Raw genomic sequence first — 221050 nt, 5'->3', positions numbered from 1 at the left:
CTTACAATAGGCCAGGTTTTAATCCTCAGATCGCAATTGAGGTAGGTTTGCAAAGAGGTTAAGAGCGCAGCTGGGTGGCTAGGCTGCTGTATTCAAACCCCAACTCTGCCTCTTGCAGGGTGTGTAACCTTGGCCAAGTCACTTAACCTCTCTGTGGCTCAGTTTTCTCTTCTGTAATGGGGAGGGCAGCACATGCCTCCAAGTGAGCTGTGAGGGTTAACTGGGTTTTAAAAACACATAAAGCACTTAAAATAGTGCCTTGCTCTTAACAAGCTTTCAATAAACGTTAGCTCTTATTATTGTTAGTGACCGTTTCACTATGGACACATTGGCCCATGCAATATGATTCATTGATATCAGTCACAAGTACTGGAATATGCTAGCTTGGTATCATTCCTAGACATCGTGTTTTGCCAAAAGGCAAATTATTTTAATGGATAATGCTTGACATGAACCTGCTATGTGTTCATACAGGATCTCTGTTCATCTAGTATGTTCACATGTATTCTTATATAATCCTTACAGCCACCCTCTGGTGTTATATTATCCCCATTTTATAAGTTTTACAAATGAAACAAAACTAAAAATACCAAAAGTTCAGTGATCTGTTTGAAGTCATGCAGCAAAGCCTTCATTCGAACTCCAGGCTGCTGCCTGCAAGTAGGTAGTTCCTTCCCCTGGGAAAATTCTGATATCTTTTGAGAAGAAAGAAGGAAAGGAAGAAAGGGAAGAAGGGAGGGAGAGAGAAGAAAAGGAAAGAGAAAAGAAAAGAGGGCAGGAAGGAAAGGAAGGACGAAAGGGGAAGTGAAGGGAAGGGAAGGGAGAGGGAAATACCATTTCACAGTTTCAACATCCTTCTCCCCAGTCCCCAACAAAAACAAACTGGGGTTGCCTCTGTCCAAAGCAGAGAGGGCGTCTCCGGACAGGCGCTTACACTCAGAGACCCGCTCCGCGCATCCTCTCCCAGCGCAGGCCGGGACCAGGCACACCCGGTCCAGTGGGAGGCGCCCCGAGGACCACTACAGTCCTGGGATCCAGGGGTTGCAAAAGCCTTCCTTCGGGGGAGGCGGAGCCGGTGCCACGAGCATCTTGGTCCCCAGCAACCCCCGCACGAGGCCGCCGGCTGCCCTGAGCGAGGCAGTCGGACGGGCTGCAGGCGGTGACCGCCTTGCCTCCGGGCGTCTGCCGGGGACAGGGGTGGGGCGCTTGCGGCCCGGGCGCTGCTCGCCGCCTCCCTACCCCCGCCCACCCCAGCTGTTGCCCGCTCCTCTGGACAGGGGTTCTGGGAGAAGCGGGTCTCCTCCGCGAGCACAAGGGGAGGGACAGCGAGGCTGCGACGTCTGTGAGCCAGCAACACATCCCATTCCTGCATGTTTAAAGGAAGAAGGTTGTTTTGTTTGTTTTTTAATTGAGGAGGTGAATTTTTAAATTAAATTAAGCTAATTTTATGGGGAGGCTAGAAGACAGTTGCCTGCAGTGTTCTGATCGCAGCTTCCATTTGCCAGATCACTCCTCATAAACCTGGCTGATAAAGCTTCTACATCTCATTAAAAACGTTACCCAAAAGAAAAGGAACAGAAGGAGAACGGGATGAAAGGGAGAAGGGAAAGGAAAGAGGAAAGAAAGAGACATTTAAGAAGCTAGAATAGGAAAAAGGAGCCAAAGAAGTGAAGTCAAGACAGTTGCAAACCCCATCTGATTTCAATCCCAAAGGCAATTTTCTTTCCTCTACATTAGCGTGTCCTGGTTCCCCCCAAACATTAAAATTACCACTGTTACATTACTTGTTAGCACTGACTGAGTCTAAACAACTTGCCCCGTCATACAGCCTGTCAGGGACAGAGCTGAGATTTGAGCCACAGCAGTGGATTGCTTCTCCATCTCCTCTTACTAACCAGGGAATCCGAGGCAAGTTACCCAAGCAGTCTTTTAACATCTGCAATTCTTTACAAAGGAACATTGGGAAATAGGGAATAATCACACATAGAGAGTTGAGGCTCCCATCAAATGAGACAACATATCTGCGAGCACACAGAATACTGCCAATGATTTTCTCTTTGATTTAATCATTTGTTGAAAATCTATTCGATATTTTTTATTCAGTTAATTATTTTTTTGGTAAACATGTATTGAGCTCCTCCTATGTTATAAGAAATACAGCGTATATGCATTTAGGAGAAGGCCAGGCCCCAACACTGGTCTAGTGGAGACAGTGCTAGGCAAAGGTTCAAGGTGTACAGCATAATGTTTTGATTTACATATCAGTACATCAGGAAATGATTATCACAATAAGTTTAGTGAACACCCATCATGTCATATAGATACAAAATTTTTAAAAATAGAAAAAACTATTTTTCTTTGTGATGAGAACTTTAAGATTTAGTTTCTTAACAACTTTCATATATAACATGCAGCAGTGTTAATTATATTGATCATATTGTACATGACATCCCTAGTGCTTATTTATCTTATAACTGGAAGTTTGTACCTTTTGACTGACTTCATCCAATCCCCCCTCCCCCCCCACCCCCTGCCTCTGGTTGACCACAAATCTGATCTCTTTTTCTATGAGTTTGTTTGTTTGTTTTTGAAGTATAATTGGCCTAGAACACTATGTTTGTTCCTGTTACTCAACATAGTAATTCCATACTTCTATACATTTCAAAGTGATCACCATAGTAAGTCTAGTTACCATATGTTAACAAAGATATTCCATAGTGATTGACTATATACGCCACACTGTGCATTTCGTACCTGTGACTCATTTATTTTGCAACTAGAAGTTTGCAAAGAGGTATAAACTTCCAGCTGACTTGTGTTCTTAACCAAAAAACTTAAATCACATGAATAAGCTGGTCTGGGGTAGTGAAAAGAGCATGACTTGCGTCCGGAGGCCTGGCTTCTACTGCCTGCTCACGGGTGCTTGGCCTTGGAAGAGATGTTCCATCTTCCTGTAGCCAAGTTCCCTTCCTTGAACGTGGGGGGACCAGATGGCTAACACACACGTTATATGAACAGTAATATGTAATAAAGTTAAACTACAGCCGTTAAAAACCTCTTTCACAATTGTATAAAGTTAAATTTTGCTTTAACAACTGCACAATGGGAATAAACATACCATGGATGCTGTTTATGCAGGAGGTTCAAAGTAGTGTTCAATGAATGGAATCTCCCTTCTCCCTTCTCTCAAGCAAATCACACTTGACCCAGAGAATGTCCTTAACAATCGCTGGGTTGTAATAGTGACCCCAAATTAATAAGCTTCTTACCCTGGTCATTAATTCAACCTTCAATTAACATATTGGCTTGCCAAGTTAGACATCATTGCATACTGTAAGATGTTTTAACACTTGTTTCTCTTAGCCGATCGACTATTTAAATTGGGTACAGGAAGTGCCTGCATGAGGACAGCCCGAGAAATCATCCAGGCATTCCATGAGGGAGGTTGGATGACTCCCCCCCACACACACACCCCTGCAACCAGCAGCACAGAGGCCCTTTCAACATCCAGAAATAGATCTCCTATTGAGCCTCTGTTTATCTCCTCTGACCATAAAAAGCAGCTGGCCCTGCAGGAAAGATTGGCAGCTGCAATTAACTCCAGGAGGCCATAAGCCCAGTCCCAAGCAGCATGAATAAAGGCTGCTCAAAGAACTTTTGGAGTCATGTTGCTAGCTCATTGCTAGAACCATTTGGTCCTCTGAGGAGGAAATCTGTGAGCTAAACACCACACACATCACTGCAACATTTCCTGTAACCACCAGAGGCACTCAGAATCATTCCATTATTCTTGGAGTTGCTTCAGAATGACGAGCAAATATCTACAATATGACTAAATGCTGATGGTGTTTTGTTAAATGAAAAGCATAAAAAAAAGGATTGCATGATCCCACAGTTTTCATCTTCCATGACTTTGTATTCAAACTTTGCTCAGTATTAGACTAAGAGTAATTGTGAACAGAAAGCTGAATCATTTTTTAAAGCCTGGAGGCAGTAAGAGGTTTGTATTGGAACACTTTACACATCACTGCTAAACAATTACCAGGTCATTAGGAAACAGGTCAAACATCTCTCATATCTTTGCTAAGAGCCCTTAAGAACACTATTCTTGTTGCTTCTTTTCTATACAAATGAATTAATAAAGGCCTGGAAAATTGCAGTAATGTAATTCATTAGGCATGTGTCCAGGAGCAGAATCGGGAGGTATCAAGTACAACACAGTAACCATCTGAAACTTATTTCAACTATGTTAACTTGGTATTATTACTATTAAATAAGCCAAGAAAGGCTCCAAGTCTTTACCCACAAAACATCTTTGGGGCTGAACAAATGTGTTTAAAACTACAGGTAGCCATTTTTTATTATAAAAGTCTAGCTCTTTGATTTTATTTCATCTAAAATTTGTTTTATAAAACAAAAATAAATGTTTCTGGGGAGCATTTGTTCTGCTATGGTGGTGTAAAGCCCCTATAGCTGACCCTTTCCTGTGAGTACAACAAAAACAAAAAACATGTACCAGAAAAGGTTAAAATAAACAAGAACAGGCAGGTTGTGGTGGAAAATCAAAGGTGGAGAAGCAACCCCCATGGTGGGAGGGTCTCTGTTGTTTACCTCTAATGTTTTGCTCCAAAGGCATGATTGTAGAGGACACAGCTGCTAAAATTCCAGTAGAACCCTCTGCTACCTTTACCTGCCTTCAGAACCACAGAAAGAAGACAGGGCAGGAGGGGAGTTGTGGAGGGGAGAGAGTGGAGAAGGAGAAATGAATGAAAAGAGGAAAGCTCAGCAGAGAAATAGAAACTATTTTAAAAGGAATCAAATGAAATTTTTTAAACTTGAAAAATGCAATATCTGGAAAAATTCCCTGGATGAGTTCAAAACTATAATGGAGATAGCAGAGTAAAGAGTCAGTAAACTTGAAGCTAGATCAGTAAAAATTATTCTATCTGAAGAACAGAAAGAAAAAGATTGAAGAAAAATGAATAAAATCTTAAGAATCTGTGGGACAATATCAGAAGCTCTCATGCATGTGCACTTGGACTCCCAGACAGAGAGAAGAAAGAGATTGGAGGATAGATTACAATTGGACACAAGAAAACTTTTTGGAAAATGTTCATTAACTTGATTGTGGTAATGATTTATACACATGTGGAAACTCATTCAATTGTACACTTTAAATTTAAATATAAAAGTTTAATGTCAATTGTACATCAATGAAATGGTTTTTTAAAATTTTAATTACATACACACACCAAAAAAAAAAGGAAGAAAAGAAAATGCAATGTTCTTACACTCAAATAAGATTTTTGGTTTTCTTTTAATAGTCTTTTTTGTATTTTTCTAAATTCTCATTATATACATGTCTTTCTTTTGTGTTCAAGTTCTAAGTTTTAAAATTGGGAAAAATTAAAATTATTTGTTTCTAAATAAGTAACTTAGGTGAAATATAGTATTACTCATCTGGTTATGTATTTGGGTACTTTCTATTAAAGATTTAAAGAAAATTTAAGTTTTATATTTGTCTTATCTTTTGGATATGTTGTGTGTTTAGAGTGTTTCTTCTTTCATTTTATTTGAATGAGAATGCCTCCTATTAAGTTTTGATTTGTGGTTATTTGAAAGAGAAGGAAAACACAGAAATGTATAAATCAAAAATAGCTATCTTACCATACTTAAATGTTTTAAACCTAAGCCAAAAATAGTATAACCCAATTTATAACACAGAATGTGTAGGAGTTAAAATTACCTTCTGAGTTCATTATTAATTTTTTTACTTACTGATGTGAAAATCAGCATAATCACCATGTTTTGCTATTATATTATGACAATGGTTTCCATAACCATTTTAAACCCTGCATAAGAATTTTGTGTGTTCTTAAACATATTACTTCTAGTATATGACTGTAAGAACTCATATTTTGTGAATGTGGGCAGGAGAAATAGATAGTTTACTGAGTAAATGTATATTTCTTTGTCTTTGATAGTGTGCTGACATATAAACCTTAAATAGAAGAAGCCCAAGGCAATTTTGTAAACCATTGTATTGCAAGTATTTTCTCCTTTTTATAAGGCCATTTGGGTTTTATCACATAACTATGTTTTTTTTTATTAGAAGTTACAGTCTAAGCCAAATGATCTTAATTCGAAGTTAAACTAAAGAGGAAGCAAATTAAGTGTTTTGTAGAAAAAATTTAATTAATAACCTGGTGGTGGTGGTGCTGGTGGTGATTACATTTCATCAGTTCACTCTCATCATATAGCCTTAGCAATAAGCCTAGAGTCTCAGGCTGTGCCCTCCAAAAAAGCAGAGCCCAAGATTAGATCTTGCTTGAAGGTAATAGTTTAATTTGGGATGTGAACCCAAGAAACCGAAGTGAACAGCTGGGAGAATGAAACAGGAAAGGACTGTAGGCTTATCTAAGGATGCATTATCAAGGCACAGTTGTCTCTGTGGGCACTGTGCCTCAATCAATCCTCGAGGTCCCTCAGAATAGCCATGTAGTATGTTTCTCAGAATTGCCCGCCCCAAAGGCAGAAGAGGACATGTTTATCCACCTGCTCTGATGCCCATTAGTTGAGGGTTGCTCCGTGGAACAATAACTCCCTCATACTTCCATGTACATGAATCTCAAGGGCTCAGAAGTCTCCACAGGGCATCCAGTGAAGTAGAGGCAGAGAGCTCCCAAGATGGAAATCTGAGGAAGGTGCTGCCAGGTTACCTTTACCAGCAACTGATTGCCTCTGTGCGGCCAAAGTAAAAGCCCAGGCTGAGGAGACGTGAGAGCATAAGCAGTAGCAATGCAGCGTTGTAGGGATAAATATACCAACAAAGAAGAGAAATAAGACAATTTGTTAGGCTAATCACATTAGCCTCTGATACACACACACACGTGTGCGCGCACGCATGTCCTGACACTGGCTTCCATCAGATTTCAAGAATCAATTATGTCCATCTCTTCCAGACTCTATGTTCAGTAATGTCAAGTTCGTAGTTTCAAATCAGCAAAGATGTGAGCGTTTACACTACAGAAATTGGCGGTCTCTACACACCAGAGCATTTTTGTTTGTTTGTTTGGTGGGAGTGGGGCAGAGAGCTGGTTTGCCAGCACATGACTACTACGTGTATGTATCTATATATATGTGTGGGTGCCTATACAGAGACACACATGACAAAGGTTTAACTTATTTGTAAATTGTATTTTGGTGAAATAATAAAAATAAATTAAATTTAAAAATAGTACTATCTTGATTCCAAAATAGAAACTATCATAGGAGCCTTTCTATGAAGGACTAAACTTGAAAGCATGAGCAAAATGTTAATGCCACCGCCTATCAACCCACAGATTAAATGCGGAAGAAAGAAAAGACCTCTAGCTGAGATAGTAGCCATATGACAATCTGTTATGACCTGACCAACATATGCATGAAATTTATCAGACATTCAAGAACAGGGCCACGTAGCACGAGTAGCCCTCCAATCCTTTCAAAGTTCCTTAAAAAACAAGTGTGTTTTAAAATTCAAACACAGCCATTTGGGACCTAAATTCAAACTATTGAACTCATCATATTGCTTATAACTTCTTGTGGTTTGAAAGATCTTATTTATAACTTCGGATCCACAAGCTTCAACCAATTTAGAGGACAATCTGGTGACCAAAGGTAACAAAGCTTTCACAGAAAAGTATTTGTTCAAAGGGCCAGAACATACAAAAGGGGAAAACTTCTGCAAAAGCCAATGTTTCAATTCTGTGATTATCTTTGCTGTCAGGAACCAGGGCTATTCTATTTACGTTTATCCCAGGTGATTTATTACTAAAGTAAATATTCTAATGTAGGACTACTACTGCACTTTTTTTAAAAATTAATTAATTAATTAATTAATGTATTTTTGGCTGCATTAGGTCTTCTTTGCTGCGCGTGGGCTTCCTCTAGTTGCAGTGAGTGGGGGCTACCCTTCGTTGCAGTGTGCGGGCTTCTCATTGCAGTGGCTTCTCTTGTTGCAGAGCATGGGCTCTAGGGCGCATGGGCTTCAGCAGTTGTGGCGCACGGGCTCAGTAGTTGTGGCTCACGGGCTCAGTAGTTGTGGCCTGTGGGCTCTAGAACGCAGGCTCAGTAGTCATGGCACATGGGCTTAGTTGCTCCGCGGCATGTGGGATATTCGTGGACCAGGGCTCGAACCCGTGTCCCCTGCATTGGCAGGTGGATTCTTAACCAGGCAAGTCCCCACTATTGCATTTGAAATTTCACAATTTAAATTTCTTTCATGATGCTTCCACTTCAGTATAAACTTAAAATAGAAGCTTCTTGTGGGGAACACTCTGGTGAGTGTTCAGCATTTCAGCTGCTGGTGAAATGCTGTCAGCAGCATAAATATTTGTTGAACCAAGACATGGTTATTAAAGCCATAATCATTATAGTGATTACCCTGGAATCTCTCTTTGGGTCTCTATCTCTTTTTTAATAGATAACTCTCTTGGTACTGGTACAAAGGTGTATAACCCTTGTATTTCTAAAATGACCCAGAGTCACGTAGCTAACAATGGCTTTAGGTTGGGATTTAGTCTTACCTTGTTACGTGTCACTTTATTAAATCATGAAATGCATTTAGTATACAATGGTGAATTTACTTAAGTTGCTCGTTCCCTTGCCTCTTTATTTTTTCTGATAAATATACATAAGAATATTGTAATAAACATCCAACACTTGTATCAACATTGTTATACCTTGTGTGATGATTGCTTTTAACACTTTAACCTAATACCACACTGTTACAGGAGTGATGTAATGAATATGCTAAACGTTATGTATTTATTCACATGAAGAGAAAGATGTGTTGTGAAATGCTTGAGAAGCTGTTTGACTTCATGAAATCAGAAGCTTTAGTTTCAGACAGACATGTCTCACCAAAAACTGCCTTACCGTGTAATTTTGGGCAAATTAATTAATCACTCTAAGCCTCAGTTTCTTCATCTATAAGCAAGGAATGCAATATAACCTAACTCACAGGTTTCTTGAAAATTATAACTAAGATGACCTATATCAAAACCTCTGTACAGTGCATGGAACGATGTTAAATTCAAAAGATCAAATCAAAACAAAACATTGTTACTATAAGAAATAACCTCACCTAGAAAACGGAGATAATAATAGCTCATTTCAAGAGATATTGTGAGGAATAAATCAGTTTATGTATGTAAATTGCCTAGCAAAATGCTTAAAATAAAATAGATAATCAAGAAATGATAGCTATTATCATCATTGGATTTGTTGCCACTGAAATAAGGTCTTTTACATGCTTATGTTTTAAAGTGCTTATGATTTGGAGCCCTCTGGTGTTCCTATTGGGCACTGCAATTTTGAATCAGTTGGTAGTGTTAAGCTAACTTAGATCAGTATTTCCTCAAACTATCATTTACATACTATTTTGTCAATCCAAAAGAGCTGTTACTTACTTAATATTTTTATTTAATTTGACTTATTTCTTAAGGGAATATCAATATATTTCCAAAACCAGTTTTCTATCATTATGATAAATGTTAAACCAGTATGTTTTTAACATTTGCTAAATACATAACTGTTAATATAGAAAACCGTACATTGGGTACCAACCAGAATTATACCGCATACAACACTTGAGAAACCTTATTTTATATCAATAGATTTCATTATATGAAGGGTTAGGAGAGTTTTCAAAAGAAGAAGCAATTTTTAAAAATTGAATCAAAGAATTATGAGACATTAGTTTGATGGACAAGAGGACAAAGGGTTTTCCCAACAGAGATTAAAGTACATGTAAATGCAGAGGGCTGTGGAAGCACTTGCCTCATGGTGGAAACTGCAAGCGGTTACAAATACCCGGACCCTGGAGTACAAGTGAGGAATTGGCTGGTACAGGGAGAGAGGTGGCCACGTGGCCACGTCAGGGAAGGCCTCCTGGGTCGTGGGGAAGACTGTGGACTCCTTTGCTGTAGACTCACCATTTTCCCCAGAATTGAGTTCCATGAGATTTTAGTAAATATTTCTCCTCACCACCCCTCAAAAGTGTTTATGTGTGTGTGTATGTGGTGTCGAGTTTGCGAAAAGCTGAGTTAAATCAAATTACACAGTATTTTGTTATTGCAGAGGTTGTCAAGCACTGTAAAACTCTAAGAGGACATTATAATATGCAGATTTCCTAACATGTTTGATCTTGGAGTAGTTTATTTTTTTAAATGTTGTCTTACTTGTGAGACAACGCAAGTAAGAAATGCCCTTGGGTTATGGAGAGTTCTATTTTTTATAAAGACAGTAATAGCATGATTAGGTTTGTGTTTTAGAAGAATCATTAGTAACAGTATGGTGGCTGACTTGAAAGAAAAAAAAGAACTAGAGGCTGCCAAATGAGTTAGATTATGGCTGAATCACCCATAGTACATGTAGAAAATGTAACATAATCACTGCATGTGTCATGAATTTTAAACTATAATAGCTAAAAATAATTTTAGGGCAGTACAAATTTGAAAGCAGTAATTTATGCCTTAAAAAAAAGAGACGTTAAATAAAGTAATGGAGCTTATTGGAAGGAATGACAAAACCTAAGAGACATAAAGAACTGACAGAAGGAGAGACTTCTTAGAAAAATAGAGAAATATCCCATGCCAAGAAATTAGTACAATGGCAGGCAAATCTGAGTAACAGAAAATAATCATGATGATAGAATAAAAGGTATGATAAATGCTCAACAGTAACAAATTACAGAAAAAAATGACTTCCTTTTTATTTGAATAATTATATTGTGTACCTCAAAAGTTTCTTGCTGCTTTTATTGAAAATGACAGATGTCGGTGGAACACTTTAGCTTATGAAATAGAAATCAATTGTGACTCTTATCATTATGAGTTATCAAAACCAGACTGTTTGAGCGTATGTATGTTAGTACAGGGTAGTGCTTTGGCAAAAGTGAGTTGGAGATAAAGAGAGGTGGAATTTTTTTTAAAAATCTCATAAGTAGAAAACAAAATTTCTTGAATATTTAAGAGTAGTAAAAAGGGGGGAAAATCTTTTTTCCAGAGGATATTGTATTATTCAAGCAGTTTGGTGGATCCTGTTTGCTCTCAAATTGATTTTATTAGCTAGCATTTAGAGCAGCTGTTCTACTCATTTGACAGTTATGGGGAATAATTACACATTTTCCTTACTGAACTGGTTTGAAATGTCACATTGCTTGAGAGTTCCTTCAGCTTGTCAGATTGTGTCAATTTTCTTCATTTTTCTAGTGAATGTTTTAAACTGTTGACCCAGCTCATAAATAGAGCAGCCCTTTTCTTCCTCTTCTGAAAAAGACAGGTGACTGGGTAACAGATATCGTTGGATATGCAGAAAGTGAAGCATCCTGGTATAGAGGTAAGTCAATATTTTTAAGAGAAAGTCAACATAATATTTTTCTTTTTTCAAATTCTTCCATTGATATTATGCAACATTTATTTCAGGAGAATTTAATCGATTAAATTTTTTTAAATTTATATTTTCACTGAATATTCCCTAATCTTATTACAGAATGAATTGTGGTTGTAATTTTTTTAACTGTTCCCAGGAATGGAGGGAAAGAAAATTAGAAACTGGAGGCAGTCTGGCATCTGTGTTAAGAACACAGGTTGAGGAATTTAATCTGGGTTCATAGTCCAGCTCCACAGTTGTTAGCTGTCTGATCTAAGCCAGTTAAATAATCCAAGACTCAGCTTCTTTGTCTGTAAGGTGGATGAAAATACCTCTCTCCAAAGAGACTTTATGTGTGTGTGTGAGATTATTTTATCATTGTGGCACAGTCTAAAATTAAATTGTTAATATTAACTTAAATCAATATTATTATTTTGGGTTTCATTTTTCAAAATGAAAATTAGAACATGACCTCTAATAGTATGAACCATTTGGCATTCCAGATTCTCCTTGGGTCCCACTGATTTATCCAACCTTATCTACAACTTATTCCCAGAATTAACCCACCATTTCAGTGTGGCTGGTCTTATTGACCAGCCTTCCTAACTTCTATTTTCTAGAGATTCCAACCGGATGGTCACTTAGAGGTGGCACTCTATCTTCACTTTTCCCAATCAACACTTATCAAGCACAGGTCCCTAATTCTCTTTTAAGGTAACCATATATATGATCATAAATTAGTATATTAACCATTTGTCAGAACACGTTTGCTTTTTAATAACTGCCTTTAAGTTATCTAGAAAACTGCCTAGTGGGAGAATGTCAATCATCAAGAGTCAGGAGTAATTTTTGGCAAAGAGCTGTATTGACAGCTCCAAGTAGTTGCCTGTCCACTCTGCCCACACATAAGCTCATCCTAGATCAATAGGATAATACTTATATATGAAGTCTATTGCTTTTCCGAAGATTAGAAAGTAAGGAAGACTAGGAATGAGAAAACCTTGCATTAGTAAATTTACATTTGGCAAATGAAAACCTCAAATCTTTAATTCTCATAATATGATAGACCATAGATCCTGATACCATCCCACTAGATAAAAACGTAAATATTCTTAAATTATTGAAAACTTTAAATACACTTTTTAAATGAAGAGAAGAAGCTAAAAAATAGTAAGGGGGATATGAGGACAGGGGTGAATTATGAGCAGATATCTGGGGAAGTAAGATACCTTGGAGGCATATGCAGATTCTTATTTCCATTCAGAGAGAAATAAGAAAAAAAGTCTTGTAACTACAAAAAAATGGGGAGCCAAATGCAAGAATAGTCTTCATAAAGTTTAGACTCAACAAAAAATACAAGGAACCTAGGAATGAATGTAACAAAAGAAGTTCAAGGTGTTTATCATATTAAGAATACGATAAAACTTAATTGAAAGATATTAAAGGAGACATAAATGAATGGAGTTAGTTACTCTGATCATGGATGGGAGATTCAAGTTTTTAAAAATTTATCTATAGGTTCTATGATATTTTGATCAAAATTCTAGTAGCAGTTTTTGTGGAATTTGTCTTGCTAATTCTGAAATGTCTGTGAAAGAATACAGAGCTATGTGTAACCAAGACACATTTGAAGAAGTACAAGCTAGAAGACGTTCCTGAGCAGATTTACAATTTAGTATCAAATACCATTAATTAAGATTCTGTAGTATTGGCCTAGGGATAGATAAATTGATCAGTGGAATGGAATAGATATTCCAGAAATTAAACCACATATGTATGGGAATGTCATATATGACAGAGTTGGCATTGCAAATTTGTTGGAAAAAAAAAAAAAGACGTACTAATAATTGACCTGGAATGGTATGGAGGAAAATGCACTTGGATTCTTTCTTCACACTATAAGCAAAATTTAATTCACTTAAATTGAAAGAATATTTTATTTAAATGTGAAAGACAAAATATTAAAACCTTTAGAAGAAAATATAGGGAGAATATATTTATGATTCCAGGGCAATAAATGTTCTCTCTTACTAAACAGAAAAGCAGAAAAAGTAAGTGAAAATAGAACAGTTCACCATATTAAAATTAGAATGCCAATCAATTAAAAAATATAGAAAACAAGTGAGAAGAGAAGCTACAAAGTGGGAGAAAATGTTTGCAACATGTGTAACTGACAAAAGACTAGTATGTAGAATGTGTATAGAGTTCCCAAATGTTAACCATATAATGCAAAACAACCCAATAGAGAAGTGGGCAAAAGAAAAGAACATGTATATTACAAAAGAGGAAACAGAATGGTAAATAATCATATGAAAATATACTTAATCTCGTCATTCTAGGAAATGCATTTGAAGACTGCAATGAAATACAATTTTATACACACTAGATTGGCAACACTTAAGAAACATTCTATTTAAGTTAAAAAGTTCATAAAGAAAAACATATATGGATGAAGTTTGTGCAGATAGTTATAAAGATTAATATTGATCACATTAGCCCATTTCATTGTATAACCTAAAAACTTACAAAGGATTTTTACATGTTGGCAAGGGTATGGAGCAAGAAGAATTCTTATATACTAAGACAGTATGAGAAGAAATGGAAACAGTTTTAAAAATAATTTATAATTATATCATAAAATTGAATATTTGATACCATTCCAGCAATTCCACTCCTAGATATACACTTTAACAAAAATGTTGCACAATTACACCTGAATATATTTACAACAATGTGCATAATAGCCCTGGTTTATGATAGCAAAAAGAGGAAACGACTCAAATGATATTTGAGGGGAAAATGGATACATAAATTATATTATGTATTTAGTCTGACAAAAATGTGTTCCTTTCCTTAAAATAATTTTTAAAATTTAAATGTTTATGTTATTCAATGGAAAAGTAATATGTGTTCATTAAAGCACAACTGGAAAAACTCAGAAATCAAATCATTCTTAGTCCCATAACTCAAACAACTATTATTAACATGTATTTCCTTCAGTCTTTTAAAAGCATAGGTCCCCTTCCTTTAAACATGGTTGAAATGTATTTTCCTATATAATTTATACCTTGATTTTTTTAGTGAACCTTATATCATATTCTTTTTCATGGTACCATATATTTTTTGTTTTATCATCCACTCTTTGGAATCATAACTTTAAAGGACGTTTAATGTTTTCTAAGTAAAGAAATCAACTTATTTAATAATTCACTCAGATCTTTTGGGTTTTTGCAAATTTATGATAATCATTTTCCACAAATACATTTTTGTGAATTTTTTTTCTCTGTATATATATATATATATATATATATATATAACACGTATATATACACAATTGTGCAATATCTTTAAATTCCATATTATTCTAAACTTGAGTATTTTTTTTTTATTGTATTTATGCTTTACCCCTTATAGTCACCATTTGTTTTCCATTCCATTCTGCATTTCTGACCTTACATCTAGATTCATTTTCTTTTTTCCTGAATAAATCTTTTCCTATTTCCTGAAGATTTGACAATCTCACAAGTCAGTACAAGCCAGCTACAGTACTCCACTGGTTTCATTACTGTATTTTCTAAAGTCAAACCATCCTGGATTGCTCGGTTTAACCTTGATTGTTAAAGTGATAAGCATACACACACACACACACACATTTAATATACTGTTGTATTTTATTTGCCTTCATTTTATTTAGAACTTTTGCATTGATAGTAATAATTTTTCATAATTTTCTCTCCTAGGACTGCCTTTGTTGGGTTTGGGTATCAAGGTTACAGCTATACAAGGTCTTTTAGAGTCTAGAGATTTCATCCCTTTTCCTATTTTTGGTGTTTTAAGTTATTTTCCATATTACTAATTTTGATTATTTTTGATGGATAGAAGTTTTAGTTTTTGAAGCCAAATATGTTCATTTTTCCCCTTTCTATCATATCTAAACTTTGAAAGTACTCCTCAAACTGCAAAACCTAATAAATACTCAGTTATATTTTCTTTTAGCTTTTCTATGGCTTAGAAATATTTGATATTTTAATTTCTGTGGAACTACTTTTGATGTATCAGGTGAAAAGAATGTATAAATTGAAAATTTTCAGAGTTCCTAATCAGAACCTTAAAAGAACTATTAAAAACTCTTGGATTTTTTTCCATTTAAAAAATAAACTTCAAAAAATGTTTGGTTTAGTCTTGGTAAAACCATTTCACAGATTTTCACAATAGATTTTTTTTTTAAGTTTTGAAATTAACTTAGAACAACTCTGTATATATGAACAAAAAAAGAAAATTTACAGTTTTTTTTACATAAACTATGTGTTGATTGAAATTAGTGAATGTAAAATGCAGTTAATTCCCAAGTTAATTATGAGTTAATACTATATGAGATATATTTGACTTGCTAATTTTTCCTGTACAATTTGCTTCATCAGCTTATCATAGGAAAGTTCCCTGGAGAAACAGATTTCTCCTCACTCATGAGGAAGTCTTACTACCAAAAATCAAAAACATCTGAGAGAGAGCTCATGAAAATGTTTTCCTCTGAACAATTCATATATGTTCATTTTTATTCAAAAGTTTAAATATTATCATTAGAATATTTGATCAATTGAAGTTTACAGTGCTTTAAGAATTTTTCAATTCCAAAATGATTCTTTTTAATAATTACTAATTTGGGGTTTATTTTTTCTTCTTCCACAAATACGTTGGCACTATACAGTGTATATTATATATACACTGGGCAATATACAGTATTTCAAATCAAATTTAAATTGCTTTATTCCATTTTATAGTTTGCAAAATCAAAAGTTAATACTATTCACTCATTCACATCCCTAGTAGAGCTGATTTTCTGATTGAGTCTTAACTGAGACAAGCCTACCTACCAGCCCAGGTCCTTGAATTTGACATAAGCCGGTGTAACAGAGGTTACATTGACATGTTGTTATTGACCTACTACAGTTTTAATGATCAGTTTGTATTGTCTATCACATTTATTTAAGACCCAGTTTAGATTAGTGTCAAAGTCACTTTGAAGTTTTAGAAAATAGTTACTGTGGTCACTAAACAATCCTTTGCCATTTGCGGCATTGTCTGCGTTCTATCCTGTGGCCGTGGATGAAAGACGTGGGCTGTCATTAAGATATCACCCAGATTTCTGTTAACAAAATGAACGAGCCTCCTGGCTCCTGTAAAACTATCCCTAAGGACCTTATCAATAATCTCTGTGACGTTCTACTTAACCTTTCTCTAATTTTTCATTGTCACTTGTAAACAACAGAGCCAGAAGTGTACATTGTGTTTGAAAAAGCAGGGCCGATACTGCTTTTCCGCTTTTGTTTTACGAGAATGGTGTGGTCATATCCATTTATCTAGAGGTCAAACCCTGGCTAAGGCGGCCACTGGAAACACAGCCACTAACCACAAGAGCTATCTAATCATCAACAAGCCATCCTGGAGCCTTTTGTAAAGAAATTGCACCTTTGAACCAACCTGAAGGCCCATATAAGTAATGTCTTCCCCATCCTCTCTGTTACCCATCTCCCAGGAAAAGAAATTGGGCTAAGAACACTGTCACTGTAAGGTCAAGTGTGTACTTGGGCAGAACTTATATGAACCCCTTCAACTTCAAAAAAGAGAACGAACTTCTACTACTTTCCTCATACAGCGTTACAGAGAAAAACCACAGGGATCATTCTGTCTTCTCCTTCTCTTCCCCTCTATCTTTAGGAACGAGGTAAAGCCCCTCTTAGTCCTTTTTTGGATAATGGCATCTGTTGGGGCAGCAGATGAGGAGTGATGATGATAAGGGAAGAAGACGACAGGAAAGTTCCAGAGCAGCTGTGTGTGGAAATGATGGGTAAGAATCCCTCCCTGGCTAGGCACAGAGGGCTCCCTATACTGTGGGCCTCCCTATATTACACAGGGTAAGCATTTCTATTCACATGCTTCTATTCATAATGACCTTCAAGAAAGAGTTAAAGTCATGGTTCTCACCAGGGGGCAACTTGGCCCTCCAGGGGACATTTGGCAACGTCTGGAGACATTTTTGATGCCGCAGCTGAGGAGTTGCTACTGGCACGTAGTGAACAAAGGCCAGGGCTGCTCCTATCCATCCTACGGGACAAGAAAACATTAGCAAGTGAAAAATGGCAACAGTGCTGAGGTTAAGAAACTCTGTATTAAGACCTTAAAAATTACTACATTTTAAATGTATTTTAGAGATTGCTATTTTAAAATGCTTCTATATTTTAAAGCTTTAAAGTCTAAAAGAGTAGGCTTTAGTATTTGTGCATACTAAACCTCAGGGTACAATTAAATAATATGTCTCTTTATAATGAAAAAAAGCAGCTTTATCCTCTAAATCCTCTGAACATTCATGCATAATTTATGATCCAGAGAATATGTCTAGAAATTTTGGAGGAACTTAGAAAAAACAAAATCTGTACACTAGGTTTTTTTGGGGAAAGATTTTATACAGTATAACCAATTTATTGAGGAGTTTTTGAGGGATAAACTTGAAGTATTTGAATTTTTCCAATAACTGTTGCCTCAACTGGCTGGCAAGTGGTTTTCTTACAGGCAGCTGGTCCAGATTCATTAATTTTGGTGTTTTTGGTTAGTAGAACAGTCTTATGTTGGTATATGATCTAGTCTTCTCCTCAATCTCGAAGTAAACCTCTTCTCCCATCTCTTAACACTGCTTGGAAAATCTCTCTCTCTCTCTCTCTCTCTCTCTCTCTCTCTCTCGATGTGTTTGCGTGTGTGTGTTGGAGACATACAGAGAAAAACCTAGTCTGGTGTTTTTGCCCCTCTCTCTTCTAGGTACCAGCTCCTTTTGTCAGAGTGTGCGGCGGGGATAAAACCAAATGACTCCATACTTAACTCCATCTTCCTGGCTGTGGTTGAGAGACGTCAGGCTCCCCTGGGCCCTGGTGGACCCCAGCTGACGGCCTCATGCTGCGCTCCTCTGATGCTCACCTCTTGGCTTTCTACATCAGCGGTCCTGGCAGGACGGTAGTTCACTAATCTCCTCCCAGCCTCCGCGGCCAATTCTCTGGCTGGTGGGCTTGAACAGGAGACATGCTCCAGTCCCCCTGAGGACTGAGAATTTTGTGAAGATGGAGAGAAGACAGTCCTGGTTCCTTCCCAGAGTACTTCCTCACCAAGCTCTCCCCATTTCCTTTTGCCCTGCTCAGTGGCATGATGTGGGCGTTCCCAGCAAGCCCCTGGCTTCACAGATGTCCCACACAGACACTAACTGCCTCTCCCTTTGGGCAGCCCCTCCTGTCTTCATGAGTGATTCTGCCATACCCATTTCTTCCCTCACAGAGCCTCCCTTTCTCCAGCCTCCTGGGAATGTGGGCTCACTAGCTGGTTCTCTCTCCCCTAACTTCCACACCCCATAGGGGTCTCAAGGGAACTCCTAGATATTTTCCTATACTGCTTGGAAGGGTGGGAAATTCAAAGTCACACTCATTCTGTCCTAACATTTCTCAAAACTATCTGGCCATCAGAGCTCCCCATGGAATTGTCAAAGCCAAGTCTTCTTTGCTCTGCTGGGAGGAGGGAAGGGCAGGGTTAGATACACAGACAGACCCATGCCTAAGCTCTCCTTCAGACTTCTCTTCCTTTCCCCCAACTCCTCTGGAAGTAGGGGCAGAAAATCCTCTCTTCGTCTGTTCACATTTCTTTTTCATTATATTCTGTTTACCTCAGGGGTGACTTTTTAATTTAAAAGCTCAAATTTTAATATCTTTTATCTTTAGATACTGTGGACAGTTTCTAGAACAGTCATTCTCAATTTTGGAAGCACAATCAATATTACCTAGAGAGCTTTCAAAAATTAATCAAATCAAAATGTCTGGAGAGTGGGATCCAGGTAGCAGAAATGTTTGAAAGCCCCTCGGTGTTGTGCAGGTGCACCAGTGGGCTGGGAAACTGCTCTAGTCCCTGGGATAGGAGGGAAAGAACACTCTAATCAACACCCCATAGAGCATGCTGTCACAAAATGTAGAAACTCAGGCACAAAAAGGGGAAGAACCTTGCCTCGGTATACACACAGATGGTAATTTTCAGAGTGGGAATCAAATGAAGCCCTAAAGGCCACGTTCTCCTTCAGTGTATTAGTAAGGATCATGGTCAGAGCAGCATGCTTTATGTCCTTTCCCCTTCCTTCCTCAAATTTCTGTTTTCTGCCCATCTCCCAAGGGCGCCCTCAGCAGCTTACAAGTAACCAGGACTCGTTTAGGCAAGACTGCTGAGTACACCTTCCCTTTGGACACTTAAGATATCCACTGCATCCCCACCTCTGTAGAAAGATCAACTCTGGAGGAGTGAACCAGGTTTTCATTGACTTAACCAAACACCCTCCCGTTGTTTTCCATGTCGTGTATCTACAGGGACAAAGAACAAGAGGGTGAAGATGGTTGTTTTCCTAAGCTTTAAAGATGTGAAGGAAATTCATCATCCTAAGTGGCAAGGAAAAAGAAGGACATGGCACAGTCTTCCTTGCCTAAACCATTATGTGGGGAATAACACAGCAAACCTGGTTAATTCCTTCATCCTACAAGACTCAGGTGAGGCAAGCATCCGAAGAAACCTTCCTTTATCTCCTCCCCCGTCTGAGTTAGGAGACCTCCCTCATTTCTCACATGCATACTCGACTTAACTCTGGTACAGACTTATTATATTGCACTGCTTTATAAAGCATCTCTTTACCCCTCCTTCTCACGAGACCATAAACTCCCCGGGTAAAAAGGATCACGGCTCTACCTGTATCCTCAGCATCTAGCACAGTCCTTGCCACGTAGAAGATATTCAGTAGCTGTTTCTGAATTAATATCAATATTTCATTATTATGAACAATGATAGAAGAGTTTAAGAGGGCAGACCTTAAAATTTTATAAATCAGAAAAATGAGTCAGAGTTTAGAAGAAGTTTAGATGACTCAAGCTAGAACATCGTTAACTATTTTTAGCTCCTTTTAACAGCTAGGAGTCAGCTGTAACCTGGTGTTTAATCTCCAGCGTAGAGAGGACCAGAACAGCGGAATAGACTCTAAAAAGTGATTTAATCACCGATTCTGATTCATCACTTGGTGCATCCGTGGTCACTATCACCAAAAACCATTTAAAAGCCCTATGCCTGGTGCGCTATAGAGGAATTTTTTAATATAACTTTATTTATTTTATTTATTTATTTTTGGCTGCATTGGATCTCCGTTGCTGCTCTCGGGCTTTCTCTAGCTGTGGAGAGCAGGGGCTACTCTTCGTTGCAGTGCACGGGCTCTAGGGAGCACGGGCTTCAGTAGTTGCAGCATGCAGACTCAGTAGTTGTGGCACATGGGCTTAGTTGCTCCGCGGCATGTGGGATCTTCCCAGACTAGGGCTCGAACCTGTGTCCCCCGCATTGGCAGGTGGATTCTTAACCACTGCGCCACCAGGGAAGCCCTATAGAGGAATTTTAATGGCACTGAGTACAAATCAGGGACATCTTCAACATAACAAAAAACACTAATGTGTTTCTACATGTGCCAGGCAATCATGAGTATTCCTTCTTTCAAGCAAAAATGTAAGATTCTATTAATGTTTATTAGACTATATTCTGAGAGTAACTGTAGAACCTACTAGTTAGTTAATTGTTTATTCAATAAATCTTTTTTTAGCTATGAATTTGTATAAGGCTCTTTGGCAGGAAATATGAGAGGCTCAATATAAGACTCACACCGGACCCTGACAGACTTTACCATCTAAGAGAGAAAAAAGACTGAGTAATACAGAAAATTATTCAAGACCAAATGTAGGTAAATACTACATTGTATTTTGCAGATGAGGATGGTATAGATGGGAAGAAAAGGGGAAGATCTGTGACAGCTAAAGACCTGAGGAGGTGAGACAGGAGGTGATATTTCTTAGTCCCTGCCATGCTTTCTAGTCACATTGCCAGGCCAGGCCAGGAACAGAACTGTAAGTTTCTAGTCTTTTCTCTGAAAATATGACTGCTTCATCAACTTACAGGTACAGCCCATGGGTTTCAGATTAGAAAATATATCCACAGTTGATGCTTTTTATTTGCAGATTCCATATCTGTGAATTTGCCTCCCCACAAAAATTTATTTGTGACACCAGAATCAATAAAGTGCTTTCACGGTCCCTCCCAGACAAGGGTAGAGGCCTGAAAAATTTGGGTAAACAGGTGCACACCTCCCAGCAAAGGTCTAAAAAGGCTAAGCTCCACCTTCTTGTTTCAGCACTCAGATTATAAACAAGTGCCCTTCTCACAGACTACAAACAGACTATTTTTGTGTGTTATAGAGGGTGATTTTGCTATTTAAAATGACCCCCAAGCCTAGTGCTGAAGTGCTGTCAGGTATCCTAAGTGCCAGAAGGCAGTCTGTGCCTTAGGGAGAAATGCAAACATTAAATAAGCTTAAGAAGTTTCATTCAGGTTTCTTAAGTTAAATAAGCTTAATAGCGCTGTTGGCCGGGGAGTTCAATGTTAATGAGTTAACAGCATGTATTAAATGAGGTATCTTTAAACAAAAACACACATAAAACAGTTATATACTGATCAGTTGACAAAAATTTGGGGTCCAGAATGTCAGAGGAACCTAACACTGTATTTCTACCAGGAGCAATGATTCCTTATTGTAAATCCACCCTCCTTCCTCTCCCCAGGGCACTGGCCCACTGTGCTGCAGCCCATGGATCTTGCCATTGGCCTAGCAACATCATTCACAATAAACTGTCCCATAAAAACAAAAACAAAAACAAAACACACACACACACAAAATTTCATCTCCAGCATTCTGACACCAAGTGTCAACTGTGGAACTTTCTTCACCTAGGATATTAATTCATAATTTTTCTTTTTGTTGATGATTGATACCCTTTCCCTTGATTTAAACGTACACATTATTTTTATCCCACATGCCCAGTAGTCATAGATTCCAAAGCCACTGGATCACTTGAGTACATAAGTGCCACTGTTTAATGAAATATGTATATTCAGGTCTGTAAACTTAAACATGTGACTTGGAGTGCTACTTGCAGACGATTCTGACGGTTAAGTATTTACATGGACCATGGTGATATCCAAAAGAAAAATGTTTTTAAATTTGTGGATTATTTCATTGAACTACATAAAATGGGTATCAATAAATGTACTCACTAAAAAAAAACCAAACACACAAAAAAGTGAAGGCACAGCCGACCTCAAGCCTTCATAGGGCGGAGCACGCGCCCCGAGCCCGGAGCGGGCGCCGTCCGCCCGATGCGCGGAGCGGCCGGCAGGTGGCGCCCAGCGGTGGGCTCCCTCCCCGCGAGGCCTGGGCCCAGGTGCACTGGAAGGGGCGGAGGTAACCAGAGGCGGGCAGACGGAGGTAGCTGCGCGGTCTCCACCCCTTCAGCGCTGCGCTCGCTACGAGCGTGCCGGGAGAGGACGCGAGGGGCTGTGTCAGCTGCGTTCCGAGCTCGGGCCCCGCTGCTGCTTCTCCTCCAAGCGCCGGGCGTCCCCGCCGCGCTCAGTCCGAGGTCGGCCACCATGGAGGCGCAGGCACGAGGTGAGTGGTCGCCGACCGCCCTGAGGGTCAGGCCCTGGGGAGCGTAAAGGCCCTTTCCTTGCATCACCTAACTTTGCTCCCGGACCGAGCGGATGGGTGACCGCTCCACACGTCCGCAACTCTGCTCTTACCCGCGCCTGCGGGGCAATTCCTGCTCCCCAAACTCAGGATTTGCTGTGGGGCTGGGGACCAGTGAAGGACGCATGAAGTGCAGAGGACCCTCCGCAGGGAATGCGCCAGCGGAAGGCTCTACTTCTTTCCCAGCCCGTCGCCCACACGCTTCCCGAACCTCGTGGGCGCCCAAAGGACCTGTTGGGCAGGGACCGGAGTCCGCGTTTCGTTCCCTTTTTCCCGCGGGGAGTTGTGGGGAGCGCGACCCTCCTGCCCTGAGCGGTGGGCTCGCGTCCCGCGGCTCCCAACTCCCGGGCTGAGCGCGGCGCGCGCCGCGGCGGTGCTTCCGCGGGGACCCGGCTCTCCCGGCTACGCGAGGGGTTTGCAGGGCCGGGACCTGCCTTCCGAGGCCGGGAGAGCGTTACCGCCCGCTGATCTTCAGCAGCTCGACACGGGTGTCCTTGTTTCCCACGGTCGGGAGCGACCTCTGCCTCCCCAGGCGCGCAGGGCCGCCGGCCACGGTCTGGCCGCCACGCTCCCAGCTCCTGGGGTCGCCCGCTCGAGGAGCCCGAGACCGCTTCACCTGGTGTCTTGGGGTCACACACGGACGAGGGTTAGGGAATCCCGAAGGAACCGTACAAGAGTGGAAGTAAATGGTCGGTGGAAAGAAACAGAGGTGGGCGGAGGTGAAGCAGGAGACTGGTAGGAAGGACACGGACTCTGGAGTCTGTCTTGGGAGCAACGCCAAGAAGGGATGGGGGGCAGAGTTCAGCCTTTAAAACAATCACCACCACCTTTCTAACACACTGCGGGAAATCCTGTGACGGCTTTTTAAAATAAATAAAAAACCCGTTTAAAAAAAAAAAAAAGGAAGCAGAGGTTCATGCCCGTATGTGCTCGCCCTTTAGAGGCCTAAGCGTCCTGCGTGTGAGCGACTTGGCAGATACTTGGGCCTGGAGCCACCCAACAGGTTTGCTGCCAGGATTACGATGGTCTGAACAGTACAAACCATCCTCTTTCTTACCATCAGCCAAGATCCTGTGCATAAAGCTGCCACTTCCAGTATTTTTTTCCCCACTCTCTAAATAGGAAAGGAGAATTCAACCAAGGGTTGTTGGTCAAATTCAAAAGCAGAAGTCAGGTTGGAGGCCTTCACTCCTAAACTGAAGCAGGTGGAAACAAGGCTGGAGCTTTCCAACCTGATTTGCAGATTAGAATCATTTGCAGTCTTAAATACAGGCCCTGGCAGATTCCAGACCAATCAAATTGGAATCTCTGGGGCCTGGGCATGGCTATATTTGAAATCTTCCCAGGTGAATCTGTTACTCAGTGAGGTTGGAGAAAAACTACAGCAGATAGGAAACATTCATCAGGTTTCTGAAACTACAGGTTGGACCCACTAGTGTTATTCGTTTGCTTTACTTGAGAAATATACTTAACAAATACTCCAGTGCTTTCCTTGGCCAAGCACTGTGCTAGGAGGAACAAACATGGCCTTGATCTCTGCTTCATGAAATTTACAGTAGAGGAAGAGATGGACATTAATTTGATAGTTATTTGATAAGTAAAATGTAAAATTGCAGGCATCTTAATGATAAGAAGAGGGCCACAGTGTAGCAAGAGCCTGAAAAATGTCCCGGCCTAGTAGGTGACAATCAAACCAGCAGAGTTTGTTTACTGTGTCCCTGTTTCTACTCTTTGTGCTTTACATGTATTGACTCATTTCTTCCTCACAACAGTCTCATGAACTAAGTAGTGTTGTCCTTCCCCTTCTCCAGAAAGGAAACAGGTCAAAGATGTAAATTTCTTGTAACATCAAGTTCAAGATCTTCTTGCCCCTTGGCACATTTCTCTGGCTAAATAAACTGCCTCTTAGATTCTAAGAGAGTCCTGTGATTTCCTAAATGCAAGTTTCTATCCTCAACACCGTTTATTTTAGAATTATCTAGAGTGGGGATGGCTTCTCTTTCTGCCTCTTGATCTAGAGAAAAGCAAAACTGAGTGAGGTTAAGTGGTCAGCTGCTGATAAGATATCCCCACGTACTTTGCAGGGGACCACCCCCCACACAAATGCTATGGACATGATTTGTACACATCGCTCCATAAATGCAGCAGCGGGTCCTAGAAACGTTTCCCTAAGTGAAATGCTGCAGATATGTTCTTTGACTTTGGTAGAAGGTGAAACACAGAAGTGGGGTTAGGAGCAGAGCCATTCCCCGAAGAGGGCCTGGAGAACAGTATGCAGTGAGAGGCCCACAGGAGGCCAACGTTGCCAGTTGTTTTCCTGGTAGTAGAGAATTTGCTTTCATAAAAATGATATATTAGAGAGAGAATTTATTTAGGAATGTAGCATTTTCCTGAAACATATGGCAGTCCTTTAAAGTAAAAAGTTCCTGATCTTTTTGAACTACCTTTCAATATTTCGTTACTCTAGGAAATAACTTTTTGTCTTTCCCATTGTCTTTAATGTTAAAAGGCAAAATTTCACTAAACACTTGTATATATTCAGATTAATAATTGTATTAGTGTCCTATAATTGCTGTAACAAATTACTGCAAATTTAGTGGCTTAAAACAACAGAAATGTTTTCTCTCACAGTTTGGAGGCTAGAAGTCCAAAGTCACTATCACTGGACCAAAATTAAGATGTCAGCAAGGCTTCGATCCCTCTGGATGCTCTAAGGAATAATTTTTCCTTACCTCTTCCAGCTACTGGTGGCTGTTGGTATTCTTTGGCTGCATCTTTCCAGTCTCTGCCTTTGTGGTCATATTGCCTTCTCTTCTGTCTGCCAGATCTCCCTCTGTCTCTCTTTTAAGAATGCTTGTGATTTCATTTAGAGTTACCCTGGATAATCCAAGATAATCTCCCCATCCCAAGATCCTTAACTTCATCACATCTGCAAAGACTCTTTTCCCATATAAGGTAACATTTAGAGGTTCCAGGGATTGGGACCTGATATCTTTGGGTGCCATTATTCAGCCAAATTACAGTAACTATTTTTTATATTCAGACATTCTGCTCAGAAGGATTCTCAGAAGTCCATGAATGACATAAAGTAATAAACATCAGATTAATCCTGTTTGCAGATTCCATTAAAGTGAAAATGTCATATTTACCTTACTTTCTGCTTTGCTCACAGGACATTTATTTGCACTCATCTTGTTCCAGGAAGAACTCAGGGCAGTTTATACAGATATATGAAACACAGCAAGGTAATGTAAATTAGAAATAGATGAAAGAAAACAAACCAGGATAAGAACAGAAAATGAAGCAAGGAATGAGCTCTAGAAAAATGAATACAGTTATATCCTTTTTATTAATATTCCATGAAAACAAATTCTTGCTTTGTAAACAAGGCATGTTATTTTTTTTACAAAACAGTAAAATAATCCCTTCTCTCCTAAATAGTAACAGGTCAAGTCTCTTATATTGTAGGGATCAGATTACCCAAGGAAAAAAATTTGTTTTCCGCATTTCAGGCCATATAATCATAAACCTCAAACTGTGGAAGCTAGGTATTACACATTTTGATTAATGACTTTGGAAAATATTATGAAGAGCATTCTTAGTGTCTTCAAAGCTACCTTCTATTGTTTTATTTTCCCTCTAAATAAAAGTTTTAAAGTAATTAGTGATGTTTATATAAGATAAAGTCAATCATTTGCAACAAATCATGTACTATTATTGCAATTAAAATCTTATAAAATGGAGTCATAACAAATCATAGATATTATAGTATATTGGAACCACAAATCATAGATGTTATAGTATATTGGAACCTATTTTGAATTGCATGCCCTAATATACACCTTGTTTTCTTGATACTCTTGGTAGGCAGAATCTGAGAAGTTGCTTCAAAAAACTTATAACAAAAGAGTCCATTTTTCTGGCCAGTCGTAAGATTTGGTACTTAGGGAGCTAAGTAAATAATAAATAAGTATTGATACTTTGATACAAACAATGATTTGTCAAATAAATATTTCAACAAATATTTATTGATTACTATAGTAATAACAAATATTCAACAAGCACTTACTGTTGAGAGGTAGCAGGGGATAGTGGTTAAGATTTCAGAATCAAGTCAAACTGCTTGTATTTTGATCCTACCATTGTCACTTATCATTAACATGACCCTGAAAAATGTATTTGATCTCTCTGGGCCTTGGTTTCCCCATACATAAAGTGAGGAAAACAATAACAGCTATCTCATAGGATTGTAATGAGGATTTAACGAGTTAATATATGCAAAGTGCTTAAAACGGTACCTGACACTTCGTAAGTACTCTATAAACATTTGCTGATGTTTTTAGTAGCATGTGCCAAGAAATTTACATGCATTATCTTATTGAATCCTTTAATGACACCATGGGATAGATACTATTACTTTTTAAAAAAAATTTATTTATTTATTTATTTATGGCTGTGTTGGGTCTTCGTTTCTGTGCAAGGGCTTTCTCTAGTTGCGGCAAGTGGGGGCCACTCTTCATCGCGGTGCGCGGGTCTCTTACTATCGCGGCCTCTCTTGTTGCGGAGCACAGGCTCCAGACGCGCAGGCTCAGTAGTTGTGGCTCACGGGCTTAGTTGCTCCGCGGCATGTGGGATCTTCCCAGACCAGGGCTCGAACCCGTGTCCCCTGCATTGGCAGGCAGATTCTCAACCACTGCGCCACCAGGGAAGCCCGATACTATTACTTTTAACTCATTTTATAGACAGGGAAAACTGAAGGTCAGAAAAATTCACTGAGGAAGGCAGAATTCAGTTGCAAGTCCATCTGAGTCCAGAGTGTAAGCTCCACCACTATACTACACCATTTCTCAGTATGTGATGGGCAGTATATGCCAACGGGAAGCAAAGATGTGTTTGATTGACATGGGTCATCTTTCCATTGAGGGCAACCAAGAAGAGTCATTCCTATGGGTAATGGCACATAGAACTAACTAGATGATATATTTCCATCTCATTGGGACTTTTTGAGTATTACAGTACTCATTAGAACTAATTCACGTTGAGGGTGATAAAAACAATAATACTGTATTGTTTTTTTAAGTGCCAGATACCATGCTATTATGCACTTAAAAAAAATCATGTTATTACTAAATACAACAAAGTCAAGAGAAAGGTAATGTTATTTTCGTTTTACAGATGAAGAAACTAAATGACAGAGTAGTTACACAACTTCCTTTAATTCATAGGTCTTGGATGTGTTGGAGCCCAGATTTGGAATCAGAGAGTTTGACTCCACACTTTGGGATTTTACTAATATTCTATACCATCTCCTAAGTTGGTGTGTATAAGTGGTCAGTGTGCAAAGTTAAAAATAATAGGTTTTTCTTGACGTTTTGTATGGTCAAGGGGGTTTTAAAAGGGCAGAATTTAACCATACTATCCACTGCATATATGGGCAGCGTCTAGGTCTGGGAATATGACCCGGAATAGCTGAGGTCGGCAAGAATTAGCCCCATATGATGGCAAGTTGGGGTAGGGGTGCTTATGTAGCAACAGCTTGCTGTTCTAGTTCTGTTTTCAAGATGGGAAATTCTGTAAAATCACAGGCCATGTGATTCTTAGAACCAGTACGGAATTTTATCAGCAGCTGCAAGGAAAAGCCAGTTCAAAGGTGGAATGGTTCAAATATGTTATTCCACTTCGTGTTCATCTATATCTCGTAATCTCAAGACTTTAAAATAAATAAAAGACATAGGATCTACATGCTTGTCTCCAGAAAGTAGGGTCTGTACACTCTAGATGCCCGCTAAAAGGACTCATCTCAATGAATACCCAAAAATGAAAGATTATTATAGTCTCATGAGTATTATAATTACTTGTTTACCCCAATATGTTTTAATTTAACTGTCTCCCAGCATGTTAGCAGAATACCTACTTTAAGAAGGTACCTAGTGGAAAAAATGGAATCGTCAGAGGGTTTGTCCTTAAGCTACTGTAGCAATCTCTGTGTTAAATTTTTGTGGTCTAAAATGGCAATTGAAACAAACTTATGGTTACCAAGGGGGAAGGAGGGGGAAGGGATAAACTGGGAGATTGAGATTGACATATACACACTGCTATATATAAGATAGATAACTAATAAGGACCTATTGTATAGCACAGGGAACTCTTCTTAATACTCTGTAATGACCTATATAGGAAAAGAATCTAAAAAAGAGTGGATATATGTATATGTATAACTGATTCACTTTGCTGTGCAGCAGAAACTAACACAACATTGTAAATCAACTCTACTCCAGTAAAAATTAATTTTTAAAAATGGCAATTGAAGAAAAGAGGGTGGCAGTCCCAGGCATCAGCCTGGCTTGATCTCCGTGTATGTGGGCGTTCATCATTACTGCAGTTTTGGAAGGTCCCCAGCAACACTTTGAAGCCACCTTTTAAACTTATGGAGTTAGGATGCAGTTAAGAACACGTAAAGGATGACCCCAATCTGTGGATTTTCCAGCCTGTCATTCTACTTTTCATTGAATATTTTAGAAATGAAGTGTAACTTATTTAAAATCTATGCATTAAATTAAGAATCATTATTCATGCACCAGGGAAGGCAGTAGGACATTTTAATGAATTTGAGTTGGCTAAATGAAAGCTTTGGGTCTTCAAGGAAAGATGAATTTTAAATAGTTTCTCACAGTGTGAGTCGTTTATAAGTGTTACATTTTGATGCAGAGGGTGTGAAATTCCCAGAATAAAACCACAAATCTCCAAGAGTACCCCTTCATCACCACCATATTGCTTCTTTCTCAAAAGACAAAAATCTGACACTTGACTATTTGTGCTATAGCCAAATGATGTACCACACACTGAAAACCTGTGTATATGTTACACCTTATCTACAGACTTATCCATGGTTATTTGCACCTTACACAAATTACATTTTCCCTGCTGTGTATCTGAAACATAGAATCCTCCAAGCCCTTGGAAATTGCAAAATGCAATTTTCTTATAATTAGACACCTCTTTTGTCAATCAATAGCAAGAGCACCTTGTCAAGAATCCTGGAAGCAGAACTGATTCATTCAAAAGAAAAAGATAACTAGGGATTGGGGACGGTGAGAAGGGATCTCTTCAGATTTCTCAGTTTCAGAGTCTTTGGCTGTTGGATATTTGTTTGTTTTTCACTGATTTTCCCCCCTGCACATGAATGAGCTGAGAGAGTAGCAATAATGAGAGCAGAAAAGAAAATTGTTTATAAGTATTTCCAACATTCAGTATTTCAAAATGGATTCATTTCTACATGAAGACATCATGGAAAGATGGTTCCCTTACTTAAGAGTTAGGACAGGCCAGGAGGAAGTTGAAGTCTTTGGCCTCATTATTCCTCTTTTGATACCCCAGGTCTCCATCTGGAAATTTCAAGATATTCATTCTTCCTGCAAAGGTTATTTCAAGTGTTTGGAAGGTTCTTATAAGCACTCACCTATTTCTATTTTCCTCATTCCATGAAGGACATTACTGACAAGGAAAATGTCTATTTATTGTGGGCCTACTGTGTGCCAGGCATGGTTGCAGTCATTTATGAGATGTCCCATCAGGATCCCATAGTCCACTCTCAATGACACTGTCCCTGAAAGAAGGAAGCTTATTCTGAGCATTAGGACTTGCGTTTTTTTCCCTGTGACAGAGAATGTATACAGATAAGAGAGATAAGATGCATAGATACAATGTATAGAGACCAGAACACACATGCAGAAATTTTTTGAAATATGATCTTGCTATTTTGATAAAATCTGCATGTGAAGACGTAAGGGGAGTGTGTCCACCAGCCAGAAGGCAGGTGGTTACTTCATGGCAGCGCTCAACGCATATGCTTTACAGATTCTCTTGCATGCAGGAGAAGGGCTGAGACCCAGGCCCCTCCTTTTGAGCAAGGGTTTTGTCCTCCACAAGGGAGAAAGGCCCTTGTACTTACAAATAAAAAATCCAATACATTTGAAAAGCAAATCTCGCATTGGAAAAGAAAGGGAGGTCGGTTGAGTAACAGTAAAAAACAGCGGTAAAACACACATCTGAAAAGAGATTCAGATATACATTTGAAAAGAATTGGAATCACAATATTGCCCACACCACATTGACTTAAGTTCTTTGATTATGTATGTTATGGGGTTGCTGACTTCCCTCATTAAGAGAACTGGACAAACAATAGTGGTATTAGCACTAACATTTTATAATCTACTATCCCAAATCTTACAATTAGATACAAATATAACTTTTTTTGACCTTTGCTACTGTAGAGAAAAAACCCATTTATATTTAGTGTCATCCCACATGTTGTGTACCTACAGTTAAATATGCTTGTTTGCAATGACCCAGGAATTCACAACATGTAAAAGTACAAAAACTACCTCCTGTAGAGATCTGACGTCAGGAAAAAAAAGAACTTGATGCCAGTGTTTTGCTTGGCCCTCTCTTCCCCGATGACGCCCTGTGCCTGCCTCTGCAGAGTTGCCTTCCTCAGATTTTTGTCTGTTCTTCTTAGTTCTTCCTCAAGGCTGAGGGAAAATAAATATTTTGGATTAATGTAATGGGACCTGTTATATAAAGTGGAGTTATAATGGTCCCATGTAATTGCTTTGAATTTGGGTTCTCTTTGAGGAAAGAGAAAATTAGCTCTTTCTCTTTACAAAAAAAAAATCCAGTGGTCAGTCCTCCGACCGTCCCCATCTTAGTTGACCTACCAGCATCTCTTGGCGCAGTTGTTCATTCCCTCCTCCCTGGAGCACTTTGTTCTCTTGGTTTCCAGGATGCCAAGCACTTTTCCCCCCTCCTTCTTTGCAAGCCCCTCCTCAGTTTCCTTTGCCTTCTATCTGCACTCGCTCTCTTGGTGAGCTCCTCGTGACTTGTGCTTTTAAATTCCATCCATACACCAACAGACCAACAACTCCCAAATTTATTTTCCCAGCCTGGACCTGGCCCCTCACCTTCAGCCTACTCACTTACTATGTCTGCATGAATGTCTAATAAAATCTTGAACTTAACATGTCTAACATTGAATTTCTGATCTTCTTCCTCTGAAATAACCCTAGTATCCCAATAGCTCCCAAAGTTATTGCCATCTCAGCTAATGGCAACTCCATTTCAAACATGGAAGCCCAAAACCTATCCCAGGAAAGGTTTTTGTTTTGGGGTCCACCCCCATCATATCCATATCCCATTTCCAGTCTGTCATGCCAACTCTACTTTCACAATATATTGAGAGCGGAACAGCTTCCCACCCTCTCTGCTGACCGTGCCTTGGTCCAGGCCGCCATTGTTTCTCACCTGAGTTTCTGCAGGAGTTTCCTAGCTGGTCTCCCTGCTTGGGCCCTGGCCTGTCTTCAGTCTATTCCCAACATAGTAACGAGAGTGATCATCTCAAAACAGGTAGTATCATGCCATTCCTCCCTTCAGAACTCTGCAGTAACTCCTCCTTTCACTAAGAATAAAGAGTAGGGTCCTTACTATGGGCACAAGGGTGCCACGTGATTCCCCTTCCTCCTCGTTATTTCCCCGACCTTATCTCCTAATGCTCTCCTTCGGAATTCCCTTTGCTGCTTCTTCAGAGCCTTTCAACTTACTAATCCTTCTGCCTCAGAAACTCTCCCTCAGCTACCTTCCTGGCTTGAGTCCTTATCCTCATTTCCAGCCAGTGTTACCCTTAGTCCTGGCAACTGGGCCCCTGTTGTCAGGAGACAGTTCTCTGTCGGTCTCTCAAGTTTCTGCACAACTGGTCTTGTGAGCAAAGGCATTCACAGCTAATTTTCCCTTGACTCTCTTTTCAAGGAGGTTTTGCATAGCAGGCAGCCTTGGAAGACAGAGACTGTCTCCCTTAGGGGCAGGTAGATTTACCATCCAAGATAATAAAGCTCAGGACTCCCTCTGGACCCCATGTCGTGAAGATTTGCTAGCAGCCCCTGTACAAAATCAGAGCATCCTAATGTCGGTGTTACTCTCGGAAACACGTCCCACTGTGTAATCAGGCAACATCTGGCCCTCAGCACGTCACCTTGTGGAATTAGGGCTCAGGGAACTGGTGCAATGATGTTACTATGGCTACTGCTATTGTTGTGAGTAATACATTTTCTTTTTTCTGTGACCCAGGAGTCTTGTATTTTCTGCCAACATCTATGAAACTGGCAGGCTAATTTGTTTGCTTGCAAGTGGGGTGAAATCCAACACTTCACAATTCTTGACACCTTTCCTGAGCCATTAACTTTAGAGGACCCCATTTTACCCTTCTGTGTGAGCCTTGTCTGGAATGAGTAGTCTATAGACCCACCTAGAACCTATGCCTCCTCTTCTAGACCGAGCTCTAGGTACCCGGGACTCCAGAATTCTCTGCCCAAACAGCCCTCAGTGTGTTACCAGGCTTGCCTGTGCCTTCCATGAGTAGACCATGCTGCCAGCGTGAACATTCTTCATCCTGAGAGATGACGGAGCTGGCTGCGCTTGGAGTTGGCAGTGGGAGTCGCTTGGACATACAGGCTAGGGTACTGGTTGTCAAAGTGCGATCCCTTGACCAGCATCATGGGCTTCACCTGGGAACTTGTTAGAAATGCAAATTCTTAAGCCCCACTCTCCACCTACTGAATCAGAGACTTTGGAGGCGAGCCATCTGTGTTTTAAAATGCCCTCCCAATGATTCTGATGCACATTCTGTTTGAGAGTTCCGATATAAACTCACTGGGCTAGGTTTCCCCATGCACGTGCACAGGAGCCCCCGTTTGTGCTTGTGGTGGACAGACCTCTAGGTGACCCCCAGTGATGAATGATTTCCAGTTTTCATACCCCTGTATGATCCTTCCACCGAGATTTCAGGCAGGACCTGTGACTCGCTTCTAATAGCATGTGACAGACATGATGGGATGTTATCCTTTGATTATGTTACTTTAATAATACTCTGTCTTAGCAGACTGGAGTTGAGACTGTCCTGGTGGGTTGATGAAGGAAGCAGCTGTGTTAGACAAGCTCACGTGACCAGGAACTTTGGGCAGCTTCTAGAAACTGGGTGTTTTCTAGGACCTGAGGAAGGCAGCAAAAACCTAAGGCCTTCTGCTCTGTAGATGCCAGGAAATTATTCTGCCAACAACCTGAGTGAGACTTGAAGTGGATTCTCCCCAGTCAAACTTCTAGATGAGAGCGCTGGGCTTCCCTGGTGGCACAGTGGTTAAGAATCCGCCTGCCAGTGCAGGGGACACAGGTTTGAGCCCTGGTCCGGGAAGATCCCACATGCCGCAGAGCAACTAGGCCCGTGTGCCACAACTACTGAGCCTGTGCTCTAGAGCCTGAGAGCCACAACTACTGAAGCCTGCGCTCTAGAGCCCGTGCTCCACAACAAGAGAGGCCACTGCAATGAGAAGCCCGTGCACCACAACGAAGAGTAGCCCCCACTCGCCGCAACTAGAAAAAGCCCACGCGCAGCAACGAAGACCCAACGCGGCCAAAAATAAATAAATAAATAAATTAATTTTTAAAAAAAAGAAGGAGAGTGCAGTGTGTCTGGCATCTGGGTTACAGCTTACTGCCCTGTGAGACCCTGAAAGAGGACCCAGCCAAGCTGTGCCCAGGTTTCTGACCCACAGAAGCTCAGAGATAATCGAAGCGTGTCATTTGAAGCAGCTGACTTCATGGTAACATGCATGTGGCAGTTGGTAGCTAACATGGTGCAGGGTGTCTGTGGGAAGAAAGGACAGGCTGTGTGCCTCCTTTGCGCTCTTGCCGTGGGCCCTGCAAAGGTTAGTGATGATCGTGTCGTGGCCTGTCTACATAACACTTCACCCTACACCCTCACCACTCACGCGCACAGAGACACTTACCATTGATATTTCCCTAACCTGCTTTCCGTTTCTCTTTTTAGCCGCTATTCCCCTTTCACATACTATATATTTTACCTAATGTATTTTTTTCCTTGGCTTTTCCTACCCCTCCTAAAAGTAAGTTCCCTGAGGCCAAAATATTTTACTGTGTTCGTCACTGCTCAATCTCCAATACCTAGAGCTTACACATAATAGGGATTCAATCAATATTTATTAAATGAATGAAGCAAGCTACAATCTTTTTGAGAGTCTACTGGTTCCATGTTAATGCTCCACTGAAATCAACTGGCTCTTTCTATTGACTTAGCTCAGTATTGGATAATTGCATGAATTGTAAAAAATGAATGTGAAGAAAATAGTTTGAAGCATAGTAGTTAAATAAATGAAAAAATGTGTTCCATTCCCTGCGACGTCCCCCATAAAAAGAACAGACTGACCCAGGGTTTGCCATTCTTGCAAGACCAGAGTCCATCTACCAGTATCACCATGAAATGTAACCCTTACTTTCTATCAGCAGGCCTCTTCTTTTTCTGTGGCAGACTGGCGGCTGTGCGGTCGGTTTGTAGATGTGATCATGTGCTCACAGAAGGAATCCAGGAGGAAGAGAGAGTCTGGCTTCCCCACTGGTCTGTGCCCCATTTTCTTCTCTCCCTTCCCTTAATTCCCAGGCTGTGCCAGCTCAGTCATTTGCCCCAAAGGACTCTCCACTTTGAGTCAGGCACATGGTCCAAAGGATATCTATAGAAAACCCTGGCTGTTTTCCCCAATATAAATCTACATTTTTCCCTGGGTAGATGCCTTCTGTTGTTTCTGTCATCTGTCTCTTGATCAAACCCTTTTGGGAGGCAATCTGATGTAGAGAGAGGGCACTGGCCTGGGAGCCCGGAGACTTGTGTCTGGTCTCGGCTTTGTCATCATTATGACTCACCTCTCAGGTCTGTTTGCTCACCTCTTACCTGAGGAGTTGGATCAGATGTCCTTTGAGGTCCTGACTAGCTCGTTCTTGAAAGGCTCATTCAAGTTCTTTTATCCGTGTTGCTTTCTAAAAATAAAAAAGATGTTTATGTATCTGTGTATGTATATATGTACACATACAAATGTGTGTGTATGTTTATATATATAAAGCTGCTGTTCCTATATATATAAAACAACCATAATGGAACTATGCTTGCTTCCATTTCTATATGGAAAGTTTGCGGTCAAGTTAGGTATTTTCATTTCCTAACGTAATTCCTAAGATTTTAGTCTGGATGCTGGTACTTCTCATTTAGAGATTGACTGTACACCCACATAAGCTGTTTCTCCAGGCTGAGAAGATGAGTGCGGTCATGTGGGGAGAAGTCAGGAGGAAGAAATAGAAGAAAGATAAAGCTTCTGTCAGATAAAGGGACTCTAGCCTAGTGGTGGAGAGCACAGATGTTGTCACAGAGATTTGGATTCGTGTCCCAGTTCAGTCATTTTTTGGTTGTGTGACCTTTAACTTAACCAAGTCTCAGTTTGGTCATCTGCAGAACGGTGAGCGTTGTGGCCACCCAGGGGGTTTGGTGGTGACTGAGGGAGATGATGTCCGGGAGGCACTGGGGATGGCGCTTGGGTACTATTACTGTAATTACAAGGAAAGGTGAGATTTATTTATTAAACAAATGTCATTTCTCTGTGAGCTTACCACCCTATTTTTATTGAAGCAGTTAGGTGTCAAGTTACTATGTTTAATGCATTCTTTTATCAGAAAGTTCTCTGGATGTGGTACACCACCTACCACACGATTAAATATAGCTCTCTGGAGCTAAGGAAAGATGAGTAGGTTGAAGATAGAAATAAGTATATAAGTTGATGGAATTTGGACATCTGGCCAGCATGCAAAGTTCTTTTCTGAAGTATAAATTTTACCTACTAAAGCACACTGCAATTTTGCTAACAAGAGGATATTTTATTTAATTTTTATTTTTATAAATTCATTTATTTATTCATTTTTGGCTGCGTTGGGTCTTCGTTGCTGGTGCGGGCTTTCTCTGGTTGCAGTGAGTGGGGGCTACTCTTCATTGTGGTGCGCAGGCTTCTCGTGGTGGCTTCTCTTGTTGTGGAGCATGGGCTCTAGGTGCGCGGGCTTCAGTAGTTGTGGCGCACGGGCTTAGTTGCTTCGCAGCATGTGGGATCTTCCTGGACCAGGGCTCGAACCCATGTCCCCTGTATTGGCAGGTGGATTCTTAACCACTGCGCCCCCAGGGAAGTCCCAAGAGGATATTTTAAATGATTGCTCTTTGGGTTCTTTATTTACTTGGGTAAAATCTTAGAGATATGCAGGCATAACAAAGCAATGTTCATCGTTTGGACACGTTTTGAGGACGAACAGGTTAAATTTTTTGCTTTCATTTCCATTGCTTCTCTCATAATAATTTAATAAATCATCGGGGTGGTGGGGAGCGCCGGCAGTGCTTATCTTTTCAGTTAGCTGATCTTAGTTCTGATCTTTCGTGGCTTGGGTGTTGATTATTACAGTGCAGCCTTGCTGAAGGAATGCAGAGCCCGTGGAGCAAGGTGTGTATTCCGGATGGCGGGCCTTTGAAGATCACGGTTTCTGTTGCTTAGCAGCATGCTTGAGATTTCTGAGTATTCTGTAAAGCTCCTAATGACAAATGCAGATTTCTGCTCTTGCTATTTCAGATGTTTCAGAAAATAAGTAATGCACAAATGAAAACTATTTATGTATAAATATAAATATATAAAACCCCATCACAATCTATTCCCTTTACTTTACCTTCTTTTTCTTCATAGCACTACGGCATGTTATATAATGCATAACTATTTGTCTTCATTTTCTCCCAACTATCATTTAAACTCCTTGAGGGCAGGGGCTTTGTCTCCTTTATTACCATATCCCCAGTGTCCAGAACAATGACTGGCCCATGGAAAGCACTCTGTAAATATTTGTGGAGGAAACGAATGAATGAATGAATAGTACTGAGTGGATAATGTCTTATATGACCCCGGCAGGGTGTGATAGGGGATGAACATTTCAACTTTTATAAGAAATGAATAGTTTTTAAATTTTTTTCTTATAACTTCTCATGAAAGCTCTCCAAATTAAAGAAGTGCTAGAGTGATAGTAAGAATTCTCAGTATTCTTTCATTGTCACAGAATGTTTCCAAGATTGAAATGCTGAAGAAGATATTAAGCTTAGGTGTTGGGGAATGTCGACATAAAAATAGAAGCTGGGGTAGAACTAAGTTGCTCCTCTTAAGAAAACGAGAGTGAGAGGGCTGTGGAGAGGGTAAGGGAGAAATATGGAAAGCAAGGAGGGAAGGACCCACAAAGAGTGAGCCTTAGCAGGAGAAAAAGAAATACAGCAGGAGAGAAGAAGAGATGCCTGGAGGCTGTGGAGAGAAACTTAGGACAAGAGATGCTTCTAATGGTATTTCCCAGGAAATGCTATCATCACCTCTTAGTTTCCCCTGTGATATCTTTATTCAGTATAGAATTTCACATTTTTTTTCGTAGAATTTTGTTCGTGAGACAGCTCAAAAGAGAAGAGGTCATTGGACACCTGATGTATATTTTCCAAACAAAGAAATAGATATTCAGTTTCTCCCAATCTCCATTAAGCAAATATTGAGCAAATACTTAATAGTCTTCAGTATGAGATGTGCAAATGAACCGTGTGCTTTGGGTGTCCAGGTTTTTCTGACTGTCCTGGGGCGGAGGGTCCAACAGGGCAGAGGAGGGACGAGAAGGAGAGACTGCAGCCCAGTCCCGTGGGGGTGCTTTACCCGAGCAGCTGATTTTCAGTGCAGTCGAAAACCTCGGATCAGCAAACCTGTTCAAACTATTTTAACTGGACAAATGAAAATCTCATTTATAGAAATAAAAGCTACAACAATTTGGTAGCATTTTCTTCTGTAATGTGCATGTGACCTGCTCTGCTTTCTATTTTGTAGAGATTTATGAGAAAATATGTCCATATTCTTATGTCCACTATTCTGCATGTTGCAAGAAGTTACTGAACTTGAAAAACACTTACTTCCTTCCCTGAATGTGCCACCTCCCCCAAGTCTTTGCTGATAACCTGTGAGGGTTTGAAATATTGATGAACATGAGTCCATTTTTCTCCCATTTTCACTGACCTTTCACTGGAGAGTATTTTTAGCTTTGCTAAATTTGAGAATTTAGGGAAGAGGAAATCTCTTACAGAAATATCAGATTATGTGGGTATTCTTTCTGTTTCATAGAACTCAAGATGAATTCTGTAAAATGAATACTTGAATAATGATTAGCCTTTATACTAATAAAGTAGTACAGTATAAGGTCATTTTAAAATAAGCTCCCAAGAAATAACTGTGTAATGTAAAAGCATATCCTTCTTCCAAAATCTAATCTTAATACAAATAGATGTATTAATTTTGATAATCAAGTGTTTGTTTAGGTCCTGTGTAAATACTACCATTGTGCTATTAAAATATCTCTGGCATCCTAGCAGACACAGTAAAGGCTGCTACTGACACATTAGCTTTTTGAGCTATGAGATGTATTCATCAACGCACTGGTGAAGTGCTCTCTTGACCGCACCGGCTGGCTTGCTCATCATTGGACATTTTCCTGTCCCTTCGTTTTCCAAGCCCACTTTCTACTTTCCCATGTTAGACCCTTCGCTCAGGTGGTTTTGTCCACCTGGAAGGCTGGTTCCTCTCATTTCGACTTGTCAGATCCCATCCAGCTACTAATGAACTTCTGATCTTCTCCCTGGAGGTAATCCCCCTCTTCTGTCAACTTCCATGGCATTTGGAATCTGTTTTATGTCCTTAAGGGGCAGCATCATAATTTAGAGTTGGGAGGGACTAATAAATGATGTCATACAGTCTCCTCATTTTGTGGATGAAAACACTCCAAGAGATCTGGGGTGGAGATGGGGGTGTTGACCCAGGCTAGTTTCTTATAAGTGGAGACACTAGAACAGAACACGGGTTTCCTTCCTGCCTCGCAGCCCTGTGATCCTGTCACGTGCAGCCTTCCACCTTCTGCAGCACATTGTGGTGATTTGTTCCTATGTCTTGTTGAAAAGACTATTTAGAGGTTTATTTTTTCATTTAAACGTTAACATTTTATTCATTACAGTCAGATTCAGAAAACTTACACTCTTAAGTTCAGCTTGCAAATCTTATTCTATTTATAAAATTAGCAAATGCTAATAATCACTCTTAAAGGAACTTTGAATAGTATGACAGTCAAATAGTATGATGTACAAATTTAGCTGATATAGTCAATTTCATATTTGAGTACTTCAGTTTTCTAGTTGACATCCTTCCCAATTACTTAAATCTTGTAAATCTAAAAATTAAATATGTAAATATAGTAAATCTAAAATTCTCTTGAATGTTCTAATATTACTTACAAATTTAGTAAGATTTCCACTTAAAAATCACATTTAAATCGATTTCCTAATTAAACACTTAAAATTGTAATTCTAAACCTGATCGTCTCTCAATAGACGAAATTCTCTCAAACGTAATATAAAATATCAAATACTCAGATGTCTTCCCACAAGTACCCCAGTTCTGTGGCTTTGGTTTTATTCATTTTTTCATTCATTCATTTCTTTGTGCAATAATTATCTAAAATATTTACACCTGAAACTAATATAATGTTATAAACCTATTTTACCTCAATAAAAAAAAAGAAATCTAAAAAATAAGTGAATAAATAAATAAAATATCTATGTGCCAAGACATTGTTCTAGACTCCAGAAAAACACAAGCAAACAAAATGAAAATTTCTGCCCTCAGGAAGTTCATATTCTAGGGAAGAGGCAAATAGTAAACAACATAAATTAATTGAAGGTGTAGTATACTAGTTGTTGGTCAGTGCTAAAGAAAACAGTAAAGTGATGAAGGTGGTGGGTGGAGTGATGGTTGTAGATGATTCTGCCTCTCTCTGGGATTGATACTCTGCACAGAGCCTTTAACTGAGCTTACTTTCCAGAAGAGAGATGTGGCTTTCTGGGTACACTTGAAGTTGCACAAGGAGAAGAGATTTGGGTTGGGACGCTGCCTGTATTCCCACTGGTGACCCTGGTGAATACTCTGAACTTATAATTGCTGTGTCCACAGCTCCGTGAATTCTAAAGGGAAACCTGCAGCCCCACATCACTTGATTGGATTTCGTTATTTCTTTGCCTCTTACAAAATATAAACATTATTTTCACCCAACCTTAAAGACCTTTGATGTGCCTCTGAAATCCTTCATATTCTTCAGACCGCTCAATCTTAACAGACATACCTGACTGCATTCCAGGCATCCTTCATGGTTCTCTCCTGCAATTTGGACACAGCTTCCCCAGTCGCTTGCCTGATCAACTTTAACTCTCCAGGCAACAGTGAACTTCAAGAGGAAAAACACTGTGCCTTAGCTCTGTTCCGTTTCTCGTTTATCACTGTGTTCTATAGAACACAGAGGATTACCCAAGTAGACCCTTAGAACACAGAGGATTACCCAAGTAGACCCTGTTGCTTAACGCAGTAAGTATAGTGCAGCTCAAAGAAAGACAGGGTAGTCCCACTCCGCCTCCCGGGTGAAGGCAATTGCTCAGCGGCTGGACTCCCTGAAGTGTGAATAAGAATTATAATAATCCCCACAAGCCTCAAAGACCTTTGTTAACTAAGAACCACTATAGGAATGCTAATTTTCCATGGTATTCGTGGTTGAATGTTTGTTTTGTAAATCCCTCAAAGCACTTCACAAGCAGATCATCTTTTTCCCTTTCTGTTTAGGCTTTAGGATAATGCCAGTTGTACTATTGTTTTGTTTTTACAATGCTGGTAATTTTATTGTATCTGGTATATATTTAAGGCACAAGTTTTTTTTCCACAGGATAGCTTCAATGTGGCAGAATGATCTTTCATTTCTTTCTTTTCGGTGGTACTAACTTCTTTTTTCTAGTCCTTCGATTTACTTACTCTGAATGCCAGCGATCTTTTTTTGGACAGAAATGCTGAGAAGGCAGCTCTTATTTGAAGTGAGTCTTTTCTGCTCTCGTGCATGATAGCATTGTTTGAGCATTCTAAGAAAAAATCGGAAATGGTTTTTAAGAGGGCTGTGTTGCTCTGGGGAGCAGCTTCTTAGAGGCAATCTGGTTAAGGGAGAGTGCTGAAAGCCGTTTCAACAAGGAGAGTCACTTTCTACCTGGTGTCTGAGTGCACCTGAATCCACCACCAGGCAGAACTCTGATACCATCCTGATACTACCTTTTCATTGCCTCTAATCCATAGCTCTGGTTTTTGCTGTTCTTCTGTTGACGCTCTATCATGTGAATAATTGTTCTACTCAGAGTCTTGGTGAATCATCAGATGTCTCAGTTTCTTCTCTGTCTTTTCATAACTGCTGTACAAGCCCTATTTTATTTTTGTGTAATTACTATTTCATCATATATGATGTTGTAAGCCAATTCGACTCTGTTATGGAGTGAAGGTGGAAGGGAGGGAAGGAAGGAAAAGAAAAGCAGGCTTGTATTATTAAGATTTCAAAGATAGACATTTGAAAGTGAGTCTTTTCCCAGAGTTACCTACCATCTGCTATGGTTAATTGGGCAGTTAGTGCCAAGCATGGTTTATAACTTTTCTAAATTGAGCAAAATTTCACTTTAACTTTGAAGGTCGTGACATTACTGACAAATTGGAATTTGCAAACTAAATGTGATACATAATTTTTAAATAAATAAATAAATTCAGCATATGTGTGTGTTGTGTATTCAGCTTTTCTTTATCAGAGAATATAAAGGAGAGTGTGAATTACCCTGTTCTGTAGAATTCAACTTATAATTGAAAACATGAGTGGGACTGTTTAACATCTATATAAAACACTGTTTCCTGGTTTTTCTAATGATACATTCAGGTATCAAAAATGTTTTCTATTTACTTGCTCAAAGTTCTTTTAAATAAACAGAATCCCACCAGTTTCCAGCTCTGGTGGCCCACAGAATGGCAGCCAAATGACTTGCTATTACCATAGCCCTTTATACTTGCTGAATGCTATTCAGTACATCTAATTGTGACTATTCACAGTACTTTCTGGTAGTGCGAAGGAGGCTGGCTGGCTTTGCTCTTGTGCAGGTTACAAAGCTAGAACCAGAAGAGGGGAAACAATGATGGCTTAAAGTAATCTTAGAAGTTGGGTTCAAGCCCACTGTTTGTTTTTCTCTTTAAGATTTAGAAAGGGTAAAGAATCTGATGGCAGTGAACCAAGTAGTGAATATGATGTCAAATTAATTGATTGATTTATATACTGTAGTGATTAATTTGTAGCAATGAGGTAGCAAACCTGATAATACGTGATCTAAATGATTAGCATAAGTAACAATGCCAAGACCAAAATTCAGGAAGACTAAGAGGTTGTAATATAAGACCTTCAGGAGGATTTAGGAATAAACAAGAGAACTACATAACAGACCTATTAAGAGACTCAAGAAACATATCAGCCACAGTACAAAAAGAGCTAACCATTGGGGACTTCAGCGATAGTGTTGAGGCAGACCAGCTATTTTACCTGATTACGTACATGCTATTTTCTAGAGAAAAAAAAGAGAGAGGAAACCAAACTGAGATTTAACGAGCACCATGGGATTTAAATATCAGACTAAGAATAGTTATAGGATTTGGGTGTTTTCCACTAGCACTGAAGACAGAACTAGATAGAGGCATATGTTGTTTTGTGATAACATTTGTTTACTGACAAGCATTTCCTGAACATCTTCTGGGCGCTGAGTAATGTATAGATTCTGGGATACAGTGATGAACTAGGAGGGATGCTAAAATGTGTCAGCACAGATAATGAGCATCCAGGCTTGATCTGTTTCCCTTGATGTGGTATGAGCCATAGATCTCTGGACAATTTCTCTCTTCTCTCAGTTTGTCAAAGGAGAGCTGGAGTGAGTTGTTATTAAATGGTGCACTGATTTCAGGGTCTGAGGAGTCTCTAGGACATTACAGAGATTCTGGGGCAGTTGGCATGCATTCGGAAAGTTGAGTTTGGACTGCCCCTCTCCTGGTGGCTCCTACCTAGATCACTCCTTCGGGGCAGCTCTTATGGGCAAGGCTAACTCTAGGACGCTTCTGACTTTTGGGAGGCACTGCTATGCTCCTCTGCAGCTGTATTTTCTAGAAACCAGTTAAGCATGTAATGACCAAGAGTCCCTAGGAAGGCAGATAGGCATAGATGCTGAGTCAATGCTGGGAGGACTTTATTAAGCCAATAGTTGTAAATGTGTGTTACTTGGCTGGACATCGTACAAAGTGGTTTAAACAGCATCTAAGGCAGATGTACAAAGCACATAGAGGCACAGGGGAAGTACGTAAACCCTGAACAAACGCACAGCGCTGTGTCATTTTTTTTTTCTAGTTTTATTTTTTTTAACATCTTTATTGGAGTATAATTGCTTTACAATGGTGTGTTAGTTTCTGCCTTATAGCAAAGTGAATCAGCTATACATGTATCCCCATATCTCCTCCCTCTTGTGTCTCCCTCCCACCCTCCCTATCCCACCCCTCTAGGTGGTCACAAAGCACCGAGCTGATCTCCCTGTGCTATGTGGCTGCTTCCCACTAGCTATCTAAGCACAAGTTGTTTTTCAGTCGTGAGCAAAGTGTAGGCGTTAACGCTTTTAGCTCCGTGAGGTGGAGAGCAGTGGCTGCCTCTGTACAGGCAGTCAGGAGAGGATTGCCTGCCGAGGGGGTGGTTCTGAGAGGTGGCTGAAGGTAGAAAGGGAGGGAACCTGCCATTTGGATGGGTGATGACATTCCAGGCTCTGGGTGCAGCTTCTTAAAGGAGCCTTTGCTTTTGGAGTACAAGGAAAGAAGAAGACATTAAATTAATTTGGCTGAGAACAGCTGAGGGAGTCAGGATGTTATGAGCACTGGCTTGGCTGTCAGACGTCATCATCCCTACCATTTCCTCACCTCTGGACCCTGGACCACTGCTCAGAGCATTGCCATATAAGATCCTATTTCATGTTCACCAAAACATAGCTAAGCAGTAGGTGACAGCATCTTCATTTTGCAGATTAGTAAATGGAGGCCTGGAGAGTTTAAGTAATTTGCACACCAAGTACTCAAAAAATTACTGTGTGTGTGTGTGCGTGTATGTGTGTGTGTTTATATACCACGTTGGACTACACACACGCACACACAAACACACACGCACACACACGGTGGGGATTAAGAATGCAAAGCATGTTATTTTGAGTACTTCATGCCAATCACTGCGTTATAAACTCTGAGGACAGCCAACGAGACAACTTCCCCTTCTTTGAGGAATTTCCAATAGAACCAATCCTTATAAAATAAACAAAAATGAAAAGAAAATAGGAATGAAAAATGAGAATGAAAGCAGCATTGAAGATGCATATACAACACTGAAGCATCCTGAAGGTTCAAGGTCGCCAGCCTGGGTCAGAACTATATAGGAGAACTTCTTGGAGGAGTGAGCTTGGAGCTAGGTTTTGTAGTTAGGAATGATAAGATACAAGTATTTGAAAGAAGCATAGATGGATGAAGAGTGCCTACTGAAGGGCCGTGAACAGAAGCACGGGTTGATGTTGGTATTTCTTTGTATGACTCCACTGGAAGGTCATAAAGGAAGTACGTTTAATGAAAACAATGAACAAAGCATCACTGGATTGTATGAGAATGAAATTGGAAAATATTTATAAAACCTGGGAAACTTGTGAAGGTGACTATAGAACAATGAGCCAGGGATCAAGTTTTAGCAGTTGTTTTTCCTGCAGAGCCCAATCCCTGGCAACTTGGTTGACACTCAAATGTTGATTAAATGTAAATAAATAATGATAGTGATTGGGAATGTGTAATATGAGCTAAATAAGGAGTCTTGACACAGAAGAGACATACTGAAAGGGAAACTTTGTCTTAAACCAAATGTACTCAATTATTATCTCAGTAAAATCTGGGAGTCCTTTGGGGAGGAAGGGGGCATGTCATTTAGAGTCCAACAGCAGAGGACAGAATGTACCCATCCATTTTAAACAGGAAGGAATTTGTTACAGAGCCCTGTTAAAAGGCCGCAGAGGGCTTCCCTGGTGGCGCAGTGGTTGAGAGTCTGCCTGCTAATGCAGGGGACACGGGTTCGAGCCCTGGTCTGGGAGGATCCCACATGCCGCGGAGCAACTAGGCCCGTGAGCCACAACTGCTGAGCCTGTGCGTCTGGAGCCTGCGCTCCGTAACAAGAGAGGCCGCGATGGTGAGAGGCCCGCGCACCGCGATGAAGAGTGGCCCCCGCTTGCCGTAACTAGAGAAAGCCCTAGCACAGAAACGAAGACCCAACGTAGCAATCAATCAATCAATAAAATAAATCTTTAAAAAAAAAAAAAGGCCGCAGAATCATAGTGGCCAAAGGAGTAGACTCCAGACTCAGCTTTCAGGAACAACTCTTAAAGCTACTCCCAGAACTGGGGCCCCATATTGCTGCTGCCACAGCTACTATTAAGAAGCATTTGGAATCAGGAAGCCACTGCTATCGGGACCTGCTGCCACCAAGCTGCCGTTCCTGCCATTGGCTCCAGAGCTACACCTGCTCCTGTCTGCATCAGCAAAATGAATGGCTCACGTCATGAAGCTGGTGGGGGGCAAACACTGGGACCTCAGCCACAGAAAGCCGATGCCTTCAAGACTGTGCTTGGCTGCAGGAACAGCAGAAGTGGCTGAAGTGAGTCTTCTACCTCTCTGCTCTCACAGATGTCCTGGGAAAACCTCTGGCTGACCAAACCAAAGTCACATGAGGCCCTCCGGCGTCATCCAAGGAGGCCAGCTTCTGGGACTTTGCAGTAGAGGCGGGCATATCCACAGAGAGAAGAATGCAAATTCTCGCCTTACAGGGACAAAGGAGGAAGTGATGTAGGATTAATGTATCTGGAAGGAAGCAATAGTTGGCTTTGTATAAGATAGCCAACATTTGATTTTGTCTGATTACTAGTATTAGGCACTTTGTTTTCAGAAGATTTTAGTACAACTATTTGTGAAGGAAAGGCAACAACTTATAGAATTGAGAAGAGTAGTAGAAATTTCAAGTTAACAAGAGAAAAAGGAATGAACAGAAAGTCTACCAAGCCAGCAAAATAACAAAGAAAAAAAGAGGAGAAAACAAACTAAATCGTAACTATAAAATTAAAAAAGTCAAGTATACCATTGTTACATTACAGTGTAAAAGATCTAAATAAAGAGACTGTTGGGTTAAAAATAAAAATATGGAGAAAAGTTGCTACAAGAAATATACTTAAGCAATATTTTTTAAGGTTGAGGGAAGAAGGGGATAGGCAAAAATATACAAGGCAAAGAGCAAACAAACTAAAAGCATGAGGAACAATATTTGTATTGGAAGGAAAGCACAAAACAATAAAAAGAGCCACACTTTGTGATGTCATAATCTTCTATGCCCAAATGGCAGAGCAACTAGAAATGCATAATCAAAAGCTATCACAATTGCCTGGAGAACTGTTTAATAATTCAGTTTTATAGTGATGTATTTTAACGAGGAGATAGTAGATAATAGGTAAAGACAAAAGGGCCTTGGGTGATCCAATTAAATTGACTTAATAGGATATATTATGGAACTTTCTATAGAGCTTCATGTTCTTTCCCTAACTCTCTTGGTGCCATGAAACATGGGGAAAGTTGGTGAAGTACTTGGCCCAAAAAAGAGCTTAAAAATTTCAGAACACCTTTTACAGACCACATATTTTTTAATGTTGAAAATGAGGAATTTATTACATGCTCCGACAGTAACATTACCTTTTTAGCTTATGTGGAATGGGATTTATTTATTTATTTTTTACTTTATTGAAGTTTAGTTAATTAACAATGTTGTGTTAGTTTAAGGTGTACGGCAAAGTGATTCAGTTATACATTTATATTCTTTTTCAGATTCTTTTCCATTATAGATTATTACAAAATATTGAATATAGTTCCCTGTGCTTGTTGTTTACCTATTTTATATATCATTGTGTGTATATGTTAATCCCAAACTCCTAATTTATCCCCCCATCCTCCTTCATAACCATAAGTTTATTTTCTGTCTGTGAGTCTATTTCTGTTTTGTAAATAAGTTCATTTATGTCATTTTCTTAGATTCCACATATAAGTGATATCATATGATATTTGTCTGACTTACTTCATTTACTATGATAATTTCTAGGTCCATCCATGTTGCTGCAAATGGCATTATTTCATTCTTTTTGATGGCTGAGTAATATTCCACTGTATATATACACACCACATCTTCTTTATCCATTCATCTGTTGATGGACATTTAGGTTGCTTCCATGTCTTGGCTATTGTAAATAATGCTGTGAACATTGGGGTGCATATATCTTTTCGAATTAGAGTTTTCTGTGGATACACACCCAGGAACTGGGATTGCAGGATCATATGGTAACTCTATTTTTAGTTTTTTAAGGAACCTCCATACTGTTCTCCATAGTAGCTGCACCAATTTACATTCCCACAACAGTGTAGGAGGGTTCCTTTTTCTCCACACCCTCTCCAGAATTTATTATTTGTAGACTTTTTAATGATGGCCATTCTGACAGGTGTGAGGTGATACCTCATTTTAGTTTTGATTTCCATTTCTCTAATAATTGGTGGTATTGAGCACCTTTTCATGTGCCTGTTGGTCATCTGTATATCTTCTTTGGAGAAATGGCTATTTAGGTCTTCTGTCCATTTTTTATTGGGTTGTTTGGTTTTTTTTGATATTAAGCCGTATGAGCTGTTTGTATATTTTGGAACTTAATCCCTTGTCTGTAGCATCATTTGCAGATATTTTCTCCCTTTCCAAAGGTTGTCTTTTTGTTTATGGTTTCCTTTGCTGTGCAAAAGCTTTTAAGTTTAATTAGGTCCCATTTGTTTATTTATGTTTTTATTTTCGTTACACTAGGAGGCGGATCCAATAAAACACTGCTGCGACTTATGTCAAAGAGTGTTCTGCCTATGTTTTCCTCTAAGAGTTTTATAGTATATGGTCTTACATTTAGGTCTCTAATCCATTTTGAGTTTATTTTTGTATATGGTGTTAGAGAATGTTCTGATTTCATTCTTTTACATGTAGATGTTCAGTTTTCCCAGCACCACTTATTGAAGAGACTGTGTTTTCTCCACTATATATTCTTGCCCCCTTTGTCATAGATTAATTGACCATAGGTTCATTGGTTTATTTGGGGCTTTCTATCCTGTTCCATTGATCTATATGTCTGTTTTTTTGCCAGTACCATACTGTTTTGATTACTGCAGCTTTGTAGTATAGTGTGAAGTCAGGGAGTATGATCCCTCCAGCTCCATTCTTCTTTCTCAAGATTGTTTTGGCTATTCAGGGTCTTTTGTGTTTCCATACAGATTTAAAGTGTTTTTCTAGTTCTGTGAAAAATGCCATTGGTAATTTGTTAGGGATTGCATTGAATCTGTAGATTGCCTTGGGTAGTATGGTCATTTTACCAATATTGATTCTTCCAATCCAAGAACACGGTATATCTTTCCATCTATTTGTGTCATATTCAGTTTCTTTCATCAGCATCTTACAGTTTTCAGAGTACAGGTCTTTTGCCTCTTTAGGTAGGTTTATTCCTAGGTAGTTTATTCCTTTTGATGCGATGGTAAATGAGATTGTTTCCTTAATTTCTCTTTGTGACATTTTGTTGTTAGTGTATAACAGACCACATTTTTTATTGTCCAACGAAATTAGAAATACATATTAAAATATAACCCCAAATTTTAAAAAATTTTGAAATAAACATACTTGGGCCAAAGAAAAAATCAAAATGAATTCTGAACTGTCTAGAAAACAATGAAAAGGAAAACACTCCAAAATCTATGAGATACAAAGTAACCACAAATAATAGAAGTTAATACTTAAGAAACTAGAAAAAACACACTAAAAGAAGAGAGAATTTTAAAAGATAGAAACAGAAATGAATGAAAACAGCAACAACAAAAATAGTAGAAAGGGTAAATCAAAAGTTAATATTTGGAAAGATACACATCCCTTGAGAGCCTATTTCCAGAGAAAAAGAGAGCAAAGTTAGAAGTAAAAAAAGAAACAAAACTAAAATATTGAAGAAATTTTAGAAGCTGAAGAATACCACATATAACTTTTTGGAAACTAAATTTTAAACCTAGAGCAGGTATCTGCAAACTTTTTCTTTTTCTTCCTTTTCTTTTATTGAGGTTACCTTGGTTTATAACATTATATAAGTTTCACGTGTACAACATTGTATTTCTACTTCTGTATACACTACAGTGTGCTCACCATGAAAATTTAGTTTCTATCCATCACCATACAGTTGACCCCCTTTACCCATTTCACCATCTGCCTCCCTCTTGCCCTCTGGTAATCACTACTCTGTATCTACATGTTTGTTTTGGTTTGTTCATTTATTTCGGTTTTTGCCTGTGAACTTTCTCTATAAAGGGACATATAGTAAATATTTTAGGTTTTGTAGGTCATAGATCTCTGTCACAACTACTCTATTCTGTCACAGTAGCACAAAAGGAACTACAAACATTATAAAAACAAATGGGCATGGCTATGATCCAATACAACTTTATTTACAGAAATGGACAATGGGCCAGATTTGGCCTGCAAGCCATAGTTTGCTGACCCCTGAACCAGAGGAAGTATAGCAAAATATAAACTACCAAAATTAATCCAAGGAGAATTGAAAACTTTAATAGATTAATTAATAACTGTATTTCATATAAGTCCATTTAAAGTTCCAGTATAGATAAGATATTTTGGAATTGGACAAATGCTCTTAAGAGTCGCTATAAAGAATAAATATGTGAGATTAGACAAGGCATTATGATAAAGACAGCTAAGTGGGGGAGGGAGTTGCCTTATGGACTTTTTTTTTAAAAAATATTACTACTTTATTTATATTTATTTATTTATTTATTTTGGCTGCATTGGGTCTTTGCTGTGCACGGGCTTTCTCTCGTTGCGGCGAGCAGGGGCTACTCTTTGTTAACGGTGCACACTCTCATTGCGGTGGCTTCTCTTGTTGTGGAGCACGGGCTCTAGGTGTGAAGGTTTCAGTAGTTGTGGCGTGTGGGCTCAGTAGTTGTGGCTTGCAGGATCTAGAGCGCAGGTTCAGTAGTTGTGGCACATGGGCTTAGTTTCTCTGCGGCATGTGGGATCTTCCCCGACCAGCGATCGAACCCATGTCCCCTGCATTGGCAGGTGGATTTTTAACCACTGCAACACCAGGGAAGTCCCACCTTATGTACTATTAATATATACCCTAAAGTCACTCAAAACAGCATGGTATTGCCAACATAGATAAGTACCACAAAATGGAGTCCAGAATGGATATTAGAATATTCTGGAATTTAATATATGTAATTTAGTGGAAAATATTTAATAACAAAGTCCTAGTACAATTGACTATTTGAAAAAAATAAAGTCAGACTCTTATTCTATGCCTTAAAAAATTAATTGTACATAGATTAAAATCTTTACTGTAAAAAAATGCAAATATTCAAAGAAAAGTGACATAGCTATGTACCATGTAATAACTGGGGAGACTGTTTTTACTAAGAAAGGAAACACAGAAAAGAAAAATAATAAACATTTTATCCTACATAAAATTTTAAAGTATTTACATCACAAAAAGTATTATCAAATTCAATCAACAAATAATAGGTGGGAGAAAAAATTTCATCACATATAGCAGTTAATGGATTAATATCAATAAACTATGAATAAATCTAATACTTTCATATATCAATAGAAAATAGGCAAATTATTTGAATGGATGGTTTACAGAAAAGCAAATGCAGTTGGCCAACAGCATATGAAAAGATGCTTAAATTAATTATACAAATGCAGATTTGAGTAATGACATGATACTGTGTTATATACTTTGGATAGGTAAAAAGTTAAAAGTGTGATAACTCCAGTAACTGAGAAGGATGGAGGAAAGGAATACTTTCGCTTGCTGCTGGTTGAAGTGTGAATTGCATCAGTCTTTTTGGAAAACAATCGGGCAACATCTATTAAAATTTAAATTCTTCTCTTGAAATTTTTTGGAACTAAAACTATCTTGTGTAATAATACACGCACTGATACTCATTGCCGTACTGATTATAGTAGGCACTTCCCCATCCAGAAAAAAGTGAAGTAAGTAGTGTCCATCAAAGGGGCAATGCTTGAATACATATAGTATTTGCTTATCATGAAATAGTCACCAGTCTCTTAAAACAATTAGCTATAACTATACCATTTAGCATGTATATTCATTGTGAATTGTTAAATAAGAATAGTGAGAGACAGAGGAGTATATAAATATGATACTATTTTTCTCAAACAGTGGCAAAAAAAGTGCATGTGTATGTGTAATTAGATATTTGTACATGTACACACACACATACATACACGCATTGCCAGAGAATAAACAAAGTCTTGTGTTATCTCAAATCCAGAAACTGTCAGATGCACTTTTATTTTTATACCTCCTCATTTACCAAGGATTTTTATAGTGTTAAGGCATAAAGGGTTTTAGCTGGGATTCAGAAGGAGGAGTAAGGGAGCATTTCACCTTTAAGAATAACTAATAGAGATCTTGTTTGGGAAGTTTCTGTTGAGAAGGTGGCCAGGTTTTATGGCATCACCTGCTGAATAAGATATCCCATAGTTATCCAAGCGTATTGTACATTCTGCCAAAGCCTTCACAGCTGGGTAGGTTTCGGACAAGTTACCATAGCAGAGAACACTAGTCACTCCAGTGGAAACTTTACAGTGCCTCTTTCCTCTGTCAACTTGTTATCTAAGTGGAAGGGCACATCTTTATCCTTCAGTAGATCTTCTTCCTGTAGTAAGTGTGATTCTTCTTCCCACAGCTGCATTCTAAGTATGGCTAAAAGCGGTCTCACTCATCCTGGTTGACTCCCACCCTTACCTTGTTGGAAAGAGGTAATTATAGTGATAGTATGTGAAAATTTAGATATTGTATTAAACAAAGTTAAACATCCTTCTTAGATGTGTTTTTCAAACTTTTAAAATCTTGATACAGAGTAACAAATACATTTTATATTACATTCTGTTACATTGGTGTGTGTGTGCATATATGTGTATGTGTATATGTTTGTGTTTATATTTATATATATATACAATAATGGCTAAAACTGAAACAAAATTTCCTGAAACATTACTTGCCCTTACTATGTGCATTCCTAATAATTTCTACTCTATTCTAGTCTACATTTTTTAAGGTATATATTTTTAGACATAATGCTATCACACACTTAATAGACTATACTATAGTATAAACATAACTTTTATATGCCCTGGGAAACCAAAAAATTTTTATTACTCACTTTATTGTGACACTCACCTTACTTAGGTGGTCTGGAACTAAACCACAATTCTCCGAGGTATACCGCAGAGAACAATAAAGGTAAAACACACATCTTAAAAGTATCCATAAAGAGAACACAGATTAACTACAAAGAAAAAAAATTGATGGCGGGCATCTTTTTTTTTTTTTTTAATTTTTAAAAAATTATTTAGTTAGTTTTTGGGTCTGCATTGGGTCTTCATTGTTGTGCGTGGGCTTTCTCTAGTTGTGGCGAGCGGGGGCACATTGCGGGGGCTTCATTGCGGTGCGCAGGCTTCTGATTGTGGTGGTTTCTCTTGTTGCAGAGCATGGGCTCTAGGCACGTGAGCTTCAGTAGTTGTGGCGCGTGGGCTTAGTTGCTCTGTGTCATGTGGGATCTTCCTGGACCAGGGCTCGAACCCATGTCCCCTGCATTGGTAGGCAGATTCTGAACCACTGGATGGCGGGCATCTTATAAGCAACAGAGGCCAGAATGCAGCAGAGAATATTGAAAACCCAGAAATGTACCCACAGCAAATATTTTAGTGGAAAAAAATGATTTTAGTGCCAATAAGCCATCATTAAAGTTACTTCTAAAGGAAGTATAAGAAGGAGAAGGAGAAGAAGAGGAAGAAGGAGGAGGAGAAGAAGATACAAGAAATAATTCTGAAAATTAAATCAGTATAGGTAAGGAAATCCAAATGAAAATTGACTGTTTGGAAAAATGAAACATTTAGGTTTAAAAAGACAGAACTAAAAATTTGAGTTTTTATAAATATGTAAAAGGAAGAGGGATTATGTTCAGCATTTTATAATTTTTAAGGAGAGTGTACAAATATTGTTAAACTTTGGACTTTTAAGTATATATTTTTAAGTATGAGTGTTAAAATCCTCTAGGAATCAATAATAGAACAAAACTAGAGGACAAAAAGAAAAACAAAAAACTAGAGGACATAGCTCTCAATGTAATAGAGGAGAAACCAGAATTAAACACAGCAATTCATTCGAAAAGAAAGGAAATAATATGGGAAAATCATAAGGAAGAAAGTCCAAAATACTCTGCTCAAGGAAGGCCAATGGATGTTTGTCAGTAATTTCTAGGCCATCTCAGATGTCACAGGTCCTCACAGCAAGAACCTGGAAACCAAGGCATTGTGAAGTGATTTCTTCTCACACTTTCACTACAGCAGCCAGAAAATATAAGGCAACTGAAATATTCCAACAAGAGCCTTGGGTATAGGGTGTCAACAGATTTCCTGGAAGGGGACAATGGGGGACTATACGCTCCATGATGTCACAACCAGTAGCCCCAGGAAATGGCCTGGATTCACCCCTGCAAATGCTAGTATTACCTCTACTGTTCATGTTTAGTATTTCATCTTGGGGTGATTTGGTTAGGCATCCACTTGTGATGGTTTTCTTTATGAAATGCTCCTCTTTATCTCATGACTGGTTTTTACCTTGACTATAATCTTGCCTTGTATTATTATTATTTTCAGCTGTCTATTTTTATTTTGTTTTTGTTTGTTTTCACCATTTACCTCCATCTGGTATACCATTTCCCATACTTTTATCTTTGACCTCCTCCAACTCACATAGTTTTTAGATAGTTTTATGCAGGTGTAGTTGGGTTGTGCTTTATGATCTCTTTGGAGAAATTTTTCTCTTGAGGCAAATTTATCCCATTTTATTTACTAACATGACAGACAGGAGAAAATATTTGCAAACGAAGCAACTGACAAAGGATTAATCTCCAAAATATACAGACAGCTCATGCAGCTCAATATCAAAAAAACAAACCAATCAAAAAATGGGCAGAAGACCTAAATAGACTTTTCTCCAAAGAAGACAAACAGATGGCCAAGAGGCACATGAAAAGATGCTCAACATCCCTAATTATTAGAGAAATGTAAATCAAAACTACAATGAGGTGTCACCTCACACTGGTCAGAATGGCCACCATCACAAAATCTACAAACAATAAATGCTGGAGAGGGTGTGGAGAAAAGGGAACCCTCTTGCACTGTTGGTGGGAATGTAAATTGATACAACCACTATGGAGAACAGTATGGAGGTTCCTCAAAAAAAATAAAAATAGAACTACCATATGACCCAGCAATTCCACTAGTGGGCATATACGCAGAGAAAACCATAATTCACAAAGACACATGCACCCCAATGTTCATTGCAGCTCTATTTACAATAGCCAGGACATGGAAGCAACCTAAATGTCCATAACAGGGGAATGGATAAAGAAGATGTGGTACATATATACAATGGAATATTACCCAGCCATAAAAAGGAACAAAATTGGGTCATTTGTAGAGATGTGAATGAACCTAGAGACTGTCAAACAGAGTGAAGTAAGTGAGAAAGAGAAAAACAAATATCACATATTAATGCATATATGTGGAATCTAAAAAAAAATGGTATAGATGATCTTATTTGCAAAGCCGAAATAGAGACAGATGTAGAGAAAACGTATGGATACCAAGGGGGAAAGGGTGGGATGAATTGGGAGATTGGGATTGACATATATACACTATTGATACTGTGTATAAAATAGATAACTAATGGGAACCTACTGTATAGCACAGGGAACTCTACTCAGTGCTCTGCGGTGACCTAAATGGGAAGGAAATCCAAGAAAGAGGAGATATATGTATATGTATAGCTGATTCACTTTGCTGTATGGCAGAAACTAATACAACATTGTAAATCAACTATATTTCAGTAAAATAGATTTTTTAAAAACACATTATAAAAACAAAGAAGAAAAATATAGAAATATGTAGAAAACAAATGAGGACTTTAAACAGAAATCATCAAACAGATAAAAGGAATAAAACTAATACATCTGTCATATTACTAGGCTACTTTGTTTTATTTCATTTAAAAAATGCTAGTCATGGCCCATTAAGTTGACTTAGTGATCCACTAAATGGGGTAGTGACCTACAGTTTGAAAAAATACTGCATTAGAAGATTCCTATCAAGCTGCGTGCATGGCATTCCACGGTCAGAAGATTTCCACTGGGCTGGCAAGGCAGTAACTCAGTGAGGTCAAATCCAGACCTAGGTGTGCTTTGCTTTATTGAGTATATGCCAGTAAGGCCAGCTTATGTGGAAGACATTCAGGGAGCAGGTTCCTTAAGATAGTTTTCAGTCTTAGGCAAAGCATTGTGATACTTTTAGAGAATTAGCTTAAAGTGGGAGCAAATACTTTTTTTCCTGCTGTGGTAGATGCCTTAGGTAATGATTTTTCTCCAGCGGTTGGGTCTGTCATAAGAAGGCAGGTTGTCTTGGTGTAAATAGAAGGCATCTCAGTTGATTTCACCTCTGCCCTAAACATTCTTAGATTATCTTTTCCACTTAGGCTTTAAAATTATATGCTTAAATGGAAAGAAAAGAATTTCCAAACCATACATAACAACAATTAAGTATATTCTCTTATAGTAATTATCCCAGTTGGGCAAACCACTCAATTAATTCTTCTCAGGACCAGTAGAGATCACTTGTGCACCTCGTTCCAAATACAGAATTTGTGTGGGTCATAATCACAGAGGTGACTGATGCAGGCACTGAAGGTGGAAGTGTTTAAAAACCTGACTCATACTTTGACCACAAAGGAAAATGACATGTGTTATATCTAACAGGATTTGGGAGCAGCAAAGTTCAAAAAGAAGGCGGACAATGGACTCTGCCTACGGCATCCTTTATAGTATACCTAATTTAAGATGTGTATAACAAACATTTTTAGATATTCATTAGGAAAAAAAGGCTTTATATCCTGCCATCAACTCTATCTTTTTCATCTAACATGTTTTTCCTAGTGATTAACATTAATGCCTTTGATTTTTCAGGTGTTGTCCAAAGATAGTTCATCACAGGGGGAAAGAACAGAGATGGGGATTGGCAACCTCTCTCTTCTTGGTACTTTTCCATAAGACTTCTTTCAACAACCTCATTGTTCTTCCCTTTTTACTCCTAAGTAGATCCAAACCTAATATTGTAGGGACTTGATTTTGTTACCTTATAACATGAGTATTTGAAATAAATTGAGCCATTTTTGTTTTCACGTTGTTTAATAAGCATCACAGAAAGAAGAATGTAGAGTAAGAGCCATAGCAATACTTATAGTTGACAAAACACATAACAAAAAGGGTATGCTGAGACATTGAAAGTCAAATCATAGGTCCTCCTAAAATTTCCCTTTCCATTTGCCTTCCCATCCTAGAATTCTCTACCAACATTGAAGTATTTTAGGTTAGGATGGAGAGGAAGTATAGATAGAGCTTTCTGCTCCTAAGTCCACATCTTTCTGTAGATGAAGACAGCCTCAAGTACCAGGGTAGAAACAGGTTCTCTGAACTATATTGGTCATAATTTGAACTATCAGCTGTGATTTTGTGGCTGGCAAGAATTAATATGTCTTTCTTGGTTTGTCGGACTGTCAAAAAATAAGGTACCAAATTTATGACCAGTCCCAAGTGAAATAAACTGTTGTCCCTGGTGCCTCATTTTCAGAATAAGTCCTAGGTCTTACTCTCTGAAAACAGTACTGAAGTAGGTGGCATGTGGGAGTCACTGCAAAACCCAGACTGATGGTAGGAAATCGATGAGGCTGAACGCCATCAACATTACATCAGCATGCTTCGGAGTTTTTATGATGTGCTCGATATATTCTCTTTTGCTATACTAAGGAGATAATACAGAGCCATCCATTACTGTCGCCTCCACTCTACTTATTGATTACAGCGGTTTGTATTGTATCATAGGATGTTATATGGACTCTTAACAAGATTTTAAATTCACTTGTCTTCCAAACTATAACCAACGTTTTCTCTAAAATTGAATCATTCCTTGGTTCCCTTGGGATTTTGTTTTGTTCTTGGTGTCTGTTTGGTTATTTTGTTCAAATTAATATTTTCTCCATTCTTTTATTGTCAGTAATATTCCTAGCCTTATTTCCTAGTGGATGCTTTTGCAGGAGAACAAACTGTCCTTTGACACTTGGATCTCACCCATCGTCCATTTGCTTGATGTGTTTCCATGAGCACAGGCATTCCTAAATGAAGAAGAGAGAGACTGAATGTCCCCTTCCGGGTTCCATCAAAATATGGACTTAATTATTTTTCTTTAATTTCAGAAGGAAATGGTGAAAGGATAATGATGCGTTCAAAACTGGGTGAATAATATTATTTCTTCTAACTGAAACAGTGTAGAGGAACCTACCCACTGGTATCACTGGTGCAGCACTGTAGATGCCCAAGAACAGCAGTACTTCCCATTTGGCTGGCTATTCTCACATGTAGTTTGTCAGTATAGAGAAACAGGGTGCAGATATCCTAAGTATAAAGCCAAACATTCTCTGAGTGTGTCTCTCTCCCTAACATCTGAGGAGGGAGAGAGCTCAGAGCAAAGGAAGAAATGAACAACTGTGGGACATCGACGTCCTCACTGGCCTTCTGATACTTGACTTTTCTCTCTCCTTCTTCTGCTCACTGGACATCTACATACCTTGTCATTATGAACTATTACTATTTTTTAAAAGGTAAGTTCAAGAAAAATAAAAAAGAACCAATATTCACATGGTATAATAACATATGGAACTTGCTATTCAAGGCACAAAGTAGAATCATAAAAGATGTGAACAGAATTATGAATGAAGGACCTGAAATAGCTACTACACAGCCACCAAGCTCTCCTGATCATGTTGTTGGAGAAACCTGTCCTCTCATCATTATTCCCTCAGGGCCTCTGTTGCAGGAGACTAGTGGGGGGTAGGGGGGTTGAGGATGACTTTGACTCCAGGTGGAAATTGGTGTTCTCCTGATGAACCGGGCTAGCACTCAGGACACCAGACATTTAGCTCTAGGCATGTGACTATCACCCGGCCATGTTGACACCTGCCCTTAATGCCGAGGGTTTCAGAACCAGCATCGTGAAGTTCGTTTGGGTTAATCCATAGCAATACACATTTGGAGAAAAAAGGAAAATCCTTATTTTCCTTATCTGCAAGTGCCTCAGCAGGATCCCAAAATGTACATGCTAGTAACTTGAAACGTAACCTACTAAGGGGAGGAGAAATAGACATGCAGATGTGACTTATGCAGACTTTGTCCCCCTAGTGGAAAAACACCTGCTATGACGTCACCTGGCCACCAGGGGCTGTGCTACTAGCACCTCATGGGAAAGAAGAAGGGGTTGGGTTTGTTTTGTTTTGTTTTTTTAGTACAGCAGCACCTCATAAGGGAGTCTTCCTGCTGTCTGCCCATCTTCAATTCTAAGGAAGTAAGCATTGATTTTTCTCCCCTTTGTTAACTTACCAGCTAGGTTAAGTCCACTTTTTTTTTTTTTTTTTAAGTCCACTTTTCTGAGAGTTAATAAGAGCTCGGAGAGAAAAGAGAATATTAGCTGTGGTTCCAAACACCAGCCAAGGACTTTGCCACAGTGGTCTGCTTTGGTGGTGGGCCTGAGTCTGCACTGACCCCTGTGGGGCTCGCCTCCCCTGTGCTCTGCACTGGACCCGCACACATACCTTACTGATAAAGTCAGGCCCATATGTGGCCACTCCAGTGAGAGCTGGTTCTGTCACAAGTGTCCTACCTGATTTCTTGAAAGATTTTATTAGCATCCATGTCTTCCCTGGCAAGCATTTAATTATAAGGGCACTGACGGAGCAGTTCAGCTCTGCCTGGCTGATTGTTTATAATAATCATTGCTAACATCTATTCATTATCCTTGTGTGTTAAACATTGTACCCAAGAGTTTACATAATTTAATCTCATTTAATCTTCCAGACAACTTTTTGAGGTAGTTACTATTATTTTCTCTATTTTACAGATGAGGAAAGTGAAGCTTAGAGAAGCTAAGTGAGATAGCCAGGATTGCTCAGCTAATAATTGTGTTGCCAGGACTAGATTCAGGCCCATCTTATTCCAAAAGAGACATTCTTAAGTGATATTGCGATTCTCAGTATAGAGGGTGGAGACTGGGGCTACGACCTGTCCCCAGTGGGGTAGGGCACAAGGACTTAGAGAATTTGTTTTCAAGCTGCTTGTGTTTATATTCTCCTTTCCCATGTCCCTCCTCCCTCCTCTCTGCTCCCCTCCTTTGTCCTATTCTGATGTACTTTCCTGGGTAGACAGAATAGGGGAGTGCCTGTCCTCACCATTGCCACTCACTGCCACACTGAGTACTGTTCTGAGGGCTGTGCTACAGCCCTTAGGGGCACCGTGATGGAAAGTAGCTGAGAACCACTGGGCTGAAGGAAGGCTAACAAATCCGCAAGCAATTTTTCTGTGACTTTCTGTGTAAGGCGTTCTCTCTGTGATGGCATAGCTTCAGGGGGCGCACACAGCAGCAGAGTGCTAAGGCAGGCTGGAAAACAGCCTCTATGGATATGAGAAATGTATGTATATAAAACGGGAAACATGTATATAAAGTGCATATACACCTGGAAAACATACATATGCAAAACACATATACATGAAAAATACATATATGAGAAAATATACATATATGAGCAACATACATATATGAGAAAATAAAAAATACATATATGAGAAAATATATATTCATTTTATATATGAATCTATATACCTAGGTATAGATATTGATGTGTATATGTTGGACTCTAGGTTTGTGTTTCCTCCTCTCCCAATTCCAGCATCAACCTTAGTAAAGGTGCAAAGCTGTGATATGTTCATTGCGGAGCAGTTCTCCTTTGAGACTTGCAAGACTGAGTGGGGAGTTGGTGGGGGGTGAAGGCCACTCCCAGGCCTTCAAGGATCTCACAACCCAAAGCGCTTTTGTTTTTCTTGAGGATAATACTGACAGTTCTATTTATAGATCCATTCTTTTAGATCGTCATGATTTAGACAGCCAGAGAATTCTGTGGAAAAGTCTTCTGAAAAGTAAAAGAATTAAAAAATTAAAAAATGAATACAGGGACTTCCCTGGTTGTCCAGTGGTTAAGACTTCACCTTCCAATGCAGGGGGTGTGGGTTTGATCCCTGGTCGGGGAGCTAATATCCCACATGCCTGCGGCCAAGGAACCAAAACATAAAACAGAAGCAATGTTGTAACAAATTCAATAAAGGCTTTAAAGATGGTCCACGTGAAAAAAAAAAAAAAATCTAAAAAAACCCCCCCAAAAAACCCAGAAAACGAATACAAGGCTCCATGCCTTTTAGTCCCTTAGAGCTGACTAGGACCACCTTTGGAATTCAAGCTTATTTACTCAATTCATGATTAATATTGAGTGCGACTTTTTTGTTTCCCTTGGCAACGTCTAGTTTGCAATCAATTAGAAGTGGCAGTTCACAACAGGGAAAAATCTGGAAGAAACAGGGATAGATCTGGAAGCTCAGCATTTCTGGGCTTTCTGTTTAAGGATGAAAGGGCCATTCATAATTCAGCAGCCCCTGAGGTCATCCGTGAGCCCATCATAGCATCAGGAAAGTCGTGTTTTCTTCCTTAAGTACATCCTGTCACTCCTCTGCTCAAAAACCTGTGCTTCTCTTTTCCTCTCCGCCCTCCAGTCTCCTTTCCATCTTTTTTCCAATTCAGGATCCTCTGTGATCTAGACCAAACATCCTTTTTGGTACATTCCTTAACCCCTTCCCCTAAAAGCCTAACTTCAGATAGTTCAGCAACTCTTCATTCTTGTACTATACCTGAACTTTTTTGGTTCTTATACTTTGCCAGTGCTCTTCCTACAAGATCTCCCTCCCCATCTCTCCCTGTCAAAATTCTCCTATTTTGTAAGACCAAAATCAAACAATGTTATCTCTGTGAAGACCTTCAGGATTAGTTTTTGGATTAAACATTTCTTATTTATGCTAATAATACATTGTTTAGACCTTGGCTAAAGTGTTTAATACATTCTTTATTTATAGTTAGCTGAGTACACTAAGGCTCTCTGTTCTTTGAGGGTAAGAAGCATGTCATGCATTTTTTGTATCACCCTTTAATGAGAGAAAGATTTTGTATAAAATGCTTTAACATTAAGTAAACTTTAGATCTATGGAAAAGGAACTGATGTGACATTCCCTGGTAATACTGGGCAAATCAGCATTGTCATCTCGAGTTGCTCTAATCATCACTTGCATATTTTGATTCTTTGATGTTCCAAGCAGAAATTTTAACCTTAGGGCTTTTGAACTAGCTGTTACCTCTCCCTGGAGATCTCTTTCCTTTTGGGAGTTTTAAACTTCAGCCCATTCTTGGAGCCAGCACACCTGACCCATCTTAGCGAGGCTTCCTTTGACTTCTGAAATCATTGTTGGTCATGTGTTGAGACAGAAACCCTGCTTCCAGTTGCTCTGTCACCGTGCCCTGTTGTACCATAGCACTGCCACAGCCACGAGAGTTGCTGCTTATCTGCTCATCAAGCGTCTCTTAAGGTTCGTGAGAGCAGAGGCTTTATCTAAGAACTAGACCACGGCCGGTTTCACAGTGGCACCCCTTACATCATATTATATTATTTAAAATTAGTGGTTCTCAACATTGGCTGCACACCAGTGTCACCTGTGGGGCTTAAAAAAACACAGATGTGCCAGGTTGACTTCAAAGATTCCAATTCAGTTGACCTGGAGTGATGCCCTTAAATTTAGCTCTAAATGTATGAATCATCAAAGGCTCAGGAAAACGAGGAAAGATAAGCTTTCCACAGCTTCCAAAGTTGTGGTTGTTTATAAGACTTTCTATATTTTATTTTAACACCTCATCTCATATCCTTAATCCTTTTGACTGTCACAGAGAGATAAGAAGAAGATCAAACATGAACTTACATTAGCCAAAGAAACATCTGGGGCAGTTCCAAAGTTTTAATTACCGTTTCAGTAATGTAAGAGCTTAATTACAGTTTGAATGTTGAAACAAGTTTGGGTATGTCGCCCTACAAATAAAGGAAATACAAATAATTATCATCCGGCCTTCTGTCTCAGTGCAAGACCAACAATCACCAAATTATTTTTAAGAAATATACTACATGTTAAATGGTTATTTTTCTGTAAGCTTATATAAGATACATGACACTGAGTAATGTACTTGAAATAAATGTTTATTTTATCCATAATATGTACTTTGGTATTTATCAGAGAGTCCATTAAAATTGTATAACAAGTTTCAGTGGAAATAGAACTTTTTCTTTTTCCTCATATTTGTGTATTTGATATCAGACTTTATTCTTAGACTCTCCACCTCCCTCATCACCATGGTATCTGAACAGATTTATGACTGTGACATGCTGTGCCGCTTATTTCACACATGGGGCACAGAGGTGAGAGTGAGGCAGATTCCTGATCGGAGCCACTTACCCAGTGAGTGGCAGACCCAGCATCCGGATTCCTCCCCCTTAGTAGGAAAAGTGTAGTCATATTCCTAAATCATTAGGCAGGGAAATAAAAGCAACAACCTTAAAACTGTGCCTCAGAGATAGCTGGACAAGTCTGTGCTTTTAATCAGAACACGCACGTGGTGAATCTCCCACTAAGGCGCTCCGGAAAGGATTTTCCCAACCTTTTCTAGATCATGAGGAACTACATTTAATTTATAATCTGAAAATATTCCAAACATAGACTCTTAATCTTGCCTGCTGAAATTTTATTTCACCTTTCTTATTGCTTGCTGAAAAGAAGAGCCGCTGTCCTTTTCCTTTTAACACGCCTCCCTATATGAACAGTCTCTAGAGATGTCACTTTTCTAGACTAAAATCTCTGTTTATGTGTTATCACTTTGACCTTCTAAATCCTTGAACCATTTTACTTTTTCATCTTGGTAGGTCTGTTCTCTTCATAATCTCTCATTAAATAGTTCTAAACAGCACATATCTGCCCCTTGATCCAGTTCAATATTGAGTGGTATGAATCAAGCTCATATGCTCAGGAATGCAGGAAATGTAACTTTTCTTATTTTTCTGCATTCTCATTTTCATGTCTCTTTTGAGTTCCTTTTCTACAGTGGACTATTTTAGCGAAATGTTTGTCCCCCAAATCAGGAGGCATTTCTCTCTTTCGTCCTGCCAGACCCTAAAGTAAAGACTTTTTTGAGGGTCAAGTGTACGATTCAGGACTGTAAGAGGCAGAACAGTTGGACGAATTTTTTTAAGCAAAGGCTATTTTCTACCCAAAGTAAAATATAACGTTCTAATCAGGTGTGCAAACTAGTTATTTCTAAAATAACATATAATTTAATACTTTCTTAAAGTTAGACCACACTTCAGAAACAAGATTGCTTTTCCAGTGATTACTCTCAACCAAGCTGTACCCCAAAAGATTATTAAAAACTTGCCAAGTTACTTTTCCTTTCATCTTAGTGCTAAGGATTCAGATGGGTGGCAGGAACTAAGTAAACGAAAGTATACGTAATTGGTGACGTGGAAGAACCCAAAGGGAATTGAATGATGGCCACTAAACCTCAGAGGTGAGGGGTTGCACCACCCAATTTTCAAAGAGGCATTTGGGTGCCCTTTACCTGAGACAGTAGAGTCACTAGTGTCTCCAGAATAAAAGAAAATAAAAGAGAGAGGTAGGGAATGTCACAACCAAGTGTGGTTACTAACAGTCACTGCTGGTGTCCACATGGGTGAGGCTGGCCAGCGCCTCTGCCGCTCTGGGTCAGCGTGAGGCTGGCTGAGGGATCAGGTAGCCCAGGGCCCTCTGAGTGAGCCCGTTGCCCCAGTTAAATAAGTAAGGGTCAGGATCTGGGAAGGTCAGCACTGTGAAAGCACTACCAGGAAGTAGGACTGTGCCCAGGGCTTCAAGCTGAGACCCTGGCTCTCAGCCCCATCTTCATTTGATCTTGAACTCTGCTTTGCTTCCTGAATGGAGGAGCTCAAGGTCTGTCCACCTTTAGGGACAGAATATCTGCGGTTAGTTTCCAGTGAATCCTGATTACAGCAGAGGCAACCGCAAAGGCTCTCAGCCACTGGGAGGCTCTTACAGTACTTTAAACCCTTTAAGGCAATTTGAGTCTTCTGTGTCTGTTGCCTTTGAAGGCATCTTGTGTAGTATTTGAAACGTGTAGTGGCCAGTTAAGTGATTTTTCAGTTATTCACTGGAGATGGAAAAAAAATCACAAAATTCTTCTTTATTTTACATTTCTACTCACTTGCAGTGGCTGCCCCAATTCTACCCCTCTACACACGTTTGGATGCATGGAGTAAGGGAAATCTATTTGCAAACACATGAGCAGCTTCCAGAGCTGGGAGGCCTAGGGACACACTAAGATGATAAGTTGCCTGAATATAGAAAAAGCAGGGAAGCCTGGCTCGACCATTTTCTCTCTGTGAACATCAATTTTCTCATCTATAAATTAGGGGTAGTGATGCCTAACCGTATGAATTAATGAGCATCGAACCCCTTGACCTAAGGCCTGACACGTGAAGAACACAAGTGTCAGCTCCTTCCCAGCAGCCATGATTGTGGATGTGGGGCTGCCTCTGTGCCCCAGGAGAGCTTCCTTAATGGTTCTCAACTGGGTGTGGTTTTGCCCTGCAAACACGGGGCAGTGTCTGGAGACAGTTTGATAGTCCCAGCTGTGGGAAAGGTACTACTGGTATCTATCTGGCAGAAGCCCTAAATTAAATAAAATAAATAAATTAATTAAATTAAATTAATTAATTAATTAAATAAATTAAATAAATTACTGAACATCCTACAATGCACAGGACTGTCTTCCACAACAAAGAATCCTCTGGCCCCAAATGTCGAATAGTGCTGGGGTTGAGAAACCCATCTGACTGAAAAGTCATAGCAAAAAAGGGCAAGTTTGGCTCATTTTCCTTCATCCTTAGGAAAAAGAACATACATTATGATAACATAACAATACTGACCTCTTCTGGCACTTAAAGAAACAAAGAGCCTATAAAATCTAGACAATGCTATGAAACTAAATCTGACTGTGGTGAAAGAAAACAAAAGTAAAGGTATTTTGTTTGTTTGTTTGAATTTAAATAAGCAACCCTATCTACTCCGCTGGTTTCTTGATTGTGGATTGAAGGATCTAAGGCTGGATTTTATTGATTTTAATTTTTACCAATCATACAGCCTAAAAAATGTTTTGCTAGATTTGTATGATTTACTAAATAATTACTGCTGTTTGCATGACACACAAAACCAAGAAAAGGTCAAGTGTTAAATTCTGTGTTTAGACACTTATTTCAATTCAAATGAAACTCTAAAGGAAAAAGATAATCAAGTTTAGCTTGCCTTAATATAGAAGAAAATGTGCTAGAATTGAGCACTTGTATCACAAAATATCAGACGTTGATGAAAATGTTTAAATGACTTACTGCACAAGAATGCTTTAGAATCATAGGGCAGTTTTTAAAGCTCGACTTGCCTTGTGTTTCCACCTTGTTGCATCATTAGATGAAGTCTCCTTAGTGGGTGATTACCACCTGCCTGCCTGGGTTGGATTGCCTGGGATACATAGGTGAGCCTGGCATCACTGCCATGTTTTATAGTCTGTGTTGAACTTCTGCGGTGGCACCTTTCTAAAAGAACATACATTTTAAAGCCATGATTATTATTTAAACCCTTCTTTCAGTCATCTTACTTGAAGACTGGTTTTTAAGTTTTGTTTGCCACCGACTGGGAAGGATTTTGAAAGAGGGCTAGGATGCTTCCTGCTTCTATGTTTAGCATGCCATAAGTTCCATTCATAAATTCTGAAGATAGTTTGATCTTTTTTAAAAAAAATAGTTCTAGATTTAGTCATTTGTTAAAAATGTGTTGAAAATTGACTACATGTGTACAAAATTGTACTAGCCACAGATTTAAATACATATTTTCTTTGAAAAAATGTGCATTGAAAATATCAGAAATGTTTTCACAAAATAGAGACAAATAATATACACAGTTTCTCAATAATTCAGTGTGACCTAATTTTTAAATGTTCCTCAATAGTCATTTATCCCCAGAGTGAGCAAAGGCTTGTGTGTCTGCGAGTGTGGGACAGTCGACTGGCTTCTGAAGACTTCTGATTGCGGTGGGCGTGTGAGCACTGTCTGAGAGGGAGGGCGGGAGCTCTGGAACTGTATGCTCTCCCTGTACCTCCCCGGCTGTCTCCAAAGGCACTGTCTCCTCAGCCACCTTCGAAAAGCCAGACCCCCTTTGCCTGGGTCCATTTCGCTCAGTTTGTGTAAGTTAAGATTTCTTCATGCATGTTCCTTCGCCCACTCTACGTTTGAAATAAAAACCACCATTCATGATTTAGAAGTGTGCATTGTCTCCCACTGATACCAAAACTGTAAAGTGAATGAGTTATTTAATGGTTTATACATATACTGTATATATACTGTTCTTTGATGATAACATTGACACAATTGAAAAGACTCATCTATTCATTCTACATATTCGTTCTTACGTATGTAAAAAATCTATCTTCCCACGTATGGCTTTTTAAAAATGGTCCGTGATTTTGATATTTGATTGCAATTTGTAAGACTCTGTGACTCTTGCTCAGAAAGGTCTCCTTGATCCAGTGATCCTTCTTGTTTTTTCTATTTTCTTGGTGATTTTTGGCTGGAGGTTCCAATAATTCTCCTATTATATGCCACAACGGTGCTAAGTGCTAGAGATTCAGACATGATTATGACAGTGTCTCTATTCTTGAAGAGTTCATGGGTAAGGACTAATAAGCTCTAAATTCAACATGGTGAGTGTTGGAACGGAACCAGTGAGAACAGATAAGACACATACATGAGGAAGCAGTTAATTCAGAGAAAAGCTTCACAGTGTAGGCACCATTTGACCTGGGCTTAGAGGACAAAGCAGTGTTGGACACATGAAGATTGTAGGGAAGGGCATGACTTACCAAAGAGTAGCGTGAGTAGAGGAATGGGAGGAGAGATTGCCCAGGGCTCTGAGAATGACTGGTGAGCTGGTACAGCTGGAGTAGGCTGCCTGATGGAGAAAGGCTGAAGGGCCCAGCATAGAGGGGCTCTACTCAGTCTCGATGCTCTGCTTCGAGGGTTATATTTTATTCTGAATCCAGTAAAGAGACATCAAAGGCTCTACTGTGATGTTACAGACCAGGATAGGAATGACGTAGGGGCCCTGAGGAACCCAACTAGAAAGATCTGTACTTTCTTCTTAATATATATTTATTTTAGAAAATTTGAAGAATACAGAAAAGTGGAAGTAAATGAAAAAAAATCACCTGTAAATCCACTTCCCAGTAATATTCATTTTAAAGATTTTGGTGGATTTCCTTCATATAAGTCTTTTTCTATGCATAGAAAATATATGCACTTTAATATTCGATATAAAATTTGAAACCATGGTTTTATATGTTTTAAAATTAACAATATTTTGAGCTTTTAATGTTATTATTAATTGTTTTTCTGGAAAATGATTTTTTTTGTGATGCAAAATGTTCCTTTTTATGGATTTACCATAGAGTGTATAAATAATCCTCCATTTTTTGGCATTTAACATATTTCACCCTTTTTGTTGTTGTTAGTCTTCAATATTTGTCTTTAAGATAGTTTGCTGAGCATACCAGTTAATATTGTTAAAAATACCACATCAGTGATATTGTGTATTTTTTCACTAATTCCACTGACAAAAGGTAATAAATAGTAAACAAATAAATGTTGGTTGACCTGAATGGAAATGAGGCATTTGCTTTGATGGTAGTGAGAATAATTTGAGTTAGACATTAGAAAGGACTTCCTTACTATAACAACTGTGAGACGTATTTGCAACCATGGGACTCCTGAACCCATTTTCTGGATATTTTAAAAATTAATAGCCAAGATTTAAGTATTATCTTTCTTACCTGAATTGACTAGGATAGGTAGTATCTTATATCTATATTTATACTTTTGTAATCCTTTTAAGTTTTACTTATACATAAATTTGAAATTTTAAATTACAAATTTTGAAAAATTTTAACAATTACATGCTATGTTGGTCCATTCGGGATGCCATAACAAAAATACCATAGACTGGGTGGCTTAAACAATAGAAATTTATTTATCACAGTTCTGGAGGCTAGGAAGTCCAAGATCAAGGTGCCAGCAGATTCTGTGTCTAGTGGGAGCCCACTTCCTGGTTCATAGATGGCCATCTTTTGCTATGTCCTCACATGGTGGAAGTGGGGAGGGATCTCTCTGGGCACTAATCCCATTCATGAGGGCTCAACCCTCATGACTTAATCACTTCTCAAAGACCCCCCACCTCCTAATATCATAACATTGGGTATTATGATTTCAACATGTGAATTTGGGGGCCACAAACATTCAGTCCCTTGCACATGCTTACTGTAACCAGCCAGGTAATACAGAGTATGTAAAACAGAGTTAATCTTTTCCCTATCCAGTCTCACCCTTTTGCAGTGAACAGCATTAACGATTTGGTGTGTATCTTTTCTCACCTTCCTCAGTGTTCTTACAAACACACAGACGTTCATGTCCACAGATAAAAGGTATTTTTGTTGGGCAGAGTACTGTGTGCTGGTTATTAATCCCACGGGAGCAGAACACTGTGCGCCAATGCTAGGAGAGGGCTCTAAACACTCCTGTCCATTGTATCTTGATTTTGGAGTTGCCAAGGAAAATACAACAATGCGGTCAGGCTCTAGATGGAACAGTGCTTTACTTGTATAGAAAAGAGAGCAAGATCAGCTTCAGTATTGTGCCTAGGTCCTTCATGGCTAGCAGGTCCCCTCCCTCACCCGGCAGCTGACTGGGGCAATTGACCTTACTCACCCCTCTCCTTTCTACCACCGTCAGCAATAGAGAGGAATGATCCCAACTGCACCCCTGTGGAGTCTGAAATACTGAAAGCTGGGGTGCGCTTGAAGGCCATGGACACACATGCTTAAGCAGAGCACCCACTGAGCCTGAGATAGGGAAAGAGATTCCCTCAGAGGTGATAAGCCCAGCACAGGCTATGTGGGCTCTTTATCTCTTAGTAAGGAAGTGTTCCAGGCACAAGGCCCATTCTCGTTCAGCCAAATGGGGGTCCAAAGACTGCATGCTTGAGACTGCCTTTCCCAACAATTTTTATTGCTGTCCCGAAATGGGTCATGGGTGAACATGATTTGGCAGCTTGCTTTACACGTTCAACAACATGCAGTGAACATTCCTCCTGGTCCATGAATGTCAATCCAGTTCATTATTTTTAATAACTGAAAAATAGTACGCAGTATGGGTATCCTGTACTTGTTTCAGATGTTCCCCTACTGATGGGTAGCCAGGTTTTTTTAGTTTTCTGCCGCTACCAACAATACTGCAGTAAATACTTTATACCTATTTTCTTACATCTTCTCCTTTATTTCTGTAAGATTGATTCTCAAGAGTGGGATGGCAGGGTCAGAGGCTCTCCCAGTCAGCTGTCAGAGTCCGGAAGCCAGTGATGTGGTGGAGGACCGGTTTCTCTACAACCTTGCCAACACAGGCTGTCCTCCAACGTTCGAATTTTTGCTAATCTCTTAGACGAAAAATCATACCACTTTGCAACTTTAATTTGCATTTTCCTTCTACTGGTAAGGTTGTCTTTTCATATATTATTTAGCCATTGCATTTTCTTGTGTATGACTTGCCTTAAACTTTCCTAATTCTTGCATACTTTATTTCTGCTAAACATTTCGTGATACAGAAACACATCTTTCCATCTCTTTTAGCATTTATTTTCCTACTGAGATTTCAGGAGAAAAAGATTTTCTCCTGGACATTGTCAATAGCAGCTATCTGAAATGCTAAAGATTTGATAAGCAAAACTGGGGAAATGTGAATGCTACTGAACTGATTGTTTACAGTAAAGGGAAGACTGCCTATAACTCTGACCAGTGCTTTTTAAATGATCAGGCCTTCAAGTCTGGCTGTGGTACCAATAGGCTGCATCCTGGCATTATTCTTTAACTCTCACCATAGCCATAATGTTGTATAAGGACTAAAGAACTTTTAAAAGCTTATTAGAAAAAAAACCCAAAAAAACCTTGGGCCTGTGGAGGTCTTTCTTACTATTTACCCCTTTCTGTAAATATGCGGGGGGCGGGGGAGGGGAGTTATATTTTGTTCTGCTTGAGTCCCTAGAAGATGTCTTCTATTGTAAAGGGAATGGTTTTACTTTTTTTGCTTGAACTTGCCCTGAAGAATGACCCAGACCTTTACAAAGACCCACGAGCATTCAAGGAATGACCGAGGATGGGAGTGTAGCCTGTTCAGTGAAGCTGACCATATGCAAGCTTGTGTCTGTCTCATTCCCTCAGGGGTTGGAGGAAATGAGAAACTGGTCCCAGGTCCCTCTACTGTAGCTCAGGTATCTCAAGACGACTCACCAAATAAATGAATGGAAAATATATTTCTCGAGTCTATTTCTGATGGTGTAAGAAGAAAGAGGGGAGAAGTAGAGAGAAAAGGAGAAGGGATTCTTTCTTTTTTTAAAATGAGTGTTAGTTTTTGTTGATACGTTTGAATCCAGGATAGTTTATTACCTTGGGCTTTTCTTGTAATGTAAGTGAGACTGTCTTCCTTCTTGTTCAACGCAAAAATCTAAGGCTGGGTGTTAAATTCTGAGGATTTATCTTTTGTCAGGTTTGGTTTCCTTTTCCAAGTTTCATGAGAGGTAAAGTTGAATATGTATATATAGGGCTGGGGGTTGTGAAATGAGGATGGGGATACAAAAAAAAGGATTATTTAAAGGTTAAATGATCTACCTATTTTTGGTTTGTCTATACACATTCTTGCAATAGTTTTATTTTTCCACATCAATGTAGGAGTTTATTCAGAGAAGGAAGTTCCTAGAGTCTGTCCATCAGGAAGATTAGTTATTTTTTGTTTTTCCATAACTATTTGTTTGGCTTTTTATTCACAGATTTGTGGCTGCTGCGTTTTTATCACTCTGCTTTTGGAGTGTTTTGGTCTGAGTTGCAGATTTATCCACTGTGCATCTATTTTGTGTGTGTCAAACTGTGCCTTTCTAGAATAGCAAATGCTGGTTTGAAATGGGAAGAATATTCCAAGTGCCTTAATATTATACTTGAAGCGTAGGCAATTGGAGAAGCCAAGAAGATTCATGATAAATGTGTCACATCTTTTAATTGAAAATTGACTTCATGTTTTTTTCCCATGGCTTTGAGTGTGGTCACTTGAAATGCTCGTAACCAACAGAAGCCATTGATGTGGATAAGGCCATGTGACCTCAGGTGAGGAATAAAAACTCAGGTCTGAGTGGCTCACTCTTTGGTTGTGATTCATGTTGGCCTCACACAAGTGAATTTCAGAAGCAGCCCCCGGAGGGACACATCTACCACATCAACCGTAAGGAACTTACGCTTCTCTGTTTCTGGCTTTCATTAAAGAAAACCCAATGTTTTCTATACTTGTTCCCTTGACCCACTTTTAAACATTTAAAGAAATTTTTTTCTACAGTATTCACAGTTAACTAAAGTTTTCTTTTACTGATATATTCTAAACAACCTAAATTAACACAGAGGTTGGACAGTGTAACACAACTATGTCCTGGGTGACATGAAGGGACACCTTTCTACCACAGATAGTCCCAGGTATATGTCAATTTTCAACTTGTCGGGATGTTGGGTAAGATCCTGCTGTAGGTGTTTTCTCTTACCAAATAGAGTTAATGTTCTAGGGACACCCATCATGTCTTGAGGATCCTAGTTCCTCTTAAACTTTCTCCCTTTACTTACTTGTATCAAGGAAGTAGAAACTTAGAATTGTTTTATTGGGGAATATAAAGGTATAAACTCAGGCAGAACATTGATAGAATGAAAGCTAGCCTCTGGCTTAATGTAGTTCTTGAAGGGACTAGTTGCAGTAACAAAAATGTAGTGATGGTGCCAGACCAGCTGATATATTGATGTGTGCTGATTGTTCTTCTCTGCCGCGTTATTTACTACTTCTGTCAATGGCCACTGCGTTGGTGGTAAGTCTTGATCATTTTGTCTTCAACACTGCAAAAAGACAGATGCTCCCCTGACTGAATATCAGATTTAATTTATAGGCATTTGAATAGTACATATGTAAGGTCATGAGAGCTAATTAAATTAGTCCACAAATATTGATATTTATGGAGAACCTCATATTAAGAGTGTATAAAGTACCTCATAATCTGAAGGAGGAGAAAGATAATGAATTGTGCGGTTAAAATATAGCCTAAGTGATAAATATCTTGAAGTCATCAAGCTCTCTTTATTCTTCCCAATGCTTACGAAATAATCTTTTGCTGTTCATTTGGTTTCTCTAGTAGATTTTGTTCTGAGAAAGTAATGAGCACAGAATTTCCCGAAAGAAATTTGGTCTTCTTGGCAGATCAATCTCCCAGAAGATTTGTTAGTGGAAACTATCATCTAAGAGGCTGATTACCACAATGTGAAGTAGTGAAATAAAATATCTGGACCTAACAGACCACAGAATATGACATCTCTCAAAGATGCAGCCAACCTGGGGATCCCAGCCTGAATGGCCAGCTGGTCTTTCACAATAATTGAAGCCATGTCTTAATGCAAGGACATTTTCTGTAGTTAGCCCAGTAAAATGATGCCACAAAGCAAGCCACTCCCATGGGCCTGGGCAGTGCCACTGTAGCCATAGGGGAGCAGGGCCTCTCCATCCCTCAAGTTTCCACAGCTCTCAGTGCCTTCAGGAGCACCCCAAAAGCGTGGGTTGGGCATGAGCCCAGGGAAGCCTTGGGTAAATGGGGCCAGTTCAGACCGTCTGGGATTCTTATCCCTGACGGTAGGTAAGAGTCCTGGTCAGACCTTAGTCACAGAAATGATAATTTAGGTTTATGTGCATCCCTGATTGATTTGAGCTCCTTGAAGATGGCCTGCCCTTCAGGGCTGTGCAGTACTTATTTAACTCTTGCATGCCATATACTTTCTGCTAACTTTAGTATCCTATTGAATTTTGGTGACCTCATCAATACACAATGCACCTAAAAATTTTATATCAAAGGTATGTTTCTTCTTGCAGTCAGAAGACAGTCACCTTGTACATATGGGTAAATGAGAAATGGAGGGAAATATTTGCATATATTTGTTTATCTCTATCTGTAACAGCATGTCACTTCCATCTTTAGCCAACGTTAGGTTTTGGTCAGTCACAAATTTTTCTTTAGAGTAGAGTCTATTTTAACCAGCATCTAACTATGTGGATTATTACCTAAACAACATATTTTAAAAAAAAGGGGAAAGATGGAGTGTAAGAATTTAATTTAGTCGTCTACAACCTCAGAAGCATCTTTAGATAAAATACTTAGTAAAAAGCATAAAGTCTTTATTCAACTGATTAGTACACTCTCAGGCTGAGCATTACAGAGATGATCTTTTTTAGCTACATTATTAAATGACACCAAAGCTTTAGAAAATAATGCTATTAGTAGTGGTGACTCATGTGTTCTTTATATTTTAAGAAGGACAATAAAATTTTACAGGACAGTGTCTGAAATATTTTCTTCATAAACTTGTTTAACTATATAGTAATATATAGTATTATGTGTATTAGTGCAATTTATGAAATGCAAGTCGTAATGTAGCTTTTACTCTATATAATATTTAGTAGTAATATATAGAATAATGTATATCATAATATATAGAGTAATGTACATCATAATACATAGAGAAAGCAAAAAAGCCATTTTAGATCAATTTAAGGCACACGACATGTTAACTTGTTATTCTAGTGTTGTTGGCAACTTGGTAGGATTCTTAGAAGAGAAACTGAGAGGAAAGGGAGAGAGGTTTTCGAGAGAGATGGAGTGGCACAAAAACATAAGAATGAATAGAACATGAGTGAGGAACACTGCACATGACAGCCTGGTGGGCTTTGAAGCCTTGGCGGGAGAATCATAGGCAGGCTACTTGGAATCACCACTTGTAGCCAGCCGTGGAAGGTATTGAATGCTAGTGTAAGAATTTTCAAATTTAGGCTAGAAGCAATTCCATTCCATCCATGTAATGTTTTTGCAACTGGGTTTTAACATGATGAAGGTCATGTGTTCAAAATATTCATTTGAGTGTTGTGTAGATTGGGTGATGGAGAAAGAGACTGCAAGCAAGGAAGTAAAATTTAGCTAAGATTTAAATAATTTTGAGTGTGTAGTGACAAAAGCCCTAAATCACAGCAAGCAGTATGCACAGCAAGCAGTACTGTGTCATAGCAATGAAAATTCAAAAGGACAGACAGATATGATAGATGATGAAAAGATACGGAAAGGGCATCAAGAAGACTTGGTAAGACATAGAAAACAAGCCTATGGTTACCAAAGGGGAAAGGGATTGGGGGAGGGATAAAATAGGAGTTTGAGATTAGCAGGTACAAACTACTATATATAAAATAGATAAACCACAAGATCTTACTGTATTGCACAGGGAACTATATTCAATATCCTATAATAAACCATAATGGAAAAGAATATGAAAAAGAATATGTAGACATATATATGTATAATCGAATCACTTTACACAACATTGTAAATCAACAATACTTCAATGTTTTTAAAAAAAGAAGAGTTGATAGCTTGCTTTTCTATCCTAGGAGATTAACTCAACGAATATTAGTTGAGCAACTCCTATACGAGAGGGTTTGGGAGATGAAAGCCCACCGTGGACTTTTCCCAGTGCTCAACAGTGGGAGACCCTGCATATATTAAAGCTACAGACTGCCATAGTTGGCAGTTGGGGTTTATGTGTCACCTCCACTCTCAAAGGCTGGAGATAGGTTATCCCACTGGCATGTCCTGCATTAGGGTTCCAGCCTTGCTTTTAGGATGTGGGAGTGTAAAGCTCTCATTATACTGTTCTTAGCATTTGAGCCCTCTGCCAAAACTACAGGGCAACAAGGAAAAGCATTCAAAGCCCTATCTGCTCTACATGTGATTCAACAATAGGCTAGATATGAGTTTCTGGTAAATGAATGAAAAGCAGTTCAAGAAGGGAGGTGCGTAAGAAATAATATTTTGGTTTTTTGTGTGGAAGATTTAGTAGATGTGCAGAAGGGATTCTAATAAATAAATTTGTTTTATAGCTTTAATTTCTGCCCTCCTCAAATTAACAGGTATTAGCTTTTTGTTTGTGCACTCAGATATAATCATAAATCCAACAATAATGAGATTAGCTCAATAGCTTTTCCCTTAGGGAATAAATGGAGATATTTTGAAGTTTTATGTTAAAAGAATGCCTGAAGCTATTTTTACCAAACATCATGAAGAAAATATAATTAAGTAATAAATATTACAGTTGTAAATTTATTATTTAAAACATGGTGAATTTTCATTTAAGCTATTTTATTGAATTTTTTTTTTATTAAGTCCTAGGATAACTTTGTATTCTTTTTGAAAATATGCACTTCCTTCGCTGGATTTATTTCTTAATTCCTGAATATGGTGCACGTACATGAAAGAGTCTTTTGTTATTTAAAAGAAATTCTGTAAGTTTTATATATTTGCCAACAATTCAGGGTATGGTCACTCATCTGAAATCACAGTTCATAATCATTTTACCTCATAGCTATCTGTACTGTTTCAGTCATGTGCATGAAGCCACAGCCTAACCCAGGGGAGTGCTTGACAGGATGCATTCAAGTATGTTGATGCCAATAGGTGATTTCATTTCAAGGTTGGAGGGGAGGCACTTTAATCCAAAGTCCACTCTTGATTTGCACTCAGCAGCATTTTGTTTACTATTCTGCAGATGGTTGTAAGCCAGGGAAAGGCATAGGCTTAGGACTCAGACTAACCTAAGTTAGAACACAGCGACTTGTAACTGAGCCAGACTCTGAACCCAGGTCCCATGAGTGAAGGTCCCCATTAGCAAAGGCTGAGACCGGCCCACAGTGACTTCTCAGTTGGATCTGGTTCAGTTTGTTGTATCATTTAGTCCCATATGTGGGACTTAAATGAGTCATCACTGGGTCATTGTAGGTATAGTGAAAGCAGGCGGATGGTAGCATTTGACGAGTATTTAGGGACCTACCTGCTTCCCCAGGATGTCACCCGGCCAATGCAGAAGCACAGTTCCTGCAGTAGAGTCATTCCTGTGAATATTTGTTACTTTCAATAAGACAAGTCTATATATTTTGTTGCATGTACTAATGAAAGTAAAATGGGCATCTTGAAGTACAAAATACTCCGCAGCAGGTTTGCAAGATTTATTCACACTACATCTTGGTGCACATGTGCTCCATGCCTGATCTATACCTATACCTCTGCTACCCTTGGGCTTTGGATAGTGGGGAAGAAAAAATTGCTTTAGTCCATTCCAATACAATCATTTTTAAAGCCCCTTATATAATACTCAATTCCTTAGTAAAATTACCCTCTAGCTCAGAATTCTCCTTTTTCAGCTCCCCTTTTCCTTGTCCCAGCTAAGGGGATGTCTGGTATATGGAAGCAGGAAGGGCCCATGTAGTGCCTTGGCTTCTTCTCTGGCTCTTCGGGCCACTGGGACCATGAAGTCTTCCGATGCTGACGTTTTCTGCAGATATTACTTGTGATCTTGTCTTCCTTACCTGAGTCTGGGCCCAGTAACCTTTCCAAACTGATTCAGCTTCACTTTGGCTCTTGATGGCTGATTTCTCCACCCCCTCCACCCAGACCTCTGGCCAGGGCCAGTAACCTCCGCTCCTGCTGCAGGGGCACCAACCCTTTGCCAAGGCAGCAGGTTTCTCCCTAAGTGCTAAGGGGAGTTCTGGATCCCATGCGTGGTTAACTGACTGCAGAAGAGTGAACTGGGGAACTAAACATCAAGGGCCAAGATGCCCAGCCTCCCAGCACCTGTTGATAGGGAAGTGGCTGTGCTCCAGGTTGGTGCAGGACAGCCTGAAAGATATTTTTCTCTGGAGCGACCACTGCCCTCCAGATGAGAGTGGGGCAGGCTTCCTATATCAGTCAGGGACTAGGAAAGAAGTAAATGGATGACATGCTCAGAAGGGGTGCCTGATCCACGAGTTTCATGAAGGGACTATTAGAAAGATAGGAAGAATTAAGGGAAACCAGCAGGGGTGTTGAAGCTCCTCAGAGCAATAGCAGGAAGTCAATACAATCCCTAGGCTGCAGGACAGGGCGGGGTTCTAGGAACTTGACAAGAGCTGAGCTGTAGAAGAAAACTACCCAACAGAAGCTGTGGTCTTTGGTGGTGGAAAAATAAAGCTGCACAGTGCAGCCTGGCAGGGAGAGAGGCAGTCCCTGCCCCTTTCTTCTGCCCCGCAGGGTCCCGCTGGGGCTCGCTGGGGCTCTGATGGCCAATGCAGAAAGGAGGCAGAAGGGTGAGGGAACCATGTTGATGTAATCCTTAGGCCAGTCTCCCGGGCACAGAGCAGAGTGGAAGAGGATAGAGGGTGGGTCTGGAGAAGCAAACAGAACCTCCAGCAGGTTCCTCTATAAATCTTTCTGGGCCGAAACCCAAAGTGAAAGATTGGACATCCACGCCTCACAGCTCCTCTCCTTCTTCCTCCCTTCCCTCTTCCCGCCTGCTCCCGGGCACAGAGCAGGAGGCACATGCATCCTTGGTAAGTCCTCATGCACTGTGTACCTAAGGGGAACTTCCTGGCCTGGATGTCCTGGCCTTGGCTTCTGATGTACAAAGAGGGAAACAAAGATGTGGAGAACATCCCCTCCTAAGAATATTGCCCATTTTGCAAAACTGTTGTCTTCCTGGCCAATCCAATTTCAAATGCCAAAAATCTAAATATTAATCTTTGTGTTTCTTTTGCTCCTTTCTCTAACTCAGACAGATGGATGCCTTCGACCAGCTAGGAAAATACTAGATCTGGGGGAGGCTAAAACACAAAAGAGAACATAGCCCATTAATACTTTTAAAAACTGTCACCCCCAAATTTCACCAATGTGTTGCTGAGGTTTATATGGAAATTTAAACATTTTCACATATCTTATCTGATTTAACATCATTTAATCTTAACAACAATCCTGTAAGGTATCCATTTTACAGATGAGATAATTGAGGTCAAGTGGCCTTTGCTGGTTAGTGCCAAGCCCACAGGTAGGCAGAATTCCAAGTGTCCCGACTCCTGTTGTAGTGTTCTTTCTTCTATGCCAGATAAAGGTGGCGTAGTCTGCACATTTGGAAAAGAGAACAAAATTCATAATGTATTGGTACCTGCTAAAAATTGTGCTTCTTGAACAGTTTTGCCCACTAATTATTGCTTTTATTAAAAATATGTTTTTAATCTTCTCTCATATCTTCTTCCACAGTAACTAGGTTATTTTATACTCATTTTACTGCCCTTCTCACATTATCATCTGTCACTTGGTATCTCTTCCTATTTGCTTTTTTTTTCTTTCTGATTTTGACTCTTTCACTGTTTAATCACTTTTTAAAATCGAACTCCTTTTTTCCCCTACTCCTTGATTCTGGAATTATCCTTTGACCTCATGAGTGATTGCTACTTCCCTAACCCAGTGAGTCAAAACAATGATGGGGAACTGGCATTTATTTCAAAGATAAGAGTAAAGAAGGTAGCTGGTCTAATTAGACCTGACCTAACTAGCAGCTTCTGGGCTCCAGGCAGATTTCCTGAATGGCTGCTTTCTGGGGGAGAATCTTCGAGATTCTTGATGTCTCTGCGGCGTGGCATGTGTGACAGATCAGAGCTGAAGGCCAGCGCAGGAAATATCTCACTTTATAAGATTTATATCCCTTCCCCCTGAAAAGTAGAAGCTACCTGCTGGATAAGGGGAGGTCTGTCCTTCCTTAAATTTGCTAGAAGTTTCCCAATTCACATATTAGCAATTAAAATGGATTTCGAATCTTCCTAGAATATAGGAAGATACTAAAGATGTTTGATGTCTTGAAAAGTCCAAGTGCCTGGAACTATTGTCTGTTCCCTGGTACATGTCCTCTCATACTGTCAAGAAAGGAGAAGATGGAGAATTTAGGTTCTGGCTAAGTTTGAGCAGTATCTGCTAAGTTCCTGCGCCAGGCTGAGTTGGGGAGAAGACCAGAGTGTCTTACAGGTTCCTCCTGTGGCTCTCCCCCAGCCCCCAGTGCAGGCGGGCAGCTTACCTGCTGGGCCCATCTCTTAAAACTGTGCTTGGAATTACTGCTGATTCCTGATTTAGACAGTTATCCTAGAACACTGACTAAAAATATATTGGCCACATGTAAACATAAATATTTACCAGCAGAAATAAATGACAGTGTTTAAAACCTTTTAAATGACCTACTTAACATTCTTGTACCGAGAATCTAGAGATATTGTCCTAGGTTGCTGATGTTTGCATAAAACTGGCACCACCTTTCGGGGGGATAACTAGGCAGAAGGTTTCAAAATGTCCATGGCCTTTGCCTCTGTGACCCAGTGTGTAGGACATCATCAAGATTTTGCCTAATGACTTGGCAAGGAGATGTTCACTGCAGCTCCCCAATAAACAGGATAAATTATCAGTCATACGTGAGACAAAATACTGTACAACCATAAAAATAAATAAAGGTAAATATGTGTTTTTAGACATAAAGGATATTCATGTTATCCTATTGAAAAAATAAATTCACAACAGTAAATGCATATAAGTATATACAAGAAAATGTAAACAAATGCATAGAAGAAATACCAGAAAGGATGGACAAAATGATCATTATTTCTGGGTAGTGTGATTAATAGTAATTTTAATGACAAATGGGTCATTTTATTTTATTATCTTTTACAACGAACAGGTATTACTCATGAAAAAGAAATACTTAGCATTGAAACTGGTCTCCCCCACTCCTCAGAGAAAACCATGGTCCTGAATTTTTTACCATAGCCTTGCTTGTCTTTTTACTTTTATTCCTAAACAGTATTTTATTTAGTTTGTGTGTTTGGGGACTTCATATAAGTGCAATTATACTTTATTATTCTTCTGCAACTTGTGTTTTTCACTCAGTGTCTTGTTTCTGCGTTTCATCCATGTGGCGTTCATGGCTGTAGCTCACTCATCTCACTAGGTCGAGTTGTCTTGGTGTAAATGACCACAGTGTGCTTATATTTCCTCCTGTTGATAGACTTTTGCTGATTTACATTTTTTTGCTACCATGAAAGTTCTTATTAATGACCTCAGGTACTGATGTATGAGTGTCTTGGGTATATCCACAGGTGTGGAATGCTGGATTGTAGGGTGTGTGAATGTTCAACTTTACTAGATAATGATAAATTTTTTTCAAGTTATTTGTATCTATTTATGTTTTTGCAAGCAGTGTATCAGAGTTTCCATCCTCTACATAGTCATCAACTTTTATTAATATCATCAAACTTTTAACTTTTTGCTAATCCAGTGGGTATGAAATGTTTTAATTTGTATTTCCCAGAATATCAATGAGGTTGAGCATGTTATTCTGGATTTATTAACCACTTGTGATTTCTCCCTGTAATGAATCTGTTTGGGTTTTTTGGCCCATGTTTCTATTGGGTTATTTCCATTGTTTATGTGGGTTGGTAGGAATTCTGTTTATTCTGGGAACTAATCTTGCTAGTTATACATCTGGGAGATATCTTCTTCCATTAGTGGCTTGTCTTTTTATTTTCCATACAGTTAGTGTTTTTGATGAAGAAACATTCTTATTTTTTGATTGAGTTGATTTATAATATTATATTAGTTTCAGATGTACAATACAGTGATTCAGTATTTTGATAGATTATACTGCATTTAAAGTTATTCTAAAAATATTGCCTATATTCCCTGTGCTGTACAATATATCCTTGTATCTCATTTATTTTATATAGTAGTTTGTCTCTTTTAATCCTCTACCCCTATCTTTTCCCTCCTCCATCCTTCTTCCCACTGGTAATGACTAGTTTGTTCTCTATATCTGTGAGCTGTTTCTGTTTTATTTGTTTGTTTTATTTTTTTATGTTCCACATATAAGTTATAACAAACAGTATTTGTCTTTCTCTGTCTGACTTATTTCACTAAGCATAATACCCTCTAGGTCCCTCCACATTTTTGCAAATAGCAGAATTTCATTCTTTTATATGACTACTGTTCCATTGCATGTGTGTGTGTGTGTATGTGTATGTATATATATATATATATATATATATATATATATATATATATATATATGCCATGTCTTCTTTATCCATTCATCTGTTGATGGATGCTTAGGTTGCTTCCAGATCTTTGTTATTGTAAATTATGCTGCTATGAACATTGGGGTGCCTATATCTTTCAAGTCAGTGTTTTTGTTTTCTTTGGGTAAACACCCAGAAGTGAAATTGATGGATCATACAGTAGTTCCATTTTTGGTTTTTTGAGGAACCTCCGTACTATTTCCATAACGGCTGCACCAATTTGTATTCCCACCAACAGTGCACAAGTGTTCCCTTTTCGCCTCACCAGCATTTGTTACTTGTGGTCTTTTTGACAATAGCCATTCCGACAGGTGTGAAGTGATAACTCATTCTCAATCTTATCCATCCTTTCTTTCATGATTTGCCCTTTTTTTGTGTCTCAAGAAATCCCTTCCTACCCGGAGGTTCATAAATATAAAGTCCCATATTGTCTTCTAAAATGTTTATAATTTAATCTCTGTGAATGGTGTCAAGGTGTCCAATTTTATTTTTACTATATGGATAACTATTTGTTCCAGGACCATTTATTAAAAGACCTCCCTTTTCCCAGAGATGTATAAATGCCAGCCCTGTCATCATTCATGCCATAAGTAAAGCTTCCGTCTGTATGTGCGCCTGTTTACAGAGGACATGGTGTTTGCATTGTCCAGGCACTTCCCACCTCCCTCTGACAGAGTCAGTGTGGCCACAATACTTCCTCACGGCTGCAGCTGCTCCAGGTTCCATATCTGCATATTTCCACATCGAAGTGGAAAAAAGTTTTAATACTCTCTTATCTCGAGGTTCTTTTGGACCACCCGGGAGGTTGTGAATTCTCAGGGGAAGCCCTTTTGCCCTGTCCATTTCATGCTGGGTGTCAAGGCAGGCAATTTGCCTTGCAGATGCCTGTGGGGAGTGAGGGTATTTACTTCCAGGTCACCTTACTCTCAGGGTGTAGCCCTGTGGGCAGGAGGATTTATGGAGGGGTCTCACCATAACCTCCTCTCCCTCGGTGGCCCTGGGCTTTGTCCTCTGCCCCCTGCATCCCATGGGACAGTAAAAACCAAGGCTGGGATTCATCTGGGTGGTAAATGTAGAATTAATGAAGACTTGTTTTGTTTACATCTCAACTTCCCACTTTCACTTAGTTTTTGGGATTCTTAGTCTACTTTCTTGGCAGCTCATGACACATTTAGAAGGATTTCTTTCTTCTGGAATTTTTAGTTATTTTTCAATGGGAGAGTCAGTCAGAGTATCTAGCTCTTCAGACCATGGAAGTAGAATTTGGCTAAATTCATTTTTTAAATTGTGTTATGTTTTGCCAATCTTGCCTAAAGGTTTGTTGGAGACTGAACCACTGCAAGGAAGAGATGAAGATACAGTAGCCAGTGCTGACTTCCCTAGCATGCTCTCTGAGGAGGAAAAAGAGGAGTTAAAGGCAGAACTAGTTCAGGTATGTTTAGTAATCTTCTTATTGTTGCTATGTCTATCTCCAAATCCTGAGAATTATTGTTAGTTGATATAAGTTGCATATTACAATTATGTTGTCTTTCATTTAATAAGATTTAATAAGTGATATATTGTAAGATGATTCATTTTTCTGAGGTATTTTTGTAATGCTAATTGTCCATTATCCATTGGTGGCCATAAGAAAACAAACGGTTATGCTGCTTAAGCAACAATAATTAGTTGTAAATATGCACCTCTTACTCTCCTTAGTATCACAATTCTATGGGGACAATAAATCACTTACAAACCTTATGGATTCCTTCAAGACCTTGGTACAGGCGCAAGCTGCCTTTGAAGAGCAGTTGTTGATTTAGGTCAGCAGCTTAGCTCAACAAATACTTTCTTTAGGCTTCATTAGAGCTTGTGTTGTTGCCGTGGGCATCTGGACCTACAGATGAGGAGGGTGCCTGGCTTGTCGTGAAGACCACTCTTTGTTCAAGCCATTTGTTTGTAGCACCCACTACAAACACTTTGCTACCTCTTAAATACTTTGCTAGGGAGCGTTTACATTGTAGGAGGAAAGGGCAGGAGAAGGGAGCTTCTCAAGTAGAAGAAGCAGTAGGGCAAGAGGGGAAGAGGCCAGCATTCCTCCCCATTTGAATCCCTGGCTCAGAGGGGAGGAAGCTCCTGGTCCAGCTGGAACAAGGCTTGTCTTCTTCCTCTGGCCTCTTCTACAGGCTGGAGACACAGCTTTAAATTAAGCTTCACCTTACCTTCACCCCGCTGTGTCCACCCCAGACTCTCCAAGCTCTAAGGTTCTGATAGTGTGTGTTTATGACAGCTCATAATAATACTAAAGACATTTCAGGTGCTTTCATAAGACACACCCTACAATAACCTCATGATAAAATGAAAGAGCAGCTTGTTCTTCTAGTACAGCAGAAATTATTTTAGTAAGGACAGTGCCTCAGATCAAATAGCCTGGTTCTTGAGCTGGATCTGTCTGTGGCCACTGATCCAGAACCACCTCGTTTATTTCAGATTGGCCACACCTGCCAGAGTGCACGGACCAAAGTCAACCTAAACAGAGAATACCTGAGCTCCACGTTTTCTTAAGGCCTGGAATCCTGGATTATGACTTGTTCCTGTCAATTGTGTTGCCAAAAGTTATATTCTGCAGACTGGCATCAGCTAACTGATTCTGAGCTGAAATTTAACTCCTTCACTGTTATCATCCAAGTTTAAGTTCATACACAACCTCTGTAACAGACCAACTTTTATAAAATGACTTGATTTTTCTCAGTTCTGGGATTACTGGGATATATATATATACACACACACACACATACATACATCTATGTTTTCTGTGTGCCTGCATGCTGTATTTTCTAAACTTTCAACAATGAGCAAGTATTATGTTTATAATCAAGAAACAGTAAGCCTTGGTTCTCAATGGATGACCCCATGAATATAAAAAACCAGTGTTTTCACACATTCTTGTCTCATTTGGCCACATTAATGACCCTCCAGTGTGTCTCATTCCTAAGAGTTTTTGAGGCTGACTTCTGAAAATAACACCAGACTCCTTGTTACTTTTTCATGTTACCAGGATTGATGTTTTCATCCTTTAGGATGCATTAGCCTCCATGCTTCCTGTCTCTTATTTCTGGATTCCTCAGGGATGGAGAGGCACCACGTCTTGCCAAAGGTAGCAGTGTAACCCCCAGGGGCACTGGGCACAGCTGTTTGCCTCAGGCCCAGCAAAAAGCAAAGGAGGGGATCTTTGCTGTTTTTCATCTTCACATTTCCATTTCTTCTCCCTCCATCTCAGGCCACCTCTGCTTTCTGCTCATTCTTTTCTTAAATCCACTTTCTCTGCCCTTTCACAGCGTACGTGCGCGCACACGCACACACCACAAATTAGGTTCTTTCAGATCACACATGCATTCAGATTACCTTAAATGCTAGGGTTTAATTGCATCAAGGGCATCTCAGCAGTCCCACGGCTGGCCCTATGAAGAACTGAGACATCGTGCAGATAGCTCAGCTTCTCTGCCTCAATTCTCCACAGATACTCCTCTGGGGCCCCTGGTCATAAGCAACCCCTCTCTGTTTGAGGGAAGATCCTACTGGGTCTGTTAGCCACTTGGGTAACAGGACACCTCACAGGTCAGCCTATTAGATTGCTTTTGAATCAGGCGGTAAGTTGTGGCCGTGATCCAAAGCAAGAGCTTTGTGTAGGGGGACTTCTTACGTCTGATTGCTTTGCTTAGAGGGGTCTCGGGGTGTGCCAGGCACCCGCTCTCCTCTTCTGTACACTCCTCTCCCTCGCTTCCTCAGTTTCTCCCACTGTTTGCTGGCTGTGCTCGATCCCCGCCCCACTGCTTTACCCTGCACTGTTCTGTGGTCTATATTCCCATGAGGACGCCCTTAGCCTTCAGGCGAGCCTGTAACCCCATTCAGCCACACAGCCGGCACGTTGTTGTGCTTACCAAGTGCTGACAGAAGGAACACCTGTCCTCGTGGGGAGAGACGTAAAGTGAGCCGGTATTGTCCAAGGGGATACATCTTAGCCGAGGTCTGCACCTTAAAAGAGGAATCTGTCGTTGACACAGTTCAGTCTCGAGTTTGTTATTATGTTCATGCAATATGTGTGTTTTTAAAAGTTCCTTCAGTGCGGGGCCAATATCACTTCTGATCTGGTGCAGTGATTTGTGCACAGAAGGTGTGCAATTAAGATTTATAATTAACTTGAATCATAGCGCCAACAAACATTTATATTTGTGAATACTGGAAGAAGAATTTTTTTTTTCAAATCTTGTCAATATATAAAGAAATACTATTTTGTTTCACATATTTGTTCTCATTAGTCTTATTACCAGCTGCTCCTAACATCTTTTCTGAGGTTTTTATGCATCTATTCTGTGGATTATTTTTTCCTTTCTCCCTTTTTAAATAAACTTGCTCAATACTTCTGTGCTACTAACATCCCACTCCCACTTTCGTTTCGCTAAGCTGCATTTGATGCTCAGTATTCTATAATGTGGCTTGCCTTTTGAAAAGGATGAAGTGTTGGCATTAGAACTGTAAATTTATGATTATATAACAATCAAGTACTGCCAATGTCCCCTAGATAAAATGACTCAAGAAAAATGAGCATTAATAGGAGCAGGAAAAATACCAGACAGCATTATCAAGTAGACAACGGCTGTTGCTCAGTGTGTCGTTCCCCAAGAAAAGCACACAGTGCCCTCAAGCCACCCGTCTCTTAGCCTTTACAAAGAAGTGCCCTAAGCTCTTCCTTCCTCTCTCAGTTTTTTTCCTTCAAGACTTTCATTTTTTCTGGACTGAGCTAGTGAACAACTAAAGTCTTCACAACCAATACTGTCTTATTGTAACACCCTTCTGTGTTAATCAGGGTTCTCCAGAGAAGCAGAACCAATAGGATATATATATATATGTATATAGAAAGAGATTTATTATAAGGAATTAGCTGTTGTGATTCTGGAGGCTGGCAAGTCTCAAGATCTACGGTCAGCAAGCTGGAGACTCAGGGGAGCTGACTGTGTAGCTCCAGTCTGAAGGCCTAGGAAGAGCCAATGTTACAGTTTGAATCTGAAAAAACAAAAAAACAAACAACAACAAGACAAAACAGTGGCCCAGCTCAAAAGCAGACAGGCAGATAGAGTTCCCTTTTACTCAAGTGAGGGTCAACCTTTTTGTTCTATATAGGTCTTCAACTGATTAGATGAGGCCCACCCACTTTGGGAGAGCAATCTGCTTTACTCAGTCTACCAATTCAAATGTTAATCTCATGCAGACTAACCCTCACAGACACACCCAGAATAATGTTTGACCAAATGTCTGGGCACCCCATGGCCTGTCACACCCTCCCAGATGTTATTTGCATTTTAATTTTAATTCTCCCGTATTCTTAGCCAAGGCAGGAGTAACCAGGAGAAGTGACAGGACTTGAAGCAGTGTGTACAAGAGACCAAATGCTCTTACTCCTAAACATCATACTGATACTTAATAGTTTATGAAAGTATTTCTTTTTCTGGATTTAAATTAGATATTTTATGTAATATAGCAGATTAAATAGAAAAGTGAGTTTTCAATCTTCTAATATAAATTTCATATTGAAGCTAACTCATTACTTAATTTATAATTTTTTTCATTTTTTATTGCAATAAATTGGCATAACATAAAATTAACTATTTTAAATTGAACCATTCAATGGCATTTAGAAACTTACAGTGTTGTGTAACTACCACCTCTGTCCAGCCCCAAAACATTTTAATCGTCCCAAAAGGGAACCCCATACCCACTAAGCAGTTGCTTCCCATTTCTCTTTCTTCTCTGCAGCCATCAGCCTGCATTTTGTCTCTATGGATTTAGCTAGGTATTTCATGTAAATGGAATCATAATACAATATGTGACCTTTTGTGGCTGGCTTTATTTCACTTAGCCTAGTGTTTTTGAGGTTCACCTGTGTTGTAGCTTATATCAGTACTTCATTCATTTTTACCAGTGAATAATATTCCATTTTATGTATATACTGCAATTTGTTTATCCATTCGTCCTTTGATGAATATTTGGGTTGTTTTCACCTTTTGGCTATTGTGAGTAGTGCTGTTTTGAGCATGCATATGCATGTATTTGTTTGAGTACCTGTTCTCAATTCTTTGGAGAATATACCTAGGAGCAGGAGTGCTGTGTCATATGGTAATTCCATGTTTAACTTTTTGAGAAACTGAGAGACTGTTTTCCACAGTGGCTGAACCATTTTTCATTCCCACCAGCAATGAACAAGGGTTTCAATTTCTCCACATCCTCACCAACACTTACATTCCTATTCATTCATATCTGAGTAATCAAGTTGAAATATCTAATCTTGTGCATAAATATTTATCCTATAAGAAGATCTTCTAAGGGGTCAAGAAACCAAAGAACCAGACTATCAGTTTCTAGTGAAGATATGATTCATTTAAAATTAAAGGGGAAAGGATATCTTAAATACTTTAATTGATGATTTACCTGCCCTCCAGCTCATTCCAAAACAAATTTGATATGGCTGCAGAGGTACTTACAATGTAGAATTTGCATACTACCTGCATCAGAATATCTGGGGGTGCTTGTTAAAAAATATATGTAGGCTGGCCTCACCAAATTTGAGACATCAGAATCTCAGGGCATTAAAAGGGGCCTACTTCTGGAATCTGCATTTTAAATGTGCTCTCTGAGTGACTTTTATATAAACTGAAATTGAGAACCACTGGTGTAACTAGGCCAAAAATTCTCATTAGTCAAATAAGTGAATGAATCTCACCAGGATTGTCATTTAAAGCATTTGTGATTAAAGACCTTTCTGCTGTGTCAGGACTCTCTGCTCTGCAGAAAGAGATGAGATTGGCCATATTCAGTCTTGCATGTTAATGTAATTTAAGATAATCTGTTTTTTCACCTTCTGGATTTTGCTTAATAGATATTTTGGCATATATTTAGATCACTGATAAATAAATGAAAGCTTTAAGAAGTGTGAGCCTTACATTTTATTGAAATGGTGAGACTTTCACTATAGAACCTGACAATAGACCCAACTGAGTAACTGAGTTCATGTTTCCATCATTAGAAGTTTCTTCTCTACAAATGCCTTTTTTTTTTTCTCCTACAAATGCCTTTTAACGTATGCTTTGATTTTTAAATTATTAGGTGTGGAATTTTATCTTTCTTTAGGATAGTGTTTGGTAAATTGGTCAGTTCAGTGTTTCTATCACTTTTTGGGATCGTGGATTTCTTTAGAAAATTGTGAATGCCCACGCCTCCCACCCCCAAATAACTCATGAATATCTTACTGTCCCCCATAGTTTTGAATAAATTTCTGGGGTTCCATAGATATAAGATGGAAAATACCAAGATGTTTAAACCTCTTTCTTCTTCTCTACAGCTTTAATTTCTTTCTGCAACTTAAAAAACTTCCCATTAATTTTGTTACAAGTTGGAAACTACAGTAACACCTGATACATGTGCAAAACCAGATTCCCAGTCACTTCAGTCACTCAAACTGAAAGAAAGCCCAAAAGGTCTTTCTAATACAGAATAAAAGGCTGAAATGAAGCCCACGTATTTTCTATGGTAAGAGAGCTAGACATACAACCTTGAGAAATCTTAGGCAGCAAACTAAATGCAGAAGAACACATTGACAAAGGTGAAAAAGTGGAATATAACATGAGAGCAAAAGGATAGAAGGGTTTGATTTTAAAATGACAGTGTGTTCTCATTTAATGGAGAGACTAAAAACATGATCCCCTTTGGTGGTCCCTGGGTGCACTCCTTTTGCAGTAATGAGTATATGTCTGTGTCCTGAAGACTCTTGCTCATCAAGAAAAGACAGGGTGCTATTGATTATAACATGTTTATGGAAGGTGAAATTTATTTTAGAAAGACTTTAGAAAGATTTCCATGAGCATACAAGAAATGTTCCATAACCATAAAAAAAATGGATAGATTACTAGGATATTTTGCTGATTAAAAGCTCCAAGATATTGTTCTTTTCTACTAGATTATTTAAGATGCTTGATTCAGTATTTCTGCCTGTTTTGCTTAAGTGATTTTTTGTGAATACTAAGGTTTACAATGCTATTTTTGTCTGTTCACCATTGAGGTAAAATCTTCCTTGCTCTAATAAAAAGGACTAATTTTTGCAAAGGTAACTGTCATTGTTGAGATGTGTTTTTTAGCAGCTACGTCTCTGGTGACCCAAGGAACACATTTGCAAGATGACTGACAGGGTTAGTGATGCTCCTTGTGGTCAGAAGTAGAGTGACACTTAGAATGTAAATGAGACACAGATCTCCATTAAAAAAAGTAATAATCTCGTAAAGTGTCAGGCACTTTTTTTTTTTTTTTACCTCTGTGCATGTGGGATACTAAGGGAGTACTACTGATTCTCTTCTGGCTTCTCAAAGAAAGTCACAAATATTTATATTTTTCAGAAAAGAAAGATGTAAATTTAAGCAATATTACTAGGGCAATATGTTACAAAGTAGGGCAATATGTTACAAAGTGTGACAATGGAATAAAGTATGATATCTGGAATCAAAGACTTTAAGGAGATTCAAAATTATTTTCACAAAATATAACAATGCTTTCTAAAATCTGGGTATTTTACAGAACTCCTTTGTTAGAAATTAGATTTTCAAGAGCAATTTTTTCATGATTTATTTATTTTATAACAGGAAGTTTATACCTTTTGATCCCCTTCACCCATTTCACCAACCCCCCCTCCCTTGCCTCTGGCAACCACCAATCTATTCTCTTTATCTATGGGGTTGGTGGTTTTTTTAAGATTCCACATATAAATGAGATCATACAGTCATATGGTATTTGTCTTTCTCTGTCTGACTTCTTTTACTTAGCATATTGCCCTCGAGGTCCATCCATGTTTTAAATGGCAAGATTTCCTTTGTTTTAATGGCTGAGTAATATTTCTGTATGTGTGTGTGTGTGTTTGTATGTGTGTATGTAAAATATCTTCTTTATCCATTTATCTATCAGTGGACACTTAGGTTATTTCCATATCTTAGCTATTGTTAATAATGCTGCAATGAACATGGCAGGGGGTGTGCATGTATCTTTTCTGAGTTAGTGTTTTTATTTTCTTTGGCTAAATCCTCAGAAGTGGAATTGCTGGATCATATGAGAGTTCTATTTTTAATTTTTAAAAGAATCTCCATACTGTTTTCCATAGTGTACAAGAGCAGTTTTATGATGCTGAAGAGATTTGCTTTTCTGCTAACACAGGGGAAACAGGAGATACATCAGTACAAAGACTTGTACATGAATGTTTATAGTAGCTTTAGTTGCATTAGCCAAACCCAAATATCCTTCAGTAGCTGAATAGAAAGCAAACTGTGGTATATCCATACAATGGAGTACTACTCTGCAGAGAAAAGGAAAAGCCATTGATGATTTAGCAACATGGATGAATCAAATGATCTCAAATTATTATATTGAGTGAACAAAGTCAGGCAAGAATGAGTTTATACTGTGTAGTTCAATTTATATTAAATTCCAGAAAATACAAACTAAATTCCAGTGAAAGAAAGATCAGTGACTGCCTGGGTGAGGGAAGAGAAAAGGGAGGGAGGAATTACAAAGAAGAACTAGAAAACTTTTGGAGGTGATGTTAAGGCGATGATTTCACAGGAGTATACATATATCAAAACTTACAGATTGGACACTTTACGTGTATACAGTTTATTGTGTGTTAATTACATGTCAATTAAAATTGTTAAAAAGAAAAATCAACACAAATCACTCCCTTGCATACATCCTCTCCTCCCTTGTTCATTCTCTCCTGAGGCACCACCTTGGCAAACCACAATGTATGCTAGGTATGGTTGGCAAATATAAACAACACTGACTAATAACACTTTAAAAGAAGTTGTTAGGCATAGACTACAAAACCAGTCTTTTGTTCAAAAATTATATCTATGTATAATTTTAGGAAAACGTTTGGACGATTAGAAACCAAAAAAATTAAGCAGTGGCTATTTCCTAGTAGATTACACATGATTTTTATTTTCTTTATATTTTGCTGTATGAGTGAATTTTTTACAAGGAGTAGTGATTTCTTTTAGAATCATTAAAGCTAAAAAAATCTACTTTCATTTTTAAATATTAGACTGTCTTCTCTACAGGATGTGTTTGCTAAGGCCATGCACCGGGCAATGTAAACAAGAGGGCGCAGAGGCTGCTTTGGAGCACCGAGGGCACCCGTGTGTGTTTCAGCTGGTCTGACCTCTTTCCCCACCATTTTCCCTCCTACCTGTAGCTAGAAGATGAAATTACAACATTACGACAAGTTTTATCAGCGAAAGAAAGGCGCCTGGTTGAGATAAAACAAAAACTCGGCATGAACTTGATGAATGAATTAAAACAGAACTTCAGCAGAAGCTGGCATGACGTGCAGACTACTACTGCGTAAGTATACGTTTTTCTTAAAAATAAATCACTCAGCCTGCTGTCTTGCCTCTTCAGTTTTTTTTCCCATGAGGCTGATTTCATACTGGTGGCTAGGGAAAAATATTTTCTCCAGAAGTAAAATAAGGAAATATGAATAATCATTAATATGTTGCATGATGCAGACTCTATAAAGTAGCTTCATGAAATAAAACTTTGTTCACCAACACTCTGTTTTCACTCAGACTACTTTTATGGAGTTGTACAGTTTAAAGTTCTTTCTCTTCATTATATATATATATTTTTTTAACATTTGTTAAATATATACTTTTTCCTTATGTTTTCTCATAAAATTCTAAATCCTCAGAATACTTGGCATTCACTGCGTATTTTGAGTTACTATCAAAAATGGTTGACAGCTTTAAAAACTGTACAGACTTTTTGTCCATTTACATGAAAAGAAAAGCTTGTACCTCTCATGTTTGGGGGTGTGCTTTTATCCCCACTACTCTAGGGAATGTTAGAACTGGGTTAAGGCCACATGAAATAATAGAATATATTGGTTTCTGCCCCCGGTTTCTGGCACAGAGCTCCCAAAACCCTTATAATTTCCTACGTGATAAGAGCACCAGGAGCATCTTTTGTTCTAACATTTGCATTTTTTGTTAAGCATTATTCATTTTTAATTAATTAATTTTTTATTTATTTTTGGCTGTGTTGGGTCTTCGTTTCTGTGCGAGGGCTTTCTCTAGTTGTGGCAAGCGGAGCCACTCTTCATCGCGGTGCGTGGGCCTCTCACTATCGCGGCCTCTCTTGTTGCAGAGCACAAGCTCCAGACGCGCAGGCTCAGTAGTTGTGGCTCACGGGCCCAGTTGCTCCGCGGCATGTGGGATCTTCCCAGACCAGGGCTCGAACCCGTGTCCCCTGCATTAGCAGGCAGATTCTCAACCACTGCGCCACCAGGGAAGCCCCCTAACATTTGCATTTTGACCCTGGTTCCTGACACAGAGTTCCTAGATCCCTTGGAATTTCCTGGATGATAGCAGTATCCTTGGTTCTAATGAGGCGACTCTTGGTGGACTCCTGGATGAGGGCTGGTCACCAGAAAGACCAAGCCATGATTAGAAGCTTGGAACTGTCAGTCCCACACCCCCGTTCTCTAGAGAGGGAAAAGGAGCTGGAAATGTTCTATCATGCCTACATGATGAAGCCTCCATAGAAATCTCAAAAATAAGGGGTTTGGAGAGCTTTAGGGTTGCTGAACACATGGAGGTGCCGGGAGGGTGGCGTACCAGGAGAGAGAATGGAAGCTCGGTACCCATCCCCACATGCCTCTTCCATCTGGTTGTACATCTGTATCTTTCATCATATCATTTTTACAATAAATCGGTAACCTAGTAAGAAACCTGTTTTCCTGAGTTCTGTGAGCCACTCTAACAAATTAATTGAACTCAAGGAGGAGGTTGTGGGAACCTCTGATTTATAGCCCACTGGTCAGGAGCACTGGTGATAATCTGGACTTGCGATTGGCATCTGGAGTGATGTGAGTGGGGAGCAGTCTTGTGGGACTGAGCCCTTAACCTGTGGGGTCTGACTCGATCTCCAGGTAGATAGTGTCAGAACTGAGTTAAATTGTAGAACGCCCAGCTGGTGTCACAGAATTGCTTGGTGTGTGGAAACCCCCCCATAGCTGATATCAGAAGTATTGTGAGTCTGATAGTAATGTGAGAGTAAAGGAGAAACACAGGAGAAGCAAGTTTTTCTTACTTAGACCAACAGAAATGTTTTCAGCTTTGCCATTATCTTCCTGTCTGATATTAGGCAAGGTACAGAATAGGTTTGGGTATTCTACAATCATGCTTTCATGGGGTTACTTTTTAAATTACGTGAAATATTTAACTATTGTGGTACGTCTCTAATGATTTAAAATATTTTGCTTACCAGGGGGTCTTGTGCCAAAGCGAAGAAGGTGCCCGCATCATAATGCGATTGTTCCTCCTTTTGTGTGTTGGGAGCTGGGGGCCGATGGAGAAACCAAAGAGGCTTCCTATCCCTTGACCCCAGATTCCACCATCAAGAAATTTTTGTCTTTGTGTTATGCATTTTCTTCCCTAGTATTCCTCCTTGGAAGGCAAAGATATTACTTTGCTAGTATCTAAGTGGGAAACAATTTTTCTCTTTGCTGGTACTTTTCTCCCAGGCATAGAGGGGCCTGGTAGTAAGAAAAGGTACCCATGATGGACAGCAATTATTTCAGTTTGGCTGGGGGCCAACTTTGCCTGCTGGTTACTGAGAACTAAGATCTAAGACCTTAGTGAAGATGCCCTTTGCATGAGGAGTTAGATCTAAGAGGAGCCTGACGTCTCCACACTGTGGTTCCCTTAGTGTCCATGTAAAGGGGAATATTCTCTGCAGCTCTAAGCGCCTAGCAATTCTATCTGCATCTGTGCATGTGCACCCCATGGGCTCATCCAGAAAGGGTCAGGACACAGTCCAGAGCAGGGCAGGATGGAGCCAGGGAGCCCATCAGTGTCTCTCCAGAGGTTAACCAACCTTCCCCAACATGATGATTATGGAAGAAGATAAGAAACTACACACTGATGTTTATCAATTTAAAATATATATATTGCCAACACCGTATGAACAATCTCCTGAAAATTCAGGATAGCTGGATTTTAGGCACTAAATTAAATGAGCTTATCTGTCAGTAGTTTTGCTTTTTGTCTTTGCACTTTGGTGGCCTATACCAATGGCCCTGATAGGGTGAGGCCGAGCCATCTCTAATTCCCTGGGTCTGGTGGCCTCTGTATTTAATCCAGGTCTGGGGTTTCTTGTCAGTTGATCTGAACTTCCTTGTGGGGTGTCAGAACCAGGCAGGATCTTTCTGCTTGGGCTCCCTGACCACACTGCAAGGATAAGAGAACCCAATGGAGGGAGGGCAATTCTGGATCCTCTGTTGCTGAGAGGAGGGAGGGAGCAGGGAATATCTGAGCAGAGGGTGTGGCCAGTTTGTTCTGGGTCTGCCAGGGCAGGCAGCGGGGGGAGTGAGGGGAATGGGTCATGGTTTCCTGAGACATGGACTTAGAGCAGGCAAGTTCAAGGAAGGCTTGTAGCCTCTTTGCGCACTGGAGAATATATAGTTTCTGGTTTTCCCATGTTTGAAAAAACCAATTGGTTTTATAGTCAGGCAGTACGCTTAGTATCAAGCTTTTTGCTGAATGAGTAGAACAGATTTATTCTCTGGGGTTATCGAGTTTAAAGTCGTGGTCAGGAAAACAGAGTTTTGTTTTTGTTTATTTTACAAGTTTTTACAAGTAACTGGTTAAAAGCTAAGTGTGACGGGGTTGTAACGGCGAATTCAGGGTATCGTAGGGGATGTACAGCAGGGGATGGAACCTTGCCTGGTGTCTCAGGGAAGCTTTTTTGAGTAAGATGTTTAAGCAGAACTCTGAAGGATGATTTAGAGTTTAATCGGGCCACGGGGGGCAGGAGGAGCGTCCTGGGGGAGGCACAGCTGGTTGAGGCTGGCAGAGAAGGCTCCTTCTCCTAAGGAAAATCCGTCCAATTACTTAGTCTTGTTGAGATGGTGGGGAGAAGGGGCCGGGGCTTGTGGCATCTGTTTATAACAGAGTTATTCTTTATCCACAGGCAATAGAAAGCTGTTAGGGGGGTCCTGACAGTTTGTTTCCCCAACAAGTGTGTTAGTGAGTGTCTGCTATTAGGCATTATTACCCAGGGGCTAATCTAAGCCCTCAGGATGCAGGATTCAACAAGATGGACAAAGTTCCTAATCTCTATGAGTGTTGAAAGGGAAAAGGGCAGGAAACGAGCAGCAAACAAATGAGGATCTGTCGGGATGCTATGATGAAGACCGCATAGGTTGAGGTACTAGAGAGTGACTCGCGGGAGAGGGTGGAAGCTGCTTTGATGGGTCCCTGATGGGGGAATCCTGTCCTGGGAGGTTTCTTTGAGCTGAGACCTGAATGACAGAAAGATATGATCTTGTGAGGATCTGGGGAAGAGCTTTCAGGCTGAGGAAAAAATTGCCACAAGGACACTGAGGCAAGACCTGGCTTTACAGGTTTCAGGAAGCAGAGGAAAGGGCTGTGTCTGGAGTGTAGTGAGAGGAGCTTGAGGTCAGAGCCTCTGGGGCCTCCCAGGCCAAGGGGAGGAGTGAGGATTTTATTCCAAGAGCTTTGGATGCCGTTGGAGAATTTGCAGCAGGAAGTGACTTGTTCTAATTCACCTTTTGAAAAGAACATTCTGGTTAGTTTGTGTAATACAGATTGTGAAGAGGCAGGAATGGAAACCAGAAAATCATTTATAAGACTGTTGCAGTGGCCCGGGTTGTCGTGATGGAGAGTCATGAGCAGAGAGGGGACAGGATCTGGAGGTCGACCCAATGGGACTTCCCAGTGGTTTGGAGGTGGGGTGGGCGGTGAGGGAAATAGAGGGATCAAGTGTGACCTGAGGTCTCTGACTTGGGCTCCTGGGTGAATACTGAGACTGGTTACAGCAGTGGGGGTTTAGCACTGTAGTTAAGCTGGTGGGCTTGGGTGAATACTGAGACTGGTTACAGCAGTGGGGGTTTAGCACTGTAGTTAAGCTGGTGGGCTGTGGACTCCAACCAATTGCCTGGTTTGACATCTGGGTCCCCTGCCTCCATGACATGAGGTCGTATTAGTACCGATCGTAGGTAGTGAGGATTCAATGAGCGCAGAACCGTGTCTGACACTCTGTAGGCCTGTTTGCTGTTCTAGGAAACAGGTCTGGTGGGGACACCCAAGAATTCTGTTCTGGCTGTGTGCAGTCTGAGATGTCCAGTAGATAAACAAGTTTATATATTGAGAGGGCAACTCGGAGGAAAAGTCAGGGATGGAAATGGACATTTGAGGGTCATCTACATATTGATGCATTGAAAGCTGCAGACCTAGATGAGATTTCCTCAGAGATGAGTTAATGAATACAGATGATCATGGACTCACTAACCTTTAGGAATGATGTGAACTTTCCTTTGTAAAGAAGAATAAATCTCTTTCTTAAGAGGGAGGCATGAGTCTATCAGCAACATAATTTCAGGAGAGCATCTTTCTCCCACCATTTTTTCTTGGCTGCTGAGGGAAAGGGAAAAGTCTTAATCATATGTTGGGGGGAGGGGGGCGGACAGAAAAGCAGAATCTATTTTTCCCCTGAATATTTAAATCCCTGCTATTAGCGTCCATGGTACCCATTCTAGAACAATATCTATACCTCATACAATGAAATTTTGATGTGGGGGAATGATGAACTAGGGTAAGGTTAGATTGGAGAGAATTAGATTTCAAAGCACTAAAAAGAATTTCAGCTGTCAGAGTATTGCAGGTATCCCAGAGGCAATACTTTGCATACTGATTAAGCAATCATGACCTATTTAGTTTGATTTATAATGAAAAGAAAATCTGTGACATGTTAATGAACGATCTTGGCATATTTTAGTCTGTGGTAGGATTCAAATTGGAATAGGACCAGATGCGTAGGAATAACTACACCACAGACTAAAATTATCTCCTTTATAGATAGAAAACCATACAGTAGTAGGTCAAGAGGTCATCTGTGTCCCTGGGTTTGTCGTTGCTGTTGTTTTTGTCATAGTTTTTTATTTGCCTTGATTTCAGAGAATCTAAGAACACTCACAAAAAATTCCCCCCAGCCTCATCCTGAAGCTTTTTAATGTTTTTAGGCTTCAAGGAAGCATGGGGGAGGTGGGAGGCTTTGGGGTAAAGAGGTGGGGAGACCACTGGAGGAGAAATTGAATCTCTTCTGGAAATAGAAGGAAAAGGAATTTGGAAACTTGGTGTCGTGGTGGGCTATTACAACTGATATGCTTCATTTTAGTGAGTGTTCAGCCTTAGCTAACCAGTGAAATTGCCCACCAATAAACACTGAGTTGTATCATAGAACAAACGGTAGGTCTACAAAGGGGAGAAGGTTGTGGAATGGAATTTAAACCATTCCATCTTTTCGGAAAGCTTAATAACTTCATCCTATATACAGAGGAGTAAAACTCTAACATTCAGCATTTAAAAAAAAATGCACAGTGCTTGAAAATTGAAGCTCAGTTTATGATTTATTTACTCTTTGCTTTTGTGCTTCTAAGACTTCCAGCTTATTATGGTCAGTAGAGATTATTATCTCTTTTTATGAGGAGCCAGTTGTGGCACCATTGGGTTCAGAAGTGCCAGTGAAGATTAAAGACCTAATTTAAAAAGACCACGTAGCGCATCTCTCACGTGGTCGTTCATTCTTCTTACCTTTCGGCTTTCATCTTATCACACAAGGCAGGAAGTAGGTTCTACTTTTCTAGATTCAAGTGGTAAATCTATGTTTTGATAGTGTGTTTAGGGAAGCTTTGGAAGAAAAGAAGCCTAAATAGTTTTTGTGTCTTTGGTGAAATGCTGCATATGCAACTGTTCAAGTAATGCTCTCTTTTAAATTCCATAATAGAAAACAGATTTGGACTATAAGATATCTTTTTGTAAAAAGACTGTTGAATTTAAAATTTTTTCTTCTATCCGTATGTAGAAAAATGCTTTAAGTCAGAACATGTTAGAAGATGACACGCTTTCTCCTTTTGATTATTAACACTGACTTTCAAATCTGTTAAGACATGAAGAGGAATCTGCATGAAAAGTCAACAGAATGCCTTTTATTTGGCTTGCAGAGAACCTTACCCCACACTACTGAAGAGCCCCTTGTCGGTGTGCTGGCCAAACAGCTCACCTGTTCTAGCAGTTAAATGCTACCCATTCCTTAAAGATGTGCACACACACACACACACACACACACACACACACACACACACGAATGCAATGGAATATTATTCAGCCATGAGAAAGAAGGAAATCCTGCTGTTTGCGACAACATGGATGGACCTTGAGAGCATTATGCTAAGTGAAGTAAGTCAGAGAAGGGCAGATACTGCATGGTATCACTTATATGTGGAATCTAAAAGAAAGTCAAACTCTTGGAAACAGAGTTCAAGGGTGGTTGCTAGAGGTGGGCGTATGGGTGAAATAGGGAGAGGTTGGTAAGAATACATACGTTCAGTTATAAGATGAATAAGGTCTGAGGATCTAATGTACAATATCATGACTATAGTTGGTAACACTGTATTGTATAATTGAAATTTGCTAAGAGAGTAGAACTTAAATGTTCTCATCTACACACACACACACACACACACACACACATATGTATGTGAGGTGATGGATATGTTAATTTACTAGATGGAAAAGAGTCCTTTCACAGTGTATATGTATATCAAATCCAATATCTCACAATTTTGTTTTGTCAGTTATACCTCAGTAAAGCTGGGAGGGGGGAAGCTATCCATTCCAGCCAAACTGAATCTCTGAAAAGTAAAGCCTATTTTTCTGTTGACTTTCATTGGAAAAGAGGAAGATTACTTGTACTCAAAACAAGCAAACAAAATGCATCTTCAGTGAGTTAACGCATACAAAGTGCTTAATAAATGTGAGCTGCCATTTGCTTATCACAGTTAAACTTTTGCCAAAGAAAGGTTCGACACTGGACCATATTTGAGCCTTGTTGGGAAGTGCAGGTTCCTCCAAAGCTACTGTTTGCTGGATTGCTTTAGAGCACGCAAGGAAGAATTGCCCTCACTCACCTTAAGGTCGCTGTGGCTCTTCTCCAGAGTTAGAAACCTCGCACTGCCAAGTCCTGACTCTGCACCTGTAGCTGAAGCTGGGGCATCCCAGCCTCCAGAGTCCAGAGGAAACTCACGTGACTCTTGCTCTAGTTGATTCAGGCACTGGGGATACAGTGATGATGAACAAGACGTGGTTCTGCCCTCAGGAAGTTCAGGCGAGTCCCAGAGAGAGGTTTAAAAACCGTAATTGCAGCACATTGGGAGGATGTTTGCAAAGAGCTGTGCAGAGGGGATTATGGGAACCCTGAGGAGAGGCACCCAACACAGACTTCTTGAAGCAAATACTCCCAGTTTTCTTGCCTCCCAGTGCACAATTGACAGCAACCTGAGGATATCTTTTTTCTTTTTAATAAATTTATTTATTTATTTATTTATTTATGGCTGCGTTGGGTCTTCGTTGCTGCGCGCGGGCTTTCTATAGTTGCGGCGAGCGGGGGCTACTCTTCGTTGCGGTGCGCGGGCTTCTCATTGCGGTGGCTTCTCTTGCTGCGGAGCACGGGGTCTAGGAGCACGGGCTTCAGTAGTTGTGGCACACAGGCTCAGTAGTTGTGGCTTGCGGGCCCTAGGGCGCAGGCCCAGTAGTTGTGGTGCACGGGCTTAGTTGCTCCGCGGCATGTGGGATCTTCCCAGACCAGGGCTTGAGCCCGTGTCCCCTGCATTGTCAGGCGGATTCTTAACCGCTGCGCCACCAGGGAAGTCCCTGAGGATATCTTAACACTTGATTTTTATTTAAGAAAAATGTGTTAGTTGTCCACTCTATCAATTATGGAACTCAGCAATGGTATAATTTATATTTAGCTTAAAATAAGAGATGCTAGTAATGTAAAATGCTAAATACCACTTCCATTTAAATTATAAGGTTGTCAAGTGAATCAGAATGTTAGTATTTAAATTGTTTTTCATTATTTGAATACTATTGAACATAATTTTATGTGATAGAGTTGAAAAAACAGTTTTCAGTATTAGTAGTACAAACTATGTGCAGGATTTCATGGCACAATAAAGGGAGTAAAATGCAAATACACTGACTTCCTTGGGGGTTATCTGTGGCCTGACAGAAGAGCGTTTTTTCAAGACACAGGCTCCTAGCCTCTGGATGAGGATGTATATTACTTATTCAGTTTTAAGATCAAGCCCAATTAGGATGCACCATAAGGTACAGGGTCTGTGCAGTGCACAACTCCAGAGGGACCCTTCACTTAGGCTGTAATGTGTGTGGTACTCCTTGGAGCTTTTAAATGCTCTGAGCCTGCTGACCTATTTCTCATGGAGTCCCTAGTTATTTTGTTCGTGGAGCTCACTTCCCCATGTATAACCCTCTCTCATTGCCTAACCCCTAGAAATCTCTTGTCCTCAATTATTGGTCTCTAAGTAATGTATATAAGGACTACTAATTGTTTTCAAGGAATGTAGTGGTTTGCCTAGGGGAAGAGGTCTAAAAGTGTGGGTAGAAAATGTGCATCTTAAAATTTCTTGAAATATAGTATTATTATTTCTCTCCACAAACACTGGAGTTGATCTAATTCACCCTTGTCATCTCCTAGGCAACAAGACACTCTGATGGAAGGCAGGCACACTGCCTACTCTAACCCTACCTCTGTCATTGAAGGGTCACTCAGCTCTTCTGGGCCTCAGTTTCATCATCTGTAGTCTTAAGGGATCGGGCTCTAGTGCCTTTCAGATTTAACATTTTATAATTCCCAGAAATAAAGAGTTAACAGTCCCTAAAATCTTTAACACTCCATTGAGCTATCCATATGGTTGAATTTTAACTTTGAAATTTCACATAGATATAGAGATGCATTTTTCATGGTGAGGACTTAAATGTCCCTAATACCTCACTAAAGTAATCAGATGCCTGTAAACACCTGTCTCACATTTTGATACAGAAGCGTGTTTAAAACATAATGTGCTAACACTTATTGCTTACTACATGTAGAGTCACCCCTAGGTATCTGCGGGCGGTTTGTCCCAGGACCCATGCAGATACCAAAATCCATGGATGCTCAAGTCCCTTATATAAAACGGTGTAGTATTTGCATATGACCTATACGCATCCTCCCATACGCGTGAAATCATCTCTAGATTACTTATAAAACCTAATGCAGTGTAAATAGATCTAAATACAGTGTAAATGCTATGGAAATAGTTACCCACAGATGGCAAATTCAAGTTTTGCTTTTTAGAACTTCCTGGAATTTTTTTCCTGAATATTTTCCATCTGTGGTTGGTTGAATGCGCAGATGCAGAACCCACAGATGCGGCGGGCTAACTGTACTTCTCCCTGACTAGCTATTTTTAAATGAAGCCATTAAATTTAGAATGTCTCACACACACACACACAAAGTGTTCAAAAGTCACTTCTTACCTCAAAATTCAAAGCATTCTCAAATATATAAAAGTTCAACTACGTGGAAAGTTTACAAGTAAATTAAATATTTGCTTTAATTGCAAGAAATTCCTGAACGAAATGCAGGACCAACACAAGAAGGAATTCTCTAACTGGTACCCAGTCCCAACCTCATGCAAAGACCACAGTGTGGCAGAGTAATTTTTTACTTTTCCCTTGAGTCACTTTTCAGGCCTTACAGAGGCAGTACTGGGTGGATACCCGATTGACTGTCTTCTCTTGGCCTTCCTCGATTCCCTCTTCTGTGCCCATTTCCCCCCAGAACCCAACTCTGTTCCTCTGACACTCACTTGGCCAAGACCCCAGGTGAGTGATGACGGTGAATTGAACTAAGGCAGAGACCAGTAGAGGTGGTGAGACAGTAGACAGGTTCTAGATCTATTTGGAAGGTTGAACTAGCAGGGTCTCTTGATGGGTTGGCTATGGAGTGTGAAAGGAGTAGAAGGGAAAAGATACAAAGTCTTCTCTTTGGGTTATTTAATGGATTACTCTATTTCCTCACCAATATGCCTGAGAAACTTTTGCATAGGGAAAAGTTTTCCTTGCTAATTAGAATTGAGCCTAATTCTAAATTCCAGCCCATAGTGCAAGACCATGTTTCATCTGTGTATAATATAGTGTCTTCCTCACTTCCATCATGTATGGATTTCATGTTTTACAGGCCATTTTCCATAGATCTGATTTTTGGGGTTTTTTTGGGCCATGCTGTACAGCTTGTGGGATCTTAGTTCCCCAACCAGGGATCGAACCCGTGCCGTCGGCAGTGAAAGCACAGAATCGTAGCCACTGGACCGCCAGGGAGTTCCCTCTATAGATCTGATTTCATGGCCGGGTTACTACTTTGTGAAAACTTTGTCAGCATCCTAAAAATATAACTGGAATAGCATTCCACATTTTTCTTTGTTTACTTGTAAATAAATCCTTTTGTTTTTAAGGCTAAAACTACTACCTTTAAATCTTTGTTTTAAAGGCTATCTCTATGCCTAGTTAATCCAAGCGCCAGGACACTGCTTTGGGAACCTGTTTAGTAGCATGTTTCTTCTGAAGAATTCTCAGCATGTGCCATTTCAAGATCACACCTCCTGAATTCTTGTAATAATGATTGAGATTTTTATTTCTGGTCCACATTTAGTGCTATATTAACTGCCTTATCACTAATAAGAAGTTAGAGATTAATATTTTATTTATGTGTAATCTGCCTGCAATTCCATGATTTCACATGATCAAAAATATTCTCCTGCCATAATTAAAACTTAACATCCTATAGTAAAATGTAAAAAGAAAGTTGTAATTTGAATAACTGATATTTTTGTAACTTGGCAGCGAACAAAATTAAGCAAACATTCTAAAAGCTGTTCCTTTCTTTCATCTTCCCACTTCTCATTTGCTGCTTGACCCAGAGCCGTCTGGGGTCCACCTCCCCTAATCACATACCTCTCCCCAGAGACACAAATTACCTCCCGTTCACCAAATTCTGCTTTGACCCTTATTCCTGTAGGTCTTTCCCTATTCCCTAGAAAATGTCTGTTTAGTAAATGAATATTTGGTTTGGTTTTATCATCTAGATAATACTTGATTTTTACACTTCCTGAAAAACAGGCATTGTGTAAATAAATAACATATGGTGCTGATAATATCAGACTCATTCCTTCCTGCTAACAAAAAAAGAATAATAGAATACCATGTTAATAAAGTGATTTCAGTCCCAAGGAAGACCAAGGAGCGTGTTTTAAAGCATTTGTGTAGAGTCTGTTAGTATATTTAGGGCCGGATGATTTGTGGGAGGTGGAAGGGTGGGAGGGATGACGGAAGTTCCTACACAATGAATTTCACAGGACATAGTCTTCTTAGATGTACCATATGCATGCAAGTGTTCTAGGCTAAGCAAGGAGCTTTGGGGGAACTTACCTGGGAGCAGCATATATTGGAAGAAGATGGTATGTGCATTATAAGAATTAGTTTATAGTGGGAAGCAGCCACATAGCAGCCGCATAGCACAGGGAGATCAGCTCGGTGCTTTGTGACCACCTAGAAGGGTGGGATAGGGAGGGTGGGAGGGAGACACAAGAGGGAGGAGATATGGGGATATATGTATATGTAGAGCTGATTCACTTTGTTATAAAGCAGAAACTAACACACCATTGTAAAGCAATTATACTCCAATAAAGATGTTAAAAAAAAAAGAATTAGTTTATTTTTTAAAAATCAGTTGAAAATTTTTTGGTTTGGTTTGTTTCAGTTTTATTGAGATATATTAAATTAAATATAATACATACAGCACTGTATAAGTTTAAGCTGTATAGCATAATGACTTGACTTACATATACTGTGAAATGGTATACGAAATTTTCGGCTGATTTCTTTTTATTCCCTCAGGTTAGGTGCCTTTTGTTTTCTACTTTATTAATTAACGCTTAGAAATTTCCTAGCCCAGTGGATACACCACTGCCTTTCCTGTCACCATGCTCGAAACCTTAAGCCAATTTTTTCGTCTTGTTCCATTTGTCACTTATAACCTCCTGTCAAGTCCGTCCATTCTCTCTCTATAATCCATCACACTGCATTGTTCTTACTGCCATGACTCCCAGTTCACAGCCACAGAGGAGCTCTTTGATCATTGATTCATTCCCCTAGTATTTATTAAGTTTCCCCTGTATCCCTCTGCCACATACTGGGGACACAAAGATGAATGGCTTCCTTGCCCTCAGGGAGTCAGCCTTGTGGGGACATAGGCTTGTGAACAGATCATTGCAGTACTATATTCCTAAAACTGTTTTGAAAAAAGTAACTATATTATCTTAAGATTATGCACCCTTCTTATTCCCAGCTCTAAGTATTCGAAAATTAAGTAACTAGTTCTATTTTGCCATTTTATGGTTACTTTTACCCACATAAGCAGTAAAAGCTTAAATTTCCCTTTGAAATATACATTTTCTAATTTGTGTTACCGTCGATGGCTAGAGCTTTCGTCATCACTTCTTAGAGTTAATACATCTCTTTAAGAATAACTCTCTACTCTCAGAGCAGTTCCACTATTTGTGATTAAAGATCTGTGCATTCAGATCTGGACTTATATATGTATATTTTTCCTGAATTCAGATTTAATGGCCTGAGTTTCCCTCTGATGAGCGGCCACCAACCCATCCTCCCCAAACAATGAATAGAAACAATTACTTCTGTGGATCATCTCCCTAAATCTGTCTTGGAAAGGGAATTTTCAAAGTCAGGAGAGAGAAGTACGATGAATGTTTTATGGGAAATCATGATATCATTATTATCTTCTCTGTTTTATTTTTTGTTTTATTTCTAGCTACAAGAAAACACATGAAACTCTGAGTCACGCAGGGCAGAAGGCAACTGCAGCTTTCAGCAACGTTGGGACGGCCATCAGCAAGAAGTTTGGAGACATGAGGTACTGTGGGAAAGAACCACGGGAATGGGGCTAAGCCTTTGGCTTTCCGAGAGAAGGGGAGCATTAGAGATATATATATCTATCTCAACTGGTCTTTCTAACACATTCTTTTTTTTTAAGTTGGATTAAAATTTTATGTGGCTGATAGTATTGGTGACTGAGATACATTTTTATATTGGGACATTTTCTGTCTGAAGGTCAGCTTAGTGGGCCTGGTCCCAGAGATGCCTTTTCCACTAGGACCTGACCGAGTAGAAATAGAAGACAGAGGGTGCCTTTAATCACCAGTAATAAGGAGAGGTTTCAAAAGAATGCAGCACACACTGAATTTTAATCACTGTAATTTAAACAATAAATTAAAATATGCCTTCAGTGGAATATTCTCTGATAAACTATTCTTGGTTACATTTTTGTATATATTCCAACTAGTACATGTATTTTTTCTATGCTAAATGCATAGATATTTATTCTCTTATTCTAAAAATGTACCATATAGTGTGTGCTCCTGGTAGTATTCTTTCTTTACTTTAGCAATATATTGTGACTGTGTTAATAAATGTCTATTACATCTTCATTTTTAAAAAAATTATTTATTTATTTATTTTTGTCTGCATTGGGTCTTCGTTACTGTGCGCAGGCCTTCTCTAGTTGCGGAGAGCAGGGGCCACTTCTCGTTGCGGTGCTCAGGTTTCTCATTGCGGTGGCCTCTCCTGCTGCAGAGCGTGGGCTCGAGGCTCAAAGGCTCAGTAGTTGTGGCTCATGGGCCCAGTTGCTCCGCAGCACGTGGGATCCTCCTGGAGCAGGGATCGAACCCATGTCCCCTGCATTGGCAGGCGGACTCCAAACCACAACACCACCAGGGAAGTCCTTACATCTTCATTTTTAATGGCTGTATTATCTTCCAGTGCATAGCTGTAGCAAAATTTTTAAACCAGTCCCTTTGCTCATTTTGGTTATTTTCAGTATTTGTTGTATAAAATTAGGGTGAATATCAAGATTTTGAACTGAGAACCAAATGACCTCACTACAGGCACCAGAAAAACAATGTAGTATTGACCATTTTTATTTTTCATATTATGTACTAGGAAGCTATCTTACATAGAGTTGTTACTCTCATTTTTTTGCTTGTTTAAGTACCTATCATAGTTTATTTTGAATTTGGCTGATATGCTTAGGAGATTTTTCTTTATAAATCAATGTCATTTTTCTCTCTAGAAATCAAATTTACTTTTTAAAAACTTCTCAAGTACATTTTATATTTCTTCTTTTTAAAAAATATGTGTGTATTATTTTACTGGATTCTTAAACTATTGCTTTCTTTGTTACCCTGCAGCTTTGATACCTAGAGGCAAATATTTATATCTTTGTGTTTAAGTTATTTTTTGACGTCAAAAATTACTGGATTGTTCCCAATATTCATGCATCATCTTAACAACTTGGCATTCATGAGGCTAGAGTTAAGTAAGTACATGTGCATGAATCTGAGTACATTGCTTTATCTTCATTTTTGCTAATAAAGCAATAACAAAAAGCAGTTAAAATTCTTCAGAGGCAGTGTGTGATGAACGGTAAATATTCTGGATTATGAATTAACCCTAACTTTATTATATAAAAATTTGCAGTCATTTCAATGGCATTAAAACATTTATCTAAACTAATTAAATAATTCCTTAAAACAGGAAAGACCTTATCACCAGTTATATCCAAGAAAATATATTTTGTCATGTTTATAAAGTTTGTTCTCCACATACTTAGTTGAAACCTTTCACTTGAACACTGGGATTCAGTGGCATAATACTGCCAACTAGAATAGTGTTTCTATAACGGTAGCAGACCTTACAGACACCTCTGAAGCTTGATAAATGCATATTCTCAGATTTCACCTCTCTCTCCAAGATTGCACCTCAGTAGGTCTTGGGTGGCGTCTAGGAATCTGTGGCTGTTCTCAGTTATAAATGGGGAAAAGAGTAACAACGTCTTCAGTTTATATACAAGTAGCAAAAGAGAGCCTGCTATGTATTAAACACTCAATAAATGCCAGTTTTTACCTTTACTAAGTGACTGTCTCAGTTACAAGGTGACCCCACAGGACGGAAATTAGGGAGAGTCAGTGAACAGGAGTGCAGTGTGTTTCATAAGTTGTAAAGAACGAAGACCGTGTTTCACACGTGCAGCATGTTGACATACTCATGTTCCTACATGAACTGGGCATAATATCAAGGTTGTGTTGACTGCCTTTCCTCCTGTTTCAATGTGGCTTTGTTTTAGCATAATGGATAACCTGTTTCCCAGGAGTTCCAAACTTTTCATTAACTATTGCTCTGTGTAGAGGATACAAAACTTCCATTAAAAACTGTGGCTAAAAATATTGGGAAATGTAGTCCACATTCAAATATGGGCCTGTAATATTTTGTAGACCTATATTTTCAGGCCTATATTTTTCTCAAACTATGATATCTAACATTTGAAGTAAATGAGGATAACTTCCTGTGAAAGCAAAAAGTTTTATAAAGAATTGTTACTTTTATACTAGAATAAGTAATATATGTAAAAGTCATATTTGAAAAGTACTTAAGTTTAATATAATAACGATTCTCAAAAGAGAACAATTAGTATTAGTAAGTTTTAAATTTTTCGTTCACATTAATTTGCCAATTTATAAAATGATAGTGGGGAAATTTTAAAATTTTATCACAGGCATTTTACTTTGAACCCCTTTTCAGTTTGAAAGTATCATATTATTTTATATTTTGTTAGCTATACCATAAAATTCTTTTGTGAATTCTGGGAACAAATTTCTGAACTTCTTCAAAAAGATTGCCAGAAAAATTCAGATACCTGAGAAGAAAAACAGTACCTCTCAGTTTTGTGGGGGTTTTTTTTTTTTTTTTGGTTTTTTTTGTTGTTGTTGGCTGCACCGCTAGGCTTATGGGATCCTAGTTCCCCAAACAGGGATCGAACTCGGGCCCTTGGCAGTGAGAGCTCAGAGTCCTAACCACTGGACCTCCGGGGAATCCCCTCTCAGTTTTTCTTTAAAATAATTAAAAGTTAATGCTTACAGGTTTTGAAAACCTAGAATTTGGGCCTTTTAATAACTGGATGAAAAGCGCTATGTTAGGATTTAATTTAGACGTTTTATAAAAATAAATAATATTTCCTGAGCTAAGGTTCTCGTTTTCTCCTGATTGCCACTAAGTGAAGGCCCCTTAGCCTGGTCACGGAATTGCTCTGCCTCCTTCTCCACCTGTCAGGTAACGTGGTTAATAGCTACCTAACTAGACTGTTTTCTCTGAAGTTAAAATAAGGTCAAATTTATGAAAGCACTCTGAAGAAACTCAAGCTATTAGAATCACTTTTATATTAATAATGTTGCCATCTTCTTGGGACTTCTTGGTGAATTTGTTCAAACTGCGTGTGATCTAGTGGAGAGGAAATCTTTGGAGGAGGCATGTAACTTTATTAGAGCATCCAGCCACCTCTATATATCCGTGAGAAGCACACGTACCATAGGTTGGTAAAGTAATTGTGAAGACATTAAAAAGTCAGTGTACTCAAGAAGAGTAACAAATGGGGGCCCCTCATCTTTTCCTTGGGGCTCTTGAAAGAGGGGACAGCGGGCAGCGAGGCCGCTTCCTTGCGTCCTGATGTACTAACCCTGCTCCTGTTCTTCTCTCCTGTGCTGCTCCGGCTGCAGGTCTCACTCCATCGGGTAAGCGCTGCCCCCAGGGCCCTGCCGGCTCCCAAGCAGCTCCCTTCCTCCCCAGAGCCCCACTGTGGGTGCACTTCAGCCAAAGACCACGTCTCTGTTCCTGAGTGTTCACCACCAGGGAGAGTTACAGAGTATAGGGCACCTAATGCATTTGAATCTATTTCAGCCCCTGCGTATCTCACTTCTGAATCATTTACACGACTTTCACTTGCTGAGCCATCCCTCAGGAATCTCTTTCTGCATCATGCCTTCTTACCCTGGCAGAGGTCCTTAGAATGCAGAGAAGAAGAGGAAAGTGGCAATTGCGAGTTGCGTATGTTTACGAAACTTTCAGAGAGTGAAGTCGAGAAACAAGAGTTTTTTCCTCTAGATTGTCGTGTTTTTCTGAATTCCTAGTAACTGTTACTTAGGCAGAGGATTTACCTTCAACTTTCTGTACCTTCTGAAGTTGAAGAGGAGAAAGGCCACCGGAAGAGCTCAGATGTTAGCAAGTGTGCAACTGTCAGTCCCAGGTCTCTGAATTAAGCCTCCTTTTTGGTAGAATCTTATTACATACCTTAAAAAAAATTATTTTCTTAAGAAAACTACCTGTATTTAAAGAGATGAATAATTTATAATGCTGATGAAGTTCTTTTAGTAATTCTTTTTTAAATGTAACTTATGAGGAAATATTTGCCTATGATTTCTAAATGGAGTGTCTAGGGTAAGACCGTAAGGTTCCCCTGCACTTCTTTGTCCTTTTCTTTCTGAGTTCTAGTAAAGTGCCGCCCCTACTGATGACCTCAGTGGATATTGTTGGGGAAGGTGATGAGTCTGATCCCCTACCTGTTAGCTTCCTGGGAGAAGAGAAGGCCGGGACTGTGGTGGAAATTGGGCGAGGGCATGCTAGCCTAGGAACATGGACCCCATTTTGCTTCCTCCCTTCCTGCAGCCTGATTTCCGAGTGGAACTCACATAGAAATAACAGGCAGTCGATCAGAGGGAAGACGAGTTAGCCGCTGTAGGATCAACGGGGTGAGAAGGCTGATGATCTTAAGAGTTCTTAGAAAAGTTGATCTTTGTACCAGATGTCCTGGGATGGATGCAGAAGCCCTGCCACCATGTTGGACTGTGTGAATTGCGTTTACCTGGCATGTGTTTCCTTGGTTGACTCATGTTAACTACATACAGTCCTCTGGAGTGCTTCTCTACAATGGAATGATTAGCTTTTAGCTGCCTGGCTCTGTGTGCTGGGCACTGCCCCTTGCCCCTTACCGTCCTCCTGAACAGGAGAAGGGAGCTGGGCCAGGAGAGCATGTCCACCGGCTGTTGGGCTGACCTGGGGCAAACCAGACAGTCTCCTGTCCTCCCTACAGGGAACCTACAGGAAGTGAAATAATATGCAGCCATGGGCCACCTGGTCTCCTTATCCCTTTGGAAGTGACTGTGGCCCATCCTACCCAACAAAAAACAAATCTCATCTTGGTGGGGTGTGCAGGGAGCACTTCAAATAGTTGAAATTGCTGTTTTGAAACCGTGAATAGGGAGTTTCTCATGTACTTATATTGTGCTATCTTCTTTTTTCTTTCTTTTTTTTTTTTCCCTTTAATCTGCTTTTGCCCTGAAGCTACTCCATTCGCCATTCCATAAGTATGCCTGCTATGAGGTAATCTGTGTAAATTATTTTACATAATATCAATGCAGAATGTGTATGAAGTGTTATTTTATTGATATTTCGTGGGTTTTTTCCTTCTTTGTATAAAGGGAAATGCCATGACCTATCTTATGCTCTTTTCTGAGGGCCCTCAGGAAAACAGGCTGACAATCCTGTAGAAGTATTGTAGGTGTAATGGGCTTGGGCTATTGACCAGACCCACTGGTTTAAATCCAGCCACTCTTGATTTGTGTGACCTGAGACAAGTTATTTACCTATCTCTCTCTCTATTCTCTTACTGGTATACTGGAATAAATAAGACCTACCTCACATGGCTGTTGTGAGATGTATAACCTGTGTAAAGCACGCAGTACAGGGCCTGGAACATTCCAAGCACACTTGCAAAGGTGGAAATGCTTTTATTCCCACAGAATTAAATGCAAGGCTGGCAGAAAGTTTAAATGAAAAGGTAGGAGCCAAAGAGGGCTACAGTTCTAGAAAGGATATCATTAGGATTTTTTAAGGGATGTATTAAGGCAGAGTCTGTTGAACAATAAAAATGTCATTAAAATTACTTGTGAGATGAAAACTCCTGAGAAAGATGTTCCTCTCGCTTCCAGTTGGCGTGACTTAGTGATACAATCAGATAAAATCAAAATAATAGTAATGAGTATAGAGGAATGAATGTTAGATTGGGAATCAGAAGGTGTTGGCTGTAGTCCAGTTCTGCTAGGGGTGAACTTGGCCGCCTTGGGAAGGTCAGCTAAGTGATAGCAGTTTCATCATGTTTAAAAATAAGAGGCTAGAACCAGATTTACTGCTCTTCCCTTGGTGCTTCCAGGAGCCCTAGTGCTTCCTTGGGCTGCCCTGGTTGGGGCTCAGTGGGAGCGGATCTAGTCTCTGGGACCCTTCCTCACTTCAGTCAGAACTGTGCCTCTTCTTCCTGCTTTATATTATATATTGTGGTGTGAATACATTCTAGAGGGAGTTCAGTTACTCTAAATAGTTTGAGCCCACTGAAGCCAAATTTTTTCCAGGGTTATTTGCAGTGTTACAAGTTTGTAGTTGTATATGACATGATTAAATCTGAATAAATAGTTTCTCCCTATTCCCCAGCATGCACTCTAGTGTAATTTGATTAGGGGAATGTCTGTTTTATTATATCTGATGATGTCTCTTCTACACTGGGGTTATGTGGTTACTTTGGAAGTTTAACCACAGCATTTGATTTCCCTAATTTGGTGGTAAGTAGAGATCATAGATTCAAGATGGCTTAGTCCATATTTGAATGACTTGCTCCCCCTAGAATAAGAACACCAGAATTGAGCAGTGCAGCCTGCAGCTCTGAGCTTCTTTACTTGTTAAATTTTAAGTCTGGGTGTCCAAAAAAGCCTTGAAAAAAAATTAATATGATTTTCCTCTGTGAACCAGGAATCCATCTAGTGACTTATAGTGACTTATGGGTCAAATGTATTCCTCTTGAGCTTGCCTGAAATTAACTTAAAAAAAAAAAAAAAAGATTTTCCTCAACTAACATAAACCGTGAACCATTAGGCTGAACTGTCTGCCCACTGTGGTCCTGTGCAACTGATGGATGACAAGTAGTTAGTCATGTGACCAGCTTGGCCAAATAAAACATGCAGTGGAAGTAAAGTGCTAATAAGCGTACACTTTTGAATCATTCTTATGTAATTTCACTAATATTTCATCATGAGACGGGTACGGTGGAGGGTTACTCACAGGAATTCAACTCATGCTTGAGTCATATACAAGGTGTGACGCCATGCTTGGGCCCTCTGAACTCACCACTGTTACTTCATACAGCCTGGATGCAAATGCATTTGTGACCATCCAGAGCATCAGAGTCTTGGGAGACAATCCCTGATGAAGCCAAATTCATTCAAAAACATATCCTCTACATTAGTTTCCTCTTGATAGTATTAGAGCCATGCTACAGCCCACACCATACAATGAAGCCCGTCTTTTATAACCATTCGCCCTTATGAAGTTTCTTTAGGCCATTCCTCTTATTTTATTTCTTCTGCACTCAAGAGAGAATAGCAAGTGGCTTATCAAGTATAGTAACATTCAGTTGAATTTTTTGACCTGAAAATGATGGCAGTTGTTGCTGAAAGCCAACATGAACACAAGATTTAAGACACATTTTTAATTCAGTTCCTGTTTCCTTAGTTGGACTTGGTGATATCATTTTTAATGGTAATGATGTCATTAAGTCATAATGTCATGTGGCCAAATCCAGTATAGGAAACCAAAAAGCACCAAATGAAAGATCTAAATCTTAAAGTTACAAGATGGTATGTAGATTATTTAACACAATGAATGAGTCACAAATAAATTGTCGATAGACAGCAAAGGTTCTGTCTGGTAAGAACAAGTAAGTGTATCTTCTTTGGGAGGAAATATAACACATGCTAATAGCACCATTTTGATCAAGCATTAAACAAGTAGTGAGTATATTTCAACCTAAAATAATGAACGCACTGACTTTCAGAAACACTGCTTCCTGGATGTTGATAAAATGCTTAGTTTTAAAACTTTAAAGTTTGAAAACATCTGAACTTTTTTTTTCCTTTAGCTATTTCTGTCTTGTCTCACATTCACTAAGATAAATGGCTTTTAAAATTCCAAGTGGGAAAACTCCAATGTGACGTTCTTCAGATAGACTTTCTATTGGTTATAAAATAACTGAGCTGGGAAAAAGAGTGTTATGATAGAAACAATTAATTAGTAAATGAAAAATTAAGCTATCACTCCTTTGACTCGTTGGAAATGATTTACGGTGCACCATGGAATTATTACAGTTGTATCCTTGCCAAATGCTATATTATTTATTCTACAGTTATCTATTTTACTTAGAAAAATTCCATGTCGGGTTATGGTTTCTGGATCTAACCTAGCAGAAGTGAAATAAATTTTAAAACATGGTTGGTGTAGGTGGCAAACCAGCAACTAGCTCTGGTGCAGAGGAGATGTTTGCAAGTAAGAGGAGAAACTAGGCAGCACAGCACGATTGCTAAGACAGCTAGGTCTTCAGAGCTGACCTCTCTTTTTTTGTTATTTTAGGAATTCTCCTACTTTCAAATCATTTGAGGAGAGGGTTGAGACAACTGTCACAAGCCTTAAGGTACAGATGAAGTGAATTTTGTGTCGCTGGGTTCATTGAATCAGGACAGCTTAGTCATTGCTGCCGTTGGCTCCAAAGGCGGGACCACCAGCATTTGATGCAGCCAAGAAGGCAGCGGTGCACATAGTCACTTTTCTTCACATATAAATCTATAAAGAAAACCAATATTGAATAGTGTTACTGTAGCCATACCAAGTTGTTTATATAAATAAATCATTCAGAAGTGAACTGTTCATGAAAGCAAATTGGGATTTGTGTTGATCTGTTCACTGGTTAGAACTCTTAATGCTATCCCCCAAGAAGCAGATATGTGATAGATGACTGTGGATAGGACAAAGGATCTATGAACTCTGAAATTAGAGTGTAAGTGAAAGTTCAATAACAGCTCAGAGCTCCTCTGGTTTGGACATGGACCAGTAGAAATGAACTTGGCTCCACGTGCTATCCTGCCATCCACCGCCCATCAACACCACTTGCCTACTCCACTCACGTACTGAGCACAGCACAGCATGGGTATCATGGAGGGAAAATAAAGCTGAATCACAAAATGCAAAATTTTGTAATAGTGCATTTGTTCCCTGGGTATAAACTGAAAATATGCCTGTTCTATAGTAGGTGCTAACAAAAAAATTCATTGAATTTATTGTTTGAGCATAGATAAGTTAAAGTACAGAGGATAAAAGAGCAAAAGTAAAATCAGTCTAGTCCTAAATGTATAGAACGTTTAAAACACGAAAAGTCATTGATACTACTAAGATTTTTTAAAGATACCACCTAAACTTAATTACATCTTGATATCATTATCACTATTTTACATACAATCCATTTCTGTATTTCCCTATTACTGGGAAAATTAAGAATATGTGTGATCTTTAATCAGATCAAAAGCACATATAGGCTCGTGCTGATTACCCAGCTGCTTCTGAATCATACGACCCTCACATGTGCTGCCAGATGAGAGTCTGTGAGGGTATAAGTTATTCCTTAGTCGAGGTCTTAGATGCTCTTATTGATTTTGACCTGGAGGGTCTTTCCCCTTAGAAGAGGCTTTCACATAGTCTTCTCTTTTCCAGACCTGTGATAAGGTGTTTAAGGCTCAAGAATGAAATTATTACTCAACATTTACCATGCTTTCATTGATTTCATTTACCAGCAGTCTCTACTTGCGCAGTTTTACTGCTCTGCCTGTCAACGTTATCGTTTATTGAGTGTTTAGGGACCCGGAGGAGCCATTAAATTGCCGCTGTTTGTAGGAAAAACTTTTTATGGGTAGAGACCTGCAGTGTCACAGACATTTCTCATGCCAGAATATCTAGTTTCAAAACAAAAGATTCCAAAAACCCCAGGAGTTAATTTCTCAACATTCGGTTCTCAGCCTTAGACAATCCAAGAAGGATGGATTCTGTTGTCAAGTTCTGACATAGGAGAAGTTGTACTTTTTAGGTTTCCTTTAGAAGAAGGAGGTATGAAGAAGCAAAAGAAGAATAAAGAACAACCTGTTTTCATTTGCTTTTAGGAAACTCTGGTTAGCTCACAGTTCATACATGATTTAAGTGTCTAATCCACACTGTCAGCCTCTCACTTTTCTCACCGCATCTGGATGGAAGGTACAGAGCCTGCTGCCTTCCTCAGACATGCACAAAACTAACTCAGCCATCTGGATACTAGCCTGTGTCAAGACCCCCTGAAAGCAGATTCTATGTCTGCATGATTGTCCATGGGTTTAACAAGACTCACAGCCCATCCACCGCCTGGGTCACACCCAATGCCTAGTTTCTCTTTCTCTGCCCACACAGGCAACGGGAGAATAGCTAATAATCATGCTGTGTGTCAAACCTCCCACTTCCTCAATAATTACAAAGTTCTCATTCCTTTTTTTCCCTCCAGACTAAACAATAGATGTTTAAACCTTCTGTGTATAGTTTATTTTCTGCATAGTTTTCTTTTGTGTTCTGAATCTTCTCCAAAACTTCTGTAACTTTTCAATCCTGAGGTCATTTCCTGCTGAGGGAATGACTCATGAATCAGTACAGATGAGTGAAATTCCTTGCAGGTCTATATGCTGTATTTCCACTCACACATCCTGCTTTAAGCTTGATTTTTCAAACACCACTTAAAGGGAATCGTGTTCATATTTGTGTTCTATTAGAAATAGTGTTCTGCTGTGAAGCGAGGTCCGTTCCTGCCATCTTCTCACACAGTCTGTCACACCATCTGGCATTTGCACCCAATGGATCGTTCTTATTTTATACCCAATTGTGTAGATAGTTTGATTTTCCATGAAAAACTTGCCAATTCATCAAAATCATATAAAATTTAGTCCTTTCTGCCTACATCCTTGTAATACATCAATGTATTACTTGACATCTTGGCTGGTGTCATCTGTACACTCAATAAGCACAATTTCTATTTCATCTAAAACAAGCAAACAGAAAACAGACCCAGAATCAGCTCCTATGAAACCATATTTGGATTGTTCTACCATGTTCCAGTGAATCATGAGCAACTACATCCCCTCCGACCGTTCTGCACCCATGTCAAGCAGAACGTATTTTTAGTGCCCCTACTTTTTGGTGAGCACATTGTATGGCCTGAATTAAAACCATAAAAAAAGGTAAGATATACTTATTGTTTCTTTGTGTCCTTTCAACCGGATATTTTTATTATGAAAGATCAGGAAGCCCAGTTCAGTAATTCAAATAAAATTTTTTTGCAAAGAGCAATTATAATGTTGGGGACACAGTGACAACTTCTTGGATGAAAAACCATTTTGAAGGGAAGGGTGCGGGAGAAGCTTATTGTTCACATCTCTGCTTAAGCAGGTCCTTGGCTAAAGTATTGTAGTGTGTGGTTATTAAACCCACATGGTTAGGAAACCCCTTTAGTCCACTCTTTTCTTGGCCAAACTGCTTTATTTCCAAGTGGTTTCCTCCTTCTTTATTTTTCTCTTTTGATTTGAGAAATCAAGAACTAGAAGAGAAGAACAAAACAAAGCCCAGAAGAAAACATCAGTAATTGGTATTCACCTGATTTCAACACTGTGTGTGACTTCTATTGCTAAAGAGAATGCGACTAAAGAAGAGGATGGGAACTATTAATAGAGTTAATTACTTTGAATTAATCTTGCCTCTCTCAGAAAAGAAATAACCATAGTGAACAATCAGATAGTTGAAACCAACCCCCTGCTTCTTCCCAGTGCTAAGATAACACAGAGTGGAGGAGGAATCAGTGCTCTGTCCCTGAGGTCGGCAAACTAAGGTTTATGGGCCAGATTCAGCTGGTTGCCTATTTTTGAGCGGTCTGTATGCTAAGAATGGTTTTCACTTTTTTTTTAATGGTTAAAAAAAAAATCAAAGGAAGAACAATATTTTGTGATTTGAAAATTAAATTACACGAAATTCACATTTCACTGTCCATTCATACAGCCTTTATGGAACACAGCCATGCTCATTCACTTATGTATTATCTTGGCTGCTTTCTACAATGGCTGATTTGAGTATTTGTGACAGAGACAATGTGGTTCCCAAGCCTAAAATATTTATAATCTGTCACTTTCCAGAATGAGTTTTCCAATCTCAAGCAGAGTGGAAAAATTCAACTTAGTAACTGAATTTACAGAGGCAGAGAGGGATTTTAGTGACAATGGGAGAAAAGTTTGTGTGTGATTTGCAATGACTGAACTGCTTTTAAATCCTGGTTAAGGTTTTGAAAGGGCAGGCCAGGCAATTGGCAGGTACATTTCCTAGTGTGGTTTATGTCCTTGTGAGTGATCATAAGTGACAGTGAGGTGTAGGCAGCATTTTGGGAAGAGCAACATCGTCTATTCTATACCTTTCTTTTCTTCAAAGTATTTTTCCAAATTGTTAATGGTTAAAGGAAGGCCGATGCAGCCATTAACAAGACTTGCATTAAGCATTTTGGACCATTAAATATTCTTTTGAGAGACCTTATAATAAGGAATTTTTCAAAATACTTAACCATATTTCTTAATTATAAATTGATTTCTTCCTGACTATATTCTTATTAGCCAATAACAAGTACACAAAAAGAGAGCCTCGTGAAGCATCATAACTTTGCATTTTCAGGTATATTCCTCCTATAGAGACAACTGCCTGGAAAGACGTGAGAGGAGCAGTGCTTAAGCCATGATTCATCTCCAACTCTCCAAGTATTAGAAACCAGAAATCATGTTCCATTGAACCGCTCTGCTTTTCAAGAGACATTTTTCAGAAATCCAGATTGCCTTGCTAAATCCCAAATGGAAAACTCAAGCTGGAGTCACTAAAAGGCGTTCACACATTTGTGAAATTGGGGGAATTTATCTAATATCCAATTCCATATGATTAAATCGGTTCTCTGGGTGAGTGAGTAGATGGTGCAAATCCACAGATCTGCATATGCCCCTGAAGGGACTGAGAATTTTAGATGTAGAAGAGACAAAGAGAGAGTCGCTAAATGTGTACAAATTAAAGTTTCGAGTCCAGTAGCAGAACCCAAATATGAATGATATCCTAGCCCCCTGCTAAAGGAAACTAACTTCTCTACATCCTTTGCATCCCCCTTCAAGAAAACAAGTATATTTGTGAACTTGAAAGCAGTCGATCTTATTTTTAAAATTACAGAAATAACGAAATAACTGCCTGTGTGCGTCTCAACCCGTTTCAGACGAAAGTAGGCGGGACGAACCACGGCGGAGGCAGCTTCGAGGAGGTGCTGAGCTCCACGGCCCAAGCCAGCGCGCAGAGCTCGGCCGGCGGTCCCCGGCGGGCCGAGGGGGAGGAGCTGCAGTGCTAGGGCCCCGCCCGCGCCCGCAGCCGCCTCCAGGGACCCTGCCCTGCCCGCGCGCATCCGGATTTGAAGACCAGAATCCCACTGGAAGACCCAGGCCTTGACCTTGTTCTTCAAATGGCTTCTCCTGAAAGTTTAATTAAGTGATTTCCACTTGAATTTGTGTTGATGGACCACATGACCATCACACTTTAGTATTCATAGATTGTCATCTTTTAAAATGTCGGCTTCAGCAGGTACACAGTTGGTCACGACCCTTGTTTTTTGTGTAATTCAACATATTTTCCAAACATGTAGCTATTAATTATTTGCTTTGATTTTTGCTTGGACTCCTGTACGAAGTGCATGTCTTTGAAGGCTCAGTGCCCCCTTTCAGTTCTGTCCACAGGATGGAGCTCTTTCTGACTGTCTCCAGCAGTGAATGGGATGACACTGAGAATTTCATCAAACTGCTTCCTATCTCCCTCGCCTACTTTAATTCCTTATGTTTATTTAAGCAATTAAAGTAATTGATTTTAATGACGACTTTGAATTCTTAATTTCTTTACGTTTCAGTTCTGCTGATGACCTTGAAAGGTGGTAGGTATAATTCTGCAGATGTTATTTTAAATCAACTTCTGCTAATTTGGAAAATATGAGAGAGGATATGTAAGTAATTATAACCTCAGCTACCTTAGGATGCTGAAACAATCTACGATTCTAAAATTCTCTCTAATCTACCTAGAGTAGTAGTTAACTTGGTAACTACTGAGTTAAGTAGGCAAGGGATAGCTGAAAAGGGAATGGCTAGAAAATGGGAGAAGCAGAGCTCTGCAACTGTTTCCAGTTTGCAAATTGCTCACAAGAATGAAAAAAGCATCAATCAGTACAATCAGATTTCTGCAGTACTGTTTACCTTCCACATCATATGCTTCTTTTTTCTTCTAAATGGGAACATACATTTGTTATTAGGTAGAAGGTAGCATTTGTTGTCAGTAGCACCCTATAGCTACATTTTTTAAATATACACTGTAGAATGTAGAATAGACCTACCAACTAAAAATTCACAATTTAAATAAGCAATATATATAACTATATATTATATATAAATATATAATATACATAATATAGATAGATAGTATGTTCATTGTTCATTTTTTAACTTATTATTAAATAGACGTGGATATATGTAAATAGTGAAATAAGACCAACCTCAACATGTCCATTGAAGTTAATGGAGCAGGACAATCCGTACACCTAACTGAAAATCGAACTGGTTCAGGGCCGCGTAATCTCTGAGGCCTGAAACCTCAGGAGCAATAGGTGTGGGGCTATAAACTTGAACCAGAGTGGACAAAGGAGCCCTGCCAGTAGGAGCGCTGGCATTCTCCCTAATTTATCCTCCCAGCCTGCCGGTTGGAGCCAAACCCTGTCCAGCTGGCTTGTGACTGTGTTGCTCACCCCCTGCTGCAGCGTGTCCTCGGTCTCTCTGTGACCAATCTGCAGTTGCCTGGTCACCTTTTGTACGTCAACTCACTGCCACCTTCTTTTTGATTGCATTCAGCACGCTGCATTGTATTAGAAAATGCAGTTATGTTGCTATAAACATATTTTCATTCACCAACCCGTTTCTGCACACAGTAGTCTCAACCCTACAGTCTGAAAACACAGTATTAAAATCAGGGAGAAAAATAATCAAGAAAATTAGTGTTAATGCCTCAAAGCTAAAATAAAATAAAATATATTTTATCTGTTTATTTTATTTATTTAATTTTTTTTGGCTGCGCCGGATCTTAGTTGCAGCATGCAGAATCTAGTTCCCTGACCAGGGATCGAACCCGGGTCCCCTGCATTGGGAGCACAGAGTCTTAACCACTAGACCGACCACCAGGAAAGTCCCTAGCTGTTTATTTTAAACCATTCTTCAAAAATTCTAATTTCATCAGTTTTGTAAAAACTATATTCACATCACCTCTATTAATTGAAAAGTTTGTTTTTAATTAAAATTATTCCCTCTGATCTGGGAGTGATATAATGGCCGTGACATATCTTTTTTCATTTTGTCATGAAATGTGTGAGTAGAATAATTAAATCAGTTGTTGGCTGGTAGGTCTCATCTTCTCACTGCTGACTCACTCAGGAGCTGCTCGTGTCTCCCTGACTTTGCATGGGCAAGTATGTCCCAACTTGACTGGCCGCTGAGTTGCCCTATTTTGTCCAGCTGGGCTTAGTTCACATGCAGTAGTTTAAAGTGTTCCACAAGTACTGAACAGTATTTGCACACAATGGACATAGCCTTTTGCTAACAAATCAAAACGACTTCAGGTCAGGTCAGCCAAGTATACGAAATGCCACATGTATGATACCAAAAATGCATCTCAATAATTGAAAATTCCAATGTGAATTGTGATTACAAAATAAACTGTTCTTTTTTTTTTAAGTAAGCCATTCTGTAATTTAACCATTCATTACTTTTTAAATCCTGTTGCTTTGATGGAAAATATTCAGAAATTTACACTGCAAATTTATCTTAAACTCGTATCTCATAGACTATGACAATTGGTAGGTCATGTCAGCAAAGCAATCTGTATCTTTCCCTAAATTACACATTTTCTTATAAATCTGCTCTTGAGCCGTAGACAACAGAACAAACTGTCCTGATAAGCCATGCCACTCACAGTGGTCAATGTGAAGAGAACTCTGGGAATCTAAGCGGCTCTTCTGCCACAGTGCATTGTTCCAAAATTACCCATCAGCTTGAAAGTTGTTGAACTTCACTGTAAAGTGGTGCATAAGGTTGTGAACTTTAACCCCAAGCCTCTCCTCTCACTTTTTATTAAATTGGAGTGTGGATGGGTACAATAAAGTAAGGTGGTGATAAGGTTAAAAAGTGATTTAAATATGACATGTAAAGCAACTTCTTCAAACCTGGCATTCAAATATAATTTCAAACTATATTTGGCAAAATCTTATGGTTATTTTTGATAATCTTTATTTAAGAATGGTAAAGTTCTTTATTTTATTTCTACTTGACTTTCAGTTTCTACCATAAAGAGTACATATATCAAGGCAAACCACAAATAACATAATCCTAAGTCTCCCACAGAAATCATCCCCAATCTCACTTTGTCTATAAAGGCTGGCAAGTTACTTAAATAAAAATGCAGGGTACAGAGGATGCTCTTCCCAAGGCACTTCGTTAGTCATTTATCCCAGAGCATATGTTACAAGACTTTAAGATGAACAGGTTGGCCATTCTGTTAGAATTAGTATTTGTCAAATATAAGGGCATTGAGAATTACCTAAGAGCTAGGGAAATGGTAGCCCACAAACAATGGGAAAACAAGGAATTGTTTTGAAGAAGGAACCACCCCCATCTCCACCCGACCCGGATCAGCCCCAGGGACCAGGCAGGGAGAACTAGCCTGAGGTGCCCCCTGCAGACCAACCCTTCCAGCTGCTCCTCCTTTTGAGGGCGGGGTAGCCTCTTCCGCATTCCTAAGAGGTAACAAGGAATTCTTTTTTTGTTGAGTTCATGCTGGAGGAGGTCATCAGGAGGATGTGACCACCAGCTGACCAGAGAGCTGGACCCAGGCAATCGGAGGCTCCTCACCCCATCCCTGTGCGTGTAATGTGTGTTCCACCTACCATTCCCACACTAGGAGCTGTTTCAAGGATGCTGCCTTGAGACAGAAATGGTTGACACCATCTGGATGGTACACATGACTGACTGAAGCCAGTTAAAGCTTCTATATAAACTCAAGATTCTGACAGGCGAGTGCAGAGATCTTGTCTTGAGGCCGCCGCAGACAAGCTGCATATGTAAGTTGCCTTGCTTGTGAACTGGCCACCTACTAAGCTGGAGTGCCTGCCTCTTCTGCAGTCTCTCCTTGCCGTCCGTGTAGAGGAGCCAGTCTGCGAACCAACAGTTCGACCCAAGAATAATTATTTACTCGGCAACATAGTTCTAGGGTTTGTTATTCAGAAGACCAATTCCAGACAAGTAGCACAGGTATCTAAGAAGAAAAAAACATTAGATTGATAATGCTTAACTATTTGTAGACATTGGCTGGTGAATTCAACAGCTATCTTCTTTTATTGATCTTCATTTTGTCCTTATTAAAGGATATTTTATTTATAACACCATTACATTTTGTTTTTAAATATATTAGCCCAATAAGGAAGCTTTAGGACTAAGTGTGAACCCTCATTTGGTAGGTAAATGGAAAACTGAGATAATGATTGTGACCAGTATTAAGTCTGACTTAAGTCAGACTTCAGTCAGACAAAGTCAGTAAAGACTTCGAGAGTCTCTATGTGGATTTATGAAAATTACAGCAGGCAAACAACCCAAATAAAACTCCAGGGCCACATAAAATCTTCTGGTTATAAATATTTGAACTTTATCAAGGGTTATTTTGTGTGCATGTTTTCATGCCAGGAGAAAAAACTCCAAAACACTGATAGATACAGTTGTTTTCTTCTTAACCATATCTCCAATTAATAACCAGACTTTGCTGACTTTCAACTATTTACTGCTTTTTACATAATGTTGCTGTGATGCAACAGCATTTCAGTGCAGAGAAGCACTGCTCTTTTCAATGCAGATCAGCTCTATGTACACGTTTGTGTTGCTCCTAAAGAGATCATGCACCTTGCTTCCGGCAGATTGGGTATCCATGGATACTGCAAAGAGTTTCCAAAGAAACGGTGCCTAGCATTCTCACCATGCCAGCCTTTTTAGGCCTTCTTCAAATGGAAACTGACATTTGAATTAAAGGGACAGGCATTATGCTCCCCCCAAACTACTGAGCAGGTCTGCGTGGATAGCCTCCCTTTCCTCACCATTCAGTGGCTGTGCAACATGTAAAGGCAAGCGGGCAGATTACTTACCCTATGAAAGGGAAGTGAGGGGAAGAAGTTGGGTCGGATGTGTTCTCTCCAAAAGGTCCCGTGACCCAGTAATAACTCATATATTTCTCGTCTGGTGATAAATATTCTTATCATCAAGGTCTGAAGAATATAAATCAGCCAGGGAAAAACAGAGGAAGAGAAATGCCATTTGAGATCGCATGCCCAGATTTATTTCCCCAAATGACAGAAAGGATTGGGCGGGGGTGGGGGCAGAACCAGTTACCAGGTTTACAAGTCTATGATCAGGGGCCTAAAGCAGATCATAGTGAATTAAAAATCTGGCTGCAGAATCTGAATAAAGCAACATTTCATCTGATGGCAGAATGCATTATGATACTTTTGTCTTTCCTGGATCCTTATCACTAAGCCAGCTGAAGAATCTTCTTAAAAGTAATCATAATTAAATTTTCTGTTGTTCAATGAATCTGGCCTTCAGGGAGGTAGGTTATTAACTCAGAATAAGATGACTTAAAATCAGTAATAAATATTCCAAAGTTTAAGGTTTTCAAAATTTATTTATTCAGTTCATAAAAAGCCCCCCACCCTCCAAGTCTTCATCCAGGGCATTTTCAGGACCACACCCTGTTCTGTAGCTTCTTTTACTGTCCAAATTGTATCACGTTTCTTGCTGGAGTCAAGGCAATTGAAAATAAACAGACTCACATCTGGGGAATCAACAGACCAACGGTGGCAAAACACAATACCATGAAACAGAAAAATAAAATGTTTGTTACAGGAGTGCACCTCACGAGTGTGGCTCACTGGCGGCGGCAGCTATGTTAGCGTTTCTTTCTGCCTCAAGTTCAGAAACAAGCTGGGCTATCTCAGGGTGACTGAATTTTCCTGCAATGCAAGAAGATGGGGAAAAAGATAATGACAAGTGAATACATCAGTTTCTCCAGCTGGATCCTAGGGCTTGTCAGGAGCTCGAGTCTGTGATCTGACCCATACTTCACTCCAACGCAGAGTAAGATTCCAGGTCCTGGAGAGAGGCCAAAGGCAACCACTCGGAGCTTACGCTACGTCACCCCAGCTGCTATCAAGCATGAGGATGAGAATCAGGCAAAGAACTACAGCTCAGGCAGAGCTGGGGAAAACCTCACCAGGCAGCCTCTGAATACCCCTACCAGGAACTGTAGGGAAACTCAGGGAGGATGGAGTCCAGAGAACTGAGAACAATCGCTGTCCATTCTGAATCTGCAATTCGTTGTGGGGAACAATGCACCTACATATAAAAAGACTGATAGGAAGACCAGGGGGTCTGGGCTGTCCCAGGACGCAAACATCTACAATGAAACCGGCTAGTCTGTGCTGCCTTCCTGGCTCCTTGGCACCCTCTGGGCTTCTGCCCTGGGCAGCGACCAAGCTCCGAGCTATCTTAGGTGGATGGTGGCTAGCACGTGGGGGGGTTAAACCCACCGTCTCTTCTTCCCTGACTGTCTTCTCTTGCCAGTGCCTTTTGTTGCTTGCTCTTCATTCCACAGTTAACTCTATTCCATTGATTCGCTAGGCTCAATCTCTTCTCTGAATGTCCCCTTCACTTTCTTGCCCTAACTGACACCTGCTCGTCCTGAGGATACAGCTTTCTCTGCAGCCCCTCCAGCCGCGGCTGTCTTCTGTCTCATGCAGCTCCTACCACCAGGCCAGGGCCTGTCCTCCACGCTCCTCGTTGCTTCAAGGCCACCCTCTGCCCCACTGTGTAAAAGTCATGCTGTCAGACTTACCATCGTTCCACCAAAACTGCTTTTACCAAGGACACCGATCAGCTCCGTGTTGCTAAATCTGACAGCTACTCTTGCCCTCTTGAAACACTTTCTTCCCTTGGCTTCTGGGACCCCTGATTTTCTTCCTCCAAACCTATTCTTCCCCCCATCTTTCCTGTCTAGTGGAAAGTCCAAAATCCTCAGACTCCTCTCACAAACACCCCATACACAAATCCTGTCGACTCTATACTCAAAATATATCCAGAATCTGACTTCTTACTTTTTCTACCATTACTACCCTGGTCCAAACCAGGGCAAGAAATGGTAAGAAACCATTTCTTACATCATTTACACTGTTTAAGTTTACTAATTTTTTTACTAGAAATAGTGCACCAGAGTGGAAAGTGCAGTGGATTTTAATCTCAACTCAGCTGTGGGCACATCACCCTCTTTCCAGGCTCAAGTTTCTTCCTCAATAAAATGTGGAGTTTAAACCAGATGACCCTTCCAGCTCCCATAGTTTTTGACTGTACTAGTATTCTCATGTTTCATTTTCTATTTTTCATTGTGAATGTAGCAAAATAGAAGATAATAGTATTAAAATGCAAAGAACAACATAAACATGACATATTTTTATTACCTTATTGGGGAAATATGCTATCTAGTAACCCGATCATTGGTCAAACCTTTTTTGGTAAAGAGTCAGATAGTAAATATTTTAGGTTTTGTGAACTGTTTGGTCTTTGCTGCCAACTACTCAGCTCTGCTGCTGTAGCGTGAAAGCAGTATAGACAACAGAGAAAGACAGAGCGTGGCTGTCTCAGTAAAGCTTCATTGATAGAGACAAGCAGCAGCCAGTGTGGCCCACGGGCTATAGCTGGCTGACCCCTGGTTTACAACATTATTCCATTGAACCAAAGTCAAACATTTTGAGCATCACCTATATCAAGGACAGATCAGACAAAGCTGGTTGGTCTCAGCCCTCAAACAGCTTACGATAGGGCAGGGTGGGCAAGTGGGGTTTTGGAAAGAAACCCAGCAAGGAACATCATTATGGAGAATGCAGGTCAGACTGTGACAACGCTAAGGCAAACTGCAGACCAAGGGCAGATTGAGCAAAAAGAAGGGAACGTTCAGCTGTGACAGGGAGGATTAGGAGAGGAAACCAGACAGCGGAGTGGTCTTGGCCTGCAGAACTGTTCAGACGACTTAAAAAGTGTCAGAAGAGGAAAGCCACAAACGTTTAAAAAACAAAGAGGTGACGATACCTATATCTACAAAGGAGGAAAGCACCGAGACATGCAGGATGAACTCACGAGCCTAGCGGGTTAAATGAGGTGGTTATAACAACAGTCCAATACAGAAATAATGAGGGCCTTGTCTAGGGCAGAGGTAGTGGGGCTGGAAAAGAGAGAAGGAAAATCAAATCAACTTCATTACAATGCAAATCATATTTTGGAGCTGGGACTTTCCTCTACTTGATGAGGTCACAAAAGGGTCCAGAGGGGTCCCCCCAAAATCATCGCTAACAGTATTCTCAGGGGAGATGGAGGCTGGGCTGAGCCTGAAGAACTCCCGGGGGAGAGAGATGGAGTTCTACTCCAGGGAGCAACATGAACACCAGCGGTCAGTGCACCTGGTGCCTCACTCCAGAAGCTGAATCACAATGAAGATGGCTAAGGCTTGTTGCCAGCCATTATTCTAAGCACTTCACATATATCCTCAAATAACCCTATAAAGTAGATTTTGTAATTATCCTCAAGTTAAAAATAAGGAAACGAAGGCCCAGAGCTAGGTTAAGTATTAATTTACTGGAAGTTACATAAATTGTATGTGGCAGAACCAGGATTCAAACCCATGCGGTTTGACTTTAGGCCTGTGCTCTGAAGAGCTATAACGACGACGGTGACTTCAGCTGTTTGGGGTTTTCTCTTCTTAAATCTCTATTTCTACCTCCACCATAACATGGCCTGACATCTATAAAGCACTTACATATTATAATGCATTTGACATACATTATCGCTCTTGAATCTCAAAACCAGCCTATGTCTTAAGTAGGGTATTATGATTTCCATCCTTCAAAGAGGACACAGAGAGGTCAGGAGACTGCCTGGAAGCACACAGCTAGTATGTGTGACGTGAACCTGGTGCACAGACTCCAGGGCGGCAATGCTCTTGTGCACCAGGTCGCCTCATACCATAAATCCCACCATTTGCTTCTCAGATGCTCCGTACGAAAGTGTCAGAGGAGGGTAACAACAGTGGGTATATAATACAATGTTATGACTAACATTATATACACTAGGAGTAAATTAAGCCAAACTCAAATGATGCTTATTGAAAACAGCATTGCGTACCTGCTGTGGAATTGAAGAAGTCCTGCAGTCTCCCAGGTTTGTTCTCAAGGTCTTCATATTCAGATGCCTGAAGAATCATTTCACATTGGTCCAGCTGCTTCACAAATTTAGCTTCTGCACTAGATTGGGTCTCATATTCCTAAGTAAAGGGACAATTAAAGCCACATGATTAGGGCTGCATGATAGGTTATTCCAGGAAAATTCTCATTCTGGTACCTGAAATCAGAGTCACAGCTAAAAGCACATTCTGTACTAGCCACATTTCTCCACTGCATACAAACCCACCACAGAGACTAGTCACCTGCAATTCCACAGCTTAACAGCGGCGCTGCATGTGGGAAGGCGGTGCTCACAGCTCCATCTATTCCACCCGATGCCTGCGAGGCCTCAGGTGTTCACCTGGACACTTCCAAGCATTTTCCTTCCTGTTTAGTAACTTGTCTTCAAGATCATTATTCTTTAATCCACCTGAGTAGAGCAGGTCTTTTCAACTTCAAGCTAATATTTCATCTTATGCTTCTCAAGTTATTTCCCTCTCCATTTAATGTCATGTTTCCTTTTCCTTTTGAAGTGAATTTCTAGCTTTTTCATTTAATTTCGGTTACCACTCTACAATGGAAATCTCTGTCCTTGCTTTCCAAATAGGGAGGAGTTAATCAAGTCCCTCCGGGTTATGACTCTTGAGGATACAGCCAGGGTCTGAGAACTCTTCATGCCATGGGTATGCATGTGTTGGTGGCAGGGAGGCGGTGAAGGCAGTGGACGGGGAGTGGCTTTTTTACCTTTCCTCTTCCCTTTGTTCCCTCCCTCCTCAGTGCAGACCAGAAATAAGAGGCAGTCTGCTTCTTAGTGCATGACACATGTCACAAAACCACCAGTCCCAATTAATACTATATAGAACCATTCTTCTATTAAGACCAAAGTATTCCCAACTGATTTCCCTGCCAAGTTCTCATTTGTAATTCCACCCTAGATGTGTTCAGATAATGAACCTGTCATGCTTTCTTAGCAGGGTGATGTGATGTGAATCACTGAAGATTTCTTGGTTTTTATTAGATGCAGCTCCGATTGGGGTTTGCAGAACAACAGAAGGATGAGGATTTCAAGCAGGAAAGAGATACAAGTTCCAGGTTCTCAACATGGAGGACTGAAGGAAAGAGAAAGAGAGGAAAGGAGAGGAAGATCAAAGGTTACCTCCCTCTCCCTTGGGGAAAGATTGGCCCTACATGAAGTATTGACATATATAAAGTTTGTCTTTTATGTGTTCCACTTTCCCACCTCCTAGTGACTCTCCCTCTGAGACCCAGGACCCTCATGTTGCTGTACATCAAACTCCCCGCCAAAATACTGCACTTGTACTTCAAAGGATAGAACAGAGAGAGGCTTTTTTAAGGGGTACTTGTTAACCCAACAGTATCTTCAGCTGTATTTTGGGAACCAATCCAAGGGCAGGTGAGTGTGCCAGGCATTCAGCATACGGCAGGGAGCACCTCTTGCTTTGCCTTGGGATTCAAAGGGTTATTTCTTTAAAGCAAAATGCAGGTGGTAGGGTGGATATCTTTCTGTGACACTTCGAGGAAAAAAATGAAAATGTTTTCCCTTGACTTACTAAAATTTGACTTCACACTTCTATGGTAAAAGATAAATTATAATCAAGGATATTTAATTACTTTAACTAGATGTGACCCTCTGGGCTGATAGCTATTTACAGTTGTGAATAGCAGTGATTAACATTTCAGAAATCAATCAACTGCCATTTTCTATGTAACCAGTACTAAGTTAAATCAAAATCAGAACATATGGACTGGAGACAGAAAAATAGAGTGTACTATGTGTCAGGCAATATTCTAACTGCTTTACATATATTCATTTGATTGCCATGCAACCCTATAAAATAGGTATACTACTATTAGTACCATTTTATAGATGAGGAAATTGAGACACAGAGAGGTTCAGTAAGTTGCCCAAGATCACATAGCTAGTAAACAGAGGAGCCAGTAATTTGAACCTTGGAAATCTGGTATTGAAGCCAATATACATGAATCTAAAACATGCTAAGTTAATATGAGAATCTGTGTTCTCTGTTGAATAGTGTTCCCACAAAATATGTCTACCTGTAACGTACGAATGTAACCTTATTTGGAAATAGACTCTTTGCAGACGTAATCAAATTAAGATAAAGTCATAATGGATTAGGATGGACCTTAATCCAATGACCGACATCCTTACGAGAGGGAAATCTGGGCACAGATACAGACACAGGAAGAACATCACCTGACTGAGGAGGCAGAGACTCGAACAACGTATTCAGAAGGCAAGGATGTCAAAGCTGGAAGGCGCATTCACCAGAAGCTAGGGAGAGGCAAGGAAGGATCCTCCTCCAGAGCCTTCAGGGAGCATGGCCCTGTCTACACCTTGATTTGGACTTCTGGCCTCCAAAACTGTGAGACAATATACATTGTTGTTTTAAGCCATCCAAGTTCGTGGTAATTTGTTACAGCAGCCCCTGGAAACCAAGGGTCTCTTACAATTAATAGTAAGTAACTGACACAGTATCATGAATACAAAAGAACTATAAATGCTTGTTCAGTTAATTGACATACAGCATAATGACATAAAGAAAATGCTGAGTTAGGAGGCAGGCTTGTGGCCTTGCTTTGTCACCAGCTAGCTAAGAGACCTTGGGCAAGGCAAAGCTCTTCAGTCTCCAGTCTTCTTATCCATAAGATAAGGGAGTTGGAAACAGGCTTTCTTTAGCTATAACCATACAAAACTCTAACAGATACAGTAAAGAGCCAAAGAGAGAGAATATAGAGATAATTTAAAAATAATGAAGAATATAATAAAGTAGCCACTGCACAGTATCAGGGAAGGAGGAAGAAAGAGAGAATTAGTTTTCTAAGGCTGCTGTAAAAAGTACCACAAACCGGGTGGCTTAAGCAACAGAAATTTATTATCTGCCAGTTCTGGAGGCTGGGAATTGGAAATCAAGGTATTTGCAGGGTTGGCTCCTTCTGAGGGCTGTGAGGGAAGGAACTGCTCCAGGGCTCTGTCCTTGGCTTACAGATGGCCTTCTTCATGCTCACATGGTATTCTTCCAATATGTGTGTCTCTACATCCAAACTCCCCTTTTTATAAGGACACCAGTCATATTGGAAAAGCGCCCCACCCAAATGACCTCATTTTAACTTGATGACCTCTGTAAGAATCCTAGCTCCAAATAAGGTCTTATTTGGAGGTACATATGAGTTTTAGGGGGTGAAAGAACAGGTGGAAGGTCAGGTTCAGAAGACAGGAGGAGGGAGCAGGGCTTTGAAGGAAACGTGAAAAGTGAGAGTGAGAGGCAGGGCTACCCAAGCGTAAGGGGTGGGGCTAGAGGCTCAAGCAAGGGAGGGTCAGTGGGGTTGGAGGGAAGTGAGTAACTGCAGTAGGCAGGGGTTTGTTGGTCGTTTTCCCTTCACAGCTGGAAAACAGCACCAGGAGGGGGAGTAGTGGCAGCATAGAGTCTGCCGGGCTCTTTCCGCCCCTTCCCTCCGGCCCACCCGCCTTGGCGGTCCTTGGCGGTCCTCGTTCTCCACGGCACCAGGGAGGGACTGAGCGCCCACAGGGCCCACGTTCCGCACTGGGCTCCATGGCAGCACCTGGCCTTGACCTCACTCAGCCCTAACACCCCTTAATGGTTTCAGAGATGGACAGCTGACTCAGGGAGAGGAAGGAGCCCAAGGTCAGCAAGTGGTGAGTGAGGTGGGAACCCAGTTCTGAGCTACCCCAAAGCCTACGTTCCTTTCAAGGACCAGAGACGGGGGTGGGTGGGTGTGAGGTTGACAGGCTGGAGGATGAGAGCAATGCATCAGGAGATCCAGGGGCTGTGAGTCAGTATCCGTGCCAGGCTTTACGGTGACAAGGGAAATGGGGAAACGGGAAGAAAAATTACTATTAGTCCTGAGAAGTTCCTGCAGCAGCTGGGAGGTGAGAAACTGACACGACCGAAAAAGCAACAAGTTGGAGACAGCTTATTGAGATAGTCTAAGTCCGATAAAACACTGATGAGCCATATAAATTCAGTTACGATAAAAAGCGACCCATCAGATATACTTACTTCCCAGAGTTCGTAGAGCTCTTTTCTGAGATCCTCTGGGAGGAGCTGGGTTAGCTGCTTCATAGCGTCCTGAAATACCAAATCATTGTTTTAATCATAGTCACATTTATTTAACAACTCATCTACAAATGCCAAATAATGGACCCAAACTCTTACAAATAACTCCCAAAGGGGCAGCAGGATATTGGACAATATTTAGGCTTACAAGGAGGGCAGTTGTGTACATTAAATAAATGTATTTGTTCATATGTATTTATTCACGAGCACTTATTTTGTGACCTACAGCACACCAGACACAAAAAAGGACAATGAGGAGGGTGTGAAATGATTACAGAAATATCAGAAGCGAGGCCAAGGATTTTACATGTTTTATTTTTTTTACATCTTTATTGGAGTACAATTGCTTTACAATGTTGTGTTAGTTTCTGCTTTATAACAAAGTGAACCAGCCATACATACACATATATCCCCGTATCTCCTCCCTCTTGCATCTCCCTCCCACCCTCCCTATCCCACCTTTCTAAGTGGTCACAAAGCACTGAGCTGATCTCCCTGTGCTGTGCAGCTGCCTCCCACTAGCTATCTATTTTACATTTGGTAGTGTGTATATGTCCATGCTACTCTCTCACTTCGCCCCAGCTTCCCCTTCCCCCTCCCCGTGTCCTCAAGTCCATTCTCTACATCTGCATCTTTATTCCTGTCCTGCCCCTAGGTTCGTCAGAACCATTTTTTTTTTTTTAGATTCCATGTATATGTGTTAGCATATGGTATTTGTTTTTCTCTTTCTGACTTACTTCACTCTGTATGACAGACTCTAGGTCCATCCACCTCACTACAAATAACTCAAATTCGTTTCTTTTTATGGCTGAGTAATATTCCATTGTATATATGTGCCACATCTTCTTTATCCATTCATCTGTCGGTGGACATTTAGGTTGCTTCCATGTCCTAGCTATTGTAAATAGAGTTGCAATGAACATTGTGGTACATGACTCTTTTTGAATTATGGTTTTCTCAGGGTATATGCCCAGTAGTGGGATTGCTGGGTCGTATGGTAGTTCTATTTTTAGTTTTTTAAGGAATCTCCATACTGTTCTCCATAGTGGCTGTATCAATTTACATTCCCACCAACAGTGCAAGAGGGTTCCCTTTTCTCCACATCCTCTCCAGCATTTACTGTTTGTAGATTTTGTGATGATGGCCATTCTGACTGGTATGAGGTGATACCTCATTGTGGTTTTGATTTGCATTTCTCTAATGATTAGTGATGTTGAGCATCCTTTCATGTGTTTGTTGGCAATCTGTATATCTTCTTTGGAGAAATGTCTGCTTAGGTCTTCTGCCCATTTTTGGATTGGGTTGTTTGTTTTGTTTGATACTGAGCTGCATGAGCTGCTTGTATATTTTGGAGATTAATCCTTTGTCAGTTGCTTCATTTGCAAACATTTTCTCCCATTCTGAGGGTTGTCTTTTTGTCTTGTTTATGGTTTCCTTTGCTGTGCAAAAGCTTTTAAGTTTCATTAGGTCCCATTTGCTTATTTTTGTTTTTATTTCCATTACTCTAGGAGGTGGGTCAAAAAGGATCTTGCTGTGATTTATTTCATAGAGGGTTCTGCCTATGTTTTCCTCTAAGAGTTTTATGGATTTTACATCTTGTGGATGAATCGCAAGATGCCCACATGAATGTCAACCATAAGCATACTAGAGTTCAGACAAACCTGAGTGTGGGGAGAATAGGAAAGTATCAGTGAATTACAAATCTCAAAGAAATTTTTTGTATACCATTATGTTCATTTTTTATTGTTAAAATGTTTTTACTGCAAAATGTAAAGCACTACACAAATGGGCAGATATTGTTATTAACATAAAGGAAATTACAAGTAGCATTTCGTAGGCTCACAGACTCACAGACTGAAAAGAGATGTTAAAGGGTAACGAGGCAAACCATCCAGCAGCATCCCTGGGCACTTCTTATCCTCCCTCCACAAACATGTCCAGTGGTGGGAACCCAGCACCTCAAGAGGTTACCCAAATGGGCTTTAGGCAGCATTGGTAGAAAGTACTTTCTTACATCAAGCTGAAAATTGCCCCTGTAGTCCTTCCACTATGCCTAGCCCCAGCTCTTCTGCCTTCCTCCCTCATAAAAACACAATGTCAAACAGGTGGGCAGTGGGCCAGCTGGGCCAGAATCTCTGCGACCAGTGATTGGTCCAAGGGATGGGCATGTAGCTCAAACCAGCCACTCAGGGACCATCTGCATGAGCTGTCCAGCAGAGGCTGGGAGACAGAAGCCCCGAGTAGAGCCTGGAGAGCCAAAACCCACAGAAAAGCAGAGATGAGAGAGTGGGAGCATGGAGGGTGTGTTCAGTACGTATTTCTAGTCTCCAAGTCCCAGGAGCCCCTCTCGTTCCCATCTCTTCCTTCATTTCTATGTTGCTCCAAGATTCTAAAATATCACATTTTGGGGGCATGAGGTCTGCAATCTACTCTCAAATGGCTTCCAATTCTTTCACTGTCTTCATCCTATGCCTCTTAATCTGGTCCAGTTCTTCTAACTAGAGCTTAGGCTCTTTGAAAAGAATATGGTTGTAAGAACCACTTTTGGCAAAGTGGGTATATAAAAGTGGCAAAGGTCTCACATAAAATCAAATGGTGAGATGGGAAAAAGCAATAAAAATAAAAATGAGTATTTGTATATATAATTATTTATTACTGGGAGAAAAAAATGTTATAGAATACAACCACTTCCAGAGCAAACCATATTGGCCAGTGTCAACGATCTGCTCTTGTAACTAACATCACCATCTTGAATGGTTTGTAGCATTACAGCAGCCTTAGTGATATGAAATTTAGGGTATTTTGTACCTGTATTCTCCCTTGTTTCTTTTTCATAAATCTCAGCAAAACACTTGAGAAAATACTTTGCACTTTCAAAAATTAATAGTGTCTTTATAAATAGATCGCTTTTCTCTACACTATTCTAGAAACATAAGTTTGCCCATTGCTTTTGTTTGAAAAGAATGAACTGAATAACATACAGGTACAGAGACATATCAAAATCTAAACTTTTAGAATATAAACATAAAAGTCCTGCTCTGACAAGGGATTGCTTTATTTCCTTCAGAGCGATGCACCCAGCACTGAATATAGTGATTGATATGTGGTCTGACCCTGAAACACAGTGGAACCAAAGCTTCCATCATGCCAAATGCTCTTTTTCTATAAATGCAGCCCAAGGCTGAGTTGGCCTTTTGGAAATCACATATGATTACTGACTTATTAATAAGCTTCCTGGTGACTAAAATCACCATGTCTTTTAAAAAACAAAACATAGCAAACAAATACGTTTTTGCTCTCTTCCTGAAATTGAGCAATGATTTTCTGGACCTAAACTCATTGATATCATTTGTTATTATACAATCAGAATTGCATTTTGAGACCTCTTAGTTGTTATTCCTTGTTTGGCCGCATATGCCACAGAATCATGCCTACCTTTTCAAATGAGCCACTGAAATCGACTTTATTAAAGTCCAGGACAAATGGCTGAAGATGTCAGACTTTCCCTTCCTGATGGTGAGCCCTGCCACTCCCACTTCTAAACTGAGTTTTGTCTTGTTCACACAGATTTAGAGTGATAATTTCCCTAGCTTCTTCCTGTTAGCAAAGCATGTCAAGAATCTGCCTACAGTTCTGAGCTGAGTGAAGCTTTCAGCAAATGCCTGTCAGTTTTGTGACACGCACCCAGAAAGCAGTATTCATCACTCACACATCATTGGTGAGGCTGAAGAGTGCAACAGTTAATGACAAACTGTAGATTCTGATGGGCTTTGAAACCCTGCTTGCCATTTACTAGCTGTGGAACCCTATGCAAGTTACTTCTTTGTCCTTCAGGTTTCTCATCTGTAAAATGGGGTTAAGAGTGGTACCCACCTGAAAGGATTGCTGTGAGGATTCAATAGTTAATATATATAAAGTGCTCATTATCTGGCACAGGAAAAGCACTCTGTAAAATGTTCACTGTATTTTTCACTTTCTCCATCTTGCCATGTTTACTGCCATAATAAAGTTTGGTTCTTCCCCTTTTAACCTCTAGTTCTTCAGCAACTTTAACTCTCAGGTACATATATATCATAACTCTGCCTTCTGTTTTAATAAGTTTTCCCTTTGCAAAGGAATATAGCCTGCTATTGCTATATTCCAGAGTCAAGCTTCATCCCACTACTTCTTAATGATCCCTACCAGGCATCATTTACCAACTAGGGTTATAATATAAAGTTTATTTTATCCTGTTTAGGAGGGAAGTCAGACTACAAGTATTACTTTTGGCCCCCCTGAATTTTCTCTTCTACACCTTCATTCTCCCTTTCATCTTAATACCTACTCTCCTCCAAGACAATCAGCCTTCCAATTTTATCAAGTATTTTTCCTCCCATTCCTACTTTGGTTTAGAGCCTTTCTGAGGCCATTGGCTAGCCTCTGGGCAAATGATACTTCCTGGTTTTCAGTATGTGCATTCCACCTCGAGGAGCCAAGAAACTCTCATTTAATTATCTTAAGTTATGGCTCAGACATCCAAATCTTACTCATAAACACCATTTGCATAAAGAATTGTTCACCTCCCAGATCTTTTTCTCTGTCCCAAATCCTAACTAGCAGAGGAAGAGGCAATGAAGTATCAGCACTCCCCAAGCCTTTGGTTTCCTGTCCAAGAACTTGGGGTTCTTTAAGATGCTTCCCCTGTCCCTTCTGATGATATTTATTTTCCTGTAAATCAGATGGAGTGGGCAGCAGCCAGGAGGTTTAATGAGGCTGGGCAGGTTTTTCATCGTTGCCTGGATACGGCGTCCAGGAAGAAGCAGCACTCTGAGTGTCAAGTTCCCTCTATGCCCCTCCGGGGGGTGTCACTAGCCAGGACTCAGCTTCTGTCAGGGCAGAGGTAGGTTTTCTCTGTCTCCAGTGGTTGGAGATCCTTCCTACTGAATGTTTTTTCTTCAGAAGGTTCTGACTCGCTCCTCTGTGGAGTGAACCTCACATTCCTTGTGTGCCTATACGGGAACGCTATCTTCTTCCTTTGCGTCACTTTAAGGTCTCTGATCACCCTCTGGTACTTCAGTATGTGATTTCTCCTCCACAAGGTATACATTTAACCTTGAATGAAACTATCGTACATCCTGAAACGTGCTATATAATTGAGGAGTCTTTTTCTCTATGTCATATGTCAATACCCAACATCCTCTGGTTTGGGGCTAACTCCTTTCCGCAACTCAGTATCTTGAGCTAATTGGTTTCTTTTTGTGTTAATCCTGCCAATCAACCTAGGAATTCTTTATTCAGGACAGTCTAGACTCCTGCAGAGAAACAGTCCCTTAGCTCCTCCCTTTTTACAGACTGTCATGATGCGCATGTGTTCTGGACCTGTATTTACACTAAGAACACATTCCTTACACTAGTCCCCTTACTACCATAACTTAGGTTGTGCTGGAACTCCTAAACTGAGACTCCTTGTAGATCTTCTTGCCTCTAGAGGGGCAAAAATGCTGTTGGCTACTGAGCTCTAGCCTCCGCCAGCTCCAGAACAGGTATTTAAGCCCACCTTCCCTGTTAAACCACCTTGATGAAGGATCTGTTGACTTCGACATTTAGGATCAATCTCTCTGGCCTACAGTAAAAGCAGCTTGCTATAATCCCTGAATTGGGAACTAGCCATTCAGCATTAAAAAAGAAACCTTCCTGGATTTTCCAGTCTCTGTTTCAAATGTGTCTTCCTCTTTGTCCCTGGGCTCTGATTTAGAGTCCAAATCAGCAGACAATGTTTTATTGATGTTATTCATTTTTTACTAATACAAAATTTTTTTCTTTACTTTTAACCACTAAATTAAAGGACTAATTTAAAATTTACTAAATACTAATTATAATAATGATTATTCTTGGGCTTTATAGAACTTCTCTCCAAAGAGCTTAAACTAGCATGGAGAATTCCTTCAAGTTCCAGCTATTTCCATTGTTCTAATGAAAGCCATACTAGCTGTACTCTGTGTTCAGGTCCCCTCTATGCCCCTCCACAAGAACTGAAACCAACAAAATGTCCTGTCTCTGTGTTAAACAAGGCTTAGGATAAGCAAAACCAATTCACTGCTTATTCCAAGAAATCCTTACTTCTGGAAGGTAAGATTGTAAACCACCCAAAATAGAGTAAGCACTAACAGCTTGCCCTTCAAGACGCTTGTTAAGACCTTGGCTCACCAGCCCTACCGCCCCAAAGTTATTATGTCCTAAACTCTATGCAATCCCATCTTGTAAGATAGTAGCTCCTCTTGTAAGATGCATCCAAACATCCTCCAGCCCAGGCCCTAAAACTCTATAAATACCCTCCCTTGACCCTCCTTTCTGAGACACTACTAAAACTCTGTCAAGGAGGTACTCTCCCTTACTGCAACAGGTCTAATAAACTTAGCTTTGTTTCAGCAGTGGGTTTTTCTGGTGGTCTTTTGTGGAGTCAACAGTCAACACTGACCTCTTCTCGCCTATGTTTTTCTTCTTTGGGGATGTTATCTGCTGGTGCTATGTCCCCAACGATGCATTCTGCCATATCATGAACCAGGGCTAGGCGTACACATCTGACCAGGCAAGAAATGGTGAATAATTACACAGAATTATATTCACTACAGATTCCTTCTCTATACTACTTTGACGTTACACAATATAGTTTTCTTTCTCCAGACTCATGGAGTATTTTATTTTAATGCAGTATTTTCTAAAGTAATTATATTCTGCCAGCCTGCAACAGTTCTGAATCAAAACTGCTAGTTAATATTCAGCACAGTACATGAGAATACAGGGGAAATTGTTAGCATGAATTAAAAAAAAAAATAGCTGGTTTCTCAAATGTCACTTTAAAAGGTTGATAACTTTAGATTAAAAAGCCAGGAGGTGATCTAGTTATAGCATTTACTAACTGATACAAAATTCAAAAACTATCATTTCCCCAATGTACTAGTCAGATGTCAAAATGAGGCCCTTTATAGAGAAATGGGTAGAGTTGGACAGATCTGAGTTTGCATCCAGCAATCAACAACTATTAGCTGTGTGACCTTTGCCAAGTTACTTAATTTCTTTAAATGATGAGTTTTGCAGCCTTCATTTTTATCATCTGTAAAAAAGGGGTAATAATACTTCATAACTTTGGTATGAAAATTAAATTTGATAATTTATGTTCCTGAAACATGTTGATTATTCAACAAATGATTATAATTATTAGTGATAATGATTAGTGATTAGGATAAACATCATCAAAATAATAAAGGCAGCTCATGAGATAAATGCCCCAGAGGGCCAGTCTGTTTTATGTTCCCACCATCACCAAGGCAGAAGAAGGCCTCACAGCCGTCTCACAGGTGTCCCTGCCTGCAGTTGCTCTCTCATCTAGTTCAAATCTCAGACTGTTCTTACGTGCCTCTCCATTTGACACCGTGCTCATCTTGTACTATCTGCCAAAAATCTCCTAAATTCTACACCACCTACAGAGTAACAGGGCTCCTGAGACTCCCTAATGGACCTTTGTTTCAATCAATTTGATTCACTTATCAATTCCAAAATAGACCTTTACTTTCCTACCATCAGAGATTTGGTTTCTCTGCCCTTCTCTTTATGTGCTGTCTTCTACTTCTCCACCTAATCAACACCTTAGAGGTCAACTCCGATTCTGTCTCCTCCATTAAGACCGCCCAAGAACAGGTGATCTCTCCGGTTAAATTTTCTAACTTAATTTATTTTGTGCTCTGTATGGAAGCCACTCTGGGCCTGTGTAATTCATCTAGGTTTTATTTACTATCTTATACTGTATTGCTAGGAAAGTTTGTCCTGCGCTCAAAAGGCATTTTATTTTTTATTTTATTTATTTATTTTGGCTGAGCCAGGTCTTAGTCGCGGCATTCATGCCGGATCTAGTTCCCCACCCAGGGATCAAACTCAGGGCCCTTGCATTGGGCGTGGAGTCTTACCCACTGGACCACCAGGGAAGTCCCTCAAAAAGCATTTTAAACACTTGTTGGTTGACTGAAGGGAGAGAGGATATCTTTCTCAGCTCTTTCCTGCACATACGGTTTCAAAAAGGTCACTTCACAAATAAGTGCTACTATTCAGAAAAGGGGTGAAATAAAGGTATACAGTGTATGGATACAATTTTAGACAAAAGACACTTACCTTCAAGGCCCTGGAAACCCTCACATCACACTTAAGTTTCCTTGAGACCAAAGCAGGCTCTTTCACTTGCCAGGAGAAAACCCAGAGTACAGTTTACAACAACTGAAGCGATTAGCATATAGTGCCCCTTCCACATCCTGAATCTGTATGGTTTGCCTCAAGTAATTTTTCTTGACATATACATTAAGCTACAAGAATTTGACACAGGCCTCAGTCATGAAGAGTCATGCATACCCACAGACCCTAACCAGCACCAAAGTTCACAGCTTACCGGTCTTTGTTAAGATGTTCATCTTTGGTCACCAGAGCCATAATTGCCATCCTATACATGTGATCTGATACGCTCTCTGGCTTCTGGACATTTCTGTATACCCAGCCAGTACGTGGGACTCTCTGATAAAAATGAACAGAAAACAATTGATAAAAATAAGTATTTTAACTATCTACGGTGCTCTTCAAGAGAAGTCCAGGGAATAGGGCACAGAAGCTGGGTCATGGTTTCAGTACATATTAAAAAACGCTTAACTAACCTAAATGATCAACTTCTGGAATCAAATAAACCAGTGAGGGCAGAGAATGAGAAAGAGAGAGGGAGGGAGGAATAATTCACAAGTATACAATACGTAAGTCCAAAAGTCAAGTTACTCCGTGTTATCGATGTACTGATGTACAGATCATATACAAGTCCTTAAAACATAAGAACAAAACTGTAAAGTATCTTATCTTTCCTAACTATAAGAAGTGGTTAAGTTTTACTTCAAACAACTCATTAGACACAAGTAGAAACCGTGGTGAAAGCTCTGAATTTGAACAAGCGACAGACTTCCAAATTCTGAAGCAGAAAGGATAAGGCATTTCTAACTGCTTCATGCTACCCACCAGTCATGACTTTTGCTTTTACTCAGATCATGATGTGATCCTGTGAGACTCGGGAGTTTACATTTCTAAAGAATTTTATAAACTGTAGAAACAATGGCATGAAACAGATAATCTGCTTTGAACTTGGAGAAGTTCTGCAAAATCATTAACTGGGTGTGGCCAGGGGTGGGCCGGCAGGAGGAGGACCCCTGGGATGTAACTCCAGTGTGAGCTACATAAAATCCTCCGTTAAAAAAAAAAAAAAAAAAAAAGTCTTGTTATTTCTATAAGTAATTGTGAGACAGATTTTAAGCACTCCACTTAAACCCTGCAGGACCAATGGGTTCTGATCTTCCCACTTGGCCGGTTGTGGGGTCGTGAGCCCCAAAAGTACTCGGGGCAGACGCGGGCAGCGGGACCAGCACATCACCGCGCCGGATCCCCTCCAGAAACCTCTCGAAAGGCCGCCTGGGCCGGCCCCATCGGAGCGCCAGGCCGACACAGGGAACAGCGCGGCTCGGACTCCTCCCGGCCTGGGGTCGGTCCTAGCAACCCGGCCACGCAGTCTCCGCCACTTGCTTCCTCCGCCCACGGTCCGGACGCACGACCGCATCCATCCGGAAGGGCTTCCTCTGCCCACCCCACGAGGCCGGGAGAACGGAGGAAGGGGGCAGGCCTCGGGCCAGGTGGGGAGCAGGAGCCTCGTCGCCCCGCGGCCGGCCCCGGCCTCTCTCCGCGCAGCCGCGACCCGGGCCCCATGCGGCCCTCCCGGCGCCCGCTCACCTTGAGCTGCCCCACCAGCCGCAGGAACTGCAGCAGGTTCCGGGCCCCGCGGCCCGAGATGGGCGCAGCCATGCGGCTACCGATCCCGACAGGTCTGGGCCGGCAGCGCGACCGCCGCTCGAAGCTCCTCCCCCGAAGCCCTGCCCACTGAAGCTCCTCCCATTCTTCCTCCCTACCCCTCCTTCCCTCTCCTCCTCTCCTTCCTCCTTCTCCATTTCCTCACCCTGGTTTTCTCCGGGCGTTCTGTCCAGTCTTTCACCTTCCTGGCCCTAGTGGCTGCCGTTGGGCATCGCACCATCCAAGGCAGAGGCACTGTACTTGGAACATCTAGGTATGCATTACTTGTTTGCTAAACTCCGTTCAACTGAACTCCATCAAACTTTTAAAGGGATTGCAGTTCCTTGGGGAGGGGCAGAGGGATTGGGGTGTGGAGGAGGTGGAGGAAGGTTATGCCATAATGCACCAAAGTCTTGCCTTTTAGCAATTCAACCTCTGACTAGAGGGAGAGATAAGGAACTCTACTTCAAGGCAGGCAATCTATAAACATTTTAACAGAGGCACAAGGAAAATGCTTTGGAAGGGAGACATTAGTTAGGAGTGACAAAAGTACTGGAAGGTTTGGAGGCTAGCCATAGCTAGAGGACTTTAGAGATTAGTGTAAATGGCTAGGGAGTGAATACAATTCCATATTGAAATCACAACCCCCTGACACCTCAAGTGCTGAAGAATCCCCAAAAGTTGGTCAGGGCCTGTCTCAACTATCTGTCCTAATTCTATCAACAACCGATGGTACCAGTTTTTAAAGGCACTTGCTGACATGCATACTGAAGGACTCAATGAGAGAGGGTAAATGGAAAATAGACTGTATAGGGAGGAAGGAAGTTGGGAGACCAGTTAGGAGTCTATTGAAGTAATTCTTTGGGGAGATGATTTTGGTTTAATCCAGGATTCTAGTAGTGGAGGTGGTGAGATGTTAAATTTGGGGTACAATTTAAAGGTAGGACTAACAGGATTTGTGACAGATTGGACATGGGGTACGAGAGGAAGAGAGGAGTCAAGGGTGACTCCATGAATTTTGGCCTGACCGACTGAAAGAATGGAGTTGCTACGTACTGAGCCAGAGAAAACTGCAAGAAGAGTAGGTTGTGGGGAAGGGTAGGAATCAGAAGTTTAGTTTAGGACATGTTGAGATACCTATTAGAGATCCTAGTAGAGAGATAAATCGGGAGGTCAGGGGAAAGGTGACAACTTTGTGTCATCAGCACATAAGATGGTTTGTAAAACCAAGCAACTGGATGAGACCACCTGGTGGAAAAGTGTGGATGAAGAAGAAAAGATGTGTGAAGCCTCAGCTCTCAGGCAAACCAACGTTTAGAGTTTGGGAGACCAGAAAGAAGTGGCCAGTGAACTAGGTAGAGGACTAAGACGTGGTTGTGTTCTGGAGGCCAAATGAAGAAAATACTTCAAGAAGGAAGGAATGTGATCAATTAAGTCAACATTGTATCAGATAAAGACAGATTTGACTACTGGATTTAGCAAATTCATTGTCACTACTGACCTTGACAAGAGCAGATTTGGTCTGTTGGGGCAAGCAGAACCCTACCTGGAGATGGTTCCAGAGAGAACAGGAGTGAGAAATGCAACTCATTTAAAATGAGTGGGGCTACTGGAGGAAAGATTTCTTTTTAAGACAGGAGATGTCACAGTATTTTTGTTTACTGATGGAGGTGATCTAATAGAGAGGGAAAATTAATGATGTATTGTAGGAGACAAAGGAGAGAAATACTGGAATGACGGCCTTGAGTAGATAGAAGAGGATACAATCTAGGGTACGAGATGAAAGATTGGTCTTAGGAATATGGAGCATTCATCCATAAAACATGAGGAAGGGAGAATATATGGTGACAATTAACGACAGTTGTGGTCGTGGGAGATTGTGGAGTTCTCTTCTGATTGCCTCTATTTTCTCACTGAAATAGGAAGTGAAGTCTAGACTGGGTTATGTTGTAGTAATATGCAACCTCTGTATCTGAGGCGTTTAACACGTCAAAGGTTTACTTCTCTCTGATGCTAAATGTCTATTGCTGGGAGATTGGCAAGCCTGTTTGCACTCTACCAGACCGATGGCTTATTTCAAAGCCGTGTTGGCCAACCACTAACATCAGGGGACTTGGAACCCATTTGTTTCCCCAGAAGGGGTTGCCAGTTTAAAGCAATGGGCAAGGAAAACAATTTGTATCACTTACTGAGTCAACTAGAAGAAAAGGTGAAATCAGAAGGCTGTCATTAGAGGGATTCATCCCTTGGGTTTAATATACACTTCTGGGGAATATGGAAATCTCCTGAAATTGTGTTGCATTTGAGGGTTTTTCTATTTATCAGATCCTTAAAGAGGTCTGTGACCAGAATGGGGGCAAAATCTGCTGCTATTGAGAAAGCTGCTTCAATATGCAGCTGTGGGGTAGTCCACAAAGCTCTGGTCTTGGTGTTCTAATAAAAAAAGCTATCACTGCTTAAGCCTCCACTAAGTGAGATATATTGTCACACATCTTTCCTCATTTTAACTCACCCAAAATTGCTCCAAGATAATAATCGCACATTTCCAAGAGAAAACTGAGTGGCACAGAAGCTGAAGAACTGGCCTGACTTTTCTTTCTTTTTTTCTTTTTAACTTTTTATTTTATATTGGAGTATAGTTGATTAACAATGTTGTGATAGTTTCAGGTGTACAGCAAAGTGATTCAGTTATACATACTCATGTATCTATTCTAAGTTTTCATAGCCAGTGAACAGGGCTGCCAGAATTGAAGCTCTGGCCTGTCTTCCTCCAAATCTTCCTTTCCATGGCACCCTGCTGCTTCCCAGCTAACTGGCTGTGAGTACCACATCTTATTACTGTGGAAATTAAATGAGATCCTGTGTATAAAATGGATTTCGTATACTGTCATTTAGGTAAAGCATTGGGCAAGAGAACAGATAGCAATGGATTGATCTGAGAAAATTTGCCCAGAAAACATTTATAAAAATACTTTTAGGGCTTCCCTGGTGGCGCAGTGGTTGAGAATCTGCCTGCCAATGCAGGGGACACGGGTTCGGGCCCTGGTCTGGGAGGATCCCACATGCCGCGGAGCGACTAGGCCCGTGAGCCACAACTACTGAACCTGCGCGTCTGGAGCCTGTGCTCCACAACGAGAGGCCACGATAGTGAGAGGCCCGCGCACCGCGATGAAGAGTGGCCCCCGCTTGCCACAACTGGAGAAAGCCCTCACACAGAAACGAAGACCCAACACAGCCATAAATAAATAAATAAATAAACAAACCCGAAGTTTAAAAAAAAAAAAAATACTTTTAGGAACTGATGAAAGAAAAGAGACCATGTCTGACCAAAACCTACTTTCTTTTCTTTTTTTCCTTTAGACACCCAAGGAAGAAATGATGCTTCTGCCTGCTATATCTTCATTGATAAAAAGGTTAATAGTTGGTTTATATCAGCGACTCTCAATCTCGGGGTGACTTTGCCCTGAGCATGTGGCAATGTTTGGAGACATGTCTGGTTGTCATGAAGCAGGGGAGTGTGCATCTAAAAGGCAGATGTCAGGGCTGCTAATAAAATTCCCACAAAGCACACGACAACCTCCCACAACAAAGAATTATCCGGCACAAATGTCACTAATGTTGCGGTTAAGAAGCTGCAGTCTATAGGTCCAAAATGAAAATGCTTAAAATTAAACTCTTCCTATTGTTGATGAATTATAATTGGCAGAAAATGGATGTTACATTTATATTAAAATGAGTGAGGAAATAAACACACAATTTTCACATGTAACCCCTTTTTAAAGTAGTGTAGAAAGGCTCTGGAGGTTGGCCACAGAGACCCTGGAAAGATGAGGGGAATTCGAGGAAGGCTTTGATCAGTTATGTTACTAGGTTAAGCAGAGCAATTCAGCTCCCCGAAGAAAAATGTAGGATAGTAAGTCTGGGAGTGGAGGAATATTACAAAAGGAATATTTGCTCAAGGGAAAGAGAGTGGGCTTTGTTCTCTTTTGCCACTTTTCTTGCTGGTGGTGCGGTATTACAGTGCAGCAAAAAAGTCAGAGTGGGCACCAGTCCCCCATAAAACCAGCCATTAACGACAGAGGTAAGGGAGGGCTTTCTGCTCAAATGAGCAGCTGTAGAGTGTACCCTGTCTGTGGTGACTGAGGGTGGTGGCAGGACATTGCCAAGAAAGATGTGCCTTCTTAACAGTTAACCTTAAGCTGAGCAAGAACAGTTTGGCTCCAAGCTAATTGCCATTAATGGGTGTGTTAGAGTCACCCCTGGACACATCTGGATTACAGAGTGGAGGGGTTCTGCATGTATAAAGACAACATTACTGTTTTGTTTTGTTTTTTGTTTTAAATTATTATCTGAGTTAATAATCCCTTACACCAGTTTTCTGGCAAGCCCCCAAATCTTCTCCACTGATGCCCACCTTCAGTGACTAAAGTGTTTCATAATTGTACAAGAATCTTCAGTTGCTCTATCACTCCATCCTTATCAGATGGAACAGACTGGAACTTTTATCCCTCTAGAATGACTGAAGTTACAGTTTTCCCCTGTCCATCAGCATGCGTCATCAGGAATAGGGCAGGGTTCCAGGTGAATTTCACAGAGGTCCGTGATGCCACCCACTGTTTTGGGAGCTGCTACACGGTGACCTATCAGGTGTCTTAGACCAGGTAGCAGAATCCTTCTCTGCACACAGAAAAAGAAATGATACTATCGTACGTACTCAGCAGTAGCATTTTCCTGTTAAATAAAGAAAAATAGTTACTCCTATAAAACAGCAGCCAAGTTAAGTAACATATAATAAATTATATTAAAAGAAAGCCAGAAAACAATTCTGATAATATGCAGCTTTCAACAATTTGGAAATTTTTTTTTCAACTTCTAACTAAAAGAAATGCTATTGTTCTAGCACATTCCTAACTGTTAAAGAGTAAACCTGTATGTTTTGTAGCAACACCTCAGTTATCCCAGAGGCCAAAATTCTAGTAATCTTATACATCTGGAGTGGCATGGAACCCAGAGGATTAAAGGGGGGGCGCGGGGAATTTTTAAAGTGTGTCTAACAGGAAAAAGAAGACAAACTGAACCAGAGCATCCAGCGTTAAGCCATTGAACCAAAACCTGATTGGATTGGGTCCAAGATGGCACTTAATGGTCTCTTGCTTTAATGTTCAGAAAGAATAGAGATACTTCAGTGCTTTTTAAGAGTCATAAAAGGCAAACCACAGCAACATTCAGGCCAGGAAGTATAGAGGAAGTTTGATGGAAGAGGGAAGAAAACAAGCGAGGGAACAGCAAACAACAAAGGCAGCAAGTGGTGAATATTACAAGTGGTGGCAACGAACATTGACTCTAGGAAAACAATTAGATACAAGGACAGATACTAAAACTGAAGGGTTTGGCCTCACTGAAAGCACAGGACAGGCAGGTGGTCTTGCATGGCGTTGTGAGAGGGTATCAGGAAGTGAGTACAAGGAGTATTTAGATGGCAGTGATAATACCTTTCTTTAAAGAACACCTCATTTGTGCCAGACACTTCACTAGGAGTTCTGCCATATTATTCAAATTTGTACCATCCTTCAAGAGTATCGTTATCTGCTTTCTGCAGGTGAGGAAACAGGCTCAGAAAGGTTAAATAATTTGCCCAAGATTGTACACCTATTAAGTTGCTGTGTCAGGACTGAAACTTTATAGCATCACAGCTCATGTATTTTCTAGTATCCATACCGCCTCCTAGGACTTTCTAGAATAGCAATGTGGGAATCCTGGAAGTCATCAAGGTCTCCCGTGTGGGGAGATCATTTCACACACAGAGAGAGAGGCTGTGTCAGAATATGCCATTATTATGTAAATACTGAAGTGGCTATATTGCCAAGGAATCATATTTCAGAGCTTGGAAGGGGATATGGAACAGAAAGTTTCTTCTAGGTAAAGTGCATCTCAAGCTTTCTCTAGGGACAAATCAGGTTCTGCATGTGTCTTTGGTTCAACTTAATTGAAATGGTAATTTTTGAGCTTACAAATTAGGTCAAGTTTCTTTTCTGGTGGTTGCCTCTGTCATTTCAAAGTGGGACTTGACCTCAGAAGGTGCGAAAATCAAATGGCAAACCATGAAGCCACAGAAGAATTCTTTAACTTTTTGGAAGTACATTTCTGAGCTCAGGGAATATTTCTCAGGCAGTTTTGTCATGATGGTGATACTAGACAGAAAGGTTCCTGGGGGTAGACACTCTGTCTGATCCATCTTTTAGCTTCAGAACCTAGAACCTAGCACGACATTCCTCTAGATGTGGTGACAAGAAGGCGGTGATGGTGGTGGTGGAGGTGTAAAAAGAAGATGCCCTTCAGGGATGGAATCACCTTGCCCAAAGGCCTGAAAATCATTGAGAGATTTGTAGAATAGCCCAAGTCAGGAGCTCAAAAATGTTAATTTAATGAACAAAATCAGTCTATCTGGGAGATGTTTTCCAACTTCTACCAGAAGAGATGCCATTGGTCCAAAAGCCATGGCATTTCTATAAAGCAAGGGCATTCAGGATTGGGACACATGTGGTCCCCTCTCCTTCCATGCCCACGTGAGGCTGGGTGGCAGGGTGTTGGGGAGGAGGCATATCAGACTGCAGGGATGGTCCTTCCTGTCTCTGAGGCCAGGGCCCGTCTAGGGCCAGAGAGACAGCAGCAGCCTCTGTCCTGCTCTAACTTTCTGTTTCTGCCTATTCTCTCTTCATCTGAGCTTTTAAACTGCCTTTAAAACCGGAGCAGCCACGGGCTTGTATATGCCTTCAGCTGTTTCTAATTCTCTCCCAGGCTCCCTCTCTCCAAATAAATGACACATTGTAGAAGGTGTTTTACAGCCTGACTTGTTAATAGAACCAGACTGCTCTGTAACAAATCCTAACACAGCAGTCAAGGGTAAAAGACAAAATCACAAAATATGTGAGTTAGATAAACAAAGGGTCATCTGTAAAAGAAGGAGCTGAACCTTCTGATTTTTAAAGTGCCTTCTAATTCTAAAATTCTAAACTTTAAAAAAAGATTTCCTTGTAGTTGAAGGGTATGCCGCTTTGTACTTGGGCTATTGGATTTTTCTTTTATTGGTGGAGTTAGTTTGTCTTCATAGATCCTACTATGAACAAGTGAATAAATAATATAAAGTTAATCGAATCTGCTTATTTTCTCTTTCCCAGGGACTCGGGGCTGAATGTCTGTAGAGCACTGTAAAACTCCTCACTTAACATCATTGTGTTTAAAAGATTGTAATTTTGAGTAAGTAACTGCAGAATGCGCTATCATGATAGATAAAACATTCTTCCTTAAACGTTCATAATTTTATGAACTTAATTTTGATAAACTTATACAAAAATGAGTATTTTCTTCCTTCTTTGCAGATGGGGAAATGGTGATCAAGGCCACAGCTTAACTTGCAAATGTCAAGAATCTCATCATCCTTTGTTGCTTTGTGATTGATTAATATGTTGGATTGCTGACTTGTTGCTAATGAGCTAATTTATAAGCCCAGAGAGGATCTGACTATTAATGTAGAAGTAACAAGCAAATAACAAAGTGCTGCTGAGCAGGTCTGTGAGCACAGCGCTGTCCACAGCCCCACTCAGGATGGATGAGAGAGAGGAATGCACAAGCGGTACATCCCCACCTCAAAAGAGACAAGAGGAATAAACTGGAGGCTCCTTTGGCAATTATTAGTATTTCCCCACCGCTTACGAAGTCGCTGCATGTAATATTAAGAGACCACCACTAAGTGGCACTATCTCACCAGTGTTCTCTTTTACCAGCATGATGAAGCCACCATCACCTTTGGATGGTGGAATACATTTATTGTCCTGTGTTTGCTGATTTGGTTTTAGCAAAATCTTTCTGCTCTCATCATGCTTCTCTGGTTTTTTCTATATCCTTTCTTCTGTTTTCCTTTAGTTCTTGGGAATCTGGGCCAATGATAGGCATAGAAATGGTGGCCACCGTGGTGATAATAATCATATTAGACAACTTAAAGGAGAGAAACACTGATTGTAACCTTTTATTGAAGTCTTATTATGTGTTAAGGGCTTTCCAGGTATTACTACCAAGATTCATGAGAACTCTGCAAGGTTGCCTTCGTTTTATGAGCAAAGAAACCAAGGTTCAGAGAATTGAAGCAACTTTCCCAAGGATACCCAACAAGTAGGTGATAAAAGCACAACATGAGTCCAAGTGCATGTAATGTTAAGGCATTAATGATCTTTGGATCATTCATGGAACTTAAACACTGGGTACAGTGAGAAAAACAGGAAGAGGCTAGGCTTCACAAAGTTCATAATCTAAAAGAAGAAATAGGGTAAATGAACCAAGTTATTTATAACAATTTTTAAAACAATGACTTATTTATAAGTTCATAAGGTTTATAAAGGGTCTAAGATTACTGGGACGCTTACTAGGAACAGAGTCAAGAAGACATCCTGAAATCGACTCTTCTCTTGGAGTTGAAATTTTTTGTAAGGGACATGGTTCTGAAGACGAGAGTAGGGAGGGCAGAATAAAAAGCAGATATTCTTGGATTTATCCCTCAAACTTATGAATCCTTCTGTTCATAATTTTGTTTCATGACACTTTCATTTGCTCTGTGTCCTTTGAGGCGATGTCTCAGCTAGAGCTCTAGTCATAGGGGAGGGAGACCTAAGTAAAATATTTTAAGGGCTAAAAGGCCCAACTCTCCCAGATTATTTATCCCACAGAACCGTATGAACAGAAAAAGCCAGGAATCTCATAGTGCTAAAACAAACTAATGTTTATTTGCTGTGGGCTGGACATCCCACTTGGTGCCTTGCATGCATCATTGTACTATATCTTTTATTTATTTTTTATTGAAGTGTAGTTGATTTACAATACAATGTTGTGTTAGTTTCAGGTGTACAGCAAAGTGATTCAGTTATATATATATATATTCTTTTTCATATTCTTTTCCATTATGGTTTATTACAGGATATTGAATGTAGTTCCCTGTGCTATACAGTAGGACCTTGTTGTTTATTTTATATATATATAGTGTGTGTATCTGCTAATCCCAAACTCCTAACTTATCCCTCCCCCACACCCTTTCCCCTTTGGTAACCATAAGTTTGTTTTCTATGTCTGAGTCTGTTTCTGTTTCATAAATATGATCCTTTGTGTCATATTTTAGATTTCACATATAAGTGATATCGTGTAGTATTTGTCTTTCTCTTTCTGACTTACTTCACTTAGTATGGTAATCTCTAGGTCCATCCATGTTGCTGCAAATGGCATTATTTTGTTCTTTTTTATGGCAGAGTAGTATCCCATTACATATATATATATATATATCGCATCTTCTTTATCCATTCCTCTGTCCATGGACATTTAGGTTGCTTCCATGTCTTGGCTGTTGTAAGTAGTGCTGCTATGAACATTATGATGCGTGTATCTTTTCAGGGATTGAACCTGGGCCCTCCGCAGTGAAAGTGCCTGGTCCTAACCACTGGACTGCGAGGGAATTCCCTACCTTTTCGAATTAAAATTTTCTCCAGATATATGCCTAGGAGTGGGATTGCAGGATCACATGGTAGCTCTATTTTTAGTTTTTTAAGGAACCTCCATACTGTTCTCCATAGTGGCAGCACCAATTTACATTCCCTCAGGATGTCAGGCTTAGGCAGGTTTAGTAACTCATCAGAGGGCACACAGCTAGGAAGTAGTGAAGTTAGGATTCCATACAAATGGGCAGATCAAAGAGCCCAGATTTTAACCTTTAAACATATGACTTCCGCTTCACATGCTACATGGCAGCAAGCAAATGCTCTGGCCATTATAATACTAACTTGACTTTGATTTATGAGTTTCAGAGAACTTTCAACTATATCATTGCCCTTGATGCTAACAACAATTCAATGAGAAAGACAGCGTAGAGTTTCTTACCACTCCTTCCCCTCCACCCCCCCGTCCCTGCGAGCAACACACATGCCTCCACCAGGAGAGTTTTTCTGGGGTTAATTCACAGAGCTGCTAAGTGTCAGACACTGGACTTGAACCCAAAGTTCTCATCCTTTGCTCCTTGCCTTTCTTCTGCAGTAGCAACACCCCTTTATAGTAAATCATATATTATAAGGTAAATTTCCCTCCATTGGCACTCAGAATACACTAGCTCCAAAAATCTCTGTTAAACGTCAAGCATGCTATTTAGGAAAAGCTGTATTAACATCAAATAATACATGCAGGTATATATTTTAAATCACTTACAAGTCCTGACAAAGGAAGAAGAATCTAAAATGCTTTTTCAAAAATTTTACATGAATGATTTTAGAGGCATAGGCAGTGATTAATAGAATTCAATTTAGAATCAACATCTGTGGTTTTTTATGTGTTGTGAATAGATAGATTTGTACTTTATTAGCACAAACAGAACATGATAAAGTTATAAAGATAAAATGCCTCTGACCTAAGATATCACAATTAGTTTCAGTACAGTCACAGTCTTTCCAGTTACCCTCTAAACTGCAAAATTCTGGGAACCCAAGACAGGGGAATGTGGCCCAAAGGGGAGGGCCTGAGGGTGGTAGTCAACAGGTGTGGGGTCAACAGGGGAGGTATATGCCATCCCTGGTCTACTCCGGACCTCACCTTCTGCACCTGTAACAAGAGGAGCCTAGAAGACCTGTGAGATCCCTAAAATGCTAAGAAATAATTCTTAATCTGAATAAAGTCTGGAGACTTGTTTTATTCAGTAAAAAATCCAAGATTTTAAAGAATGGTGCAGACTGAGAAATAGATTAAGAATTACTGTCTTTTAAAAGTGAATTCATAGATGGTGAATAATAATTTTAAAGCCCAGAGACATTCTTGCTAAAACAGTCATGAGGTACAATCTCAGGTACTTTACCATTGTTGGTCCAAAAGGTAATTGAATGCTGTGCAAGGAGAAAATGCTAGCGATCCCTGATTCACTCTTCTGGTGGACGGTTCCTCCGACTCCGGCCCACAGAAAGGCCACCTTGGTTTGCTGTTGAGAGGTGGCGCTCTTCACCAGAAGATCATCACAGCAAATCTTATGGTTGGGCCCGAGGCTTCCACTTATTAAGTCTTTTTAATGGACCACAGTTGTTCAGTGTAAATCAATGTGGGATGCATGGATATCAAAGAGATTATTAAGGTACCACATTTCCTGAGATGATAAATTTCATTCAGAAGTAAAAGAAGAAGGAGGAGAAGAGAAAGAAGAGGAAGGAGGAGGAAAAGGAAGAACAGGAGAAGGGAAGGAAAATCTTAAAAGACTTCCAATGTTTCAAGAAGCGTTGAAATTCTCTTGTGGGCCATTCTTAAGTTAATTTGGAAATTTGGGTTCCAAATTAGTGTGACAAAGAGATGGGTTTAGAAGCCTTTGGTTCTGTAGGAAGAAGGAACTTGGTTTTTAGGACCTATCAACCAACCACAGCTCTAGACTAATACGTATCAGCATTCAAATGGTGCTCTAGTGAAGAAGACCATGTCCACGAAGAGTTTCAAAGGTACAAGTATTATTCTTAGTAAAAAAAAAAAACTTCAGTATCATGAATAGAAATTAAAAACCTAGGATTTAATAAACTGTGGCTCAAATTGAACAAAACTCCCAGAAACCAGAGCATAAGGATTTGGTTCCTGGCTTAAACTGATGATATTACAGGATGCATCTTTTTATACCCTTCAAAAAGTGAATCTGTTCATGGTCATGAAGTAGAAAGTGTTGGAACTTTTCCTGGGCCAGGGGCTAATGGGCTGCCGCTGTTTTCGCCTCATAAACCGGGTCACCCCACCCCCCCCAGCTTACATAACAGTATCCACAGTTTATGTTTGAACTCCTCCAAAGATGGAGAGCTCACTGTCTGTCATAGCCCACCTTGGACAGTGCTTATCAGATCATTCCACTTATATTAAGGTGAAATTTGCTTCCCTGAAGTTTTGTTTTAATTCATCAACAAAATAATACTTTGAAAAGCATTTTTGAGCATCTGCCACGTGTCAGGCCCTGTTGGGCTTTAGGAGTAAAATGATAAGAGAACTACATATAGTTCAACTGATTTGGCAAAATTTATAGTCCAGTTTGATCCATCTCAATTTTTTCCATCCTAACCCTCCTAAGAAATAGGTCAAACTCTCAGGATAACAATGGCATTCTACTGCAGACACATTAGCATCTCAGCAGAGATGTAAACTGAAGACGTCCCTAACTGTCTCTACTCACCACCACCACTCCCACTGAAGAAGCACTGCTGTGATGGTTCTGTATTCCTATAGAAGTCCAATCCTATGTCAACAGAGTGGTAGGTCAAATACCTGAAGACAACTGTCATACATCCTTCTTTCTACCCCAATCAATTCTTCTTTCAGCTAAACATGCTACAGAATTCAAAATATGATTATTATCTTTCTGAAGCAAAGATTGTATCCAAAAAAAAAAAAAAAGCTGCTGATCATATCTGAAAATGTATCCATAACTGTGGTAAGTGGAACTGAACCCATCAGGCCCAACCAATAGCTGAGCAGGAGCAGAGATGTTGAGCAGGGAGAACCTTGAGCTACCTGCAGTGCCCTGTGGATGTGGCTTTTCTACTAGAACGTAGTCTACAATGACCAACTCAAAAGTGTGGAGGACATGGAGTTGAAAACGGGGAGATGGATGTACTCACTGCCCCATCTTCTTGTCTTCCTTTGTTCTAAGGCACAACAAATTGTTCCTTGATGGGGGTTAGAAAGGAGGTAGAAGAAAGATTGGCGAAACCTAAAATTTAAAGAGAGAGGAAGAAGAAGAAGAAAAGACAGGCTAAGATAAAAATTGTTCCAGCTTGTATAGCCAGGATGTTTATAATGTAAAGAGACAGCTGCATTAAAGGGTTAGGCCTCACTGCCTGATTAACATCATTTGATCTTTTGCTATTGAAAAGACCCTGTGTATTTTCAAAGGCAGTGGACTTCTTAAACAAAACCAGGGGGTCTGGGTTAGCAGAAAGCTGTTAGAAAACAAGTCATCTTTTGTTTAATAATCTTTTTGTCCTACCTGCTTCATAATCTTCAGTTTCCTTCTCTCTGTTATTGGGGGCTGCATCTAAATCTGAAAACTGGGGCTCTGGGACATGTGATTCGTCAAAAACAAACATAAAAATCCTTATGACCTAAATTGGTCAGATCAGATTTTTCCCATGAATATCATCAGAGGGGAGCTTCTTTTTCTGTTTTCTTCTGAGTTTATTTTTTAATCCTTTACTCTCCATCTCCAAAAATCCTTGTGCAATTTCAGTGGGAGAGATTAGCACATCATTACCCCATAGCAATTTCAGGATTTACTTTCTATCCCGTTTATCTGCGTTCTTTTTGCAAGTTTCCAGTGAGCTTGGTACCCCTACTGAATTAGATTGATCATCAGGAAGTCAGCATTCTCCATTGGCCAACTTGGGGCAGCATATTGGTAGGAGGAATTGGGGCATCTCCACGTCCATGCTGTCATCCCAGGGTGGCTGGGCAATAAGGTGGGGAGGCCCTCTGGTCATTTGGGAGGACCCAGCAGTCGTCATAACTAGTTCAGTCTCTGTGGCCCATTCAGCTCTTGGCATCGCTGCCAAGCCAGCCAACAAAGGAGCATTGTAATCCTGACAGTTTCCCAGCATTGACTGGACAGGCGCAGACCACCAACCAGCTCCGTTTGCTTCTGCTGTTCACAAGTGAGACCATGAATAGAAAAAAGTCAGTGGCAAAAGTCCCACATCCTGCTGAAGTTAGTGTGTGGATGCTTTTCTAGCAAGTGAGTCTCCCTTCAAGCTGGTAATCCTCATACCTGTTTCCTTGTGCTTTTTTGTGTGCTTGTTTTTAAATACAGTTAGCTTGAATGGTAAGCCATAATCCTCATCGACGCCACCAAAAAATTATGTTTGAGTTTTGAAAAATAATCACATGGCATGCAATACTTTGGAGAATGGAAAGTATAATAAAAATGAAAGTCCATAATAAGCTTCAAAGATAAGAAGCAATAATTCCAGCTAGTGCTAGAGGCCACTATGATTCTTAAGAAGTTGAATTTGGGGGGAATAGACTAGAGTTTTCAGGAATAAAATGGAATCATTTTAGCTCATTTAAGTTTTTAGACATGCACCCCAAACTCTGCCCTTTCTGTAGACCAGGCCAAGGACATCTGCAACTCTGATTTTAAGAATAGCAATAAATAAAATAAAATGTTTAAGAACAAAGTAAATTCAGAGATATTTTTCATGACTTTATTATTGATTGGAAGTCAGGAAATATTTTTGACAATCAGATAAAATGATCTTTTAATACATTTTAATGGTAAAAGTGGCAAAATTCCATTCATTTAAATTGTTTTCCTTATAAATACAGATTACAATAATGAGATGCCATGCTTACTTATCAGTCGTCAAATATTTAAACAAACTGTAGTGCTCCATGCTGATGGGAGAGGTGGAATTAGAATCTGGTGTTTAAACTGGATCCCTGGTTTTAGAAAGCAATTTAGCAGAACCTTAATAGTCTGCCCCTTTGACCCAGTTATCCTACTTCCTCAAATATATTTGATGTGTTTATATATTCTATAGATTCACACATAATATTATAATAAAGGCAAAATAAGGAAATAAATACAATATCATTCATCAAAACGAAAATAAAAGCAAAAACAAACAACAGGAAAAAACAAAGCCCGAAAACAACATGGGAACAATGAGTTAATTAAGTAATTTGTTAACCCTAAGTAAATCTACACAATGGGATACAATGTAGCTATTAAAATAATGTATCCAAAGACTGTTAGTAATATGGGAGAATGCTTATTTAAATGTTAGATGAAAAGAGAAGCTGTAATTAAGTAACTGGTAATGATTTTAGAATGTGAAAGTGCAATAAAATACTAATGGTCATTGTCTTGGTCGGTGGGAATATGATTGACTTTTCATTGTACATTTCCACATTTTAAAACTTATTCCTCAAGAGCATGTCATTTTTTTGTAATCATAAAAGAAAACATAATTTTTAAAAAAATCCTGTTTCAGTGTGGGGGAGGGATAAATTAGGAATTTGGGAGTAACGTATACACACTACTATATGTAAAATAGGTAAACAACAAGGACCTACTGTATAGCACAGGGAACTGTCCTCAATAGTTTGTAATAACCTGTATGGGAAAGGAATCTGAAAAAGAATACATATATATATATCTGAATCACTTTGCTGTACACCTGAAACTAATACAACATTGTACATCAACTATACTTCAACAAAAAAAGGAAAAAAACCCTTTTCTTGTGTTGTAGAAAGGCTAAGAAAGAATCTAAATTTCTACTTCCCTTACACTTAGGGGTTATTTTATTTGAACACAATACAAATGAACAACACCTTAACCTGTTACCAGGAGGCCCTGCTGAGATAGTTTTTGATGCTGATTAGACAGACTTTCAGTTCCTTTATTTTCTTCTTGATCCACCCCCCAAAAGTATACAACAGGTTAAGCAACATAACCCAGTACTGCCTCTGGGCTGTCTGAGATGGCGTAGAACGCTGAGTCCTGAACTGTGGTGGCGAGGCCCCAGGCTGGAGCCCACGCTCTGGGAAACCAGTGACTTTCCTGACAGCTAAGCCATCGGGACACCTCAAGGCAAGTCTAACCAAATGTCACAGGTATGAAAACTGGTGATGATCAGAGCTCTTTTGCTTCTTTAGCCCGACATCTTTTCAATTTTGTTCCATAGATAAAATACAAGTCTTTTTCTACTAAACTTCAAGAGAACAGGTCCCCGGTCTCATGCAATCACTCCTTCAGGTAGCAATTTTTGAACCCAGTTGTGTTCTATGAAACTGTTTGCCTAGTGGTTAAGAACATAAGCTTTGAGTTAGACCCAGGTTGGTAGCACTAGCCTTAGACCAAGGCAGGAGGTGGAAAGGTACATGGGGATCTGTACCAGGTTCCACATTTTAGAAATCCCTGTTCTCGCCTCTGGGCATCACATTGAGGAGTGTGCAGTTCAAGGGGCACACTCCCCTGGAGCTTGTGTTCTATGCATCCATGCTGCCTATTAAGCCATCATCCGGGTGCCGGGGACCTTGGAATTTCCTGTCCACAGCCGCAGCCTATTTCCAATCTTCTCAGGCCTCTTTCTTTCCAGGTCTGTTTTTCTGAAAGAGCATTGCGCCACTGGGGATCACTTGTAGGCTGAAGAGGGGGCCAAGGGACAGGCATTTTTGGGGGTGTGGAGGGAGCTTGCCTGTGCAGACTGGCACAGAGGAATTGTGAAGACTAAGAACGTTTAGCACAGTGTCTAGCATGCGGTGGATCCCCTGCAAATGTTATTTCTGATGTAGTCCTTTAGTACCTTATTACATATTTTCTACTTTGAGAGAGAGAGATAATATAACCACGAGAATGCGAGCTTCTACAGGGGGACACCATTTTAATTTTTGGTGTCCGAAATGGAATATTTTTTTCAGTAACTTGGCTGTTGTCCTGGCCCAATTCCAATACTCTCTATTCAAGCTAATTACATTCCTCCCCCACTGGATAAATTATTCTTCACCTCCCCCATAAAAATCATCATGTTATACTTGTGAAACAAAATAGCTTCTGTGTTCTACTGAACATGCAGAAAATGGTTGTATTTCAACACACAGTGTATTTCTCTGTGTGACTAATTTGAGGGCTGCATTGGAACCTATTACAGTGAGATGTGAGCTTAAGTCCCTGATGCTTCTGAATAATGATAGATCCCCTATTAAATGGAGCAATATCACAAGATACATTCTCCTGGTGACTTAAGATGAGACAAAATTTTAAAGTATTATTTGGGTTGAGATTCAGCAGATGTGAGCTGTTGAGCTTACCTCTAAGTCATTGCATTCCCAAGCAAGGCCTTTACCTCATCACTTTAACTCTGTTTTCAATGCCAGAAGCCTGAGCATTCATGAAACGGCTTACCAAGGGTTCTACATTCATCCCCAATATCGAAAAGATGTGATTTTAAGATAAAACTGAAGAGAAAAATATTGAAGTTTGTTAAGAAGTCACTATCCGTTTTCTCTCCCTTTCTCTGAGTTTAGCATCACTTAGGTCTAAAATCCCTTTTGGTGATTGATTTAGGGAAGTGAGTTTCATTTCTTGAGATCACAGAGCATGGCGTGGGTGGCAGCGACCAGATAAAAGTGGCAAATTTTCATGAGGAAATAGCAGCTTTGGGCCCAAAGCGTGGCTGGGAGCATAACCGGCTCCCTTTGAGGAATATTCCAAGAAATGTCATCCCTAGATCTAAACTATACTTGGTTTTTAACGACTTTGAGCAAGAGACAACTCTCACCAAGAGGGTTACCTTTTCCTGCATTGTTCCTGTTTGGAAGGGACCTTGTTATTATGAATTGCTTGTGCAGCCGCTACATGCCAGGCACGGTGCTGCCTTGCCCCTCTCTGCTCGCCTCAGTGGACAAGGCGGTCAGCAACCTCTCCTGTACTTGAGGATTTACTGAATTAATGTTCCTGTGCAGGCTGAGCTAACTCAGGTCTGTGACTTTTCCCTTCTAACTTTACTTTCTAAAATTTCAGTCTGAAATATTTTTATCATTCTAGATCTTTGCTGCTAAAGCAAAGGAGATAATTAATTACTTGGGTTTTTCAGGCCCAAATAACTATTTGGGAAAGGAAGTACCTGAATGATGCAATGAAAAATAGCTATTTTGTCTGATTGATTCTGAAAAATTATTTCAGTTATTGTCTTTGGTTTGTACCAATTGAAGTTTAATTTTTTTACATGTATTCTTTTATTCATCCGTTACAACATTTATTTATTTTTTAATTGAAGTATTGTTGACTTACTATAGTTTTAATTTTTTAAAAAAATTATTACTCATAGATACAAAGAACAGATTGGTGGTTGTCAAGAGGTTGGGGGGTGGAGGATGAGAGAAATGGACGAAGGGGGTCAAAAGGTAAAAAGAAGCAAATTTTAAATATAGATGAGGAAAAAAAAGTTACTGTCTTAGTCTCTTTGCAAGAATTGGTGGTAGGGTTTACATTAGATTATCATCCCAGTAATTGCTGTCATTTTGCATACTAGGTGTAGCCTTTCTCCAAACTGGACTCAAATTGGTGACTCCAGAATAGAATTCTGTACTATAATAAGGGTCTAATTGGTATGCTGTGTAGTGATATTCTGCATTGTTTTGGAATGCTGTACCTTATTTCTCAAAGTGTGTCTCTCCATGGATGACAAACTGGGGACATGGAAGGAAAGTCTCTATTTTCAGTTTCTCCAGCAGATTGATAAGCTTGGCACATGGTCGATTTCATGCTTTAATAAATAAAGAAAGAATTAAGAGTATTGACTAAACTGATTGATTAGTAATTTAGTTAAATAACCAGTGAGTTGCGATCTAGTTAAAAGAACACCTTTTAATTTTGTAGTGACCACCTGAGCAAAACTTGTAGGTTTGATAGATACTAGAAAAACGAAATCAGAGGCAATATGAGCACCATTTTGTTAACTCTAGATAAGACATGTTGAAGTCAGATCTAGGTTTGCAGCATGAATTGGCCATTTACTAGCCATGTGTCTTGGGACGAATTTCTTAACATTTTTAACTTCTCAGTGCCTAAATTTCCTCATCAGCAAAATGAGAACAATAGCCTTTGCAGTGCTATTGTGAGCATTATTGCTGTAGTGTGTATAAAACACTTAGCATAATGCTTGGAACAAAATCAGTGCTCAAGAAATAGAAACTATTATTTTTTATTAAGAAACCATTATCATTTTCTGTCCTACCTCATAATAAGAAGTATGAGTATCTTATATGTACACTCCCTTTAAAAAATCTCTCCAAGTTAAAAAAGACATAAACCTGTAGAGAAACTTGCATATTGAATTACTAGCCTTTGTTGAAGCCTTCAAGATGGTGCAGCAGGAATTTGAAATTTCGTTTAAGTTTGGTGAGCTTTGCTATACTGTGATGCATAAAAAAAAGGGAGGAGTAACTGTCTACTCAGAGCAAGCATCTCTTTCTGGTCCCCATAGTTCTCTTGGCACATTATTTTGGCTCAAAACTGTTATTTTTGATGGTTCCATTCTTTCAGTCCTTGTGATCTCTTATCAAGTCCTTCTTTTCTGCTCCCATATCCACCACCATAATCAGCATTTAGATCACCTATGCTTTGACTATTGCAGGTGCGGCTGGAAGCCCTTCTCTCCCCAACTTCTGTCCATGATGGGTAGCATGACCTGGTCGCCAGGGATGAAATTGTAGCAGGAGGGTATGTGTTAAGCCTGTTTCAAGAGATGCTCTGGGCCCTCTTGCACTTGCAGATGCTTGCTCTCACCTCTCTGAGCTGCCCCTCCTAGACTCCTCTCACCGCACTCACCATGAGAAGGGTAGGCTGAGGAGGCTTAAGAATTCTGAGACTTCTTGGCACCTTTTGGTCTAGGTTCTAGTCCTGCCTCCAGTTAGACAGAGTTCTCCACACAATCCGTCCATCTGGCTTCAAGCAAGAGATGTCATTCGTTAGGAGTCAAGACTCTGTAGTATTAAAGACATGCATTTGCTGGGCCTGGTCCTCTGTACACAGTTTCCCTCAGGAACTGCTCAGCATTGTGGTCAAAAATAGTATTTGAGGAATTTCCTTGGCGGTCGAGTGGTTAAGACTCTGCACTTCCAATACAGGGACCGTGGGTTCGGTTCCTGGTTGGGGAATTAAGATCCCACATGCCTCAGGGCGTGGCCAAAAAGTAAAAAAAAAAAAAAAAGTATTTGAGGATTCTGGCTCCTGGTTCAAAGTCATCTCTTTTAAATTCAGGTATTCCTCCCTCCCCCAAAGTCTGCAAATAGATTTTCTGCCTTCATTTAGTTCTTTCATTAACTTTCCAACCCAGTTTATTATTACCATTTTTAAAATATGACTTTCAGCTTATAACTTGCTTGCTGAAAAATGATCAATACCTGCCACTGATTAAAGGATAAAGATCACCACTTCTGCATGGCATTCAAGGCATTTCCAAATCTGGCCCCAAATTAGCAATAAGACTAATATCAAAAATTGTCTGCACTTCTCCCGACTGTCCTTGTGAATAGCTGGCATGACGCCAAACTTTCTAACACCAACACCACTGCTGCTTCCACTACGGCCACCTCTTCTGGCACCTCCCTCTCCTCCACCTCCACCTCCACCTCCACCACCTACAACTCCACCTCCACCACCTCCACCTCCACCACCACCACCTCCACCTCCACCTCCACCTCCACCTCCACCACCTCCACCTCCACCTCCACCTCCACCACCTCCACCTCCACCTCCACCACCTCCACCTCCACCTCCACCTCCACCACCACCACCACCTTCACCACCTCCACCATTACCTCCACCACCTCCACCACCTCATCACCACCTCTACCTCCACCTCCACCACCTCCAGCACTACCACCACCTCCACCACCACCACCACCACCACCACCACCACCCAGAGAGTGGAGCATTGCAAATGAAGGGCATGAACTCTCATGCTAGGCTGCCTGGATTCAAATCCCCTCTTGGTTACCATCTCACTTTGTAAACATTAGATAAGTTACTTTGTACTTTACTATTCTTATCTGCCAAATGGGGAAAATAATAGTGTGCATCTCATAGGATTGTTCAGAGAATCAAATTAATTAATGAATGTAAAGTACTTTAGATAACACCGTTGTATGTAAGAGCTCAGCAATCATTAGATATTAGTATATTATTCAACTTAAAAGCTCATACCCTCATTGTAGGATAATTCTCCCCTACTTTGTCTATGTTCTTTATTAGGCACTCATTAGATGCTGTCTTTTGGTAGTAGTCAATTTAATTGCTTTTAGTAAATAGTGAACATACTCAGAATAGAATACCTCCAGTGTATGTGAGGGGTATAAAGATGAACAATGATACAAACATCTGTATCTCCATGACCAAGCTTTGCATATAGAATATTACTAATTTCCAGGGAGGCCCTTGAGTATTCCTTCCAAATCTCATCCACTTTCATCCTCTTCATTATTGGTAACCTCCATTCAAACATTTTTCTTTAAATCAATAGTAATTATCAGCGTTGGTGATTCAATATATATTTTCAAATTTATTTTTCTCAGGAAAGCTTTCTTGAATTATAGAGTTTGTATATTAGGAAAGGTAGCAGTCCAACTTCATTTTTTTATAATGTAAATATCCAGTTGTCCCAGCATCATTTTTTGAAAAGCCTATTCTTTCCCCCATTGAATTGTCTTGGTACCTTATTGAAGATCTTGAGTGAAGATCTTGAGTGAAGATCTTGAATTGACTCTGCGTGTGTTTATTTCTGGATTCTTTATTCTATTTTATTGACTGATATTATTATGATTCTATATCTATTCTTAGGCCATTACCACACTGTCAGGTTTAATGTAGCTTTCTATTAAGCTTTGAAAGCAGGAAGCCTTCCATATTTGTTCTTTTATTTCTTTTATATTACAGCTGGGTTTTTTTTTTAAATAAATTTATTTATTTTTGGCTGTGTTGGGTCTTCGTTGCTGCCTGTGGGCTTTCTCTAGTTGCGGTGAGCGGGGGCTACTCTTTGTTGCCTTGCGCAGGCTTCTCGTTGTGGTGGCTTCTCTTGTTGCGGAGTATGGGCTCTAGGCCATGGACTTCAGTAGTTGTGGCACACGGGCTCAGTAGTTGTGGCTCACGGGCTTAGTTGCTCCGCGGCATGTGGGATCTTCCCGGACCAAGGACCGAACCCATATCCCCTGCACTGGCAGGCGGATTCTTAACCACTGTGCCACCAGGGAAGCTCCCTATATTTGTTCTTTATTCAATATTTATTTATTTATTTATTTAGTCCACTTTGGGCTCATTGAATTTCCTTATGGATTTTTTTTGTTTTTTGTTTTTTGTTTGCCCCATGCAGCTTACAGGATCTTCCAGGGAGCGAATTTGTGCCCCCTGCTGTGGAAGTGCACTAACCATTGAACCGCCAGGAATTCCCCCTTAAGGATTTTTGAATCAGCTTGTCAACCTGCAAAGAAGCCAGCCGGGGTTTTGATTTACATGTTCTTTCATTTCTTTGATCAGTGTTTTGTAGTTCTCAGAGTATACAATTTGGACTTTTTTTGTTAAATTTATTCCCGAGAATATTATTCTTTTAATGCTATTGTAAATGGAGTTGTTTTCTTAATCTCATTCTCAAATTGTCCATTGCAAGTGTATAGAAATACAATTGATTTTTGTATATTGATTTGTATCATGCAAACTTGCTCTAATTGTTTATTAGTTCTAATGGTTTTTAAGTGGATTGCTTAAGGTTTTCTGTATCATGCTGCTGACCATGTCAGCAGAAATAAAGATAGTTTTACTTTATTTACAATCCGGATGCCTTTTAGTTCATTTTCTTGTCTGATTGTCCTGGCTAGCCCCTCTACTACAATGTTGAATGCAAGTGATGAGAGCAGATATCCTTGTCTTGTTTCTCATTTTAGAGGAAAACCATTCAGCCTTTCACCATTAAATATGGTATTAGCTGTGAGTTTTTCATAGATGCCCTAATCGGGCTGAGGAAATTCCCTTCTATTTCTAGTTTGTTGAGTCACCTAACTCCTGAAAGGTATCTGTTATGTTCACTTGCTCTTGCATCCCTTCTAGTTTAGTCTTTAAATCATATCATTTTTCTTTTACTTCTAATTCTTTCATAAGTTCTGTCACCTTTCTTTTCAAATTTTCCTTTCGTCCAATCATTTCGTTTTTGAGTTTGTCCCAATTCTAATTTGTTATTCTTTATATCTTCTATCATTTTCTCCATTTAGGTTTTTTCTAAATATTAGGTTATACATCTTTTTGTGGTCATACCTTTTGGACACATATTTATTGTTTGTAGAGATGTTGTTTTGCTCCCCTGTCTTTCTCTCTCTCTCTCATTTCATCACTTTGTATGGGATTCTCTAATGTTTTCCTGTTGCTAATTTTTGAGGGAAATGAGTTTTCTATTATTTTAGAGTGGTGGTGGTAGTTTTGGATATCTTTTCTAGTTTGATGACTCTTGCACTCACTCCTTCTGTTGTCATGGCATTTATCTGGACCTTCTCTTTCCTTTGTTCCTGTCGCTCCTGACTGCCCAAATTGAATTCTATCCCAGCAATGTCTTCTCATTGCAGGGCTTTGTCTTGGGAGGGAGCTTTGATGAAACCCTCCAGCCTAACCACTCTCTCAGATGGCTGTGGGGCCCCAGTTTGAGCTTGCTGGGCCTCTTCTATTCTCAGGGCTGCCAGATGCCTGCTGGCTTCCCTCTGCTTCCTCCTGTGCTAAGGATGACCACACACAGATCTTGTAGCTGTGGGTGCTCTGGCTCCTTATATTTTGAGGTTTGTGGAGGATACTTTGTCACTTAGTTTGCTTCACACGTTGCCCATGGGTTTTTGGGTTCTGGTATCATAGTTGCTCTGTTCTTTATAAGGGGATTCAAGGATATTTAAATACCATGCCTTCACCACTGCCATCTTCCCAGAATCCTTGTAAGCCATTTACAATCCTTTCTCATGTGATGTAGGCTATAAAACAAGTGATTAAATAAAATGGAAAGTTCTCCTTCACATACTTTATAAGCCTTTATGTTACGTGTAAATAATTCATATATACAGATATATTCTAGTCAAAAGAGAAATACAGCTGTTTTTGCAGTTCCTGAGAAGCTACCTGCATATTAATTAGCTCTTTGAAGTCAGGGTTTTCAATTTTGCTCCCCCCTATTTCTAGGGAGGTCCACACCTCAAACATTTCAGAAAGATGAGAATCTGATATGATCCTAAGGCAGAGAGGCAGCTTTCATTTCTTGTCTGTTTCCTTCACCCGTGTGCTTTCCTCACCTGTGTGTCCCTTGTGTCCATCCTCAATGGAAGTGGGGAATGGTGGTTTGGGATCATGCTGTAAATATCCTCAGGGGCCACTTGACAGTCTTTCCCAAGAGATCTAATAATCTTAATATCACAAATAAGACTTACCTGTGAATTTTCTATAAGCATCAGTGTTTCTTTCAATAGGTGTATCCCAACTGAGTAGTATACTTTGGTAATTCTACACGTGCATGTTGGGCAAGAATTAACCTTTGGGCTCCTACAGGCTATTATGCTTGCTCTGAGAAATGATTATTCCAAATTGTTGCAACAGTCATATTGCAGTCACTCTGCGTCCAAGACTGGCGAATATTTTTCTATTGTTCTTCACATAAAAAGTCATTCTCAATAATTTTATTTGTGTAATGTATTTTCCCACTTTTAAATTAGCATGCAATTTTTCTCATTGATTTTGATCGGTTTCCATCTGACCACATTTCCAATTTTCCATGATCACTCAGGATTTAGAACATATTTCGCAAGGCAGAGGAGAAAAGTTTTGGCCCCTAGCTATTGAAAACTAGCCTTGTATTCAATCATTCATCCTACTAATGAAGTTATGAAATGATACCGAATCAGAAGTGTTCAATTTTCTAAATGTAATCATGTATATTTGCAATCTAACACCACACTGCTCTGTGAAACCCTTTAATAAAACAGTTTTGATGTAATTGTTAAGTCTACTTTTGGAATCTGTATAGATAGCACCATGATAAACATGTAATTGTTTTTGCTCAAGACTGTTGAAGGAAGAGAGGAAGGAAGGAAGGAGGGAAGGAAGGAAGGAGGGAAGGAAGGAAGGAGGGAAGGAAGGAAGGAAGGAAGGGAGGGAGGGAGGGAGAGGGAGGGAGAAAGGAAGGAGGGGAGGAAGGAAGGGGCCATTTACTCACATGTAGATGAGTACTAAGTGAAGCTATCTTGAAGTCCTTGCAAAACTACTTTAAAAAATAATTGAGACCTTATTTTTTATTCCTTTACAGGAAAACACTAAGTGAAGGTACACAATATTTCACTTACACAAACTACTTAAGAATATTTTATGTTATACAAACAAATGATATATCAGAAAATACCCCTCTGCTCTGGGGAGTCGGGGGGAACAGAGAAAACTGGATTTTTCAAAAGAAAAGCTCAAGGGTTAAAATTGTGCTTTTATGGATTATTGTGTTTAGATTAAAAGTAAACACTGATGGAAATTTTTTTATGAGTACTTCTTTACACTCACATCATTTACTATTTCCATTTAAGTGGATTATGCAGGTGTTCTTAAAGCTAACACATCATCAAATTTTAAAAAATTTCTTGGGATTCTTTTATTTTATAGATTCTTTAGGATTTAAAAAAAAAATTTTGTTTTATAGCTCATCTATGAAGCTGAATTAAGCTGTAATTGCTGTGTCACATGGAAGTCTATCCCTGTCAGTAAAAATTAAATAAAAAGATAAGATTTTTATTTGCAATGACTTTTGTTTATTAAGATTGTAGAAATACAGTCAAACCTCATGATACAGTAGTGTATTATTACGTGGATGTGGCCAAAGAAGAATTGTATTTGATAAATTGATGTCACAATTTAGAAAGTTTGTTCCTCTCCCCAACATGAGCATCTTGGTAGGGTTCCACCATAAATATATGTGAGTCTGTATTTAGGTTTTTCAAAATGAAGGGTTTAAATGTAACCTTGCAGATTTCGACTTGCTATTATATCATTTATTGCCCAATTCTCTTGCCACTTGACTCAATCACTGAGCTTTCAGTACTATTTAGCAAACTAAACATTCAGCTCTATGGGCTTCTTTGCCAAATGTGGTGACTCTACAGTATTTTAGAGAATCTTTGGTACTGTAGGTGACCCATCTCTGGGTTTCCAGTGCAACGTGTACACATCTCCATCATAGCTCCTCTCAAACTGTGCTGGAACTGTGGCTACCGGTTTGTCTCTTGCCTCTTTGGAGCCAGTGACTAGTTTTTCCATTTCTATGTCCCTTATACCTTAGACAATTCCTGGCATAGAGGAGGCACTCAATAAGTATTTATCAAATGAAACATAATGTATACATTATGGGGCATACTAGAACTTTTCTCCTGTTCTCAGTGACCTCAGTTCTCATTATTTTATAAAGTATGAAGAGTATTCCCTCTCTCCTGAACAGTTGAAGGCACTAAATTATAATTACAGATGGAAGAAAACATTTCATGGCTATTAGTGGACACATTATTTGATGGTCTATGTACCAGTTACTCTTTGCAAACTGGCATGCAACATTTTTCATCAGTGTGCATCTTATGTACCGACAAGTCACTGTGATGACATTAGGAAGGTGATAGGGCTAGAAGAATGACTCAGCGATGAAACACAGACATTGCTATGGTGAGTATTTATTGAGTAACTAGAGAAAGTCACAAATGGGTGAAATGGTTGCTTTCTTCAGGCAGAGTTTACAATGATTTAATAATATGTTAGACTTGGATTATTGTATACTTTGTGGTCATAAAACAGGATGACCAAATTCATATCTTATCTGGGTACTTTTTGTTAGGTTATATCTAATAGTATAGCTGGAGATTTTTTTCTTTTATGCCTGTATCACTGTCATTTTCATTTTGAAACTTGGCTTTAGACACTTGAAGAGTGAGACATAATTGAAGTGACCGCCTTAACAAGCACAGTTGCCCATGACTGTGATGGATTTGTTGTGTCATATGAACAGGTGCTCACCAAACACTGAACAATAATCTAGATAGTTTTCTCTGTTCATGAGTATAGAGAAACACAGATTGGACTTTTAATTTTTCTATTAATTAAATGCAGTTATGCTTTACCAGTTCTATGTATTTTTTTTCCTCTTCCTAGGAGTCACAAAAAAAGTGATACATGCATTTTGACCCAGAAATTCCACCTTAGGGGATCTCTTCTGCCGATATAAAGGTACCTATGCATAAAGGCTTATGATTAAGGAAGTCCCCTGGAACATTGCTTGTAGTAGAGGCAGACTGCAAATATCCTGAGTGTCCATCTATAGGGCAAAGTTTGAGTAAAATATGGTACATCCATGCTACAGATCTATACATTTATAGACAAAATTTAAAATAAAAATAAAGTCGTATTGTATACTGTATCCTTCTCTTTCTTTTTTATTTAAGATATATCTTTGCAATCTCTTCAGATTAATGCATATAGCTGTTTATTTTTCTTTAATATGGATGTACCATATTCTATTCATTCATGAGGGTGATATTGGTGGGAGAGAAGAGGATGGAGATTATTATTTTTCCTTATACATATCTTTGACTTATTATAATGAATGTATTGTTATTAAAAGTATCTAACAAAGTGAAAAATATCAAATCAAATGTTCATTCAAAGAGGCTGGGTTTAAAGACAAGATGTTTGGTACTAACTCTCTGAATATGGTAAGTATTCAAGATAATTAAACAGTTTGAGGACATATTTCAGACGTGAACACAAAGTAATGAGTATGCTTTCTGTTTTTAGTTTTCAGAAACTAAATTCAAAGTTGTTTCTAAAAGAACAGTTTCACAGGCTTTTAGTTAAATACAGTTGCATTGGAATAACCACATTTGCAGGATTAAGGAAAATAATAATTTGGCTATTTAAGTTTTGACATTTTAAAAAAAGTCAGTCTCAAAACTTTATGGTCACATTTACTGTGTATTTGTATATAAGGATGGATGTAGAGACTGATCTTGGTATATGTGAATTGAGCATCAGAAAAAGGAGAATGAATCTAAACATGGAGTATCGACCAGTAACACCCACCACTGAACAGCTAAAATTCATTCTAACTTATTCTCTTCCATTCTTTATTTATTTTGTTAATACATCTTTTCACAGTCATTGTTTTTATTACTTTGGCTGCATAGTCTTGTGATTTTTCACTATTCAGATGTCATTTTGAAAATCATATTTACATATTTTCCCTTGTCAGGTTGCCCTTGGGAGACAAGCATTTTAAGTGTTACAAGGAGGTGCTGGTACTATTACAGAGGATAAAAGGACTTGGTGGGAACAGTAGCCCCATACATGAGAAAAAAATGTTACACGGTTCCAGAAGCACTGTAACAAGAGTGGAGGGTACGTAAATGATCTCAGGTCACCAGATTAGTGCAGATAATAGAAGGAAGCATGTGAACCCAAGTTCACTCTATGGATGTAAACTGGAAAATACAGAGGAATCTGCAGCATGGTGTGCTAGGAGCAGAACAGGGCACAAACGTATCCTGTGACCTGGTTATCTACAGAACATTGGGACTGGGTCCAGCTACTTTGATCCTCTAGAGAAGCAAGGCCGCTTCCTCGTGTAAAGCTAATTTGGTAGAGTTCACGGGGAGTACAGAGTTGGGTCCTGAAGCAGACTGCCCGAGTGACCTCACTGCAGGGCACACAAGGGCTCGGGTGCCTGCCGTTCTCCTAATCAGACATCCTTGATATTGCTTGTCTGGTGTTGTTTCTTCCTGAGATGCAATTTTCTCACTCCCAGAACAATTCTAAGGCTGATAATACAAATAACACTAATAATACACTGTGTTCTGATAATTTAGGGGGTTCTCTTGCTGTCTCTGATTTCGGGATATAAGCAGGAATCCTCTTTCAAACAATAGTCCTCTGTCCCTCCCCACAGATGGTACTGTGGTTGGAAATCTTTACAGCATTCCAGAGGAACCATTGTGTCTTGGATATGTCATTATACCAAGGCCCAGGAGCTATGGAACATATTACCTTAAAGGCCTGCCTTACGCTGCCTTGGCACTTGCAAAAATGGTCTTCACGCTGAGAGTCCCAGAGTGTGCCTTACGAAGTAATAACTTACGTTACCAACAGCCGTTATGACCTCAGTGAGAGATTCATGCACCCAAGAGCAGCTACATGTTACTGTCAGTTAATTAGTGCGGGTATTCATTAAAAGTGGGACTCATTGAGAATGGAGTCCTGGGACAGCATAAAAGCTCTCCAAGTAACCACTGAAAGCAAGAACTAGGAATCAGAATAGAGATCAACGAACTGGTTACTTTGTTATCGTTCTTTACAACATGAATGCACACTCACACAAAAACACACACACTCTTACACTGAGCCCTCATTTGCACATTCACATGTGCATTTCCATTAGCTCTGATAGTTCATGCTGTGGGTTGAATTGTGTCCCCACCAAAAAAAGATATGTTGAAGTCTTAACTCTCAATGTTTGTGAATGGGCACTTATTTGGAAATACTGTAGGGTCTTTGCAGATGTAGAGTTAAGATGAGGTCATACTCGAATTGAGTGGGCCCTAATCCAGTATGACTAGTGTCCTTATAAAAAGAGAAAACAGAGACCTAGGGAGGAAAATATCATGAAGACACAGAGACATACAGACACAGAGGCAGAGAATGGAGTTAGGCTGCTACAAGCCAAGGAATGCCTGGGGCTACAAGAGGCAAGGAAGGATCCTGCCCTAGAGGATTTGGAGGAATCATGGCCCTGCCAACACCTTAATTTCAGACTTCCAGCGTCCAGAATTGTGAGACACATTTCTGTTGTTTTAAATCGCCAGTTTGTGGTATTTTGTTATGAAAACGCTAGGAAACTAGTATAGTTTACTTCTAGGAAATGGACACCCTCACACGGCACTTCATGTATGCATCTTCTGACACATTTTCATACTCGTGTTATGTCTCCCTTAAAACAATTCAAGCTTAAACACAATAAACTCAGCCACTCTACTCCAATCAATTCATGTCAGGCCGTCCTGTTTGGAATAAAATGAAAGATGAGTCAGAATTTCAAGGTGGGCAACTGCTACTTTGTGCTCTGCTTTGGAAGTAAGGAAACATACCCCTTTATCATTCTTCAACTCAGAAAACAGTTATGATATAATTATAATAAAAATATTTCTTTAGGATATATTTTTCCCATGACTAATCTAGTTTTGGAATCCTAATAAACTTGCCCATAAAGGAAGTAGTCATTTGAGGAGTTTTTAATGGGGTAATTTTTAACCAGTTTGAAATTCTGGCAGAAAAGTGTTGTGAATGTTCACAGTAAATTTAAAATATACGATTTTCCTGTCTTTCTTGTTTTTTTTTTTTTTTACTAAGTCTTAAATAAAAAAGCTTTCCAAATGGACATTTATTTTGCTTCTTTAAAATAATCTGTACAATTTGCCTTCATACATACTTACTACTTGCAATGGTCACGTTAGCTTATATTTGTGTGTTAGATTCTATGGCAAGTATAAATAATACAAGGTGGTTCTTGACATCAGAGTGTTCATAGGCTATAACCAGTGTTCCCCAATTTACACCTCCTGCTCACCATACTTCTTCTTTTAGCTCCTTACTCCTTTATTTTACTTTTTGGCCGCACCTCACAGCATGTTGGATCTTTTTTTTTTTTTTTAATAAATGTATTTATTTAATTTATTTCTTTATTTTATTTTTGGCTGCATTGGGTCTTCGTTGCCGCGTGGGCTTTCTCTAGTTGTGAAGAGCGGGGGCTACTCTGCATTGTGGTGCGTGGGCTTCTCATTGCAGTGGCTTCTCTTGTTGCAGAGTACGGGCTCTAGGCACGCAGGCTTCAGTAGTTGTGGCTTGAGGGCTCTAGAGCACAGGCTCAGTAGTTATGGCGCACGGGCTTAGTTGCTCCGCGGCATGTGAGATCTTCCCGGACAAGGGCTCGAACCCATTCCCCTGCATTGCCAGGCGGATTGCCAACCACTGTGCCACCAGGGAAGTCCGGTATGTGGGAATCTTAGTTCCCCAACCTGGGATCTTAGTCCCAGACCTGGGATCGAACCCATGTCCCCTGTAGTGGAAGCGTCAAGTCTTAACCTCTGGACTGCCAGGGGAGTCCCTGAGCTCCCTACTCCTAATTCTAACTGTCTACTTCCACATCTCCACTTAGATATATTAAAGGCATTCAGACTCAACATACAGAAAACCAAACTTTTGATATTTTTTGCCACTTTAATTCTCTTTCATACTCTCTTTCTCCATAAGCAGTGCCACCATCCATACAAGTATGCATACAAGTCAAAACCCTGAGCTTCAGGCCTAATGTCACCATCTTTCCCCACCCTCCATCACTCTACCTTCACTGAATTGAACACCACCATTTATTTTACCTCCTTATTGTCTCTGGAATCGTCCCAATTTCTCATTCTCCACCACCACTTGTTTCCATGCTCCCATGATCTTTCCTCTAGATTACTGCCGCAACATCCTAATGGCAGGAAGGATAACAGCCACAATGCCCACACCTCAGCCTCTTCTTTACACTGCAGGCAAAGGGATATTTTTAGAAGGCAAATCTTAAGATGGCGTCTGCCTGCTTAAATGCACAGTGGTTTCCCAAAGCTTTCATCGTAAAGCTGGGAATCCTTAACTTGGTCTAGAAGCTCTGCATACCTCTCTCAGTCTGAGTTCACACTGCTCTCCTCTGTCTTTGCACGCTGGACAGGGTCCCTTCTTATGCTGTAACAAATGCTCCGTGTTCCTGCCAACTCCAGGTCTCTACACCTGTTGTTTCTTCTGTCTCCTCCCCAAATTCTTCCTGTTAATTACCACCCATCCTTCAGGATTCTGCTCAGACAACACTCTTTCAGGAAAGTCTTTCCTGATATCATAGAACAGATCAGGGCCCCTGAGAGTATGTTTATTGATTCTCTCATTCATTCAACAGTTATCAAGCATCAGGGCATGCCAGGCACTCTTCTTGGTACGTGAGCTATATCACTGGACATGAAGACAAGACCTCTGCTCACATGAGCTTATGATATAGTTGGAGGAAGAAATAATGCACAAATAAATGAACAAGGAACCACCAGGAGGTGATAAGCTCAATGATAGAAATAGTGGGTGAGGCATTAGACCTCTCTGAGAAGGTGACATGTAAACTTAGATCTGAGTGTCAAGAAGGAGCCCATGGTATGAAATTCCAAGGGAAGAACATTTCCAGCAGAGGTTCTAGTGGTGGAAGGAAGGCTCTAGAGAGTAGAAAGATGGTAGAATGCAAAAGTGAAGGGGATTAGGCTCTGTAGAAGAGATCACCAGGGGCAGGATTCTGCAGGTCAGGGTAAGGTGTTTGAATTATATTCAAAGTACAATGAGAAGGTACTAAAGTGCTTTAAGCAGAGAAAGGATTTGCCCTTATTACATATCCAAAAGATCACTCTGGCTGCTGTGTGTGAAGGATTTTACGTGTCCAAGTGTCTAAGCAGCTATCAGACAGGGGTATTGCAGTAGGCCAGGTGGCTTGGAGTGGGAGAGCAGCCATGGGGTTGGAGGAAGACAGACAAATAGAGGATGTCAGCTGGAAGTAGAAGTAAGAAAAATTGCTGTCAGATTGGATATAGGAGACAAAGGGAAAAGAAGACTCAGGGATGATTTCTTTATTGAGCAACTAGGTGAATGGTGGTAGCAATTATTGAGATAGGGGATGCTGAGTTAGAGCAAGTTTGGAGATGGGGAAAGCAAGAGCTCTGTTTTAGGCATGTCAAATTTGAGATATATGTTAGATGGCCAACTGCATGTATCAGGTAGGCTGTGGCTTCTAAGAATCTGGAATCCCAGTGACAGGTGATGTCTGGAGTCACAAATTGGAAAACCATCAGCATATAGATACTATTAAAGCCATAAGCCTAGAAAGAACAGTGAAGAGGGTCCAAGAATGAGCCTTGGGACATTCAGGGTGGAGTTGAGGACAAGGGACTAGGAAAGAATGCTAAAAGGAGCAGCCAGTGAAAGAGGACAACCAAAGGGTGTACTGTCAAGACGGCCAAGAGTAAAAATGATCCCATTAATTTAATTCTGCATAGGGTGTTCTGTTACTGTTACAAGTTCAGCAAAAAAAAAAAAAAAAAAAAATTCTAAACAACCCTTCTTTAATATATTTGACAAAAATATGAATCCTGCTTCAGCTATCAAAATTAAGTTTATTTCTCCTATCAAGAGGACAAATCTCTCCCTTTGAGTAACAAATCTCATTCTTATTAGTAAATGCACATAGTATTAGATTTTCCCCTGGCTCCCAACCTGAATTCTGGTTAATTCCTTCCTCTTTTCTTTTTAGATTTCAAACACTGATCAGGTAAAAGGTGACTTTAAAACATCTGAACATAACAAATTTATGCCCGAGGATCACAGTCAAATATATTCACAACAACATGTGGACACATCAAACGTGGAAAGTAGAAGCTGGGATACCCAGTATGTAGTTGATAATTTTATACCTTTCCACTGAATATGTATGCGTCTATAGTTTAAAAAGCCCAGGAATCTTCAAAAGAAATGAACTTTGGGAGAACAGGGAGCAAGGGGAGATAGTTAAAAGATAAATAATTTGTGTTATCAAGGCGTTTTCAACCCTGGGGTATGTGTTTTGCACGAACCGGTGAGTGTGTATCAAGCTCCAGCACGCTCATTTCGGGTAGCAGAGGTTTGCCTCAAAACATTCATCAAAACACAGGCTGCATTCCATTTCCACAGCCCGATATCAAGATTGCCCAGAATTACATCTTTAGGCCATTAGACATCTAATGCAAAGCCATCAAGGCTTTCAGCTTTCCCCGGGGACCCCTTGAGAGGAATTGCTGCCGAGAGCCGGCAACTCAGACCCGATGCCTGTCAGGAATGAACCGTGGTACAAGCTTCAGGGAGGGCTTCCGTTGTCAAAACAATAATAGCTGTAATTTTCTCTCCCTCTATTTACAGGAAACAAACTCTTCCTTCCTGTCCTCTGCCTGTAGCAGAAAATAGACAAGCCTAGCAGATGTCCAGGGATGGCGGAGGAGTTACGTTGGGCTGCAGCTTCCTTGGAGAGAAAACAAGCGCTCAATGGAGCCTTGCGGGTGGGGCGTGAGGGGTGAGGGGTGAAGGGAAGTGGGGGGCAGGAAGGTGGTGCAGTATTGCATCCTGATTCCTAATGCGGGCAGCACCCCTTGCCTTCTTTCTCTCCCTCCATCTGCCTTATGTCTCTTTCCAGTTCTTTCCTGCGAGACCTATGAACTAAATATGGCCACGGAAATCTCCAACAGTCGCAGTATTTTTATTTTTATTTTATTTTATTTTTTTCAGTCCCAGTATTTTTAAACTCTTGTGGCCTCCTGTTTGCAGACTCATGTGACTCACATGAACTAGATCCCAAGAGTTTCTCATGGGAATCCAGGATGCTTTGCTGGCTGGGGTTGCTTGTGTTTTGGGCCCTTGTTAATGTAGCCCTTGGGGTTTCATTTCACATCTTCAAGACTTGGGAAGCAGCAGACCCTGTGGATGCACCAAGAATGTGCCAGGGAGACTATCTTCACGGTGCCTCGCAAGGACGGCCACCCTGGGCCTGTGAAGAATTGCTGGCCGCGTGGATCGGCCAGCTCAGGCCAAGGGCTGAACTGCAGGGCATCTTAATGCAAACTTGGGCACTAGCAAGAAAGATTTAGCTCTCACAAGTTTCTAAGGGCCCTTTCACGTGGAAGTCCTTGTTGTCGTCGTGTTTTGTTTGGCTGTCCTTGTGTATTATCCAGCTTTAGTCAAGATATTCTGTAAATATGTGCCCCCATCCCTTCCCTTCAGCATTGCTCTTCCCAGTAACTGGTAATTTCTCTTTCTGATGCTCTTGCTGAGGTTCTTATCTCCACTGAAAAAAAGTATTTCAAAATATCCTGGAATAGAAAATATTTTCTTTTATTTGAGAAATATCATTATTTTCAATTAATTTCTTCACAAGAATTAAAGCTCGTTTTAGGTTAAAATGAAAATAGGGGGACCACTCACATATTTACTGAGAAAAATTACCTTTAAAACAATAATAGAAAAGTGAAATTGTCACTGGGTGTAGTTTCTTGCAGGAATACTGAGTGTAGTTAGTTGTCTAAGTTATGCATGATGTAACTCTAGGTGTCACCATTCACACTATAGGTTTATTAAATTTAATTTAATATCATGATTTCCTGGCAAGTGTCAGTGAAGTTTCTCGAAGGAGGGGTGTTTTTTGTTGGTTTGTTTGTTTTGTACAAAGGGACCATAATGGACCAGCAGTATCCTCTTTTTTTCATATTGCACTTTACCTATTATAATCATTACTATTTACCAAGGACTAGCAGACATTAGTATAAGTATATATCATGCTGGTAATCCAGCTCTGGAAAAAAAAAAAGCCCTGAACTGCAGTGTTTGTCGATTTCCATAGTGTAAATATTCCCTCCACAGCATAGTTCAAGCTGCCAAAGTTCTTGAAAGTGAATATGGAATAGAGAAATGATCACAATTGGCTTTCCTGAGCCAGTACAAGTCAGCTCCAGGATACCGATGGTACTAAGTATTAACTGGTACTAACTGCTTTGAGTATTAACAAGTGTTAGTTACTCTATCGAGTGATACTATTATCACACACTCTCATACCGATAAGGAAACTGAGGCATGGGGAAGTTATGTTCCTTTGCCAAAAGTGACAAAATCAGTAAGCAGTGGAGCCAGGCTTTGAGCCCAGGCAGCCTAACACCGGAGTCCACACACTTAACCCCTGTACCATACTGCAGGCAGTCGTGTGAGTGTTCAGTAAATGATTTCTGAATGATGAAATATTGATTTCAAGAAGTTTATACTCCTTTAGGTATTGTATCAGAGTTCCACCAGAGAAAGAACCAGTACTATATATGTATATACATATGTTAAGAGGTTTATTGCAGTGAATTGGCTTACGTGATTGTGAGGGCTGGATAGGCAAGTCAGAAATCTGCAGGGCAGGTCATCAGGAAGGGCAGGCTAGAAACTCTGGGGCAGGAGCTGACACTGTAGTCCACAGGTAGACTGTCTTTCTCAGGGAAACATCAGTCCTTCTTTTAAGGCCTTGCAACTGGTTAGATCAGAACCACTCAGATTATCTAGGATAATCTTCCTTACGTAAAGCAAACTGATTATAGACTTTAATCACACCAAAAGAAAATCTTCACAGCAATGTCTATGTGTTTGATTGAATAACTGGGGACTATGGCCTAGCTAAACTGACACATAAGGTATTATGACTTGAATTGTGTTCCCCCCATAAGTAATGTTGGAGTCCTAACCCATGGTATCTGTGAATGTGACCTTACTTGGAAATAGCATCTTTGCAGATGTGATCAAGTTAAGATGAGGTCATACTGGAGTAGGGTGACCTTTAATTGGATATGACTGGTTTCCTCATAAGAAGGGGATGGAAGTTGGACACAGACACACAGGAAGAATGCCATATGGCAATGGAGTCAGAGATTGGAGTGATGTATTTACAAGCCAAGGAACGTCAAGGATTACTGGAAACCAGAAATTAGGACGAAGCAAAGAAGGATCCTTCATTGGCACCTTCAGCAAGAGCATGGCCCTGCCAACACCTTGATTTTGAACTTCTAACCTCCAGAACTGTGAGACAATGAATTTCTGTTGTTTTAAGCCAGTTTGTGGTATTTTTTTATGGCAGCCCAAGGAAACTAAGCAGAGAATCTTAAACATAACACTAAATCATAATAAATTTAAATAATGTCTACCTCACCAACTTTTAAAACTTCACTTCCATTAAAAAAGTAGTACATTTACCATGATTTTCTTGTGGTCTCCTCAGCAGGCATCCTTGTGGATGCTTTCAAGTTTGGCGTGTGTCTATAAACTAATTTGAATAGCTTTTATTTAATTAAATATAGGCAGGAATTTATACACATTCCTATCAAAGCAATCACTTAAAATATTTTACTAAAGCCAGTGTGATTGATATTGTAAAAGCATCTTTTGTAGTGCATTGAAGTAAATATCTATGGTGAAAGGGGAATTCATTCATTTATTGCTTTCAGGGCCAGTTATTCATTCTTTGGATTTCTATTAGTGTTAACAATTCTTTTTAAGACTAAATAGGATTTTGGAGAATAGTTACAATCAGTGTCAGATGTGATGGAAAACTAAAATAGGTTTGATTACTTTTTGCCTGTAGCCTATAAACCATCTTCCCAAACAGAAGAACCAAGAATATTTTCAGCAATCTCAGAGTAGCATTAGAATAAATTTTAGAAATGTCTCACAAGGTGACAGCTTTGAAAGTCAACAGTTCTTTTGATATGTAAATTTAGCATAGCAGTTTGTGCTTCTTTTTTTTTTTTTCAGTTCATCCTGCAATTTTATAATCACACCTGTAATGTCATTGCAGCAGGTCAAATGAATTATCAGACTATTTGATGTGATCCAGTTAAAGACATTTTACCTAGAGAGTTCTATATGGTTGTGCACAACTGAAATAGAGTAATTCCAAATCTCCAGATTCATTCACACACAGACATTAATTGTAACATTGGAATTCTTTCCATGTATATAGCAACTGAATTTCCATCCTATATATTTGATGCCTTCCACTATATATAATCAGCTTTATTGAGTACTTGCTGCTATCATCCCCATTTATTACATTTGACAAATAAGCACAGCTAGGTGAAGTAAACTTCCCTGATCACACAGCTAGTAAGTGGCAGATCTAGGATTTGATCCTAGGCAGTCTGACTACAGAGCCTGTTCTTTTAACCTTCTTGGTATGTGAATAGCATGAAAATCACATTCAGCAAAATTTAAAGCACTGCATGTGTTCGTTTAAAAATAGTTTTCAGCCATTAGCCTTAAACCAATAATGGTTATGGAGACATTAGTTGGTGAGTAAAGTGTATATAAGTTGGAAAAAGTGAAAACAGCTTTTCACATACTCCTCAATATTTCATCTTAACTGAGTGCCTAGTAAGTGCTGCCTGCAGCTATAGTAACACGTTGGATCAAGGTCAAGTGCAGCAGCAAATTGCTAGGTCATATTCTGAGGAGGTGCTGCCTCCTACTGAGGCTCCTGGATGGGATAATTTCAGGGCACCAAGTACCCTTTATAGGCGGCAATGCAGGGCCCTGTAGGCTTAGTCTGTGTGGATGGCACCTGGGTACCCTTTCTCCAGCTAAGTCTTCTTGGACTCATGACTCATTCACTGTGCCCAGAAGGCAGTTAGTTAAGCTGCAGGACTACTGAAGAAATGGCTACTTTATATATTGAGATAGGTTGTGGTCACAGACATGGTCTGTCATTTCTGTTTATATGTTTCTTGGATTCAGGAGATCAGGTTATCAAACATTTTATTTCAGAAAAGGAGGAATAAAAGAAAGCCATGGCAAAAATCTACAATCTGTCTTATTTTTAGGATATTAGACATTTAGCTGACTCTCCATATTGGATTCCTTATTATCTTATTTGCTTCAGAAACATACCACAGCACAGGGATGATACTAGAAACACTTGGACATATTTCAAATTGAATTATCATCATTCCTTTTATTTGAATACACCATGAGAAAATTGAGCTCCAAAATGCTCCTCCTGGGTATGCCTTGACAAAGGGCATTCTTGTTTCCCTGCAGCCAAGAGGCCTGTGAGAAAGGGCAAGAAGTGTCTGCTCTATTTTCAGGAGGACTCCACTGCAAGAGTGGGTTTTCTCATGGCTGTCAGTTGACAAGGGAATTCCATGGGTCAAGCCTATAGTTAAATCAATTGCGTGCCTATATGGGAAAAACTCCGGCTTATCAAACTTTCCAGTGTAAATGCAGGAGTCTGGACTCTCTCACATACTTCAGGTATTCAAATTATTTGAAAATGTATTTTAAGATTATGTCCACTAAATCTTTTGAGCCCTGCTAAGAATAAATCAACTGCATGCCTTTCTAAGACACTAAAAAATTAGTTACCACCCAGCCTACATCTCTACCTGTTGTGGTCCATGCCTTTTAGATCCACAGTCCTTCTTCCAAATGTTACTTTTAGCTCCCATACTTAGAATGAAGGCACTTCCTGGACTGCTCCTGGGTGACATGATCCTGTGGTGTTGAAATGTCCTGTTTTGTGACCAAATTTCCATTTTGTCTTAGAATGATCAACTTGCAATTTTAAAGTTATTTAAAAGAAGATAACTGCTTGGGCTGAATTAACTGGCTTATTTAATCCAATCACGCTTTTGAATAATCTAGTGTAGATTTAATCCAGTCACTTATCCCTCAAAAACTGTCTACTGAATAATCACGTATCTTAGTCTGATAAACTCTCACTTTTTTCCCTACAGGAGCCCATTGCTCTAGATAAATCCATTAATCGATGGGCATCAAACATGATAGTGATCATCTGGTCTCTGTGCATTACCCAAATTTAAACTGCTGTCTGTCCCCCATTTCCCTGTGCAGTGAGTGAATTAAGGAACCAAAGGCTCCAACTCTCCATCACTGAGGTGTGCTAAACTCTGTTAAGAATTTTTATTGTAGGATGTGTGTAGGTTAGGATTAAGTTCTGCTGCTAATACCAGAGAGCCATCTAGAATGGACTGAACAGTTTAAGGGTCCATTAATTTACATTTAAAAAGTCCAGCGGTATTTGGTACAAAGCTGGTGGGGTTACCCTATAAAATATATCAGGGCACTAGGCTCCTTTTCTTCTGCTGCTTTGCCCTCCGTTCTCAGGGTCATAAGAGGGCTGATAAAGTTACAGCCATTCACTTCACATTAGAGGAAACAATAAGCAGAGAAGAGGTGCACCTCCCTTCTAAAGAGCCTTCTGTAAGTACTCTAGAGATTTCTACCTCCATCTCATTACCCTGAATATGGCCGCATGGTCACACCAAGGAGGCTGGGAAATGCAGTTTTTCAGCTGAACACATTCAGGGTTCTGTTATAAATGAAAAGGGGGGAAACAGATATTAGAGGCAATGAACAGTTCCTGCCATAGTTAATATTAAAACTGATGTTATAGAAGAAAAATTTCTCACTCATTGAAGATTCAATAAGCAAATATTTATTGATTAAGACACTGACCTAGGCACTGAGGATTCAAAGACCAAAATGACACACTTCCTGCCTTCAGGATACCACAGTTTAATGGAGAAGATATTCCCGTTCATGTTCACAGGTGATCACATAACAGAAGTAGGTATAGCTTTCTATGAGAACAACTAGGCTAAGCTCCGTACTCAGGCAAGGGAGAGGGAAAGGAAGAAGGCTTTATGGAAGCCATGAAAGAAAACATTTGGAAAGGAAGAAGTAAGCTTCAGTGACAATATGTTGGGCCGAGGTCAAACAAGGTAAAGACAGAAAATATGTTCATCAGGCTTATTGACAAAGGAGATCTTTAGTGAGCTGAGGGAACACTATTTCAGAGGAGTGGAGGGAAGAAAATCCAGTGAGGTAGGACGTAAATTGTTAATTATGAAATAGAGAGAGAAAATATGGAAAACTCTTTAAGAAACTTAGCTCTAAAGGGGAAAAGAGGGAAAATGACAGCAAAGAGTTCTAGGGTACAGAGAGGTTTTTTAAGGATAGGAAAACATAAGGGTATTTTAATACTACCAAGAAAGTACAAAGAGAGAGAGAGAGAGAATGGGATCTTATTATCTAAAATGGTGGAAAGTAAAATCTAATGCCAAGACAGGTGATATATAAGAAAGTGGTCATATAATTGAGGAACATGTCTGGAGATGATCTCTACATTTTCTGTGAAGTAGAATTCACAGTGCTGAGATACGGATTGATAGTCAAGGAGAAGAATTGTACCTTTTAAAATAGCTATTACTGGCAATGAGAACAACAGGGATGGCTGAGGGGAGAGAAGGAGGAAGAGTGGGACATACTGTGAAAGTCCCTTCTCCCACCTTTCCAGCCATCCAGATCCCCACCACAGAGGCAATTACTCTTATTCTTTTCTCACTTATTTTTCCAGAGTATTCTACAGCAATACTAGCAAATATCTAAATTTAGCCCTCCCCCCTTTTTACACAATCATACATACTGTACACAATATTCACCCTGCTTTGGATAACTTAAATCTACATAGGTGTCCTACTATTCCCAAATCTCTGATCCATCATTAATTCCTTTTCATCTGCTCACAAACAAGATGACCACATTTCAGAGATGTTAATTGTCTTGCTCAAGAGCCATAGCTGATAAGTAGCGAAACAGGAAAATGGATTCCAGAATCCACTATGGATCTGGTATTAAACTTGCAACTGTTCTCCCAACAGGAAATTAAATCCAAAAAAAAAAAAAAGTTTGGAAATTTAACATCAAGATGAATGACATGAATGCTCCAACTACACTATAATCATCATGAAATGTCCTACTGTTGTGTTCTATTTCACTTTTAAAATTGTATGAAAGACCAATTGACAGCACAACCAGAAGATTCCAGTTATGCGTGGCTTTCAAAGCCACTTTGCTCTGTTCTTTGGAAAGGTAGCTTTCGTGTGCTCTTTCAGAATTTCTCCCTCCAGTTTAATCTGAGGCACAATGGCCCTGTCTGTCCATTTTTAGTTTACTTTCCCCCTCTAATTTACATTTCAACCTTACTTAATTACCTACTCCAACTGACCAATTACCTTCCTCATTCAATCACAAGCTCTATCTCCTGAGCCTCTACACTTGGAACTGCCCCTAATGGTGTCTCATTTAAATAACTTCTTTATCTTTCAAAACTCGTATCTGAAACTCAGATTAATTCATTGGTTCACTCACAAGTACCTACTAAGTGCCTGTTGTGACCCAGGAAGTGTCAGCCCAGAAGATATGAGGGAACACAAGATAGGTGAGGGGTCTGCCCTCAGGAACTTAGAGTCTATTGTGGAAAATAGACAATAAATAGACATATTAACTAGACATTGTTTTGGGGTCTATAAAATAAGTTAACTAGGTTCTGGAATGGACCATTACAGGAGCAACCCATTTTAGATTGTTAGAGAGAGATGGTATTTCAGTTGAAGACTCAGGGTAAGAAGGAGCCAACCCCATGAAGAGCAAGGGAAGGAAAAGTAAGTATTACAGCCCTGAAGGAGGAAAGAGGCTTGGCCTTTCTGGAAACTGACAAAAGGCCATTGTTGGTGATGGGTGATGGGCAAGGGGACAGGTAAGAAGCACAAAAGGAAGAGGCTGGAGAGGTGAGGCGGGAAGTTCATTCTAAGGATAATGGAGAATAATTTTAAAAGATTATGCAGGACAAAAGGGATTTTTTTCTTTTAATTTTTTTTTTTTTTTTTTTAATTTTTGGCTGCGTTGGGTCTTCGTTTCTGTGCGAGGGCTTTCTCTAGTTGCGGCGAGCGGGGGCCACTCTTCATCGCGGTGCGCAGGCCTCTCACCATCGCGGCCCCTCCCGTTGCGGGGCACAGGCTCCAGACGCGCAGGCTCAGTAGTTGTGGCTCACGGGCCCAGTTGCTCCGCGGCATGTGGGATCCTCCCAGACCAGGGCTCGAACCCGTGTCCCCTGCATTGGCAGGTAGATTCTCAACCACTGCGCCACCAGGGAAGCCCAGGGAGATGTTTTAAAACATCTGATTTTGTTTTTAAACAATAACTTTGGCTACTTTGTAAAGAACGGATCAGAGGAGACAAGTATGAAAAAAACGGAGGATCTGATGGAGGTTAGGGTAGTCCGTATACTAGACTATGGTGGTGTGAACTAGGAAGGTGGCCATGGAAGTGAGGTGGAATCAACAGGACTTGCTGGTGAATTTGGCAGGTGTCATTCTTGGTAACGGGGTTTCCATTCTTGGTAACTGGGTGGATGGGGGGCTGTAATTCACCTACACAGATCCTTTGTAAGGATAACAAAGATGCCTTTTAAGGCAGACACAACCCCCTTGGTGCTCAGCTTGCTGGACAGATGTCACCTTTGACAAAGAAAGGTGGCTCTTTACATCCAGGCAGAAGCAACTGGATGCATACAGTGTTTCAAGAAGAAGGTAGTGCTCAACTGTGTTAAACACTGTTGAAAAGGTGAGTTAGATGAGGCCAAAACAGCATCCGTTGGTTTTGACACCAAGGAGGTGACCAGTGGCTTTTGCCAGAGTGGATTCAGAAGACTGGCTTAGGACAAAAGGCAGATAGAAGGAAGTGGAAAGTAAATAGATGAGGAAAGGAGCTACCGTGGATGGAACACTCTAGAAATTTTTCTCTGCAGATCAGAGAAATGGGCAGTAGCTGAAAGCATATGTAGAGCAACTTAAGGTGCTTCTTCTAAAGACTGGAGTTACCTGAGTAGTCTCAGTGCAATGGGGCTTATCCCACACTCCTTCCTCTGGGAAGCCTCACATGACCGTCTGTGCCCAGGTTACACCCATGTTCTGTGTGTTCCCAATGCAAATTGAGCATGCGTCCCCCTAGGATGTGCTACACTGGGCTGCGGTTGTTCTGAACATACCAGCATTTTCAGGCTTCTGACAGTCACGTGGGAGAAGTCCTTCTCTGGGAGTGGACAACAGGTTAGGTCTCCACTTACTTGTCCTGAGCTCACCACATTCATAGATCATCTGTGATCATTTTTAGGGAAATCTCTATATTTAGTTCAAAAGATAAGAAGGTAAACAGCCTTTTGTTTAGAAGTAGACTACCCCCTCCCTCCCCAAACACACTCAATCTGATATTGGACTTGCTGTGAAAAAGAAAAACATCCTCTTGGAAATTGTTCTTCAAAATAGAAAACACTGCTCTGGCTGGAAGGTGACATTGTTGGCGCACACACTGCATTACATTCTATTGGAGATTTTCAATGTGCACAGGATGTGATTACGAGGAGCGAGCCCATCCCTGTATAGACCTGAACAAGTGCGTGTGTTTTTAACTCCAAGGACATCCAGAGTTTTCATTTCCTTGCTGGGTTTGCTCGCTCTGAGAATGGGTCCATGTCCCCACTTTCTGTATGTTTGGTGCATCCCCCTTTCTCTTTCTCTCAGCAGCAGCAGAAGCAGCATCTTGGCAGGACTCTGTGAGGTTCACCCTGTCAGGAAGCAAAGCACCCACACAGTCCTTGGCTTGTTTCTAAGGCAACGGGTAATAAGGACATAGGTCGAGTCTGGCTTCTTGCCAGCTGAGTGCCCTCACTGTCAGAGTGTGCTGGGGGCCCAGGAGGGATTTCAGAAGGAAGTGTTGCCTGTCAGTTCTGAGGAAATGGTACCAAACAAATAAACTGCTCCCGGGCCCCTGGTTCAGCCCATTGTGCTGGGTTACCACTTCAACAGCTAATTCTCCTGCCCTCTTGCCATTGATTGGCAAGATTAATGCCAGAAGCAGCTGAGAGCAGATGTGGCCACAGAGGCAGCTCCGTGCTGGCAAGAGGGCGTCAGGGAGCTCCAAGTACCTCTCCATCCTCATGACTTGAGTTACATGACTTCCTCCTCTGGGGCTACAGACAGGTCATGAGGGATAAAATTATCAGCCCAGGAAAGAGAAGATTTTTATAGCTTCTGCTACTTTTACAAAAATAGATAAAAGGAAGGATTGTTTTTTCCACCCTTTGCAGCCTGTAAACTTCCTTAGCACTGTGCATAACTTGCTCCTTCTTCCAGAAACAGGGAGTCCAGTGGGACATTGTGTGCTCAGGCTGTTGGGTGCCTTGTGCATGATGCTTACAAGGCAGGGCTCTCCGGTTTAGAGAGTTATTGCACTGAGGCATCCCCTTCCTCTCTCCTTTCCTTCCTTCCCTCCTTCCTGCCTTCCCTCCTTTCCCTTTTCTTTCTTTCAGCTTTATGACTTATAATTTGCATACCATAATTCACCTGTTTTAAGTATAAGTTACAGAGTTGTGCAACCATCACTACAATCCAATTTTAGAACATTTTTATCACCACCCCCCAACACCTCTTTCTTTTATCAAACAATCCCCATTCCCAACTCCAGGAAACTATTAATCTACTTTCTGTCTCATGGATTTGCCTTTACTGAACATTTCATGTAAATGGAATCATACATACATTTTTCTGCTTGTTCGTGTCTGACTTATTTCACCTAAGCTGCCCTTTTGAAGTTTTTTCTATGTTGTAGCATCTGTGAGTACTCTGTTTCGTTTCGTTTTATTTATTTATTTATTTATTTATTTATGGCTGTGTTGGTTCTTCGTTTCTGTGCGAGGGCTTTCTCTAGTTGCGGTGAGCGGGAGCCACTCTTCATCGCGGTGCGCGGGCCTCTCAGCATCGCGGCCTCTCTTGTTGGGGAGCACAGGCTCCAGACGCGCAGGCTCAGTAGTTGTGGCTCACGGGCCCAGTTGCTCTGCGGCATGTGGGATCTTCCCAGACCAGGGCTCGAACCCACGTCCCCTGCATTGGCAGGCGGATTCTCAACCACTGCGTCACCAGGGAAGCCCTTGTTTTTTTTTAATTACTGAATAGTATTCCACTGCATGGACATACCACATTTTGTTTAACCATTCATCAGTTAATTGACTTTTGATTGATTTTACTTTTTGACTAATATGAATAGTGCTATTACGCACATTTGCGTACAAGTATGTATGGGGAAATATGTTTTCATTTTTCTTGAGTCAATATCTAGGAGTGGAATTGCTGGGTCATATGGTAAATTTGTGTTTAACATTTTAGAAACTGCCAAGCAGTTTTCCAAAATGTCTGCCCAAATATATGTTTCTCTCAGCAGTGGATGAGAATTATAGTTTCTCCTCACGCTGACCAGCACTTGTTATTGTCTGTCTTTTGTATTATAGCCATCCTGGCAGGTGTGAAATGATACTGCAGCCTTTCTTATAAAAGCTGGATTTAGGAAACGGAGTTTTCCTGGTTGTCAAGGTATTATCTACGTTCTCCTAGCTTGGCGGGAGACATTCTGAGATAAGGAGGCCAAACAAAATGAGGAGAAAATGATGACTAATAACACTGGCTAGAATTTTAAAAGAAAAATGTTCTAGAAAGAAGTATTCCTTTTGTGGATCCTTTTATGGATCAATAGTAATGAAAAATTCATTATGTACTTTAATTCTCCTAAATAAAAAGAAGAATCATTTTGTCATATCTACCTTCTTGCTTGGCAGATATGCCAAGATTTAAGCAACGTCTGAAATGTAGAACTTTAACTTGTGGGATCTGATTCTATTTTGGGGTAGATGGTGTCAGAATTGAGTTGAATTATTGGACACCCAGCTGATGTTCAAAGCGTTGCCTGATGGTATGAGGAACACTGCCCCTGCTGACACACACACTGCTTCCTGAACCCTTTTCAGGGCCACTTGGGTTTGCAGCATCTTCTGGTTATAATGCATTTTGAAGTAGGAGGTCTAGATTTTGTCTTATATCAGACTTCACATAAGCACATTAAGCCAACAAGAGCATTTCTAGGGGAACTTCACACTTTGGAAACATTGCTTGACTAGTTCATATGGAGGCATGTGTGTTTTTACTTTACTTGTATTAAATAAAATGTAATAGTTCGTTCTACTTTGGGATTTAAGAAGATGTTTTTGCTTCTAGACCATATTATAAACCCCTGTTACTTGGGCTTCGTTAGTTCATTTGGCTCTGCATAGAGCTACTAAGCCCAATATTCCAATGTTAGCTGATCTCAGTACTTCCATGGCTACAGACTACACAAATGCGTACCCTTGGTCAGAAGTAGGTGTGGCAGGATGCATGTCAGGGTCAGCACTGGAAGGAACTTGGGAAACAGATGTGACTGTTCCTTTGACGCTTTAAAATGTCCTTTATTTTACTCTAAGTAGGTTATTCATCAATGAATAGTGTCAAAACACTACTGAGTACTTCATGGGCACTTAATGGATATTTTCAAGGCTGCATCAATTAAGCTGGCAACTAATCATTTTGCTCATCTTTCCTAGGGTATAGTAAGAGGAGATAGAAAGAGACAAGATATGTGGACAAATTGCCAGCAATGTATAATAAATTGCCCAAGACTGATACAAACAAGTGTTAGGTTTCTTGAGAAAGGAAACATAATTTTTTCTCTGAGAAGTTGGGGAAGTAGTCATAGTAAAAGGAATACTTGGTAAAGTTTCAATAGAGAGGCGAGAGGTGTCTTGGATAGGGCACATGGTACAGAGGCAGAAAAAAAAAAGACATGAGGTATTTTTAGGGAATTTTTGATGGATTATTTTGACCAAAGCAAAGAGTTTGAATAGAGAGGAGGCAAATAATGTTGGTAAATAAAGGTCTTCAATGTCCCACCAAGGAGCTGCACATTTTGCTATAGAGAATAAGGAGTCATCTAATATCACTGGGAGGGTGACCATATGACAATATGGTAGCAACGTGTGCCCTGGACTGGGGGGGGCAGGAGATCTGGAGAGTGAGACACTGCAGATTCTGGCTAAGGTCCAGGAGGCGAAGAGAGATCATGGCCTAAGCTAGGACCATGTCTGTGAAAACATCAAGGAAAAGACCACCACAGTGAAAGATGGTGCAAAGGCAGAAGGGAAAGGATTTCATAGCTGGCAGGATGTGCCAGGCAGGGTAGAGGGCAGTCAAGAGGATCTCAGATCTGCAAACCTAGATGAGATGGTAATTCGTTTAACATAATAAGTAAGTTGAGCAGAGAAACCAGTGACAGGAGAGAAAATACCAAGTTCAGTTTTTGATGTGTCTTATTTTAAGCGACTAGAAGAGGAAATTTCAGCAGGCATTTGGAAATGCGTTTGCCTGGTACAAATTAAGCATCTTTTTTTTTTTTTTTTTTTTTAATTAAATTTCCTTCACTCAGGGCCCTTCCCTTCCCGCCCAGGAGAAGTGAGCATGAGTCACACCGTGAAAAGCTCCTGCCTGGAGGAAACTCTGCAGATTCCACTTCTGCGGGGCCAACTGCTTCCTTGCAGTAGGACAAATGAGGTCGTTTGAAACTTCCCAAGACAATGCATTCGTCTCTGCCAGGTAGGAGGAAGACGGCCAGTCCAGTCCCGAGGCCGGTGAAGTGTCTCCTGGCGCGGACGCTTTATCGCTTTCTCGCTCTCGTCGACAGCCCTGCCGTTTTCCGGTCCCACGGGACAGCTCCCAGCCTCCCCCCTCGGGGCAAAAAATATAAAAGCCCCCCCTGCACGGACAGCCAGCTTCATTCATGCCACCAACAGACACTCTTGTAGCAGGTGTTGTTAAAAGTTCGGGGAGCGCCAACCACCACGCCGGGCCTCCTGGCTGCGCACGGTGGGAGATTGGGTTGCGCGCTGCGCCAGGGTTGCCCGAGGACGGGATGGGGGGGGAGCGGAGCCGCCCCGTCGAGCGGCCGGCCTCTCCCACAGAACAATGCATCTGTCACCCGGTGAATGATAGGGCAGCAAGGGCTGAAAGGGAGGCGCACGTCTGGCTAGTCTTCCCACCAGGCTGGCCTGTGTGCCTCGCACTGCTCTTGGGCAAAGAGCCAGCACCCGGGTCTTGGAAGGTTCTTGACAAGGATGTACGCAGTCAAGGAGGACCCACAGGAGAAAGGATCAGCCAGGGCTGCCTTCTGCGCTGACTTGAGTGAGGTCACTGCCTTCGCCCCTCCAGGTCTTAGGTCTCCAGCTGCCCACAGCACCCCTTTCAGGAGAGGACAGAGAGCTTGAGGACTGATAAGCCTTCCGACCGCTATGGGGGGAAGCCCGCCCGCGGTCACGCTGCCTGATTAGCGCTCAGGAATCCTGCTGCGGGCTATTCCTGGCTCCAGCCCTAACCGGCTCTCTAATCCGAGGCAGTCCTGTCGCTCAATTTCCCCTTTTCATCAATACTCAGATGCTTTCTAGGACATAAGCCAGAAATGAGGCAGCAAAATATCAGTGAGTCCCAGCACCTGGCGTAAGGCGAGTGTTCTGAGTGATCGATTTTAAAGACCACAATTCTGGTCATGACTTTCAAATGTGGCTATGAGCACACATACTGTACACACATTCATACATATTCTAATGTGATTATTTCACAAATAACAAATATTTACTAAAAACCTATAGCCAGTCCTTCAGGATCTGGTCGAATGAATAAACAAGACACATATAATTAGAGCAATTCATTTAGTGATAGTCTTAAGATTACTTATGCTTTTAAACAAGGTCCCTCTAACCTTATTTCTGCTTTTATTTTGTTTACGCATCCCCAGGTGCACTTCAATTCTCTTGAACCAAGGTCGACCTCACAAATCCTTTGTTACTGGGGTGGTGATTAGGTTACACAGAAGAAGCTAACCTTTATCAAGGCCACAAAATTGAGTTAGGGACAGAACTGAAATGGTCCACAGGGATCTGGGTTTCCAATTCCATATTTATTCATGACCTGATTCCACAACTAGATGATAATTTTCTAGAAGGCAAGACTATGGCTTATGTCTCTATTTCTTCTCAAAACTGAGAACTATGCCTGGCATACAACAGGGGCTGAATAACTATTTTTGTTGGGATTTCTTTAAAATTCCATAAAGAAAAGGAGATGAACAAAAAGAAATAAGGACCTAGTTAACGTTACAAGGGGGAAAGAAACTCCATTACTCTATAAAATATAAATGTGGCTCAAAAAAGAGGCAGGAAACTCCTACATGCGGATAATAAGGTAGGAACTTTGGTTGTACTGGCAGCTGGTATAATTCTGAGAGACATTTCCATGGCCAGAAAAAAAAGTTGTGAGTGAGTACATACGAGCTGAGTTTTAAGAGAAAGGTAGTAGATGATGATTTTGGAAAACATGTCTGGAAAAGAGAAAGAACTCCTGGCTTGATTTTGCAGTACTATTATTATAAGTAGGTCACAGATAAAAACGTCCTGTGTCCAGAGTATTCAGAAATCAAATGGTTGCCAGAAGAGGCAAAGGACTGCAACATCGTAAGTCAGATGAGTGAGACTCTTGACCTTTTTAGTCAGGAAAAGATAACTGTGAAGGAAACATGTATTAGAAGAAACCAGAAAAGACATTTGGCCAAAGAAATTTTTGGAGTGGAGAGAGCAAACGTATCAAATTCCTGTGGACATGAAGGAAGCAAATATCTTGGTATGAGGTGAATAGTCACCAAAAAATACATCCCATCTGATGAGGATGGGCAAAATCAGTATGGAGAAGCAGAGAATGAAAAAGGGCATAAAAGGATGACCACATTAAAGTTCCCTCCAAATGACCACTGTAGATACAAGAGGGAAAGACCCAAAGGTAAGAGACAGTGAAGTGTGAGGGCGGGTAGAAGCTGGAGGACAGAAATTCAAAGAAGCAAGGTGCCACCACTGCATTCCCATCAGATGTTTCTTCTGAACAGGGACTCCCCGTGTACAACCTCATAATCCAGAGAGACTGAACTTAAGGGTATATGACTACCCCTTTTCTTTTTCTTTTATTTTCACTAGAGAAGAGATGGAATTGAGTGGGGATACCGGACGGGGCTGAAGGAGGAAATTCTCTTCTATTATGAGCATGAATTAAGATGATGTTGCCGCAAGCCCCCATCCATGTGCCTGCTCGACCTGGGCAAATGTGAAGCCTGCAGCCTTTCAAGGAGTCCGGATTTCTTAACTTCAGCAGTCGGGGCTAAGGCAGCAATATCAGTGGCCGTGGACTACTGAGGGGACCTGTGCAAAACCACAGAATATGTAGAATTGGGTTTTGTGCCCCTTTCATTTCTTTTTCTGAATGTCTCTCCCATCTCTTGCTCCTTCCCTTGTCTCCCAGATACTCAGCAGCCCCTGCTGCTCTCAGAAACTAATGTATTTAGCTCACCTCACAAAGCCCCACTGAGTCCATCCAGACAAATGAGCTCATTTGAGCCACACCTTAAAAAGGAATTTAAAATATATACTGTTAGCACTCCTATGTTACAAGAAGGTTAAGTTATTTGCTGCAAGGCCATTCAGGAAGAGATTGTCAGAGCTGAGACTTGAACTCAAGTTCTCAGAAGTCTATTTCCCTTAGGTGCCGTTTGCATGGGGAATTCTCATTCCTCCTTTACACTGCTCCACACGGCCAAGGCAGATAATAAAGACAGATCAGTGTCATTGTGACATCTACTCTCCCCCTTTGCTCGTGTTTGCAAGATGCTCTCCATCCCTCCAGGGCTCAGTACCAACACTCGTTGGCTTCAAGCCTCAAGATGAGAGTGTGAGAAACTGTGAATTACAAATTGAACACGGAGGACATGTTGAAGTGGAAATGAGGAAGAAAGTCTGGCAGAGGGGGAAAGATAATGAAAAGCAGTGGTGCTGATTCCCTGGTGAGAAGGATTCTGCTTGAGGGTGAGTTTAAAGGCCTATCAAGCCTTGGAAAGGGGAGGATGGCGAGGTGAAATGCAGGCTTCCTCAGCCCAGGACCTGGGAGAAAGAAGAGAGGAAGGCAGAGCTGATGTGATGTATACCTGGATGATGGTCTCTGGGCTTGAGAGGAAGAAAGATTCCTTGCTCACATCAGCAGCCTTGGTACCTAGCACATCATCTGAAGTAGCAGATGCTCAATAAATATTTGTGGACACAAACCTTAACATATTTCTCTAGCAAAAACTAAAGCCGGGAAATGAAATGGGATAAAGCAAAAAGGAATCTGTAATATGAGTTAGGGATGAATAATTAAAGACAAAAATATAATTAGGCTAGTGGTGAAAGTTATTTGTATTAAGAGACCAACCACTGGTGGTGTTGCATCTGAGGCTGTGAAAGCCAAAGGGAACAGAGACCGTTGAGAAGCACCTGCTAATTTTATGACGGAAGAAAGTGAAAGAGAGAGAGGTTAATATCCTTCCAAAGCATAAATAGCTGGTTTAGTAGCAAAGAAAGGTCTTTACATCTGGAACTCCTTATTTAAAACTTGAACATGAACTGAAAGGCCAACATCCTACACTAGTCCCAAAGTAGAGAGAGCTGTGGCTTTGTTTGTAGCAGACCACATTGGAGCTCCGGGTGTCACCTACTTTGTGACACTGGACAAGTCATGTAGGGTTTGAGCTTCTTGTATTATCTAAAATGTTGGGAAGATAATAATAACTACCTCTATTCCATCACAAAGTTGTTGTGAAAAACCTGTGAGATAGTATGTCAAAGGATTTTATGAAATAAAACATTTGCAAAGGTAAATTATTTTCAATGTCTTTTAGTATTTGGGCAAAAAAGCCTCATTTATATAGTGTAAGTTGCCTTAATTGTCATATAAAATCTGTGTCAGCACATGGAGACATTTTAAAAGATGTATGATATTAAATCTCATGTGATAAAGAAAAGACATGTGGTCTACGTACATTCATGCTTTTAAAAAAAACCTCATGGAAGAAATATCCTGCCTGCCAACCACATGGCAAGTCTTGTTTAGATTGTATTTTACATTTTCTTCCTTTATTTTTCTATTTAAATTATTTCACATCTATCTAAATGTTTATAGCTATGCATACAAATTTATCTTTAGCTTCCCGTAACTATGTGTGTAGCATCTTAAGAATCTTCTTGCCTTCTAGAATGATAGGGTAGATAGATTTTAAAGGATCCTAGTGATTTTTCATCCAAGAGAAATAAACGACTGAAGATAATGATTTCAGAGCTTCCCTTTACAGTGACTTTTATTTTTTGTTGTTGCTACCATTTGAATGAGAGGGAAAGGGCACAGTGAAAAAGATGTTTCAAATTTCCCACTCAAAATCACGATGGGAGAGTTGGCTCTTTTCAAAGAAAAAGAAGTGGGAAAGGGGCAAGATAGTAAAATAACATCAGTGGGTAATAAATAGATGGCAATCGTATCCTACAAATGGAAAATAACTCTTGCAGCTACTTTGAAGGAAACTTCTGCAAATAAGCTTGATTCAAAAGAGAACAATGCAAATACATGTTGAGGAGTCTTAAGAAAATGCAAATATAGGAAGAATGGATGTATAGTTGGAAGTAACTATTTAAGAGCTAAGAAAGACAAAAAGCTGTTGGTTGTTGGTTTGTTCTATTTTCCAAAGGGAAGGAGTGCCTAATGGTTACAAATAGAAGAATAAAGCACAGAGCCCCTGAGAATAGAAGGATGATGTTGAGTTTGGAGGAGCAAAATATGAGGAATACAGAAACGTCTGAATGGAATGGATGAGGGTATAGGTTATATAAAAATGTAATGAAAGGGTGCTAGTACTAGAGTGCCATTCTTAGAACAAAATAATGGAATCAGAACAATATTATTAAGAGAAAAGAGAAGACAGTTAACACATAAGAGAAGTCATATAAATTAGAGAATGGAGAAACGATAGAAGAAATTATATAAGGAAAACCACCCATCATGATTATCGTTTGGTTTGTTTGATTTGGTGGTATGTTGGCAGGTTTGACATTTCATACATTAAAAAAAAAATGTAGGTAGCGAATTACAATGGAGATGAGAGGAAAGGACAATAATAAAACCAAATACAATTTAAAGATTTAACAGAATTTTTAAAATGGATTTAAATAATATCCAAGAAGTTTCTACAAGACCTAAGAGGAGACTCTCCTTGTAACTCTATACATTTCTGTGAAAAAAGGGGAGGGAAGGGCCACTTTGTATTAAATGCAGGCATTTTCCTAGTTTAAACCTATAAGGAAATTCAGATGACCACAACCTATGTTTTTTAAATGGCCAGGAGAGAAAGGGAGGATTACCAAAGCAACTTTTGAGGGATGGTTTTAGTATCTAATATTTACCACATGTTAAGTGCATCTCTGCTCCAAGGAGTTTTAAAAATATTCAACTATTTTATATCACATAAAATTGTTGTTTTATGATCTGTGCTTCTATTTAAATAATTGTGTTTCTGTCAATATTGATATTTAAGCTATCAAATATTAACTTTTTATATCATGGGGAAAATGTCACAGGAAACCCAGAAAGTAGTTTTATGAAACTTTTTAGAAGTTTGTTAAACTATCAAAGGAAATAATAATAAATTAAAAACTTTTTGTGCCTGATTTTCATTTGTGCCTAAAATCCTAGGCCAAAATGTCAATTGATGCATTCCTGTCAGATTATTTATTTCACAGCTCAATGATTGAATTTATTTGAGTCTTGTTTTCCTAGAGTAACACAAAATTTTTTGAAAATCCCATGAGTATTAAGCTTACAGGTGTCCCTTTCCTGGTGCTCTGAAAACGTGGCCAATCTCTCCATGTGACAGGATCACACCACAGCTCGTATCCACTCTGTGCAATAATCTGCAAACGATAAAGACTTTACAAGGCCAACCCCCATGTGTACTTGCAGAAAGGCCCCTGTCAGACACAGCAGGTGCCTGTGATATCTGAGAGTGGATCACCAGAGCTGACATGTTCAGCAGCTCAGGAAGCCAATTTAAAGATGCAGAAGCAGGGCGCTCTGTGTGCGACTCTGATGGGGCAGTGGTCCTTGAGGCTTCCACAAGCAAGTGGCACTGAATGAAAGAGAACACTATTTACCCCTGAAACTGCTCAATGGCTGTAAAAAGAAATGCCAGGCTTGGACTGGGATCCCAAATGACAGCATTTCCTGGGCAAAAAGCAAGTCATTTCAAAAATACCCATGAAAGAACTTTGAGACCACTGGGAAACATTTCAACTTGGAATAAAATGAAAGTGAATTTGGCAAGTAAGCATGTGGGGGTGGAGAGTTAACTTCTCTTCCTGCGCTAGGGTTCTTTAAGCTTCATACACATGCGATAGCCTCACGAACATTGAACAAATGGGGAAGCCCTCTCTTAGCTGGAATAAATAGCACTTGTCTTTACAAAATGAAGTTTTAAAGCCTGAGACCTTATTCGGACAAAATCATTAAATAAAATCTGAGATAAACCTAACCCTGAGCCATTTATGTGGATAGATAGTATTTTCTCACTTTAAACCCTTTTGAACTTTAGAGTTGGATATGGAGGACATTTAAGGAGCAAACTTCAGAAAGGCTAAATAACATAATCAACAGACAACTTGAATCCAAATGCTGTGATTTCCAGGAAACTTGGGATTTCATAGAAGTACTATTCTTAATATTGCTATATAAGAAAGAGAGATAATATATGACATTATATATTTGATTAAAATGGAATAAATACAATAAATTCACCTTTGTCTTCATATATATATATATATTTAACATTTTCAGTCTAAGGAGTTGCTTTTTTTTTAATAAAAAGTATGAGCTATTCGAGAAAACTAGCTCCATTATTTGGAAGATTTTTAAAATTTTAATCAAGTACAAAACTAAGGGTAGGGGAGGGGCTATGTGGTCTGTTTTTTCTTTTCTGTTCCAATTATTTGTTTATTTTATGATGCTTGTACCTAAATTAATTCAAATCCCTTATTCACTAGTTTTGTTTCTAATAATTTGAGGCCTATGTAAAAATTACAATAACATTTAAAATTTGATTGGCTGTCAACATTAAGGACATTTAAATAAGAAGCTTTAGGAAATGACACATGAGAAGGAAAAGAAAAACCAACAGGTCTGCAGCAGCAGCAGCAACCTTGGTAGAACTTTGACATAAGAGTTACTTTACAGCTAAATCTTGTGACTATTCTCAAGCCATGTATGAATGGATACATATATGGCTGCAAATCAGCTTAGAATCAAGAGATGAAATCAGTCTCCATTCTATGTGGTCTACATTTCAATCTCCTCTCCTTCTGCCCCTTGTCAGTGTATCAGATTGCTTCCAGTTTAGCTGGACACCATCCCAAAGCTAAGTCATTTTTCAAGTTGAGGATACTGTGAATAATAACAATAGCTATTGGGCACGTATTGCATTCTGAGATGTGCTAGCCATATACATGCATTCACTCATTTAATCCTCACAATTCTACGAGGTACATACCCTTACTGCATTTCAAGCATTCTAATATGCACTCTCCCCACCGTCCCCAACATTCTAACATTTCTGAAATTAGAATGCATCTTACAGACAATGACAAGTCATTAATTGTGCTTTCTCAGTTGTATATTACTTATTAATGACAAAAATTGATGGTGCATCCTATAATTGATAATGTCTTAGAATTGAAGACACACAGTACTTTCCTCACTTCACAGAGTTTCTAATTAAGGTTAGATTGTAAAACTTATCCAGGGTCACATGACCAGAGGAGTGAGTCCAGGCAGCCTATGCAGTGCACACACTGAAAGCCATTCTTGCCTCCCAAGCCCTCTGTCTCCCTCAGTTGCTGTGGCCCCTTTTGGGGGATTTCTCACAAAAGCACAGCTCTCCCTCAGGAACAGGAAGTTCATACATTCTGTATTTAAACTTACCTCTGACATATGAAAACACCAACTCTAAAAATCCAGGATTAGGAAAGACCAATTAAAACTATTTTGGTTTTAAAAAAGAAAAGAAAAGAAAAAGCAAAAAATCCCCTAGTCAAACAATCACTCCTGACTTTATATTATTTCATTCTATCAATAATTCAAACTCTCAGTTGGATGGACTCAACTTTTAGACTAGCAAATGTTTGCTAGTCAGGAAAAAGACATTCATTTTTTTAATCAAACTCCAAATGCTAATCTGTGTTTGAGATTGCACCCAAGAGCCAAAAGCAGATGAGAGTATGGGTTGTTTTTTGCATTTTTACATGTCTTCCTCCTTTTTAACTATACATTTAAGTTGATCATAAAGAAATTTCTGTGGTTTTGAGTTAAATGTAGAATTAAAGGCTTTGAGAACATGGTCACTACATTGTGGGAAGAGTGGGACTCCTGGCATTATCTCTTGTGGCTCTTTGTATCTTTATATTATTGTTAAATCACTTTGTTAAGTGTCTCATATATTTTGTAAAGTGACATCACTAACAAATAAATGCCAACATGTTTACATTTAGTATTCATGAAATTTAAAGCAAAGAAATCATAGCGTACACTATTTTTTTTACTGGTTCTTGTTAAAACCGTTTTAGCGTTTTATCTGTATATTTGTATTCTATCACAAGCTTGCTACAAATTGCATAAATAAACCTTGTTACAGTTTTAGACAATATTTTTATTTCTAAGAAATGTGTATATGCCTTGGTAAAAAGAATTTAGGGTGGAAATACTACACACTCTGGCATCTTTATGTTACAAAGCATTAGATTCCTTTATTGACAATAAACTTACACTATTGTTTTGGGGCTCACAGCTACACAGGCAATAATCATTTATTAATCCCTGCCAGGCATCAGAAGCTGAGCTGGGCATAGATGTCCACAAGTGACTAGCACAGACATCATGCCTTCCCTGGGCTCACAATACAGGAAACATGTAAACAGACAAATACAGCACAGAGCTGTATGACACTGTAAATAGACATATGAAAAAAGTTCCACGGGAGAAGTGGATTTCATTCACACTCAATTGCATATAGATGTGGATATGTGCTTTATTTTCAAACTGCCTGTCCTTCAGCAGTTTCATGTTATTTCCTCTTACGAGAATCTATAAACTACCAATTTGCTTTCTACTTCCTTGTAACATTATTACCTTCAGTTTATTAATATTTTTGCTAATTGTTTTGCCCTCACTACTTACCACCCAGCCAGAGTTGCAAGAGAAGGATATTTAAAGCTTCTTCTTTTTAAGCATAACATGTTCAAATCCCAATACAAATGACAGTAAAATCATCAAGATGAAAGAAAAAAAATGGCCATTTCTATATTCATGCTTTACACTTTACAGGACTAAACACCACTGCCCATTTCCAGCTCCTCCAAAGGAAGCAGGGAAGTATGGCAACCTTCTCAACTTATATAGGACAAGTAACATGTTCACTTGGTTTGAAAATTTTAAAGCTACAAAATTTTTCAAAATATTAAAAAGGTACAAAAGTACATGCCCAGCTTCCAGTTGCTATCCCAGGTTTCCTTTACCTTCCCTCCTCTCTCCTCTTTCTCTTTTCCTTCTTCCCTTCCTACTGCCTCTCTTATTTTAAACACATTTAGCAAAATAAAACTATCCTCATTGTTCTGCCCCTTGACTTTTTTTTTCCATTTAACAATATATGTTGGAGATCTTTCCACATCAATATGTAATGCACTTTGCCTTTTTTTAAACAGCAGTATGCTATTCCTTTGAACAGATGTGTCAGAATATATTTAATAGTCCTAACTTAGGAATAACCTTGAACATATGTCATTTCCCTAATGAGCAAGTATACTTTAGGGACAAACTTTTAAAGGTGGAAATGTTGATTTGAAGGATATATCCAATTGAAGGAGCTATAATAGATATTGCCAAACAACCAAAGATTGTTTACTTGGTTTGACCATTGAAGAGCGACTTGGGAACCCAGCTAAAATATCTAACAACAACAACACAAGAATGGTTCTTATAGTAATGGGAGTATCTGGTTTTCAGTTTTGTCATTTTCAAGTTACTCATGTTTTGGTCTCTTTGCAGACATGATCAAAGGTCATCTGCTGAGTGCTAAAGCAGACTGAAATCCAGAGAGTATAGAAAGGTCTTGCAATAATGGTTTAGTTTTAAAGATACATTATTTGTAGATAGAAATTCTGATTGTATTCCACTTCTGTCTTCTCTCATCTTCTCGATCATTTTGGCCACTGATGTTCAAAGCAAATCTGTCTTTAATATAGTTACTAAACTCTGTAGGATTTGGATAATCTTTTTGCATGCTTTTATAAGCTGGAATTAGAGACAGCAACACAATTCAGCCTCTTGCTGTGGAAACCACAACCTTCTAAAGGGCATCCTGCCTGGACATCATTTCATAGAGAACAAGCTCTGTCCCTTGGGCGCCTTGAAGACTGCCCGCATGACTTGTTGCATCATGTGACCTTTGGCAGTAAACTTAAATTTAAACCAGAGACAAAGCGGGCATTTCGCCTTTTAACAATTGAAATCCCTCCAACGTCTGTAACAGCGCTCTTCCCATTATACTCCCTCCCCTGGTTTATCATCTAAGCATTCCTAGATTGAAAACCCATGTGAAAAAAGTAAACTTGTCCCACAAGACCATTCACATGGGACAAGTGACCCAAAGAGTAACAGCTCTCACCTTAAGTGAGTTGATAGATGCATACTGGTCTCTCTTCGTCTTTAAAATTCTACCTCATAAGCAAGGATGGTGGGAATCTGCCTGTTCTGTTGTCATGACCAATCAGACAAGAGAATGAAGATGGCTTTGGGTGTTATGTGTTGTGTGGTGAAAATGTTGCCCAGTATTTTCATGAGTTGTCTTGAGGAAGCGGGGGAATAAGTGAGGTTATGAAGTGAATGGATGGTCCTTCTATCTCTAACATGGCAGTGAACTCAATGACCCATTGAGGAGTGAAATTAACATTTGAATTCTCACCTTCCTTCTCCCAATACATTGCTTTGTTTCTTGACCAGCCAGAAAAGACCTTTTTCAGGGAGACAGCTAATCTGGAAGTAATAAGACAGCAGAATAGCTAGAAAAGCCAAGTTGTTTTAAATAATAGGATGACACTGCACGATGGCACATTGCTTAGCCAATGTTTTATGAACCAGATCTTGCAGCAACTTTGGCTTTGAGACCATGAGAGTGAGGATAAACCTAGGCCTTAAGTCTCATGTGTGACAAAGGAGCCAAGGCTCCCTTGAATAGTTGAAGGTTGGAGGGCCATAATAAGGTTAAAGACCACCATCTCCAATCAGTGCTGACCTATGCAGAGAAAGAGGAAAGGTGAGTAATGAATATGATCACGGGAACCATTGTAAATTACAGATAAGCAGAAAGTCACTTGGACAAACAATGGAAATGAAAATAGTGGGAAAACACAAAAAGAAGGCACAATGGATCTAAAACACTTTAACAGAAGAAAGAATAGAAGGAAGTGGCTATGATTTGATCAGGCAGTGAGACTAATGATTGGTGGTTCTTGAAAGTAACTAAAAGCATTAAAGGGGTCTGTGATGAGCCAAGATAGGGGAGTTTTTTTTCTTTTTTTTTAAAGTTTTTAAAACAAAACAGTAAGCACAGTGCTTTGGCATGTAATTTTTAAAGAGTAAAGGAATAAATGGAATTATACTGGACCTTACTGTAGCCCAGATCTCAGTAGCTCATGGGCAGGTATCTGTTCACTGTACTGAAAAGTCCACAGCCTCCTGGAAGTCTTGCTGTCAGTAGAGCTTCACAGCTGGCCAGGTTAAATGACCACAACAACAATCAGCAAACTAAAGAGGCTGCAGACCCAGAGGAACACAGTTGCACAATAGTTACCCTGGAGGAGAAATATCTGGCCACCCCACACAACGTGGTAGCCCAACTCTCTCCCTTCTTATTGGGCAAGGCAGGGGGGGACTGAGTTTTAACTTTTGTTCTTTTTCACCCAGGGGATACATGGGTCCATGCTATCCAGGCTAACTTCTCATGTAAGAAGGGCTGACTCTGACTCAGAAAACTACATGTGGTTTCACTTCCAATGACATCTGGAAAGCAAGGGGTCAAATATCGTCTGGTAGAGAGATGTCCTGGTGAACACAGGGAAGGAGCCAGCTCTGTTCTTTTTGGGAGATTAGTAAGGAGTGAAATAGGGCTTGATGTGGATGGAATTTTAGTGAGGAATTAGAATAATGTTTCTTTTCCTTTACTTTCCTTCTTAAATTACTTCTAAGAGGAGAGGTAAGGACAGCGGGGGTCAGTGGGGGGAAGGAAAGGAGGGAAGAAGGAGCTACTGGAATGATCACAAGAATTCAAATAAAATTACAACCTTCCAAAAGGCACTGAAAGTTTTTTCAACCTCCTTTAACTACCAACCTCGTGTCTTGGCGCTGAGTGGGTTTGAATTAATATTTCATACTTGGAGAATTTAGAAATAATGTCTATACATTCACAGCATTTTGTTTCTCAAAGCATAATAATTTTCATTTAATTTTACACCAGCCTGTCACATTTACACAAATAAAAATCGAATTGGCAATAAAGAAAGCATATTCTTTTTATAATAGAAGCACTTCATGACCAATTCCTACCCTCCCCAGAATTGGCACTGGGAAATGTGATAGCACAATAGAAAGACAAAGCCAAACACACATACTCTCCCCCTCCCTAAACATATAACAAGTTCCCTCAAGTCTAATCCCCCCAGCAAGGGATCCCACATTTTTCATTAATATAATACAAAAACATATGGTTAAGAAAGAAAGAGAACATAAAGAAATGAGCAGAAGAGCTACAGAATTCAAAGAAAACACATTCCCTAGTTCATACCCACATCTAACTGCCTAAGAAATTTCAATGAAAATCAGATGTGATTTTCAGCATGTATTCTGCTTAAATAAAATATGAGTGAAATACAAGGAATTCTCTATGTGGTGGTAACAAAATTGTCTTTCACTGTATTGAGTTATAATTGTATAGGGTTATTGTGAGGATTAGATAGCATTTGTAAGCTGTTAAAGAACTATATAAATTTATATTCCCAAATGTTAAAAATTAATTCTTACTGTTTCAGAGATGTAGATATGGTTGCAGAAGACAAGAAAAGATAGATTTTTGGTCTAAATGTGTACCAACCTCAAGACATAAATTGAAAATATTTTTAAGAGATAAAAAAAATCCCATCAGCATTTTTTCTTTTTTTAAAAAATAAATTTGTTCTTTTTTTCCTAAAAGAAAATCCCAGAAAAAAGTAATTCCATCCTCATTTTGTGTATGTCACAAGGCAATACAAGTGGAAAAAATACAGTAGGAAGAAAGGCCTTCCCCGTAAGATCCCAAGTTTCTTAGAAAGCCCTGAAATCAAGATGAAAGAATGAAAGGAGGGAGGGAAGAAAGGAAGGAAATGGAGGGGAGAGAAGGGAAGAAACAAAGGAGAGAAAGCCAAGGTCAGACCCAACAAGGAAATGAATCTCCGCTCTTCACAAGTCACTTGCTCTTCTCCTGCTGAGTCCTTTGTAGCAGCGCCACTATTTGGTTGTTAGCTCGTGTTTTAATCTGAGTCTTTGACTTCCTTTCATCCTTCTGAATCTGATCTAGTTCATCTTTAGAAGGTGCTTAAAAGACTGAGGACGGCGAAGTCTCACTCCAAAAAAGATTAAGATAAATAACAGGTTGGGGAAGGGTTTTTTCTGTCTTTTGACTTTAGGCCATTGAGCATGTTTTCACATTTATTTCTATTTAAAGCAAAATATAATTCCTTTACTGGAGTTAAAAGCCAGAATCATAATATCAGCAGGAAAGAATATCTATTCCACACTCATCTACACATGATGGCAAGACAAGTGAGAATAATAATGTCAACAAAACCCCAACCCTCTTCTTCCAGAATGATCGCTCCTTCAATCAACACATCTATTGAGCACCTATTATGTGTCGTGCATTCATTCTTTCAGGCACTGGAGATACCACAGTGGACAAAACAGGTAAAAATCCTTGCCCTTAAGAAACTGAGAGTCTTGGGGATGGGAGGTCAGGTAGCAAATTAGAGATGCCCTAAAACATCCTTTATTTATCAGAGATTATTTGCTTTAAACACTCTCATATATATATGCCCAGATTAGGTCAAGAGTAAGATACAAAATTTTTTGAGGTCCTAGCATCATGAAATGTTTTACAAATCCTCAAACATTTGAGAAAACTGGAATATATACAAAACATGTTTTAGCAGTTTTAAAACAAATATAAGATGATTTTCTTAGTTTGTAGTCTGAAGAGCAAAAATACTTTATAGTGGTTTTTTTCAAAATTTAAAAATTTTTTATATTCAGTGATCAAAGGCCCAAGTGTAACATAAGTAAGAAAGAAAAATATTTTTTCAAACTATTTCACAAGGGAGTGGAGGAATGGAGGGGAAAGTTCTTAAAAATATTTCCCCCCAACTTTTCTAGTTTCATTTTTATGTTCCCATAAAGCCTAACCTGGTGTCTTGCATTTCATGGCTTTTCAGCGAATATATGTTGCACAATTATTTTATGAGTAGTATAGGGCAAATTCTTAATTTAGAGAGCACCTCAAATTCATTCTAGAAAAAAATATTGTGCCAGATCTAAGCTGAAAAATAAACATTTTATTGTGTGGTTCATAATTAATTCTAACCTTTTAATCCTCAAGAACCCAAATTTTTCTTTAGGAAGTGAGCTATGCTTATAGCCTATTGTTCAAAATTTATTGGAAATAATGACATTGTTTTATTTTATAACCCATTAAAAATAGATAGTTATTATAACCTTACTTCTTTATTTTATAACTCTGGAAATTCTACATTATTAACTTACTTACAATATAACTTGGCCTTACCTAGCATAGTTTCAGAAATAAATGGTTTGCTTCATCTGTAGGTGCAGGACAGAGAGATGATTCTCTGGAAGGCATGATGAAAGTCCGGGCAGAGCCGAACCAAAGGGTAAACACAGTCTTGAAGAAGCTCTGATCAGAGGCCTGGGTTTATTTTGTGGTCCAGGAGGTGGAGGGTGAGGGGTCAGCCAAGGTTGATGGTTAGGAGCCAAGTGGGGGCATTGCCAGGGACACGGCTGGAAGATGGAGCAGAAAAACTGTAACCTGTAAGACTAACCCAGGAACTGAAGGCAGGAACATGGAAAGCCAAAGAAGTCAGACGGCTCTTCCTTAGTCTAGCGCTGCCTGAAGGACATTGCCTTGTCATTCTAGGCATCATCTTTAAGACACTGTCCAACACCAGAGACTGGGACACGTGCGTTTTAGTTTGGGGAGGAAGTAGACATCTTCCCAAAGAACTGTCAGTGGATTCAATGAGATCAGTGATTATGCTGGTATTATTTACCTGTTGTTATGTGACAAAATAATCCCAAACTTGGCAGTTTAAAACAACAAACATTTATCATCTCCCAGTTTCTGTGGATCAGGAACCCAGGAGTAGTTTAGCTGAGTGTCTCTGGCTCTGGGTCTTTCACAAGGTGGCAGGCAAGGAGTCAGCTGGGGCTGCAGTCATCTCAAGTAGGAGAGTAGGAGAAGATCCACTTCCAAGGTCATGCTCCTGGCTGTTGGCAGGCCTTATGTCCTTGCTGGCTGGTGACTGAAGATATTGGTTCCTTGCCACATGGGCCTTTTAATAGGGTAGCTCACAACATGGCAGCCAGGCTTTCCTTGCAGGAGGCGAGCTAGAGAGTGAAAGAATGTTAGAGAGAGTAAGACAGAAGCGACAGTCTTTCTAACCTAATCTCAGAAGTGACCTCACATTGCCTTTGCACTATCCTATGTGTCAGAGTGAGTCACTGTGTTCAGCCACACTCAAGCAGAGGGGATGTGCTAAAGCCTCAATGTTAGGAGGCAAGAATCCCTGGGACCCTTCTTCGGGGCTGCCTACCACAGCACTCCACAAAGAAATCTGTATCACTGGATGTTTTAGAACAGAATAGACAACACTTGGTCAGGCAAGGAACAGGTATTCACCTGCCTGAAGGTAAAAACAGATGTTATCTCAAAAGTTCCTTTCACCCCTATGATTATACTCTCTGTAATGAAATGGGTTCTTTCTATTTTCTTGGTCAATTCCGTCTGATACACTATGGTAGTGCAATCATTATCTCCTCTATTGTCACATGGCCAAAGTCTCTAAGCAGTATAGCACAGTGGTTAAGAGACACACTGCTAAGCTTTGAATCCCAGATCTTGAGTTACTAGCTGCTTAAGGTTATGCCTCAGTTTTCTCATCTGAAAAATGGGGATAATACTTTTACCTAGCTCACAGGCTGCTGTAAGAATTAAATGAGTTAAGGGCTTAGTATGACTCATGCACATGCTACATGATCAATAAATGTGCGCTAACAAAAGAAATCTGACCTGCTCTCTAACTGTTGACAACTTTGGGAGGAAAAGGAAGTTAACCTTTTTTTTCATATGATTTCCTATATGTCAGCCACATAGACTCTTTCTCTTTCCTCACTTCCTAAAGTGAGTCTTCATCAGATTAGTCATACCTCAAACATGATGACTCAGACACCTAGGCACAGTGACAAGATAATGTGGGTGATGAGAGAGCCGGCCAAGGAGATGAGGACTTCAATCTTCTATTGTCTTATTCTAAGACTAGTTCAAGCCCTTCACCTGTTTACAATAACATTTATATTTCAGAAATTATTTCTCAGGCATTAATCTTTTCAGTTTCCACAAAACAGCTGGAATTAAACTTTTTAAAAAATTCCTTTGATGTCTTCTTAGTTGATTCTTTATAGACTTTGATATTTTTATTTAAAAAAATCATGCTTATTCTAGAAAAAAATAGAGAATGGAGATAAGTAGAAAAAGAGAGAGCTAAAAAAGTAAAAAAAGAAGAAATATACTGATAATTCCAATATTACTGATATCTTCTCAGTTGATATTTAGAGCTTTTGATTTTTGTTTTAAAGATTGATTGATTGATTGATTGATTGATTGCTAAGTTGTGTGCACGGGCCCCTCACTATCCCGGCCTCTCTTGTTGCGGAGCACAGGCTCCAGACGCGCAGGCTCAGTAATTGTGGGTCACGGGCATAGTTGCTCCGCGGCATGTGGGATCTTCCCAGACCAGGGCTCGAACCCGTGTCCCCTGCATTAGCAGGCGGATTTTCAACCACTGCGCCACCAGGGAAGCCCCCTGATTTTTAATTTAAAAAAATTATGCTTATTCTAGAAAAATTACAGTAAGTAAATTAGTAAACAAATTTTTAAAAAAGAAAACACACTGATAATCCCATATCCGTAGAGAACCATGACTAACATATTTGTGTCTATCCTGGGCATTTTTCTATATATGTGTATAAAATATAATAATAATATATACAATATTTTGTAACACTGTCTTTTTTTTTTTTTTAACTCAATAGCACATTGTGAACAAATTGATTTACTCTAAAAAGAAGTAGACCAATAAGGGCAAAAAGTTCATTTACAATATGAAAAAGAAGAAAGTGAATCAATTTAGAGAGAACAGGGAGACAGAGAAAATAATAAGACTGGGAAAAAGAGTTCTTTTGTTTACCCAGGAAAGGCTGAATTTAACTCTTCTTCCCCTTACAACATGCAGATACTTGGAAAAGCTCACTCTTTAACTTGGGTCCAGGAAACCCAGCCAGCTGGGAAAGCAGTGACAGACTTTCTTCATGCTTACATTTTATGCATTTGGTGACTACTCTGTGTGTACAGAAGGGGATCTTTGAGAATACTATCTGCTGAACACCTAATATCTATACTTTCTGAATTCATACTGATAAGGACCCATAGATGCCTCGTTTGGGGACTGAATTGAAAGCACCAATACCCACTAAAAAAATACCTTTTCCTTCTAAAAAATTACTTCTTGAATTGAAATCCATGTAATCAGCTAACATGAAAATTTGTCTAACCTGAATGAAGATACTAGTCTAATTCTGATCCACTTTTAAACTTGAGCATAATAATATATTTTCTAACATTTTCAATGAAAGAGTAATTCAACATTCACATTTGGCATTAAAAAATTTCAATAATCAGATGCTTCTCCATTAAAGAAAGCAATCTAGTCTTAACTATCAGAAAAAATAATTCCTATTTCCATTTATCTCCAACTCCCTTTGCAGTTCATTCCAGGCCAATGATCCGTTGTTTGATTTAGCAAGAAGTCATTCAAAATGAGATCCTTCAGTTGTCTCTGATCTTTAAGGCTTCCTCTCCCTTTCACTTTCTTTGGGTCTAAAAGAAATAAATGCCTTCCTCTTTCTATGCACTTATCTACTTTTAGAATCCATGCTCTTCTCCAGCTGTTGAATTTATTGGCATGGAATTGTTTACAATATTGCCTTGTTATTGCTTTAATGTCTGTAGAGTATGTAATAAAGTCGCTTTTTAATTCGCAAAAATTGTAATTTGTGGGGATTTTTTTTTCTATTTTTCTTGGTCAGTCGAGTTAATTTATCAATTTTATTAATCATTACAAAGAAAAAGCTTCAGTTTCTTCGATTTTCTCTATTGTCTATAATTTCATTGATTTCCACTCTTGTGTTTATTTTATCCTTCCTAATGATTGCTTGTGTTTAATTTGTCCTTCTTTTTATGGTTTCTTAAAGGAGAAACTTATATCATTGACTTTTGACCTTTTTTTTTTCTAATATGAGCATTTAGAGTTACAAATTGCCCTTCAAGCCCGCTACACCTATGTTTCGCACATTTTGATATACTACTATACTTTAATTTTTTTCAGGATCATTCAGTTCCAAATATATGTCAATTTTCTTTGGAATTTCCTCTTTGATCTATAGATGGTTTAGAACTTCGTTGTTTAATTTCCAAATATTTGATGATTTCCAGGTGTATTTTTTTACTGACTTCTAAAGTAGTACTGTTGTGTTCAGAGAACGTTTTGAACTATCCCAATTCTTTGATATTTATTGAGACTCATTTTATGGCCCAGCATCTGATCTATCTCTGTGAATGTCTTAAGTGCACTTGAAAAAAGTACTTATTCTACTGTCAATGGATGTAGTATTCTACAAATGTCAAATGGGTTAAGTTTGTTGTTAGTATTATTGAAAATTTTTATATCCTTAGAGATTTATGCCAATTTTTCCATCATTTACTGAGAGAAGAGTATTGAAATCTTCAACTGCAATCATGGATTTGTCTATTTCTCCCTTTGATTCTGTAAGTCTTTGTTTCATGTATTCTCTTTTTAGATTCATATTGATTTGTGGGTTGTCTCCTCCTGATGAATTGACCCTTTTATCATTATGAAATGTTCCTCTTATCTTTGTCAGTACTTCTTTTCTGAAGTCTACTTTGTCTGCTTTTAATATAGGCAAATTTTTACAATTAGTGTTTGACTGATACATATTTTACCACCCTTTAATTTTAGCCTATTTGTAGCTTTTTTTACACTTAATTTACTCCTCTCTTAAGCAGCTAATAATTTGGCTGTGGATTTAATCAGGCCTGGTGAATTTATTTTTGTTGGCATGTTTATGTTTGGTTGTAAATCTACTATCTTATTGCTTGCTTTTTATTTGTTCACATAATCTGTAGGCTTTTCCCCTGCTTTTCTGACTTTCTTTTGGGTTGAGCAATTTTTAGCATTTCATTGCATTTCCTCTACTGGTTTATCTTCATATTTTTTAATTTTATTTTTTAATAGTTACTTTAGGATTTATTACATGAATTTTAATATATTAGACTCTGCCACCAAAAATATTATAATAATTTATGTATATCGTAAGAATCTTAGCAACAGAATAAATTCATTTTCTTCCTTCTCATCTTTTGTGCTGCCACACATCATAAACCCCATGATAGTTTGTTTCTCCTTTGAAGAGTCAACTAGTTTTTTTAAAAAATTATGATGTGAAAAAGTATTTTATATTTACCTATATATTAAACGTATCTGGAGCTCTTCATTTCTTTGTGTAGAATCACATTTTAATACAACATTATCCTTCAACCTGAAGACCTTCTTTATATACTTCTTGTAGCCCAGGTCTTCTGGCAATAAATTCTCTCAGATTTGCTTGGTCTAATAATCTCTTCACTTCAACTTCATTTGAAAAATACTTTATCTGTTTATAGAATTCTAGGTTCACAGTCTTCTTTTCTTTTAGTAATTTAAAAATAATGATCCATTATTTTCTCTCCATTATATCTGATTAGAAGGCAACAATCATTCTTACTACATCCCCCTGAAGGTGATGTGTCTTTTCCTCTGTCTGCTTTTAAGATTATATGCCTTAGGAAAAAATGGGTTCACCTCATTTTTATTTCCTTTTTCAGGGCTTGCTGCCCTGTGCTACCTTTTGTCAAACATTTGAAATAATTATTTCATTTAATTTTTTCCAGTTGTATAGTTGTTTATGCCTTAGAATAAGTTTAGTATTAGTCCCAACATTACGGCCAGAAGCAGAAGTCTGATAGGGTAGCTTTTAAATGCAAATAAGTAATGAGCATCCAAAAAATAGTGAGTTCCCCAGTTTGAATTTTTCTTTTACTTAACACTCAGTAGCTGTTGGTGATTTTGAAGTGGGGTTGTGACTTAGTGATATGATTTAGAAAGTTTTGGCTAACAGTTGTAGCAAGAATATATTGAAATGAGAAAAAAAAGAGAGGCTAGGTGAACTTTTAAGACGCTGTTTCAATTGTGAAGGAGAGACATAATAAATTCCTATGCCAAAATGGAGGCATAGAGAAGGGAGAATAAATTCCCTAGAAATAGAGATAGATTCTACAGATATAGATAAGGCAGAAATAACCCTAGCTGGAGAAGCTGAAGGGTATGGGTTCTAACCAAAAGCAGGTAAATGCACAGAAAGGAGGACATTTATTTCTCTTAGAACAGAAGAAAGTGAAGGGGAGAGGAAGACTAAAAGCTCAGGGACGACTGGAAAATCTCGTTTTGAATGACTTCTCACTAAATTAAACAATGGATCATTGGCCTAGAATAAAGTAGTAAGTAGAATAGGGGTAAATGGAAAATAGGACTTATTTTTCCAATAGTTAAGACAAGATGTCCTTCTTTAATGGAAAAGCAACTGATTGAGATTAAAAAAAAATAAAAGCAAAAGAAGCACCTATACATAATCCTTATAGTATTAAAGACAGAAAATCTCATAATAACTGGACCAGGAAAACCTTATTCATAGTTAGATCTTTACCAGTGATATGTAGCAACATCTTTCATGACTTCTGGCATCTAAATAACACAATATCATGGCATTGCAGCCTGCTTATTTTCCTGCTGAAAAATTGTTGTTTGGCTTCTATAGTCCTATTCTGTTTCTGAAATGGTCTCTAAACGATTTTTACAAACAAGGCAGTTTGTTAAAGAAGTCAGTGTCTGGATGATAGAGAAAAACGAAAAGACTGTTTTCCACAAATCTAGCTAAGAGGTATATTTCCACTAACTTGTCCCAGTATTCCTAAATTCCTAGTGGTAGTGTATTTTAATTAATGAAACCTAAAGCTGGGGAACGCATTACCCATCTCATTCAAGCCCTTACTTTACAGATGAGAAAGTCATGGCTCCTCTCGCCTCACAGATGTTGAGTGATTGGCACAATGTCACATAATTTATTAGTGACAGAGCCATGCTATAAAGATCACATCATATATATCTATTAAGCGTCTTGTGCCCAGTATTATGCTAAGTGCTTTAGTGTCACAAGACACTCTGATGAGAAAACAGTGTCATAGAGGTTAAGTAAATCGCCAAGATAACCAACTAGTAAATGGCAGGGCCAGAACTGGATTCAAAGCCTGCCTGACTCCATAGTCTATGCTCTTATCCAGTACTTCAAAGTCTTTTTTTGCCCCATTTGTACTGTGCTTTTTGTCATTTCCATTGGTAAAAATGAAAGCCTGAACCGATAGTCTTATCAAAACTTGACTGATCGATTTGTAGAAAAACAAATGGATAAGACCAGTAAAATAGCCCACACTCTTGCACATCAGCTTCTGAGTCCAGGAAATCTAATGCCAGTGGAAAAAAATGTAGGTTTTCCTCCTTGGTGGCCCTGCAACCCTATACTTCCTTTTTCTCAGGCCATTCTGCTTTAAAAAAAATTACACATCTGGGATACTCACAGGCTCAATGCACCAGATCTAAATCTTTTCCCACTCATAAATGGGTTCCCATAAGACCAGTGTTTTTCCAACTGAAGACTGTGACCCATTAGTGCACCATGAAATCAATTCAGTGCGTCATAACTAATGTATTTTTTTAATTAAGTAAGATAGAGTACATTCTCTCCTCTACCATTTGACCCCCACTAATATATTAGGCTTGAAGGGGATTTTCTTTGATTCATATTGGGTGGCCTTGGGTAGAGGTAGTTTCTTTTAATTTTGATTTTGCTTGAGTTAACATTCATTGCAAATTTACTGAAATCAGCATAAATCCTGACCCAAAAAATCCCTTGCAGAGGGTCCTTAAAAGAAGAGACACTGTTTCCCTATGAGCTATTTATATAATAATTAACTTAGGGTGCTCTAGTGGTCTTTCGAACTTTCTCTTTACCGGGGGCCTGGAATCTATGGGCTTCTCAGGTTAATTGCAACCAGTCTAATTCCTGCCTCCTCTGTGCAAGTCAGGGTCCAAGGCCTTGGAGGCTTGAGGGCTCTGTGAAGTTTCAGCTGCCAAATAACATGGGGCTGAGAGGATGAGAATCAGCTGGAGTTCAAGTGTTTGTCGCACTCCCTCCCCAAGTGAAAAGCCACACTGAAATATTTGTCCTCTGTGCTTTGTTCCTAAAGCAAACAACATTTAGCTAAGTATGGTGTAAAGGGTTACCATTTGCCACAACTGATAAATAAACTGGTAACCACAATGATGAGGGAGAAGTGGGGGTATTTTGAGGTCTTGAGGGGAATTGAAAGCTCTCTTTCAGTGGAGACAGGCTACAAAAGACTAAAATCATCAAAACAAGGAAATCAATCTTTTTCTTAGAACAGAAGCTTTGTTGCCTGCAGTGTTTTTATTTTTAGATGACTGCTTATTAGCAGGTAGAAGAATTTGTAGAATTATTTTTCTGACAAAGAGGTTAAGGGTGAAGGTAAAGCTCAAATTTCATTTTTTCTTTTTTTCTTTAAAAATTTTTACTTAAAAAATAATATTTTGGGTCCCTAATAAAAACAGAAAAATTAGATGACTAGATTTTTCTGATCAAAGTGAATTTAATAGAAACAAAATTCAAAAGCAAGATACTAAATAAGTGATGCCATGGGTTTAGATAAATCTAAAGTTTAACTGTGTATAATAGTTCAAGTTAATTCAGAAGAACCCGTTTTTTCTATACTTATATTGCAAAGCTTTTCTACTTATACAGGCTTTTTGTTTTACAGGGATTTGATGAAATTTACTTTGTTTAGAACTAGCAGGTGTGGCCAAGATGTCTGAGTAGGAAGGCCCTGAACTCACCTCCTCTCACAAGCCATCAAAATTACAGCTATTTACAGAGAAACTATCCATGAGCACGACCTGAAGACTATCAGAAAAAATTTTCCACAACTAAAGTTATAAAGAAGGAACCACAATGAGATGGGTAGAAAAGGTAGAGACCTAGTATAGTCAAGACCTACACTCCTGGGGTAGGCAACCCACAAATAGGATAATTATGATTGCATAGGTTATCCCCAAGGAGTAAAGGGTCAGCACCAGACCTATATATTCTGTTACATTGATGTATCCATTGATTTCAGCCCCATATTAAATGTTTACATAAAGTTTTAATATCTAAAGAAACAAATTCCTTCTTAGCTACTCTTTCTATGTTTTTTAATCCCAAAATATTCTTGGCTAACTTTCTCTCTTTAGTCTTCTAAAAATGTTTAGAGTAGTTTTTAATGTCCCAAAACAACACAATTTTTTTGGGCAGGGCTGGAATTTTATTGGAACCTGTATAAACATGTAAATTAATTTAGAGTAATTAACGTATTTGTCAGAGTCCATCTTCCATGAAATATGATTTATCTCTTTATATAGCAAAACTTTCTTTTCCATCTCAGTAAATGTTTATGGTCTTCTTAACATAAGTCTCACATTTATTGATAAGGTACTACCAGATTATTTTACTGTTAGATTATTAGGTTCTTATCATGCTTTATATGTTTATTATGTTTTATAAGTGCTTATAATTGATATATAGTTTTATATATATAGTTTTTAGATTGATTATCTTGGGCTTTCTCAAAAGCAAATCTTATAATCTACAAATTATGTTTTATTCATTCAATGGAAAATATTTATTAAGCATTTACTCTGTATCAGCCAAATGTTCTAAGCACTGGGCACAGAATACTGGGATGGGGGCGGGCGGCGGGGGGGAGTATGGTATATTTCTAGCCAAGAGAAGAACAACAATCCAGCTTTTTTTTTTTTAAAAAAAATTTATTTGTTTATTTATTTTTGGCTACATTGGGTCTTTGTTGCTGCGCGTGGGCCCTCTCCAGTTGTGGCGAGCGGGGGCCACTCCTTGCCGCGGTGCGCGGGCCTCTCACTGTGGTGGCCTCTCTTTGTTGCGGAGCACGGGCTCTAGGCCCGCGGGCTTCAGTGGTTGTGGCATGTGGGCTCAGCAGTTGTGGCTCACGGGCTCTAGAGCACAGGCTCAGCAGTTGTGATGCACAGGCCCAGCCGCTCCATGGCATGCGGGATCCTCCTGGACCAGGGCTCGAACCCGTATCCCCTGCGTTGGGAGGCAGACTCTCAACCACGGCGCCACCAGGGAAGTCCCAACAATCCAGCTTTTAACAAAGATAACATAAATTAGGATAGGTAGTGCTTAGGACAAAGGAAAAACAATTGAGCAAAGAAGAGGCATATAAAATAATCAGGGTGGATATTGAAATTTTAGATAGAGTAAAAGCCTCACCAAAATATATCTTCTGAGTAAAGAAGTTGGAACAGTTCAGAAAGAGGGTAGTAGTAAATGAGATTTTAAAAATATATAATGAAGGTCTAGATCATGGAGGTCTTTGTGTGTCATAGCAAAGGTCTAGATCATGGAGGTCTTTGTGTGTCATAGCAAAGACTTTGGAGTTTTTATTTGGAATGAGTTGGGAAAATATTAGAAGATTTAGAGCCAAAAAGTGATATGAACTGCTTTAGACTGCTGTGGTTCTGGCTGTTGTGTTAAGAACAGATTGAAGAGGATGAAAGCAAGGAGACCATTTGGGGAGTAGAACAGAAGCTGTCATTCTCCTGGCCATACAGCCTTGGTTCACCCCCAAAAGGCACCTGTAGACAGTTCTCATATATACTGACTGCTTCCTGTTTCTCTGTCTGAAAACAGCAGCGGGAGCAGAAGCGCCAGGGAATTACACCTAGAAGGACTCTCAACAAATGGGGGAGGGAGTTTGTGCATAAAGATTCCAGTTTCTCTCAGTGGGATAATTCCAAGGTGTGTTCTACACAGTCTCTAGGAGGGTCCCCAGCAGAACTGAGCTCTGATGTTCCAAGCAGTATCTTGCTCGTTAGTGCAGCTTCAACTTTCCCAGTTTCATTCTCCATCTAACTCACCATGCTTCCTGGATCACCCTCTTAGGGACAGTTTCTGGAGGCACCCAAACTAAGATAGGAGTTGTAGTAATCCAGGCAAGACAGAATAATAACTTGGACCAAAGTGTATCCTTAAAGTGGGGATAATTGATTTAGTGCTGAATATGTTTTCAAGAGGAACTGAAAGGATTTGGTGATGCCTTGAATGTAAAATGTAAGAGAAACAGAAAAATCAGGATGACTCCAAAATTTTTGGTCTTAGCAACTAGAAGGATAAAATGTCCATTAATTGAAATGAGAAAGAGTACAACCCATCTGGAAGAGACTTAGGGTACAGTGTGAGGTAGGAGTCTTTTTTTTTATTTAATATGACTATCCAGTTGATCTAGCACCTTTAACTGAAAAGACCCTTCTTTATACACTGCACTGCACTGTGACTTTATCAAAAATCACGTGACCATATATGTGTGGGTATTTGTCTGTATTTTCTATTCTGCTCCATTAGCCTATTTGTTTATTCTTACACAAATACTCCACCTTATTTTCTGTAAATTATAATAAGTCATAATAATTGGCAGTGTACTCCTCCAGCTCTGTTCTTCTTGAAGATTACTTTTTATAACATTAAAATAAGTCATAACTTCATAATAAATCAAAATATTTGGCAGTGTAGTTCCTCCAGCTCTGTTCTTCTTGAAGATTACTATTAAAATAAGTCTTATAACTTCATAATAAATCTTAATATCCAGTATTCAATTCCTTTCAAGTCTGTTCTTCCTGAAGGGTTACAAGACATAACTTTACAATAAATTTTAATAATCTGTGGTGTATTTCCTCCAATTCTGTACTTCTTGAGGTTACTCTCAGTCCTACTTAATTTTGTAAACATTTAGAAGCAGCTTATCACTTTACACACACACAACAAATATTTTTATTGGAATTATGTTGAATCTTTAAATCAATTTGGAGAGAATTAACATCTTTACAATACTGAGCTTTCAAATCAAGAGAATGTTTTTAGTGGGGAAAATAACAGCATATTTCTATACTCATTAGAATAATAAAGTAAACAGAGAAAAATCATGATGCAAGATGGGGAGAATTGCTGGAGCAATATTCTGGAGTGGGCAAGAGTAGGTGGGCTCTGATGCCCAAGTGGCAGGATTGACATAGGTAGGAACATGGCCAGTTCATGAATAATAATGGAAAACAAGAAAGAGTATGTAGTCATATATACAACTATATATATATATATAGTTGAGCAAATTTGTTGTGGTGGGACCTTGTGAACTTTCTCTCTTGATTTCTTCAGCTCTGTGAAATAGTAGCCTGATAGGATGGTTATAGAGTGAATACTGTTATGTTGTCTGGCTTTCTAACGAGAAAGCCTCTGGTGGGACATCATGAAGTATAAAGGTGGCTGCTGGCTTAAAAGAATTATTTCGTCATCTTTTAAAATTATGTTTTCTAAAAGTCATCAGGAAAATGTGTCCTCTTTGCCTATATCTTTCGAGATTGATGTCCCTTTTAAAAAATATTTTTACTTTCTCTTATTATGAAAAGCTCCTTCCACAGATGGAGTTTTTTTACCTTTCTTTGGGCTTCCTTGAGATCCGTATGTCTCATCTTGATTGAAATGTATCAATCAAGACAGCATACTCCAGTGCGAATTCACCAAGTTTTATGTATGATGGAGGTGATGTTGTATTTATGTATCTCATTTATACTAGAAAATGTCGTTTAGCCTTTTTTGGTCATGGTAGGATGTTGGAATAGTCTGCAATGATTACACCAGTTGCTAGCTTAGACTTTCTTTGGTAGCTCAAAGATAATAATCATAAGTAACTTTTGGATTTTTTCCTCTAAAATTCATTACCTTACAATTGCTCAGACTGAAATTTACCTGCCACATTTCTATTACTTACATATTTCTACAAGATTTTGCTTGTGATTTTTCTCCCCAAACACAGACATTCATTTCCAAGAAGAATTTAATTTACTAACATGTTTCACTGGACTCCTCATTCTGTAACATTTAATTAATAAAGGTCAGAAAAGAGTCTGAGTACTGATTCCTAATGAATATACATTTTGTACATTTTATCCAGAAAATGCAACCATTTATGCCTACACCTTTCTTCTGCCTGTAATCCAATTCCTATTTTGAAAGAAAATTTCCCCCAATTCCAGTGCGAGACATAAATAAGGGTCAAAATTTGAAGAGTTAAGTCCAGGCTGCCAAAGTGTTTATAAGTGATTATAGCAAGTGATACTAACAGGATGCCCTAAATGAAGCACTGCTGGAGTGGTAGGCTCACATGCACCTAAGAGGCAAGAAAACTCTTGTGTCAATCATTAGACGAAGGTGCTATGATGAAGGTGGAAGCCGCAAGTGTGGATGGGGGTAGAGGGAGGGATGAGATTTGATATCAGAAAAACTGGAAATGGGAACGAGTGACCAATTTAAACTGAGAAACAAACGGGAAGAGAATGGGAAGCTGAGATGAATCCAGGAACCAAAGAACAGGTGAGGGAACACTGAGAACTACATTGATTTGTCTAATGAGAAGCAGAGCCAGTTAGGTACAAGACCCATGAAAAATACTGGGGCCGAGCCTGTCAGAAGAATCAGAGAGACTGGGATCTTCCTCATGAATTGTGTCTGATGCCTGTTCCACAGGGCATGGGCCCTTTGGGGCATATGCCCAACCTGCAATGCTAGCCAGTCTTCTCATGGTTTACACGATCAGTGGAATGATCCAGGGTTTCATGCATCTCACTGATCAGTCATGAATGTAAGTACAGATGCTTTCCTGCTTCTAACAGGTCAACTCAATATTGCTCTGTTTCCAATGACTAAAGTTTTTCTTCCATAAGATAAGCCACTCTTTTTCTCTTTAGGATTGTCCTGTCTCCAATTACAAGCGATCCAACGGAAACGCATGCTATCAGTTTCCATTTTTCCCCATATTATTCTCTGAAATAAGAGGAAAAAAATCCAGTGGAGAGTGAGAAAATTAAAGCTCTCCCCTATACACCATTCTTGGAATGTATTATTTTTATAAACAATGAAAGCAGTTTTCCCACCCTAACTATAAGTATTTCAATAAGCAAACTTTTTTTCCCTTTCATTTTTCAAAGTCTTTAGGGTGCAGGCTGTGTTGTGTCATAGACCAGAGGCATTCTGGAGCCAGACACCAGTTTGGCACTCATAGTCTTCAGCTGTCAACTTGTCCACAAGGAGATCCAGGCACTCCTTGCTCCCATTCCAGTCTGGGTGTTATATCAGTTGCCTCCCCTTATTAGAGAGCAAGATTGGATGAAGAATCAATCCTAAATATCAGTCCTAAACCCAGTCATGGGAGACATGGGATGAGTGGCTAGGGTTGACTCTCATTATAGCTTTCTCTCACCCAGCTCAAGACCTGAAGAATCTAGACTGTGAATCCCACTTCAACACATGTGCATGTTACATGTAAGTTTACACACACATAAATTCCCAGGTACATGTGATGTTTCACATTCCTTTACTTGATAAAATACTTACAACATAATTGTAAAAATTGTTTAAAGAAAAAGGAAAAATAATCAGACATCGGTCTTGCTAAAGCTGCTGGAATTTCAAGGAAATAAATCACTCTTTTATCACTATTCTCAAAAAGAATTGATATTAAAAAAAAAAACCTTACACTATAGTTTTATGATTTCAACCACACCAATGGGAAGGTCTCATGGAGAAGAAATGTAATCTGGTGTTGATAGTAAAATTAATAGGTCATGTGTTTGCCAGATAAACCTTCATACATTTTGGGGACAATAAAAGGAAGAGGAACTTTGTATGATGCAGCCCACTATTGTATGAACTCAAATACAGTTCAGATTATGTCATATTTCAAAACAGAATATCCTTGTTCAGTAGAAATTTGAAATAACACAATTTTCCTGGGAAGTGGCTGTATTTCTGGCCCCATCAATGTTGTGCTGAAGATCTTTCACTGCATGAGAAGGGAAAATGACAGAGGCTGAACAGATGATTGTCCATGAAATTTGTCCCAATAGTCTCTTCAAATTCCCACCTGCTCTCAGTCACCTCTCTATCATATAGCAGACTCTGGAATTCTCACCATTAGAATTTTTTTTTTTTTTTTTTTTGCAGTAAGGCATTATCTCCAGACTCTTGAAAATCACAGAATCATGGTGTCAAAAGGTATTGTCAAGAACTGTGAAGGGTCTCCTGTGGGGACCTAAGTGGGAAGGAAATCCAAAAAAGAGGGGATATATGTATAGATATAGCTGATTCACTTTGTTGTGCAGCAGAAACTAACACAACACTGTAACGCAACTATACCCAAATTAAAAAAAAAAAAAAGAACTGTGAAGGGTCTCAGATTTATCCTACTTGCATGCTAGCAGGTTAACCAGTCACAGTTCTTAGGTGCTGGCAGAAGACAGGAGAGGTTTGGGTCATAGATAAGACAGTTTACTATTCACAGGCATAGCAGTAGCCAAAGTATCAGCATTTTCTCTGGTTCCCTGAGCCCCACTTCCCACAAGGTAACGCAAAGAAAGTCAGATGATACCTGCACATGCAGTGGATGCATTAGGGAAAGGAACCCTGAACTTAGGGAACCCTAATATTTTATAATGGACGATAACCTTGCCTGCCCTTTGTTTGCTTTGTACTGATGAGTAACAAGCCTACCCCCTTGCTCTGGGGGGAGATACTATATCTAACTTCCAAGACTGATTTCTGTAAAAACAAATTTGAAAGATAGTTCTGAATAAAAGTATCTGTATTAACTATGTTTTGGGCTTTATGTAACTCGATGCTTTAACATCTTCAAGATGGTTTATCAGCTACTTTAAGTAAACAATTGGACCTGAGTTAATCACCTGGCATCCTCACACTCTTCACCCAGCAAGGATTTGCAGAGGCATCACTTTTAACCAACCCCCAGAGCATCCTTCCTTGATTCACCTCCTCCTTCCTGTGGAAACCACAATAAAGTTGTTTGCCTATGTTCCACCCTCTCCTCCTCTCTACCTCATGACTGACCCTGGTGTTTCCCCATGTGGTCCTGCATGGCCCGCTGAATTTTCCCCTGGGGAGCTGTGAGTATCATAAACTTCCATGACTTCAAGGCCCCTTTCTCTTTGATCTGTGTATGACCTCACC

The 221050-nt window shown here is 39.7% G+C and overlaps 2 protein-coding genes and 1 long non-coding RNA gene across 14 annotated transcripts; 2 read left to right on the top strand and 1 right to left on the bottom strand.

Moving 5' to 3' along the window:
- The first annotated feature begins 22761 nt into the window (after positions 1-22761).
- Positions 22762-119996, top strand: TPD52L1 (TPD52 like 1). Of its 7 annotated transcripts, none has more exons than XM_082474941.1 (8): positions 22762-22966; positions 83597-83712; positions 92545-92693; positions 106101-106202; positions 109897-109911; positions 111518-111556; positions 114629-114689; positions 119312-119416. In XM_082474941.1, exons 1-8 carry the CDS (start codon positions 22948-22950, stop codon positions 119315-119317), a joined length of 507 nt encoding a protein of 168 aa, XP_082331067.1. In that variant the 5' UTR covers positions 22762-22947; the 3' UTR covers positions 119318-119416. The 7 variants fall into 7 exon arrangements, with proteins under 7 accessions (XP_082331067.1, XP_082331064.1, XP_082331066.1 ...); XM_082474938.1 differs by having other exon boundaries at positions 22764-22966; positions 119355-119996; XM_082474944.1 differs by lacking the exon at positions 22762-22966 and adding an exon at positions 52756-52834 and having other exon boundaries at positions 119355-119996.
- On the bottom strand, positions 114698-142526 carry HDDC2 (HD domain containing 2). 3 transcript variants are annotated; one of them, XM_082474991.1, is made up of 6 exons: positions 142373-142526; positions 141003-141124; positions 139044-139146; positions 132530-132598; positions 128431-128569; positions 114698-114838 (listed from the first exon to the last, which is right to left on the bottom strand). In XM_082474991.1, exons 1-6 carry the CDS (start codon positions 142442-142444, stop codon positions 114744-114746), a joined length of 600 nt encoding a protein of 199 aa, XP_082331117.1. In that variant the 5' UTR covers positions 142445-142526; the 3' UTR covers positions 114698-114743. The 3 variants fall into 3 exon arrangements, with proteins under 3 accessions (XP_082331117.1, XP_082331116.1, XP_082331118.1); XM_082474990.1 differs by lacking the exon at positions 114698-114838 and adding an exon at positions 124866-125213; XM_082474992.1 differs by lacking the exon at positions 114698-114838 and adding an exon at positions 126888-127474.
- A 57-nt stretch (positions 142527-142583) lies between these two features.
- Positions 142584-151733, top strand: LOC309666958. Of its 4 annotated transcripts, XR_014267419.1 has the most exons (5): positions 142584-142703; positions 145146-145247; positions 145790-145842; positions 149608-149686; positions 149809-151733. It is a non-coding gene; the product is annotated as an uncharacterized lncRNA (long non-coding RNA). The 4 variants fall into 4 exon arrangements; XR_014267420.1 differs by having other exon boundaries at positions 145146-145842; XR_014267421.1 differs by lacking the exon at positions 142584-142703 and having other exon boundaries at positions 144453-145247.
- Positions 151734-221050: the final 69317 nt, after the last annotated feature.

This window comes from Balaenoptera physalus (assembly GCF_965194825.1).
Source record: "Balaenoptera physalus genome assembly, chromosome: 9".
In the NCBI taxonomy this organism is placed as follows: domain Eukaryota; kingdom Metazoa; phylum Chordata; class Mammalia; order Artiodactyla; family Balaenopteridae; genus Balaenoptera; species Balaenoptera physalus.
This window is presented reverse-complemented; position numbering and strand designations above follow the sequence as displayed.

Bases quoted from the DNA above. Each gene is read 5' to 3' on its own strand.
- HDDC2 (XM_082474990.1), bottom strand. From the start codon at position 142,444: ATGGCTGCGCCCATCTCGGGCCGCGGGGCCCGGAACCTGCTGCAGTTC. The intron at 139,147-141,002 runs GTAAGCTGTGAA...TTGCCTGGTCAG, and splicing joins GAACATCTTAACAAAGACCG to ATGTGTACGCCTAGCCCTGG. The intron at 132,599-139,043 runs GTCAGTGTTGAC...TTGGTATTTCAG, and splicing joins AAAAACATAGGCGAGAAGAG to GACGCTATGAAGCAGCTAAC.
- TPD52L1 (XM_082474938.1), top strand. The intron at 83,713-92,544 runs GTATGTTTAGTA...TCCTACCTGTAG, and splicing joins TAAAGGCAGAACTAGTTCAG to CTAGAAGATGAAATTACAAC. The intron at 92,694-106,100 runs GTAAGTATACGT...TTTTATTTCTAG, and splicing joins GACGTGCAGACTACTACTGC to CTACAAGAAAACACATGAAA.